This window comes from Cyanistes caeruleus, chromosome 7 (genome assembly GCF_971803275.1).
Source record: "Cyanistes caeruleus chromosome 7, bCyaCae1.hap1.1, whole genome shotgun sequence".
NCBI lineage: Eukaryota > Metazoa > Chordata > Aves > Passeriformes > Paridae > Cyanistes > Cyanistes caeruleus.
This window is the reverse complement of record NC_141707.1, coordinates 14,756,826-15,041,012: the sequence shown is the minus strand read 5'-3', so window position 1 is coordinate 15,041,012 and position 284,187 is coordinate 14,756,826. Positions and strand designations below refer to the sequence as shown.

The following is a 284,187-nucleotide window of genomic DNA, read 5'->3' as shown; positions in this document are numbered from 1 at the left end:
CTTCCTTATGAGGTATTTAGGAAAAAAGCTGCAGGAATATTCCTGTATTTAGAGCCTGCTGTCTGGGTCTCTGAGATTAGAGGTTTGGATTCAAGACAGTTCTGTGATTCACCTCTTGATCTCACACTACTGTACTACTAGTAGTACCTGTCTGTGTCCACACAAGGGTGGGAGCAGCCCAGTGTTTATCTTTGTGGTCTTCAATTTCTGTATTTATTTCTCAACTGATAATACATTTATTGCTCAGACAGAATTTCAAATCAAGGGGTTACAAGTGATCACAGAACAAGTCCTCACATGCTGCAGATGTGCAGTAATTGTAGTATTGATTTGCCCTTAAGTTGTAGTTGCAAGACAGCACTGTGCAAACTGGCTACAGAAATTCTTACCAACAGGAGGACAGAGGCTTGCTCTAGGGACTGCTGCTTTGGATGTTAAGACCAGAAAAAATATGAGAATAGTATTATTTTCCATCTGACTTTCATGAGGACAAGTGACAGGCTTTAAAGTTTAAAATAGCACTATTAAAGCAGTATAAAAATGTACATATTCAAGATATGTCAGTAAGATGGGACATTGTCACAGAATAATGGGTGCTAGCTGCTCGGCATTCAAAGTAGGACAAAAAAGAGGGAGACGCTAATGTAATTCTCAGTTTCCTAGGGAGCAGAGAATGAGAAATAAATAGAGAAGAGGGACAGTGCAACACTTCTGAGTATAACCCTGCCATGATAGGAAGTGTTTGAGCAGGGTTCTCTATGGCACTGCACTTCAGAGCAGTGTTTGTGCCTTAGCACAGCTGACACTCTCTGTGTCATCCTATCCCTGCCGAAAAAACACTTAACCGAGACAGAAGCAAAGCTGTCTGCTAGGCTCTTACGCCTTTCCATCTTAGCAAATGTGGTCAGCCATAGGCCTTTTGAAAAGCAGGGCCTGAGAAACCTTCCCCATGCCCTTGCTGGGGTTGGCTGTACTGCCAGGATCATGCAGGTCAGCTGTGAGAGCTGCCTTGCTCCAGCTGGCAGAGCTGGAGCACTTGGCTGTTTTGTGGCTGTGACACAAGGAAACTGCTGAGCTTTGACATGAGAAAGGCCTTGTCTCCCTGGGAGGTGGCTTGCCTCTTTCCCTGCCTCCTCTGTTCATGTATGTGGTTCATTACTCTGTCCCCTTTTGGTGTTGACTTTGTAAATTGTGGTAATACCAGTGCCTAGAATTCTTCCTCCCCCAGAGAATTGCTAGAAGTGCTCAAAGGTGCTGTAGAATGGCCTGTGGGCTCAGCGCTGGGGGGTGGAGGGAGCATTCCCATGGCAGTCTGAGAGGACAGGGGCTGTGAATTGAATAGATGCAAGTCCTGAGGAGGAGACCAGCTGTCTCCTGGGAAATGTTGGTGTTGGCACACTGCCCCTGCCCTGTCCTCAGTCCCCGAGGCTTCCATACAGACCAGACTTGCCTTGCAAAAAAGAGCCCTCAGGCTCTGTCCTGTGGTCATGTGCCCTATTCCCCAAATGTTTGCACTCTGCCTTTGAGATAGCACAGGCTCTGTGTGCTATGGCCATATTGGGGCATCACTCCAACAGTACAGTTAAGGTTGTGTTTGCTCATTCCTTAACTCTTTATTTACTGGTTTCCAAGGGAATAGCTAGGACTGACATTCAAGAAAGGCGCTACATACTCCTGGCAAACTTCATGAATTTCTTTGTCAGCAAACTTCATGCTTTTGAAAATTTATAAGAGGAATATAACTTGTTGAGCATCCACATTGATGACATCAATTTACAAGTCAGAAATTCCATGGCCCTGAGGATGCTACTGGAGCGAAGAAATATGACTAAGTGCTCCTTCACAGCCTGGATACTTCACCACACTTAAAGGGTGACAGAGGCAGTACTTTGCTATGAGTATTCTGTTAAAAAGGCAGTGTGAGGAATCCCAGGGCAGCACCTGCCTGGACTGGGGCAGGGAGCCACACCTCCACCTTGCATGGACTCTGGGATGGGTGTCTATGAGCCGGCCAAGTCCACAAGCCTGGCTCTTGCATTAGCCAGCAGGCAGGGCCAGTTAGCATGAGCATGGGCCTAACAGGCACAGAAACATGGCTTCACACCAGAGTTTTCTTTTTGGTCAGCCTGAAACACAAGAAAAGCAAATGTACATGCAGCTATAGCTGTGTCCACAAGCTTCTCGCATTTCAGTCTCAATGGTTTTTATTGCTCTTTCTCTGCTCTCCACAAACACTTTTCCCTACACACCATTCTTAATCTCATTAAGAAAAATGCTCAGTTTTCTGCCTTGTGTCCCTTATTACCAGGTCAACATGGTGCAAGTGATGTGGATTAGACTTTTTCAGTGATATGGGGCAAGCTGTAGGTAAAACTGACTCTCATGTCTCTTTTAAACTCCCTCTGGTTCCAAAGCCACGGGGCTCTACCTGCCTTCACCTGTTATCTTAGCCTTAGTCCATTTCTTAGTCTCCCTCTTAATTCTAGCTGAACCTTATATGGTTGCATAAGGTTTTTCAATCTTTATGGGTGCGTTTCAAATTCAAATTTGGGGTTCCTTCTTTTAAAAAGCATTTCACCAAAGCATTCAGAAAATTTCCCCTTTATTTTCTTCTTCAATTGAAGCAGTTCAGATTTAACTGAAAAATGGTTTTGCTTAATTCATAACCATATTTTTGGGGTGCATGGGGAGGTAGTGAGCTTCCTACTTGCTCTGCTTCTGAATGATTTAATCACTTCATTAGAGATATTTTAATGAAATACCTAGGTAGTTATTTTGGTTTGGGTTTGGTTTTTTTATTTCATTGCAGATAAATATTTTCTGTTTATGAACAAGATAGCTTCCTCAGTGTCTGGTTTTCATTTTTAGGGAATAGTCAGCCAACTAACAATCTTACTGGCCAGCACTGATTCTGCTCAGCTGGAGATGTTTTGCAGTGTGTGCTATCACACAGACCCCACATGGCAACACTTTGTACAACAACCAAAAAAAGACAGGGATAAGAGGGCATGTGACAGTAAATCCCATCATCTGAAGAGTCCCCAGAGACTCTTCAGAGAAGGGAACATTCCTTATGCATGTTCCACAAAAGCCCAAAAGGTGACGAGTGACACTTCCCACTTTCATTTCTTTGCGAAATTTTGGTGTCATCACATGTGTCTCTACTTTGCCACTAGTGTTTGACTATTTCCCCATAGAAAGTAAAGTGCCAGCTCACTCTTTGCTATTCTCTGTCTCTTAATGATCAATTATTTTTAATTGGAACCTCTTGCATTGTGCCCAATCTTAAGAGGTCCCCATCAAGATCAGGGCTTCAACAAGATGGGAACAGTACCAACACATATGTGGGGACAATAGAGATCTTTTTTTTTTGTCCCAAAGAGCATGATCCTATTTAGAGAAGGGCAGAAAAAGAAATGGAGATAAGAATGATTGGAAGAATTTGCAGACCATGGGCAAATTTGGGAAAAGTATGACTGTCTCCTGACTTCTAGTCTGGTGCCCTGTCTGCTGGCACACACTGCTTCTCATTTACTAATATGTCATTGTATGTGCAGAATTACATTTAAGGATAAATAAAACAGGCTGGTATTGCTACAAAGAACTTTTTCAGCTAAATAAGGTGCAGCAAGGGATGATGCTGAGAGGTGGACATTGTGAAAATAACGGTTCTCATGACACAGTTTTCCATCGGCTTGTTTTTATGTCTATAACTTATTATTACATCTTTAATGTCTGTTTTCAGTGCTACAGTGAAATGCTGACCAAAGGACACTTTGTTAACAAAGCTTTAATGAAACTTGGTAGCAAAACAGAGGAGTCCTTTAAGTGAAATTGCTGAATTTCTTGAAATTGTTTTCTGAGAAATATTTGTTTTCAGTTCTCATGTTGAGAGGTTTAGATAAAGATTCAATTCAGAATTCAGTACAGGAAGATCTTTGCTTGAGGAAAATGATGGACATGGAATTAAGGCATTAACTTTGTTTATGTTGACTTTATTAGTTGAAGTGGCAAAATTCTTAAGAACTCTCAAAGACAGAAAACTAAATCCCTGTCTGTGGGCTATGATACAAAGTTCCGTGCCTTCATAACTGCAAAACCATCCACAGATTAATTAGTCATTGCAGGTCAGGGATTTTTTACCAGAAAAGACAGTTGGTGGCTCAAAGTAACTGTAAAGCACAGACTTTTAAATCTTAAATGCAGGACTTAGGTTTAGCCTACCATAAAAGCAGAAGCTGCCGTGAGGTTTGATCCGAGCTCTGGAAACCCAGCCCACGTCCTGCCCCTGCTAGAAGAGCAGTATGGTTCAGGCACAGGCGCTGTTCCGTCCCCTCGCACACGGCTCGGTTCGGTCTCAGCTTCCCGCGGGCGCTCTGAGCTGCTTTACAGAGGCCAGATCTCTGCCTTCATCTACTTTGTGCCGGAATTCTTTAGCCGTCGTGAGAGTTGTTTCTGCAAATCCAATTGCTGATTTATTATCTTCAGAGAGCAGAATGTGTAAAGAAAAACAGTACGAGTAAATCCTCTCTCTAGAAGGGCTTTCTATCCACTCACATAATCCCGCTTGGTTCCAGCCTGGTATGCATAGCTGTGGAAGGGTGTCAAATGACATCCTTTTTACTGGCTGTTGGCCCTAATGGAATGCTTCTTCGCACATCTCGTAAAGTAAGGGCAGGAAATGCTGCCTGAGACTTCTACATTTTGCAGTTAATTAAAAAAATAAAATTAAAAATATGAGAGGTAAGAGCACGACAAATAAGAAATGCTCTTTTCATCATGGATCAGATAAAAAAGATTCCATCTTTACATTTTAGTTTTTTACCCTTTCTAAAGACTGACTTGCTTTAGATAATCAAAGCTGGCTTTGAACTAACCCACAGAAAAAAAAAAAATCTTTTTTTTTTTTTTCTTTAAAAATAGCCCTATAGATATATATACATATCACAGACTTTCATTCTTTTTATAGACAGTTTCATTTTCTGGGAGAATATGAAAGTTCTGAGCAATCCGGAACTCACACAGGCACAACAACAAACACAGGGAATGAGGACCAGCCACACTACTGCAATTAACACCAGTGTTTAATTAGCAGACAGCTGCATTGGGCAAGGGCCTTTTGATTTTCTTTCTTCACTGGGCTTTTGATGAGAGATTTACCTACAGTTGTAACTTCTAGCTGTTACACTCGCATGCACTCTGCTAGATATGCACGCACACACATACACACACCCCACATGGAAAATCTGTGGAAGGAACCCATGTCAGGCAAGTGATCTGATTTGTCCCTTAGGTAAATATTTTTGGAAGCAGTTCCCTTTGACTGTCTTCCATGAAAAATCTATGTTACAATTTTGTTTACTGGGCAGGGTAAGCTATAAATTCGTGTATGCTTTGGTGCTTTTAGGAATCCTTTTCTGATTTGTTGGTTTACTTTATTTAGCAACAAAAACCTGATGTATGATGAAGGTGAATAGGTGCAGAAGTCTGCCCTGGGAAAGGCTGGCATCAGGGCAAGACACAAATTTCTACCCCAGTCAACTTCGACACTTCTGTATTTCATTGGTGAAAGAAGTGTAATAGCCTCATGCTGTTCCCTGTTGTTAAGGCAGGAAAATGTCCAAACATCCAACTAATCCTTCTCCTTGGCCATCATTAGTAATGAGAAAAATGTTACTTGAGGTCATGGTAGCAGAAAGAAACTCTGTTGAGGAACTAAGAGATGAAGTAAAAACATGGCAGGGAAAGTGAATTCTCACTACTATGGGCTTGGATGAAACCTTGGTCCACTCTGCTTTAGGCCTACTACCAAGGTGTAGATTCAGCAGCAAGCTGAAGTGAGCAGCACTTATTTAAAGGGGAACAGCAGAGATGTCATTGAGCCTGTTGATGATAATGGTGTTTATAACATATAGCAAATGAGGGCTTGGTGAGCACTGGAAGTGTTAAGAACCTTGTAGTACCAGCACAGGCCCAAACCCTTATTCCTGCTATGCCTAAGCACCACTGTAACACAAGTCCATTTTGTCTGACATGCATGCCCAGTTTAATGTAATTCTTTATTTACCTGGCTTGCCTCTTTATACCCTCTCACACTTTATATTTGAGCCTGGCTAGATGATACTCCTATGAAAGTAGGTCCTCAGCCTGACCAGTTTTAGATAACATATTGGAGAACATACAAATAATTTATTCTAGCTGGTGGTCTTAATTTGGCATTCTCTAAAACATAATCTACCTGAAAAATATCAGACTGTGGGACAAAGGCCTGATAGGGTATTTATATAAACTCTATTATAATCATATTAAACTTCTTCTGATTTTGAGAGTACTCATTCTCACAACATCCCTATAATATAGAGAAGTGTCACTGCTCCAATTCTATAGAGAAGGAATTAGAGACAGAGACAAGATTTTTCTAGATGTGCACCTGGGAATTTAAATGTTTACCAGAAGTGCTTTCCATGTAACCTGCCTCCATTTTCAGCTGCTCAAATACTGCTGGAAAATGACTGTATGTGATCTGGCCACCATCTGTGATTGTGCAGGTAATCAAGCACTTGTCTTTCAAATCTTAGATTAGTGCCCACTTGCTAGAACACCTTTTTGTGTCCATTTGGGCCAGATAACATGTTTTTCTTCTACTGCAGCTCCTGGCAGAATTCCCTATTCACCACAAGTTTTTCAAGTCCCTCAGAATGTTAGCCTGAGGAAAAGGACAGCATAGTGGAAATTATCTCCTTGCCTGCCCTGAGAATGACTTTGCCTTCCTGCAGATTGGATTGAGAACAATGCTAGAGTTTCAGTACCTTCAGTAAAGCTCAAAGTAGGGGAGAATTTGGCCTCTTTTTGTTCTTCTTTCTAGATGTCACCCTGGCCCTTTGGGATTGAAGTTTTAATTGTAAGGTTATGGCTACCCTGATAGCCACACAGCGGAGACTAATTTCCAAGATCTGTGCAGCCAAAGTCTATTCACATAGGCTACTCCTCTAGGCAGCAGACTCAGATCTTCTGTGTGTATTTGTAAGGGTAACATGCTTAAGTGAAGAGTTGCCTATTACCAAGACAGGTTGTGATACAACCTGGGGCAGCCAAAATGAACAAATTTTTGTAATCAGGATTTCTTGACTAGTATGGATTAGTGATCTCCTCCAATTTATAGTTGTCATTTTAAAATGTGCTCTAGGCCCTGCTTATTCCTGCTTTTTATCCATATTCTCATTTATCCCATAGTTTCCTGGCATGTGTAGGCTGGGGGTACAGAGAGGAGCAGGTGATCAAGAGGAGTATGTGCTCATGACCCTGTTTGGGGCTGTCCTGGCATCATTCAGCCAAATCCCATCTGGCTGCAGCTGTGGTAACACAGTGCTTGAGCCTGGTGTTTACCTGAATTAGGATAAAGTGCTGTCTGTGCCTTATTTCCACTGATCTGATTTTGAGACAAGCAGTGCCCAGCCACCTGAACTAGGCAACCTCCTACCTTGGGTTTAAACAGCATCAAAACCCTCCCTTGTACCTCCCTCCTCTGACTGCAGCACAAACTGGTTTGTCTGAGCAGTGTTGAATTCTGGTGTATATATTTTAGTTTTAGTTTGGCCAAAATGTGTTGATTCTAAGTGGGGCATTTGGGAATTTGCCATGACTGTATCTATTCCCCCCATCCTCTATATTTGTGCAGTGTTGTATTTGCCAAAACTACACACATGTTGTGTAGCATGAAAAAAATTATCCTGGTTTTTATAGGGCAGGCTTGGCAATAGTCTTCCTCAATGCACAGTTAAGAGTGCTGAAGACTCACAATGTCATCTTCTCCGTTCCAAGCAACAGGTTAAATTTCTTTCAGCAGGATTCATGGTTTTAAAATAAAAAGGAGCAGAAGGCATGTATGAAGGGTGGGTGTATATGCAGGATGTATATGAAGTACCTGTAAAGTCTGGAAGGAAATGAGTGAGATGAAGAAAAAAAAGAGGCTATTTGAAATGCAAGCTAGTAATTTGGCTTCTAAACCCATGTGAAATTATAAGTAATGTTTACTGTTGCCAGTTGGTGAATACTGAGATGTGTGGTTTTTACTTGCATGCAAAGCTATTGGTTGTGGGTGAAGTACTTAGACAAAAACATTCAATCATCCGTGTGGGTATTCCACCAAAAATAAACCCAAACAATCACTGACGTATTACAAAAGCTCTTTTTTTCCGTGGAGACAAACATTCAGTTGCTGCTGCTATTCATGAACTCTAGAGCAGTAGAAGCCTCCTCTTTAACTTGCCTGAAACAATAATCCTTCATTTTAGAAAGTAACAGTAATGTCTTTGAAACTGAAGAACCAGTGTTTCTATAGTTTTCATGAAAATATAGTATATGGTGTACACTTACAGGGATATGGATCAGTGATAACTATTACTTGCCAAGTTATTGTGAACCAAAAAAAGCTGCATAGACAAGAGCTAAAGGTAAAGGTGAGGGAACTTTTCTTAAATTTAAAAAAATTAAAGTGGGCTTAAACATTAGTCAGAGAAAAACATTTTGCAGTGATTATCAAAGGTTAGTAAAGTCTTATTTTTCCTCCATTTTTCCAGAGAGCTTCACAAAGATTTTTTGAATTGTACTCCATTATGAAAGTAACTGCTACTTTGTTATCAAAATGCTGATAAACATTTTTATTACAGAAGGCCAGACACTATCACTACTTGAAATTCTCCAAATTGTTTCCACTGTGAGCAAATTCAGTCTTGATGTGAGTCACATCTGCTTAAAAGTGAATAGCAGTTGCTTCTACTTTATATCAGCATCAAATTTCACCAACAATTTCAAATTTTAAAAATGATCTTAAATCCCAGGATTTGGATAGTTTTTTGTAAGTGACTTTAAATCTGGAAGTACTATTTATTTATTTAGTACTAAATATTTAGGAAATACTAAAATGAAAGCATTCAGCTTTAATGGTTTCTGGTGGAAATAGAGACTTTTTTTTTTCAGATATAAATGTCTCATGAACTAAAAAAAGTCTCTATATAGAGTTTTTCTACATATGGAGAAAAAAATAGTGATCACGTGTGAACAGTTTCTCATGCAGCGAGTGCGGATGAGTGGAGGGCCGTGGGACAGGCCCCCTGCACGGGTCGCAGGCGTAGCTTGGCCCTGATGTATTAAGAATTGATTGCATGTTTAGCAATGCAGCTGTAGCTGCACAGCACAGGGGTGTCAGTCACACCACTGCTCCTGGCGGCTGCCAGTCCTTCACAGCACAAGCTGCTGCAGCCGTTCTGGCCGGCACTGATGGATTAGTGGGGGGAAATGTTTATAGAAAGGTTCAGGTTTCCTGAGTGAGTGGAATGAAACCCCCCTCAGCAATGATCAGCAAGCTCATGTCATGGAGCAGTTTGAAGCAGCCTGACTGGCAGGAACGCAGAAGTCTTTTCAAAAAGGAAACTTGACAAGTGAGCAGTTCTGGGGAACAGCAAGACGTGTTTTCAAATAAAAGATGTGGCTCTTCCAGAGAGGCAGCATGAATGGGGCTAGCTCTTAAAAGAACTTTTAAATCAGTAGTTCATACACTATAAAAGGTTAAGTTTGAGAGCACAGTGTCCAAATAAAACAGTAGCCTCAAAGTGGAACTATTACACACTATGCTTAGTAAATTAAATAATGTTGCAGTGAACCACCACTCCTGTGATGGCATCTAGCTAAGGCATCTTAGATCTAACTCTGTTCCTTAACTTAAATTTTAGTATTGGCATAATTGAAGGTACAGGAAGTGTGATGAATGCAGACAGTAGGCTGAAATCCTTGTGAAAGAAATGCTGTGAAGTATCATCATTTCACAGGTGTACAATTCTGTTTGTTGGGGCACTTTCCGTGACTGTAGCAACACAGCTTGAGATCTAAACATTCATTCCAATTTAAAAATTAAATAAAACAGACCATTCCACTGAAGCTTTCAGATGACTGTGATAAGAAATAATGTAGGCTTCAGGCTAGCTGTTAAAGTAAAATTCACTGGAACAAAATTGCAGAGAGCAAAGGTGCTGTGGGAGAAAAAGCACCAGTTCATGATACTGCCCGTTGAGAGCCATTAAAAAGGACCTAGTCCTTAGTCCTTAGTGTTTCCCTTACTACACTCCACCCGTCAAAGTGAGGACTTAATTTACAGCACTTGTAGCACCCTCCAGTTCTCAATCTTAAAGTCTTTTTGGAATGGGAAGAGAGTATTATCCTTATTTTCTAGATAAGGGAACTGGTTTATCAGCTTGCCCTCAGCTAGAAGCAGAGACTGGAAGAAAACTTGGCTAGGATGCAAGTACCTCAAATCAGGGCAGACATTTGAAACCGGCTGTCTCAAAATGTGCTCTCCTGTTGTGAGGGGCTGGTAATCAGAACACTTTCAAGCCACAGCTGAGTTTCCAGTCTGCATTCATAGAAAAGTCTCTTGCATTATCCATAACAAAGTGGGAGACGCCATTATTCAGTGCTTCCCCCATTCTAAAACCTGTGAAGTATTCAAAGATGGAAAGAACGTCATTAGAGCCCTCGTATTAAAAATTATTTATTTAGTGATCTGTACATGGGGTGAAGCAGGGCCTCATACAGACCTTCAAAAAAAATCAAGTAAAAACATAAATACATATTTTCTTACAAAACTGAGATTTACAAAATATACATACTGCACTTGTCTGACACACTTGGTTTTTTTCTTCCACGTGCACATTATAAAAGACAAACCAAGCCCTGCGAGTCTGACATCAGATCTACTGAAGGATTTGGCTGATAGGCCCATTCCTCATGCTCAGACTACTGGTATGCCCTCAGACAGCAGCAGTCTGCCCCCTCACCCTGAACAGGTTTTTTCTTTTTAAAGTTTCATTCTAGACACTTTCCCCCAAAAAACATGAAGAGCAGCTATAGGGTGGAGACTTGCTAAAAATCCAGAATGTCCTATTTTGTCCTTAGGCAAGAATATACACACACACATATAAAAACAACCCTTCAGTGAATATAAAGGTAAAGTAGTATGCAAAAAATAAAATACGAACAAGTCAACATAAAAATTTTCAGAATAGAAAAATCTGTCACATTTCAAAAAGAATGCATTTGATGATAAATTTTTGAATGCTTTTCCTTCCAAGACGTGATCACTGGAAACTTAACCAGCTGCACTTTAGCAGAAATGAGAAGGTTCCTCACTTGCAGTAACTGCTTGATTTTAAACCCCAACCCCAGCCCCCCCACCTGCACCAAGAATCATTGCCATGCAGCTCAGGGAACCTGAGGAGCAGGCAAAGGGTCCATCGTGAGCCAAAACGATTCCTCCTGTCCCCAGAATCCGGCTGTGTATTGACTTTTTCTGCAGTGAGCTCACTGCAAAGCAGGAAATAAACCAGGTTTATGGGAAGAAAAAAATCCTATCTTTACATTACATATTTTAATGGCTCTTGTTTTGGCAGGTGCTCTCGGGTAAGCTCTTCTTGCCCTCTAAATCTTGCATTTCCTTCAGCTTAGAAAAGTGACCCATATTGAACGGTAGGAAAACATCCTGCCTCCTCCTTTTTTTCATAAAAGGAATGTTTATTTCTGCGAGCTCCTCACATCCAAGGGTGAACCTCAACGACTTCTTTTTGTTAGTTTGCCCATAAAAACCGATCCCATGCTTATGCCTTTCTACATAGAAAACACTTTTGTTTCCCCCTTTGTCTCCTAGAACAAAGGCAAGGGGGAAAAGCCTTCTGCTGAAAAGCAACAAGTCATTTCTTTTCAGGGTGTGGAATAGCAACCCCCTCCTTCCCCACAGCAGCAAGAACAGATCGAGGGCCAAATTTTCACTTTAAAACAATTACACCATGTATCACTGAGGTAAAAAGGAACTTGTGAGCTGACAGAACAGAGGCATCTCCCCAGCACACGATCGGGCTGTAGCCGGCTGTGCAGTACTCACGTGATGGCTCCGCCGAGCTGGAAGGAGCAGGCAGCGAGCTCAGGCTCGGCAGGAACCCTGCCCACGCTGCAGTTCGGCCCCGGCAATTCAGGGAGCATTTGGCTACTCCTCGGCAGGGGTGGCTCAACACATCTGGCTTCCCCTCCCTCTTGTCCAAAGCAAGGCAGGATGATTTTAGTTGGGTTGGGGCTTCTTTTCCTCGACAGGAGTAGCAGGAGAGAAATAATAAGGAGACTTTTGGGAGAAGGATTCTCCTGTCCCAGCAGCGGCCTCTTTTTCTGTCCTCTCCCACTTAGCTGGTCATAAGCACCACTGCACATAATTTGACTGATTTTTTACGCATTGATTATTTTTTTTTTCAAACCTTCCTTGAGGAAGAAAAAGTTTAGAAAAGCCTCCCTTCCTCCCTCTTCAGGGAATCATTGCCTGATATACTCCTATGCTGAGTATCCGTCTCCTCTGCCTCCTCTGCGTGTATGCATGTGTGAGTGTGTGTGTGCCAGAGGGGACAGGGGGGTCTCATACTGCCGTCTCGCCTTTGCTGCCGGTACTGAGTCTGTGGTAGAAGCGCCGCCAGGACTGAAGGGTTTTGCCAGACCAAATCCAGAAGCCAGTTGTGATCCCAACAATCATGGTCATGAGGTACTTGATCATGAAGACAGTGAAGTCTGGGCTCATAGGGGCAAAGTGGCTGGGACAGGGCACAGCATACGTTTTGCAGGTCTGGAGGAGCCACGTCTTCTCCCAGGTGCCACGGAAGGCCTGCTCGTAGAAGTAACACGCCAGAACAATGGTGGCAGGCACCGTGTAGAGGACACTGAAGACACCAATGCGCACCATCAGCTTCTCTAGTTTCTCCGTCTTGGTGCCATCGTGCTTCATGATGGTGCGGATGCGAAACAAGGACACGAAACCAGCCAGCAAGAAGGAAGTGCCAATGAAGAGATACACAAACAAGGGTGCCAGCACAAAACCCCTCAGTGAGTCCACACTGTAGATACCTACATAACACACCCCACTGAGTACGTCCCCATCCACCTGCCCCATGGCCAAGATGGTGATGGTTTTGACAGCGGGCACAGCCCAGGCAGCCAGATGAAAATACTGGGAGTTGGCCTCAATGGCCTCATGGCCCCACTTCATGCCAGCAGCCAGGAACCAAGTGAGGGACAGGATAACCCACCAGATGGAGCTGGCCATGCCGAAGAAGTAAAGGATCATGAAGAGGATGGTGCAGCCTTCTTTCTTGGTGCCTTGGGCCACAGTGCGGTAGCCATCCTCAGAGAAGCGCTCTAGACATACCACCCGCTCCTCCAGCAAGAAACCTGCTGCGTAGGCCACTGCCACCATGAAGTAGCAGCCCGAGAGGAAGATGATGGGCCTCTCCGGGTAACTGAAACGACGCATGTCTACCAGGTAGGTGAGCACGGTGAAGAGGGTGGAGGCACAGCAAAGCACGGACCACACACCCACCCACAGCCGGGCAAATCGCACCTCTGCCTCCTTGAAGTACATGAGCCCATTGGGCCGGGCTGGCTCACAGGGGGCTCCACAGTCTCGCTCCCCCAGGAACCGATAGCCCAAGTAAGAGGGCACTTTGAGCTGCCGGGGGCAAGAGAAGGAGAAGCCAGAGGGTGGCTGTGGCGGGGTAAGAAAGTCAGGGAGGTAGCCAGCAGTGGGGTGGGCAGTGACCCCCCGACCCGCCGCACCACCGGGTCCTGGTGGGGCATCCGACGTATTCTGCCCCACGCAGATCTCACCCGCACCGTGAACAGGGAAGTTCTCGCAGCGGAGCCGCTCTGGCCACTGGAAGCCGAACTTGTTCATGAGGGCCTCGCAGCCCTGACGGGCCCGCTCGCAGAGGGAGCGGCAGGGAGGGATGGCTTGCTCCAGCACGGTGCACACCGGCGCGTACATGGAGCAGAGAAAGAACTTCAGCTCGGGCGAGCACTGCACCTTGACCAGCGGGTAGAACTGGTGCACCTCCAGCCCTGCGTCCTCCTGGTTGGTGTGGCCCAGCAGGTTGGGCAGGATGGTCTGGTTGTAGGCAATATCCGTGCAGAGCGGGATGGAGATGGGCTGGCAGAAACCGTGGTCCGGCACGGAGATGCCCTTCTCGCCGTGGTACTGCTGTGCCGTGGCACCCGCGGGGGTCCCCAGCAGAGCGGCCAGCAGCGCGGCCAGCCCCAGCAAGGGGCAGCCGGCGGCGGCCGCTCCGCCGCATTCTCCTGCAGCCCGCATCGCCGGGGCGGCCGGGGGCCCGGGAACCTCGGGGAGTCTTTCAGAGCCGGCCGGCGCGGTGCCCCAGGGGCATCAGCGACCAGAGGGCAGCGGCGGGACCCCTTCGGTGGGGCAGGAGCGCGGCGACGGGAGGAAAGCGGCTCCGCGCCGGACCTCCACGACTTTCTTCCTCGGCTCCGACGCGGCAGCGCTCACGGAGTGGTGACGGCGCTTCTCTCGGCTCAAAGTTTCCGGAGCTGCTCTCCCCGGAGAAGGCGGCGGCGGCAGCAGCGATGCAGGAGACGCGCGCGTAGCCCGGTGACGGCTCTGGCCAGCTCCGCGCAGGGTCCCGCGGCGGCGGCGAGGCGGAGGCGCTGCTCCCTTGCACGACTGCACGGCCCCAGGGATTTAGGTTACGGCTAAATGGATTATTACCGCGCCCGGCTGAGCCGTGTATTTTACTTCGGGGCTTAAATAACTTTCAAAATCCAATTACTGCGCGATCCTCCCCGCGGCTTGGCCGAGCTCCGCTCCCGACGGACACCGCTGCGGGCTGTGCGTCCGGGGTAGCCGCGCGCCTCCCGCCTCGGCTCGCTCCGTTCCGCTCCGCCCGCGGCCCCGCCGACAGCACCCGCTCGGCGGCTCCCGGCCCGGCACACAAAAACGGCGCAGCTCCGCGCCGGCCCCGCCCCCGCCGCCGGCCCCATTCACAAACCGCGCCGGGGGCGGGGCCCCGCTGTGCCCGCCCGCCAATCCGCGCTGGGGGGCGGGGCCGAGAGGGGGGAAGGGAGGGGGAGGAGCTCGCGCCGCGGGGAAAAAAGTTGGGAACAACTTTTCCCATCCCCGCCGGGCCGGGCCGGGAGGAGCCGCCCGCGGCTCCCACCCCCCGCACTGCCCGGCACAGCCGGGAAGGCGCGGGGGGGCGGAGGGCCAGGCAGCTCGCTCAGGGTGGCCCGAGCAAACTAAAATTAACTGGCTGCTCTCTGAGCTGGCTTTGAAAACGCGAACAGCTGCCTGTGCCCGGAGTTATTAAAAAGGAAGAAAAAAAAATAGAGTAAGGGAAAAAAAATCCCAAACCTAGCGCCCGGGTACATTTGCAGAATGATCCTATTGCGTAGTTGGGATGTTCGTGTCTGTCCGCCGTCGCTTCCCCAGCGTGGGGGGTTTGATTTGTTATCGCACCATGACCGTTGCTTTTTGCTGGCAGAATAAACGCTTTATTCATGCAGATCTAAGCCCTAGCTGGAGGAAGGCAGCTTTTTTTGAAATAGTCCAGTTTTACCTAAGCCAAGAGGAGAAATTTTAAATCCCCATTTGCACTGCGACGATTCCTTAAGAGACTCAAAGAGTGAAAAACCAGGAGCTCCTCTGTGAAAGCACCCTGCGTGCAGGAGAGAAAATGGCATGGGTGGGGAAGGGCCCTGTTACTGGCCTGCTAGGCCAAGCAGATCTAGAACTAGACACCAGCATCCATTTGCTAAGGACAGGAATGTGGGGTTCATAGCTGTTCATAGCTGTGTTTTGAGGTGCACTGCCAAAGCACAGGGAGCTGGGACCATGCAGTCACTGTGCAGGCAGAGCATGTCCACGGCAGCACAGAAGGGATGTGCTTCACCAAAGCTCTGCAACAAGGCCTGCTTCTGCTTCACTGGCCCATGAGAGTTTGTGCTCACAGACAGGCTTAAGCCAAGTATTATTCTACTTACCCCATCCTTCCCTTTGAGGACAGAGGTCCCTCTGAACTGCAGTACTCAAATTCTTACTTTTACTCCTTTGCTCGGGATTGTGCTTCTGTTAGCAGCTAAGCAAAGACACCAATCCTTACCATCCTCCAGGGCAGTTAAAGAGAGCAGGGCTTGGCTCAGGGAGCTCCAACAGCAATTGTTGAACAAATGTTTTCCATATCCTCTACTGCTCATGAACAATGTGTCCTCATGCCAATAAGACCATAGCGTTGCAGCTTTTGTTACATTTCTTAAGAGAAGCTGATGGTTATAAACAGGCTTTTTACTCCTCTTAATGGAGATGTTTTTAAAAATAATACTGCGAGTATAAAAAAAATATATATGGGAAGGACTATCTAGTCATGGCTGCAGCAGTTCCTTCTGGAAAATAAATGTCTTTTCTAATTTCTCAGTTAGTTGTTTGAGAGTGCCTTAGAGGAACTTCACTTTTACAATTTTTTAAGGATTTTTATCTAAATTCCTTGTTTTTCTACTACTAGTAACTAAGAAGGTCTTTGTGATACTCTTCACCTAAATAACCACCCATGGGACAAATTTACATTAATCTGTCTACTCTCTTGTTTGGGTTTTGGCCACTAATAGCTTTCAATAAAATTATTCTTTCACAGTTTTGTTTCGGGGTTTTTTTGGGTTGGTTGGGGTTTTTGTTTTTGTTTTAGGTTTGGTTCTTTGTGTGTGTGTGTTTGTTTGGAGTTTTTTAATTTGGTTTGATTTGGTTTGTTTGGGGGGGAGCGGTCTGCATTCCCCCTTCCCCCCCCCCCCATTCTGTAATAATCACCTTAAAGCCTCCTTTTTTCAGTTTGGTTTGTATGACTGTCTTCATCTGCAAAGCACTTTGTGATATTCACTATGAAAAACATTCGATGACGTGAGATGTTTCACTGGCAGACAATGACAATGCAGAGAAGGTAAACCAACCTCAAACTTTTTTGCCCCGTGGATTGCTAATTCTGATTTCTGTATGTAAAGAAACAAGTTCAGAGCTCTTGTATAGCAAGAAACTCCCTCTTGGCAATGGGGAGACAGTGACAGGAACTATTCAGAGTTAGTCTGGTCAAATCAAGGGGCAGGGCTTTAGCTGGACATTTATTTAAAAGGGCAAATAGTATCAGTGGCTCCCCTAATTTTCTACTGGTCCCATTTGTTAGAGTCATTCATCCAAACCATGGAATGAACAAAAAGATAACTGGGATCTCTGATACATGCTGTAAAAGGATCCTTTATACTTAGGAATATAATGTAGAATCAAAGTGAAGCAGAAGCGCGGGGAAAAAGTGAAAAGAAGAAAGGAAGAAGGATTATGTCCTAGATTATTTCTTAGGGAGAGAAGAGAGTAAATTTACCACTCTGGAATGATGCTGCTAGGTCATCCCAGATGGCAGGAATGTGCAACAGGATTTACTGAGATGGATGAAAAAAGTCTCTTGGGTATGTTACCAAATTCTAAGATCTTTTTTCTATTTAGATCCACTGGGAGATGGGAAACAATCACTGAGAGAAGCAATGGCTGTTGCCTCAAAATAGCACACTGTGGTGTTAGAAAATCTCAGATTCCTAAATCAGTCTTAGACATCCTGACAGCTTTCAGGGGACAATAAAGAGAAGGAAAAGAAAGGAAAAAAAAAAAAAGGAAAAAAAAGCAGCAGCAAAATTCATGATTCTGGAACACAGGTTAGTCCAAGGAATCCAGAACCTCTGTAATTACCATCAGCTATAGTTCAAACGGCAGCCTGTAAAATTACTTAAATTTCCTCACAACAGGAGGGATCCTCATCAGCACAGTAAGCACAGCAGCCACGTTATCAGTCACCCAGAACAAATGCACTGCACAAGACTTTGCAGCATCTGACAAGTTGTCTATTGCAACCACGGAGCTGTACAAAAGGTTTTCTGTAAAAATCTCCTAACTGCTAATGTTCTCACTGCATGATCAGCATGGACACTCGTGGACAGTAGTAAACCTTCACAAGCAAAGTCCTGGCAAGTCCTAGATTCCAGAATAAATTGACAGTCTCCGCTGTTGATACAAGCTCTGGAGCTGCCTGACTAGACTGCTGTGTATAGGGAGGAATTATTAGGAAGAAACAATTATCTATCTTTTTACTAATTTAAAAATAAATCCAGTTCAACTTCCAAGCTAAGGAAGCTAAGTCAAAGTGAGGAGTGGCATCCCTACGTGATGTCTTTTCTTGCTGTTTTAAAGCTGCCTTAGATGGTGCCAATATAATTTTCCTTGTTTCCTATCCCATCTGATAGAAAACTCTTCCCATGGGGGGAGGGAAATCAAAACAAAACACCCCCTCCCTGCCCCACCACTTATTTTGAGTGCCTGAGGGAGAACATTTTCAGATTACCTGTTGCAAGGTTTTCAGTCTTCCTTGCCCTCAGAAGAACAAAGGCCAATGCTTCCCCCTTGTCCTTTCTACCCACAGAAACTTGCTGGACCTCACTGCACTTGATGTCCTGCTAACCAGCACTGCCAAAGTCCCCGTGCCACAGCCTGAGCTGTGAGATTTTTCCCAGTTACTTTTAGTAACTTTTATGACACTTTTAACTTCGACATTTTGAAGCATGCTTACATACAGCCTTACATGATCAGACAGGCTATTGAGCTAAGAACATCAAAATTTGCACTCCCTAAAGCTTACTGGAGAAATGCCTGGAGCCTGGGGGGAAATTATGCATTTTCCTATTTTACATAATTATTTGCATAATTAGAAATAAAATAAGTTCACAGTATTATCTGCTTGCATTTCTATCAGTCTGATAGATTAGTCTAAATTACATCTTGTCGGAACTCATCAAAGAAATCCAGTCTTTCTGTAGTGAAGAGGGAGAGCCTCGTATTTCATGGGCAGAGAGTGGGAAAAGCAAACCCCTGCCCCTCACCACGGAACCCGGAACCCTGAATTTGAAATTAGATGGAAGAAATAAGAAACTGATTGAAAAGAGCATATGGGGAGGACACAGGTGATAAAAGGAAGGGGATCTGCTGGAGGGGATGTGTCTTCCCACAGTGAGAAAGATAAAAGCTCTTTGCATCACAGATTTACAAAATAATTATTAGTTTATTAAGTAGTATCCGAAAGGATACAGGAATGTAGCACAGTCTTCCACATTTATGGTCAAACTGGGGTAAACTTTAGAAAGCATTCACAAGGATGAGCTATCAGGCTGATGATTGCCTTTATCTTTAAGATCCATGAATAAGAAAACAAAACCTGAGGTTGATCTGCTCATCCCCCACTTGGCAGTTCACTGAGGACATCGGTTACATTTTAACCCTTTCATGAAATCCCCTGTTTCTTTAAAGTGAATTTCATCTGCTTTCTCAGAGTTTTAGGGCTGCAGAAGGCCTTTGGTATGGAACCCAGGAAATCCCTCCCTATGTCAGCTTCTTAGGCTAGGTGCCTTTTTAGTAAGACAAATTCTCTCCTGGCAGCAGTATCACCAGCCAGTCACTGTCACCATTATGTCTGGGTGCAGTATACTGCAGTATGAAGAAAGGAAGATTCCAGAAACAGTTGGAAAAGATGACATTTGTGTCTGCTGTCCTCTTCCCATCAATGAGGAAGATCCTGCTTTACAAAATCTGGATGTAGCATAGGCACATAGGCACTACTTACTTTCTGATCCTTTAAATCTTAAAAGGTGCTTCTGACCTAGTATGCTGGCTAGACATTCTAGACTGCTGTAGCTGATTTTGGCCAGTTTTATGAACATAGATATGTGATTTATCAGCCTGGGCAGCACCAGGAGAAGAATTGCTCAGGATGGACCTGCCCCAGACTCCCTGGCCTGGCCACCTTCTCTTGGCTTCTGCAGGAGTCCCGGTCTCAGGGATGCTCCAGCTTATCCTGAGCTTCTCCCAGTGTCTGTGAAAATGACTCACAAATAAGCAAAGGTCTCTAGCAGAGTCACTTCTTGCTTTATAATCCTAAAACTATTAGAGATCGAAGCAAAAATAAATATAGCCTTACCTACTTGCTCTCATAATCATGCAATGTTTTTAAGGAACCTGACTAATGTCTTTGTGGTTGAAGCTCCCCTTCCCAGAACTATATTCCCTTAGACCTCTGTCCATACTGTGGATCCTTGACATAGTCTGGACTATCTATCAGACATCCCTTTTCCTCCAAAACGCAGTGATTTTGTTCTTTCTGTGTGATTCCCCTTTCTATAACCAGAGGCCAAAGATAAATGCTAACACCTGATCTCTATGTCCTTCCTGAAGGAGCTGCACAATTAAAAAACTAAAAAATACTGGTTCTCCTTCCTTGGGGCAGCCAATTCCATTCAGCTGCCATTAAGGCAACCAGGGAGCATTTCTGCATGCATCTCTAACAATGTAAGCCTGTTACAACTGAGGTACACAAAACTTTGATGAAAAACAACCAAGTTTCTCAAGTTTGTGCATAAATTTTCCAGCTCACTGCAGATGGTGTCACTGAATTATGTTTTGTTCCTAGCCCCACAGCTGGTGTGGACATAGTGACTGGTTGCTCTGATCACTGCCCTATTGATACCCTTTGGTTGTGAGGGGTGCTGCAATGGTGGGATGCATTGTGATATATCTTTCACTGTTCATGCCCAACCTGGATTTAATTTTGTCTTTCTCTAGATTCTCTACATTCTGTGGACTCTATAGATTCATCTATTGGAGGTTTTATTTTAAGTCTTCTTTAATGCACAGACTGAGGGCTTGCACTTGTCCTGTTTGAGTTTTCACTTGTTTGAATGGAAACAGCAGGATACCCATCAAAGCCCCAATCTCTGTTTATGTAGGAAGAAGACCTGGATTTAGCCCAAAATAAGAGATGGAAAAGACCCATTATATATTTAAGGTCCTGCTGTTACATATGATAGTGGTATAATTAGTCTAATTTTAAATGCCTGAAATAATGGGACTCTTTGTCATCTCTCTTGGGATGTGGTTCTACCATCTAACAATCATACAGGCAGGAAGCCACTGTCTGGTGTTCAAACAAATGGTTTATCTTTGCTTGGTTAAGACTTACTAAAGGTGAGTGCAGCCTCCAGAAACATGTTGTTTCCAAAGCTTAGAAAACAAGGGAAGAAGAACTGTGTTCAATAAGCTTCTGAATACAGAAGAAGATTCTGTATTCAATACAGAGTCTGCCAGATGTCTAAAGAGGCTAAGGAATTCCTAAGCCTCTGTTTACAAAATCCTGTCTCCTCCCATGAATGCTTAAATTACCAATCACTGCAACTATCCTATGTTTAGGGTGAATATTCCTTAACTACTCCACTTTCAAAATTGGATTGGAAAGAGAAACAAACATTTTAATTACTTTTCCCTCATCTTAATGGGCATGCACAAATGAATACCTGTTCTCCACAATCACATTTAAACTATTACAAAAAATTATTTCTTCCTTTGGTCCCAGTCATGCTTGGAGACCACTTTCTGTGGTTTTCTGCTTCCAGGACACTTGAAGGTTCACTGTGTAGGTCTACTGCCTGCTGCAGCCCTGCAAGCCCTGGAGATGGATGCTGCTGCTGTGTGAATTTCCCTTTCCACAGGGGCCCCCAGGCTGCAGTGACTGAACCGTATTTCAGTGTAGCGATGCTATTTAAGGGCAAGGGGCAGAAGATAACACCAATGCTTACAGACAGCACTCAGCACTCCTGAGAAACTGGCATCCTGGGGTTTGTAGACCAGCATCAAATGCTCTCCTTTACCCTTTTTTTAATCACTTGTTTTCAAACTATGATTTCTGCCTTGGTGTCAGCCTGCATTGACTGCACTGTCTTGGAGCTGGGACCACTGGTACAGTGGTTGGCTCTGGAGATATTCAGCTGATTTCCTTCCATGGAAGAATGGGAACCAGAAAGCAGCACTCCAAATAAGTTCCCTCCTTATGGAGTCTCTGCAGGGAATGAGGGCCCATTTTCTTAATTACATGTTCATTAGTATGTTTAGTGCTCTCCTCCCTCTCTTCCCCCAGCCCTGCCACCTGGGAGTTCCTACTATGTTACTGGAAAGCCACAGAGGTTTATTTAAATACCACATAGTCAGATTGGAATGAAAAGCTATGAAGCTTCCCCTCTTTAATACTTTTGGAAATTATTTATGGGCTATGCTTCTTGCCTATGTAGAAGGTGCCTTCTGAGATTCCTGCAAGTCAATGCAGAAATAGCTGTTTGAATTGAGCAATAATTAGAAGCAGATGGAGCAAAGCAAAGCATCACAGAAATCCCATTCTGCTAAAGAAACACTGCTGTCTGAAATAGATTTCTGCTGCATGTAACATTTTCTCATATGGGCTAAAAAGAAATAACATCATATGTCTGGTTTGCACCTACCAAAAGCTGGGAAATTCAAAGTACATCTGCAATTCTACTCTGAATTCAATCTCAATCTGCATGCCATTTGCAACCCCTACATTTGTCTGTACCACAGTTACAATTTCTTTTCTTTGCTAGACCTTGGAACAATGGGCATTCATTTACTTTTTGTGAATGTGTGTATATTTGTATTGGGGTTTTTTCTCAATCTTTGGTGGATTTTGGTGGCTGTTTCGTTGTTTGGAGGCTTTTGTTTTGTTTTTGTTTGTTTGTTTGTTTTGAATGATTTAAAATTCTAGGAAAATGTTTGTGACTTAAAACACATTACAGTATTTAGTAATCCACAGACTCAGTCTGGGGAAGGTACTCAGAGCTCTCAAATCCTAATTTGCTGCCAAATTCTTATGTGCTTGATGTAGTGGATTGTTTCACTCCTGACTTCTAAAAATAACACATCCTGCTCTCAATGCTCCCATAGATCATCCCCTTAAGTTTAGAGAAAACTTAAAACTCACAGCATCTCAAAGACAGCTGTACACCTCTCAAGCTCAAGCTTCAATTTTAACTCTGTTTCTCGTTTGCTTTCCTTACATGGGTGCTGCTGGATGCAGTTTGCCGAGGGGCTTTTGTTGAACCATGTTGTGGGGTGAGCTGATTTTCTTTCAGTGATTATAGTTTATTGATAGAAAGTCATAAAGGCATATTTTGGTCAGCTTCTACACATGTCCAGTAAAGCCATTATTTTAATGGTGGACTTGTCCATAATTACATTGAAATTTTCAATAGACAGGGATCCATACTACAAGGTAAGGGGGTCTTCATGAGCCATTTTAGAAAGTGGCAGTTTTAAAATTGCAAAGATATTCACTCAGTATCTCTGAAAACATTAATATCGTAGCACTCCGAAGTGTTCTAAGCTTGTGCTACTCGAGAGTGTTTACAAAAAGGCTTGAGGGTTTTGCCTAGAGCAGAAGTTACTCCTAGGGTAAAAAAAAAAGATTTTGAAGGAAACCATAAAGGTACATTGCTACTTCCTTTCTGATTTGAGTAAGCGTGTGCTAGTCGCGGCAAGGACCTGGGGAGAGCCTGTCCCGCACAGCTGCTCCCGAGCTCCTGCCCCCGAGCTCCTGTCCCGCACAGCTGCTCCCACGACCGCACTCGGGGGTGCTGGGCACGTCGGGCAGGGGCTGGTGCCATCAGTGGGGCGAGGAGAGAGCATCGCGGCCAGACCTGCGCTGTAGGAATTGGTGCTGGGAACAGCAATAGGTGGCATCCCTCTGTCTGACCCTGATTCCCAGCTCCGAACTGCTATAGATGCAGGATTTTGCCTGGGGTGTGAAAACTGAAATTCCAGCTGCTGATAGCTATTAAAGTGCAACCGCTGAAGCAGAAATGTTAATGCTGGTGTCTTTGCCAAACTCCTACTGGTTTATTTTCATAAAGGCTGTTGCTGGTGGGGGGGCGGGGGGTGTGGGGGGGAGGGGATAATGTTGGGAAATGAGGTCTAATAGTAATTACTTTCTGGACAAAGCAAACAAGTCCTCCTGTAGCATCCTAGAAGCTGCCCACATGTTATGTTGGATTATGGTGAAGGACTGCTAATCCTGGAAATTCTGTATGGACATTGATAATATTTACTTAAGGTTGCTGATCTGTGGGAATTTGTGAGGTATTAGAAATTGTTTTTACCTGAATTTGAATGAGGCAGCATCACACTGATGGTTTCTGGTTTGGGAGACAGCAGGCTTTTAAAATATACCATTGTTATTGTTATTATCCAAGTGCAGCGGAACCCTTGGTGCTTTCCTAGGCACAACAGTAAAGGCATTTTCTGCCCAGTGAGATTTATTCATGCAAGTTATAGTAGAGAAGGATGATGACTCATGAAACAGCTTGTGGAAAGATGAAATGGTGACTGTCCCCAGACATCCCCTGCCCTGTGCCAGAGATCACTTCTTCCAGGGCAAGGACATCTGCACTCAACTCAGGACCATTGTAGGACTACTGTTGCCTGCCTCACTGTATTGGAGCAATTAAGATTCGACATTTACTCCCCTTCTCTGAGCTGCAAACTGAGGTGATTCCTGGAACCACATTACTTTTGGCCCAGAGATCCCTGCATGAGGGGCAGCCACTTGCAGGAGAGCAGCAGGGCAGGGCAAGGTGGTGGGAGCTGCTGTAGCCATCTGATTTTCATGTTTCTGTGACTCAGTACTCTCCCTGACCACAAGGGTCAGCTCTTTGTGAATAAAGTCTATAGGTGTTGGTCCCTAGATATTATGCAGATATAGTTTGGACTCTCCAAAGCAACCTGAGCAGCTGAATAATAGCTACTCATCAGACCCCAAATTTGCTAAACAGTATTCCAGAAGGGCGCTCTTTTTTCCAAGAATGTCTGGGGTAGCTGTGCTTAAGACATCAAAGGTCTAAAAATTAGATTTGCTTCAAAAGCATATCTTGAAACTGGTCAATTTTTGTTGTTTGTTTTTTTTAGCTGGACTAACTCTCCCTTTAAGATGGTCTCAGATTCCGGGTGCTCACCACCAGGGCTGTGGGTGGTGAGGAAACCCAGGCCACTTCCAAGCTTCTTCAGAGGCGCTTACCCGCTCCAGGGAAGCTGAGAGAGCCAGCACAAATGGTATTTTGCTAAATAATTCCTTAGGGCTTGAGGGCTTCTTTCCTAACAGGGCCAGCTAAAAAAATCCAAGAATTGGCATGGGGGTTGTATAAAAACTCATTATTGCTTTTGTCCATCTTTTAAAGTATTGATTTAAGAAATACATACTTTTCACTACATTTTTATTAAAATCACTTCTGAAAAAAATTGCTTGTTGAAAGCCTTTTCAAGAAAATTCAGCTTACTGGTAGTATTTGATGTCATCTGTTTTTCAAACATGATGAAAAATTGCAATTGGGATAGGAGCTCATATGGAAGCATCATGGGAGAAACCCAAAAGGTTTCTGAAAAATAGTTGAAAATAGTCTGTATGTGACACACTCTTCCTATTCACTAGCATACAACTAAAAGAAAAATCAGGTCCGTTTTTAATGTAAAAATGCTCAAGCATTTGCCTCTATAAACAGAAACAAAACCAAAAGCCGGGTAAATCCAAATTGTATAGCCAAGGAACCCAAGCACCCCCTTGCCTAGAGAAGGAATTAGTCGCTTGCATAATCAAGCCTGGGGAGCTCATTTTGTCATGCTCAAAGGGCTGCAATGGTGCAACAGTAGGGGTGGAGGGATCAGCAAACACCAACAATGAATTCCCCTCATTTTTCCATTTTAAGGCCTGAGTAGGGGAAATGCAAATCTCTTCTTTTTTGCTCTTTCCTTCCACCTCTTTTTTTTAAGGGTAGATGAAAAGAATGAAGCAGTAAAGAAGCCAGGTTGACACCTGTATCTGTGACAGCTCAGGCAAGGAAAATAGTGGGAAAGGATCTGCTGGCAGCAATTTGAAACTGTCCCCTTCCTGACTTGGAGGCTTTGACTGATGGTACAGCTTTGTGTAGCCATATGGTCGAACATCTTGAGGGGCTGGCAAAGAGATGCTGGTGCCAGCACTGGGAAGGGGAACCAAGTCATTATTGGAAACCAGATCTCGGAGAGAGGAGCCATTAATAAAAAATTTTGCTTCATGCTTGACTGTTCTCTCTGTGCACGGGACCCAGCGTGGCACTGCAGGAAGGCAAGACCTTGCCTGGCTGCCAGGCACAGCTGTGCTGGGCCATGGTTAGAAGGAAAAGCTTCTTCCTCAGTGCTTAGTGCACAGTGTGGGCTCTTCACAGTGCAGCATTTCCTTCTTTGCACACACTCATTCACACCCTTCATCTTTTTATTTACCCAAATTTGGCTTTGTTATAAGCTGACACATTGGTTCTCCCTATATTGCAGTACCAGGAGGATAAGGTTTGTTCCTCCCAGGCTGCAACAGAGAGTCAAGGAGAGCAGAGCTCCCTGACCAGAGCCCCTGGCAGCACTGGTGCCCATTAATGTAAAACAGCACCAGGGCCAGCAAGTTAAGAGTTGTAATGACCACTGTGGGTTCCTGCTTTCCCTTTTATTACTTGGTACATTGCATTTGTTTCCAGCAGAGAAGAGTTTATGTGTGTGTGGCTGCATCAGTTGTGTTGGACTGAGCTCCCTACATGGTTATGTGGATGGACTCCAGGGACAGAGCTGCACTTCCCCTTAATAAGCTCCTCGCACCACATTAAAGATAAAAGGGGAAGGGAAATATTTATATTCTGACAAAGCAGCTCTTCCCTTCAGGCTCTTGTTTTATTTATTAGCTTGCTCTGTCCCTCTCTTGCAGTTTTTTCTCTCTGTTTCAGTGCCTGTGCTGTCTTTTTCTCCTTTATTCACTAATTTCATCCCTGGGAGACAGTGACAGCGAAACTTAAGAATCGCTGCCCAAGACATCAGATTCAAATTGTGTAATTCCCAGTTGATAACTACAAGTCTCCCCCCATCTTTTTTTTTTTTTTTTTTTTTTTAAAAACACAAAGTAATGATTCATGGTGCTTAAACAATTGAATCCATTGCATCTAGTTTACTCCAATTGCTTTAGAAGAAACTGTAGAAATATGGTGAGTTGGCTGTTATTTGTTTGGTTTTTATACATTGCAACACAGATGCTGAATAGCCTCCCTTGTTTGTGTAGGCAGTGGAAACCACTATCATTCTTGTCTGGAGAAGCCCTTACTGAGGCATGACACAGCTACATGGAGACCTTTTTAACCTCATTCATCAAATGCTTCCTTTCCTCTGAGGCCTTGTCCTGGGGGACCATTCATTTCCTTCAACTAATATGCCATACAAAAGGAATCTTGGGTAGATTCCTGCATCTCAGTCTAGCTCTGAATTTGTACAAGGGTTCAAGAAGACAAGCAAAATGCAGTATTCTTGTCTTCTACTTCTTTTGCTCCTTCTCATACATAACAGAAAATCATGATCTAACTTACAATGCCAGGGGACACCGAAGTCCATGTTATATTTATTTTTAGAGCTATATGCTTTGTGATACAATCAAGTAACCCTCTGCTAAGAGTGAGGCAGCAAAATTAGAGACGTGGTGCCCATAAGCTTCATGTCTCTGTCATTGTTATGTTTCTGCCTGTTGTCATAGAACTGCAAAATATCTGCAGAACACAGCCTTTACACCATCAGATTAAATGGTGTAAACTGCAAACTGCCGGATGAATGAACTGGAGCTGGTTGGGGAAGCAAACTGCTTTTTTACCATCCACAATGCTACCCTCCCAAAAAGCATCCCAGCTCTGTTTCCAGACTGATCAGGAAGGTAAAAGAATTTGTTAATTGATTTTTCTCCCTCCCATATCAATTAATGGAGCCAATCTACTGAGATGTGTGCTCTTCTTTCTTACTTAATTAATCCTTTTCCTTTATCTTCACAAATAATGGCAATAAAGCAATTAGCAAAGGATTTACAGGGTGTGGAGAAGTGAGAGATTCCTCTGGCCCCTCTGCAGCTCAAGCTGTTCAGCAGTGATGCAATTCAGGCTCTCTCTAAAGGGATTTGTGTCCCCCACCCTCTGCGGTGTGGCTGCTGAAAGCCCAGCCTCCTCAAGATGTGAGATCCTCAGCTCGCCTTCCCCTCCGGGACAATTAACAACTTCGGTGCCAGTCACTGGGACAATGGCACCAGGCCTCAAAGGCCACCGGCTACTGGTGGCACTACTGTCTCCACAGCCCCTAAGCCTGGGGCTCCCAGGGAAGGTGCAAGGGGGCAGGGAGTGCTGAGCAACCCCATCCCCTAGGACAGCAGGCTCTGCTTCCTCCCTCCTTCTGCTGTCCTGGCCTTGTCCCAGCACTGCAGGCCATACACAGGCACTGCCCCCCTGAAAGCCCTCAGTGGGCGGTTCACTTCTCCCAGCCAATAGAAGAGGAGCCTACCTAAGCTGTAAACCCTGCAGGAGAGGAACATACAGGAGAAGGGAGCTGCCTCGCCTCTCTGTGACAGAGAGGTGTTGAATGGGTTTTGCCATTCCCCCCAGATGTTAGGGCTCACTGAACAGCTGTCTTCAAGCTCCCTGGCACAGCTGCTTGGATGGTGCATGCCTTTTGTGGAAGTACAGCAGCTGCACAGTTGGTTTGCACTGGTGGATGGAGAGAGCATCTCCCCATGGGCTATTCACATCCTGAACAAGGCATCTGTCCCTGAGCTCATCTGCTCAAGATAGCCTCTGTCAGCAACTCTCCTTCCCTTGGAAGTGTGCAGCTGAGTCCAGGTCACCTTTGCCCAAGGAAGTAACAAAGACCATACAAATTCCTGCCTCAGAGTAGGATAAGGACATCACTGACAATTATATTTTGAAATGTTCGTGTATTGGGTGGTTAAGCTAAGGCAAAACTCCAGGCTTTCAAGTCTTTTTAGGCATGATTGAGAACCCAGTGTTTTGTAATTTCTCCATGTGTTAAGGATGCTGTGACCTGCTTCTGCCCACTTAGCCTCACACCTCTATGCAGGACTTGGCATGGAGGGTGTGAGAGCTGGCCTCACAGATAGGACAGCAGCCTTTACTGGTTTTGATAATTTAATTTACTGGCTCCGAATTGTCATTTCTTATTATTTGTCTGTAAATAGAATCATAGAACCCTTTAGGTCGAAAAAGACTTTTAAGATCCTTGATTTCAGCCGTTTCCCTAGCACTACCATGTCCACTGCTAAACCACGTCTTGAAGTACTACATCTACATGTCTTTTAAATACCCCCAGAGATAGTGACTCCACCACTTCCCTGGGCAGCCTGTTCCAATGCTTGATAACCCTGTCAGCAAAGAAATTTTTCCTGATATCCAACCTAAACCCTCTGGTGCAACTAATGTTATTAGTCAAAGAGAAAGTTTGCTGATAATATCTCATTTAAGAGAAGCTTTACAGAGTATTATTTTTTCCTGTTGCTTAAGGATATTACCAACACTTAAAAATAAGCAACAAGTCCTGAAGCGCTGCAGCAAGAATCATCCACATGTTCAACCTCCTCCTTTCTGCCTACAGTTCCCCCTTTGTCTTCTCATCAGCAGCAGTGATGTGTTGCTGGAAGGCCCATCTCCACCCTCCTTCTGAAGGCACAAAGACCTGTAGATGAAAATCTCCCTCTTCTGTGCTCCTAGCTATGGAAAGCGGGAGCCCTTTTCATTCCTTAATACACAGTGGTCTCAGAAGGGCAAGCAGATCCCAGCAGCCCTGTGTATAGTGGTCAGTGAAGCGGTGCCTCCTGCACCAGAGCTCTGAGGGAACAAGCACTTGGCTCTGAACACCACCACCCCTTTCTGACCCTCAGGCTTTCAAGAGAAAAAGACAAAAAAGGTCCCATCCTAATGTGTGAATTATCTTCAGCCAAACTGCCAGCTGGCAGCCCCTTGTAGGTCTTAGACTAGAGCTGAAAAATGAAGCAACTGACTGCAAGAACCTAAAGAAATTGTCTGTAGGTGGAGGAATGTGTTCAGACAGGATAGTGTCCAGCTGTCCTTCAGCTAAGGTGCTTTCCCTGAGTGAAAGGTGTGGCAGGGGTGGCAACATGTTTGGTATCCCCTCAGCTTCCTGTAACCATCCCAGCCAGCCTGGTTACTCTGTGCTGCTGTTGTGTGTCCTGCAGGTTTTGTGACCTGCCCAAAATCTGTGAAAATGCTGGTGACCTCTAGAAAACATATTCTGCTCTAGGCTGCTTCTTTAGACTAATTTCCTACCTCCCAACTTAAACTCCATGAGAATAATATTTTGATGTAAATTACATGATTTTAACTACACAGCCACTAAACATTTCTGGCTTGTGCCAGTCCTTCTGTCACTGTGGAGAAGTGTCTTGGGTTTTTTTCTGTTATGTTGCTTGCTTGCTTGCTCACTGCTGCTGTGCTTATCTCTATTTTCAAATGTAAACTTGCTGTGCCACTACCAAGTGCCAGTGAAGAGAAGTGGATGTTCTGTGTGACAGCATGTATATAGTAGATGCATATTTGTCCTTAAGGCGAGATGCAATGTTTCATCCTGAGGGAAAGAAGAATGACCTTTAGTCTGTCTGGATATTTTACAATGTGTCCTTCCTTTTCTGTTTCCTGTGAGGTTAAAGACCTGCTGGTGATGATTAAAAGTACTGCAGTTTCTTCTCTCTCTAAGTAGTTTTTTGAGTTATTTCAGAAGCAAGAAAGAGGCTAGAAAGGTTTAGTTGCATCTTCCTTTTCACCCTGATGTCCACCAAAAATCAGATTCTGCCTCATTTTACTTTCTAACAAAAGTAAAACTTGGTAACCCTTTCTTTCTGTTCATATTCAGCAGCTGAGCATCCACTACCCCTCCCAAACAGATTCCCAGAAGGATATTTTTGCAGCCTTCATACCAAGCTATCTTTCATAGTGCCAGCATGGGATCTCTAGGCTGAAGCTTCTAGCACTTGTGGGTCCATATATATTAGCATGGTAGCTATTAGGACCCAAGCTTAGAAATGTATTCCTAATTATAGCAGAAATAGTGTCCAGGGTTCATATCAGATCTTTTTTCCTTGGGCTCTTTTTCTAGTCCAGAACTGCTGTATGTCTTTCTGCAGAATGATGGCAAACATATTGTCAAGAAAAAATATAACAAGGTAATGCCAGAAGATCATCTGTGCATTGCACAGATGGTCTGCATGTGCAACACATGCCCGCTGCTTTAGGAAACATTGAATTTACTGTGCCCTGGTTTCACAGCTGATTCCAACTTGCACCACAAGCCCCTCTGATACTTCCAGGAAGTGTTGGACTCGCTCGCAGGGTGTCCACAGCTGATCTGGGCAGATGCTGTGGAAATGTCTGGGGTTTTTGGACACTGAGTAACCTGGGATTGCTACCACATAGTAGTTCCAGCTGGATATTGGACCTGCAGAAATCCCACATAAATGTAAAGAAGGTCCTCAGAGTCTCCCTTCCTTCCAGACAAAATCTGTGGGCAGAAGAGGGCATGTCAAATTAAACCCAGACGTGTCAGCCTTGCTCTAATCTGTTTGCTGGATGTCTGCAAGATGCAGAGATCAGGCAGAAGATGAATGGTGTGGCAGTCTAAAACCACACTTTGCTATGAGTAATGTTAGCATATTGATGCAGTCTTTCATTCTCAGTGTTTTTCAAAAGTAATTAGTGTAAAGGTCTCCACAGGATCAACATCTGAAATACTTTTTCCACTACATATATTCATTTTCCCTGTTTATAGTCTCCTCTTAAGTCACTGTCTTTGCTTACTGGCAAATTTGTATGTAAAAGTTTCATTTATTTGCATTCATTCTGGCTTCACAATATCTGGGACTCTGAATTCTCTTACTGGATCTGATCAGTTCCAAGTAACATTTCCAGCCTGTAGCTGTTCTGCAGTCAGCCTGCAGCCCCACACAGTGACTCAGCTGCCTGGAGACAGGGCATTCCTACAGACTCTCTGAAGTCCTGACTCCTAACTAGGAGTGAATACCTTCCCAGGGCCAGAATGCCCTGCTCTTAGTTCATGTCCCCTCAGATAACTGGTGACGTATCACCCACCCAAATTAAATAAAAAAAACTGCCCGGAAATAAATCAAAGAAGAATTTCCTGGTTTAAATGCCTCTGGAAGTCACTACTCTTTTACATTTGACATTCAGATTGCAGCTGAAGCTTTCAAAAAACACAAGTTGAATGAACAGCTATGGGTCATTCAGAAGGGGAGGGCTTGGCTTTGTGGTTGCTGCCCAGAGCTGGGGTGGGGAGAGCTGAGGTGCCCTAGCTTGTCTTTCTTGCCAGAGTGCTGCCAAAGAGGTCTCTGACCCAGACCCCTCCAATGGCTCTGAGGAATGTACCACCTTAGGTCTCTCTGAAACAGAGAAAAATCATATTCCAAGTATTAGGTTAAGTAGTGATCAGGCTGGAAAGGGATTCTGCCTTCCATGTGTTCCTTCCTCACTCTGTGTTGTTCTGTTCTGATGTAAACATTACTTTCTGGTGGAGTTTTGTCTGGCTTCATTCTGTGTGTGATTCATTCACTCACCCTCCCTTTCATCCCTGCAGATGGCTACTCTCAGATCATGAACATGCTGCTTTAAGACAATGGAAATAGGGCCTTTTGTTTCTCAGCTTTTCTTCGTTAGAAGGGCAGAGGTATCTGTGGGCAGAAAAAGATGGAGGAGCATCAGTTCACTGGAGATCGCCTTCCAATCAGAAAATCAAAGTGCTTAGCTAGAGCCCAGCCTCTTACAAAAGCATGTGGAATTAGGACAAAGCAAAATCTGAATTCCTCTCTCATCTTTGTGTAAAATTGGTATCAAGAATTTACCTGCCTGAATGACATTTTGTAGGGACAGCTATGTAAAAATTGTTATGTAAAAATTGCTGTGTATAAAATTGCTATGTAAAAATTGCAATCTCTGGAGTCCATTTTTATTTTGTCACACTGCTGGTCATTGGCTGAGTCCATGACATGCAAAGCCCTTGTCATGCTTGTTGAAGTCAGCTGGACATACAGCTTTTTGGCACCAAAGAGAGGGAGGCTCTTTAGTATCAAGACATACAGTCTCATGTAATTGAAATAACTGCATGTAGCTTAATAGGACCATGTCTCTGGCTCCCTAGGACTGAAGGAAAAGGAGTATTATTTTTTTATTCTTCAGGTAGCATGTTTATAACATGTCTCTTACCTGGCTGCCATTCTATTGACTTCTGTCACTGAAATTAAGCTGTGGAAATCTATAATATAAACGTGTACATACCTCTGCTATAGTATGCAATGTCCCAGCCTTCTAAGAGCAATGTACCAGGGAAGATACAGTATAATAATGCAGTAAATATAGGTCATCTTCAGTAGATTGTAGCTTTCAGCAACTGGAACAATCCTATATGCAAAAAAGGAAAGAAAATTCCCAGTGTGGGCATCAGATCTGTTCACGTGGTGTGAACACACATGCTTGAACTATATAAACACACAAAATAGTAAGGGTATGATGAAGAGCTACATAATAGCTGAAGAAATATTTGCAGTATTTTGTATTAAATTAAGAACTGAAGCTAACTGAATTTTCCGGGATGTCTTTATTATCCCATTTATATAATAATAGTTGGAAGAAAATTCTCTGCCTTCTAGAAGAACAGTTCTGTCTCTGGTGCAGAATGTTTTACTTTTTACATGTAAAGCCTGACATTGACAAGTGACTTTTTCCTAAGTTATGAGAGGGAGGATGAACAACCATTTTGAGTGTGAACTTGAATGAACTGATCAACTGTCTGAATTACCTCAGGTGCCACAGCACCAGAACCCATCAAAGACCTCTCCAAGCTGACTTTGAAATCAGCTTTTAAAATCACTTCAAATTTCACCTTTTCCTTCTTATTTCATGGCAAAATGATAGTGTTCCATTATAAATCAATCAGAAAATACATAGCAAAACTCAAATTTTAATAAATTTATTCAAGATTGGCTAAACATGAAAAGCCAGTAAGAATGCATTAGTTGTTTTCATAATATGACCAGAATCTTGTGGGTTTGTTTAAGTGAGAACTATTGTATCATATCAGTTGTTTGTTAAGTCTGTAGTTTGGAAATTAATCTCTAAGGAGTGTCTAATCTGCTGCACTTTCCTCATGACTTTGTATAAACACTGATTTATTTATTATACTTTGGCTGTAATAATTTGCTGTGAGCTGGAATCACAGCTCTGGAACTGTTCATTAGGGAATAGTAAAAACCTGGCCTCTTTTGAGTCAGTCAGTCTAAAGTTATTTACTGCAACATAGGTGGATCAATACACTGAAGTTACTTGGTGCCAAAACCCCTACATCTGACCTGTTGGCAGTTTGGGAGCTTTTCTTTGGACAAGGTGGTCTGGTTGCTTGAACCAAAGCATCCTTGCTTCCCACCAAGGATGTGTTTTGAAGCTCTCCAAAGAACCATGCATTGACTCAGACTCTCAGGTTTCCATTATGGACTGGAGCTTATCTGCTTGTGCATCCAAACCAGCTCTAGCTTAGCATTCTCCATGAGCAATTGGGTTGGTACACACCAAAACTACTCTGCAAAGTAAACCAGTTCCTCCTAACTGGGGATGCACAGGGAATTTGCATTTGCTGCTCTGGATCACCATACTAACATAGACACTGGAGAGTAAGTAAAATACAAAAAAAGATTTTTCCATTTTTCTGTTACCTAAAAGCTGTTTTGGTTGGTTGGTTGGTTGGCTATTTGGTTGGTTGGTTATTTTGTTGGTTGGTGTTTTTTGACATACCATTGCAAGTGGTTTTTTTTTCCTGAGAACAGCTCCTTAGTGACAGGATTTTCCAGTCAATATTGAAAATGAAAATCTGTACACTGGCCAGATTCACAAAAAAATCCCCTTGAGGGATAATTTTTAAGGAGTCAACATTTCTAGTTAAATCCAGATACCCAGCCATTCTGATTTTACTTAGTCATGCACCCAAGACAGCCCCTTTGGTCCACTGCACAGAGCTCTTTCACCTCACTGCAACTCACACTACATACTTCAGTGTAGCTTGATAAGGATCTTGTCTGGCCACAAGTCCCATGTAAATATATATATTTCTTGTCTGTATTTATATTGTTATTAAGAGTTCAGTCAGCTATGATGGTAGTCAGTGAAAGATTTTTCCACCACAATATGATTTGAATTAGATCTCATGCCTTGGTTCATGTGCCCACCTGATTTACCAGCTTGTTTAGGCCAGGCTTGTTTGGGTTAACCTAATCTCCCTCTCCTGGCTAGAGGCTGGACCACCATCTGTCAGGATGGGTTCAGTATCCTGCTCGAGTTGTGTTGTCCATGATTACATATAGAGTCCTGAACAATGGTCTATTATCTCTTTGTCTTGACTTTTGAGTTTCTACAGTCCTTTGTTGGTGACAATTCTTGCAGAACACCACAGCTTTTTTCACCTGGAAGGAATCTTCCATAGCAGCACCCTCTTTCCCAGGAAGACTTGTAATACTTGGAGGCAGCCTGAGCACAACAGACAACAGCATTCCTGGGAATTTGTTTCAAGTTTCCAAGGTTTCTTTTCTGAACAAGCACAAGAATTGAACCTGAGACTTCTCTCATGCATAGTCACCAAAATCATCATCCTTTCCCATCAAATAGAGTTTTCCTTCATGCCCAAGAAGCATATGGTGGGAAATAAAAGCTGCAGCTCTTGTTCTCACAGCTCTGGCAGAATTCACCTTCCCCAAGCCCCGTGTCTCTCTCATTTGTAGCAGCACCCAATTTTTGCTTCTTCAAACTCAGCTCACATACTTGATTTTATCAGATGTCCTCCTAATTGTGTCATTTTCAGATATACTGGTATAAGCTGAGATTTCTTCCTAGAATAATTTGTTTCAGGCTGAAGTTTTCAGGGAAAGATCTTTATTTCCCCAGAAAAAGGGGGGAAATTCTGTTGCTGTTTTTGTTTAATAATGAGCCAGATACTTGATAAGCCTAAAAACAGGTTTGTGGCAGATACCAATACACAGACACTACTAAGCAGTTTCTTTTGTTCATGCAAGCAGCTGGCTCAGTATTGCACCTGAAGAGGTAATTAGAAAGATAAGTTGGAACACTAATTTGCAACATTCAGGCCTTCCCTGGGAAGGTATTGCCATGACAAAAGGAAATAAAGAAACTCACAGTCAAGAACAGGGGCACTATCCACCATTTTTCACTCTCACTGGCAGCTCTAGGTAACCTTTAACCTCTTCCCACCAGCCTCCTCAAAGAAGCTACAAGATGCAGGAGAGTAAGGGAAAAGGGTCTGGTCTCCTCACACAAAGTGGCCTGTGCATTTATACTTAGAACAAATGTCTTTTATTCTGATTTCCTTGTGCTCTGTTGCTCTCAGGTACTCCAACAGCTAAAAACAAAAAGAAAAAAATATAAAATTGCCGCCTTGCCAAGAGTAGGTTTCTTTATAAGGACATTAATAAAAACATTTGAAATCAGTTTTATAGATTACTAGTAAGGAGTATTTTGTTTGGTTAGTTTATTATCATGGATAGTACAGTGCTTGGCTCTGAATCATTTTACACAGATTAATTAATTTAGTTTTGTAGTTCTGCCCAGTGAACTTTACAACTCTGCCTTATGAATGCAATTGAGGCTCTCAGGGAGAGCTACAGCTTAGTGACACCCACACAAAAAACATCCATGACAAGTTGTGTCCTCAGCTTCAGAGGCTGCTGTTGAGATCTCCTCCTGTTGGGAAGTGGGACTCCTCTGCCAATCATCTCATTTCTGTGATCAAAGCCAGTCTGGCTGTGCATGCTCGGAGACCCCGTACTGCTCACGCTGCAGCCAGTCACTCCATTCAGAAGACAACTGGACCTCAGAAAAGGAAGCTCTATCAGTAACCTGGAATCAACCAGTATAAAATTTCTCCTTATCTGAAACCCTATTCTTGGGAGAAATATTATCACTAGCTGTGTGTTAATTGGCAGGAAATTGCTTACCCTGGGCTCCTCTGACAGAGGCCTCCTGCTTCCCTCCCCTCTCCCTGGACTCCACTCTCTCATACTGCCCCACACTTGGCATTTGACAGCGCTGAAGGGAGAGATGAATTCCGTGAACAGTAAAAAAACAACTTTCCGCTCCATCGCAAGGAGCCAGATGACGGATACTATTTTCAAAGACTTCTTTGTCCATAAGATGGCGTTTGAATTAGGAACTTGTTTAGCCAGATTCTCTTGTTACAATTTACTGATTCATTGGGTGGAGAATGGGAGGGCAGGATGACAGAGCCAGACAGCTTCAATTAATGATCTTTTTAAAAGATCTTGTTCAAGCACAAATGCATCTTAAAATATATCCAGAATTAGACAGCAGGAAGAATTGAATTATCAGTTTTAACCTATTTGTACCTTTAAATTATCTGCTGAAGGGAAATAAGCTGTTTTAACATCACTACTTTTTGAGAGAAAAATAGCAATGTTCTAACAGATTAAATCTGTGCTGTTTTTCTTAAAAACCAGAGGTGGTGTAGAAGGGGATTTTTGAGGAAAGAAGAGTCATGAAGTCTCTCCTGATGTCTCAATGAGACCATAACAACAGTAAAGTCTCATCTGGGTTAGTAACATCGAAATTCATTTCTGTTTCAGTACAGAAGCAAGAAATGGATTAAATTCAGGTCTTCCACATGTTCTGACAGACGTCATTCCTTTGACAATTATCTCTGGATCACATCAGAATGGATAAATCTGGAATTCGATCCAAGGAGATACTTAGGATAGCTTTGTCCCACCTGCACTGCACTGGAGGAGCAGCTGGGCTCTGACAACACCAGCACTGTCCCTCTTCTCTGTGCTCCTTCAGCCAGACCTGAGCCATTCACACCCTGTCCATGTGTGAAATCCTGGGCTCCTTCTCTCAGCTGCTGAGCACTGGCCATTTTCACAGCTCCTACTTCAATTTGTAAAGTTTATAGGAAGTTGCTTGGGGCTCTGATCTTACTGTTGGGGGAAGGGGAAAGGTCTGGACTGGTCTTGTGTGACCTCAGCCATTTAATTTGTCTGTCATTACTTCACCGGTATAGGTTACCAAGAACTCAATTCTCAATTTTCCTACAAAAATAGGGCAACAGTCTAAGCTTTTCTTTAGTTACTTGGTTGACAAAAGAAAAATTTCATTCTGTGGTAGAATAATTCTTATTCTCTTCAGGAATCTCTCCCTCTGAACATAGACACACACATTTGGGTGCATGTGTCATTAGAAATATCATGCACACACCAGCTCAACTTTTTGTAGAATTTAAGTAGCTAGAGGTATTGATCCCAGAAGACTATACTAGTGATATAAATAATATATATGTTTTATGAAGTCCATTTTCACATCACAGATTTCTTTAGATAAATTTTTCAACTTTAAAGTTCCTTTCTTTTTTTTTTCCCCATTTACTCCTCTCAAGGCAGCATTCAGAATAAGTATTTGTGTGTGGGGAATGGAGACTTCTGAATGAACTTTAGCCAATTTAATAAAACTAGAACAAATCAATAAGCCACCCAGGCATCTAATGCTGTCAGTATTCCCACTGACTGTTCCACAACATCAAACAGTATGGAAAACATTTTCAAGGTAAGTCTTCTGTATTCTGAAACAGGTCCCTAAAGGCAGAAAGATGGAGGTTTTCTTGGCCTACCTGTTTAAAATGGGTCATGCTCTGCATTCACAATCACCTTGAAGTCAGGCTCAGTTCTTCAAAGCAAGAGCTCCAGTGAGGCGTTCACTGCTTGGGCTGCGAGCGTGCTGCAGCCAAGGTCAGGGAGACCCTCCTTTCCCCAGCTATGTTCAGAAAGTTCCTTTCTTCTTAGCCTTGACTGGCATGGTGATAACAGCTCCTCTTAGCTGTTATCAAATTCCCATCTCCATGCAATGTCTTCTCATGCCTCATGCCATCCTTAAACCAAATCCTAACCTCACTTCTCTAACTTCAGTGAAAAACTCTGGGCCTCATCATCTGCTTTATCTGCATTACTGAAGTTTTGCTACCCAAGCAATGGAAATGAAGCTTCTGACAGTAGATGTCCTTTGCCAATGTGAAATGTTTCAGTTCTCGGGGAAGAGATGCTATACAGGCAAAACTACTTCTGTTGGTACAGCTATCTCATGGTTTCATCTTCACAGAAGTACAAGGCCAGCATGTTTCCACTGGCAAAATTTTCTAGCTGGATGCTGAAGAAATAGAGGGATATGGCACTGGGACCGGGCCTTTGGGACAAGGACAGCTGTTGTGGTAAAACTGGTAATTTCTCTCTGCTCTTCTCCTTTAGCTCATCCCTCCCTCAGGTGAAATCAGCTGTACTGATCCATTTAACTGCACTTAGTCTAAAGACATCTGTCAAAGCAGTGAGGTTGATTTGGGATCACAGTTCATCCAAATCCAGCCCGACCCCAGGTCCTGCCAGCAGCTAGTTAGTGGCAGAACTAACCTGGCTCTCAGTGGCTCTTGCTGCCCTCTGTGAGAGTTGGACCCCTACACAGGCCATATGCATTGCCATTTTGATCCACTGATGCTCTTTTGCTCTGTGGAGGTAAGAAGAGGTTACAGTCAGGATGATGATGCTGTCTCATTATCAAGATGTGATTTTAGTTGTGCACCGCTGTAGTCTGTTGATGATCAGCTCAGTATCAAAATTTTCAAGTGTATGAGCTTACAGGGCCCATTCTGGTCTGCAAGATCCCAGGAGTTCCCATGTGTGCTGCTCTGGTGCTCTGTCTGGTGAAGTGTGGCTGTGCCGGGACAGTTTATTTCAGTCAGTGCAAGAGAAAATGTCAAATGGTAATGCTCAGCTACTTTGATACTACCTTGCTATTATAGGGCCATGAACACAGATACAAATTTCTTTTAAAAGAGGTCTGTCAGCTCCTGCTCAAATCCACTTTTGATATTAGAGCTGGAGGTGTACCACAATCTCCTGTCTCTAAGGAGTTATTAAACAGTAACTGATTTTGTCAAATGAGCTGGTATTTGCCCTGTGATTGCACAGAAATTATGAAGTCCTTGCTTATCCTCATAGAAGAGCCTTAGAACCCCTCACTGTACTTTTCAGAAATCATTCTTGGTTCTGGGATCCCTAAATGCTGATGGAGTTGACAGCAGAAGAACTGAGGATGCCAAGGACCATGCTCTGTGCTTTGGCACATGAAAGGCAACATTTTGAGCTGAATGCCCACAGCCCAGAGGCACCACAAATCAGCACCTGTATTTGAAGAACTTTGTTTCATTTGTGCTTTTTTCATATGCCAGTTTTAGATGGGTGTGAAAATCATGGATTTCAGCTGGGTTATCCCAGAAATTTTCTGGTATAAGTGCAAGGGAACCAGTCCTGCTCTTCCTTGTGCCTCAGTGAATATAATGAACATCTCCTGCTGGAGAAAGACTATCAATGACTTTAGAAAACAACCAAACAAGGAAATACATTCACTTTGGTTACTGGTGGAGGGGATTTATAGCATGTTGTGAACTATCCACTTAGCTCCAGAATTTAAGTGAGGGGCAGGGGTGGGGGTTGAGAGAGCAGGAAAACACAGTTCCCTTGTTAAAATGAAAGAATGAGTTTAATATATACAGGCAGAAAGAGGAGGCAAGTCCTTTCCCTGTTAAATATTTACCATCTGAGCTCTGCTCAGACTCCTGATTTTCTGTATCTCTAAAGGTGGTGGTACTTGTGATAGTAGGATATGCTCCTTAATGTATTCCTCCCTCTCAACCCACCTTGCATGGGAAACGACTTCGGTAACAAAAAGCAGACTGTTCCCTTCTCATGAATATTAATCAGTAAACTCCCCCTGCTATTTTAAATCGAAGGCTGGTGCTAAAACCCTTTTTTCCCCAACTCAAGCATCCCCCAAGGAAAACTCTGAAAGTCCTGGGAAAGCCATGCACAGAGGCTGCCGTGACTAGAGGCCTTCTAGGCAGTGACATATAAAACTCTGAGGTCAGGGGGCACAGCAAGAGGAGGAATGAGCTTTGTTTCCGCTATGTGTTGCTGAAAGCTAAACCTTTATGGAACTTTTCTAGCTGCATTTTTGGCTATTTAGCTTTGAAAACAAAAGATTTATTTATTTTTTCCTATTCATCGCAGTTTTTGTCCTAAGTTGACAGCAGTGACATAAGAAAGACCCTCCCTGTTCTGAGTTAGAACTGTGTATGCTCCTTTGGTCATTACTGCTTAGTACAAATATTATATGACCTTTAAGCAAAGGGAAGAAAACAAACAAACAAAAAGATTGCACATTGCCAATGTAGACACCCATTACCACAATTCATTCTTCTAAATAAGAAAATTAAAACTCTCTTGGCAAGTAAAATGCATTGACTGGAACATGTATAGTACAAGAGGATGCCCAGAAACCCAGCTGTGTGTCTTCACAATCCACTCAGCTTCAGATCAAACCAGAGGAATATTCCCAAGGACACAGGGTGATACAGCCGGAGGTTGACTTGCCTCCTAGATAACCCTGAGCAGTGCTGAACAATTCTTTGAACTCAAAGCAATTTGCGATTGTGTTCAGAAATAACACATAGACTTGCCAAAATCCAAGAGTGTATCAGCAACCAACGTGTATTTTTCCAGTGCCTGTAGTGATAAGCCAGTGCAGACTTTGTTGTTTTCTCCTTGGGGCAGTGTTAGCACTTGTGGTGTGTTAGAGGATTTCCCATGCCAAGGATGCAATTCATGTCCTGAAGACTGTACAGTCAAGAATAATGTTTTAAAATCTTTGTCATTTATCAAAGGAATTGGCATGACTTCAGAGAATATTATTATCCATATCTAATAGCTGGGAATACTCAGGCAAAGAGGGGTGACATGGCTTTCCCAAGGTCATCTCATGAACTGGTGTCAGACCAGGAGTAAAGTACTGTAGTTCCTGCCTGCTGTGGATGCTGCACCTCATCAGGTTGTGAAGGTCAGTGCTGGGTGCTGTACACTCCAGATCTGGTGTACTGGTTGAAGACTTTGAGTGAGAGATGCTGCACACCATTAGTGAGTGGAGAATTGAGGCAGTGGATGCAACACATTCAAGCTGATCAGCCCAAACAGACTTGTGTTTGATGGCTGCTGGTGGCAATAACTAATGGCATAAAACCTGTGGTGGAGTGGCAGTAAAGCTCACAGGACAGGCTCTGGGTGAGCATAGGAAATAAGCATCTCAGTCTTTGGAAACAGTATCTTAGAACATTGCTAGGGCAGAAGGTGGGAGTATGGTGGATTTTACTGCTGGTGGTTTGGTCACTCCATAGCTTAGAGTACACGTTTGATCCAAACAAAGCATGCCACCCAACTGAACTGGTGATATATCTTTCCTTGATTTATTCTGGAAATGTGATGTCTTATTCATGTAAAGGAAGAGTGGCATGAACCAAAAGTACCTGATCCAGCATAAAGCTTGCTCACACAAAGATAAACCTCCACAAATCTTTGAAAAATTTAGGGTTGAAGAATAAATTCATATTAGATCAGCATCTTAAATTAGGTAGCTACAGTGGTTTTGGTCCAGAGCCCTAAAACCACATGTACTTCAATATTCTGGGAATAATTCTGAGACAGGAAAGTGACTGTGTTCAGAGGAAGAGATCTTCAGGCAGAACCTGAACTCTGTGCTTGCAAGATCTGGGTGGAATGAACAGTTAATGTTAGTACACAGAGAAGTGCATTGGCTGCAGCAAGGTCTCCATCAAAACTCCCAGTAGACAACAGGTGGTTTAAGAGGGTTTATCAAGCTGCTGTTCTCCTGCTCAGGACTGCTCCAAGGTGATGGCAGCAGTACAGTTCTTCCAGGACACAAGAATGAGGAGCAGCTGTAGCTAGTAGCTCCAGGTAAAAACATGTATCACTAATTAGAGGTAGTTAATAATCTCCTGGCTCTATTAAGTGCTCCAAACTGATATTTACTCTTTGTTTTCACTCTTTTTTTGCAGGAGCACAGCTACAGCTGACTAATTCCAGCTGGTGGTAAATAAGATGGCAGTTGTGTCAGTTTTCACTGACACTGGAGTGCAATAGATGTGTAGAGTGTGAGAATGCAGGTATTTGCTAAAAATCAGGTTGTTTATTCCAATTGAAGCATTTGGCTGTCAGTGTTTTGAAGACTCTGCTGCATGATGACAAAAAAACTGACAAACCAAACAACCAAAAAAGAGATCAGAATTGCTAAAAGTTTGAAAAAATTTATTCTGTGTATTTGAAAAGAATGCCACAAGTGTCTATTCAGGCATCTACTTACTTTAACAACATTGTTTCATAGAGATATAAAATCAAACAGTTAAATATTAAATGGGAGATTCAAGTGCAAACTGAGAAATGGACTTGACCCTGGCAGAAGTTGTGAGAAATAAGAAGTACGTCTCAAGAACTGGTTATTTTATTTCAGCTGAACACTTCTCAGGAATCCTTCTACCTTTAGGCCAAGAGGCATTATTTATTATACTAAGAGATGCAGATAACCACTACTATATTCACCTGTGGTATACTGAGATTAATGGGGAATTTCCAGCAGGCAGGTATGGCACCTTGGAGAACATGCAAAGTTGACTCTTGATCTCAAACTCTCAGTTTTTCTGTTACCTGGCTCAGCTGAACCAGCTGTGCTTGTGCTGAGGCCCTCAGTCTCTCAGTTCTTCAAGAGAGAACAGGAAAGATGACAAATGATCAGCAGTCAATATTGAAGATGCAATGTTCTTTTCCCTGATATCATTCAACTGTGACTGTAGATGCTGGAGCCAAGGAGCCAAGGCTGGCCATGTTTTGGGGAGGACTGTCTCTGGGCTACTGCACCCAGAGGCTGTACTAGCACTTGAACTCCTTGAGCAGTTCTCGGCAGTGCATATAGGAGCAGAATCCTTATTTCTACTTTTTCTTTGTTAGTCTCTCCCCATCTGCCCTGTTGGCTTCTGCACTTCAGGAACTTCACAGGGGACATGTCTTTCTCTGTGGCATTCTCTCTATACTTATCTAGGGCTTTGAATACCTCCCAGTTAGTGATTTCTGGCAGAACAATGTACACCATTGATAGTGCAGACTACAGTCAGCTTGCCTTTCGGCTCCCTGTTTGACCTTTTAAACTTTGTTATTTCAGAAATATTCAGACTTGAAATTTTACACACCTAAGGCACCTAAAAGCAAATACACCACCAGTAAAGTTTTCTAAACAAACTAGCCAGACCTTGAAAGGATATAATTTCCCTTGAAAATACATCCTTACAGATAATTGATAGCATAGCCATCTTTCAGACCAGATGGTTTCCTTTTGGATGCTTACACAGAATAAAGTATGAGGAGCAAAGTAGCCTTATACCCTCAGAACAGATACTGCCATCACTTCTTAGACTAAAATCCACATTCCAGAAGGGTAAAAGCTAGCAAAAAGAACCCTTGCATTTCACGTGATTATAATTAGCTTCATTGCAAGAGAAAAGTAATTTCTATAAATTAGTTGGCTCTGTCTCTAATATATATGATTGTATGATATTCAGTATGTATTATGCATACATACCTATTAGGCAATTAATATAGTGCCGCAAAAGACATAAATATAAAAGTATATTTCAATTTATATTTATCCCATGTTTTTCTTCATAGAGATTTGCAAAGGCAAAATCTATAATGTCTTCCATGAAATGAAGCCACTTCTGGAGTTTGTGTTGGTGTCATAATCATGTCTAATAGGTGAGGCTAGGCTAGTCCAGCCTTCCCTTTTGGGACCCAGGTTGCAACAGTAAAAGAGCACTTGCTTTCTGTATTGAGCATAGAAAGAAACATGGCCTCAGCCATTTCTTCCTCCCTTGTGAAAGGGCTGTAAGCTCTTCACAGGCACAGGGAAAACTTGTCCTTTACTCCTGCAATGTTTCTCTGCTCTGCCCAGGCAGCATGTCTCTCCTCCTCCTCTGGAAAGGTAGCAGAACGGATCGAACTGCCTTGAAAGACAGATGATCTACGGGTGCATTGGGCTGGTTAGAGCAAAGTGAAGAAAGAAAGCATCAGTTTAAGAGAGATAGGGGATTTCAGGGAGGCAGAGAGGAATCTCACATATTGGCATGAGAGTTTTAACAGGGCAGTTTTAGTTCTTTAAATAAAACCCCAAACAAACAAAAAAACAATTCCTGAGGTTATCTGTGTGTTGTGGAGGGAAACACCACAAAGTGAATCAGTAGTAGCTCAACTTGGAAATATCTCAGAAACAGCTTGTTTCTGCTTTTGGTCTGTTCAACCACAGGACTGTTCTCTGCCAAACTGCTGAGAATGCTGTATCATGAGAGAAAGCACAGGATACCTGGGCAGATTAGGAAGGCAAATACATGCCTTGTAAGGAAAAAACACTTAGGCATCCATCTCTGGGAATCATGATGGTTGCAAAATTCTCCTACTTTTCATCTGCCTTCCATGTGAGCATATGTCAAAAAGAGATGGCAGGACTGCAGGGAGAATTCTGTGGAGGTGATGTGAATGATAAAGTTTGTGAAATCAAAGCAGTATAAGAGGGATTGGTCTACTGTTCTAGCAAGACTGGCATTAATACTAAACTCAGGGAGCTGTATACCTAAGGACCACACTAGATTCCCCCAATTTTTCATGATGGTTCTGTATTTTTAATTATTTTATAACTTTTATTAGTCTGCATGCTTCTTAGAAATTGCCTCATCAGAACTAAGAAATTGGACAAGTGACTGATGTAACGCTCATCAGTATGGGCAGCCTGAGTTATGTGTTTCCTGGATTTATTATCCTTCCCATTTCCACTTTTTGTTCTATGCTTCTCTAATGTTGCGTCCAATCTGGAAGCAAGGAAGGGTAGGGACCTTGTCAGGTCATGTGTTTGCAGTGTTTTTGTAAGATCCTAAATTTTCAGCCTTTGGGAACAGCATTGACTGAAGTGGTTGTAATCGAGACCTGCTTGTGGAGCATGAGTAGTTTGTGCTTTGATGGGGAGTGCTGTGAACAGGATGGCTCTTGCATGGCACTGTATTTGTGGAGGGGGTGGCCTCTTCTCAGGAAGCCTGGATATGCTGGTGGTTCCTAGCGATATGCTTCCCCCAAGTACCAACTGCACTGGCAGAGCTCAGGCTAGGAGAGCACAGCATGTACTTCTGGAAAGGTTCAGTTGCTCCTTCATCTGCTCTTTTGGGCCTCGGGCTAGCCAAGCTTCAGGAAGGGCAGAGAGGAGAAGGTCAGAAGATGAAAGGGTCTTTAGAGTAAAACCCATTGCTGAGATGCAAGGCAGAATGACTTTGTCACTCAATTACTCTGGACTTTCAAAGCACAGAATGAAGTGTTGGATGTGGCAATGCAGCCCTTGTCAGCACAGCGTGGGAGTCAGCCCAGCAAAGGGAAGTGAAGAGGGTTTGTTCAGCAGCTGGCACAGCAGCTGGGCCCTGCCAGCTCCCATCTGACTTGCTTCATCCCTATCAGTGACCAGCTTCTTCTCCGGCTGTGACACTTGGCACTCTGTTAAGCCTGCTCTTCTTAGTTTTCCTGCCCTGGCACAAGGTTCAGCAGACATACACCCTGCGGAAGCAACAAGCCCAGGACCAGCACAAAGCTTTGTAGGAAAAGGATTTTAAGGCCTATTTATGTTAAGAGAATAAGAAACAAGAGTTAGTGGCATCTAAGCTTGGAATAGTAGTGGTAAAACCACTTTGAAAAGCAAACCAGTTTTTAATTATATTATTAAATCTCCGTGACTACTCTGACCTTATTGAATGCCTTGGCTTGAAGACTGATCTATTTCAGGCACCCTTCTGACCAAACCAGTGAGCAGTGTTGTGTAAATTACATAGTGAACTGTGAGACTCAGAGTCTTCCGAGAGGAAATAGCTTCTTCATAAAATTCAAAGGCCTTTTCAACTGTACAGAATGGATGTAAATAGGTGTGAGGGTCTTTCTTCAGGGGCCTTTCTAACCTAACCTCCCCAGCCTGCCTCAAATATCATTTGTATCTGTAACAAAGTTGTCTGTATAATTTGTGCTCTTCAGTGCTGTATGAACTGATGTGGTGGTCAAGATTTTCCAAAGTCATAGGAATTAAGGCATCTATAATAGAGCAGGTGCCTGAATCCCTGAGTCTTTGTGAAAAGGCACTCACAAAAGTTGTTATGAGAATCACAGGGAGAATGCCCTGGGGAAGGACCTCAGCATTTGTCCTAATTGGAAACAGAGATTTCACAGGCAGAGCTTCTGTTTGTAGCATTTTTCTAAATCCTATTGTCATTTAACAGTCTCAGGATGACTCTATAAACCACTCCTTATCACAGCCACATCCAAAAACCTGTTCTGCAAAGTCCAGAGTGGTTGGATTTTACAGAGGTGATTCAGGTGATTTCTTCTACCACAGGTGTCCTCTCTCCTCAGTTCCACAGCACGTCTTGCCTGCATCAAACACTGTATTAGAGCCACTGTTGCTCCTAAAGATTTCTTAAAGAAATCTTAAAGATTTCTTCTCTTTAGTGGAGTGGAGATCTGGCTACATTTCCAACTCTATGTGCCACAGGGGAGCTGGAGTGTGACTTAGCATCTTTTCCTGTGCTTCTGCAGTTCAAGCAAAAAATGTTGCTTTTACTTGTCTGTGTTCTGGGTGACTTGCTGCACCCATACTGTTCTGCTCCAGCCTCTCAGCCCCAGTCACATTGGATACACATCAGTTTGAACCCAGATTCTGCTACCAGGTATTTCTCTTGGCAGAGAAACTAAACAGAATGTAGGGCTTGGAAGCTCTGCACCATCCAGGCAGCCTGCTTTACTTAGCAAGAACCAGGACTGCTCCATGATGTGTAACAAAGGCAGGATAGCCTAAGTGTCCCGGAAAGGATGCTAAAACCAACAGGTTTTGGCTGGTTACTTTGCTGATACCACCCCTCTTGTCTTCACTAGTGGTGATGTTGCTATAAGTGCTATAGCATGACAGAGTGAATTGCACCCACTGAATCTTCTTGAAAGCTGAGCACCAGGTAAGCTGCTGGAAGCCCTGAGTCTCAGCAACTCACTTGGGAGTAATCAGTGTGGAAAGCCAGGTTTTTCTGTTTTGTCTCTTGTTAGGTTTTCCAACAGACTAGTCACCATCAGGACATTGCTATCAGCCCAACATCCATCAGAAAATGAGAACTTGTGTCATTAGAAGGGAAAAAGAGCATCAGCTGCTTTCAGGAAGGGAAAACTGGTGCCAATTTATGGTTTGCTCTCAAAGGGCCTGACAAGCATCTTATTGAACCAATGGAACAGCTGGAATTGATTATATTGAGCTCAGCTCCAACATGAAACTCTGAGAGCATTTTGCAGCATCTAATGATGGCTTCCTACATAACTGCCTTGGAAACCTGATCTGCTTTCCTTCCAGCCTCATTCCAGTCCAGGTTGGCTTGTGTTTCTTTGTTCACTAAAGCTCTTGTTGGCTAAATTTTTTGGGACAAACATGCAACTGGTGCTTAAATCCCCAGACAAAAGAAAGCACAGATGCCTTTTCTGCTTTGAAATACCCAAGGTCTTTCTCTGCATAGCAAGAATCCATGTCCTGAATGGACTCAGAGGGGGCAGAAAGGGACTTGCTGCCTGTGAGGCTTGGTTAATATGCCTCTGACTGGCTGGCTTTGTGCCTTCTCTTTATCTCCTTGTGAATGAGAATAGCCTGCTGGCAGGTAGCCTAAGGGCTATGGCTAGTTGTGAAAGGGTGAGTTGGGCAATAGGAGCAGAAATAAAAGTAGGGAGTAGCAGATGAGAAGAAAGGGGAAACCCTTCTAACTCATGAGCACTTTACTACCAAGACTACATCTTGTAGCCTTCTCTCTTGCTCTCTGCAGCAGATCTCTACAGCACCCACCATCCATCTGATTGATCCTTACCTTCTTGAGAGTTGTTCAGACATAGTTTTGGGGGCCAGCCTTGCCTTGCTGATTGTTTTCTCAGCTCTTTCAGCACCCCAGTGCTGGGCCTCAGGTACTGTGTCTGAAGGCAAAGGGTTTAAGATGCCACGTGACAGTGGCATTGGCAGGACACCCCATGTTGCTGTTGGTTTGCAAAGTTCTCAATTGCTTCATTTGCATGACATACACTGTAGGAAGGTTTTTCTGCTATTTCTGCACAGCTATTTGCTGCTAGACTTGGGGTTCTCAGGAACTACATATTTAAGGAGCTGAAATTTGTTGCAGTGTTAAAGACAAATGTTATGAATCATATATAGAGCTCTCAAAGGGTGCATGCTCTATTTCAGCACAGCAAGCCTGTTTCCAGCTTCTGGAATTTGCTTCATAAGTGCCATCACAATTGCTAATTTTTTTTATTTCTTTCTGTATTTTTGAGTGTGAAGGAAGTCTGTGGACTAACAGACACTCAAACTGGTTTGTAAAATAGCTACTAATTTTTTCCGGATGGCTTCTAAACCTGTATTTAGAAACTTCTGTCTCACTCTGAAAGCCATTAAGCATGTGGAGTATGTTCAGCAGCTGACAAATGTACTGAGATTTGGAAATAATAAAGGTAGAAGTCATCCACCAAAATGCAGTAGCTCCTGTCAAGGCAACATGGAAAAACCCCCAGGGATCGTTCAGGGTTAAGCAAGAAGCCTATCATGGGTTCAGGCTGATTAAAATAAAAGCCAGAAAAAGATCACTCACTGAAAAGAAGAAAACCAGAGAAAATGGGATCTAGATACCATCCAGCACCCCATATGCTCTGTGAGGGGAAACAAAATGAGCTGTGCCTGTGCCGGGCTGTCAGAACCAGGGGCAGAGGGAAGCAGTGGGCTAAGCCTCTTGGTGATGCTGATTTATCTGATTCACGGAAAATCAGTGCAGTCCTTGTAGCATGTGTGGGAGCTGTTGAGGTAGTACATTTGCCTCAGCAAAATCAAAGCTGTCTTGGTCCCTTGGTAGCTTGCAGGAGGCTTCTTCTCCTCTGCTTGGGGCACAGAGCACTGCAAAAGGTTTCCATGGTAGGGGCTCAGTGCTCTTCTTCCCACTCCCATGTCTGTAGGAAAAGGGCTGTGTGGAGAGGTTAGGAAAGAGTCACCGGAAAGCTTTCAGTCCTTCTTGTCTATTTCTGTCATGCTGTTTAGACAGAGGCAAGGTCCCAGGCATTTAATTTACAAGAATTATTTCAGGGAGAGTTTTCTGCATTAATTGCCATGCTGTTTACTGCCAGAGAGATGCAGGGTTTATTGCTTCATACACTCTAAAACTGACGGAGGGTGTCAGGGTTTATGATTTAATCTCTAGCAAGTGTCTCTTTCTTTGGGGGTAGGTGAAATGCTACTATCATCTATTCAAAGGTAGAGTGACAGTTTTTTGCTAGAACCCAACTAACTGCATCTCAGAAAAATGCTGATACAATCACACACAAGAATTGGATGAGATAAGACGCTTTCTTGCCTGTTCCTGTGGCACCCAGTGGAAGCTGCTGATATTTGATGAGCAGTAACAAGATGCCCTACTGTGACAGCCCGCCAATGCCAATTGTTTATGCCAAGTCTACTGAACCACCAACATGCTGAAGAGGCAGAGTCATGTTTAGCACAATAAGATCCAGGGATTTGAATATGTTACAGTGTTAGTTGTTGATACTGTTGTTGCCAATGAGAATTTATCTGCAGTTTCAGAGAGCAAAAAAACTCACTCCTAAAAAGAGAAGAATTAGAAAGCAGTTGTTTCTGCATGGGCTGATCCCATCAGTCCACATGGCCCTGGTGTGCAGAACAAGGATGGTAGCTTAGCCTTGCCTCAGTGTTGCAGATTACACTCAAATCCCATTTATCCTCAGTAGCTTTATTGATTACTGTTTTGGGAGACTGCCTTCAAGATGTATTACCTTAATTCATGTTTTGTCTTGCCTCCCTCAGCCTGTCTCTCCTGAAAGCTCTGAAAAGCCTCCCTGTTCACTGGGGCCCTCCAGCCTTGGCTGGTTGCTGTGCTGTCCCTGTACCCCAGCAGCTCTCTGCCTGGCCTGAGTCACAGTGAGCCCTGGAGGGTCAAATCTGGAGTCAGGGGCTTCGTTGTGGCACAGCTTCTGTACTTGGGCACTTCTTGCTTCCTTGCAGGTTGTTTGTACCTGCACAAGGTCACAGCAAAAGAGTTGCAGATGTCTGCAAATGAACCAGAAGAATATGATGTTTCTCTGCTGTTGTATGGGAACTCATTACAAAGCTCCTGATGTTTTTCTATTTGATAATTTAAGAGCTCAGGTTTCTTGCACTATGCTGAAAAGCCCCTCTGGCATTTGTGAGGTGAACCTAATGGTCCCAAACTAAAGCCAGGTTACTGAGACCTCAGCGATGTGTATTCTTCCGAGAAGAGAATCAGAGATCTTTCTAAACTGGGTGCAGCTTTCCTGGCTACATGTAAAATGTTTGTATATGTCTACAACAAAATTGAAGAGGTGTACTTGGGAATGAAAGCACCACGTGCCCTGATGCCTGTGCTACCTCTGTCTTTATGGCAGCACATCGTCCTTGTCAACTGCATCACACACCTGCCAGAAAGGGCTCGTCTGCCCTTTCTGGTTCCACACACAGGTGTTTGTGTCCTGGTGTCAGCCTGGCTTGTCTTTGGGTCACTCTGGAGCAAAACAGTTTGATATGCTTTGGAACTTCTTGCTGAGGTTTTTAGCACTTTCCAGCTCCTTGCACACTTTTTCCAACTCCCTCCATTTCCCTCAGCGTTACTCGTCCCCTTCCGCTTCCTTGTATTAGTGTTCCATGTGCTCTCTTACTTCACAAGAAAAGGCTCAGTGTCCATGCATTCCCCTCCCAATACTGTCTTTGGGCAGTAGAGAGTGACAGACCTAGCTGAAGCTGATGGGCCAGAAAGCCCAGTGGCATGACCCTGTTGTCTCTGTTGCAAAAACTTCTGTACAGCTCTGTATTCCTCCAGAAGATCAGGGGCCCTTCACTGCTTGCCTCAGGAGAACCAACTGGCAAACACCTGAGCTGGAAAAGGACTGCCCCTGAAAGAAGGCTGGTTACAGTGTTAGAGAAGAGGGAAATTTGGAGTCATTAAATAGGAAAGGATCAACTCATCATATGCCTTCAACTTTTTAAACAAACACAGCAGGGAAATAGAGTAACTGTGGCTTCCCTTCCCCCACACAAATAACTGGAGTCCTTATTTCAGCAAGTGCCACACAGCGCAGAGCTACACGACTCATTTTCATTTTACAAGGCTTCTTGGCTTTTACTGTGACAAAATTCAGTGCCTGTAAAACTCTTGAATTTTTATTATCACTTTCAGAAAACAGCATTCCTCTTTATTTTCCTGTCAGTGGTCTCACACTTTTCTTCTAAAAAGCTGTATTTTCTAGGACATGTAGGATTTAGGGGATGGTCGAAACAGATTGCCCACTCTTTACAAACCATGAACTTTACCAGTGCAGATAAAATGAATACATTTTATTATATTTTTTGCATCCTGAACACTGCTAGGCAAAGAGAGCTTGTTCTAATGCTGTTCTGCATGCTTCTAGAAACCAGCCCAGTTCTCAACAGGCTGCCTTGCTTGCAGCTTTCTCAAGGGGAAGTGGAGCTCTCTTTCTCTGCTTGTGTTTGGTTCACATCTGACCAACAGTTCTCTGTCCTTCAGCTCTGATGTGGCTTTACCTTTCCCTGAACTGCAGGAGACCTTGTTTTAGCATTTATCTAGAGCCACTTTCCTCCCCCTTCATGCTCTAGGGAATTGTGTTTTATTCATGTCACCTCAAATCTTTAGGGAAGAGCAGCCCTGTCTGCCCATACAGCCCATGGCTCCCTTCTGAACTGACTGGAAGGGGGAAACTGTCCCTGGTCACAGCACAGGGGCTGTTAGTGAAATGTCCGTCTGTGGGAGACCACACTTGATTATAGGAACTTACCTGGTGCAAAATTTCAGGACAACAGACTGGAGTCAGACAAGTCATTCTCTGGTTTTAAGTTTGTACCATGACAGCCATCAGCACTGGGGTTCCAAGGAGCTGAAGCTTTACAATTTTTTTATCATTTTAAGGGAATACTGTTCAATTTGTAGCAGGTTTGAGTGGAACCAGATGTTGGAGTCAGCCACTGAGAATCTAGCTCTGGAGTCCTTACCCAAAGAAGGCTCTCACTGACTGTGTGGCTGGCATTTTCTAATGGCCTACCTGTCCCTCCTACTTTCTAGATATAAAAACAGTTCCAAATAAATCTGTGTAATATTTTATAGTTTGATACTGTGGCAAGCTAAAAGTTATGTAGAGAAAATGTATTATCCCAAAGGAGAAAGACACTTTCATCTTCTAGTATACACTTTATTGTGAAAAACTCAAGCAAATTTAAAAAAAAAGGTTATTTCTTGCCTAGGTTGTTCTCTGCTCAATTTACATTATGGCCTATGAACTATTTTATTCTGTCACAACTGTGGAGGCAGGGAGCTGCAACATAGCCTTGGAAGAAACAGCAAGAGGTAGAGGACCAGAAACTTCTTAATTTACCTAATTTGTTAACCAGTATATCACATGGATTAAGAACCTAAATTCTCCACTTTGATGACCTCTTCACATGTGTCTGATCACTCTGTGACAGCAGAAATAAACAGAAAATGGTTTTAGGTGCTTTTAAAGAAAGAGTTGCAGACGACATGACTAAAATGTAGATTTCAATGATTAGTTCACAGAAACAGGAAGATTGTTAGCTTTGGGGATTTCAGCATGGTGTTACTGCAGAAGATTTATTCTGTTGAATAACAGAAATACATGCAGATGAAGAAAACACAGATCTTGCTCTCAGGAGCAACCAGTGATCTAAAGCCAAGCTAGCCAGGTATGGGACAGAGGTGCTACTCTAACAGAAGTGTTGACTCCCACTTTGCTTTAACTTTATTAAAGGGGACTTTTCCCTTCCTAATACTTTTCTGTGACAGGTGGTTAAAAAGTTAAAAACCTCAATGGAACCCAGAGAGCTGAGGGTCATTTTGAGTGCTGTTGTCTGCTTGAGTGCATCAAAATAACTGGCTCTTGCTTCTGCAGGGCATTTTAGAGTAAAACTCTCTAGAAGCTGAAGAGCTAAGACTATCTATATACACATGTATATATACAAGGGAGCAGAGAAGCCCCTAGCAGGGAAATAAGCCTTTTACTGCAGCAGAGCTTACTGCACTATGGTGTGAGACACAAGAGCCCATGGAGAAGTGCCCAGCCTCAGCACTGCCAGTGCTATTGCTCTCCACAGCAGGGTCCCCCACCTCCGGTATTGTCCCTGGGTCTCCTTCCACGTGGCAGATTCAGTGAAGAGAGAGAGTGGCTGTGGTGAAGTGTGTATGCATTAGGGTGGGTGGTTTTTTTTTAAGGTGGAAAATTTTCCTTTTTCTCCTCTGAAATAAAATTTGCACTATTAACTTCATGAACAGCTTCCCCACCACCAGAAACATCTACTAGCTTTTTCCCACCTTTCTCTCTCTCTCTCCCCTGTCTCTCTTATTCACTATTTTCCCTTCAGAGTCTGTATCCCCTGTTAACAAAGAAATAAAAATTCGTCACCACAGCAGTCTCACTGCTGCTCTGCTGCTCCATGCTTAATATTCAGGCTGGAAAGCTGGTGATCTTAACTCAGAAACTGGAGAAGAATGACTTACACTGCAGATTTGGTAAAGCTCCTCTCTGTCTGTGCTCTTCTGTTCCCACTCTAAGTGTGAAAATTGTCCCAGATTTCACAGTGGTGACTTCTGCTCCTAATATCAACTCCTAAAAGGCTTGGCTTCAGCTCAGTTGCTGTCAAGTCATCAAACACCTATGGGAGATTTGGCTGAGATTTGGTCCAGTTGTGAAAGGGAAAGAGGGAAGTGTGATTATAGAAGTAAATAAGACCCTGAGTGTGAGAACTGGGGTAATTTTTATTTTTATTTGCTTCCTATCAAATCATACTTATCTTGCCTGTATAGGTTGTCTCTGGCACAGTCTTGTTTCACTGATATTTTTGTTACCCAAATGACATTAAAACTGGAAACATGGGGCAGAACATTTTCATCAAATTCTCACCATCATACCTTGGTTCAACCACATAAATGCCATTATACTTTCATGGTGTTTTCTCTGCAGCAGGGACGTGTCTCAGGCCATACCAGTGGGTGGGAAGATGGTATTGCAGCTGTGTCCACCATGTGATCTGGATGGGACATTGAACATAAGTTCCTGTCATCATTCTTTTGGTTATGCATGTAATGATTTTTTGTTAGATGCTCCAAGGAGGAGAAGCATTGAAGATGTATCACTTGCTATATGTGCAAGGAGTCCCTTAGATTGAGTAGAAGAGCCCATGCCACAATGTTGTGCTGGCATGGTGGGGTGGCCATTGCTGTGTTTGTTCTGCAAACATCAGAACCAGCAAAAGGAACACATCATGCACAGCACAGGACACAGATATCCCACTCTGGTGTCACTTGGTCTGGAGCAAATGAAGCCAGAGCAGTGGGGGTCGTTTCTTTTAAAATAATGCAGAAATCTAGGGGGAGAGTGTTCAGTGAAGACCCACATTAGTCTCTCCCACTGGTGCCCTGCAGCTTTTAATTAATCAGGTCCAATTATTCAGCCTATATCCATTTGAATAGTGGATAACACTGGAAGGAATTCACTTTCAATGGGATTTATGGCCCTTCCCTTAATCATTTCAGATAAGAGATTGTAAGAGTTATGAAGCCTGCAGAGATCAGTATGATCCAAGCAGTTAATGCTGTGATGTATTTACTCAGGGAACAAATTGGAAATCAGGATGAGAGGAAACAGTCTTTTAATTTACAGGAAAACAATAATTTATAATTATTTTGCCTTTGAGTCAGAGAACAAACACAGCTGTTGTTTGAGGCTCTTAATCTGATTACTGAAATGCTGGCCTTTCAGTGCAGAGTGAGCCAAGGGGACAAGCAGTGCCCTCAGGCAACAGAGAGCAATTCTCTTCTGCTAAGGAGATTCAGGTGAGGAAAGGACTGGACTTGCTTTCAGAACGTGATTAGACCCGTGTGTTTCTGCTTGTTTCAAACGTGTTACTTTCTACCTTCTATTTAAGGTATTCCCCACTTGGCTCACACTCCCAAGGTGAACTGGGAACCAATCAGCTGTGGATTTGTGCTGCTGGAGGACTATTTCTGACATGCTGGGAAAGATCCCAAAGTCTTTTCTCACCTTGCTTCCACCTTCTGCCTCCTCTGTCAGCTGCCAAAACATCACACTTGCTAGTGACAGCAAAGGAATTGAGGTAGTGTCCCATCTCAGCACAGCTGATAGCAGTGTCTGGAAGCTTCAGGCAGGTTCAAGATGCTGTCAGATGAAGAGCTGAAGCCTCACACTGTTCAGAGGGAGCTCTTGAGGGAGGGAGTGAACATTGCTGTCCCACTTTGCCCCAGATCTTGTCTTCTATCCCATCCTCCTTGCAAGGATGAGGGAAGGAACACCCACACAGGAACGGGGGCACTGGGCATCACTTTCTGCCTCTTAGAAGCACAAGAGTTACAAAATAATCCTTTAAAAACTAACTACCTTTTTGAAATGGGGTGGTAATATATTGCCTTTTATTCTGCTAATGGAAACATTAGTGACTGATCAGTTCAAATTAATTTCAGTGTATAATCTGTTAATGTAGTTATATCCCCTGGCAGCCATCAGTTTGGAGAAGATGGAAATACACTGGCTTTCATTCATCTGTCTAGGGAAGTTCACTGGGATTCAGATATTTTTACTACCCCTCATCCTCTGTAGCAGACAAAGTGGAACAAATGTCCTTGAGTGCCGGTGATACTTGCAAGGAACAGAGGTGATGAGCAGAAAACAGCATGATGAAAAGAGACTATAGGGGACAAATAACAGCATATGTCCTATTTTGCTGCAGGGGCCTTCTGTTTATAGCAAACTCTAGGGTTTGTATGTAGCATTGTTCTGCCTATGCAACTGGGGTTTTTTTCCCCTCTGTGCTTAGTCTTCACCAGCAGAGATCTCTCAGGTTTCAGAGTCTCTCTGTAATTAGGAAGAACAGCTTAAATCCTGACTTCAAAAGAGAAGCCACCAATCTGCTGTGTAAACAGAGAGCTTGAGTGAACTCCCAGGAGGGTTTTTAAAATATGTTCTGCTAAGCCCCTGGGGGCAGGAGCCAGATCGTGAAGGGGATGAAGCCCTTCATTGCTACCAAGCAATCACACATGTTGGGGACATTAGGGAGCATGGGGAAGGAGCCGCCCAGCGCAGCTGCACAGCATGCAGGTGCTTAGTTTAAGAGCATGGCTGTACCTTTGGTAATGCCTCCCGAGGCTGCACGACTTTTGTCTGCATCAGGAGGGAGCCCAAATGATTTTCTGCCGAGGTAGTTAAATTGCATAGCACATGGTACCGGCCTCTGTTAGCTGCAGGGAGGGAGGAGGATGTTTGGGAAATAGTGTAGTACCTGATCCAGCATCAAGTCTACAGGGACATTTTTTTTTATTATTTTTTTTTTCTTTTTTTTCTTTTTTTTTGGTGTAAATTCAGCTGGCAAGTGACATCCCAGGTGTTTCTGGTATATAGTTCTTCTCACTGAACTGGCACCGGGTGTGCTTTCCTGTAGAGCCATAGTCCAAGTGGGAGTCTGGATCCTGAAACAACTTCGTGGCACAGACTGCAGGGCTTTCCCCCAGCTGCTGTGAAGAGCAATAACACTGTGCACTGTCTTTGTATGGATATTGAGAACAGACTAAAGAGGTAGACTGAGGTGTGAAAGTCTCAAGTCTCGCAGATCTTTTGCAGAAGATAAAGGAAATCAGTGGAGGAAATCTATTGTCCCACACTACCTGTCTTATCTGTGCTAATTGTTGTTAAGGTGATTTAAATGATAAACAGGAATATAGACAGGAATCTCTGGAATTCCTTGGTAAACCCATTCGGCTGACTTGCTCTGGAAGTTACCAGCAGGTACAGCTAAGGTGCTGCTTAGTTTACAAGAGCTCACAAGGACTTCGGCAGCCCAAGAATGAACGTGATAGATTCCTGCTAGCCCTAACACTCAGCAAAGACCAAGAAAGCTCCTGACAGCTTGAGGACTGTTTGGGAGATGTATGACTCTGTAAAGGCACCTTTTCCCCCACTTGTGCTGCCTTATTTTGGATTAATTTGTTCACAGAGTCAGGCGTAGCATTTAAAACCCACGTGTATCAATTTCTTTACTTGCTTTTAAGCATAGTCACTCTGAAAATACAAAGAGTAGATTTGGAGAAATAAATTTTGCCTTCCTTAAGTCTTTTATTGCAAAGCCAGGTGACATTCTTCCCAAGAACCACACAAGGCACGACCACGGATACGTTCAACCTTCATTTTCAGGAGGAGGAGTCTGTTAGAACCCTGTCGGGTCTCTCAGCCCTGCCGTGCCAGCACCACAAGGTTGCTGATTCTTCCGACTCCTCTGCCTGTCCCAGAACCAATATGCTTTATTAAATCTGCAGCAGCTGTTGTGCAATACAAACACAAAATTTTGGAGCTTGTGTGAACAGGATGCTGTTTCTTTGATATAGAAGGGATAACATACCTTTGGCTACTGTATGGGCTGGGAAGGATTCTCTTTGTCTCTCAGGGCAAGCATGGTCAGGTGATTAGATACATGTCCCCTCTGTCATCCCCCATTATTCTTTCACACTGCAGCCAGCTCTCCATCTGATTATTGTACTGTGTGGCTAGGAGGCTCTACCAAACTCTTGACTGAATCTGTGAATGCCAGTCCTCCAAAGAGCAAGTAAAAGATCCTTATAACATCACATCCTTTCACAGAATCACAGAATATTCTGGAAGAGACCCACAAGGATCATCAAGTCCAGCTCTTAAATGAATGGCCCATGTGGGGATTCAATGCTGACCATGATGTTATTAGCACTATGCTCTAATTGACTGAGCTAATCTCAGGGTTTTATGGCAACAAAGAGCCAGTCAACAACACAATGAGACAAGTCTCCCACTTCCCTGAAGTTTCCCACTACTGGTAAGGAGATGTAGGCTGAGATCATCTTGTTATCTCGGTCTAAATCCTGGCAACTCTTATGCAGTATTTTGGGCATCTGGCAGAAAGTCACGTGCACTGCAGAGCTAGTTCTGGAAGGGCTTTGTAGGACTAGCCCTGTTTTGTAGGATGAAAACTGAAACCTGGAAAGCTTGTGAGGAAGGTAAGTATGGGCTGTGGGGCAGCTCTTACAGACTTTGCTATGACACTTGTGGAATCAGTCTCCACACTGGTGTGGCCACCACTGAAACCAGAACTGGAGAAGTGGAAAGTCAGGTACAGCTTTATTTGAACTACACATTTCCAGTCATACTGGAAAGCAGTTCTCATATCTGGACTGCCGAGTGGCAGTACACCATGTACAGACAGTGTATAAACAGATGGAAATGAAATGCAATATTCTAGGGGAAAAAGTTTTGAGAGGTGCTTGGTACTCAGTCATCTTGTGGGCTCTGTGGGTGGAAATGCACAAGTGATATCAGAGTAGGAAGTTACAGCTGTTCCCTTGAGAAAAAAGCCCCAGAAACTGCAAAGATTAGCAATTGGAGCACAAAGTGGAGTGAGATTTGACCTGGAATGAAGAAGGCTGGTTAGCCTCAAAAAGACTTATGCCAAACAAAAGGCCAAATCTTTAACTGATGCAATTCACCATTTAGGTCAGCTGGCCCAGTGGAAGAGGGGCTTGAAAAGCTGTTTTGCTAAAAGAGATGTGACTGTGATAGCAGACAGCAAATTGAATCAAGTGAGTCTACAGTGTGTTATGGTAGGGAAAAAAGTAGCTAACAACATTCTTATCTATGTGTGGAAAGGCATCAAACCACAGCTGAGGGAGGCACTGATTCCTCTCAATGCCTGATGACATCACAAACAAAATATACTGCTTTCAGTCCTGGGCTGTATCACAGTAGAAAGGTATAGATAAATCCACAAGAGTACAGGGAGAGACACCGAGATGTAGTACTGTAGGACTGGAGAGGCTGATTGGTGAGGAAAATGACAAAAAAAGGCAACCTAGATAACAAGAAACCTGAAAAAATGAGATTATTTATGTCCATGTGCTTGCCAGGTGTGAGTTCCACAAGGTAGGTGGTTATAACAGGCTATAGCAAGAAATAGTGGCATAAACTTATAAAACATAATTGACCGTTAATATGAGGTCACTTCTCCTCAGGTTACCCCACAGACAAGTCTCAGGGAAAAAGGTGAGGAAGTGCTTTTGCATGGCATACACAGCTGGAGAAAACATCCTTGGCCCTGATCTTTTCCATTTTAATGGGACTGAGTGCTGCTGCAGTAAGGGTTTGGGTTTTCCTGCTGTTGTTTACCTCTCTGTTATGATAGATATTGATAGCCTTGCTCAGAGCAGCTCCCTTCTCCTTGCTCCATGTGGATCCTTAATGTGCAGGTTTGGGCTGTGCTGTGAAGGGTCTTGCTTCAGCTGATCTTTCTCCCTCTGTTGAGAAACTGTGGTGCTGGGAAAGGGTAGCATTGGAGGGGAATGTGGGTAGGTGACTGCCATTAGCAGTCTGTAGGGAGAAAGTTGCCAGCAGTAGGGAAATAATGGTGTGTTGTGCATGTGATCCTTTGCCCTTTTGGCTGATGAAGGAGCCTCAATCAGTCCTACCCCTCTGGGTAGGGGATGGGAGTGCACACTGGGCCCTCTGTTAATAGCTGGGAAGAAATTCAAGCAGTCAGCACCACCTCCAACACAGGCAGCCCCTCAGTCAGTGGAATAAGGCGTGAGTTTCTCGACCGTAATGAGCTTGTTTTTCCATGAGATTGCTATAATAAGCTGTAATGAACAAAGAGCTGCAGGATACAGAGTGAGTGGGTGATAGGATGGCAGATGAAATTCCATGTTGATGTATATAGAAGTAATATAGGGGAAAACAATGATAAGTGGATGAGTACGTATTAGCTATTACCACCCAGAAGGGAGATTTGGAGCCATCCTGGGGAGGAAAACTGTGCAGCATCAGTCAAACTGGAGGTGGGAGGAGGGAACAGACGGGAAAGGAACTGGCAGCAAAACAGAAAACATCATTATACTGCTGTATAAATCCATGGCACATATGTGTCTTGAATGCTGCCTGCAGTTGCTCCCTGAGAGAGGATGTAGTGAAATGAGAAAAAGTGTGGCAGTGCTGGCAGGAGTCCTGCAGGGTGACAGGGGGCTTTGGCTGGGAGTGAGAGGCTGGGATAGAGCTGGGAGAAGCCACAGGGTGAAATTTTGAAGAGCTGTTGGTTAAGAAGGACAAACATTGAGGCAACAGGTATGAAATTACTCCCTTATTGAAGGGACAGTAACCAAGCTCTTCAGGTGGAAAAAGTGACAGCTGAGAGGGCTATACTGGAGATCGGTCAAGTCGTGATGTGTGCAGAGATGTGAATAAGGAATGATCATTCACTGTTTATTACAGCATGAGAGCTAGGGGACAAGGAACAAAGTTATTATGAAAAAGTTTAAAGGAAAGAGAAAAGAAAAGCTTTTTTATCAATGCATGGCCAAACCTGTAACTGGTTACCACAGGACACAAGTCAATGACATGTTTATAAATGTGTTCAAAGGGCTTGGAAAAATTGTGAAAGTAGTTTGTATAGGGATGCTAAACTGGGATGCAGATGCAACCTCCAACTCAAGGAGTTTCTTTGCTCTATATTGCAAGAAATTGGGGGAATTTCCATCCTGTTCCTCTCCCAGGTTTTGTCCTAAGATACTACATTGGCTTCTGCCAGACTGGATGCAGAAAGAAGATGGACTTAAAATCCAAGGCAGATGTGGCAGAGGCTGTGTTAGGGGTCTAGATGTGGCTAGATCAGTGCAGACTCCACGTCCTCCATGAAGCAAAGCCACACTTAGCAATTAATGTCCTAGTTCTTGTGACTGACACTCCTTCAATACAGTCCTAGTCCAGGGAAGAGTTAGCTGCTCAGGAGCATGTGAAATTAATTCTTAACAAAGAATTGTCCAAGCATTTCCTTTAGGGAAGCAGCCACAAGAAGATAGACCTTTGTTCTGCATCACTGACTGCTTTAGGTCATCCCTAGAGATGGTTTTAAAGCAAAACATCTTGAACCCTCTTGAACTTTTAAGGAAACTCATTCCTGGATCTTCCATCTGCTCAAAAGCTCTGCAAGGGGTTGAGATTCAAACACCTCTGAACTGAGGGGAAGTTTGGAGCCAGATCCACAGCTGTAGCTCGAGGCCATCGTGAGCTTTTCATGTCAGCTTTCTTTGAGAGCACCGGCTCTGTTCCACACGGTGCAGATGGGCCACAGGCCATGTGGAAGATAGAGTGAGAGGAATTCCTCTCACGCACCACTCACACAGAAAATTTACCTTCAGGTAAACTACTTTAAGAAGGCTTCATTATACTGGACAGCTGTTTACGCTGCTGAAAAGTGTGAGGAGTCCTTCTTTTCTGCTTTTCCAAGACTTTCATCTCCCCTCTCTTTCAGGAAGAGTAGATGTAATGAGATTTAAAGCTCTGCCATGTAATTGTCATGAAGTTTATATCCCATGATTCCTGTTTGTGAGCAGAAATAAATTAAGCACCTGGATAAGCCCTCTTTCTCTCCCCTCTCCTGAGCACCCAATGTGATGAGAAAACTGCTGAGAAACAACCACAATTAATGATGGGGTCACATTTAGTTCAGCACCATGGGCTGGTTAATTGGCAGATTCCATTACAGTTCCCCTTATCTGTGTGCCAACACAGCTTCTAACAAGCTGCTTTCTGGGTAATTAATCCTGTCCAGGGTTTAGATCCTGAAGCTGAGTCTGCTTTAAGGGGCTGTGCCATTACTAACCCTCTGCTAGCAGGGCTTCTTCACTCAGAGCTCCTCCCTGCAGAGCCTGACTGTAGGTCCAAGTGGCAGAAGGGACATGTGGAGGCATTGCATTCCCTGGAAAAAAGCCAGCCCTTGGTTTTGTGAAAATAATCCAGACCCTATATTCAGTTTCCTGCTTTTGCTTGATATTGTTTGACAGACCTGTAGTGATGCAGTGCCTTGAGAAGTTAACTGGACCTCCTGCAAATGCAGGTAATTTTATTAAACAAATCCATAACAGGATATAACCTCTGCTAAAAAGTTGAAATAATAAGTTTATAAAGTAACCAAACAGTATCCTGATTGACAGAATGAAAATAATAGCAAGAGGAAAATGGAGACTGAAAAATGAAGATAGAGCTGGACATTGAATTGGTGGGAAGGGCCAGGCTTGAGGGTCCATGCATAGGGAAGAGCAGACAGACACTAGCAGAGTCAGCAAAAAAGTAGCTACCAGGGAGGTCTGTCACCTCTGTCACTGTTGCACCTTCTGCCACAGACACCCAAATGGGCTTTTGGGTGTGAGGCATACCCTTGTTTGTTCTGGTGAATGGACTAGACAGAAGTGCTGATCTTACATGCTCTCTCTGATCCAGGAAAGGCCTTTCAGTTCTCAGGTAAGCTGTGAGAGGGGATTCACCTCAGCCTTTCCCAGTCTGTGTTGTGCCAAGACATGTGCCAGACAGCCAAAAGGAATGATTAAGCCAAGAAAATTAAAATATGGTGGGGATTGAAAATATTAATTTGTGTAGCCTCTATTCTCTGATTTCTCATGAAAATACTTCTAAAAATGACTGCATGAACAGTAGGTCACTTTGGAACAACATTCTTGGAAGCAGAGACATTGAGATGCACATGGAGAAGGCATGATGCCAGGATTAGCAGGAATGCAGACAATTGGATGCTTTGAGCTGTGAGTAAAAGAGAGAGGTGCTTATATTTTTACCAACTATTCTCAGTCAGCTTTCACTTAGGAGGAGATTGATTGCCTCCATCTTTTTTAATGGGAAGCTTTCCTGTATCATGTGCCCTCAGCCTTTGCTTTAACTTGTGTGAGTCTAATGTCAAAGTAGTCCAGTAGTTGTTAACAGTCAGCCAAGTGGTTTTTTTTACTTCTGGAAGTTGGAAAAGAAAGGAGATGGTCTCAGAGAGAGGACTTAATGTGATGAATCTTGAGGTATTCCTCAGAGTTCATTTGCAGTTTGCTCAGCGAGGAGCACCATGAGCTCAGGGATCTCTGCCTGAGTTCTCCCAGCTAAACTGGGTTTTGCTTCAGCCAACAGCCTGGTGGGCTTTGAGTGTGCAAGTACCCAGTCTGAAGCCAGCTTTGAAGCAGAAACAAAAAACATCTACCTCCTAGCCAAACAGGACAGGAAAGGCTCTGTTAGCTGGCCTACCTGGACCACCTGAGACAACTTCATAATTGTGAATGTGTGTTGCAATGTACAGCCATGCACATTATAAAAATAAAAATCCTCATTATTAATATTTTCATAAATCAAATTTGGATATTGCACCTATCAATTCAGGCAGGTGAAAACAAACACTCAAGGGGCATGTGATAAAGAGAGATCCTGGCTGAAGGGATTGCTTTAAAGAGCGGTGTCCCTGGAGGAGCTGGGGAAGGCTTTGTAGCACTGTGCTGAGGAGGGCAGATCAGCATGATAAAGACAGAATTGCTGAAAGGACACAAAGAGAGCCAGGGAGCAGGAAGGGGAAGGCACTGAACAGGGCATGGGGTCAGCAGTTGAAGTCTTGAAGAAGGACAGATGGAGAGAGTGAAGATGAGACTTGTAAAGAAGCAAAGAAGGCAACTGTGTGGTTCGGGTGAACTAGAAAGTGGGGCAAGAGATTAAATGGCTGTGGTGAAAGAAAGATGTGGATATGCATGCTCAGTTTGTTTTTCCCACAATCAGTAGCTGAGAAATCAATACTCATTAACAGCATAAGCAGCCCTCGATTAAGAGAACAGAATTAGGAAGGAAAGAGGATGCCTTCAGACACCTGCAACCAAGAGAAGTGGTGCCTGTTGCTCTGTGTCCTTTTTTCCTGTGGGGCTGCTGTGGGTCAGGCAGTTGATCAGAGTTAGATGGTGTTTTCTCTATGATCACTGGTGTCAGAAAGGAAGGTTGTTAGGAGTTTGACTGTTCATGCCCTGACTGTGTAGGTTCTCATTTTGTTTCAGGTTCCTGACTAACAAGCGGGAATACTGGAACGTGACAGATGTTTGACAAGTCTGCGTCTGGCTTAGGGAACTGCTCCCCCATTTTCCTGTCCTGATGCAGTTTAGGTAACCAGATCTCAGCACACCTGCTTCTCTTGGGAACAGGGAGCTTTGGACACACACAGCTCTGCCATGCTGCCCACCTTCTGAGTGTGGAACTTCCAACCCTGCAGCAAGGAGGAGCTGTTCCAGAAGAACTTCGCCAGGTTGCCAGTACCTTCACTTTTCCTGACAAACAGTGCCTGCACATTTATTTTCACCAGCATTAGTGCATTTATGGAATTTTTTGCATTTCTGACTGTACTACTATGCCACTTCACAGCCTCAGTTATGGCTGCATTGTGTATATTTCCATTTCTGACACTTTGGAGCTCAGAATTTGTCAGGGCTGAGCACTTTTGAAGAAAATTATCTGAGGAAGGCAAAAAGCACTCCAATATGTCAAAGAACAGACTGGGACTATTGATGTATTTGGTGCTATGACTTCAAACTGCTACTGGTTGGGAGCCACATCCATCTGTCTTTAGTTTTTTCTTCCACCAGGAGTATGTACTAGGTACCATCTGATTTACCTACAAAGTATGAAACAGCCACTGTTGTAGGGAAAATCTAATGCTATTCAGGTCCTCCTAACTTCAATGGATAAGGCACCTGAAGTTTTGATATTACTGAGGATATAAGAAGTGGTGAAGCTCAAAGTACAGCATTTAGAAACTTGGGAAGTTGTTCAGCTGGAGTGGGAATAGGGTTGATGCAAGAAAATCGTGAGAGCATCAAGACAGAAGTTAGAAATTTGATGATGATGATGACTCTTATTACCAATCTGCCTTTATAAAGGTACCAATGAGAAATCATGTTGGTTTTCCTGCACAACTGTATTGCTCAAAAGTATCTTGAATATCAAATGCAGTTTGTTGAAATCCATAGTCCTGATGTTCTGCTAGAAGAGAATATATTATATCCTATATGTTTTTTTCTTTTTCTTCAGGAGCCCAGTGATAGCCAAAGCAATTTTCCTATGAGGAAAGAATTTCAAAGGGCCAGGTTCACATATTTCTGATACTATCTATGGAAATCAGCATTTCTGACAGACCAGCGTGCAAATCTATTTTTTGTGTCTGTGAATGCATTGCTGCCTCTATTTGGTCATTAGGGGATTTCTTGTTTATTTTCTAGTGAGCTTTGCTAACATGCAGTTTCTGTTGATCTGCTTATGCTGCAGAAGGTCTGATTTCTGTGGTGTATATTGCCTGTACATTATAAATACTGTGCATACCTTTATCCAGTATCCTACCACTGTACAGCCTCATGAGAGTCAGAGCAGTGCCTGAATATCTCAGATGGGATCATTTGCACGTTGTGGAGTGCAGTGCCATCAGGAAGAGGTGTTGGACCTATTCTGCTTGCCTTTTTTCCTTAGGCTTGCTCTGTGCATCCTTTCTGAGACAGACTAAGCGTACTGTTTATGGATGTGATTTTTTGCTACCAAAACAGTAATGCTATCTCTAGCCCTACTTAGATGTGCTGACACCAGTAAGTCTGGTATTGGTAAAAAGATATTTTCCTCTGATAAGGAGGGTTTTGTCAAATAAGGATGCTTCTTCACACATGGAAGAGAAAGGGATGGAAGAGAGGAGAGATGTGTTGCTTTAGCTACATTGATCTAGTTAAAGTAGCGCCATTTTTGTGTGTAGACAAGAGCTTAGGAAATGTGCAGGTCTTAGTCTGGGGGCAGGACTTTAAAGCACCCATTGAAGTCTAGTGTCAGTTTTCAAGGCTGAAGAATATTATTTTATTTAGGCTTCCAGACCAGCCTTGCTCCAGGAATGCACTTAGGTTGTTTTTAAAGCAAACATGAAATCAATAGCCTGGTGTTCTGCTCTGCTATTTCTTGCCAGAGCCTAAGGACCACACATGGGTTTTCCCTCCTCTTCGTCATACTGCCAGGCATGCTCTTGGATAACGGCAGGCAGTTCTTGGGATGAATGCGGAGAGGTTCCAAATGGCCAAACACGCACTGGACATCTGGGCAGGTTTTGATGCAAAGTATTTTCCATCAGGCTTCCCTCCAGATATCGCCATGAAAGGACCAACTCACACCACCCTGTCACAGATTTTATCCAGCCTCTGACTTTAGTGGGAGTTTTATCTGAGTAAAGCTCAAATAGGAGCCTGTTGGCTTACCTCACCATTTACAGTGTTCCTGGTGGAACCTAGGGCTGTGGGTTTCATTTTGACCCTGGCAAACACCAGCCCTGAGAGCAATACAGCACTGTGCCCTCCTGCACACCACTCCGTTGGTGTGCCTCCCCTCACATTTCCTGGACTCTTGTTTGGTGCAAGAAAATAACTTTCCTCTGTACTGTGCAGGGGACAGGGGCTTCACCTGGAGAAACAGATTCTGAATGCCTACCCATGTAGGATTGACCTGCAGTTGAGTACCCATTCCCAACTCCAAGCAGCCACCATCTTCATGAGCTAAATAACAGCTGACCTCTCTTGAGACTTGAATGCTCCTTTGGTTTTTAGCAGCTCCCTCGGGCCAGGCTAGCTCCTCTCCTGCAGTGTTTGAAGCTGAACCGTATGGTACCAAGACAGGTCCCCAGACAGAAATGAAAACACACATTAGCAAAGAGGAGAGAAACAGGCTAAAATTGGAAGTGACCATTTTGTGTTTGATGTTATTCAGAGGAGCCTGTTCTTCATTTAGGACATTAATAGTTGTAACAGAAGCTGTAATATTTCAACAACAGTGGTGATTAGGAGCAAAGAGGCAGCTAATCTCCATCTAAAAAGAGCTAACTAGCCCGTCCTTAAGCCCCCACCGCACTGTCACATTTAAATACCATGAATATTCACTGCTTGGCACCCAGCTGGCATCTGAGCTGTTTTGACACAAAAACCTTCAAACTCAAAGAGTTTTTAATCAGTCTGCAAGAGAGAGAAGAAGAAAGTGAGAGAAAGAAATAGGAACAGAGAAAATGAATCAATGAGTTCAACAGAGAGGGGGGTATCCGAATCCAGTTAACCCCTTCCTTTCCCTGCTGTCTTTGCGGCTCTGCAGCCTTCTCCCAGGCTGCAGGGGAATGGAGAAGGTGCACCCCATCCCCTCTGGGCAGCCCCGTTCCTCCTGAGTGCTCGATCCGACCCTGGAGCCCCGTATTCCTGGGTATCCCATCCTAGCTGAGTGCCCATTCTTCCTTGCTGCCCCATTTCCTCTGTCTACCCCATCCCACCCCAACATCCCTTGCTTCGGGCACCTCCTCCCACTCACCTTCCGTGTTAAAATCCCCTTCTGCTGCTGTGTTTGTTTCCTGGCACAGGGCTTATTTAGTCTCACTTTTGCTTGTGTTTGTGACTGTATATTCTTGTTGCATAAAAATATTCTTGTTGCAGACAGCACCGTTTCACTCACAGTATGTGATGTGCTTTAGAGCAGCCAGTCTGTCTGCAAAGCGTTTTCATTTCAAAAAGAGGTTTCTCAGTGTTAACAGCTGCCATTCCCAGCATCCTTATTGGAGTTTCAAAGTTGCCTACAGCCCATACAAAACTCTTTGCATCAGCTTTTGCAGCAGGATTAACTACGCAGCTGCAAACACTGAAAATCATGCCTAGTCCTGCAAGAAATAACCCCACAATGCTTTGAAGGGTAAAGTTTTACCAGCACTGTGGATCTGGGCTCTCACAGATCACCCAGCCCTCCCCAGTTAATGTGACCCCAGTTATGGGTCAACCCCATACACACAAGTGCATTTCTGTCAAACTAGTCTAAGCACACAACACAGAATTTATATAACTTTATGCTGTTATGTCAGCTTTGGGCTACTTGTGGTAGACAGTTTATAGCTGATTTGGCAGGACAGTAGTGTGGTGTAGGAACTGGTCTACTCCAACACCTTACCATGAAAAAACTGACCTGTCTAAATTTTCTAAATGTGTTTAACTTAGTGGAGTGCTAGATCCATGTTTCATGTCATATGGCTGTGGCATTTTTGATCAATACTGGGAACCACAGAGTCAGATTTATTTTATAATCAAACCGCAGCCTAAGTCTCGAAACTCCGTGGCCCAGACTGCAGACCTCAACCGCATGTGGGGAATCTGTACTTGCACCTCAGCTGGCAACATGTTCAGAGCACAGCGGGGACTTTTCCAACCTACTGTGTCTTCAAGGATTCTGTTGTGGGCTTAAACTACACATAGGTTGTTGTCTCATTTGCCTTCAGGGTCTTTAAAACTGAGATGCACCTCAAAAGCCAATGTTCAAGTTTCTTTAAGGAAAACCTCTGGTAAAGTTAAGTACAGAAGCCTGGGACTAATTTAGGCAGATTGTTATGGTCACTCCAAAGGATACTGGTACCCAGGAAGGGTGTAACTGAGGTGGTGTTGTGCAGACCTTCCAAGGCAGGCCTGTGCTGAGGGAAGGAGTTGCAGCTGGAAACAAGAATATAGTGGCTGGAAGTCCACGGCCAATAAGGAAAATAAGCCACTAGCACTGGAGGAGCAAAGTGGGTAGCTGCATCCCACTGGCAGTGGAACAGATCTCTTGGGAGAACAAAAGAGAGCGGGGCTAGTGAGGAGCCTGAAGGCCCTGCTATGTGGTATGATGAAAAGGGTGCCACGGTGGAGGGACTGGGAGCAACGTGGTGGAAATGCTGTGTGTCAGATCTGTCTGGGCTGGAGGTGGAGCGTTATGGATGTCAGCAAAGGACAGAAAGGAGAAATTAATGTAACCAAGACGGGAGATGAGAATTTGGGAGCAGGTTTTTCCTGTGTGGGTTCTCTAAATCTAAAGCTAGTGTAAGATTTATTACAAGTTACTGAAGCTGTGGTGACTTTTACTGAACACAGTGTGGGCCTTCTTTGGGAGGAAGAAGTAGAAAGATTTGGGTTCCACATTTCCTTAGTGCTCCCAAGGTCCTCTGATGCTCTCCAGATACTGAGATCTCACCCAGGACTTTAAATTTACAAGCATGCACACAATAGCCAAATGTGCTTTTTAATCTCTTCCCAGGCAGCAGACAAAGTGAGTTTTGCATAGATTGGACTTACTCTATTCAAGTTGATAATTATTTTGAATGGAATACTCCCCATGAAGCATGTCTGGAACAGCATCAAACTCTATGGGCTGTGGGAGGCACATCCATCAGCTGCACTCTGGGGTGTATTCTGGAAAAGCTCACAGCTGGATAGGAGGATCCATTTTCCTATATACTTAAATGAGAAAATAGCATGAGCTTTTCTTCAGTCTCTTCTTGCCAACATCTGGCCTCGACTTAAAATGAATTTGCACAGTTGCTATGAACTGTATCTGTGCATGCTTCCTTTGCCTGTGGAAAAATGTGGGAATCGAATCATCCAGTACAAAAAGAAGGTGTTCCAGCTAATATGTCCCTCAAAGACCCTGAGAACATGGATTTGGAATGTTTTCGAGGAGATGGATCAAAACTATTTTATTTGATATTCACTTCCAGTTTTCTGTTGCCTGACTTCATCATATTTGCATACAGCCAACAGGTTCTGTATTAGGAAAGGAAAGTCCAGGCTGAGCCACAGGCAGCAGAGGTGTTGAACTGGCAGCTCTCACCCACCTGAGTCCACTTTCTCCCCAGCCTGTCCCAGGAGGAGCATGGTGCTGCTGTGGTGGGAGGCTCAGATAAGACATAAAACAGAAGCTGTGGCCATCTGTGGCCATTAAAATTCCATGACACCTTTTGGTACTGAGGCACTTGGTGCTAAAAGTAGCCCGCTTGCAATACAAGGCAGACAAGTCTCATGCAGTCTCATGAGAAGGTGCCTCATGAGGTTTGACCGGTGTTTTTCTGCCTGCAGCAGAGAATGGGGCAAACCCTTAAACTCACTGCCCAAAAGTCGCTAATCCCAGAGCTGGGAGCAGAGTTGCTACATCCCCGTGACCAGAAACCAAGCTGAAAAGGAAAGAGTTATATATGGATTGTAAAGCATGCTAATAAGAGAGCTCTATTGTTCTTGTGACTGGATTTACACACAGTGCTGCTGGATGGTAGCACATAAATGGACAAGCCTATTTGCAGGAGGTAGAACCACACAATAGTTTGGGTTGGAAGGGACCTTTAAAGGCCATATAATCCAAATCCCCCCCAAAATTTTTTAAGTTTTTGGGATCCTGGGGATCCTTGCAGCAAGCCACACAGTGTGATGTAGCCTGACACTCAAAGGTTATCGTGTGAGATGAGAAGGCTCTCAAGCTCTTGTTGAACGTTGAATCACATCTCTTCAACTGTTAGAAAACTAAACTTGGGGTGAAAGAAAAGACCCTACATAAAATGAAGTCTAATCCACCACACAGAAGGGTAGAAAGTGGGGGTGATGGTGGGGAGCTTTACTGGCTGACAGTTTACAGATCCCGTTCTCAGCACTTGCTCTCATCCCTGAGTCTCCCTGCTGTGCAGTGACCCAGCACAGGAACCAATCCAACTGAAAAATAAACATTTTTTTTTCCTAGAGTTGTTTTTTATCTGGATGAGTTCTCTGGTGTCATTCACCATGTGCTACACAGGCAGCATGCTGGCATAGCTGGTGGTGCAGGGTATGGGCAAGGAAGCAATGGGGAGTGGAAGGGGAGCAGGATTGCTTAAAATTATGTAAGTAGCCCCGATTCCAAAAACACAACCACAGCCTGCCCGAAGTGCTCTCCTGTGTGCCAGGGGTGACCTACAATTTGCACAGATGGAGCAAGGGAAATAAATACCTCTCTCAAAAAACCCTTCAGGTATTCTGAAGTAATAGTGCAAATGATCCCAAAATGCTGCTACTGGGTTTTTGCAGTTGATGCATAAGGATACTGGAGCCTGAGGAAGCTTACTGTGAAGCATCCTGATAACTGAAAAACAACAGCAGCACTTTATGTCTTGGTTCCTTTCTGTCTGTAACAGCTCTTGCAGAGAGAGCTTTCTTCTGTTCTTCTCTGTGAAGAAAAAACATCTGGTATTTCCCTTTGCTCCTTCCCTGGCACATCCGGTGTGCCTGGGAGCCTGCTCAACATTCCTGGTATCGCCCTCTATTAGGAAGGTGTTGTGTCTACACCCCAGGGGAAAAGCTGCTTGGTCTGGCATAGTAGCTGGAATCCCCACAGCACCACCCCAGCTCAGCCGCTACCCAGGGAGGAAGCACAGGGCTTTGAGCCCTTTCTGGCTGCTGTTTTTCATCTCTCTGCTGCCTCTTCCCAGGCAGCATGTGATCCTCTGCGGTATGCTCTGGCTTCTACAGGGAACGGGTTAACGCTATAAAACAGCCTTTTTATGGAACCTCTTGGCAACGCAGAAAACTTTCCCATTGCCAGGGTGTTCTTTTTATTCAACAATTTGTTCCCAGAAAGCAGCCCATTTAAACAGGTTTTCTCTATTAAGGGGTTTCAGCTGCATTTGGGTTTTTTTGAGCTTATTCAGTGTGCTGTAAACTACAAAATAGTGTCCTACAATAGATTTGTCTGGGGGAACTGAAGTGTGTACTCCTGTGATTCTGCCTACTGTGGGAGCTCCTTGAAAGCCAGATGTCACATCCAAAGAGTAATCTGTGTTTACAAACACATGGCCACACATACTCAACATTTTCAGCAGTCACCAAACTGAAATTCAAATCGTGCAATTTTGTGTCTCTACCCACCTGCGCTGGACACAGCCAAAGCAGGAAAAAAAACCTTTCCAGAACTGGGATGGGATCATCTCTTTTATTTAGATGAGGAAAACACACATTGCTGTCTGCAGAGGGCTGAGTTAAACTTCCCAGCTGGGGCCTCTCATCTGTAAATTCTTGCAGACAGAAAAACACCAACTGCCAGCAAGATAATCCAATTTCCCTTCTTTCCCACTCAGAGGAAGACTGCCTACTCCCCCATGCCATGTGGGTTTCAGCCTGGCAGAACTTCTCCCAACCACTATACCCCAGGCAAGATCCATATCAAAGCTTCAGCCCTGCAGGGATCATTAGAAGGCATTTATTTCTGCATATTCCAGTGGGGATGCAGGGGTAGGGGTGGAGGAGGCAGATAACTTTATTCACAATGCAAATAGGCTGCCCTTACTTTCAACCTTTGATTCAAACCTGAAGATATTAAAAAAACATGAGCTCTTCTAAAATAATAAATACACTAATTCTGCTGGCTGTTATATTGCTGCTGCCTCCAGAGAAGTGCTCTGGCACCATTTGATGAGAAAAGCCAGGGAAATCTGTTAACTCTGCTCTTGCCCTCACTCCCCAAGTTGTTGTTAAAAGTTCAGTCCAGTGGGCTGAACTCATATTAGAGCACTTGGCTCATTTAAGAAAGATTGTTAGTAGGTAGTTTTGCACAACAGGACTAAGATGCTTCAAGGACTGAAGGGAAAGTCAACCCAATTCTCCCTGCAAATTTGAAGTGCTAGTCTGTGATTTACTAATAGGGAGCAGTGAGTTATTAAGCTCATCACAACGCAGCATCCTGCTCCTCTAGTCCAGAGGGAGCCAGCTATTTAATAAATCAGAACCCAGTGCTAAGCTACAGGGATAAAAGGATCTACATTAATATGAAAATATTAATATCTGGAAGAGCAGATTATAATCTAAATGGGTTAGAATGAGATAGCACCATTGTTTAGAAGAAACAGCTTCTCCTAATCTCATTAGAGCTGTAATCATACTAGCAATGGAAGACATCTTCAGACTTTGAAAGTGCTTTGGAGGTCTGGTAAAAGTGGTGATCGTGCTGGGTGGGTTAAAAAAACTGCCCAAGGCTGCCTTTCAGTGTCAGCTGGATGATCTGTCTGAAGGAAGCAGGATGTTCAGCTGAAGGGGATGATATGGCTTTTCTTTCTCAAAGATGTGCAGCTTTGCAGAAGTTCTGCACCCCTTGCAAAAGTAAGCATTGTCCAGAGAAACTTGTGACTGGGGCTGTTTCTCTGCTTCACTTCCCTCCAAAACTTTATCTGGAGCTACAAAGCAGGTGGGTGGAAATCTGTAAGATGAGGCTATGTTCTCTCTCCTTCACTTGTGCACACTGAAGGGAACTTGGGATAGCTGTGCCTGCTATGAAAGGGTAGAAAAGGATGGGGTCAAATTCAGTTTCCCCCCAGGCCACAGTCCCAGGGCAGCCTCTTCAGGGTCATCTTCTCTGCAGTTGTCTCAGGAACTGCGGGATGTGAAGGGTCCCACCCTCACTGCTCACAGACTGCTTCCCTCCAGGCCAGCCAATTTTTCCTCACGTGTATTAGGTTGAGCAAGCCTGCCCTGGCAGAGGCTGATGCAGCCTGGGCACATACACATCTTCATACCTGAAGACATGGTGATGGCTAGCAACCTGTCTGCCTGCATTGGTCATCTCCAAATGATAAAGGTTCCTCCTCTGCCAGTGGGGTGGCTGCTTTCCTGGGTTTCTCTCTGCCACCTGCAAAGACATTGTCACACTGCCTCCTCGCTCAGCCCCCAAGACAGCCTCATTCTGCTTCCAGGAGCCTCAAACATGGTCCCAAGCTTGGGGCTCACAGCTATCTCCAATTGTCTTTCATCTCTTTTTGCACAGGATCTGCAGTGGATGGTCAGCATCCCTGCAGACTTTGCATCCTTGCAGATGGGCTTCTTTCAACATCATTAAATCTTCCAGGTCTGTGTCCAACTGAATGGCTCTGAGAGGGTTTTGTATAAAACAAACATCTAATCAAGTGAGAAATCTTTAGCATTTACCCATTGAAGCATGATGTGGTTTATCTTAGGGCTTTTCATGAACTGCAGCATGCAGGTCCTGCAGCTCAGCCCTCAGCTCACCAGCATCGGCATGGTGATCAGTGCAACAGCTTCGTGTTTAGCTAATAAGAATTGTTCCCAGACTTCATTGACCTTGGCAGTACTGTAACATGGTGATAAACCCAAGAGCTCTGTTCAGAGACATAATTTTTTTCAGCCTTTATATTTTAAATCCAGTCAAAATGTGAAATAGTCTAGATTTAATTAGCAGAGAAAATTCTGCAAAGAGAATGGAACAACAATTACTGATGAGAAGGGTGAAGTCAAAGTGAGACTGCATTGCTAAGAGCTGTTATTTTCCTCTGGCACCTGTGGCATTTCCAGCTTTAGTCACTGAAGTAAATTTTCCAGCACATCCTTCAAGGAAGTGCCCAGGCAGGCCCGCAGTCTGGCTCATGCTTGCTTCATCACAGACCCCTATCACAAGACATTGCCAACTGACAAACTGCCCAGCTGCCCGGCCAAGGCTGGCAAGTAGAGCTTAATCCACCAAGATACGAAGGACCTTCCATAACACATGGTTTTGATTTTCACAAATATTGAGACTATTCTTTGCATTAATGATAAAGTGGATTAAACATGCCCCGTTTTCCTAGATAATGCCCCTCTGGAGTTTCACTGGGACCAAAGTGGATCTGGCATTTAAACTAAAGAAATCCCTGTTTAGCATGTGGGAGTCTCTGGAGAGGCCTCAGATCTGCATTGCAGCTGTGAAATACAGCATCTCCTCTGTTGCTTATCAGAGATCTATGTTTCTCCTGGGAAAATTATGCCCGAAGGATTCAGCCCTTGCCAAATTTTCTACTGGAATTTGTTTGTTTATTTTAAATTTCTTTTTAAACATCTGAAACCAACAAACTTAAAAAATGCTCTAAATCTATCAACTTGAGTTAATCTCTTAAAATAAAATAATAAAAAAATTAATTCCTCCAGGCTCCCAACTTCTATTTCTAAGACTTAGTCTAAAATAGACTTAAATGACTGAAATTCTAAACCCAGGAAATATGAAGTTTAATTGGAAAGAATCACAGTTTTTCTTTTCTCCTGTGCCACTACACCTGCTCTTGGCATCTGATCTCCTGAATTTCAGTATATCTGATTCTCCTGAATTTTAAAGTGGTCCATCTCAAACAGGAATGCATGCGTATAATGCTCTTCTTTTGACCCCTGTGCCTGCTTTGCAGCCACAAGGAAATACAGGTACCCAAGGAACAAGTCACTCAGGGGCAGCTCTGCCCCATCTCCTCCCCACTCGGTCCTCCGGGAGAGCTTTCCCCTTTTCTGTGCGCTCTTCCTTCTTTGTGTCTATACTCACTTGTCATTCAAAAAATATCAGGGCAGGAATGGAGCCAGATATTTTAGGTCCAGTACAACATCTAATGTTTTCCATGGTTCTTACCATGGTGAAAGGCAGAATTTCTCCATGACGCTATGTGGGCCCTGGAGATGACATTTGCGTATGAATGCAGCTACATCTCCCACAGCTTCGGGGGTGTTCCAAGCAAGTGGGTGGGCTGGGATCTATAAATAGTGCATACTAATCCATACTTCAGTTTATAGGGAGGGATGGCAGAAAACACACAGCTACAATCTATTCAGTGAATATATTAATATTAAATCCTCGGGAGGTATCTCTGCTTACTTCACAAACATCTGTTTGTTGGAAATACCATTCTGATAAACCATTTTCTCAGCCTCAGCATTGTAGCAGTATAGATGTTACAGGTGAGGATGATGATAGGGTCCTTTTTGGTCTTTGTGCAGGGTTGTTCTCCCCAGCACAAAGGTGCAGGACCCCAGTTCTTTTCTCACAGCTGCACCATACACAGACATCTGCAACACATGAAGCAGTTGGCCATCAGCAATCAGCAAGCCTCCAAAGTGAAACTTTAAGGAAAGGAAACTCCCCAAGGAGCCACAGCCCTCTGGGTAAGACACATTTTGAACTCCAGTGATGTTAGATGAAGATCTTCCAGTTATCTCAGCATTAAATATGTTTGTCCTGGAAATAGCTTCAACTGCATATTTTGAATGAAGTCTGCTCTGGAGAGAGCTAATGGTCAACTACCTGTAGGTATTTTTCTCATGTCATCATCTGGAATCCTGCTGACTGGTAAGAGTAAGACATACATACATACATACTTACATACATACATACATACATACATACATAGCTGTCTGATGTAATGTATGGCCAAGAATGGAGAATATCAAGTTTCTGCCTGTTTCTGGTGGCTATCCAGGGCATATGGTATTCACTGAGGAGGACAGAGTGGGAGAACAACCCTCTAATAAAAAATAAATCCCGATGTTTGTATCTGTATCCAAGCTGTTGCAGTGTATACAATGACTTGTATTTTAAGAGCTTTGCTACATTGTCTCACTATCCTGGAAAAGACTTTGGAATATTAAATAGAGAACAGTCAATCCCGTATCAGCAAAAAATCCTCTAGGAGATAAATACGGTAAAAGAGTCATACTTGTTTTAGCCAATATTGAAATAATCTCAATTCCATAGATTATTGCATTTGAAGAACTATTCTGGAACTATTCAGAGAACATACTTATGATGGGGTAAATGAGTAGAATATGATTTATCTTTAAAAGGTCACTCTGTGTACCAGTACATATTGCTAAAAAATATATTTCATCGTATGACCAGCTGGCTGAACGTCTTAGTATGATACAGCAGCATGGTGGTACTGTACAGTTTAAAGGCAATGTTAAATTCAGATCCTGGCTCCAGCTGAAAGGCTCAGGATGCCATGACTTGCTGCTTGGGGCACTTGCTGAAGAGGAAAGCAAAGTTCAGAGTTGGATCCAGACCCGGAGCCCCAAAGTCCCTATTTTCCTGCTGCCAGGAGCACTCGTTTTGCCCTACTTGTTTGACTAGGAATGAATGGGACTGGCTTGGTTTTCTTCCAGACTGGTTTTACTTTGCCTCATTATAAACTTCACCATGTACTGTCCTTTCCCCTGCCTTATCTCCTCGTCTCCTTCAAGGGCAATGCTGGAATGTTAGAGGGGTGCTTTTGCTGGGAGCTGTTCTGAGCAGAGAGGAGAGGCAAAAGTGACCCTTTATCCTGCTTGGTGTTTCAAACAGCTTCCGCCTGTGGGGAGGGGATATATTGAGAATGTGTGAGAGAAAACACTGAAAAGGGAAAAAAAGCACAAAAAGGGAGGAGAAAAAAAAGTACAGCAAGGAAGCTAGAGACAAACTTCAAGTTGTGGATTATTTCTCACCCAGGCTCTAATTAGGAAGCCTCTTATGGGACCGTGAAGCTGTCAGGCTGCCAAATGTCAGCGTGTTTATCGGAGATCAGGCGAGTCTCCTGTCTGCAGCAGTGAGTTTGGTGCCGTGATCCTCCTGGGTCCTTCCAGCTTGTGTGACTCACTCAGCACTGGCACCTCTGGGGGCTTCAAGGCGCAACAGAGGGCTCCTTCTTCTTCTCTTAAAAACCCCAAAATAAGCCCTTTCCTGGGATTTGGCCTCTTCATGCTGTTTCTGCTTGGAGAGGGTTAACCATACAGTGCAGAGCAGCTACAGCTTATGTGACTCAGATTCCCAGGGAAATCCCCAGCTTATCTGATGGAGCCTGTTAGTCTGCTAATTGAATAAGCTCCTATTAAAAGTGCAATGTTTTTTAATGACTGCTAGCAACGGGCCAGATTCTGATCTGATCTTTTTGCTTGGGATGGTTTTTTGCTGCTGGTCGGGCTCAGCCCCTGATTGCAGCTGGGTGCTGAAGCCAATGCACCAGCTCCAGGGCTTTTGGGGTGCAGGTGAGCTACCGGCTGGTGTAACAGGCAGGAAGCTTTTATTTGGGATCTTTAGGAAGAGGCAGAATGCTGCAGTGCAGCCAGCAGAGAAAAGCATTTGTTGGGAAGCTACCAAGGATTTCATGTAACATAATTGCTGCGAATATTTTTTATGTGATTTGAGCCGTGCTCTGAGTAATTAACTTGCCCGGTGTTGAAATCAGGTTGATTTGTTGATTCTGCACATAAGATTTTGTCTGTGTCTGCCTAGGAAAAATGTTGTGTATGGCTCTGCATAGGCACATTCAAACCCTAATTTCAATTGGAATTATGTGAATAACATCTGTATCTCCTTTTTCTCAACAGGAATTGACTTTGAGAAGGTATTTGCCTAAGAGGAAAATTTTAAAAAATGTGATTAGCATTTAAAGTTAACTTAGTTGGGTTCCATGGTACTTCCGAAGGAGACCATAACACCTCTGGTTTCAGCTAGGCTCAGGGTGGGATTGAGCTCTTTTGCATGACCCTGCGACCATATTTGCCTTCCTTTTTTTACCTGAAATTCCCAGTGGGTTACCCAAGCCTACGTGACACCAGAACCATGTAAAGTTTTCTAATAAGACTTTTTTTTGTTTCTTCTTGCAAGCCAGGAATGAGATCTGACCATCCCTGCCCCCACACATCTCCACATCTACTCAGTTCCTTTGAGTCCCTTTTGCTTTTCTCCTAGGAAAGTTTTTATTAAAATGCAGGAGCTTTTTTAGGAGGTCCCACACATTCACACTGGCACTGAGCTGCTGCTTTAAAAGTTTCATAGCAACCCGTAAGTTGTGTTTTTTTCCACACAATAACAATAACGAAGTGTCAAAAATCTCAAGCTGCTGTTATCAGAGGCAAAGTCTAAACCCCATTTCTCAGCCTGTTTTCTATTCCCCACTCCCGAGTTGTCAGATGCTGTGACATGGCTCCATCACACCACCACTAGCAGTCCCAACAAACAGAAAATGATTTCCAACTGGCAAACATGCTGTTTACTTTCCAGAAAAATTGCACTTTCCCATCTGACAGCTGATCAAGGGATCTCCTGCTGCTGTCAGCATGAAGAAGTGTTTAAACACAGGGATGGAAGTTTAAACATTTTCTCATTATCACAGAATAAAAAAAAAATTAAAAAATAATAAAAAATAAAGGCATTGAGTCTCTCCGACCACCTGCTGTGCCAGTAATGAAGAGATGTCACATGACCAGCCGGCAAGGACTTTTATCTCTGCCCCAATATCATTACTGAAGTGACACCTGTCACATGACCCACATCAGAGCTTTCATCTGGGCTCCCCAAATGCAGTTCTGGCTTGTGAGAGGGATTTTCCTGGCATTTCCCTCCCCCACAGATGCTTTAAAGAGCATTGCCCACTTGCACCATTACAGACAGGGGTTTGCTAGTTTTAAAGCCCTTGGATCTTTTCTTGGGCATATATAATTTGGCCAACAAACTTGCTTGAGGCTGAAACAAAACAGAATCCTGGCCTGGGAAAGAAGTTATTTCATTTACTTCCAGATGTTTTTAAAGCAAATATTTAAGTCTGATCTTAAATTCTCTTCACATAAAGGAGGATGTTAAAGGATTTCTCAAAAACCTCAGATTTATTTTTGGTTTTTTATTAGGTGGTCAGGTGAAACAGTTTGATGACCCATAAGCACAATGATCTCCATTTACATGTACTTTATAAACTCTCACCTGCTTTACCAAAGCATCCTGCCCCTGCCAAAAGAAAGTATTTTCTGGAAAAAAAACATAAATGTCAGTCCTGCACCTCTCTGCCAACGTCTGGGACTTTTTGTGAGGTGTTTGACAGTAAACATTTGGATTTGTGATGGGCCCACATAAATTACAGCAGTACTGAGCACTTACTTGCCACAACCCATTCAGTTATTATCTCAAAACAACATCAGACATTCAAATGTGACAGAGGATGATCACCCCAGAGGAACTAGATGTGAGCAGGCTGGAGATAAGAGAATATGAATTTCATGGATTTTTCCACCTCCTCTTTTCCTACCTCACACTCATCCATGAATGAAGTCTGGGGTACTTTTCTCCCTCCATAACCTGATTCAGCTAACTACAACAATGAAAAACTCACAAAAGAGTTCATAGTCTTCCATCTGTGTTCCATAGTGAATTAAATCAGTTCTTCAAGGATTAGAAGGGTGCCAGAAAGGAAAAGAGAAAGACTGTAAAGCTTGAAGCAGGGAGAGAAATGGGGGAAGCAGAACTGCCTTTTTGGGTGGCACTAACTTGGTACATGAATTCAGACACGTTTCTTGTTACCTATTCTTTCTGACTCATTACAACACTACATCCATTTTCCTCGAAAGCTGTTGCCCCTGAGATTGTGCAGGCCAGGGGATGGAAAAATCTACTGAAACCAGTACTCCTGATGTAAATAGTATTCCCATCCCATTAGCTGAGGAGAGGAGTGGTTTGGAGACAGTTTCTCTTTGATCTGGCATGTTTTAGGCATTGGGCCTACAACATCAAGTTAATGAACAGAAGACTGCTGGATTGCAGCATATCCAGGGTCTTCCTGGCTTTCTACCCCTCTAGATAGAGAATTTAAAGGTATCATTTGACTCTTTGGCAATTTAGCATGTGGCTAAATTTAGCAATGGCCATTATAGGGTGGTAGCTATGTAAAACAGCAAAGCCATTCTGTCCCACTGCTCCAGGGCAGAAGAAATTTACAATTGATGCTCTGGATAGACCATGAGGAAAAGTGACTCAGTTCTCATCATTAGATCCCTCACTGCCCATGCATAACAAATCCTTTCATTTAATGTATCTTGAGCATTTAGTTGCTCTCAATTATGAGCAAACATTCAGCCACAACCATCCCACTGCAGGCCCTGGAGATCCTGCTTCTTTGCTTCTCTAAGTCCAGACATCTCCAAGAATGCAGAAGGAATGCAAAACAACCCCTATCCCAACTTGGGCATCATGTACAGCTGCTCTGTTCAGTATTGCAAAAGGAGGTCAGGTCATTGAGAGTGGCTTTGGGAGATCCAAGTCCACACAATCTAGAGACAGAAAGACTTCTGGGACATAGCTTGCCTTTTCATGAAGGCAGAGAATTTTAAGGAACATAACCTAAGGAAAATCTTGTCCTCTCAACTGAGCAGTGCCTGCAGATAGTCTATGTCCCCTTTAATGTAGCTAATCTATGCATTCCTGAAATTATGTCTGTAGCAAGGGCAAAGGGGAACATAAACAGTTGTGCTGCTTCCTGCCCAGATCTGCCGTGTGTGTTTGCTAAGCGATGGACTGGAGTGAGGCTGGAGATGCAGCTCTCACACTAAAAGCTCACCTTTCAGTTGTTTCTATGGCTGCTACCCATAGCTCCTGGACTGGTTTTGTCCCAGTGCCTCAATGGTCTGCATAATTCTTGCTCAGAGAAGTTCTCCCAGTCATGCCAGTGACACTACTCAGATAAATAAAAATATTCAAGAAGGTTTGTATGTCCGCACCTCAGTGATTTATCTTTGTCTTTTTTTCCCAGAGGAGCTGTAGAGTTACACCAAGGCTACTGGCTTCTATGTCCCACAGCCAAGAAAAAGTATCCAAGATAACTGAAACCAAGCAGACTAGTACTTGAACACAGTAAATGACTTGCTTTCCCAATCCTTCAAGGGAGAATTCTATGAGAAATTTCACAGTAACTGCAGTTGGGAAAGAGGTCCATGATTTCCCCATGTATCCCCATCAGCACTCACCTCAGATTAACTTTCCTTCTCATAGTATGTCAGCAGCCTTGAGATCAAGGAGATTAAAACACTGTGGAAAGTCATGAATAAACCAGGACTCTCTGCAACAGTTGGACCAAAAATGGACTGCATTTGGCTGCATCTTAATTCTCTGCCATCTCCTCTCTGCTCATCAACACCTGCACACGTTTGGGATGCTGAATTCAGCTCTAAGCAACCAGTCTGCAATGCACATGTCTAATGCTCTGCTGGTGTGGAACGAGTACGCTGGTAATCCTGTTAGTAATGGCAGAAGCTCCCTCTAGGAAATTATAACAAATAGTCTTAAACAATTCCTTTTGTTGACAACTCTATCCAAGAAATCATCTTCCCTGGAGACTTCACTCAACTTTTGACTAATCCCCTCCTTCCCTCAGGAGCTCTTTTGTTGAAGGAGATTGTAGGCATACCCCAGGAATGACAGGTCTCTGTAAGCCTTGGATGAGCCTCTACATTCTTTCAATTGTCACTCCCCATCTGTCCTGTTTGTACATCGATCTTCTGGTCCAGGGAGCTCTCTATTAAGTGACACATGGCTGAGTATATTCTACAAGTCCAGTGTCCAGACTGTGCTGTTCCATCTTCGTTGCCAAGTCAATCCTTCTGACATTGCTTTCTGAAAAACAAAAGGCAGGACAGCTGCACAATTTCAATCTCTTCTACTGAAAGGTGACTTTTAAAAACACACACTCCACCCCTCAAACTGTGCCCTTGGTTTATAATGTCAAAGATTTTTCTTCATTTTGTCAACATAAGGAGTTACTTCAAAGGTCCTTGGTGTAAGAGAGGGTACAATCTGCCTCTATTGCAGAGGAATTCTATTAGGGTAAAAATCCATGGCCTAAGTCCTGAATCAAAAAGAAAAATAAATCCCAATTACAAATATTCTGCAGGGCTAATGCTTTCAGTCACTCTGCTTGTTAAAAGCTGGTTTAAAACAGGCTTTTCTCTTCCTGTGGATTCAACTACCCTTAGCTGGTACAGTATCAGATACATGTAGGAGGCATTAGTTATCTGAGTATTTATTTTGAGAGTCAGAATGAGAACAGTAGCAGATTCCAATGACCCATATGTTCCTCCTCAGCAGGTAGAGGGAAAGTGGTGGGTGGAATAGGGTAGAAAATGGGTGGAGTGTTGGCATGAAGTATATATCACCCTGGGATAGACTAGTGACAGTATCTCATCTCTTCCTGAAACCAGAAGGAAAACAAGGAGGAGTCTGTGATATTTTGTCCCTTGCTGTGTTGCTCAGGGCCCATGGATTCAAGATGGAGCCTGGTATGTTTAGTTTCTTGGTTTTGTCTATTTTTGTAACTTAACTCAGGTTGGCAAATGAAGGAAGGTTTCATTGTGTTCCCAGGAAATTCCATTCTCTCATATGCCAGCGTGAGGCTGTTGCGCTTTAGATGCCTATCTACCTCTCATTAGATTTGAAAAAGCATACAGAACCCCCTGCTTTCCATTGGTAGCCTATTAAAATGACAAAAAAATTACAGTTTCATTTATAACCTTGCTTGCATGTCTGAATCCAGATGCCTTTTTTAAAAAGAGAATTAATAATATGAACACCATGACATATAGAATGTTTTCCTGCAATGACCAGAAGAAAACTTAAAGCTTGTTTAGTATGCTTTGTAAGCAGCTGAAAAAGAGGGACACAATAATTTTGAGGTGAGGTTAATATATAAAAAAATGTTTAAGAGTTTCTCCTACTAGTTGCAAGTTTTCACTGTTTTGAATTATATATTTATGAAATGCTCTCTAAATCATTTAAAATGGGCCAAATCCAAGTTCATTGAACACTGATGCATGGGTACCCTCCTCGAGTGAGTTGTTCCCAGAAGCCTTAGTGGAACTGACAGCCAGCTTTTCTGGCAGGATTAGTTCCTCTCTGATCACAGAGAGGGAACAGCCATCCTGTCTGCACTCAGCTGAGCAGGTGAGCAGGGAAGGCATTCAGGCTGCTTCCAAAACCCAATCTGGTCACAGCACTGGCAATGTCAGGTCTTTCTTAAAAGGATTCCAGGCTGGCCTCTCTGCCTGCTGTTGTCTACATGATGAGGGCAGAAGGGGTAGAGAGGCTGTGAGACCAGGCACTGAGTGCTGGGACCTGATCCTATAGCAGGTACAAGTATTTGAAAGCACAGATGGGTAGCTGAGGTGTGTCCTGCTATCCTAAGGTTGCCTCTTAGCTTGGCAGACAATAAGACATTCAAACTAATTTGGCCTCAAAATCAGTTTCCAGGTCTGCCCTGCAAGCACAGACTCAGCAGTGAGTCCGACAGGACACATGCTGCTAACAAATGCACAGAGTAAACAAAGAGACAGGATATAATAAAAGAATATTTTCTGGTAATTCTTTCAATAACAGTGATTTTAAGTGAGCTTTTGGTCCTCTGTAACAAAAAGATGAACAGTACTGATGCTGAAGCATCATTTTGAAGCATGACATTAAAATTGTGATTAATTAAAACAAAAGATTTTACAAGATACGGAGATTTTGCCTAGCTCTTCTCGGGTTCCAATTGTGTGAAATCAAAACAAGTAAGCCATGAAACGTGAACTTGGTAGGAAAGGACAAAGATGAAGAAAGCAATTTGGTCAGTTTAAGCAATAGGGAAATGAAGCAATACTTTGACTGGGTAGGCATTGGAGGAAAGGGCACTGGTCTGATACTTGGCAATATGACAGAACAAATCCAAACCTCCCATGATACCACTGAACATTGCTCATTGGGGGCCATTGGCTTGCTGATCTCTTCTCTCTGAATGTCAGATTTCCCACTTTGTTCTTACCCTGGAATGTGATCATCCAGCCCTGAGTATCAGATCTATTTTCCACCTTCAGTACATGAAGAAATTAATGTGCTAAGGGTGATGGCAGCAGCTTTGACAATGGCAACTACATGCTTACCCAAGAATTATTCAATCGTCCATTACTTCTACCAAAACTTGCTCGAACCTCGTGGGACATGGCCTCTTCGGTAAGAAGCAAACAGGTCACAGATTTCAGGTTGCAGTCTCACCCCTGGAACTGTGAGCACTGACTGTCCTGTGGAAAAATCAGGTTAAAGAGAAAGCTCCAAAAGGGTCTTTTTCCTTCATTGTGCTACTTTCTTAATGCTCTCCTGTGACATTAGCCACAATATAAACTAATTCAGGATCCTATTTCTCACAGCTGCATTCCTTCTGATTGTTTTTGGAAAATTACTTCTTTAATCTAGACACTCTTCTCTAGAAATCTCATCTGCGGTTTTTTTTCTTTTTTCTTCTTCTTTTTATTGGAGAAACCAGCAAAATACTATTTGGTAGAACAGTGGTAGGAATGCAACCCGCTAATCAAAAGGATTCAAATGGATCTGTGCACTGCCAAGCTCTCTCCTTCCCACCCAACAGAGGAGAAAAAAAGAAAAAGAAAAAAGAGATAGAGCGAAGGCACGGGGCTTCTCTCCTTCAGCAATCTCACAAATGCAAAACCTTCCACTCCAGTGACTCCTCATTAACTTACCAAATCTGACAGTCTAATTATCGTAGCTGCTTCACGCTTAGAATAAATAAATACTAAAGTGGGTGTTTAAAGAAATTGAGCAATGAAATTCAGTCATCTAGACAGTCAATAGAGAGTTTATTTTAAATTTTTATATTCTTATGTATTTATATCATTTTCAGAAAGATAATGAGATAGTTGTCTTTCAGGCTAATTGAGTTCCTATGCTCATGGTTGCTTGCTGTCACAATCTCAAACTTAGCTTTAACTTTTGTGCCTTAGAAAAGCACAAACCTGATCACTACCTCCCCATTTACTCTTTTCTGCTGATAACTGGGTGAAGTCAGAAGTGCGCCTGAGGATGAGAAACGATTATGTGAGACTTCCAGTCTGGATGTCTTTCACAGCAAACAAGACAACTAAATCTTTTCAGATTTGCATTTAAGAGTGTAAAAGGGAAAATGGAAGTTAAAGAAACCTCAGCTATAACTTGCAATTAGACAAACTACAGAAAAACATCTGCTAACCTCTGATGCAATAGTGTCTGCCTCCACGAATGGTATTAACAGCGCTCCCCCAAGAGTGGTTTGTCTCCCTGAACAATAAGACCTTTATAGAGATTCTCTGGCCTGAGATCAATGGGAGTCAAAGCATTTGATCCATGTCTGTAGGACTTTGTTTCCACAAGTCATGTGGGCCAAACTTTGAGCCAGTTGCTTTTGCAAGAGCAGGAGCTAGGGAGTGAGCAAAGGAAATTTTCCCTCTTTTCCCATCTTCCCCTTTGCCCTGTGCTCCTAAACAGTGCCCAGCACAATGCCTGCTCCAGGACAGCATGCGGGGAAGAGCTTAAACAGGGCAACATGTCCAGAGAGTCCTGTGCACTTGGCAAGCATCTGCTGTGATGCTGCAACAGCTCTTTCCTAGGGTAGTGGCTTAATGACAGAATCCAAAACTTTAATGCCAGTACGAGGGCAAGCAGATCTTCCAGCACTGTGGGGATCACACCAGGTAAAGTGAGGGATGGTTTTCCGGAGTTGGGTGAAGATTTGTTTTATCACCTCACAGATAAGAATGCTTCTGGCTTAGGAGGGGCAACTCCTGCTCATCATGAGCTTTGGCTTATTTCTGTATTAAGACACATTATAAACCAGATTCATACACCTGAATGGTAGGAACTTTCTAGGTGTCTGTATCTGACTAGCAGTGAAGGATATCTATTTGCTGTGTACAGAGGTCACAAAGCAAAGTGGTAAAAAAAAAAATAAAAAAAATCAAGTGACTGTATAAAGCTTTTAGATATGTAGGAGAACCTAGGGAAACCAACCAAGCCAAACAAGGGGTCATGAAAGCCAGCTCTTCTTTCTATGTCCCCTGCGATAACATTCACCAGTGCTGGCTAATCCCAACAGTAATGGGATTTTTAAGGCTTGCAGCCTTAACCTCCTCACTGCCCACACTTGCTTACTTGCTTTGTCTTAGCTTAGATGCAACAGACATTAAAATGACTGTCAACATCAAGCCTCCCTCCTCCTTGTCTCAGAAAGGCTGAATAGTGGGCTGTTTCAGGAGAAATGGTATAGTGTCTTCATCACCTGGTGCACTGGTTTTGTGTTGCTGGGGGAGGTAATTAGAGACCAGGTGTACCCAAAAAGAGCAAGCATATCCTAGTCAAAGCCAGGATCCCATCCATGCAACACACAATCCTCCTCATGGAGCACATACTGGAACTGCTAACTGCTATGCTGAGGGTATGGCCAGGTTTGAACGTCTCTACTGAGACTGGACATTGGTCCAGTGGGGAAAGGATCTGAGCTGGCAGCTCAGGCCTCCCTGGCTCCTGTGCCTGTGTGTTTTGGCTAGAGCTCTTCTTGCAGTGTGTTTTCTTGGGAGTGCTCTGTTGGTAACCCCAAATCCCACTGCTTACCTTCCCTGCTTGCAAGCCTGCTCTAAAGCATCAGAGGGCAAAAGAGAGGGAAAATAAACCAAATCTACAACTAAGAATAATAAGCTGCAATTGTTACTGTGTCTGACCTGTCTGACAGCAGAGTGAGATACCTCCTCAGAAGGCCCTTTGCACTTCAGGAGTGACACTGAGTTGAGAGCACAGCTCATACTTTCTTGATTCAAGGATCTCATCTTTCTTCCAGGAGGGATTAATTGGACAGAAAACATTCTGCTTTAGCAGGTGGCAAAGGGTTAGACTGAAGTTTTATCAGAGCTGCTGCAGTGCAGGGCTACACTGCACAGAGATAATTGTCTCAGGATTGGCTTTGGCCAGAAAAAGGACAGCAAATGCTCCGGTTTTACAAAAGGTCATCACTGCCACCCCTTAGGCTACCAGCCACACTGAATAGAAGCTGAATAAACTCCTGCACTTCTCTCTGTTTTTATATCCAGAGGTGCTGGTGGCACATGTAGGATTAAGGCAACCAAGATAACAAGGTTTGAACCCAGGCCTCAGTAATCCCCTCCTAGAGCTAGAGGCACAGGAGTGAGCAGCTGTGGGCCAGCCCCACTCAGAGGACAGAGAACCTTCTTCCTCCCTTAGAGCATGGGCTACTCTTTTTTTTCCAGCACTTTGTGCTCAGATGAGCACAGCAACAGCCACCTGTTCCACTCTCTAGGAGCTGGCCACTAGGAAGTAAAGAGCCCTGAGCTCCCTCTCTCCCATCCCAGGGGCAGCAGCCAGCCTCTAACCATTAGCATTCCCCCTAGTAATCAGAATCATGCTATTTGGAGGGGTACTTAACTTTGAAACAGTGATTTCTCCAATTATTTTTTCCCAGGAACTGACCTTTGAAAAACATCCTCTGTTTTTCAAGCTTCCTGCTTGTCATAACAACTTATAAAAAGAATGGTTATGGATACAATTATTTCATAAAAACAGAGAATAAATTCTTATGAGAACCTTTTCTTTTTTCAAATGTTGTTTCCTTCTTACTGTCTCACATACCTTGGGATCAACCCCCTTTTCTTCCACCTTTCATCTCCAGATCATTCTTTGCCCTTCTGCTTTAACTTTTGCCTTCAGAGGATGGCAACTAATAGCCAGCATCCTCTAGAACAAAGTGCGAACAGAATATATTTAAAATCTGCACTGTTATCATAGCAACAAGAATTTTAAAATGGTACAGTTAAATTCCAAAACAGTGTTATGCCAAAGTGACACAAGAGAGCAAATGTCTTAAACAATTATGGCTATAGGAATGGCTACATGGGGAATTATTCAGAATTGCCTAAATGTTACAGGCTTAATGAGTCACTCATGAATATGGTCTTGCACGATCGTACTGTACTTGTTTCAGCCCTCTGCACTTTGATTCTGTTCTCAACACATTGGTTGCTATGATAACGCCATGCAGTTTCCTGTCCACAAGGTACTTCTTGCTGCAATATGGGGGATAATAAATACGGGATGGTGCCTAAACCCAGGTGAAATGAATCTGTCCCCTCACTGGCAGCATATGGGAGAGACTGACACGTTATGCCAATCTGTTTTCTCATTCCTTCTATTTCTCCTCACTCTCTCCCTTTCTCTCACACTGTCTGTCTCTGTACCTGTTTTTTTCCACTCTCTCTCTCTCTCTCTCAGCACTGACACTTTCATCTTCTCCCTTGGGGATTGGAGATGTCACTGCGGGAAGTGCTTGTCCGCCTCTCTGGCAGCAGCAGAGCCCTGTGGCTTTGACAAACCTCATTTAATTGGGAGGAAGCCAGGAGGGTTTGAAAGAACTGAAACATCCACGAAACTCCTTTTATCAGGCATAATTTAAACTCTGCATGGAAAAAACCCTATATGTATAAAGAAAAGTCAACTTCCCTCCTGCTGTGCGTGCTCCCCTCCTCCCCCCCCGGCACAGGCAGGCTCCTGCGAGATTCCATCTTTTCATTTTTCTAAAAGTGTCAAAGTAGATTTGTGCTCTGTGGCTGGGTGAACAGAAAAGGAATGCAGATGTCTCTCACTCAAGCACATACACACACAGAGCACCTTCTGAAGGGCAGCAGTTTGGGGGATTGGGAGAGATGCTAGCTGGCTGCTCCTCCACTTGGGATGTGTCACAGGAGCCAGAAATTTGGATTTCCAACAGCTGGACAACACATGAGCCACAAAGGCTTTTTCTCAGTTGCCCCTATCTTAAAAACCACGACTAAACTAACTAGTGTACAGGGTACCCCGGAGGCAACAGGGAATGCAAGGTCCCTTGGCCTGCAGCCCAATAGGAGGGAGCTTTTCCTAGAGAGGAGCAGAACTGCAGCTTGAGACACCCTGTATTTATTCTCAGCTGAGGCCAGAAGAGGCAGAACTGTGTGTGCTTAGGAGAAGGGAGCAAGGGAAGAAGAAAATAAAGCAGGTAAAACTGAAGGAGAACTGGTGTGACAGGGTACAAGGAACAGCTGTCTCAACATCAAAAGGGAGCAGGAGGAGCAGTCCGAGGGAACTGGGGCTAGCACACCATGCTGAGCAGATGGGAATTCAGGACATCAGGAGGGACCAGCAGGTGAGTTACACCGAACACACAGTGTGAGCTGGGGAAACATTCAGGCCCTTTGGGTTACAGAATGAGGGGAGATGACCCGTCAAAGCATGTACACCTCTGCTTTGCAGGTGGACCATGGCAGCAGCCCATCAAGGTCCCCTTCTAGTATTAACACAGGGGGCAAGTAGAGGAAAACAGAAAAGCAAGTTGTCAGATTTGCCACGGGATGTAAATCTTGCAGCATACAGGAGTGGGGAGGGAGTGCAGGCAGAAGAGACATCCAGCTGAATGGCAGAGATTTTCAAAATAGTGAGGAAACTCCCAGTAAATAGCACGTGAAGCAGCTCTTTCTTGGTGAGATGAAATTGAGAGTTTACTTACCAGCAGGAACTTGGTAGAGCTGTTGAGGCAGAGGGCTGAAGAAGCCATGAAGAAGTGCATCTTGTGCAGAGATTCGGCCTCGAGGGAAGGCCGTGAGCATCCTGGAGGCCAAATTCTCTGCTGCTGGCACCCTGCTTGTCCTAGGAAAACAAGAAAAAACAGCACAGGAGATGAGGACGAGCCAGAAAGCTGGAACCAGAACATGTCTCAGCCCCTCTCAGCTTGAGGCAAAGATAGTGGAGGGACACAGGGGAGCTGGATAAACCCATTCCAGCTTTATAGCTTTTCCAGACATTCGCTTTTCCATCTGAGTTTGACTATGTTGGGGTATATGCATCCAGGATTTCAGCTCAAACTCATATTTACAGACAAATTTTGAAAAAAAAAATTCTGTTTTTTAAAAAGAAGATTATAAGTGAAAGGGGAAATAATGCTGAGCAGACTATATTTTACGTGTTGTGACTGTAATATCAGTGTTTGGTGGTACCAGTTTACAGTGACAGTCCAAATGTAGAAAATAACATGACTGGCCCATTAAGACTAGAGGTCAAACCTAATAAACCTAAAGAAAATATCATTTCCTCTTCTACCCCAGTACCAGTAGTGCAGCTGGTTGTAAAATGTGTTGGGGATTCACAGAGAAGGATCTGTTTGTCGGGGTGAGTGCTTAAAATAAATGTATTACACATATGCTCCATGCCCAGCTAATATCAATGCCAAGTGGCTGCTCTCTAGAGAAGCACACAGCTGGGGACAAGGAAGTGGAAGAGCGAAAACAAACCAACAAGGAAACAAACAAAAATAGTCATTTAGTTTTACAGCTTTTACTTTATTTGTTTGTTCTGATCACATTTCAGCTTCAGAGCATGGCCTGTTGTGCTTCCTCCCTTGGCCCCCAATGGTGCTTCCCCTCCAAGTGACATCAGGGGCTGGGATCCCCCTGCCCCTGCACTCCCCCTCCCTATACAGGATATTTGACATGCTGACATTTTTGTTTAGAGGAGGTAAAATGTAACATATAAAAGAAGAGGAAAAAACACCAAGACAAAAGGGGAGAAAGAGACCCTGAGAAACAAATTTGTAGAAGGTATATGGCCTCACTGTGGTAGATAATTGCTGAATTTTCACCTCCAACAAAACAGTTCAAGTCCCTGCTTCCCTGGGCACCAGGGAATGGATGGACAGGGATGGAACAGCGAACCAAAGCATCCAGTCTGAAGCCTCTTGCTAGAGCTGCATGACAGGCTGCCCCTCCCCTGGCAGGGTCTTAGTGGAGACCTTCTGCCCCCTCAGTCCTGCTGCTGCAGGCTCCCACTCTGGGCAGCAACACAGTTCAGTGCTTCCCACCATGGCTTAGGCTTCTTGGTGGTGGCCAAGCTCTGTGGAGAGCTCCCCTTTGATTTCTTAATTGTCCATGGAGAGTCATGGCTGAGCGGTCTGAATGAAGCAGCTCTTTCCTTATCCCAAGCCGAGCATTCCAATGGTCATGGCAGCACCAGGACTCTAAGGCAGAGCTGGAGCTGACTCACATGCAGCCCAGAGCTCTGCCACACTGGTGCCATGCCAGCCCCTTGGTATGGCCTGTAATAGGGTCTGTCAAAGGATTATGGCCAAAAAGCAGAAGTGCAATATAACATGGTTGCAATTTATTTCTTTGTTCAGGCTGAGAGAGGATTTGTTCTGTTCCAGGACCTGCATTATAAGGGTTTGGGACATATTGAGTTTTCTCAAGGTGGCAATTCCATGACTATGGCTGGCGTTTCAGTAACCTGTGTTTTGCTGAAAACTTTAGCATGTTCAGCCATTTAGAACAGCATCTGGCAAATCCTGCTCTGAAGGGCAGTACACTTCCCTCCTAGCAGGGCTGGATCCCAAGCAATCAGCTGAACAGATAATAAACATCAGTGAAAAATGTGGTTATGTCCTCAAAGGATATTTGATTATTGACATTTTCATGTATATAATTTTGAGGACAAATCCTGTCTTGTCTTTTCCTACATATCTATAAAACCTGCTGCATGCATTAAAATCAGTTTAGGGGGATTTGACTGGAATGACTCCCTCAGCTAGGTTACGACACTTTGTCTGACTGTAAATTTCTTTCACTGATACATACATACATTCTGTATATATGTGTGTGTGTGCCTGAAAAAATACTCCCTTCCTTCAGCACACTAGGGAGTGATTCAGCAGTGCTGTTGTGTCTGGTCAAGCTGCGTGTGTAACCATGGCCTTCATCTCATAGCTTTGGCCACTAAGAATGTGATTTTCCCTCTCCTAACTAATCACAGTATTATTTCATTGTCTCATGAAAATGCTGTCCTAGCATGTCTTCTTTACCGCTGTTGAGCAACATTCCTACAGTCTGTTTTCAAAAATGAAAATTGGGACTGTGCGAAATCTGTCCTCAGTCTGGGCAAGAGAGCCTGGGAAAGCACAACCTTCTCAATCGAACTGTGCCCCACAAAAAGCTGCACACAAAGTCACTGAATCACTGCTTATCTCGGAATAATCACTACTCCTCTGAGAATAATAAACCCACTATGTGTCTACCTTTGCTGCGTTCTCTCAAAATCAGTTGCTTAACTGATGTTAGATCTGCTTGTTACTACAGAGCCACCCTGCTCTTCCTGAGCTTGCCAAAAGAGCTCATTTCAAGTTAAATGATTGCATAAAGAAACAAATAAACCCGGAGGCAATTTTGGCATTGCTGTTATAGGTAGCTTACCTGTCACAGATGACTTGGAGTCTCTGAGGTCTCCTGGAAGCAACCAGTTCTAGAAAGTATAATATGCAATCACAAGATTAAATGAAAATCAAGCCAAAACCCATTCTTTCAGCCCTAAGAAAAAATGTGCTCAGAATTTCAAAGGACCCTATAGAACCTATCATCTTATTATTCATAAATATACATTATCCCTATAGGACTTGAGTGCCTGCATTGATCTTAATAAGGCTGTTCCAGTTCTGTAACCCTTTCCTTTCATATATCTGTGAGTATAGGCCTTGGACCTCCTCCTGTTACGGGCAAGTCTTAGCTTTGACATCAATAAAAGCAGTACCAGTCCCTAAAGCCTTCACACAAAGGAAGCAAAAAGAAGTTTGCAGGCCTGAATCCCCAGCAATTGTCTTGGCTTTCCAAGGGGCTGCTGAGCTTCACATATTGTCCCCAAGGGTACATGGGGCTTTTCTACATGGATGCAGCAAGTAAGACTGGGGACAGAGACAAGGCACTTTGATCCCACTCTCTTCTTGCCCAAAGTTCTCACTAAGTGTTGTTTGTCCAGTTAACCATGCTCAGAGAGGCTTTGTACTTACTGATTATTGTGATCTCTATCAGACTGGAACTTAGCAGAGTTTGCAGTTTTGTGAAGTCTGTGTTCTTGTTGATATTTTTGAAGGAAATATTTCTAAACATTGTGGTAAATACAGAGAATACATTCCTCAAATGTTTTGTTGTAAAGCATTAATTTTCTCAGGCTTAGATATGAATGAATGGCTTAAGCCTGGAAAATTTCCCCATAGAGCTGATCAACAGAGAGATTTTCTTGCATCAGAAGGGCTGCAATTTCTAGCCCCCTACATTTTCCTGAGCACTGTTTCTGTCAGCAGAGAATGAACAGTGGCACTCTAATCATGGGAATGAGAGCAGGAAGGGTGGTGTCAACCTCTCTTCCAGCTCAGCCTGGACAAGCATTCCCCACAGCAGTGAGACCACCAGGAGGCAAGCACCACTGGTCTGTTGCCAGCAGACCCAGAGCTCAGTTGGGGTTAATGCTGCACTCTCCAAGAGCATCTGCCCTCCCTGCCTGGAAACACCAGGCACTTCATTCAGGACAGGAGCTGCCTGCTGCAGTCAAGGTGGGGGTCCACTCTGCCTTTGCCTGCAAGGCCATTTCCAGAGTGCCAGACACAGCGTCTGACTTGATGCACAGACAACTTAAAAAAGTGCAAATGACCAAACTTCCAGCCCTTAACTTTTCCAGCAGCGATCTTGCACCATTAAACCAGGCAAGCAGGTTGTTAAACCTATCACAGGGTAAGTAACAGTTCAGAACTGAATTGTTCTCCTACACCCAAGTACTAAGGTAATTTCTAGAGAAGTAAATGGGAATATAACTTGGGATGGGATTCATGGTTGTTTATGTGCCAGAGCACTGGAATATCACCAGTATACAGAAGCTATAAATTAGCATCTTGAATACTCCCTTCCCAAATAAGTCCAGTCAAGATTGGTAGAACATTCCTCTTGGATCACTAGTAACATTTTCACTGGACCATCTTTCCTTCTTTCTGCCCCCTTGACTGTAATATAAATGAAGAAATAAATTACCCATATTGACTGGAGATGTAAAGTTTCTAGACAGAATAGAAGAAAAAACATTTTTAAAATGGTCTGGAAAGGCAAAAAATTCTTCTGAGGTAGAAATTTTTGCCTCTTCACAGAGCTGGCCAAAAACTTTCAGATGTTGTAACTTTCAGAAAAATTTGATTTATGAGATGAAAACATTCTATGACAATATATGAATTTCATTAAATATTTAGTAAAAATGCTAAGATTACTTAAGTACTGTACTTTACTGAAATCTTTTACCATTAATAATCTTTAATGAGTTTAACACAGAATTTTAAAAATGCATGTTCAGTTGGTAACAGCAGGGCAAAACATTTCAATGATATCTTGGTGAAATGTCACTTTGTTTTTGTGGAGCACATTCTCAGGATTAACATTCCAAAGAAGGAAATAGGATTTTCTTTACATTAGAAATAGAAATATCAGCTTGCTTACTGAGAATTGGGAGGAATTATAGTGTTCACTATCTTGAGCAAGCCTCTTGACTTAAATTTATCTTTTATGTAACTTGGAGATTAATAATTATCTGCAAGGGATAGTGTAAAAGCCAGTGAGCCAACAACTCCTGTCCCTGTCCAAACACATCTCTCTGAAGAATTCAGCTTGAATGAGGACTGCCAAATTTGCCTCTTTGAGTATACATAGCTTTGATTATAAATGGAAGATATGGTAAGAAAACAGTGTGTCTGTGCTCAAGGATTTAATGCAGTTAACTAATGCACTTTAAATCAGTTCAGATTAATCTCCTGACTGACCCCATATAGACAAATCCTTAGAGAATGCTTGAGGCCCCGTTGTGTTGAGCAGGGTAAAAACAGAGCAGTAAGTATTTTCCTTACTGTAAGATTAAGACCAATCTAAAATTGTAAAACACTGTAAACAGCTACTTCATAAAGGTAAGAGATAAAGAATATTTAGGGAATGCCAAAAAGTGGATGAACTACTGATTCAATCGTCTCACAATGATGATGTAGACATAAAATGATGGGATTGTGTAGGGCTGATTAGCTTTTTTAACAATATGAGTAGATCTGAAAGATAGCGCTTAAGTTTGTTATTTTCTATCCTTATGCAAGGCAGAGTGTGCTAATGAGGAAATACCTTCCTATTTGAAAACCCAGGTGGAAGTGGCTAATGAACTGATAATGAGGCAAGTAAGCCAGAGGACAAAAGTTAAACTTTCCTAATTGATGAAGAGAGAGAAAGAGGATGCCAAGTGCTGCTGAATGAAGGCAGTGGGGTTGCAGGCTCACAGAGAAAATTTCTCTCATTAGTGAAATCTCTGTGGCTTCAGGACAGGAGCAGAGCTCTGTCTGTGTGGCAGGCTGGAAACTGCAGGCTGTGCCCATTGCCACACAGATGGGAAGTTTCCCTACACCCTGGCTAGCATACATTGCACATTAGTTACAGTGCTGCTCTTGCCTTTGAGATCAAAGCCACATGCAGTTTATTATGACAATAAAAATTTTATCGTTTTAGAATTCAGTTTTCAACTATCCCATGTGTTAAATGAAATATCAGCATAAAAAGTGAGATTACAAAAAAAAAAAAGAAAAAAAAAAAAAAGCACTTGGAATGCAGACATCATCTGCGTTTTCACAAATGGCATCGGAAGTTTGTGTTTCAGAGCCTGCTGCTTCTTGCCTCCATCTGCTGGTGACATTTTGGAAACGCAACAGACACTAAAAATCGTACCTGGGAGCACAAATTGACTCTGGAAAGCTTCTAAGTCTCATTCAGCATACCAAAGCCTGCAGATACCTGAAAAACCAGGCCTTATTTGAAAGTCATTGCTGCATCTGAAAAGGCCTTGTGTGAAACCTGCATCTGCTCTTTGGGGTGATATTACCTGGCATAGGCGAGTTCATCATTCAGCCTGTGCAATAAATCAAGGAGTAAAGCTCACTCTCATTCATCATGTTATGAGTAAATATGCGCTGCTCCCCACTCTTTGGAATCCAAATGTCAGAAAAAGGAAACAAAAACTAACTTGGTGCATTGGGCGCTCCCAGTTTTCCCAGTTTGGCAAAAGCACAAGCTTAATGTCATGGGCTGTGATTCCTAATCCTTTCCTGCCCTTGACCCCTGCTGTCTAGATTCAAACTTGTAACCATTAATGGGGCTGGATCAAAACACTGGCCTTCTGGTGTCACCAATGGTGTTTAGAGGGGATTTAAACTCACTGCTTTTCAGCGCAGTGAAATGAACACAGCAGTAGATTAATGCAAGGATTTGAGCTCACACAGCATGAGAGCTTTCAAAAATAGTGTTAACAGAGCTACAACTGCCTCTTTCAGGGGAAGCAAAATGAGGGAACAGAACAAATGAACAAACACAGGGCAAAGCCTTGTCACTATGGGTAGGGCTGGTAAGCCTGGGGAGCCAGGGAGACACACAGTGTGTGCTGTGTCAGAGTGTGCTGAGATGTGGGGCAGGAGCTCTCCCAGTCCTTCACGCTCTCCAGGGAATGACTCTCCAACCTGCGTGCAGGCCCTATGATCGCACATAATTCCCTACCCCAAGTGTCTCTCCTACAGAGAGAAGGTGAGCTCACAAGCTGTATGGCTGGCCACCAACAAGTTACCCATCCTTCCCATTCACCTGGAGTCAGGTTGAGACTCTGGTAAACTGTAGGGAATGGGCTTGAGGCTGTTCTTGAACTTCTTTGTGCAAGACACCGGGGCATAGGGTAGTAAAAAACTCCTTTGCACATTTCGTCCCTTGCCAGTTGCCCATAGGGGAGGCAGAGGAGCTGCTTTTCCTCCAGCTGCCCTGTGTGTGCCTGACTCACAGACCCCACAGCCCATGCTGTATCCTTTTCAGACTGCATCAGGATGTGCTCAAGCCCACAGCAGTGACAGGAAAACATCTAAAGGTTTCCAGCTTTCATTTCAAAGATTCCTACTAACCCATCTGGCCCAGGAACCCTTCCAGTAACAATTTCAGTCTGGGGCTGAGCCTATGCTGCTGAATCCAGTGGGAGTTTTGCCATCAACTTCAATGAGAATAGGATCACACCTCAGTGCTTTGTTTTGCCCGTGTTCGTTCCTTGCCGCAGGCAGGAACCTGTTTGTTTGTTTGCTGCCTGTGCTCAGTGTGAACATCAATAGGACTAGCTAAAAGAATTCAAACCATCAGATTTGGGGAAGAGCTCCAAAGTTTGTTTGCTTATCTGAACCAACCCAGGCAACCAGATTTGCACAAATGGTCTGGGAATAACCTCAGGAGAGAAGGTTTTCTCAGGCAGACTCCATAGATTGTGATTGGGCTGAGCATGTCCTGGGGGGGAAACAGCATTTGTGCTTCAGGGAAGAGAGGGGAAGTGCCCAGAAGCATATAAATGGCATTTAGCTTTAAACAGAGAGACTCATTTGTCTTCTTACCATCAGTCCTATCAAGAAGTGAATTGATTTAGTTCATGAGTAGGCAAATTGTCCAGCTTTAGACTAGCCTTCTGTCCAGACTGGTTTGTGTAATCCAGGTGTGAGCCAAGTGCTTGGTTCTTATATGTGGCTGGAACAGCTCACAGCTCCTTAGGCTATCAAGAGGGGAGAGGGATATTGCCTCTCCAGCTAACACAGCTGTTGCCCCGAACACTGACATAGTACCCCCTCTTCCATGTGTTTGCCAGCTCTGTGGGATGCTCCAACAGAATAGTGTCCTCTGAGTCCTGCATTTCTGCCTGGTCCAGCCACAAAAGGCACCAGCATCCCAGTAGCACAGCACAGCACAGCACAGCACAGGTCAATTCTGCCCCTCTGGAGTCCATTAGGGAAACTTTCTATCAAGTCTGAGAACAAGTCAGACTTAAAAACTGCCTATGATGACTCAATTTCACTGGGGCTATTGCCCTGCTGTTCAGGTGCCTGTCCTGCAGAAGAGGAATATCACTGCTACTCAGAAAAAACAAAGCTGAGGGAATCACTACTCAGAGCAGCTCTAGGCACTCACATTCTCAGTTGTCTGTGCAAGTTTCTTTGCTAACATAGCTTTAATGCTTGCACTTTCAGGTTGTCCCTCTACATAGTACCAGGATACCTAACCATCATCACTCATAGTTTGTATGTTTGAGGCTTTGTATTAACAGATGTCTGGCATAAAAAAATTCTTTGTGATTAGTTCCTCACACACATGAGCATTTCTGTAATCTCCCAGGCTACTCTTCTCAACTTGTAGACTACCCAGTCAGGCCTTCTACAACTTAGAGAAGAAAATGCTTCCTCCAGCTGTCTGCTCTGTGCTTGCTTGTATCCAAATTAAACTTGCTGTGGACAGCGACACATTCCCATTTCACGCTGGTTTGATTAATGTGTCTCAGCTAATTGTGTGAAAGATTCCAGTCCTTTCGACTGTGAGACCAGGTTATTGTTCAGCCAATCTCAGCTACCATGTGAAAATGGGGGCTGTTTAGTGTTCATGCACCAGAATCAAAGGAGGGGCATCTTGGACTGGGTCACAGAGCAACACCCACTTCTTTGAAAAGATGTTACTATGCTCTACTAAACCTGTAAACCTCCTGCTCAAAGCAAGTCTTCTCCCTCCTCCTCTCCCCCCTGTTCTTTTTTTCCCAGTCCAGATAGACAGGCTCCCCCCACCACTTCCCTGTGGTATAGGAGAGAGAATGGCTAGATTGTAGATGGGTGAATTTCACATTCTAGGGTTTTTAATATTTCACTTTTATATTTCTCTTACAGAATGATCCTGCTGAGAGGCTGAGAATCAGTGCTCATCATTTCTCCCTCACTGACACTTGAATATATTTTCCCAGGAGAAAACATTAAACAAAAAGAGAAAGAGAGAAAGGGAGAGAGAGAGAGGGAGAGGGAGAGTGACTGAGCTAGCTTTTCAAAGCATATTTCTCAACCTGCCCACATCAAAATAAGAGACAACTGGCCCTTTGAAGTTCAGGACAGAGACTTCTCTACGAGCCCATGTGGAAATAAAAGAATCCAGCTTTGTAAATCACACAGATTTCTCACCTTGCCCACATAAAAATCAGGGACAGTGACCTTTAAAGCAGAGGTTTAAAGGTCCCCAAACCAATCTCCATAAAAATAGGGAAAGTTCAGATAAACTGTCTCTCCAGATGCCTGTCCAGCTTTTCCAGTCTAAACCAGGAGACATTGGTCCTTTGCTCCACTCCACTGAGGAATGGAGACTACATTGTTGAGACTTTGAGCAATGCAATCTTCCATTAGACTTACATACACCAGCACCCAGTGAGGCAACTTTGCCACAAACTCAGTTTGTAAACTAAGCCAATCCCAGTGTTCTTGTAGGTCCTACAACACCACTGTCACTAAGTAGCTCAAGGGATTTAGTAACACCGAAGCAGAGGAATTTCCATAATAACTGACCCAACAATGGAGTGGTTAGTAGCTCAGAGAAAAAGCTGGCCTTCTCATGAGTTAAATCCTACCTGGGTTATAGTTGGGGAGCTTGGAAAGTCCTGGCCAGGTATCTTCAGTTGGGTCCCCCAATACCTGCAAAAGAAGAGAGAGAGTGAGAAGAACAATGACCTTTTTCTGCCCATTCTTTGCCTTGCTGTGGAGTTGGAGAAATCAGTCTCAGTGGAGAGTGACTGGCCTTCCCTGTGAATCAACTCAGAATTACACTGCCCTGGTGGCACCTGGCTGGTGCTGGATCTACCATTGTGCATAAAAGACACTGACATTTTAGCACTTGATTATGTAGCAGAAAGGCTCCTGCTGAGATTGAATGCTGCTGCTGATGGGAACATCAGTGAAGGCATATGCAACCTCACTGCCAGGTACCACTGCTGCCTGTTTGCCAGCCCAGGGGTCATACAGGTGAGCCCTTTTCAGTGCTGAAGGTGTCCTCCCACACCCCAGCTGCACTGGGGACTTACTGTGCCTGCTTGCACTGGCAGCAGCTGCTATGTTCAGCAGCAGCACAGGCTGTGAGCTCTGAGAGAAACCCTTGCCTTCTGTGGTAAAAAAGTAAAGCTGGCAGCCAGGTCTAGTAGCTGGAGCTAGAAAGCAGTGCAGAGGCTCACTCTGAAGGGTACAGAGCTTCAGCAGTGTCTTTTGCCTTTACTGGGGACTGTGGGCTTCAGCAGTAGCTGCTCACTGAGCAAAGTCTGGGCCAGTAAAGCCTCCTCCAACTTCATTTTAGTTGCTGAAATGTGTGAGATCAAGCATATCTAGATTTCTGCAGTTGCAGAAGTTTAGTGTTATTATTATTACTTAACACATGCAAAGTGCCCTGTGCCTATTGATATGGATGATTTGTGCTAAAGAGGTAAAGCCACATACTTTTTTTCCAATCATGTATCTTATCTATGTGGTGTGTGAACCAACAGTCCCATAGACTGTTGATGACAGTAGACATAGAGATGAGCATGCTGGCTCATACAGACTCATGCACACAAATGCAGATGGTCTCTCTACCAGTGTAGGGTGCCTCTACTACTAGTACATGAAAGGAGCTGACTACTAGAAAACAGTAGAAATCCCCATTCTGAACCTCACACTTGGCAAAATATCTCAAGTTAGACATTGAAAGCCTCTAAGGAGCTTTGAAATCTTGGTCTAACACAGAGCCTCATTCCAGAGACTGTATAATATCATAAAACCTCCTGTGAAAAGCACTAATTATTTCATAGCTCTTTAAACTTCCTCATGATTTTTAAATAAGGGTTTTTTTGCCTTCTATAGCACAAATCCTATTAATCATGGTATTAGTTATAATACCAGAGAAATTACGATAGTGCTATAACCCTCTAATGCAAAACCACAGGAAATGCATCTAGAGATTTCAGAGACATAAGTGCAAGGATAGCCTTCATTCACACTCTAAGAAACTGGACCCTGCCCTGGCTTTGAACCTTGTTAATTGGCCAAGTGTGGGTATTTTTTTTCCCCAGTAATTCTTTTTACCCCCCACTCTCTATGAAAGAGAAATTCAGCATTCATTTAAATGGATTGAACTCACGTCTAAGAACTGGATGCACTTGTATGACTTTTTATCACACTCCTACTTACAAGCACAGAGGAAAACCCTACCAAACAGGAGTGTTTCTGCATGAAGTGGTTAAGCTGGAAAAATCTGACTTACACAGTCTAACAGCTATAAAGTAATTGTTCATGATTTTCATGAATTTCATTTTTTCTGTACTTTCTCCTTTGAAAACCCATGTTTCAGAAACACTCTTTGCATAACAGTAAATCCTTGGGAGGAGGAGATGTGAAAGGGCAGACAGAGAATCACAGAATTTGCTGAGTTGGAAGGGACCCAAAAGGATCATTGAGTGCATCTCCTGCCCCTGTACAGGACACCTCAAGAATTCCATCGTGTGCCTGACAGCATTGTCCAAACACTTCTTGAGCTCTGGCAGTCTTAGTGTTGTGACCACTTCCCTGGGGTGATGCCCAGCCATCCTTTGGTTGAGGAACCTTTTTGTTATATCCAACCTAAACCTCCCCTGACATAATTTCAGGCACATTCCCTTGGGTCCTGTCAGTGGTCACTACAGAGATCAGTGCCTGCCCCTCCTCTTCCCCTCACAGGGAAATTGTGACTTCCCTGTCACAACTCAGTGAGGTCTCCCCTCAGTCTCCTCTTGTCCAGCTGAAGAGACCAAGTGATACCTACAGCAAGACCTGATATGAATGCATAGGCTGACCCTGCTGTTGAGTCAGTAACAGGGTCAGCACGAGTGGTCAGGAACGCACAGAGCCTGTCAGTGCTACTGACTGCCTCAGTTCTACCAAACTGCTCCAGGAATGTGGCTCTGTGTTGTTGTCTCCCCAGCAGAAAAAACAATTTAGGAAGCTCCCAAATATGTTGCTCTTACTCATTGCTGCCTTTATTAAGTAATTTCACACTTTCCATTATGCCAAATCAGTCTCTGGAACTACACCATAAACTGGATGATACAAAATGTGCCAAGTAAAAATGAAGAAGGATTTCTGACAAACCTCAGGGTCTTGCCATTTTCAAGGTAGTTCCTGAGCAGTATTAGAGCTCCTTTGTGAGAATGTGTTGTGCCATATCCTACAGTAAGTAAAGGATTTTAAAAGAAGCAACAGAATTTGCAGTACCTGCACACCTTTTATGCCTTCTTCAATTTGATATCATTATAATTGGCTTTAAATTTTTGATGAGATGACAAACATCAAAGGGAAGTCATTTGATTTACTCCTGTGTCTGTAAGAAAGTTGCCAAATATAAAATGGGTTACAAAGTCTGCTATGAACTTGGCAGATTAGACCAAATTATTTCTGCTATTCACAGGACCTATGCTTAGGACTTCAAAATAAAGTAGGCTGGAGCAATGGATTCTTTTTCTCTTCCATTTTAGGGTGTATTTTACTCACCGCCCAGATCTTCTCCAGCTGTTCACGAGTACCAGAAGTTGCTGCAAATATTGGCTGACCCTGGATCATTTCCACAAATATACAGCCTGCACTCCTGCAAGAAACCCAAGGAATTAACTCGTTCACATAAATTATATATATAATATGATTGTTAGGATGGGCGGGGAGAGAGGCAGAGATATATGTTGAAATGAAAATTTAGAGATTCTGATTTGTAAATGCAGAAATCTTGATAAAACAGGATGGGAACACACCAAAGATAAGTTACATTTACATGCCTCCAGGATTTCAGAAAAAAACCAGAAGGGGTCAAGGTTCCATGCAAATCTGTTCCCATCTTCTTTTTCTCATCAGCATCACCCACTAAAGAAAAACAATTCACTTTTTATCAGCAAGACAAGACAGGTAATATCCTTGGAAAAGAAACCCACTAAGCACTATTTTTTTTCCAAAAAAAATTGTTTCAGGTCTCTGTCCATTAATCCTGTTACAAACTGCGTCAAAAAAGGGTCATGGCAGAAGCCTGTGGAGTACAAGGTTACTTCCCATGAGAAAAAGGGTACAAAATTGGAGTACTTACAGTAGGAAAGATAAACAGGGAGATAAACACACTTCATTGGCTTGAAGGATATATTAGATGCAGAAAGAATCCAGAGGCACTAACTACTATAGCCATTTTCCTTCAGAAGCTATTAGCTCTTCCTTGGAAAGCTGAAGGCAAGATTTCATAGCATAACAAACCTGGTCATAGCAGCAAGTTAAAGTATTCTTATTTTTATGTCATCCCCTGCTATGCACTTGCACCAAAACAAACCAGCCAGCTTAAAAGAAACCCCACACCTGCCATATTGCTTCATTTTACTAAGGTGGATTAGTCCTCATGGCAGTAATGATGAAATAGTTGTAATCAAGGTAGTCTTTCCTATTTGCAACTATTCCCATCTCTTACTGTATTTACTTTTTAATCATTTCCTTCATTTTTTTTTTTTTTGAGGTTTTCTGTCTTTTCACTAAGTCTCACCGCACCTTTTTGAGTTTCAGCCTCATTCTTCTTTGGTTATATCAAATTTGAGTCCTTTAAGCTTAACTCTTGAAAACCCAGCTTTGTCTTAAAAGTCTGAAAGTATTATTTTCACTTGCTTAGCCATAACTGGTAATCTCTCCTGGTTATCTGTACTCCTGTGTTACCCCTTGCACTTTGTTTTTGCAATACTGTAGTTGTTTTTCCCACCTGGCTGTGGTCAGTTGAAACCCTGGCATGCAGCTCATCTGCGGTATTTATTTTGGTCATCCTTGCACACCAGGTGGTGCCAAGCCTGTTTGCAGATCCATATCTAACACTGTTTTCATAAACATCTCTGCTGCACTTTCCCTTAGCTTCCTGTACCCTAGCCTTGGCAAATCTTGTGAGATGAGCTTTTTTGCTTGTCTAATATCCTCTTCCAGAGTCCAGGCATCATGAAACTTAATCCACAGCTTTTGCAACATAGAGTTTTTCTGGTGTTTCATAGCACTACCACATGATTAGACATTACTTCTGAGCCCACAGATAGATTCTACTAAGACCAGTGTCATACCAACACTGTTTTCACAGCTGATGTACATGCCCAAATGGCTCACCCTATTTTGCAACCACAGTGGTTGCTGTAATCGGCTGATTGTGTTGCACAAGTTCAACTGTGTATGGTCAAAGCAATTTAGCTTCTCTTGATTTGTAGGGGGAAGAGAAACAGCTCTCTATGTATTTGGAACAAGTGATGCTTATGCTCTACCAGTTTGTATTCTGATATCCTAGATAGAAAGTCTGGCAAGAGCAGGAACTTTGGAAACTTATGCTACTCATATTAGCCTTGCAGTAGAGTCCGCAGCTTTCCTTCTGAGTTACTCTGACAGCATTATGAGGATCTATCTGATAATGAGGATTAATCAGAAGCATTTACTTTTAAATGTTTCTAAATATTTAGACCTGGGGTTGTTCTTTTCTGTTGCTTTTCCCCTTTTCCTTCTTTCCCCTCTAATATTAATTTCTTAAGTCTTCTTACTCCTTCCAGTCTGTAAGTTTCTTAGAGGGTCTCAGTCCTATATAACTGCCTTGCGAAGAGATAGGGCAGAGGGGAGGGGTCTTTTGGGAAGAGGCCTAGCTAGATATATTTTAGCAAGTGCTAATATGCACAGGAATCAAAACAGTGCCAGCTAAAATAGTAGGAAAAGTTACAGGAATATTCAGGGAGCATAAGCAGAGCTGATTCAGACAGTACAGTTGCATCCATCTGCAATCCCTGGGGAAAGTCTGAACACTGCACTTTGTCCTCAGTCTGCAGTGCTGCATCACACAGTGGAAAGGTTCTCATCAGGATTAAGATCTAAGATATCTCTGTGGCATCCCAGAGTTCCCTCTTCATGTTTGGGGGTTTTTGTTGGCACTAGGTGATGGCCATTTTGTATTTAACCAGAAATATAACCTTCCTCTTGCTCATCACCAAACCTGGTCTGTACAGTGGAGCCCTTAGCCAGTATCTCCCAGTTTGGCATAGTGGGGCACCATGAACCAGGCTGAGGAAAAGGCTGCAGTGAGCCTGGCAGGTCCATGTTAAATGACTCCATGTGAACTCCTATTCTACATGAATCTACTAGGGAAAATCACTGTGATTTTTTTTTCCTCTCTCTTTTTTTTTAATGGAAGATTATATAATGAAAGCCTGACTGAAAAGAAGACATCTTAAGGCACTCATGATGTTTGCAGCCACTAATGTGGCTGTGCATAAAGCACTTGGTGTTTTTTTAAAAAAAAGGAAAAAAACATCCTTCTGATATGCAGTGTAATCTCCCCAAAATCCTTTAATTGAATCTTCTAAAGTCCTGAAGAGATAGTGAGGGAGAAGGAGAGAGAAAAGAGACACAGAGAGATTAAAGCAGCTTTTCTAGTTAGTCCAAGAGCAACCAAGTCTCCTTCTATATCTTTCTTCATTTATTCAAGGCCTCATTCACTTCCCATGTGCCTCCCACTGACAGTATTACTGCTCAAGCACACTATGCATGAATTGCCATAATGTTTTATTTTGTTATAATTGGTTTCTTTAAACCGAGGCTTTGACACCCACTGTCTCATGCCATTACCAAGGGCATTCTGACCTGCCTTCATGTAAATTGCAGCATCCAAAAGACACAGGGTTTTTTTTTCCTTTCTTCCCAACAGACAAGTAACATCTGTGTGAATTCACATTATTTCCTAATAGACAAAAATTGAACTTAAATGCAGTGTACATCAAGATAATAAATGACTCTTGTTAGAGGAAGTTACTGAATAGAGCTCACTGAAGTACTCCCTATTCTCTCAGCATGACATCTTTCTTTAGGGCAAACACTTTGAATGTTGTTATTATAAGGAGGCATTATAACAAAAGTGCCTATAGTGTGGATGTAGTTCAGTGGGACAGAGAGCACTATGCTGTTAGAGCTGGGATCTTTGTACACCACTCCTATCTTGCTATTCATTACACCAGAGCAGAGTTATGCAGTGGGGATGTTGGTTTTGCATAGGCAGAAATGACACGCTTTCTGTGCATAGCTGGCTTTGGACAGGGGTCAGCTTTCAGAGAAAAAAAACAACAAGCTTATGCCTGATACAAACCCTCTAATCTGCTAGGCAGGCATCTTCTTCAAACTCAGCAGACATTTCTGAGAGACTGTCTGGAGGGAAAAAGGACAGGTAGTGGGGGGAGTAGACAGGACTATTTAGACTGGCTTAGCAGCTGGAGGCCATTAGAATTTAGCAAGGTTTTCCTCCTTAGAGAAGTCTTTAAATAATTAAATTAGCATCAGTCCTAGGGAAGTAAACAATCTAAAAACTTCCGTTTCCCTGACCTACTCTCCAGACTTAGGTCACTGGAGTGTCTGATAAGCTGCAGACCTCTGGAGGGAGATACAGCCTGTGAAGACCTGGAGCTCTTCTATTTGTAAGCTTAGCCAGCCCTCTTACACATTTTTCAGCCTGCTGCACTCCTAACATTTCCCAGCCTTTGACTCTGCAGTAGTTAAGAACAAGTTCTGGTGGGACAGGTACAAGGAGAAGATTAACTGGTCTGAACAAAGGGTGAAGCAGCAATGCCATCTACAGATGTAAATTTGCCCAGAATAAGGATGGTCTCCTGCAACTTCATGAGCTGCATGCTGTCCATGAGCATGTCAGGACTCTGTTGCTGGAAGTGGGCTCAGGCTGGTGCAGAAGTGAGACAGAAGGTTGATGAACCTTACAGTTAGCCCAGCTACACATCCAGGCCAGCCCAAAAGGCCACTGGGACCCTGCAAAGCCTTCATCCTCTCCTGTTTTCTGCTACTCTCAGACACTCCTCTCTCTTCTATGAATGTGCAGCTTGTTTCCTTTGGATTCCCAAACACATCAAGATTTTGGGGTAGAGCTTATAAGGAAACAAGGCTTTAACAGACACAACCCTTCTCCTGAGTGAAATACAGACTGCATCAGAGACATGGTCTTTGAGAAGGACAAAGTATCACAGAAATTATTAAAATCTCAGACACCTTTCCATCTCCAGATTCATTGAGCAACCCTTTAATGCCACATTTTGTTACCAAGGCCAAAGTAATTTGGCCTTGTCAAAGTAATTGATGGTGCAGTTGTGGATCCATTGTTTTTACACGAAGCCGTTTCTGCAGAGTTACTACTGACTCAGCTGACTATTTAGATAAATTTACATTGAGCAAAAGTGTTCTGTTGCAAGACAAGAAAATGCTCCATACATGTTACCAGACAGGATACATATCTCTCATAAATATCATCAGATGAGGTTTGTATCCATCCATAGCTGAGATGTAGTGACATCATTCCCAAAAGCTTCTATGAACCCTCTATGAAACTCCTACAAAACTCCACATTGCTCACACATTTTCTGCTCACAGGTGTTAATTCCTCTACTTACAATTGTATCTACTGTAACTTTGGCTGATTTAATTTAATTCAGATAAAAATTATTTTTCCCAGGGAACCCCAGATGCTTTGATATTGGTCAGTACCAGATATCTATATCAGAAGAATAAGCTGTAGCTCCAAGCAACACATCAGGAGGACGGTACCAGAGTGTCACAACTTCAGAGGAGTATGTTTGTCTGGGGATGGACTGGGCACGAGCAAGGCCTGCAAAAAAACCCCAACAAACCAACAAAAAAATGCTGTGTTATGACAGGCCTTCTACCTGTACAGTACATAGATGATAATAATTGGAAACAGGACATTATTTTCTCTTTAAACACAAGTAATCTCAATGCAGCTTACAAGCAGTTGACAAAGAAAGTGTTTCTGGAATATACCTCTGGGGCAGATCAAATCAAGTAATAGGCTGTGTTTTGCAGGGCTTTATCATTTGAAACTGAAGCAGCTATCTCAAACCAATGCCAAGAAAGCTTTTTGGGTCACACATTGCTGTGGACTCTACACATTACATTATTTTCTGAGCAGAAAGGGATTGATTCTTTGTTCTCTTGAACTAGTTTTACATGGCAGTAATTGTTCTGACTTAAATGAGGTTAATCCCTGTACCTATCAGTATAAATACAAGAAAAGCTGGACTGACCACAGAAATAGTTTCCTGAAGTTCAGGGAAAGGTTATGCTTCTCTGCATTAATTGGCTGTGGATACAGATCTAGATGCATGCTACAGCTTCGGTCTGAGCAGATATACAGCTGTATCCAAACTGTGACTCACCAAAGTCGGCTAATTTGAGCTCACCGAGGCAACTGATGAGCAAGTTCTGGGGTTTCAGATCACGGTGAAGAATGTGTTGTTGGTGGATGTAAGCCAGGCCACGCAAAAGCTGGAACATGAAGAGCTGGAAAAAGCCAACAAAAAACTGAAATGATTTTGCGTGACTTTGCATTGATAAGTTAGCTCTGAACTTTAGGAGAACCCTGAAACAAGGCAGAGACAAAGCAAGTAAGAAACCAGTAAAAATCCAAAAAATGAATAGAGCTGGCTGGAAGGAGAAAACTGTGGTGGGTTATGACTGTTCTACAGCTTTCTGAGGTTTTGAGGGTAGGATATTTGGCCAGGAGGGCAATTTAACTGCGGTCCATAAATGCACATTTTGGAAATTCAACTTTTCTTTAGAAATGGACTGTTGATTGCAGGATCAAGGTCAGCTTGCCAAAACACAGACCCCAGCTTTCTGAACAGCAGCTGTGTTGATTGCAGTGTTCAAGACAAAGACACAAGGACACACAGCCAAAAAAAAATGAAAGCCTAAGGAGCTGAAGGTTCGCCCCCTTGAGCCAGATGGCAGCAGCTGACTGAGTTCCACGGCCACTGCACGTCACCAGTGGAGCAGGGAACTGACTGACCTGGCAATGGGAACTGTTGGCTTCAAGCTGCGAGAAAACATGAAAACCGGATTTAAAAAACACAGCAAATCAGATATGATGAACAAAGCAAGCAAGCAAGAAGACAACCAAGCAAGAAAGGAAGCCAAGAAGTAAATATCTAACTCCCACCATCATGGTAGTCTAAATAAGTCTGGTGTAAAATAAGTTGGGCTGAAAAAAGGTATGAAGTTGGACAAAACACAAGAAAAGTAGTAAGACTTCACCAGAGAAAAGATATTTTTCACCAGAGGTTTAACCTGAAGAGGAGGAAAAACAGTGACACCCATAGGTCATTTCTGTACCAGAAAAGTATCCTTGTAACATTCTGCACACTTATATCATATTGCATAGGAATCACTCAGAAAAAACAAACAGCATTTGCCAGCAAAAATGAAGCAAGCTAGATGACCCTCCTGAAGGAGCAGTAAATAATTTTGCAGTTCAGTTCCTGCTGACAGTGAGGATTCTGGATAGGAAAGCAGAGCAGCTGGCTAGTGTTTACTCACAGAAATGCCAGTAAGTACATATTACAGCCATGTGCTCCACGTGCTTTATGAGCATGTCTGGTAGCAGAACCCTTGAGCTCTGTGCCAAAACTACTACACTGCATCTCAGATGTATCTGAGCTTTAAGGATGTTTAAAATGTGAGGCCCCAAAAAACTTCATTAGAATTGGTGTTGCTTAACAACTATCTGGAAAAAGATGTGAACAATGTGGCAACATTTGAAGATGACAGAAGTATTTAGATTAGTTGTGATAAGAAGTGTCAGTGAGGAACTTCAGAGAGATCTGACAAAGCCAGATGAATAGGCGGTTTGATAAGATACAAAGTTATTGTTGACAGCTGTAAGATAAATTAACTGAAGTTGCTCAGGAAAAGGACCCAGACATTAACTGAGGACATCTGCACAGAAACCTTAAGCCAGCATGCAGCAGCAGTCCTGAAAGTTAATTAAATGTGAAGATGCATACAAAGGAGAGCAGGAGACTATTACATTATCAATCTATAAAGTAAGAGTACATGTTTGGCTGTGTTCAGATGCAGTCAACCGATCCCAAAAGCTATGGGAGAAACAAAAGGAACTTAAATGACTGTAAATATGAAAATAGTTCCAAATGAGAAGAGAGTCAGATGTGAGTGTTTTTAATTAGAGAGATAAATAATGTGTTGTAACAATAAGAGGATAAAAATTCGTGTAGAGATAGGTTTCCTTGCCACAAGATGTCATTGTTCACAAAAGCTGAATGTCCACTTGCAGGCTCAGAAAATAGGAAGAGGGGCTAACTGAAAAAAGGTTTGAGACTGAGAGGGAGCTTGTTGTATCATCAAAGGCAGATTTTCTCCAACATTTTTGTCATGTATGTAACCAATAAATATTAGTAAGTAATTTACAGTGACCATACATAGTGAAAAATAATTCTTCCTCATTCCTTAAGGGATATGAGTCTCCTAAAGAACTCACCATAACATTGCACGAATGGAGTCCTCCAGGATGCTGGCCCATGTACTGTGCTAGATCTGTGTGCTAAATAAAAAAGAAGAACTTGAGGCAAAGTTGCTGCTGTAAAATTCTTCTACCAACAATGCCTCTTCTGTAAATGGAAAAATATGCAACTGCTACAAGGGTGCTTATTTCACCTGGGTGAAGGTCTGGTCTGATGCAGCCCATAAGCATGTGCTTAAGTTCTGGGTCACATCAGGAACCTGGCTGACCTGTTATCTCACCCAGCATTTATGACCTACAGCTGCTGCTTAACAGAATTCATACTTGTGCCGGAACTAATCATAAAGCTGCAACAAGAAGATATAGCTGCTGTATTTTCTTTATAATTTGGTTGACTATCTGCAAAAGCAAGAGAACTAGAAAGATTCATGTGGAGAATTTTATTGGTATCCTGGTCTCCCCATGAGAGCAACTCACAGCTTGGTCATAGTAATCCACTATCTACATCCAGCTGGGATGTGAGCTCATATCATTATTTCCTATCCTTGCTGTGGCTCAGAAACAGTACTTTTATTGTGTTGGCAAGGCAGAAATGGAGGTAAATAATATCTGCCACCCCAGTGGACACAAGACATGGAATTATTTTTGCATACAGCTGTTGCATATACAGAAAGAAAAGAGTAAGACTGTGTGGCTGGAAAGCAGGAGATCAAGAAGGAAAATCAATCACTGCACTAAAGCATTACAACTCATTTCTTTGTAGATGTCTCACAGTGCAGTAAATTCAATCTGCAGCCACTTCCCAGTACTTCTTAGTACTAGCTCCACAGGAAGCTAGAAAAACATCAACTCACCATGTACTCAAAGACAAATGTTAGTGTCTCCTTAGTCTGGATAATGTCATGAAGCAGAACAATGTTGGCATGTTTCAAACGTTTGAGAAGAGAAGCTGGGAAAACACAAAAGGAAGATCAACTTTACTGCTGCTGGAAGTGGAAGGAGATCATGCACAAAACAAAGCAGCGGAAATAAAAAGCTGGGGAATAATAGTCCAGACTTGGCAGTTCTGTAAGAAGTGGAAGCTACTGAGCCTGAAGGAGGATAGAACAACTCCGCAGAGAAGCAAGAATTAGTGCTCCAGGCTTGGCAGGAACCCAACCATCCATCTCTCAAAGGTGGGATCTTGCCTCGGTCAGAAATAGCAATTCACAGTTCCCAGGTGTCAGCTTATAAGTTGAGGAGAAGTAATTTCTTCAAGGTGAATGCTGAGAGGCAGGACCTGGGAGCTCCCAGAGCCAGAATGCAGCAGCCTCCAGTCTGTCACTGAGTTTCTCATCCTTCTCCCATCCATCTCCTGGTGTGTGCCTTCAGTAGGGCCCTTACAAGAGACTTCTGGGACAAACTGAGTTTATACCAGTTTTCACCTTCACTACAACAACAATAGCGCAAAAATTGGCAGAAAGAAATCACTGTAGATATAAGCTAAATTCTGAGTTTAGTTCTGTGCATATTGGTTACTGTCTCTGGTTAAAAACTCTAAGAACAGAGATGGTGAAGTTACTGAGTGAATAGTAATTTGTTTGTATTTATAAAACTTAAGCAAGCTTTTCTTTTAGCCTAACTATCCAAAAGCATCATTTCAACTGTGTGTCCCTGGTCCTTAGGTCCGGACATGCCTTTGCTAAGCCTTGGCACATCCAGGGTGTGGTGATGCAGGGGGCAGCACATGGAAGAGTCTCTGGGCCCATACAGACCACAGAGCACTGACTTACGGTAAGACAAAAGCTGCAGCCTTCTGAGCCTTTTGGCTGTGCATTGGTTTTGCTGTGTTAGAGCAGGCTTCAGCCAGCACGCTCATGAAAGGAGCTTCTCAGCAGAAACTTCATGGGGGAACAGCGTGCATGGCTTAATCATTTGCTACCTTAGGTGTGAGACAATACAGCAGTAATTCTGTACAGAGGAGGAATGTGGGGGAAGAGGTAAAGCTGGGATTACTTTGCCTGTAGGTCACTGGCACAACTGAAGAATCTGACCCAGCTGTTCACAGACAGGGAACACAGACTACACAGAGAGAAGCCCCAAAGCCCTAAAAAAACAGATGTCCCTGACTCGAGATTTTAGTTCCGCTTCTGACATAGCAGAATAGCCTTAGAGCTGTTCCAGACCCACTTTTTGCTGCTGATTAAAACCAAATTAGTTTACTGTCAGACCACGCAGTGCTACAAATTTCATTCAAATAAGGCATGGGCGTACAATCTTGTTTCAGCTGAATTAGCTAAAGCACACAATACAAAGCATGGGCCAGCTGTGGGAGGCAGAGTTTTAGTCACACTTAAAAGCTGCTTTTTTGTTTTTCAAACAGTCTGAAAAAGAGATTCATGCTGGCAAAGCAAATTTATACTGGATTAGCACTTCGCCTTTTGCGACCGAAACAATTTCACCTGGTTCTAAAAGCCCTACTGCCAGTTACACTGTATATGACACAACTGTGGCCTGTGTCAGTTCTGAGACCACTGAGCAGTAAGGGATGCCTGATTCAGCACAACTACTGGAAACAGCAGATTGCAAAGCAGCTCTTGCACAGAGCTTGGTGTTGCTGCAGCTAAACTGCCTCTGCCATTGATACCACTCCATTTAACTACCACCAGTATGTTCCCAGCACACAGCACTAGGGACCTTCAGTTTCTCCACACTGCACCTAATTGCCTACGAACCTAGTAGAGGTGCTTTGGCTAGAGCCCATCTGCTACAGAACACGATAACCTGACTGTGATAGCTCAAAAATTCCATATGACCGGAGCTATTGCTCCAGAGGGGCAGCACAGAGAGTCCACAGTAAAATGGAGAATTCAGCGCCTGTGCCTCAATCAGGCTTCTGGGAAAGGCTCCTCACTTTGTTGCTTCTACAACCCCCTGCTGGGGTGTCAGGTGCTGCTGCCAGAACCGAGCTTTAAACGCATTTTGTCTCTGCGGGGCTTCCTGGGGTGAAGCGTCTCTTTGTCAGGGGAGCGCATTCCTCAGGGTAGCAGAGAATGTGCCGCGTTAATAAATCTTGTGCTTTGTTTTTGCTACTGACTTACATTGTAAATTTGAGGTGTCAGATGCTGCAAAGCTCAGCAGTACACAAAAGCAGACCCTTCATAGAAGCACCCTTGTTTTCTCCCATAATGAATGAAGTTAAGACTCTCAGCCTGTCCAGCAGCGCATGTTAAAGGGGTGCTGATCCTTAGCGCATCATTAGTTCAATGCAGATAAAGCTTTTAAGGCTTATTTTAACTGGTGGGCTACAAGCATAAATGCAGAGCAAAAGCACCACAGCAAATGAGTGTACAGGAAACTTTTACACAAGCCATTTTGCAAGTAGGAATATTTAGGTGTGTCTCCGCTTTCACACAGAATTGGACTAAGGACTTTGTAAACTTTCTTGTCTTAATTACAGTTATAAACCTGGAGTGGATTCAGTGACCTCTCTTGTTATTCTGAGTTGACTGCTATGAGAGTCCTGTGCTAGTGCTGCTCTGTGAAAGCGGGCACATCTGGTCTCTGACTCTCCATCCCCATGACAGGATTAACCCTAGTTGCACAAATGCAGTTAGAACTAAAAAAATGCTCTGTGTGTGTCATCCTACATTGACAGCTTCCTCTAATACCATAAAACAGACCGGCACAACAGTTGCATATTTCTGTGTATGGAAGAAAACAGATTGTGGTCTTTTGGGGGTTGTACAGCAGATGAAAATAGAAGCCCCAATCAACCAAGCTTGTGAACTTAAGTCTGTAGGGAAATGTAAATACTTCTAGCCAAAATCAAGCACTTGCACAAAAGCATGTCTTTCTCCAAGAAATTGAGAAATCTGCAGACGTTCTGCCCAGTGCTATATAAAGTCAACTGGTAAGAAATTCTCACTGGACTGAAATGACGGATGTTATTAAACATTAAATGTTATAAATTTTATTGAAAGTATCTCTCTTCAGGCTGGGATCTGTGATGCTCCAGGTATCAGCTAGGAAAGTGTCATGGTTATAGTAACAAGTCCACAACTGCCCAATGCAGCAGTGGCAAAAGCTGTGAAGTTTCTAGAGGGAAGAAGGAGGCAGCAAGCAGAAGGTACAAGAAAGCCCTGACACTGCTAAGAGGAACATGCTCTGGCTGCAGCTGGCACTTTCCTTATCATAGGCATGGATGCATCTGTCACAAGTGCATCAATCAGAGGTTCCTCTTCTGTCCATTGCATGCCTATCCAGCTCAGCGTAAAGACATCCTCCATGAGAAGATAAAGAAACTGAGAATTTTGGGAGAAGGGCAGCTGGCACATTGAATAAGGAAGAAAGGAGGGAGGGAGACATCATGGAGCTTTTCCAGGTTAAAACAAATGCTGTTCGAGAGGGATGTTCCTCTAGGTCTTACCTTCCCGAATGGCTGTAAAGGGCACTCCCTCCTCTGCCTCCAGTTTGATCACTTTCAGTGCCACCAACTGGCTGTTGATCCTGTCAGGTCACAGTGGAAGGTCACATGAAGCTTCTCAGTGCTTGGCATGATAACACGAACAGTCTCCCAAGCAAACACCCAAGCAAAATTTCTAGGGCTTGCTGACCTACTCAGGCCAAATTCAGAAGGGAATTACAAACCTCCTCCACCTTGTGTTCATTAGCAGTGAGCTGGGAGCCAGCCGACCTGGCTAGAGAAGCACTGTGCTGCTGTCCAGGTATTGCTAGAGCACGGCTTCGAGCATTTGCCCCACTTCACCTTCTGACAGCTTTCCTGCCCCTGTGTGATGGCAACATGACCTCACGCACAATTTTTCAATGATGCAGAGATCCCTCACTTCAAGGAAAACCTTTGCTCCCTCCCTGGTTCAGCCAGACAATCTCCTGGCACACTCCTGTGGATCAAAGAGTCTTTGTGGTGCCTCCATGGCTGCAGTAGAGGAGTTCCCTGAAAAATTGGGATGGGGCTTTGCAAATATCCTGGTTAAAGGCAAAATTGCACTTTTGATTTGCCTTTATCTTCCATAGGAGGTGTTTCCAGCTAGCACTAGGAAGACAGTATTGCTCACCTGCTGATCCCCTTGTACACAGTTGCACAGGATCCTTCACACAGCTTTTCTAGATGTACATAGGATGTGGCAGCTCCAAATGGGATGCCTTGTCTCTGCTTCATGGAGAAATTGGTATGTATTTTAGATTGATGAGTAGAACAAGAAGCTATTAGCAGGTCATTCAGTAATTAAGTACTGATTCATGGCTGGAATAACCATCGAATAAAATATCTCCTGTCTGGCTTTGTGGATGCTGCACCTCACCCATTTGAACCTCTCCACAACCTCCTACTCCTGGAAAGAATCAGTGTGCCCTGTAGAAAGAGTCACTGTGCCCTGTACCTCCAGCTCTGGAGGATGTAGAGCTGTAGGGGCTGCAGAGAGGGTAGAGAAAGGGATGCTCTGGTTACATTTAACAGCTAGCATAGGAAAAGGGGACAAACTGTGTCACTGGCAAACTACCATTCCACTAAGGAGTTGCTTTTCTTTCTCCTTTGAGAAATACACATAATTTTCATCTCTCTCTCTACCAGTCATAGATCTCCAGTACTGTCTGTAAGGGGAGCAACTGTCTGTGTGTTCCTGTGTTGGTAAAAGGTACTCAGAACACACAAAGATAAAGCTGCCTTAACTGCAGAGGGTACTTCTAACAGCATCATTCTAAATGCATGTAATTCCCCCTTACCCTTGAATTATTCATCTTTAAATAACCTGTTTGGGCAGGGACCAAAACCAAATGCAGAAGTGAAATCTCAGGAAGTGTACATGAATGTATTCTCCCCCTTAATCCCTCACCTCCTTCCTCAGCACTGTATAATTTACATAGCCTGTTAATTTGGCCATACAGCATAACACTGCTGTATACTACACAGCTATAAAAAAGGCAACAATGAATGGCAAGCAGGCTTCAAGCTCCTCCTTAGCAGCTGTATCAAATGGATTATAATGTGACAACACAGGATTTGCAATCTGTGGTGTGCTGCCTCCTCCAGAACTGTAGGTAGTTGGCTGCCTCCCTGCTTTACAATCTCTCATTGGCATAGAACTCACTGGAATGCAATCTTCTCTCCCTGCTTATCACATCAAAGGCATTTATTGTCATCTAAGGTACAGATTACTCTTTCAGCAGCTTCACAAGCCTGAAGCTGCAAAGTTTGATGCTGTCTGGTTAGAAGCAAATGTGACAGCTTCGCACTCCCACAAGTGGAAGCACCCAGGCTTAGCCTATCTCAATGCAGAAGCATCACAATGTGGTATTAAATACCTCTGCTGTAGTCACTGCTTCCATGTGCTGAAGGCCTTGAATTTGTTGGGAGTCCTTTCTCTCTGAACAGCAGCTGGTGCATCCTGGTCTGACAGCACTTACACACAGGATGTCTCCCATGTTGTCCTGTTTAAATTAAACTGTATCTCTTTTTTTCTCCTTGCTCCTCCTCATCCCTCTGTGTCTGTAATAACAGCCCATATGACTCGCACGAGGTCTCTGCCTCAAACAGTCTTGTGATTTCTGCAGTTTCTCTTTGAAAGTCCAAGCGCACCCCTGGAGCAGCTGCATTGATTCCAGTTCCTTTGATACACGCCCTCCAAAAACAACCAACATTTTTCATACCTGAAGATGGAGAATTAATAAATCCAAACTTTCTGCTTTCTACACATTTCTTTCAGTTAAGCAACTCTCAGTGTAGTAAGTTGGATAATGAAGGGATAGGTTTCACACAGGAACAGGTCTTGACTTCCCTCCCTGCCTGTAGCAGTTCTAAGCTTCAGACTTCAGCTCTCAGGTGAGCTTTCTGAGCACTGTGGCTGAGCTATGTTTTCTGCAGGAGCTGTACATTGACTGTCCTTGCTCTGGCATTTACATTGGCACGGGGACCTGTCTGCCCCTGCTGGATTACATGTCTAAGGGATGTGATGAGTTGTAGCTGATAGAAAATACTCTCGTCCATATGTCAGAATAACCAGAGCAAACTGATTAATCCTGCCTGCTGTAGAGCAGGCAACACACAGTGGATTTACCCTGGATGTGGACAGACAAAAGTCCCCTTCTTTCAGTGCTCCATGAGCAGGACTCACTGTGCAGCTTCCTAGGACTGACACCCAACCCACACAAAGAAAATGACAAGGGCTGAGGGAGCAGACATCATCCTGCAGTATTTTTGTGCTGACCCATTAGGTCCTTCAGTTTCATTTGAATGCATCACATGAATTCTTCCCTTTGCTTCACTGTTTTGATGTCCAAGAATAACACTTCTTCCTTGAGCAAAAGGATTTCTATAAAGCAAAAATGTCCTGGGAAGGCAGGAACAATTTCTGTGTCTTGTTGCAACAAAACCACCCAGGCCTTTGCATGACAAGAAGGAGCTAACACACCTGGAAGGCTTGATTTCCTTCATGTGACTTTCTTTTGCACTCCTTTTAGCCATAATTTGCTAAATGGCTATCATCATGGACTTTGGTCTTCTCTTTATTTCCCAAGTATTCCTTGAGCCAGTAGGAAACAGCAGCAATTTAGATGTGCTGTCCAGGTATGAGAAAGGTTGTCTAGATGCAACACACTCAGTAACAAGCTGGTTATGTAGTCTTTTATTGTGGAAAACAGTTTTTAGTGTTATGACTAAATAGTACTTGCATTTTAAAAGACTGGAAAGATAAATGCACAAAAAGTAGACAGTATAAAATATACACATAAATTCATAAAAAGATTGTAAATTTTAATCTTGTGTACTTTTTGTGCCAGGGAGTAGAAGGGAAATACTGTCACAAAGAGAAATAATCCAACTTCTGCCAGGTAGCCAGAGCTGATAAATGAAGAAAGTATGCTTATAGCTGGTGATTGTCATTATTGAAAAAAAAAATGGACTAATCATTACAGTTAGTGGAGGAAATATTCTAACAGAGATGTTTAATAGCTATCTTTAGAAAATATAAGAATTTATAAAGAAGAGCCTATACTGGAATCATGGCTTTTAAATGCAAGCTTCAGGCAACATAAGAAATAGTCGACTATGAGGTGACATAGCATTAAAAGTACATTTTACAAAACTTGTTCAAATAGAAACACAGGTATATACCCATGTAGGGATGTATGTATATATATATATATATATATATATATATAGTGTGCATGTATATACACACATAGGTGTATATACATATCGTGTATTTATACGTACATATGGTGTATTTATATACACATATTTTACATGTATTCTGTGAAATCTATGCCTGTAGAACAACTCACACAGACGCGTGTGCGTCACTCGCACAAACACCTGCACCTGTGGCATCACACCTATTCAGAGCAGGCTGCTCCTGGGGAGAAGCTCCACACCGGGCCCTGCAGAAGGTGTGGCGCAGCTCCGCTCCCCGTTAAAGCAGCAGCAGCAGCAGCTGACGGGCGGGTCTGGGAAGCAGGAAGGGCCGGGCTGGCGCTGTCACCGATCCCGCACGGGCCGGCCCGGTGCTCCTTACCGGCGCCTCGAGTACCGCCTGACGCACGCCCACGTGTCGCTCCCGTCTCCGCCTGTTTTGTCCCGGGCAGGGACCCGTCGGCGCTCGCGCGGCGTTGGCCCCGCCTCCTGCGCGTCCCGCGCCCCCGCGTGAGTCAGCCGGGCGGCGCGAGGGGCTGCGGGCAGCGCGCGGCTGGAGGCGGCGCAGCGGCAACAGGTGCGGCTCGCGCGGGGGGCTCGCGCGGGGGGCTCGCGCGGGGGGCTCGCGCGGGGGGCTCGCGCGGGGTCGCGCGGGGGGCTGCGCGGGAGGCTGCGCGGGAAGGGCGAGCCGCGCCTGAGGGCGGTGGCGCTTCCCGCTCCTCCCGCACCTGCGCTGCGGGACCGGAGAGCCGGGCGGCACCGGGGACACGGGACAGGCCCCGCGCCGCCCCCGGCTGCGCCTGGGGACTTGGGGAGAGGCTGAAGAATGGCTCTGACGGACCCTGGTTGCCCAACTCTAACCGCGCTGTGATGGGTTGGTACAGCAGAGATACCGACGTGTATTTCCGTAGGGTCTGAAAAGTCTCCTCCCTCTTGGTGGAAAGAGACCCCCGAGCTGTAATTGACATGCCCTTCATCTCCTTCCACTTGCGTTTATGAGTCCTGTCCCTTTGCGTGACTTGCTTGCTCAGGGATAAATGCAGTTCAGCTTTTGGGGCGTATCGAGTGATGGTACTCGTGTGGCTGCAGTATCCTGTGCAGGTGACACAGTGTGCTGTCACTGTCACAGACCTCCTCTTCCAGGATGAAAATACTTTGGTGAGGCACTGGGGAGCAACCCGAGTGGTCGTAGATGACCTGTAGTTAATCACTGCTGTTGCAGGGCAGCAGCTTATGTAAACTAGCTGTACTTAACTACTTTGAGTTTCTGCAGAGTGAACTGTCTTCCGATGCGGAAACACATGAGAACGTGCTAAATTGAGGTGTAATTTCAAAAGAAAAAGGGGCAGAACGACATTCAGAATTTTTTGAGTCCTTTATGAGTGGTAAATTTAAAATTTTTAATTGCATACTGTAGTAGATAATTTTCCGCTGTGTTGATTTTTTTCCCCGACTTTTTTACTGCTTTATTTTGCTACCATCCTGCATTTGCTGGAACTGGCATTAAAAGCTTTCATCCAAAAAAAGTGCCCTCATCCAAAGGGGTCGCTACTGTCTTTCAGTAACCAGTTGTTTTGTTTTGTTTTGAGCAGATCTTAATCACAGAATGTTAAAAGCAGTGGTTAGTGCTGACCAAAACACAAGGGCTTCTTTAACTGGGCACACATTCTATGTAAGCCACAGTTGCCAGCAGTAAATGATATTGACAATTCTGTTTTGAATGAGAAAGCTTGGAGACCACCTCTTCTGAACCTGAGTAGGTAATTCAGTATAACAAACATGCAGTCTTGGTCCTGCAAGTTATTGCTAAATGTGATGCAACAAATTTATTGAAAATGTGTTTGGAAATACGTAAGTAAACATGTATGAAAGCTGTAGAAATATTTGCAGGGTTTATTGACGTAGCAGGTAATTAAGTGCATGAGGGTCATGGGAGTTCTAGTATTTCTCAAAGTCAGGGCCATACCAGCTGTTCTGTTCAGCACGTAAGGTTCAGGATGTAAGGTTACCTTCTTACCTGTGGTGCTCCCTTAAAAATGGTCAGCAAGGAGCACGGCCCATGATAATGAGAGTAGTGTTTGCTCCACATCATTCCCAACCATGGCAGTTGTTACACTGTGGTAGTGTTTGATTTCTGGAGAATTAGCCTTTAACTTTGTAAGTGGAGAGTATGACATCAATGTCATGCCAGTGACCATCTGTCTGTAGCACAAACCCATTTCATAATTGGCACTCCTAGCTGCTTTCCACTTGCAGCGTTGAAAGAGAAATGTAGACGGTAAAAGTATGGGCAAAGAAGTGAAGGTGGTGGTATCACACTGAGCTTCCATGCAGGAGAGTTGTTTTGTGCCTGGATGTTCACCTCCATGAATCTAAATCTAATAACAATTTAGGTAATCTCAGTGGAAAGGAAATAATGTAGCTGTAATATGAGAATAAGCTAGGAAAATGACACGTTTCTGTTGGGAGGAAGAAACTTTCTATTACAATTACTTTACTTAATTTGTAGCTGTGGCAGAGCAACTTGTAGTTTGCATTAGCTGTGAAATAGGAATAGTGTGCTGGCCTAGGAGTGAATGAAAACTTGAACTGAACTTGAAAGTGATTTCAAAGTGTCTTAAAGATGTCTCATCTGTGGAAAGAAAACAGTTTGACTCTTGTTTTCCCTTACATGAGTAAATGCTTGGTAATGCAGCCCTAAGTGTGAGCTTCTGTAAAGAAAATAAAATATATCACTGCCATCATATCATGCTTGTAGTTTCTAGTTCACCACTGTTGCAGCTTTCTCACTTAATAATTATGTAAATTGTTTTTCAGTTTGGCCTTGAAGGGGAGATCTTGCAAAACAGCTAATCAAATGCCTGTCTTTAACTTTGTTCTGTTACAATCAGAAGGTTTTATGACAATTACAATACATTTTTTTGCAGTTGAGGCTCATGAAAATGAAAACAATTATTTGAGTACTTAAAAAAAAAGTCTCTAAGTTCCAGAAGTCAAGAATTTTAAGCCTCAGTTCCTTAACCTCAAATAACTATATGCAGTGTAAATTATATATTTGTTGATACTTCAGTTACTCTATCAAAGTGTTCATCTCTTTAATTCAGACTGATTTGATCCACTAAGTCTTTTTATTTGAAGCTAGAGTCCTTCACAAAGGAAAGGTGCCAGCATTTTCAAGAGAATGAATTGTAGGGTTTGGTGGTTTTGAGGAGGCTAAAGAAAACCCTAAATGTACCTGCTCTGAGCAAAAACACATCAGGAAGTAATGGTTCCAAAAATGTGCTTTCATTTTCCTTTGATGTTTCATCAACACCTCTGCTGCTGAAGCATTGCATGACAGTTCCCTTATGTTTGTGAGACTTCCTTTGTTAATATTTTAAAATTAACTTTTATAATTGTAAGTGTTTTTTTTCTTTTGTAGTTGAGGAAGGAAAGGCTGTCTTGAAAGCAGTAGCTTTCTGGTGACAATTGTGTCTTCGTGTTCCTAGAAAGTATGCTCCTTTTTTTGGGTTTTTTTAGAGCAAAGTGCATATGACTTAGCACAATACCATGTTATCAGATCTTTGTCTTTTTGAGGTCTCTTCTTTGCCAAGTCCAAATCACTCTTTTTAGGGTCATGTATCTGAAAGATTGGAATTGTTTCTGTGCTGTCTTGCTTCTATATGTGAAGGTCTCCTTGGTAATTCATTATTCAGAGCACTCCAGTGAAAGTGTTGGAGGTTTTGTTAGTTATTTTAATTATTTATCAACGTGATGATTACTGTTTCCAAGTGTGCATTGAAACTTATGTATGAGAGTTACAGATCTGAATATATTTTATCTCTTGTATTCATGACTGGCCATATTTATTTCTGTTTCCTGTATGCAAAAGCTTCAGACTGCTTATTCTGGGTCTTAAGACCTATACTAACTAATTTGTTTTCTGATTTTGTTACAGTGGATATCAGACATCAACTATAATAAAGCAACAGCTCTAAAGCATTTATATGTGAAACTTTGTTTGAATAAAGGTGATTATACACATGCATTAATGTAACTAAAATTTGTAATACTTCATATAGTAAGGCTGTAAATCAAGATAAATCACAGCTCTCTTAATACTAAAAAAAAGCCAAACAGATTGTAAGAAACAAAGCTTAATTATATCTTTGTTTTATTCCAATGAAAGTAATACAAAGGTATCTTCATGAGGATGGAAAGGTGTGAGGGTGAACTTGCAAAATTCAAAAGCTGAGAGTATGGAATTGTAGCTAGAGCAGCCACTTCCCCTTGCATTCCATGGTTGTCTTTTATCTCCATAGGCACTCTGCTGACAGTTTGCATGAAGAAATGTTTTGAACTCTGCTTTCTGCATTTCTGCCCAGGCAGAATTGCAGCTTCTAATGGTGATGTGTGCTTTGCTTCAAGAATGCAGTTACAAATTCAGTTCCTCATCATTTTCTGCTCATGCAAATCTGTTCACCTTAAATTTTGCTGAGTATTGAATTCTGTCTTATGACTGAAAATTAATCAATTTGGTGTTTCCTGAGTGGTATAATGAGAATTGTATAGAGAGATTGATGTAAATTTCTGCCTTTGAACGAGGTTTTGTTCATTCTGTGCTTACAATAGGCCCATTGTGAGCTGAGTAGTTAGGACAAGTCTGGCTGTTTAGCTTCTGTCTGCCAACTCAGTGTGAGTGAACTAAATATAAATACTTGAACCATCCTAGCAGTGTGAGAATGTTTGTTTATTGAATGCAGGAGCTAAAATTTTGGGGAGTTTTTGTGTTTTGTTGCTGTTATTGATTTATGTTATTTGTAATTAAGTAGCTGGTTTTTGTTTTTCAGTTTGTGAAAATTATATTGTTCCTTTTGAAAGAGGAGCAATTTGGTGGTGATGGAGTGCTGCCACTGACAGATGGACTCACAGGAAAGAAGGTGAGAATGAGCAGCTAGGTGAAACCACAGAGGCTCCCTGAAATAGGTCAGCTCATGATCATCCTGGAAAATTAAGTGATATCAGCATACCCTTTATGTAACTTGTCTTAAAATTTACACTAAAGGGAAGATTATTAACTTAGCTTCAGCTTCAGTTGTGTCTGGAACACTAAAGTTGCTACAACAGCAGCTTCTTTTTTAAGATGATCCTTGTAATTTCTGGACCCATAGCCACAGGCTACAAACTTGAAAGTAACATTCCTAAGTGAACAGTAAATCCTGTCTGCACCTGTGAATTTTGAGTGTGGATCAGTAGCCCTGCAGAAGACTTTTCTTGCACTGAGCTACTTTATAGAGGTCAGATGTTTTTGTCACAAATCCTGTTATGTTTATGTCCAAATTTGTTTTACACTGTTTTCTGAAGACCTGTAAAATGGATAAAAGCGCAAATATTAGGTGTGGAACTGATTTGATGTACAGTATGTTGGTGGAAACTCTCAATATTATCATTTTGTGTTCTATGGAGTGCTTTGCCTGTCTGTGTAAAATCTGTATTTTTATCTTAGGTGAAATATCCTTATACTGATATTAAATTTTTAAGCCTTTTTTTTTTTGTGTATATATTACTTGATTGGTTCCTTTTAAATTTACTTCTATTCTAAACCCAAGTGCCATGTATTTGAAATGCAAGGTGGACTCTGCATTTTAAATTTGTGTTTGCTTTATGGAATAAAATATTTGCTTGAATTTTAGAGGAGTTCTAGGCTGTCATCTTAAAATTTTTTTCTTTCTGTTTTGTAGAAAAAATAAAGATAGTTGGGATGGGCACAGGAGCTAAGAGAGATAATTTGATTTCTTAGCTATTCATAACCTGAATATTTGAGAGGCAGATTGTATAAAGATGTTCATCCTGTGCACTGCAGTTACCAAAATAAGTAGTTTAACAAATCCAGTCTGCAGGAACAGGACTACTTGCATGAGTTTGCCTGCAGTGTGGTATATCAGAATAGCTTTTTCTTTTTGGTTTGATACAGATTCAGAGTACATTTGATTTATTTTGCCTTTTCTTCTAGGCAAAGACTGTAATTCTATCAAAGCTTTTCTTGCTGTCTTAATATATTTAATTTCACAAGTTCATGTCAAGCTGCAAGAACTGAGTTATGCAGGAAATGAATGACATGGCTGTTGTCAAATAAGGAGCTAAACCTATTTTTTTCTTTCTGAGTAGATAATAGTCTAGTCTATGTAAAGTTCTAAGGAAATTTAAGCACAACTCTTAATTTAAGCCTAGTCTTAATTTAAGCCAGTCTGTATTGACGCTTAACATAACTTCTTGTGTTTAAATCAAGGCATTCCACAAATTGTTAAAACTGTGGGCTTGTCAAAATTCCGAGGAATTTCTTTGTGCTGAGTTGGAGAAGTTGCTGGCTGAGCATTCAAACCACAGTGTGCTGAAGCATTAAACCAGTTTTGGATAGTCCCAGTCACTCCTGCAAACCCTGATACTTGCAGTCACTATTTCAGGATATTCTTTTTTCATGGTTCAGTTGATTTGAATAACGGGCTCATTTGAATCTGAGACTCTCATTAAAAATTTACAAAAAAGGAAAAAAAAAAACCCCAAAGAATCAAAACCTCATTTTTATCTCTAGAGGTAGAAATGACAGTGTATAAAGGATGAGCTCTTACAGGTGTAATATTTTAAACACACTATTAATGGGAGCAATTGTACACAGTAGAGTAGAAGTGGGAAAAAAGCTTGTGATTTCAAGCAGAGGACGCTTTTTCATTTGAATAGCATATACTTTAAATCTGATAATGGTAATTTAAAAAAGTTGGCTTGAAAATAGAAGTCATGTCTGAACTACTAAGCCTTTCCTACATAGGCATTACTGAACCATAGAAAACTTCATCCTGATTGTGTTCCAATTTGATCCAATCTTTGTAGCTCAGAAGAGGCAGAAGGAGCCAAAGAGAGAGGCCTGGTCTATGTTTGGAAGGCTGGTTCCTGCTCTGTAACTCCGGAAAGGCTTCCCGGCCTCAGTGGAAAGACAGTGTTACAGGCAGCCCTTGGAATCCATCATGGGTTACTTCTAACAGAAGGTAATAATCACCTTAGTTGTAATGATCTGGGGCAGTAACAATCTTAAGTTATTGTCAAGTTTTTTTCTTTTAGAAGTGATACTGGATCTGCGTGTGGAAAGATGAGGGCTGTACTTTGTGCCCTTCATACACATTTGTATGTCCTTAGTATCTTCCTTAATTTGAAAAGACCAACAAATAACGTTTAACTCACTTGACTTAATAGAATTTTTAGCAGAAAAGCATTATATATTTTAACAGTACATGCATGCACAGGGTAACATTCATGTGAGGTATAGAACTTAACAGCAGCCTTCTTATATCAATAGCTGTGGTTTTATGGAGCCTGGAGTAAGCTAGGAATTCATATCTGCTTGTTTGAAGCAATTTATTGTATTTTTGTATTGGTTTAACAATTGCTTTTACACTCATACTAGGATTTGTTTTTCTTTTTTCCTCCTTCTCAGGTGGAGAGGTCTACAGTTTTGGAAAGCTGCCCTGGAGATCAGGACCTGAGGAATGTGTTAACAGTCCTATCTTAGAAAATACTTTGCTTGGACATCGTATTATTACGGTGGCAGCCGGCAGCTTCCATAATGGAGCCGTGACGGAGAGTGGTGTGGTGTACATGTGGGGGGACAATTCTGCTGGCCAGTGCGCAGTTGCTAATCAGCCGTGTGTGCCAGAACCCCAGCCCGTCAGTATTTGTGATTCTGAAACCAGCCCTCTGTTATCAGTACGGATTTTGCAGCTGGCATGTGGAGAGGAGCACACACTGGCGCTGTCGCTGAGCAGAGAGATATGGGCCTGGGGGAGTGGCTGCCAGCTTGGTCTCATAACAACAACTTTCCCAGTGACAAAGCCACAGAAGGTAGAGCACCTGGCAGGACGTGTGGTGCTCCAGATTGCCTGTGGAGCCTACCACAGCCTGGCTCTGGTACAATGTCTCCCTGTGCAGGAAATGAAGCCTATCCCAGAGAGATGCAATCACTGCAGTCAGCCTCTCATTACCATGATGGACAAGGAAGATCATGTAATCATTTCAGATAGTCACTGCTGCCCGCTGGGTGTAGCACTGTCTGATAACCAACCGGAAAACCACGTTTTCTGTCCGTCATCAGACACTCCCGAGGGCAAAAGTGTAACGGCTGGCCAGAGTGAAGACTGTCAGAAACCACTTGTGGAACAGCATAGGCTTGTTGGTTTAGAATCTGATGGACCAAGTGGCCTTTCCAGCAGCGATGGACGGGAAGATAGTGGAATTTCTAGTTTGGGAAATACTCTGTTCTCGGACAAAAAAGAAGTGAAAGAGTACTTAATTGGTTTGTCAGATAACTCATTAAATGAGAGCCTCAATAAAAGCATTTGTACAGAGCCTGAACAGGTTGGTACCTAATGACTAGCTCGTAATTTGCTATAGCTTCTCTTGCATATGTGACAATGTTACTCCTTTTACAAATGAAAAGCTTACTTTAATATACCTATGGTGTTTTTATAGTTTCCAAGTGTTTGTTTTCACTGATGATTCTCAACTTTTAAGTGTAAGATTTTTTTTGTCCTCCATTGTTGTTCAATTGTGACCCTTCATTGTGGGCAGCCTTGACAGTGCTTTAGTCTCTCCTCATCACGGTCTGCAGTACCAGAACCACGTAAGCCAATTTCCATGCTATGTTTATTGATGCATGGGTTTTCATCTGTGTGGGGCTTCAAAGTATAAGATTCAGTGAATCTTACTGGTACTCATCTGATTTACCTTTAAGGTAAAGGTTTAATTTCTGTACCTGGAAAAAATCCATCACAATGCATCTTCATCTAATTTCTCAATCAGTTAAAAATTCTGGATTGCAAATTGCTAAAAGGTTTGACCAAAAGGTTTCTAATGTTAATAATGTAGGGGTGACATAAACTCATAAAAAGGGATGAGGGATGTGTAAGTACTATATGGTGTGGAAAATGATTCAGCAACACTGTTTTGATGCTATAGCTGAGCAGTCAAGTACTCATCTCTCAGTAAGCATCATAAAATGCGTGACCTGGTGGTTCAAGAGCTGTTTGTGACTCCCTGACAAAATACTGTTTTGTAGTTTTTAGAGAGGGGGGAAAAAAAAATGTAATTAGGGGCAAAGGCAAGAAGATAGAACCCGAAAGTTTAGACTAGACAGAAAATTAATCCAGAATCTTGCAGCTTAGTCTGGTAGTCCTTACATAACTACTGTCCTGCTGCTCTGTGGCTTAATTTGCGAAACTGACGGTGGAATTCTGGAAATTTTTTTGACATTTAAAAGATTGTACAGACATAAATGTATTTGATTTTTTAATAGCTGCAGTAATACATTCTGAATCCACAGTGGTTCTGGGAAAAAAATTTCACAGCATGTGAAAAAAAGTTGATTTTTATTTCTGCCTCTGATGGCAACGAAACCCCTGTAGTTTCAAAATTTGTCCAGTAAATTGATAGTTCAGCCAGTTATGTTTTCTTACTCTGAGGAAAACTTCAGAGAAATGAATTGTGTTGTGTAAATACATTTGCTTTTTCTTTTGCTTTTTGCTATTATGAATGCATTCTAGCAGCTGTGGGCTCCTCAGACTCTTGCAAGAACTCCAGCATTGGGAAATGCATGAAACTACGTGTTTCAGTCTTTTTTTCTCAATTCCTTGTTCCTGTCATATTTCCAGAGCACTGTTTTCCTTGGGCAGTTTCAGGAATCAAGACTGGAATTGATTCACTGAATCTTCTGCAATTGACATACATGTGAAGAGCAGAGATGACATCTAATGTAATGCTTCAGCATTAGCAAAACCCTTCCTTTTTCTTTGCTTTCCTACACAAATGAAGTTTTCTTTCCTGTATGGATAGGTAGGCTTTTAGACATAGGATGAAGTAAATAGAACCAATCTCAGTCCTTTAACCTAAGGTTTAAAGAAGCTTAAAGACGTCAAAAATTGTTTTAAACTTTGGCAGCATAAAATGAGCTGTAATACTTGTAATAATACCATTTTCCACTGTGTATTAGATGGGAAAATGGGATTTTGCTGTCTTTGTGTTAATATTCAAACTATTTGTCAGATCATTTTGGGCATTGTTTCTTATTTGGCAGGTCAGCTGATTTCTATTATAGGTAATGGGGTGCTGGGACTAATAATTGCCTTCAGTCAGTTTGTGTCTTGTGTGACTTGATGATTATTGACTAAGCTTTATATGGATGCAACAATGGTATAAGGAGACACAGCCCAGACTGGTTCTAAGATAGGCCTTGCAGAATGAATCCGTGAATTGCTATTTACTTTTTACCATATTGGAGAGAACTTGTCCCTCTGAAAATAGAGCATGATCACTGCTGCGCTTTCATTGGTGGCCAAGAAGTTAGTAATAAGCTTAAAATTATGTCCCTTTTTATATGTTTGCAAAGATCCTTTTTTTGTTGGTATTTAAAAACCCCAGACTTAGTCTCTTATGGATGAGCTACAGGACAGGTGCAATAGACAAAGCCCAGTCCATTTAGAAATGGTACTTGGTGCTACCTTTAGGAGAATTATTCTGAGCAATAGATGTACACCTAAGCATAAAAAACATAGATAATTAATGTTATATACAGTTAAAATACATCTGTAATTTACAGTAAACATTTATAATAAACATTATATGGTGTTCAGTCCAGCCCATGGTTTGAGTAGTGAATGTGTATCATCATCCTACTGATCTGTGCTGTCAGCTCTGATAGTTTCCAATTTCCTTTTGGTTTTAGCCATCTCAAGAGGAGCAACTTGCTGCTTGTATCCCTGGCCCTCCAGGTAGCAGCACATCCACCCTGAACAGCCTGGTGGCCTCATGTGCTTCAGCAGTTGGGGTGAGAGTCGCTGCCACCTACGAGGCTGGAGCCTTGTCCCTGAAGAAAGTCATGAACTTCTATGGCACATCTTCAAGTGAGGCAGGATCTCAGTCAGGCAGCAGGTCCCCGGGGCCCGAAGCTCTGAAGGACAGTCGAGAAGAGCAGGTCAGACTGGAATCCATGCAGGGGAAGAAGAGTTCCAGTTTAGTAGATATTAGAGAAGAGGAATCTGAAGGAGGGAGTCGAAGGCTTTCTCTGCCTGGCTTGTTGTCACAAGGTAAACAAGCATGTTGGGGAAAAAACACTGGAAAACCTATAATAATGTGGAGATTTATAAGTGAAAAAAAACCCATATATTTATTAAACACAAATCTAATGATCTCTCAAAGGTGTGTATGAATTCTAAACGGTATCTTAGGACTTGAAAGCAGTGGAGAGAGTGAAGATTAGCAGATACTGCATGCTAAGAAAACCAAAAACATTTGGTTTACAAATGGTCTTCCTTGTAAAATGAAGGTAAAGTGAATACATTGGAGGAGTCATATTGCCAAATGATGCTAAGGTATCGTTCATGTTTGTTTTGTAGCAGATAAAAATCTGTGTGGTCTGTAATCTGCACTGCACTGAGCTGGTTTTGAGCCAGGGACCTATAAATATTCCAGTTCCCACTGCTGAACTTCAAAGTTAATGACCTTCTTCCCTCACAGTGCTGTTAATTGCTCTGTTTAGTTCTATACTGATCTTAGATTTGAGGGGGGGTTTAGGAAGTATTAAAGTTTTCTGTTCACTGCAAGGATGCATTTTCTTTCAAAACACTTTAATGTATAGGTTGTTTTGGTGCATTTGCTTCATTATAACTGCATGGTTCTCATATGTCTGCTATCCTTTAGCAGCTGGTAAAAACTACTTGACATCTATCTGGTTTTATCACCTATGTTACTTTTTCCTATCCATGACCTATTGTCTTACCTGTCAACTCTTGTTCTCAGGCTGGAATTAGGACCGCTTTAAGAAATTTTGATCACTGGCTATTAAGTAGTGCTGTTACTGTGTAACACACAATCTGAGTGATACATTTACCAAAATGATGGGAAATTTTTCTAATTCTTGGCCTCTGCTCAGTTTCCCCAAGGCTCTTACGGAAGGTTGGACGGGCAAAAATGAGGACTGTGGCTCTGACTCCAACCTACAGTGGTGAAGCTGATGCTCTTTTGCCCTCTCTAAGAACAGAGGTGTGGAGCTGGGGAAAGGGCAAGGAAGGACAGCTAGGGCATGGTGATGTTCTGCCAAGGTGAGATTTCTTTGAGAAATGTTTTTTTATTCACTTGATTGCTAGAAAATTTTGAGTAATGAACTGTCTCAGCTTCTCAAATTTAAACATCTGCTATGCATTGTGTTCTTGTTCTTTTAGATGTTGTGACCTAAGTTTCTCCAAGTAACATGTTTTATGCTGTATTGGTACTGAGCATCAATCAATTATGACTTTTCCCTTTGTAATCAGTAACAGTATTGGTGATATTTTGATTTTGTCCAAATTGGGGTGAGGTCTGTCATCAACTTTTGCCCTTCCTAACCACTTTAACTAAGCTGGTTTATTGCCAGAAGGTTCCATATATCTTTGTTTTTACTAATTTGTTTCGGGGCAGAAAATAAAACATTGAGTGTTTTTGCATTAACAGTACCTCTGATAATATTTTTTCTTTTTCCCACCTTCTCCCCCTCTTCCTTCACCTTATGGGTTCTGGGGATTGACAGGCTTCAGCCACTGTGTGTGAAAAGCCTTGATGGTAAGGAAGTGATTCACCTCTCTGCTGGTGGCCATCATTCCTTAGCACTCACTGCCAAATCCCAGGTACAAGTGATTGTTATCATTTATTGTTTATCTCTGAAATAATTATCATGTTTGGTCTTTTCTAGTTTTTAGTTTCTTTTGCTTCTAAATTTTTGTTCCCATTTGCAGGAGGCAGCATGGAAGTAGTGTGGAATCTAAATTCTATTTCTGCCCAAGTTCTGCATGTACCATCAACATTATGTTTAAAGATTGCTGTGACTTGATTTGGTGCATTCTGTTTCTGGATGTGAGAAGACAATCTGAGAATGTAGGAGGGCAGTGAAAATTAAGGAAATGCTTCTCAGTACATGAATCCTGCAGCCTTGAGTTGTGTTTTTGCACACTTGATGTGTTGTACTATTGCAGTTCAGTATGTTTCTGTGTATATAAATATGCATTCTGACGTTCAGCACTGCTTCTTGCAGGTGTATTCCTGGGGCAGTAATATCTCTGGCCAGCTTGGTCACTTGAACACCCCAACAACCGTCCCTCGTCTTGCAAAGGTGCTTTGTTTTCTTTGTTTTAGTTTGTTTAGTTTAGGGTATCTTCTTGTACAAGTGAGTGCAGAGTAATTTCTGGGAATGACCTGTTCATGGATCTATGTGCTATTTAATAATAGAGCCCTTGATTTTCTTTGGCTTATGCTGTGAAATGATCTTTAGATGAGTTTCTGAAAATCTACCCAAGAAATCATTTACACAGACTTCCACTGGCTTTTGACCATAGTGAAGTTCTAGAACTGAGAAATGTGACTGGTTGTATCTTCTTGTCAGATTCCACTTTTACCTTCTGTTTGGTTCCTCTGATATTGATGTTGCAGTGTTGAAACTACAGAACTCTATTTTTATTCTAGACGTTTTTAGCTTGGCAGGACCACAGCCACATTTGTTGTTTGTTTCTGTATTTCCAGAGCTTTGCAGAGTTTTGGCAGTGAGTTTTCTCTTTGTTTTGAACTTTTCACCACACTGAGTGAATAGCAAAATAACAATTTTTGGGTTGGACCACAGCATTTCCCATGTTTTCTGGTGCTCATCTTAATGGAAAACTAGCTGCACAATTTTCCTGCTTAGGCCTTATGCAAATTAATGTACAGCAGATTAACTGTCTCCCAAGTTTATATAGATTTCCCAGTTAAGTGAAGAGGGGAGAATAGTGCTCCAACTTTAATCAGGCTTGCTTGATGCCCATTTAAAAATAAAACTGATTTGTAACTGAAAGGCAAACAAATCAGCCATTAGAAAGAAAACTGGAAGTAAAATGTTTTCAGGATACGTGCAAGGAGTTTATTTGTTATGGGACACTGGAATTGGAAAAAGGGCCAGTTATTGCAATAGTTGATCTTGGCAGGTGCATTATGTACGTGTGTAACCAGAAGAGTTATGTACTCTTCTCTCCTTCCATCTTTGGGTGATGATTTTTGATGTCTTCCTTCCTCCTGAATTTTAGGTGTGCGGTGATGGTATTTGGACTACAGCAGCAGGACTAGATTATTCTCTCTTCTTAGCAGACGAAAAAGACTTCCAACCTGGATTATATTACTGTGGCCAGGAGACATCAACAGAAAGCAATTTGAATGAAAATAGCTGTACTAAGAGTCCAGTTTTGTTAGTAGCTTGTAGTAAGGTGAGTGTTACTTCCTTTAAGTCAGAACGGATCATACTGGTGCTCTTAGGAAGCCGCACAGTGCCGGTGGCTGGATGAGCTTTAAGGGTGTCAAGGCACATGGTTAGTTCCTAGTAGTCAAATGAGAAGCTCATTGGATGGAGGGCAGAGAAGAGGCTGAATTTAGTATTGTTCTCTTCCCTGCCTGTTTGAGGGACAAGGAGTTTCTAGTGTGTTTAATCCATTTCCTTCTGTCTGTGCATGCTGCAGAAATGCACTCTCTTATTGTGCTCTGTTTCACCAGTCTTTGTGTTCAGTCTTCACTGCTATTGCTCTTCACTTTCTTGTCTCTCAACTGTGAGGCCACTGGCTGCTCTATTTTGTTACTCCATTCCAGTGTTCTGCCTCTCTTTGTGAGTGGGCAGAGAAGGTTCCTGTGAGTTCTGCACCATCTCCTTCCCTACCCCTTCATTTCACATGAATACAAAGGGGGATCTGAGCAAAAATGTGTGTTTGATGTTAATGGGAGACAGGAGGTGCCCCTACACAATTTTTTTCATGAAGCTGAATCTTATACATGCCTTAAGGTTGGCATGAAGTAGGAGTGTGAAATCTGACTGCACGTCCTCTTCCAAGTTGTTTGTGCATAGTTTCAGACCAACATGAGTTTAAGGTAACAAAAAGGAAATTTTGAGGGTAGAGAGTGTCTCTGCCTTAGGTCCTCTGGGGATCACTGCTATTTCCCTAAACTGAGCAGAGTAGCAGTCTGGGAAGTGTTTTGAGGAGGGACAGAGATTTAGACACTGGCTCTGTGTCTGTGCGTGCAGACGCACACACCTGTATTCCTTCTGTAAGATTGTTGCTAGCCATTCCCTTCTCTTCAAGGGTGGCTGGTAGGCTCTTACATATGAGAACTGGTTGCCTGTTGAACAACTTTGGCTCAGTGTTTCAAAGGAATCCTCTATTTAGCAATCAAGGAAATAAAAGTAGAGCTCAAACTGAATTACTCTGTGGCATTGCATGTGAACCAAAACACGTTAGTGAGGAGCCACAGTGCATCAGTGGCACTTGTGCTGACCTTAGAGAATGATTTTGCTTTGAACTAATGTGGAAAGCAAGTACTACTGTTAGTAATACTGAGTATCTGTAAACTGGACTCTTATCAATAAGTTGACATATTCCAGGTCTAGAAAGGACCTGTCCAGAGCACAGTCATAGTTCTAATAAAGGTTTGTTCTTCTGTCTTCATATTTAATAGGAGAAATGTATGATGCTATTTAATAACATTGTTGATGTAAGCATATTGCAGTTCTAAAGTGACTGAACTTGAGGTCACTATGTCTTAAACATGGAATGGTTCTATGAGCCACCTTAAAAGGTGGTCTGTTTATTGTCTTTTGGCTCTGTCAGAGTCACAAAAATGAACAGCAGTGGCTATAAGTGTATCTTCAACTTTTGTCATCCTTGTGTTAAGCCAGTATTGAATGGGTTGTTTGTCACTGAAGGTCATTAATGCTTACTATCACTTAGTGCTCTTCAAAATATGCTGTATTTGCGTTACTCTGTTTTTAAATTGGGGTGTAAAAAGAAAAACATTAAAGCTGCTGTTTTTTCTTTTCTCTTTTTCATCTTTCAGATAGGGTACATAAGCAATGTGATAGCTGGTGGTGACAACTGTCTGGCTTTAGTAGACAAGAACCTAATGGGATATATTGCCAGTTTGCATGAGTTGGCTGCTACTGAGAGAAGGTTTTATTTCAAACTGAGCGAGATCAAATCTCAGGTTCTTAGACCACTTTTAGGTTTAGGTAAGACCTTTTAATGTTTTCCTTGATACTGTTTCCCCTACATTCCACAACAAATTTCTGTTATGCAAAATTTAATAATATATTTTTGAGATAAAATTAAGGTCTTCCTTTCTTCCCTGTTTGGATGAAGAGTTGAAAGACAGCTGGATTTTGAGAGCATGCATTCTGTTAATATTTGCACTTTCCTGATGGTTTCATCTGAAATACCTTCATTATTTGAGCTGTATTTAGTCTAAAACTGTTGAATTTTTGATTCTGGATAATACAGCCATGAGGTGAAAGTGCTGATAAACATCTCGACACCACCATGTTGAAATTCTCTGTGTTAATGCGTGCTGCTCTTTCATAAGGTAAGCTAAATTGCTTTCTGCTCTGTTACAGATAATTTGGGCAATGCAAATACAATCCAGTTGTTGCAGGAAATGGCAAGCAGGTTCAGCAAGCTGTGCTATCTCATTGGTCAACATGGAGCTTCTTTAAGTAGCTTTCTTCATGGAGTAAAAGAAGCCAGGAGCTTGGCCATCCTGAAGCATTCCAGTCTCTTTTTGGATAGTTACACTGAGCAAGTATCCAATTCCCTCTCATCTTGAGTCTCTGCAGGCTTAATCTACTGACTGCAACAAGCCCTGAGTTAAGGGAAAGTAGGTCATAAGGAAAGTTATGTAACTGTTGTGTTGTTGTGATTTAGAAACGTGTGGAGAGTTTTACACAAATGGATTCATTTTGTAGTGAGATGTATTTCCAAGTCTTCACCAGTGGAGCACATGAACAGCATCACCTTCCTTTGTGTAAAGCTCTGGGTACAGACTCTTCTTTGGTTGCTGCCTGTAAGCCTAAATATTCATCACTTATTGAGGATCTTGTAGTATAATGTGATAGACTTTCCATTATGCTGCTAATTAAAGCTGCTTTTGGGGGTTTATTGAGGTTACAAAATGCTTTTCCAGTAGACATTAGCTAAGGATTGTCTTCCAGAAGAAAATTCTTCATACCTGCTAAACAGTTGGCATTACACCTGTCACTCAAAAGCTGGAACTGCTTTAATACTCAGAATTAAGTCTGCATTTTCCTGGTTATTGTTTTTATTGGCTTAATGCTTTTGGGAGAGAAGACCTATGCATTCAACCTGTTTTCTGTCTTTCGCATTGGTTACTTCTAGTTTCTGGACAGTTTTATTTAAATGTGACAGAAGTCTCATCATACTTAATACCTACAGGTTTTTACAGGTAATAAATAATGGCTTAAAAGGAAGTCTAAAAGTGTTGTATCTGAATGTAGCCTTGGTTACCAGATATCTGAAAATATCTAAGAAAACAAAATTTTGAGATGGTCAACTTCAGTTGTTATGCAGTAGTTATCAACTTCATTATGCAGTAGTAGTTTGAAGGGACAACTAGTTGCACTTTCTTTGAACACAGGCACAACTGATAACATTTTTGCCAGGACAGCGATGAACTTTTGCTGTACCACTCTATAAGAAGTTTCCATCTCTATTTATTGTATAGATTGTTCATAGTTCTACCTATGTATTTCCTCATGTTCTTAGCCTTCAGCTTGAAATTTTCTTGTAACCTGATTTTTAAAATTGGTTCTCATTACTCAGAATAGAAGGTTTTAATTTCTTCTTCCCCAAAGACTGAAGTATCTAATCTCTATTCTCATACTGCATGTCTTCTTCTCACTCCCTATTGCTTTTATGTTTTTATGTGTATGACATCAAAACCTCAGCGTTACACCATGAGCATCTTTCAAGGATCAGTCAGGCAACACAAGTATAATCTGTTAAATGAGCTGAGCAGAGACCTCTTCCCTTGGAGAAAGGTGGTTTTGTTTGTTTGTTTTTTATGATGGGGAGAAGCCATAGATAGAATGTTGAATAGCAGGAAAAGAGAAAAGTCCTCTCTTGAAAAATTGCCATCTTGACTATAATTAGAAGCTAGCAGTACTAAATGGTTGAAACAGGTGTTTGAACAGGTGGTATGTCCCCAAATCTGAGAGAAACAAAAATAAAATTAAAGTAAGCCCTCTGCATTGTGCTAATGGCAGAGAAATGTGTAGTGATGCATGTTCACTGCTCATGTGGAAGGTGAATGCCAAGTGTTCAATAGCGCTGAGTGTTGCTCAAGTGCTATATAACTTCTGTAGTAAAAGATATTACAGACCTCATTATAAACTTTTAGACATTGCAACTGTTGCTACTTTCAGAGATGTTTTCATTTTGTAACTGAAGATTTTTTTTTTTCCCTTTTTTTTAGGTATTGTACTTCAGTAACAAACTTCCTTGTAATGGGAGGATTTACAGTCCTTGCAAAGCCAGCAATGTAAGCAAACCTTCACCCTTTTGGACATCTTTATCAATTAGCAAAGAACTGTAAAGAATGGAGAGTGCATGTGTGTAGTAATGACTATACAGAGACTTGGTCTCTGCATACTTGAGTACACTTATTCTTTTCCCTTCAGGTAAAGAGAAAGTTACCCCCTCCTAACTGTCGTAAAAATTTAGGTTAAAATGCTACTGAGTTTAGTTAGTTCATCTTGAAGGTGGAGAGAGGAGGAAGAAAGCTTGTTATTGGAAATTCCTTTGAAGAAACATGGAGTTCAGATAATGATTTTTTGGAAAGCTTTAGGTAAATGAGGTTAAATGTTCATCATTATTCAGCGTTACTGTTTATTCTTTCAAAGTACTGCTGTCAAGAAAATACTAAAGAGAATTATCTACAGTAGATAATGTGAATTCACTTTCATTTGAATTCTTTAAGTTTATGGAAGTGCTTTAAAATAATGCAAAGACAAGATTTCTGCATGTGCATCTTCTCTGCCTCGCAAGGTTTCTTAGCTCTTTTTCATGCATAGATGCTGTAAATGTAAGGAAGGAATTGTATTTTAAGGCATGAGACAGTACAGTTGAGGTTTCTAGATCATAAAGCTTTTTTCTCATTTCTATAGAGTATTTTTCTCTAGGAAATAAAGTAATGACACTGGATCTCTCACCCTAGTGCTCTGAAGAAGTTACACTGAGGGTAATTTTTAATTTGTCTGTGGCTTCACAGGTTCTGTGATCTGGAAATAAATCCTTTACTGTTTATGGAGTGCTTTGAATGCAGTGTAAATTATGGTACTAGAAGTTCTTGCAAATGCAGGTACCTAGGACAAAGAATATTCTGCTCTTGAGGACCAGTGCCAAAGTCTAAATACAGAATCCCCCTGCAGAGAGACGCTAAGAATTGTTTTTCATTGATCAGGATTTTTAGGGTGACTTAGAGGAAATCGTAGTTCAAGTATAAGCTTGTTTATAATTCATACTGAAATCTCCCATGCTGAATTCATCACATCAGTTGTCACTGTTGGGTGTCACAGCTTCTCCTACTGCAACCAGGGTCTCATTAGGTAAAAAAACACTTCAGGGAAGAGATGCTGTGCAAATTTTGTCCTGCTCCTTGCAAAGGAAAGCTAAGAATAGCTTTGCTGCTAATGATGAATTTTCCCCCACTCCTTCCCTGGGGGGTACTGTCTTAAGTATGTGGTTAAGGGGGTCAGCCCATCTTTTATGGATGTTCTGCAGCATGAATGCATTAGATGTAGTTGTGACTTGAAGAAAAGTGCCAGCTTCAATGGAAGTCTCCGTAGCTGGCGGGCTTTTGAGCATATCCTCTAAAAGAGTAGACAAGCTGTAGTGAGCGTTGTCTGTTATTGTTTGGTGCTTTTCAACAGAGAAACCTCCATGTGAGGATCTTGAAATTATAAATAGCGAGTTGTCCAGAGGCATAAATTTAAAATTTGGAAAAACAGTCTTTTCTCTAAAGAAGCCTTTATTCCTAAGGCTTGTTTGGTATCAGAGTTCTTGAATACCGCTAGCAGACCTGGACAAGGTACGGTATTTTGTGTGGGATGGCATCTCGCTAATTGTGTAGTATTCTCAGGGAGCCTGCTGTGAACTCTGATGTGTTCTGCTGTCCCTGGGGCCTGCTCTCTCAGCCTCACCTGATTTCTTGCAGCTTGTGCTTTAAATGTTTCCCAGCTGGATGTGTTTCAGAGCAAGTGTCCTATGTGCCAGCACCAGTGAGCACACGCATACAGCGAAGGAGAGGGAAAATAGGCGTGCTTTCCTTTCAATGAAGAAATCCTGGGTTTGTGTGCTAACATACTGTCTTCAGAATCATTTCCCTCTTCTTCTCTGAACTAGATTAGTTCTCCCTCTTGGAAATCAGACTGAGGATTGAACAGATTTCCTGCCTTTCTCTGAGGTAGGATGTAATTTTTGTAGTTAGGGGAAGAACTGCTCACTTGCCTTGAACAACAGCAGGAGGAAGAAATTATTTCAGTATATTTAGGGAAGTGCACTAGCACAAAGTTAAGATTCCTTCAGGCCTTCTTGTATAAATCAAGTGTTAGAAACTTACCACTCTAAAAGCAGTGGGGAAGTCTTTCCACCTCCTTCTTCTTCACTAATCGAGTGGTAAAGAGGAAAAAGGCAATTGATTGGTTACACTCCAAGTGAGCAACATAGTCCGCTTCCTTCAGCCAGTTTGATGGCTCGGCATATGAAATTAGAAGTAAAAAACAAGTCTTGTGTTGCAGTTTTAGCTACATGTCTTTACTGCTGTACTTCCTCAAACTAAATTGTGAATAGATGAATAAGCAGCATGCATTTGCCCTTATAATTCTTATTGGTTTATGATAATCCAAAAAGGAGTGATCTGGGCTCATTTACATAAAAAAATCACTGATGTCTTAATGTCTTTTTCTTCTCTCATCCCTCTGTTCCCCAATGGTCCCATCATTTAGAGACTTCTTGAGTAAAAACCAGGAGCTGTTACAGAAACTGTCTGAGAAGAATGAGGAAAACCTCCAGCTAGTGGAAGTTTTGAATGCCCTGTTTTTCATGCCATTTGGACGACTTCATAGTTATGCCAGAACTTTGCTAAAGCTTGCCACGTGTTTTGAAGTGGTAGGATGGCTTTTCTATCTATAGTTCAATAAATAAACACGTGAAACTTATAGCTTGGAAGTAACTGTGTGGAGCAAATGCCAGGTAATTAGAAACAGCTTATTCCTCAGAGGAGCTACTTCAAACTTTTATTTGCTGCAGGGAAGATCTTGTAGATTTATTTGCATAATCTTACACCACCAGCACAGAACACGTGACAGGTAGAAACTTGTTACCCTGCCAGAGCTTGTTTGTGTGCCTGGTGCTTAATTGCAAATATACTGTTTTGATGTTTGCCTGTTGCGTTTCAGTTTCATCTGGCATCATTGCTGTAGCTACTCCTGGCTGTAGTACTTTACTAAAAACACTACATGTATATTAGGTAGACTTTTACCACCCATTTAGATGTATATAATTACTTTGTTTTTAAATAAAAGATGACTAAACAGGAACACTAACTACTTATACATTTAGCCCAATATAGTAATTTAGAACGTTGTTCCTGCATTTATGAGCACTACTTCTGGTACAGCTTGTTAAGCTGCAAGAAAGTAGATCATCTAATTGGGTATTAATCATTCTCCTTGTAACATTCAGGGACCTTCATGTGATTTTTAAAAACTATCAGCACACCAGCAGAACATGTGACCAAGAAAATAATTTGGTCTGCTCTGTTTATTACCCAGACCAACTGTCATGCACTCAGTGCAGATTTAATAAAATGAGTAGTTGTATTGCAGCTTGGTTGGTGGTGTTGGTACAGGGGTTCAGAAACGTCCTCAGCTCTGTTTTACCCTGTGCCCTACAGGCATCTCCAGAATACCAGAAACTGCAGGATTCTAGTTCATGTTATGAGAGCCTTGCTGTCCATCTTAGCAGAAAAATGAAAGAAGCAGAATACACCCTTGGCTTCTGGAAGACCTTCCCTGGGAAAATGACGGTATGGTAGAGATTGCCAGTCCATTAGCAGCTTGAATCTCTTGCTCTTAGTGCCTGTGTCTGTTACTGATTGCTGTCCCAGTTGCACTTGCTATTTTTTCCAGCTGGTGTTGCTGTAGTACTGTTTACTTTAGAAAGGTTGGGCCTTTACAGTGAAAGACCAAAGCATTGAGCCGAAGTCACAGTGAGAAGTGGGATTGTGTTGTTTTGCTTTTGACCCCACCTGTAGGACTCCTTGCGGAAGCCAGAGCGGCGTTTGATCTGTGAGAGCAGCAATCGAGGCTTGTCCCTGCAGCATGCGGGAAGGTTCTCTGTGAACTGGTTCATCCTCTTCAACGATGCTCTGGTACATGCTCAGGTGAGCCAGCTTGCAGCCAGGAATAAAACCTCTTCTCTGCTTCAGACAACATTACATATTTTTCATACAGTGAAGTTTTGGTGGTGTAAAAATAAATCTGAAATTACATGTCATTTTAACACTTGATTGCATTGCCCTGTGGCTGGCGTAGTTTCTGTTGGCTGTTTCTTGAACAAAGTGGTAGAAATTTCTACGAGAGTCCTTAATGCTCAGTTTTTCCCAGTTCTCAAACAAAGGGAAAAAAGAAACCATTTGGAAAAAATTGGGGCCGGGTTAATGGGTCAGTAACTGATGATGTTTCCCTTCTCCTTTCATACAGTTCTCAACACACCATATTTTTCCCTTATCCACACTGTGGGTAGAAGCTCTTTCAGAAGAAGCTGGTAATGTGTGAGTATTCTTGCTAGTGATACTGAAATAATCTGATATTTTGGGAAAGAAGATGAGCATTTTGTAACCAATTATTGTGAACTTGGAATGGAATACAGTGACTGCAGCCATGTCTACCCTTTCTTCTTGTTTCAGAAAATGTATTTCTAGGTCTTAAAAATAGTTGTGTAAACATCAGAAAGAATAAGGTGGTTGAGAGGGAAGCAAGTCTTCTTTGCTGCAGCTTATTTTTATTGCTAACTTAAAGGGAATGCTAGCTGGGGTAGGGAAGAGAAGATACAATATCACTGTTCTAAGAAACCTGGGGGTTTCAGGATGGAATTTCACGGATTAAAATACTTCTCCCCCATGTAGGAATGGGTTGAAGATTACAACACCTGAAGAGCAATTTGTTCTTGTTTCTTCAACACCACAGGAGAAGGTGCGCATTTCTACAAATTTGACACGGCTTCATTGATACAAATTAGGCTTTTTCCCCTACTGTGAAACCAAATTGGAGAAGGATTGCCTGAGTATTCCCCAAGAAGGAAGTGTTTCTGCAGCTGAGTGTGCGGCCTGGCTGTACACGGTGCCCGAGTGTAGCAGTGTTGCAGTGCACAGCCCTGTGCTGAGCAGTGCCAGGGACGTGATTGTGCTTGCTGTGAAGGTGAGAGCTGGTGCAAAGACAGGTGTTGGCTAATTTCTGTGATGAACCTCTTCCTGTTGCAGACCAAGTGGCTGAGGGCAATAAGCCAAGCAGTGGATCAGGCCCTTAGAGGGACTTCTGACATGATTCTGTATGGAGCTGGTGGGAATGTGCCAAGACAGGAACCTCCTATTTCTCGCAGTGCCAAATACACCTTCTACAAGGACCCTCGATTCAAGGATGCTGTTTATGATGGGAGGTGGCTTTCAGGAAAACCCCATGGAAGGTAAAAACATTGGAATGGAGCTGTTGAAACCAAGATAAAGAGGGTTGCTATAACAATAAGTAGGCTCACTCACAGAAGGTATTTGGAAAGTGCAAAGTGAATTGATTATCTTAAACGTTTTCATGGGTTTGTATTTTCCTCCAGAGGGATCCTAAAATGGGCAGATGGACGAATGTACTCTGGGACTTTCCGGACTGGGCTGGAGGATGGGTAAGATATTCTACTTGTGGAGCCAGGCAAGAAATACTTTTGGTTGTTGGAGAAAACAATAAAAACTTTTTCAATTAAAGGTTTTGCAGTGAGTCTTACTGACCTTTCTTACAACATGGTGATGCATCTTCTCTTGTGTTTTCTTTGCTATATATCTGGTAGAGCAAAGGTTTAGTAATTTAGCAAAGAGAAAAAACTTTGAATTGAGACTTCAGGGTTTGGGTGAAAACTAATGAGAGCGTGTGATCGTGATGATGAAGATAACTAGTGCAGAGGAGACTAAAAGCAGGCTGAATGGAAGGTCTGGACATTATCATGTTATCTGCTGAAACAAATAGAACCACTTGAAAATAACTTATTGTATTATACAACATTGAATTAATCTGTGGACGTCCTTGCTAAGAATCTGCTTAGAGCACTGTTGAGGTGGAGAGATTAACTTATTTCCAAAGGCATTTTGATACACATGTTGTGGGCAGACATGTCTACTGGGCAGGATAAACATATATGAGGGAGTTGGCTTCCAGATGTATTTTCAAAATATTGGGTTGGAGGGGAAATTGAAACGGGGTCTGACTGCAGACAGCTTTTTAAAATTCCTCTTGGCTATTGGTATAATGTCAAACTATAAAACAAGATTAGAGCTTGGGTCATCTGTAACTAAGTGTAACTAATCCTGGAGATTTTAGGGTTGTTAGAGATGGAAATACTGCAAACAAGTGCCAACCAGAAATAAATGGATTAGTATTTAGCTGTAATTGCTGAAATTATCAAATCAAAAGAGAGGGTATATATTTATATTTCAGCATGCATGTTATAGTCTCAGCACTTAACAGCAGTGTCTTGTTAGGTGGACATGTGCTCAGGACAACCTTCAGAACTGGATTTTGATCTCCTCAGGAGATTAAAATCAATAAATATAGTTGTGTATCTCATTCTTTTCAGGCATACTGAAATTGTGAATAATTCCTTGTCACTGGGCATAACTGGAAGCTAGATTCTTTTGAAAAAATCTTTTCTGTAGCAATACATGTCCTCATCTTTCTCTGGAATAGAGTGCACTTGAACTATTGAGAGCTGAAGAAAATTACAAAGGTAGAAACAGTCTTAAAATTTAAAGGCTCATAGCCTTAGAAAAATGCTGCAGTGTGCCTGTGAGAGCAGTATTTGTATGGACTAAGTTGACCTAGTGATGCTGGAATTCCTGCTTTATTGTATAAGAAATATAATTTGTGACTGCTGTAGTTAGAGGTGCACAAAAATGAGAGAGAGCATTCTGATTTCAGAATGGCTCTGTGGTGTGTGTCTGCTCTGTTAATGAAATGTGTTGATGTTACAGCTGCTTGTGTTCCATCTCTGCACTGGCAGGTATGGTGAATACAGAGTGCCTAACAAAGCACTGAATAAAGAGGACCATTACGTGGGATACTGGAAGGAAGGCAAAATGTGTGGGCATGGAGTGTACAGGTAACTTGTGGCATTTGTGCTGCTGTCACTGCACAGCTGCAGGAGAGCAGGGCTGATGCTCTGACCAAGCCTCTGTGTGTAGCTTTCCTACATTGCAGATCAGTAGTTGTAGTTAGTGTGGCTTTTCTGCTTTGATCACAATGTAACTTGTACAGTGGCCTGTTACTAATGTCTGCTCTAATGTTGCTGCCACTTTGCAGTAAGAAAGGATTCTTTATTCTGAGAGATAAATATAACCTCCGGTGGCCTTGCTTGTTAGGAAGAGAGAGACTTTAAAACAACAAAGCATCCAAAAACTTGTATTAAAGGATCACTTTTATCCTAAATGTACTTTAATTGTAGTTGCTGCTTGGTGTGGTTAGAATGAAATTCCTGGAAGGAAAAAGATGGGGTTTATCTGTTTGGGGGGAACACCCAACAAAGCAAAATCAATCAAAAACTCCAAAACCAGCCCCTCAACAGAGCAGTAGGACTCTTACTTGTTCTTGTGTTGTTGTTGCTGTTCCAGCTACGCTACCGGTGAGGTGTATGAGGGGTGTTTTCAGGATAACATGCGGCACGGGCACGGGCTGCTGCGCAGTGGGAAGCTGACCTCTTCTTCTCCCAGTATGTTCATTGGACAGTGGATAATGGACAAGAAGAGTGGTTATGGAGTTTTTGATGATATCACAAGGTAATGCTTCCACAAATCCTTGAAACTCAGGTATGACATGCAATTGCAAAAAGAATAGGAAAGGATTTGATTTGTTAGTGCCAGTAGCAGTGCATGTCTCTTTTTTTCTTCTTTATTGCTGGGCTTTCTGGGTTGATGGTATAAAGAAATGGGTGTAGGAGCTGCTTTTTGGTGCTGCTTCTGGAGTGAATAGTGGAGGGATTGCAGTGTTTTTTTCTGTCCTACTCCTGCCTGAAAACTAGCTCTGAATATGGTGTCGTACTGAGGTGTTGTGTTGTGCATGTGCTGAAAGTGTTACAAATTCATGTGAGGAGTATTCTTTCATCTCAGGCCTATGGGACTGGGTTGTTCAGTGGCAGATAATGGTGCCCATGAATTTCAACTCACACTCAGGTTTTCCATTGGCTTATTCTGCCAATGCAATGGAGGGAAGATGCTTCCTCTCAGGGCAGAACACTGAAATGATGGTCTCAGAGACTAAATATGTGCAGTAAATGAACCCTGAGCACACATCAATATAGTGTCTCTTTCAGTCACCAATTTATTGTTTTTTTTTCAGGGAAGAGCTCTTGGTGAAAGCCCAAGGAACTGTTGTTGTTTTAACTGAGTGCCCACTTCAAAAGCAAAGCGGGCAAAAGTCTAGAGTGTGAAGGGGGGATGTTTTTCTGAAACAAAGCTGTTATAACATCTCTAGGTATTTCCTGATGTCAGTTTGGCATTTAGTCTTGCTCAGGGGTGGTGGTTGTTCTTACACTGTAGTGCCAAGATGTATCTGCATACTTTCTTTAGTCATTTATTTACCTAGGATAAATAGATACCAGCTTTTCTTGCAAATTCTCTCACCTCCAGAATTTGTAAATGCAGTGTTAGTTCATGGTGGAGTGTGGCATTTGCTTTTCACTCCAGAGCTACTCAAACATGCCCTGATGTAGTTTTGTTTCTGGTCTCAGGGAGGTAATCTGTGTATCTTTGTTGTCATCTGGATTTGTTTTCTGCACTTATTCTGCAAAACAGACAAACAAGGAATAGCTGCAGACACTCTTTATTGCCTGCTGTCATTGTTGTAAAACAATTATTTAAACAAGTTTTAGATCATCAGCTTGCTTGGATATAGCAAATTTGAAATGTGAATTAGGAAAGAAAGTTCACTCTAATTTGTATCAAAAAGAGTTGGTATTTCTATGGGGCTGGTGAAACAAGACTGACAGATCCAAAGCAAGTGCTCTATGACCGTCTTCTGATGATTTCTGTAATGGTAAAATGTGGCTGTAAAGCCAAAGAAAGACTAGAAATGTACTATTTAGACTCTGTTTTTCTTACTTCATTTTTCTTCAGAGGAGAGAAGTACATGGGAATGTGGCAAGATGATCTTTGTCAAGGCAATGGTGTTGTGGTTACTCAGTTTGGACTGTATTACGAAGGAGCCTTCAGCACCAACAAAATGATGGTGAGTTGGACGCCAGACCCTGGGCTTAGGGACTTCTCTAAGTGTGGCAGCTTTCTAAGGCAGATAAGTGTGTGCTAGGCTGTGGAAACCTTTTGTTCTTCTGATCTATTGTCCATTCTTTTAGAATTTACTTTATTATCCCTGTACTGTTTTACCTTGGACTACTTCAGAAAGAGCTTAAAAATTACTATTTGCTAAGAATTAATAACAGATTTTCTAAAGCTCATCTTTAGATCTGTGGTGTGACCTTCTCTTATAATTACTGCTTTGTGTTCTTTGATTCTTTTTGTAGGGGACTGGAATTCTGCTTTCTGAGGATGATACAGTCTATGAGGGGGAATTTTCAGATAACTGGACTCTGAGTGGAAAGGTTGGTATTACAGTTGTCACTTGTATACTGTTACCATCTAAGAAAATAAAAGGTAATTTCATTCCCAATAGATTTTAGTTAAGTTTTTTAATTATCTTTTCTCAAGGGAACACTGACCTTGCCAAATGGAGATTACATTGAAGGTCTCTTCAGTGGAGAGTGGGGATCTGGAATAAAAATCACAGGAACCTATTTCAAACCTAGTTTATATGAGAATGAGAAGGACAAGCCTAAAGCACTGTGAGTGTTGAATAATAAATAATTTCTTATATGGTTCAGTAATATTTAGGAACAGAACGTTTGTCTTTTTTCAAAGACCAGTCAAAAATACTTCCAAGGAAACAGCGAGGTTTTGAAAACATTTTTCCTTTTTCTTGCTGCTCAGGAAATAAGATAAACATATTTTAATAGTTATTCTTGCTTTAATTACTACTTGAATATGCAGATAGTGGCATGAAATTACAGGACAGCTGATGTGCTGCTACTGAGCTCTAGCATTTTTTTGTTTATATTGGAACTGACTGATAGAACCTGAGTTCACAGCTGCTGCTGACTTTTGAGCTCCTGAGAAAGACAAAGTTCCATTAGAGCAGTTAAGTTAATCACAGACCTCTCTGCCTTCTACCAGTTACTTTGTTAGCAACTTAATTCAGTAAGTTGGTCATTTAATATGCCAGTGAGGATATATATTTGGGTAGGATTGACTGGATCCTCCACCTCTTCCAAACAGTGTGTAAGAAAATAGAAAGTTGCTGATTTGCAAAAAAGCGTTTTAGTACCTCGGCAAAAATCACTTTGAAAAGTATCCTTAAACCCCTCTGTGTAGCAGATGCATTAGGGCAGTTTGCTTAATTATTTCTGGGGGAAAAAACACCAAAACCTATTGAAGTTCTAACTGATAAATCTTTGAGTAGAAGAAACCTAAGTAAAGAGTTGATGGTGAGATGTTGGTATGTGGTAGCACCATGTAATGGTTTAGCAATTGCTGTATGGGATTCAGTATCTTGGAAGCGTGCTCTGAAATTTCAGATTAAAATTGGAAACACGGCTCTAATATTTTTGCATTGATTACTTCTCAGCTGGCTTCCTGAAGCTTTCTCTGGTAATTTCTTTTGACAGTGCTGACACCTACAACAGCATGCAAGTTAAGCAGGGCCTCCCTGCTGAACTGAACACTTGCAGCCTTTGCAGCTGTCTGCTTTTTACCCCAGTAGGGAGTCTATGAATAAATGTATGTACATATTTTTGAGGATTGCTTGTGAAATAAGGGTTTCATCTACCCTCTTCTGACTGTCTTCAAGTTGAAAATCTTCTGGTATAATTTCTGAAAAGGCTTAGAGCCCACTTTTCCTGCTTTGTGAAACTGGCAGCATGGGGAAATACCTGTGTTGCTAGTTCTCATCTCAAATGTGCTGGAAGAAATACTAATGAAAGGTCTGACAATTTCTGACACTTGATTTAAATCAAGATAGAACTGTTAACCCTGAGAGCAATTATTTGTTTTGAGAAAGCTTTTCAAAACCCTAAATTTCATTATATGTCTGAGATATCTTTATCTATATACATGGGAAGAAGAGCTCTTGGTTTTCTTTTAGCTGTAGATGATCCCTGAGCATTGTCTGGCAGTTAATGAAATGATGCCTAAGCTGGTTTTGCTCTCTGTCAGCACATCCCTAACATGTTATGCAACATCATCTGTAGCTACTGCTTCCGGGTCAGAAGCTGTGTCCCCGTCCTTGGTATTTATGTGGGTAGCTGTGCTAGTTGTACACTCCAGGACAGTGAGATACATGGGACTTACTTGTGCTGTGTCCTTGCTACATGAATGTGTCCTGAGACTTCTGAATGAATACCAGTAGTGAAGATAAGCACCAGCCCTTTGTTGTACTGTTTCCTAGAAGGCTGCAAGAAAGAGTAAAACTAACAAAGTTCATAGCTGTTCTCTCTTGTAGGTGTTAGTAGTAGGCTCTAACTTAATTCTTAGTGATAAATTTGGTTCACAGTAGGGACTGTTAAGTCTGTCAGCTTTTGGTAAAGCAGTGTGAGAGATGACTGACATTAGCCATGGCTGGTTTTCAAGCTGAATGTGTTGTTTCATTGCTATTTGGTTTTAACAGACCCACTGGTCATTTTGTTAGGCGGAAACTTGGGATCCTGGCAGTGTCCCCTGATGAGAAATGGAAAGCAGTATTTGAAGAATGCTGGAACCAGCTTGGTTGTGAGAGCCCTGGCCAGGGGGACAGATGGAAGGCTTGGGACAACATTGCAGTGGCTCTGACCACCAACCGACGGCAGCACAAAGACAGGTTGGCTCCTAGCGAATGTGTCAGCAAGCAAAACACGATGGAGAAGGAAACTGCAATTGCACTCAGCTCTGAACTGCAAAGTTTTAGTGTTTAGTTTTAGTTAAAACAACAGCAAATCCCAAACAAAATCATAACCTTTACTGCTGGGCACTACAAACCTTTTCAGGAACACACTGATGTTTATTACTAGTTGAGTTGTTAATGTTAGGGGTTTTTCCCTCATGGTGTGTCTCATCCTGTATAATGTTTGTCTTTTTAAACTGCAGCCCGGAATTACTGACCCGCTCACATACTCAGACACTGGAAAGTTTGGAGTTCATTCCACAACACATTGGTGCCTTCACCCTGGAAAAATATGAAAATATAAAAAAATATTTGATAAAGGTATTGTGGCTGAAATGCTCACACAATAAGGCATGGCAAGGCATGACATCAAACTCACTTCGTAATAGCTTTCCTAATTACTTCCATATTTGCACTCTTGTAATCCATAGTTCATGATTGCTCATCATGACTTAATATATTGTTGAATACCTAATGAATGCTCTCTTAGTCTCTTTCTGTTCAGTTACTGTTTTCATTCTTTAATGTTGGATCCCAACAAAGCATCTTGAAATACTTGCTGATTTTTGCATGTTAATTTTAAGAGTACTGGACAGATGGTTAGTCCAAGTAGTAGCACTTGTTCTTGTACTGTCTTGACTCCTATAAATAGTGTTTAGTTGACATAGAAATTTCATAATCCAAATGGCAATTCATTAAATATAGCTCATTTTTGAGATATTTGTAATATTTTTTTTAAAGCCTGTTGTTGGAGCTCTCAATCATGTCTCTTGGATTCAATTTTTTTTAACTTGTCTGCCATTGACCTATCTGACTGACCCAATAATATCCTTTGTCTCAGGCTTGTGATACTCCTCTCCATCCTTTGGGCAAGCTGGTGGAAACACTGGTGGCCGTCTACAGGATGACCTATGTTGGAGTAGGAGCAAATCGGCGACTGCTGCAGGAGGCTGTAAGAGAGATCAAGTCCTACCTCAAACGCATCTTCCAGCTGGTCAGGTAATGAGACTCATTTCCAAGCCAAACTACTGCTGAATTCATAAAAGCTGCACTGTGCAGTGGAGCTGTCGGGTGTTGTACAGTTCAAAGGTGCTGGCATTGCTACTTGATTTTGGGGGTTGCTTGTATTTTCCTAATCTTTTTAAGGAGTCTTGAATATTTCGTCAGAAATGGAAAAAACTAAACTCTTTACACCTAGTGTGTTACATCCTACATTGTACTTCAAAGTGTTGCTATAAGCAGCTCACCTGGAATAATGGATTTAGAATTTAGTGTCTGTGGATATCGGTGCTGTGCAAAGGCAGTGTTCACAGGGTATAGAACACTAGTGAGGATAGGGAATCCCAGTGTATTTCTCACCAATATGGTGTTAAAGTTCTTACCAATGTGGATGAACAACCTTTCTATGAATCTTACGAATCTTCCTGGCTTAGATTCTTGAGAATAATTACAGCTTTAATTGTGTCCTTCCAATCTGAAAGCAGAAATACTCCAAATTATTAACAATTAAAAGCCTTGTCTGGAGGGAAGTGATGTTAATCTAGGAAAGGTGTCCTTGCCATTGGAGGGGTTGGCCTTCCTAAGTTTTCTTCAGGGAGCTGGTACTGTATGTGTGTTAGCTGTGCTGTCTTGGCCCACCATGTATTATTTCTGCTGACCTTTTTCTCTCCAGTCTTGCCTTGGTGCTGATATCTGTGGAAACGTGTTGACCTGAGCTCAAATGCTGTTACGTGTGTTGCCATTTAGGTTCTTGTTTCCTGATCTCCCGGAAGAGGGCAGCACAATTCCATTTCTGGCAACAGAGCCAAAAGGAAGGCGATCGTTCTGCAGTGCGAAATGTGATTCCAGATCAGAATCTCCTGAGCCAGGGTACATAAAGGAAAAGCGAATAAAAACTAATGAAGCCTTTGTTTTATTTGTTGCATTTTTTTCTTGGGTGGGGGAAGAAAGATAAACAATATTCAACTGATGGATCTAATCAGTGGGTTTTTTCCCCCTTTGGGTTCTGATGACAGATTCTGATAAGCAAAATTGCATGTTATGGCTGTAATAAGCATTTCATGTTTGTCCATGCAGTGGTTCTTTGCTTAAAATAAAATTTGCTTTTGTTTGTTATGGGTAAGCAAGTCAAGGCTTGGGCCTGGGCTTCAGAAAAGTATTTGGGATAAGAGTACTGGAGGTAACTTACAATTTTTTCTTATCAGAGTTGCTATTTGATGGATTTGTACTTTTTTTTTTTACTCTTATCCCTCATAGAATAGGCTCATGCTATGTGAAAGATTTGTTGCAATGATTTTCATTCAATTTTTATAGATAATTAGTTTTTTTATGTCTTCTCTGCAAACCACCACCTCTATTTTTTTGTTGCAGCTATGTGGTAACCAGTTTTGGCTTGCTGCTCCCTGTTTTACTGCCTCGCCTCTATCCCCCTCTGTTTATGCTGTATGCCTTGGACAACGAGCGGGAGGAGGACATTTACTGGGAATGTGTTTTACGCCTAAACAAACAAACTGATCTGGCTCTTCTCAGCTTTCTTGGAGTGCAAGCGTGAGTTTGCTACAATAAAACAGAAACTGGAACAGGTTATGGCATGTAATTAGATAAAGCAACTAAAACAAAGCCCCAGTTTTCATAAGTATTTTCTCTGATTTAAATGCATTTAAACATGTTTTCAATCTAGTTAGAAGGGTTGAAAGAGTGAATCAAACTTCTTCCAAAGTGGAGAGGTGGGAGGGATGGGAAGGAGGTGAAGATTAAGATCGCTGCATAAGCAGAGTGAGACATTTCAAATTAGCCAGTTTACTGGGTACCTGTGGAAGGTGTAGCTGATCGTGTCGGAAGGGCTGTTGTGCCTCAGAACATGGTGATTTCATTCCTGTAATGTGAAAAATACTTGAAGACTGTGTTCTTTCAGTGAACTATGTTGGGTTTCTTACAGGAAATTTTGGCCAGGAACTGTATCCATCCTTGGAGACAGTAGAAAGGTATGTTCATCGAGCCTTATTTATATGTTATGCACAGTGCTTCTTTCAAGAAGCTGAAATTATCAAAGTGGTCAAAGAATTTTTGGCCAGGCTTTTTGCTTAAGATATGTCATGTTATCATATTTTCCTTAAGTTTGCCTACTATTTAAATGCTACAGTGATGATTTTGCAGGGGCACTGGACTAGGTGATGTCCAGAGGCTCCTTCCAGCCCCAGCCATTTTGTGATTTCTTACAGTGGCCATCAGTCCAGCTTTGTCACTCACTGACTGACTTGGTAATGAATTCAAGAGACCTTTGCTTGGTCTTCAGTTATGGATGTGTGAGAATAAACGTCTAGCAAGGAGGTTTCCAAGCTGCTTAATTAAGAGGGTTATATCATTATATACTTTCTGATTAGAAAAAATGTATAGTTTACAGTCTTAATCATTATCTTGTTGAAAGAGGCTCAACACTGAACAGTGAGGATGCTGAACCTGCCTGATAAATCTTACCATGATTACACAGGTATCATCGAACACAAAAGACGCCTGCTTTGCCTCTGCTGTTGAATGTTTACAGCAAATCAGGTAATTCCCTGCAATTTGTCTTTCAGTGTTTTACTGTTCCTGCTATAGTAGTGTCTGGTGTACTTGACTGGGATCCTTGACACATCACCCTTTTTTGTTCACCTTTGTAAGAGAAGTCACTAAGACGTTTTCCAGTTCTGAGTTAATTGCAATTTCTCGTGCTGGGGGATGAAGTGTTGCCTCATAAACATGACTGAAAGGTGTCTGTGGGGCACCCTTTAGAATCAAAGGCATGAGGATGTCTATCAAATACACATGTGAATATCCAAACAGCTGTGGTAAAGTGACCTGAGCATGGGAGGCTTTCCTGTGTCTGTTATGCAAGAATTTAAGAAATTAGGAAATGAGAAATATTTTAGAAAGGAATTTCTCCCTTTTTACCACTATATTAAAACACCATTAAAGTGTGAAGAGAGTCTCACTTGCAGTGGTGTGCCTTGGTGTGGTGATTGTAACCTGTGTACTGTGCAGCCTTGGCAGCCCTGGCTGCTGCAGTGTCAATGTGTGACTGATCTCCATGGCACAGGGAGGGCCATGCTGGCCAGCAAACCCTTCCTGGTTTTGAGGCAGATCTCTCACTGCTTACTGTTACCCTGGTTTGCTTTTCCTCTCCAAATAGTACCACATTTACGCCAGCTGACAAGTTGAAGGTGATCCAGCAGACTTTTGAAGAGATCTCCCAGAGTGTACTTGAGACCCTTCAGGAAGATTTTCTGTGGTCCATGGATGACTTATTTCCTGTTTTTCTCTATGTGGTGCTACGAGCCAGGTAGGCACTAAGGGTGGCATCAGGCATAAGCTGAGCATAGGCAGTACAAGTATTTCTGTGTTAAATGCTCCTGCTGCTTGTTATAGGAACTGTTTGCTTTGGCCTGAAAAAGTCTTCAACAGTTTATTGTGAAAAGGCCCTGAATTCAGAATTAAGAAACATTATACTGGCCACTTTTGTTCCCATGTTCACTTTCCCACTCTCACATGTGGCAGGATAAGGAATTTGGGGTCTGAGGTGCACTTAATCGAAGACCTGATGGATCCCTATCTCCAGCATGGGGAGCAAGGCATCATGTTCACTACCTTGAAGGTATGAAAATTATCCACAGTTATTAAAGGCTTTCTTTGGAAATAATCAGCATAATTATAACCAATCAGCAAATTATAACCAAATTTAGCAATGAAGAATAGCTTAGGACAATTATATGAACATCAGGCTATAACTTCTATGACTTGAACTGAATTTTTTTTACTAGGGTAGGCAAGGAAATTTAAAGTAGTGCTTTGAATAACCTCCTAACTGCAGGTACCACTAAGAAAAATGGTGCAATGTGCAAATGTGGGTTACTCAAAGGTAGCATTGGTTGCTGTTGAACTGTTGTAAATGCTCACCTGGAGCTTGTCATTCCCCTGCAACTTAACAAGCCCTACTCTTCTATAAAAATTGAAATTAAGTGCTTCTTTGGAGATGAGCCATTTCATTAAAGTTTAAGTCTAACGTTACATTGAGACTTTCCAAGAATGCAGTTTCTGGGTAAAAAAAAAATACTCTGTCACTCTCAACATTTTATTAAGTATTCTTTTTTTAAGTATGGGAAGAGGACGAGTGTGTTTGGAAGAATATCCTGTTGTACACTAAGGCATTCATAATGGAAATATGTTGTTTTGGTTCCTCAAAACTGTTTATCATGTGGATCTTGGAACAATTCAGCTATGTGGAACCTTTTTGTTGTGGTGTTTTGGAGGGAGGCTTTAAATCTGAAACTTAAGTAAAAATCTTAAACTGGAGTGTTAGGTTATCATCATTGTATTTTCTGTCTGTGCAAACTCAAAATAGTTGGGTCAAGAGAATTTTTGGGGTTTTTTTAAGACCTTTTATTTTCATGTTGAAAAAAGGAAGGTTTGCATTGGCTCAAATGTTTTTTGTGTGTGATGGTTTGCTGTGAACTGGCACTTGTGCTAATCTGAGCTTTGTTTTAATTCAGGCGTGTTACTACCAGATTCAACACGAAAAGCTTACCTAGACCATCACTTACAACCTGCCTCTGTGGGATAATCTACTTAGTGGAACTTCACTAATAACCACTTTTTCCCTGAAATGGCCCTTGGAAAATACTTTGTGGTAGTTCTGCTGCTACAGATGAAAATACACTGTTGTTTCTTCTGAACTATCAATTCTAAGATTAAAACACTACAGCCAGAAGCTTTCTGTGAAGTGGTGATGAAGTTAAAGACTTGGCTTGTCAAGTACCTACCAAGAAGAAATATTTACTTTCCTGTTCTAAGAGAAAAATTATTTACTCCTTTTAAATTAACCATGCTGCACAAAGGCATGGAATCTTCATGGAACACATGTGAGAGTTTGGACCGCATGGCTTCCAAGGCAGTGGGTTTGTTTTTATTATTCTTGGCTTGTCAGCAGAAATGTTTAAAGGGAATGAATTGCACCACAGAACCATTTGGTCTTCCTGAATTAAGCTGTATGTTTGTTTATTTAAGAAAATAGAAGTATGTTAGTATTTATAATGGGTACCTATAATAGTGTGTTTGGCTATAACGGTTTTGAGGCATCTGTGTTGAACAGCATTGCTGAATGCAGTATTCATGTGCTGTTGTGGAAATAATCACACTGTCATGGACTTTCCTGTCTACTAGAATTGTAAATATACAGGCATTTACCGTTCTTTCTGTTTATGGAATAAATAAAAGGCACTGACCACTTCAGATTTTGGCACTGAATGAAATGCTGTGCAGTGCTCAGTTTGCTTACGCCGAGGACAAATGCTGTCTTGTCAGCCCTTGTGGTAGGAGGTGAGAAGGGTGCAGGTGCTCATGAACAGATATGCTGGGTTGACCTTGGTTAACACCAGGTGCCCACCAGGCTCCTCTCTCACTCGCCTCCTCAGCAGCAAGTGGTGTCAGCCCCTTCCCGAAAGCAGGGCACAGCATGCAGAGCCATTGCCCCAGAGGTGAGCCCTGGCACCACTGCCAAGCTCTTCCTGCTGCAGGGACACTCTGGAGCAGTTCATCCCACAGGCTGCGTTGGGGTGGCTGCTCCAGCGGGTTTGGAACTGCTGCCATCGCTCCTGGTTCTGCCTGTGACAAGCCAGAGCTGCCTCTGAGGCAGAGCTTCAGTGCTTCCATGCTTTCCACTCAGAGCAGGACACACTGGGCTGTCTCTCTTGGCACTAATTACAAGGTGTTCCCACTTTGGGAAAGCTCCCTGCAGTCCCTTAGCTCGATCCTGATCACGCCTGCTGGAGCAGCTCACCTCGGAAGCTGCAGAGAAGAAGGAATTTCTCTGGGGGAATCTGTGAGTGTTTGTGTGTTGTGTTCTGTGGTTTATTGCTAACTCCATTTATACCAATACCACTGGTGGGTAACTAGAGTATTGTAGGTGTCAGGACTGACTCAAAAAATAAAAAAGGGAGGGGAAATGTAGATTACAGAATGTTACAATGGCTTAAGTTATGTTAGGCTGCCATAGATAATGCATATCATATTTTGAGGTAGTGGCTTGTATATTGGCATTGAAATGGAAAGAGCCCATATGCCAAAATACTGTGGTGTTGAACAACAGTTGTAACGTAGCAGTTGTCATAAGGAAGTAAAAGTGATCGGTCTTTTCAAAATTATTTCCAGTTTTATTAGAGAAGGGGAAAGAGTAATTCTGGAACAATGATATTTAAAACTATTGTTAAACTTGCAACAAACTATAATGATAAGAGAATATAGAGAGTGGACTTTGTTTAAAAACAATTTAGTGTTGGCTTAATCTTATTTTTTAAATTGTACTAAAAAAATCAAGAAAAATTAAGCAATAATATGAATAAAAGGGACGCTATAAAAAGCTAACTTGAGAAGGAGGAAAGGCAAATAACTAGGGATGAAGAGCATAATGAAGGATGAGGCAGAATTCAAAGACTTCACCTTGCGCTAGATGCGGCCTTTCCATGCAATCACTTCTTGGAACTCCATTTAAAAAGAAATTAACTGAAGCCTGCAGGAACAGAACTGCCCTTTGAAAAGGGGCTATGCCGAATAGCTGAGTAAATTAACGGCAATAATTCAGAATTCAAAATTACTAAGATCTGAATTCAGGATTTATTTTGCCTTTTGTGGGAGTGTAACCATGAAAAACAGATACGGGATTTTTTCCCCTGCGTGTAACTGGTTTGAGTTAGCATTTATTGTATTTTGATATTTCAGAAGAAAGTATTTTAATATTACATTTTGTTTCATATGACCTAAGTCCTACATTGATTCTGTGCTTTAAACCAAAAATGTAATTTTAAAATTACATTTAAAATTTCATTTAAAAAATGTTCCCATCTAGAGATGGGAAATTCTTCCTTAACATTCCTGCCTTTCAAGAACAAGGTGTAGCTACAAATACGTAGCAGTGGTGTAACTTCATTTACTGTGAATGGTGCAAAGCTGAGAACTACAAAACCCAAAGGAGACATCTGCCTTTACATACATACAAACACAGAGAGAGGTAAGTATATATACATTCAGTCTCTTAGAGAAAGTAGTGATATCACGTATGAATTTAGCTTGGCTGATTAAGGGAAGCAGACAGTCTGGGCTGGATTATTTTTGGTCCTTCTGCCATATAGCTCAGTTATTAGCTGAAGAGAATCCCAGGATTAAATGTGCTTCTGACACAGATTCCACTTTACAGCCGATCTGGGCTGTGATGCGTTAGGAAATCAGTACAGACCAGCTTTGATTTTTGTATTGCTGTAACTAACAAAGAAATTAGTTAACCTGGAGGACCTTTCCAGCTGGATTGCTTCAGGGTAATTACTTTTTCTCTTTTTTTTTTTTTTTTTTCTTAAATGGAAATCCGGATATTTCCTGTGCTGCTGCAGAAATCCTGTAACCAGCCACAGAAGATCAACACTCTGGTGTTACAGATTCTCACTGCAATCACAGGCATGGTAGCTGCAGACAGACCCCCAAGTGATGAGCACCCTGTTGACTGGGAAAGTTGATAGGTATAAGAAACTATTTAAGTGAGAGATGATGTAAAGTAGTTTTTTTATGCAAGAAAAGGGTTAAGGGGATTTGTTCTCTTCTCCCTGGTAATGAGTAGTTCTAAGGTTAGGTTTCTGCGGATTAGAAAGGAGAGGATGTCCATAGATTAGCTGGGGCAGTGAGGTTACTTGCTGTACTAACATCTAACAAATACCCTTTCCCTCTGGAAATTCTGCATGAGCTGAACATGGCGTATTCTCTGGGGTTTGCAGGTAAGAAAATTTGCACTGTACTGAAACCATTGTACTGCAAGGATGCATTTCTTCCATGTACATGTGAAATTAGTTTCCTCTCATGGCTATAGTAAAGCTATTTAAACTTCTGATACCTGTTTAATTCTTGTTAGCTGAATATTAGGGGGGGTATATGAATGGGGAGTAGGATCTTGAAAGGGAATGTTTTCCTCAGTCCTAATTCTCACAAAACTGTTCTTGTTTTCAGAAGTAGGTTAAGAAACTACCTGTTCTGGTATGTTGAAAGATAATGTTAAAAAATGTGTGACTGATACAGGACTGTAAAACAAATCCTTTCCTTGCACAACCTAGCCATGTACTTCTAAGTTGATTTGGTATCAGTACAGTGTTAGGTTGTTTTTTTAGGGGGCTTTTGGTTGTTTTGTTTCTTTTCTGTAAGCCCGAGCTGTTGGCAAGTAAACATCTGGAAGTAAAGCTGGCTGCCCTTCATGACTGCAGTGTGCTGCATCTGAGTCTTCTCTGAGTGCTGCTCTTTTGGGGAACGATGTTTTGGCAGTTCTTACCCCATGTAAACAAGGTGCTTGCCACCACTGCAGCTCTAAGGTTCTGCTTTAAAGTGAAGCAGAATGAACCACCACTGGATAGATCTGAGTACAGAGAGTAACAGCATAAATTACCTCATGTATGCAGGATTTCTGTGATTTCTGGTATCGAGGATTTCTGTAAAATCTCACAGAATGCCTGGTGTGAACGTAACACTTTTTCAGTCTTTTTTTTTTTTTTTTAACTACTCCCTCTGACTTGCATTAAGTGGTGCTTGGGATGAGATAAGGATAAATGGTTTCAAGGCTTAAAATGTGTTATTTCACTAATATTTAGGGTTGCTGTTGTAGCTAAAACACTAAGGTTTCAAAAAGCAAGACAGTTCTTTACACTGACTAGAGAAGAAGCTGTCAGACTTCAGTGATAACACTGGCCTGATTAAGCTTATTTAATGCAGAACAAAAAGTCCTGATCAGGGCATGTGGTTTGAGTTGCTGATATCTCTCCCTACCATTTATTGCCTACTCAGTTTGGTGATTTAGAGTGGCTCATTTGTAACAAAAGCTTTCTCAGAATGTTTTCTGCCCTCAAGCTAATTTGCAGTCTTCAATATGCCAAATGATTAATTTTGGTAAATTCAAAGATAGGAGTAGTTTTCCTTGTAAAAAGTGCTCAAGTCATATTAATCAAAGCAGTGTATAAGAGCAGAGGGAGTGATGTTCTGGATGTTCTGTTCTTTGATGTTGTCCCCTTTAGAGGCTTGACAAGATTCTAAATTGTCCACTTAAAAGACAATTCTGGAACTTTATTAAAATAGGGTTTAGGTTCCCTTGCAGCTCAAGCCTTGTATCAGTAAGGCCTGGTCTGTCTGACAGTTGGGGTCAAGGAATTTTTATACTCTGCTGCTGAAGAAGTAGCCCAGATTTGGGATAACTGATATTAGCAGACTTGAGCTGACTGACTCATTTTGACTCAAATTCTGACACTCTCAGTGTGGATATCCAGTTCTGTCTCTAACAACAGGCAAAGAGAAATGTTGTCTATTAGTGAGCATCTGTAATTCCTTGCAATACACGTGAATAGGAAGGCCTTTATACTGCCTGGGAGATTAGTCAGGTAAGCCTTTTAGCAAGAATTTCCATCTAATTTATTTAGCTCTCTGGATGAGGAGACCCTGAGCTCTGGCCTTATATCTATGTGGATATAAGTCTTAGGAAATAAAGGCACAATAGTGGTTCTGCGTTTATTTGAACTCTGACCTTTGCCCTTAAGCAAGCAATCCAGCTGGTCTCTTTCTAAAGAGGCCACTCCTCTTCTGGTAGTGACTTTTGCAGCATCGGTTGCTACTGACAGCTTCTGAAACCAGGCTTCACAGTTGGAAGCTGCTTTCCTTTAGTTGTGTGTAAATATGAAATGGCTATGAATTTAAATGACTGAGGAGAGCTGTGGTTCAGAACTTGACAGATTTTGATGTTTAAATGCCGCTTCTGTTAGTGTAAGCAGAAACTGTGGTTTAAGATGACAGCAATGGACAGAAAGGTTACTGCATGTTCATTCCTAGAACGCTGATAGCTGTAGCTGAGGGTTTCACCCAACAAGGCAAGCAATCTCCCTCCAGTAGCTTTCCCAGTTTTTTGGGAAATCTGAGGTTAACCTTCAAGATAAACTGTGTCCAGAATTTCTAAACACATTCAAGTTGCTCCCACATCTGTTCTCTATGGAAGCTGTACTGATATCAGATGCTGCAATGCTCTATGGGAAAAAAATAATCCCTTGAGTATTTTAAAGGGGCAGTGATACTGTTTGTGTTTCAGCAGAAACTGAAATATTTTAGCATCTCCAGAAATCTTGTTCTTTGTTTTCAAGTGCTTTGTCTTGATTAAGAAATAGGTTTTCATGACTAGATCTATATGTCCTGCTTTGTTAAATCCTTCTTTAGGCAGATCAACTAAGCTTAAAAACAGGGAAGGCAAATTCTTAAAGGAAAATAACTGATACCATTGAAAAATATTAAATAATTGCAGCTCAAACCCCAGTTGCACCAGGAGAGGATCAATCTATATTTCTGTGAATCTTTGAAAGCAGAAATCATAATTTTAAAAGTAGTCTTCAGATTAGAATTTCAATAAGATGTACCATTCAGTATGCTGTAGAAGTAATTTGAAATGAATTGCCCAGATTTAGTGATAAAATGTTTGAGTCATAATCTGATCATTTATGATTTTTTTTCCTCCCTTAATTTCCACTGCCTTTTGAAAGCAGTTTTATGATTTAACAAGAGAGAGAGGAAGCCAGTTCTAAAAATAAGTATTAAGTGCAGTAAAAGTGACAGTAATGCCTTCTGCTTTTGTAAGCAGATCAAGATAATACTTTTCCTGCTTGTACCTTTGCTGTTTTCTGTCTACAGAGCAATCTAGAGGAAAATGGCTACCTTTTTATTTTATTAATCTGGGGGATAAACTACTGTGTATTTAACAGAATTTGGTAGCGCATTCACTGTGCCACACTGGAGTTCACTATTGGCTGAGGTGCTCAGATGTTTGATGTTAGTTTTTTCACTTGTAGTCTAAGTTATCTCTTGAGTGGCCAGTTGAAATATTAATTCTTTAAGAGTAATCTGAAATATTGCTAATCATGACAGTATCTTTACCCTTCAAGTGTGATTTGAAGTTAAATCAGCTACGATGTAATGAAGATTTTGAATTATTTAAGAGCTTTCATACATAGGTTCTTAATGCTTTAGGGTATAAATTCAGAGTGTGGTAAGCTCCCTGTGGAGTTCATAGAATTCTCTGAAGCAATCCTGTACTGCATTGTGGTTGGGTGCAGTTGAGGTTTGTCTGTCTGCATCTTGGACACTACTGGGTAGCTGAATTTACAGGTGGGACTCATATGCTAACTTATTTTTAACACCCATGGTTTAAATACTAATTATTTCCCACCCCTTCATTTGTTTTAAATTCTGCTTTCTTATCAGTGTAAGATGCCTGGCAGTATTCTGATATGAGGGTGCTCTTTTCCCTAGTTCAGCATCTATCTTTGTGAAACCAACGTGGTGTGAATGCAGTATTCAAAGTGGGTGGCGTCTCCTTGAATAAAGGAGAAGATGGAGGTGCCAACAGTCAGCAGTAAAGATAATGGTAACTTTTGCATCTCTTTTTCAGTTTTCTTTCTCTTGAAGAAAGTTGTATTCCTTGATCTCTGTCTCTCTTCTTTCATTGACTCAGGAGAGATATGAATGTGTCTGAAGTATTGCTACTTAATAATTGTAATGATTCCTGATGTTCAGTGGTGGTATGCAGTTAACTTAAGAGAGCATCAGAGGAGAATACCTGGCATGTGTTTCTGGCTTACAAAGCCAAGGAGTTTTTTATTTCACCTTTTCTCAGTAGGAGTTATGAGCTTCAACTCAGACTGTTACATGTGAGATTGCCTGCATGGTTTTCTTACAGGTCAGTTGCAAATTGCTAGTATTGACCTAACCCTGCTGGCTAATAACATGCTAAAATAGCTCTTATGCAACAAAGCTGATTGCAGGAAAAAAAGTAAGGCTGACAGGAAATGTCTGTGCATTTCTTAGAAGTATAAATTGAGGAAAGGTGCATTTCAGAGGTCTGGGTCACTGTTTGGCTTTGGTCAGTCTTCTCTTTGTACTGAAGTGTCTTGCGCTTTTCTGTTTCTTGGGCTCAGGTGTATCTCATGTTCTGACTCTAGCGCTGCAAGAGCTCAGTTTGCTCTGTAAGAGAGATGTCAATGGTGTTGGCATGCTCTATGACCTGCTCAGATCTCGCTGGCTGCAAGCACTTCTAAAGGTAAGGTACCACACAGCTGGGAAAGCAAAGGTCACCTACAGAACAATCTCTAGGAATAGCTACTTGATTTTGCCATATCAGGAAAAAAAACCAAAAAAAACCCATCTTACATTATTAGAGAACAGTTTTGACTGGTGTTTTTATCTCTGAGACAAATTCTTTAAAAGTTCTGCTTTTCTTTCTGAAGAATTTTTGAAATCTTTGATTTTTAAAGAAGTGCTTTTACTGGATAAGAATGTCCAAAAGGGCATTTTAAATGCAGCAATTATGCCTTCAACTTGAGGAAGGAAACAAGCTACAAATCAGAGAATTGACTATCAGGCTATTGACCTGTGTAGACAGCTTTTCTTCTAGGAAAATTCAAAACTACAGTATAACTGGCTAGCTACCTGATAATATGGAATGGCATTGAGTTCAAGACTCAATGCCAGATGCATTAGATATTAAGAATTTAGATTGTAGACTCTGGGGCTCTAGTTGGACTGAGAAGTCTCCAGAAACAGTGTTGTCCATTGCCTGTCATGTATGTATCTGTATGATCATGTGAACTGGTCAATGTCATCATTGCCTTGTTTTGTTCTGTCATGGCATGCAACAGATTTATGAATGCCTCCAACACTATCTTGGAAAAAGACCAGCTCCTGTCACGCTGCAGGCACGTGCATTGAGTCGTGAGGTGAGACTGTATGCAGTTTACTGCTTTACTCATACCAAATGATGATACCAAAACTGCTGCAGTTAAGTGTCCTGGTATTTATTCTACGTCTCAGTTCTAAGTGCAGTATAGAAACTTGAAACACTCCTTGCACATTTGTAAAACTGCTTAACAGCCCTTACTGTGGTGAGAGGTGCAACATGAGAAATGGGCACAGCTGTGGTTACTGGACTATGCAAATCCTGGATGGTTTAATAAACACAAATGTTACTTGTTTAATCACTGACTGTGTATTTTTCTTCCCATGTAACTCTGTGGTTCAGTGTTATGGCTACAATCAAGCAGATTGATGTGAGGATATTGAAAAGCTTTTTAGATTTTTTCTAATTATAATGGCTGCATTTGCAATCATTTAATTAGTGGGAGAGTTAATGACGAAGTAGAGAAATTGAGACTAGTGATGAAATCGGTTGAGAGATGGGAGCGAAAACTAATTTAGAGCACATGGCACTGTGCCTGAACTAAATTCAGCCTGGTTGAGTGTTGTGCAGCTGGGGTCATTGTCCAGTTCTAGAGAAAACCATATGGACATCCTCTGACTCATATAATTTTAACAGGGGGGCTTTAACTGTCTGCATCCCATATTCCTTTACATTCACTGTAGAGCTTTCTAAATGAATTGTCCTCTAGAATCCATCTCTGCTTTCTTTCTTACATTTTTCAGGTGGTAGAGTTACTGCGTGAAGCCCCTCAGTCAGGAGAGATCAAAGAGCTAAGACGGCTACTGCGTTCTCCACACTTTAAGGCAAGTCCTCATAAGGAAATAAAAAGTTTGCTTATGGAACTCTCTGCAGTGGGAATGGATAGGCAGCTCTTCACAAGAATTGGTAAAGGAGCCAGAAGAGATATAGATGATGAACTAATCTGACCATGAGATCAAATGTGGACTGTGTCTCTGGTGCCTGCACTGGGCTGCATTTTACTTAAGGCTGTGTTTGAAAGCTGTTTCTTATAAAGTTTTAAATTATGGGCAGTTAGATGCAGATAGATAAATCAAATTTTCCTTGAAATTACAAAACCTACATTCTTAACCCAAGAACTCCAAATAGAAATATTTCATCTTTTGTAAGTTTTCCATAAGAAATAGGGGAACTGTTCTTAAAACTTTCATGGTTTGATTTTCCTGAAGAAAATGTCAGTATTTGCAAGGGATCTGTGTTCACAAAGAAACACTTTCAGTGATTTCTGTTTTCTGATGAGTCACTGTTTAAAGCTCTGCTATTGTATGATCTTCGATTATGGGTTGGTTGGTTTGCTTGTTTTCATTTGTAATAGGCCTTGCTATCTGCTCATGATACTGTGGCCCAGAAAGATTTTGAACCAACCCTTCCACCACTGCCAGACAACATACCTGAAAATGAAGAAGCTATGAGGATTGTCTGCTTAGTGAAAAACAACCAGCCTCTGGTGAGGGACCTTCCTTGTTTCTGTCAAATTATTTTAACTTAGAAAGAATTGATAATACATGGGATGCATATTGGTTTCTTCCCAGGAATGTCTTGGGGATTGTGTGCAATCTTGTCCAGATTTTACAGAATCACAAGGATTGTTGCAGAGACAATTTAGCCCTGCATGGTGTGGATGTAACTAGAGTAGGTTGTTCAGTGCCTTGTCTGCTCAAAGTTTGAACATGTGGCAAATGTATTTTCATTATATGAGATGATAAAACCAAACTGGATTGAGAGTTATTCCCACGGCCATGACAGAAAGGAAGGGGAGGAGAGACTTTGAAAGTTCTTCAGAAATCATTTGTACTTATAAGCAGCAAACATTGTATAGCTTAGCTAATCTGTTTTAGGAAAAGATAGCTGTAATACTGGAGATAAAAAAGATTTCTAACACTCAGCCAATGAGGTTATTTTAGTGTGGTGGAAGTTGAAGACATTGAAGGACTTAGTATTAACACATTATGGCCCTGGAAATTACAGGCCTGTCAGTCTCTTTTCAGTGCCTGGTAAAGTTACAGAGAAGATTATTCTGGGAGGTACTGAAAAACACCTGTGGGACACCGCAGTCATTGATCATGCCAGTACGGCTTCATGAAGGGAAAGTCCTGTTTATCAAACCTGATTTCCTTTTATGACAAGGTAACCCAGCTAGCTGATCAGGGGAAGCCAAATGATGTAATCCATTTGGAATTCAGTAAAGCTTTCAATACTGTCTCTCAGACTGTCCTTCTGGACAAAATGTCCAGCACACAGCTGGATAAACACATTATTGGATGGGTGAGCAACTGGCTCGTGGGTTGGGCAAGAAGGGTTATAGTGACTGGTGTTACATCAGACAGTGGATGTGTCACTAGTGGGGTTCTGCAGGGCTTCATCCTTGGCCCTGTGCTCTTCAACATCTTCATAAATGACTTCAACAAAGGGAAGGGTACAGAGCAAGTTCATAGATGATACAAAACTGGGAGTAGCTGTTGACTGCCTTGAGGGCAGGGAGGTCCTGCAGAGAGACCTCGACAAAAGAGAGTGCTGGCAGTCACCAACCATGTGAAGCTCCACAAGGGAATGTGCCAGATTCTACACCTGGGATGGGGCACCCTTGGATGTATAATGGGCTGGGGAATGAGTTGCTGGAAAGCAGTGCTGTGGAAAGAGAGCTGGGGGTCCAAGTCAATGGTAGTTGGATATGAGTCAGCAGTGCCCTGGCAGCTGGAGGGACATCGCTGTCATGTGGGCATCAGGCACAGCATGGCCATCTGGGCAAGGGAGGGGATTGTCCTGCACTGCTCTGTTCTGGGGCAGCCTCACCTCGAGCATTGGGGGCAGTTTTGGGTGCCATGATATAGAAAAGACTCTCTGAGGGGAGACCTCACTGCTGTCACAATTTCCCTGTGAGGGGAAGTGGAGGGGCAGGCACTGATCTCTTCTTTCTGGTGACCAGTGACAGGACCAGAGGGAGTGGCCTGAAGTTGGGTCAGGGGAGCTTTAGGTTGGATATTAGTGAAAGGTTCTTCACCCAGAGGGTGGCTAGGCACTGGAACAGGCTCCCCAGGGAAGTGGTCCCAGCACCAAGCCTGACAGAGCTTAGGAAGTGTTTGGGCAATGCTCTCAGGCACAGGATGTGACTCCTGGGGATGGTGCTGTGCAGGGCCAGGAGTTGAATTCAGTGATTCTTGTGGTTCCTTCCAACTTGGCTTATTCCATGATTCTGTGGTTATTGCTATTTCCATGTTGTGGTAAAAAGGCTGTATCCCTAAATGCCTCAACACTATGTCCTTAAAAATGCCCTTGTCAGTGTGAAGATCAGACTTGTGCTATGGAAGGAAACTTACTGGGGTCCTTTGGTGATCAATGTGTTTTTTCTTTGTTCTTACCTGCCAGGGTGCCACCATTAAACGCCATGAGATAACAGGTGACATAACGGTTGCCCGTGTGATCCATGGTGGGCTGGCAGACAGAAGTGGTATGTGGAATTTGAAACAAAGTGATACATAAAACTGAACTTGAAATAAGATATTTGAAGTAAGATAATACCTTAGCTTCTACAATTAAGCTTCTATTATAGATCAAGATGATGTGCACATGGGACAGCACTGTAAGCAGTAAGCATTACGGTGACTTTGATTCTGGCTTCATAAATTTTCAGATGAATTTGCTGTTTTAGACTGAGTTGAGGTAGAAATCCAGTTTTCATTATGTGTTCTTGGCACCAATACCTGGGTATCCCGAACTGCAGTGCAGTATGAAATGCAGCACATTCCCTAATAGAGAAATGGTAAACATCAATAGTTGGTGATTCTAGAAGATAATTGGTTTTAAGGAATAGTTAATAATACTTCTTGGCACTGCTCAACTGAACTTTTTGCTTAGCACTAGTAGCTAAACAATCTTGCAAAGAGTTTCCTTGGAAATGTTACTACTTTATCATCCTAGAATTGAATGTGCTCCATGTCCCTTAGGAAATATAATGTAACTAAATGTAAAACATCAGAAGTAGAATTCATCTTAATCATTATAAAATAGTTCCTTTTAGTATTTTCTGGCCTTTGTATAAAGAAGAAAATCCTACTTGCAGAAAATAGCTGATTAAGTTCCTAGTTTGACTAATATTTTAATTGAGTTAAAGGAACATGGAAAAGAAAACAATATTGTGAAGACTTTACTTACTCTAAAGGATAGAGAGGAGTCACAGGACCTCCCACTGCACCTGGAGGTTTTAGGGTCTATTAATATAGGATAGGTTCATAAGTTACTTTGGGAAATGGAGCAATATTAAAATATGTATGCTAATTTTAAGGCAAATCATCAGTAGATTCTAAAGACTTTATATGGGAGGGATGGGAAGGATTAAGAAAGCTGGAGCAAGCAAGCTCCTTGTGACCCACAGCTGTCTGCAGTCCCATCCAGGGGCAATGCAGCCTGAATCCAAAATGCCTCCCTCTGTAGATGGTACAGGAAAATTCTAATACTGATTTATCAACCTGTGGTATTTCTCTGTGACCCTGCCTTGCCTATCCAAGATAAATCATGCTCTGATAAAACTGCTGCTTTTTTCATATTTGTTTTCATTGTAGGGTTGCTGTATGCTGGAGACAAACTGGTGGAAGTAAATGGAGTTCCTGTTGAGGGACTTGATCCTGAGCAAGTCATTAATATTCTGGTATTTAATATTTTTTAAATATGTTTTCTACTTTGTTCCTTAAGATTATTTGTATGCTTGCTCTTTAATACACTCTTATACATGAGAAAGCCTGAAATTTTTAACAGAAAATTCAGATTGTTTCCTTACTGTGAATGAAGTTCACTACTGCTCGTGAAATCAGAATATATGTAACCACAATTAAATCTAACTTCTGTTCTGGACAGAAATTAACTTAATTGTGAACATTCTATCTGCAGTTTCTGGGAAAAGTACTAATTTATTCAGACTTCACTGATTCATTTTTTCTAGAAGTGCCACTCAGTTAATATTCCACAAGAAATATAAAAATAGTAGAAAGTGGCTATTCTAATAAGAGTCCATGTTACAAAATGCACTAGAGTGAATGAGTTTGTAAGCTACATACCTCACTTTGCAAGAAAAGGGCAGTGCAATTACTGTTATCAAAAGTCTCATTCAGAAATCTGTTGAGATGTCCCTGTCTTGTTGTTTTGCCCACAATTTTTCAGGGTTCTTTATTGCAAAGTGTTAAGTGCCAGCCAGTGAGGTATTTCTGTGTGTAATCATACCACGTCTATGTGCTATTGCCCTGGTTGTACCATTTATAGGTATAAGAAAGAACAAACTCTATTGGAATGCTTAATTACTAAATTATGTTCCTGTCCCTTTATATTACCCATCTCACCAGACCCTGCTGCTAATTTAAATAAGATTTCAGTAGAAAAGTTTGGTATTACTCACTGCTGAAATTACATATACTTACAATGAAACATAGGTTGCATTAAAGTAAAAAATATTTAGCAAAACTTTGATGTTTCATTCTTGAGTTTCCTATTGGAAAAAATACAGTAATATCGCATTGACTCCGTCTGCCTGAATTCTATCTGTAACACAAACCCTGCAGTATCCTCAAAGCCATGCTGTGTTGACCTTGTCTTTCTTATGTTCAATTACTTGTGTTGAATACCAACCATTTTTTAATTCTTTTCTAATAATTTAGGCCCTGTCTCAGGGGACAATTATGTTCAAATTAATTCCAGTTTCTGATCGGCCTGTCAGCAACCAAACAACAGTAAGAAACATTCTTTTTCTTTTTCCAGACTGGTAGCAGTAGTGCCTAATTGTGTGATACAAAGGCATGGTGTTGCCTGGAAGTTTATTGCAATCCTTAAAGTGTTACCTTGCCATAATGGCTGTCTCTCAGCTGACATCAATATGTTGTTGCTGAAGCAGTAAAGACTGAAAGTAGAAATGTAACTGTGTAATGAAGGCACTTTCAGAGTGATCTGCAGGTTGGAGGTCTGTTCTTCTCATCCTGTATGAGACAAATGGGGTTTTTTCTCATTTAATGAGCAAAGAGGGTTTAAGGCTTGACCTGGTTTTTAAAACTTGACTTCATCATTAGATTGAAGTTGCAGCAATATCTAGCCCTGTGACTGTAAAGCTTGTGTTGTATCTGTTCTAAACTTGGCTTCTGCTTACTCCTGTGTATTTGCTTTACCAGCTTTATGTGCGAGCAATGGCAGATTACTGGCCCTTGCAAGATCCTGCCATACCATGTGCTGATGCAGGTTTGCCTTTTAAGAGGGGTGAAATACTCCAGATTGTGGACCAGAATGATGCTTTCTGGTGGCAGGCCAGGAAAGTTTCAGATCTCAGTGCCTGTGCTGGACTCATACCCTCAAATCATCTTCTTAAAAGGTAAAGAAATCATAATTTTCCTGATTTCTGTTTCAAAAATTCACACTTTAAAATTTTCATTTTAAATGAAAAATACAAAGTTTTGTAGCTGTATGATTCAGATTGACAGCTGACAAACATCTTTCCTCTTTCTGATGTCTGACTTCTTGATTTTTTTCCCTTAAGAGCACCTGTGTGAGCATAACCTTTTGAAAGCATCGGTACAATCTCAAATTGCCATTTAGAAAATTTGCAGCACTTGTCCAGTCTCCATGCTGGTTGCTAAGACATCTGGTGGAGTGTAGCAGCTGAAAGAGATGTGTGGAAATTGAGGGCCCTGACTATTAAAGGACTATCATCTATGATAAAGGACTTTCATCTATCTATGATGAAAAAAAAAAAAAAAAGCAAGGGGAAGAGTGGGATACTAAAAGCATGGTATTTTTTTAAAGATGTCCTGTGATGCATGAGTAACATCAGCTTCGGTCAAAACTGAGTAGACCAGATTAAAAGAATGGAGAAAAAAATGCTCAAGAACAAGAATCTCTTGCTTATTATTTTCTGCATAAATAGACCACTATTTTTACACTACATGCATTCAGAATTAGAGTTCTTACACTGCTGTAACAAACTTTTCAATCTGATCCTTTAACTACATGTCCTGTGGTACCCCCAGGATAACATAAGGCCGTGCAATAGCAGATGATAAACTTCACTTTATAATAAATACAAACCTACCTGGAGTCTGTACAATGCAAGGTGAAATCAAACTGGGCTGTGACTCAGGCTGCAAGCAAGAGGCTCTGTGTAGTAATGGAGGCAGTAGTACTGCTACCCCTACCAGAAGCACACCCTTCTACTTCCAGGAGTCTGTACCACAGTATGGCTTATCCTTCTGTACTTTATATAAACTCTTAATACTTCTGGGCTGCTGATTTTGAATTTGAATAGTTCTGATAGCACATTGGTTTTATTTCAGGACTTTGCAGTGGGCTAAAACATTGGTAATGTTCCAGTTCTTGCTGTCTTCTCTCAGTTCAGTACTGATCAGTCTTACATGTAAGCAGTGACTCTGACTGGAGCATAATGTGCTTGTGGACTGTTTCTTTAACTGTGATAAATTTATTTCTATGTAGGAAGCAGCGAGAATTCTGGTGGTCTCAGCCTTTCCAGCCCCACCTCTGTCTCAAATCATCAATGTGTGAGTGGAAAAGTTACTTGAGCAATACAGCAGGAAAGAAAGATCTTGTCTCTGTTTCAGGGATACTGAAATAGAAGCTTATACAGTTGAGCTTAATTCGAAGACATTGTTTCTGGAGCCATATTGTAACCTTCAAGTGTGTTAACTACCCTCAGAAAAATAAATACTTAATGATAATTGTACCTGGAGTACTGATGATGGAGATGGTAGTTGCCAGTGTACTTGGGATGTGACTATAAGAGAAGCTTTGAATTCAACTTCTTCTGAAGTCTCTTAAGTTCTGGGAGCTCACTAGGCCGGCCAGTTCTCTCTAGGAGAACTGGCTGTACATCTTGAGGTGACAATTGCACTGGCCTGGCTTTCCAGGGACACAGATACCAGCTCTGCACTGAGAAGTGCCATACAAGTGCTTAGAATATTTCTTTGCTGTCAAAGCTATTGAGAGAATAATAGGATTTCTTTTCTTGAGGTCTAAGATAAGCTATGCTGCCCTTTAATTTATTCATGGTAACAATCCAGAAATATAATCCTCTGCCAACTATAATTTTCTGTAAATATATAATTACTCCCAGAAAAAGAATGTTCTTCCTGTTTCCTTTGTCCCCATTTTCTTCTATTGTTCTTTATGCAAGCATAAAATTTTTCTCTTATGATAAATCCCAGAGGGAATGTGTTTCATTCCCTAGGATTTGTCTTGTACTGATTGCTTTGTTTGCTAGAGCTGAGGCTCTCTTTCACCATAATTTTATTGCATTTTAACTGCTTCAATGGATATGCTGTGAGCAGTAAGCACTGTGGAAGAAGGTAGGAAATCACATCTGGACAGCATTGCATGTCTGTACCTGGAACCAATATAGCACATGGCTTTACAGGCTTTTAAAAAAGTTGTCAGAAATGAGGCATTTTGATACATACATGAAGAAGAAGCCCAAGTTCTTGACATTTTGTGTGCTTAACAACTGAAATCCAGCCTTTTTCACCTGAAGTAGTAGATGCATGCATTGTCTTAAAGTGGAAACCTTATCTGTACATTTTCTATCAGGGAGGTGACCATTTGTATGGGTTCTTTGAGGAAAGAAAGACAAAATTTCCTCATTCTCTTTTCTCCTCCTTCTTTCTCTCCTGGAGTAACTCCGAGAGAGTGTTTCTTTAAAGAATATGTATGGGAAGAATGCGATTGACAGATACTCTGACAATTGCCCTGTAACTGGAAAATAGCTCCTGCTGAGCCCATCTGGAAGGCCATGCAAGAACAAAACACGAACAGTGCTGTATTGTGAGCCTGTGAGATTGCCCAAGCTCATGTGTTCATATTTCAGGGACATAAATTGATGTGGTCTGGGGATTGAGAGGCAGCTGAATTGATCTCTTCCTTTTCTTCCTTGTACAAGTAACAATAAAAATAAAAAGCAGAACACTTTTCTTGAGTGTAGCATGTTGGAAAGATATTTAAAAGCTATAGGACAGAAAATTATATTTCCTCATGGTCATACTTAATAAATAGCTATCTACTGGATAAACAGATTGACAGCTGTGTTAAACCTTTCATTATTTCAAGAGGAGAATTCAAGTTAGATGCATTTGTCTCTCTGCCACAAGCCCTTCAGAGTACTCACTTAAGAGTTTTTGCTCACTGTACAGAAGGAGCATCACTTAAGAGTTATAATCCTTAAAGATGCCTAAAGACAATTTGAGCTTCACGTATCTTGTTTCTGATGTCTGAGTTCAGCCTTGTAAGATCTGTAAGGGTGTTTTTCCTCCCCAGTGTTTTTCTGATTCAGATGAATTTTTTTCCCTTGTGTTGATCTGTAGAGGACGACATGCAGATTGATGAAAAGTGTGTGGAAACAGGTAACTGAATTCACTTGAGATTATTTTATTTTCTTCAAGGCAGTAGCTAGTGAAAAGCCTCATTTCCTAGATAAAATAACTCATTCTTTACTGCACTTAATGGTAGAAAAGTCTATTTTTCATACCCTGGAAACCTCATCTAGTGTTAGTGTATTAAAATGAGCTGTTTGCAGTTTGGGTGTACAGTGCTTATATTCAAGCGTTTTGACCAGCACAAAAATATCTGCTTGAATGAGATCCAACTTCTTTGATTCAGGTGTTGGACTGTGGCCGTGAAGTTACTATAGTTTTTGCCTATCGCATATTTAATGCCACAGATTGTTGTGGTCTTGGAGAACACACACAATCCCTTGCCAAGAAACTGATCTTGGGAGAACAAGGTGCAAGAAGAGGTTTTTACTTGTGAATACTGAATGTAAAGATTGGCAACTTGCATTGCTCCCTAAAGCAGTGCAGTTCATTTTTCTCCAAGGTAATTCAGAAGCTCTCATGGAGGGATGTGACCCTGTAGGACTGCATGAAAAGAGATGGAGTTAATTCAAGTATGGTGAGCTGTATTTTGCCACCTCTGGGTAGAGGGAGGTTAGGAAAGTACAGACTGACAGAAGCTGGAAAAGTGATTTCTGAATCTGATATTCATTAGAAGGAGAAGAATTAAATTTTGAATTTATTTTAATATCTTTGCTATCTGGATTACTAAACAAGATGAAGAAACATTTGAGTCAGGTAAGTTCCTCTGACCTAGCTCTAAATACCTTGCTATTGTTCTGCTGCGAGAAGGGTGTCCAGAGACAACCAAGTGTCTTAGAAACAAGCAGGTGGCAAAAACCAAAATGCCACTTTAGCTTCAGAAGTCATTATGGCTTTAAAAGCCATTATGTAAAATCCTGTTGCTTTAAGTCTTCCTCTTGTTCTCCGATTACCTTAGTAGTAAGGTTTCTGTCCTCTTATCCCACAAGTGTGAATGTTTCTTCTCGTGCATCAGTAGCAGATCTGTTTATCCAACCCTCGTCAGTTGTACCCGTGCAAGCTGTTGACAGCAGGGGCTGCACTGATGTCAGCAAATAATTGGATTACCTTTGGTAATACGGAGGCCTGAATCCCCACTGCCTGTAGGAGTTGATGTGGTAAAGAGGAAAGCTGCTTCTGGACTCCTGATTGTGGGTGTGGCTGGCATACAGGAAAGAAAAATGCTTATAAATTTATTATTTATGTGTAAAAATACAATCAAATAAGTACTTCTTTTTTTTTTTAACCAACCTGGTATGTTTTTTTTGTTTTTTTTTTTTGCTTAGTTTTGTTGTTTCTTTTCATTTAGGAAGCAGCTGCTTATTTACAGCATGTTGAGAGTTCTGCAAAACTTAAGTCTTCTAAAAGAAATAATTTCTCCCCTAAAATAAAACTACTGCTAAACTCCTCATTTGAGGTATTTGGTAATCTTTTGGAGGAGAGTGTCATTTTACCTTACATTTGCTCTTCTCCACAAGGTCTTTACTTGCCAGTTCTTCTTGCTGCACCTTCTTGTATCATAAGTGATTTGATCTCTTCTACCTCTCAAGCAATGCCCAAGCCTTTTAAGGCACAACCAGCAGGTCTGGAGGGCAGTCTTTTGTTTTCAGGCTAGGATGTTTCTGATAACTGCACTTGGGGATTACTGTTGCAAATCCTGCTCACTGCTCAGTGCTGAGTCAGCTCTCTGCTGTATCCACACACCATACAAGGAATAAAGAATGCAAATATTTGCTATCCTACATTCTACTTTAACCAGTAGTTGTAGATGTGTTTTGTACTACAGTCTGACATGGATGCTACAGTTGAGTCTTACATTCTTTGGAAACTGAGAATTCATGCTCGAAGAAGACTATTTTAGATTTCATTTCTGTAGTACTTGTTTTCTACATTCTCTAACTGCGTTGGACAATGCTGGTTGGATTTTTTTTTTTTTTATCATAGTATAGACTGTCTTCTCAAAACTAATTGTTTTATGTCTGTCTCTATCTGAATGTGCAGAGGAGCTTAAAGAAGGTAACATTAATTTTTTTCTCTCTCCCTGTCTCCTGTAAGCAGTAATCTAATAGAATTTATCTGTGTTTATGCTTTAGCATAAACTCTTCTTGCAATATGCAGTAGCTGAATTGTTTGTTCCCTGTAGGATTCTACACTGTTCTCCATACCACAGAAGAAAGGGTAGATAAAGCAGAAATATTTAAATATGTTTGAATGATGACTCAAGAGACTTGAAGATAGAAATTATATGGACATATGTCAGCTGAACATTACTCTGAGCATTGCCCCAAATGAGTAGCTTTGTTCCAAGAAGTTTTTTCCATAGTCATAATCTACTTGTTAGTACATATGTACTATGAAATGTAGGAATAAAACTATATTGTAAAGGTACAAGTAATGAAGAGTGTACAGATGTGAAAGAGCTATTAATGTGCATCTAATTTTGTTTCAATACTTGCATGCTTATGAGATAACTGTAGATCAAAGAGTCTAGTGCTAAAAGCATTTCAAAGCTTTGAAAATGAAAATGTTTTTCCTTGGAACAAATACTGCTTTCAAAGACATGCCTATGTCTTCTGTATCTCATTCTTGCTTTAACAAGACCTAAAAAAGGAATGCACAGCTTGGATAATTACATGCATGATTAGAGGAAAGTAAGGAATCCTTTTTGAAAAGAAAACTAAACACTGGCACCACTTTTTTCCTTTGCTATTTGTTTTCAAATCACCTTTCTCAAATAGTTTCTAAACTTTCCGAACATTGATTCATTGGAAAATAGTTATATTTGAGCCTTATACAAGATATTTAATTTTTAAAAAAATACATGCAGAGTTTTAGAAGTCACACCTGAATAGTGAAGCCTTTATGAGGAACAGCATGAGAATGAGGGCAAAAAGAATTGGAGGAAACATGGTAGGCTCACATGTTGGAGCACAGATATCACCGATCCAGTGAAGAAAAAGAAATAATAAAATCAGATCTTATTTTGCCTGAAAGATCTGAGCAGACACAAGTTGCATTTTCCAAATATGCTATGGGGCAGAAACTAAATTACAAATTTTTTGTTTCTGATTTTGAGCCACTGACTTGTTAGTTATTTTTTTAACTAAAGAGTTCTTGTAAGACAGATTTTACCTGAAAAGCTTAAATTGTGTGCAGGGTTTTTTTCACTAATTTCAATTTCAAAACATTGTTTGGCATTTAGATATCTTAGGAATGAAACAAATAGAATGCTAAGTTTTAAAATTAATTTAGGAAATACCAAGATGTTCTATGTTTATTTTTTTCTTGCAATGACCCTTTTAAATTGGTCGTTTGTCATGTAAAAATATTTTGAAATTTCATATTATGTAGTATTGTACTTTTAAAATTATATTAGAGCTCATACTTCCACATATTTACTGAAGCTGCTTTTTCCTTGGGATCAGCAATATTTGTTAGCCATCTAGCTTTTAAGCTTTCTCTGTTCTTTTTTATTTCATGAGTATTTGTTCTTTGTATTCTAGAAGAGGAAGAATTTGGTGAATTTGGTCAACGAGTCTTTATTGGTATGCAATGACTAAAGATAAGTAAAATTTTTGGGGCTTGATCTAGATTAAGTGCTTGTCTGAAGTTCAATAAAAAGCTTTGTTCTTTGTATCACCTAAAGACATACTAAATGGAATACAGCTTACTGTTTTCCAGATGTCAGCAAGTCTCTTTCCTCCTAATAATGCTCAATCTCTCCATTTAAATCTTTCTTCCTATTAAGTTTCTAGAGAGACTTGGCCACTGGTATTTAAATTTGACTTCATGATTAATTTTGCTCAAAAGTAATGCCTGTCATCCACTGAGAATAATCATGAGGGCTTTCATTAGAAAAGTACACCTATTTGTGAAGTTTTCAGAGTTGGATGGCCAAGTGGAAAACAAACCTACCTCTATGGTTATTAAACCGTAGTGACCTTTAAAATACTTTTTCTGGAGGCTGGAGCAATTGTTCTAGACTTGCCTTATGAGAGCAAACCATCTACACTATCAAAAAAAGTTGACCTTAGGGATGTTGTTCCTTAGGGATGCCTCAGGTAGTCAGAAACTTCTCCTTCAGCTTGTTTTGGGGATCTTTTGGAAGTCTTTAATTCTGGGCTAATTCTCAGGTGACTTTCAACGGTATTTTACTTACTCTGTAGCTGTCATTTAAAGCTGAGAGATTCTACCAAGCTGTCATACCAAGTGCAGCAATGAAATTCACTAACCTTCACTTTGCAAAAAGCTCAGAAAAGGTAGTATGTTGTGTGGTTTAGAAAGAGGCCCTCTGGGCTAAAGAACTAGTTGCCTGCATGTTGAGTGTATTTTCCAGTACTGTGCCTTTGCCCCCTCCAGCTGGATTCCGCAGGAGCATGCGGCTGTGTCGCAGGAAGGCCCGGCTCAACCAGCAGTCTTGCTACTCACGCTGCCCCAGCAGCTGTTACAGCAGCCTAGCAGCTCCCTACGAAGAGGTGGTGAGGTACCAGCGGCACCCAACAGACCGGCACAGACTAATTATCCTCGTGGGTAAGAGGTTAACGACATTCGCAGGCAAATTTCACCCTCTTCTGCCAGAGGAGAGGAAACAAGTCATGCATAGTCTGATCCACTGGGGTTTCCTGCTGCTGATTGCAGTGTTGCTGACTGTGTAGGCAGCTCTCAAAGCAATATTTCAAGAATTATTGTAACTGGACCCCATTATTGGAGTTAAAGTTTAATGCAGGTATCATCTTCTTTGCTTGAGATAGTGAGTGTTTAATTATTGCTGTTTAAAACAACAATAATAAAGTCCTTAGAAGAAGTTGTACAGTTATGAATGCTGGTTGATAATGGATTTTATTAGGGAGGTGGTTCAATTTTATATTCAGCTGGGACTGAAAATGATGAGAAAACATTGGTAACTTAATAGAAAACATCTTTATATCGAGGCATTTTTACAGCCAGTGTTAAATGCATAGATATGGCAAGAAGAAGGATATTTAACTCCAGACTAGAACAATCTCATGGACAGTATGGAAAGATGCCTTTAATAATGCTTGTTATAGGGCATACTGTATTAAGTGGTTTGCAGGCTCTCAAGGAGACATAATTGTAGTGACTGAAGGGAAGCTGCTGTTCTGCACTGTTCTATGGTCCTGATAAAGCAAACTGAGTAAAGGTAAAATCCACTGTCTTTTATAAGTCTGGAAGTATTTGATAAGATTTTTATTTGAAAATAGTACTGCTGAGTTGCCTCCTGGATACGGCTGTATTGCTGGAGAGTGATTTGTACCCTGTCAGTAATATTTGCTGCTGTTCCACCTTTCCAGGTCCTGCAGGAGTTGGTGTGAATGAACTGCGGCGAAGGCTAATCACAAGTAACCCACGAGAGTTTCAAAGTGCCACACCTCGTATGTAATACTTTTCCTCTTTACTCCACTACCTCAATTCAAACATGAGTAGGAAATGCCAAGTACCTTCCTCCTGCCTTTGTGTATTCCTACACTCTTTGCTCTATGGCTGTTTCTTCAGCTCTACTGAACAGCCAGTACTGTTTGCTTGCATAAGGGTTAGTTCAAAATATTATCTATCACATTTTGGCAAATCAGGCAAAGGTATGTTCAAGTTGCAGCTTCTGAAACCATTAAAAGCTTTATGGAGGTGAAAAGTTATCTGCATGATTTGGTTTAATTTTGGTGTTTGCTTTTCCTAGATTTAAAAAAGAAAAAAAGAATCCTACTTGGAGATATTTTAAGTTCTTAGGGTTTAAGTGCTCAGATATGAGAATGAAGACAACAGAAGTTGGTGCTTAATAGGCTTTGCAGCTTTCCTTATTAGCCTTCTAGTCTCAGATGAGACTTACACAGCTTAACTTCTGACGTAACAACTGAAATTATTTCTACCTGTGCTTATTTAGTTCTTGTAATTTAGATAACTAAACTGGAAATTATGTCTCTGAAGCTAGCTGAAAATTCAGGACTTAGTGCTTAAGATCCCAGATAAGGAGAAGGTGCAAGGGTAGGATGCTTGTGGGATTTTTCTGAATAAACTTCAAAAAAATTTTGCCTCTGAGGAGTAAAAAGAGTTGTGCAACCAGTTCCAAGGCAGTTCCTGATTGCTTTGAATCACAACTATTTGGATTAAACTACTCTTCCATTCCAAGAAATACAGTTGGGCTTTGATAATTTTCAATGACTTGTCACTGGCAAACCATTACAGTATATGGGGCTTTTGCTCTGGATTAACAAATGGAAATAACCCATATTATTATTTATGAAAATACTGATTGATAGTTCTTCATGAAGTTCTTGTTTTCACTTATAAAGTTACAATAATTTAGTTGCAGCTGATTTTTTTTGTGTGTGTTGTGTCTTCCTTCAGACACCACTCGTGTTCAGAAAAGTTATGAAATGAACGGTCGTGAATATCACTATATATCAAAGGAAACTTTTGAAAACATGGTGTATAGCCACAGGTGAGTAGGAGAGATGAATTACATTTTTATTACCTAAAATGCAACATGATTCAAGAAAATACAGTTCTGTAGTTAGGTCCCAAGTCTGGGCTCCTCAGTTTTCCACTATTACTGTGTATGTGTGGTATAAATTTGGTTCAAACTACTCGAGACTGTTTCTTCAAGGACTGTGTTTGTGCAGTTGCAAGTAACTCCTCCACAATTAATCTCAGAATCCTTCTAAAAGGAAGTAGGCTCACTAGTCCTGAGCTCATTAGATGTGCTTGTAAGTTGAGTTTAACTCTCCTAGAAACCAGGCTGCTTTTGAAAATTTAGCAGTGAATCACACCTGTTCGTGACCTACAATTCTATTGCAGGATCTCTGCAGTGATGATACATGAGTAGTTGAACTGTAAGGGCTAAATATTCAAAAGTGTCTGCTCCTTTCTATGCATCAATAATCTAAGACAGACCAGCTCAGCACTGCAGAAGTGACACTCATTGAGCTGTGCCAAGAGCTTTGAGATCTTCAGATTTAAGAAGTCGTTTGTAGTATGTAATTGACAAGCATTGACAAGTAAAATCACATGTAAACACAAAGTTCATAAAACCATGCTGAGTAAAAATGTTTTGGAGACATTGAACTGTTTTTTTGTGCCCAGTGTAGCAGAGGAGATCAAAGATGAACAATATTCACTAGGTTTTATGATCATTCAGTCCTGATCACTGGATTATATTTGAAGATTTCACCTTTAAATAGAACCCTTTTGAAACTCAAATGCTCTTTCATTTTCCTTCTTCCTCACCACTGTTGCAGAATGCTGGAGTATGGGGAGTACAAAGGGTACCTGTATGGTACCAGTATTGATGCAGTGCGAACAGTCCTTGATGCAGGGAAGATCTGTGTAATAGACTTAGAACCACAGGTGAGTCGTAAAGGGGCAGGGAATCTTCTGGAAGGAAAAATAATTTTCTCTACATTCTTGAGCCATTGGAACAGTATTAGTTGCTTTGTATTGTTTTTCACTTTACCTCATGGTGCTTATTAATAATAGAGTATTCTTTTCATGTGTCTTGGGTGGGGAGGGTACTATAGTAACAAGTATCTTGATACAGTGCATTTTTTACCAAACCAGAAGCTGCATTATCAGTTAGGATGGAATGGAAATGAGATTTCATACTTACTTAAAGTAAGGATTAGTCTTTCACATGGAGACCTGTTGCATGGGATTTCTTCCTCCTCCAAGCCCTATTAGTTGAGAGTTCTGTCCTTCTATTAGCAATCTCAAAACACCCTTTGGTAAAAGCAGCAGCAGTTAAAGAAATCAAGCAAAAGCTGAAAATTTTAGTGTGCCTTTGTGCCTGTATTTGTCTCCAGAAGTAACAGCTCTTGGTAACCTGCTTCTTCTTAACTTAGATGCTATTCACTTTTCCTTCTATTTTTGCACTGAATTTGCTGATGAAGATAAGGCTAATAAAAGCCTGAGGCTGTAAATAACTAAGATACTTAGAGCTGTGTCTAGCTAAACCTTACTAACCTTCTCTGAATTACTTACTTATTTAGTACTTAGGAGCTGTTTGGGCTATGCTGTTTCAACATCTCCTCTAACCGAATGTAAAGAGTGACACCATAACTCAGTAATTCCTGGATATTTCCCTCTAATTATGCAGAGCCAGTGTGTCCAAGCCTTAGGCTGGCAGTGGCTTCTGCTGCTTAAAATAAAAATTACAAGATTTGTGGGGCACTATTCAAAAACTGAAACTGCTGTAAGAGGCACGAGGCCACACCTTAGTCTTCACATCTAAAACTGTCCTTTAGGTTTCCTCTGTTACGTTTTTAAGCAAAGGGGTAAAAGAGGGATGTTGGGTGTATAATCTTGCCACTTGGACAGATTACCACTCTTTTTTTTTTTTTTTTGGTGTGAGTTTAAAGGACAAGTTTTGGAAAGTGAGCTACCAGTGAGGTAGCAGAACTTTTGCTGTGTAGTATACTTTATTTTAAATCTGGTGGTTTTCTTTAGCTTTTCTTTTTTTTGTTTTGTTTTGTTTCATTCCCTTCACTGCTCTGCAGTAATTTAAAAATACTTATTAGCATTAGGAAATGTTACACAGTAAAGGAGTTCTGAAAGCAGGATACTTTCTTCCAGCATGGAACAATAGAGGTACTTGTTCCAAAAGGAGCTCCCTTACAGTTAAAAAAAGGTTTCAAATGCATCTTTAATGTGGTTGATTGTAGATATATGTTAATTACACTGTTCCATCAGTCACTGTTATTGAAAGCATCTCCTAATAAAGCTACCAAGCAGAATTAAGTGATTGCATGCTGCCGTTGCATAACAAGTCTGCTCCAGAGTTTATTAGTGAGATCTTTTTCAAGTAAGTGTTCCTGAAAAAGTGTCTCCTGAGTCCAAGGATAACAGTGAATTGTAAACAACTAACTTTTTATGGGAGTAAAACTGGGATGAATACACTTGAAATACTACATTTTACTCTTTACTCTATTTGCAGGGCATACAAATAGCCCGGACCCATGAGTTAAAGCCCTACATTATATTCATCAAGCCACCCAGCATAGGTTGCATGAGGCAGACTCGTAAAAATGCAAGGATCATTACGGATTATTATGTGAACATGAAGTTCAAGGTGAGATTTGGGAGTAAAAGAGATTGAATTTATTAATCTGAGATTCTGTTATTAGAAAATAATGCATTCTACTATGCTATACTGTTAACTCTTTAAAAATATTACTGTGTCTTTAGGATCAAATCTAATTATTCTTAATTTTTCTGTGGATTTTGTTGGGATTTCTTTCCCCCTTCCACAGTAGCTTTGGAGCATAAGAATTGTAATTTGGAACCTAGGGGACTGAGGCGTTTTGCTTCAAAGGAGAAGCTATTTCACATATTTTTGTTTTAATTAGCTGCCTTGTGTCAATATTAGAGTCAACACATATATTTACTGTTTGCATTGAAATACTTGTAATGGGCTTTGTTCACTAGTATTATTTTTTCACACTTATAGGAATGTATTATTATTTTGTGTATGGTTAATGACCGTATCAATCCTACACGAAGTTCTGTAGATAAAACACTGATCCCACTTGCAGGAAATGCATATCTTATATTTAGAATATATACAACACTTTGCCACAATTGTTTCCATGCAAATCATCATCTAATTTAGCATCCTAACATTTTGGAGACCTCAGTCTATAACTATATGGAAATTATTCATGATTGCTGTGAGAGAAAATAACATGGACACTGGGGAAATAAACTAAAATTTGGAATAAGAACACAAGCATTAGTAGAGATTTACTTTTCAGTCCCTAACATTCTTAGATATCATTAGAGTAACTTTTAGGACAAATGGAGCATACTAAGACACAAGGTATTTCCTTGGGAAGCATATGGCCAGCAGCTCTGTTTTTGAGACCTTCACTGAATGTGGCAGATGTACTTTATTATATCAAACTGTAAATGAAATAAAGCAGACTGACATGATCTATTGATCTCTTGCTTCTATGGCCCAAGGTGTTTTGCAGATGCTGTGCAGGTATGTTTCTCTACACAACACTGAAGTTTTATGGACTTACTCTGTCCCACAGGAAGAAGATTTACAGGAGATGGAAGAATCGGCTAAGAAAATGGAAGCTCAGTTTGGTCAGTTCTTTGATCACGTGATTGTGAACGACAATTTACAAGAAGCATCTGCGCAGCTGCTGTGTGCAGTACATCGTGCACAGGACGAGCCCCAGTGGGTCCCTGCAGTATGGATATGCTCAGACACTCAGCCCTAATTCTGAGCAGCAGGCAGCTTCAGAAAGATTACAGCTTATGTTTTACTTCAAGAATAATCCTAATGTCAGGATTGCAAGAATTTATCTTTGTATGTGAGGGATTTGGAAGAGGATTAGAAAAGAAGCTGCTATTGGAGATATAATCATACTATGTTCTGTGTAGCTCTTGAGCTTTTTATGTTACAGTTGCATCCACTTTTGTACAAAAAAAAAAGGAAATACTGTGAGCACTCAATTATAAGAATAAAGAAAGATCTATTTTGTTGCATGTATCTGCATTATTTACTAATAGGTAAATTGAGAAAGAAATTTTTATTATGGTTTTTCTGGTTCTGTGATGCCTCTACATTCTGGAAGCCTTACAAATGATATCAAGTCAGAACATGCTTTTTTTGCATGATGTCTGTCAGCAGCATTATTTATGGAGGTATTGGTTTGTTGCTAATCCTTTTTACCTTTTAAGATAGGAGTGGTGTTGGCATAATATTAATTACTCCAAAACCAAGTTATCTTCATAATACATATAATTTTTCTTTTCTGCTCTTTCATCAACTCAAGTGAGTACAAACTGACAGAATGTGGACTTACCAAAGAGGAAAATTGTCAGAAATCCTTTTTCTTGTTGGTTTGGTCTGTGGTAGCACAGTCTCCTCATCAAAGGGTGCAATGCTCGTAGCAACTAAGTTACTCATTCTCCTCAGCTCATATTTGCAGTGGTCTTGCCCCCTGAGGTACACAGATGGTATTTTGTTGGCCTACCTCATCCTGGAGGAAAATCAACAAAGTGAGTTAAATAGTCTTGAAAGAGGTTATTTAAAGTTAAGTATTACAGCCACCAGGATGCCTGCTTAATCTGGAGCCAGGGCTTGTATTCCGTGCTTAGAGGTAAAATGGGAGAGACTAAAGCTCCAATATGTCATTGATGTGGGGTAAGTACTGGTGGAGGGTGATAGCAGCCAGCTCTGCACTGCTGGTCCATGACCAGCTTCCCCACTTCGGTCTAGTCCAGCATCTGTCGACTCTTTCTCTTTGCCTTTTTTCCATGTATTATTTCCTACTTTTTTGGTGGGATTTTGGGTGGGTTTTTTTTTGTTTGGTTGGTTGGTTGGTTTTGTTTTTTTCCGATTACTTCATTTATCAGTTTGAGACCCTGGCTACAAGCCAAACTAGTCCAGAACCCTTTTCCCCTTAATTTTGACGACACCTCCCCCTCGGGGCGGCGGGGGCCGGGCTCGCTAGCTGCCGGCGAGAAGCCGCAGCCAGGAGGACACGAGAGGCCGGACCTCCCGGCGCTGGGGGGGCGCAGCCGCGGCGCGGGGCGGAAGGAGCAGCGGCTCCTCCCCGCAGAGCCGGAGCTGTGCGGGCGCGGCCCATGGCGGCGCGGCGGGCGGGCCCCGGCGCGGTGAGGGGGCGCTGGGGCCGGAGCGGGCGGGGGCGCGAACGGCTCTGTGGGGCTGCGGCGCGGGGGGCCGGGCTGCGGGCTTGGAGGGCGGCGGGAGCTTGGCCCGCCTGAGCGCTGTTGCTGAAGGGACGTGGCGGGGCGCCCCCCGGCAGCAGCCGCTCCGGGGAGGCGGAGCTGAAGCGCGACTACATCCTCTGCTCCTGCTGCATCCCGCGGGAGGGGAAATGTAACCGGCCGCAGGGTAGCACGTTTCTGCCCATTTTTGCTGCGGAAGCAAGCAAGCATTTCCTCGTTGTATTTTTTCATGTGAACCTCTCAAAAGAAAATCCGCAAGGCTTTAACAAAACAGTAAAGGCTACTTCAGTGTTTTTAAACATTCTGGACATTTAAACCTTTCCTTCTCAGCATCCTGGAATGGACACATGGGGAGTTGGGTAGTTCGTTTTTCCCCCTGAGTTTCCAGGTGGGTCCCACTGTCTAGTGGCCTGGCTCAGGTGTGCAAATACAGGGTTTGACCGAGGCAGCGGCTGCCCGGTTTTGCGGGAATCTCTTGGTTTCGGGGACACGTTAGAGCACTCAGCGGCTCTTCTGTCCGTAACAAAATGTGCATGGGAAGCTGTCCCTAGAGTCACCCTTTCTATGAAGTTTGGAGTGGCTTACTCAGACTCTGTGAAACTGCAAATATACCAAAGCTGATACCTCTATGGCAGAGCTGGGGACTGTCATACAGATGGACAGATGAGTATTAATGATTGGCTACTTGCATGTGTTTTCCTGTGTTGCAAAGGATAAATGATACAGAAATCAATGCACTTGCCAGCTGTTTTGTAGAAGGTAACAAAATAGGGAGGTACTACAGAGTATAGAATTACTACTGTATAGGCAGTGAATGCTGTGTAAAAGGATTGTGGCTTTTGTTTGTTTTTATGGGGTTTTTAGCTTTTATTTTTTTTTAAATAGCAAGTATCTTAAGCATTTAATATTTACTGCCACAAGAATGTTGGTAACAATAGAAGTAATGAGATCTTTATGACCTTTACCAATATAGTGTGACCAGTCCCCACCTGTTTGTTGGGTGCCACTTAGGGTGTGTAGTTCCCTACCTGTGTAAATGGCACTTGCTGTCAGTCTTCAGCATGGCCAAAATCCAAGTGAGAGATTTGAAGTCTAATCCCACAAACCCTTCCTTGCATGAGGCGTCTCATTTGCTTTAGGTAAACAAACCAATGTAAAATTTGGTTATAGGAATTTGTACCAGCATGCAGAGTTAAGGGTTTTTTAGTGCAAGTAACATTAGCTGCTGTTGAACAACCTGCCCTTGTTTCAAATGGGAGTAGTTCTGGGTCCTGACCCAGGGGCAGGAGGGTTCACGTCCAGCTAATCCTGGCTGCCTGAAGTTTATTTTTAGTTCAGAATTAGCTGAGGTTCAATGTGAGCAGCGTGAGGGAGCATAGACCAGTTCACAGTGCCTCTTTCAGGGAACTACTTCAAATGATATGGGAAAGAAACAAGTGGTGAGTTTGTGGATCCTTGAGTCATACCAGTCTTACACCCTTTTTATTTCTGGTATCTGAATTTTCTGAGCATGGGCAATATTTCTTTGTGCATCTATTCTTTCAACATAATTGTGTTGTACAAAATCTGAAAGTCAACTCCTTTTTCTAGATGAGAGAATGGTACAAGCTCAGTTTCAGATTATTATCAGGAGATACTTTCAGATTATTGGTGTTTGACCTGCTGGTAAATATGTTCAAAATTATATGGAAAAATAATATTTTACAATATTTAAAAGTATTTTCATAAACGAGCTTATTTTCTTTTATTGTTTTTATTATTGCTCTGAATTTACATCTTCATTAATAGAAAATACTCTGCTCATGTTGTATACTGTACAGTTATACTGAATTCATAAATTACTGCAATATTTTATATTTATTTAAATAGAATGACTAATAAGCTTTCTAATGCAAGTGAAATGTGATTAAATGTGAAAATTGTTGAAGCTGAAATGCAATCTGTGCTGCACGCACAGAAGTTAGCTGTGTGTTCCTGCTGCAGTGCCCATCAGAACTCTGGTAAAGGCATATTATTCCAGCATTTTTTACATCTTGCTTTTATATAACATCTTCATTAGGAATGTCTGGCTATTTAGGAGGCATACAGAGCAAAACATACCTTGGACGTTCTGATCTGCAGCTGTTTTCTGAGAGGTGGTTTCATACTGGCAGAAGTTGACTTTTGTTTCTCTCTTGTCTTTCAGTGCCCACCTCGTGCCCTTCCTCCAGTGCCAAGGTAAAATCATTGCATTCTGTGGAACTGATCATGATGCAGTACTGCAGATTTTGAAAGTAATAACATTAAGAGAAACAAGTCTGATTAACATCTGAGTAGCAAAATTGCTTTTCTTGCTAATTTATTGTCCCAAAATGCTTTACAAGGAATGCAAAGCATTTTAAAGTTTTATAGAAACCAGGAAATTTTACCATATTACCCCAGTTTTAATACTCATGAGAGATAAGCCCTTTAAACCCTAAAACCCTTTTCAGACAAATATTCTAGTTTTAACATAGTCTATGTCCACATCTAATATAGTTTAATTTTTGTCTGTTTTAATCTCTTCTTCCTCTCTCTTTCTTTTATTTTGTGTTCTTTAGTTTATTTGAATCACAAATTCTTTAAAAAAGGACTTTCTGGAATTAGGCTAGATATTCTATAATTGAGATTTAGGTATATATTAGTTTGATGTAGTATAGGGAAAAAAATGGGCTATTTTTCACTGTGAAAGGAAAAACAATTATATAGTTTTTATGAGATGGTACTTCAGAATTCCTTCAAAGTACCTGCCAGTAAATGTGATTTTTATGATTGTTGACAGACAGTGTCTTTTTAGTGATGTATGGGCTCAAATGTTTCATAACTTTTCTTGGTTTGTTATATACCAGGCAGTAAGATAAGTTTTAATTAGCCAGGTGATTAAACCTTTTAATCTGATCCACAGTTAGCCAATCAAGAAATTGTGCATAGTCACCAACAAAGTGCTTCGTACCCTCTTATACACAACTGCTCATAAAAAGGAGGGGGGATAAGGAAATTAACCATAAAAGCAGCAGTGTGAATTTCATGGTTGTGAATTGTAATTGAATCAAAATTAACTTTCTTTTCATCTTTTTACACTGCTCATCAACAACTTTTCTTCTTCAATATGAAGTGGAAGCCAAGGTGAGTTATTAAAGAGAACTACAAATATTTGTAGTACCTTTTGGTGGTATTCATTCTCTTTTCCTAAATGCAGGCTGATTATTTAAACTGGATACCTGTTCATTGTTAGAACTGTTGTTTTTCTTCACTCTCTTGACTGTTTGCTATTTCCATCAAAGTAGCTGAAATGCTGCCAGTGCTTTAAACAATAAGTTTATTTTTCAGAGCATTATTCAGAGTATTTCAGTTTATTACTTAACACTTAACACACGTGCATGTGTGTATTGTGCCTTTGCTGCACATGAGACTTCTTGCTCTGATTTCTTACCCTATTTTCCTAACATCTTTTGTTCTCTACCTCCTTGTGTGAACCAATGAATTGTCATCTTACCTGTAAAAACAAAGGATGTCATAATTTGTAAAAAATAATCTATTTCTTAAATTAAAATTAGCACGGCTGTTAAAAAAAGGAAATGGAGGTTTCTCCTTGTTGTGCACCCATACTTTGTTTTATGTTATGCAGATGAAATTCCACTCAGTCGTCCCAAAAAAAGGAAATCCAAAGGAAAGACTCCATTAGGTAAGGTCCTGCCAAGACTGAAAACTGTTCTTTTATTCCTGCCATTTTTATCTTTATAATGTCTTTGCATAATTCATTAAACAGACATTTGCAGCTATAAGCTGCTTATGTTGAATATGTTAAGCACTTGAATTTTTGAATGAACTAAGATAAAACTCAGTTAGCAGTCTGGTTCAATTTCAGTCCTCAGCCAAATAAAGTCACAAGTTAATCACTCCATAATCACAGAAGAGTTGACTGTAAAAGATTGTTAGTATCAGAGCTTTGTGTTTTTACAAGAAGCAGACCTGCAGAACATACTGTTTTAAGCAAGATTGTAAGTTTGATCTATTTTGATAAAGCAGAACATGTTAATAGAATTTAGTGTATTTCTGTAACCAGTTGACTTGGATCCATATAAAAGTTTGATGAGTAAACCTCCTTTACTTGCTTAAAAGTGAGGCCTCATTGACAGACCTTTAAATGCAACAGATAGAGCTGTCACTAGCAGGATATCCTAAGGATTAGGTTTTGTTTACTGTTGTTTCCAGTGAGCTGAAAGATGATGCAAAGTACACCTTTTGCTATTACGTTGCTAGTTAATTTTGCATTTTTGCACAGTAAAGGTTTGTAAAAGGTGCATAAATCTGAGCTTGAAGTGAAAACAAATATTCAGTTGTTACTATAAAAATTTCAGTCCTTGAAGACACTATTAAAAAACAGGTATGATGTAAAATGGAGAAGTAATTTTGTCTTTTCTACATCTGATCATGTAAGTTGAAGCTACTGCACTATAATACGAATTCATGTTAACCTCTCATGGAAATATAATTCCTCTAAAGTGTAATAATTAATCTCTCAGACTGGAGTAAATATTCTTCAATGGATTTTTTCTGCTTCTTCCTTATTCTTGTGCTGTATGTTTAGCATTTAATTTTTTCTTTGATGTGATGCCATTTTGCCTTAGCACATATCTGCGTGGATCACCTTGTAATAAACTATTAATTTTTTCTTGGCTCTTGCATTATAATCTTTGCACATAGAAAAGAGTAATATAGAGGTGTAGTTCTTTCTGGTGGATTCTTTTCAGACAGTCCTCTGCTATATGCCCAAATGGGAATTGTGTTACTTCTTGGATACTTACAATTCCCTTCTGAGCATGAAACTGTTACAGTGAAATACCTTTGTATATTTCTGCTTCTCATCATTGATTCCCAACTCTTATATTTCCTATAGCCGATGCATTTTCGTTTGTTGTTCAGCTGGGCAGCAGTGTAGTAAATGGCAGCTTTCTCTTGCCGGTTGTTTCTCGGTGGCTCTGAATTCAGGCTGCTGGGTCTTTTCCTGTGGTTTTTAGATGGCATTGTGCAAGCAGCGGTTCGTCGGCAGTCTGAAAGCAGCGAGCCCCTGACTCCTGAACCGCCTGATGCCCCTCCTCAGAGGAAACGCAAGAAGAAGAAAGTACCTACTGGTATGTGAGATTGTTGTAGATGGGAAAGAGCAGTAAGTAAATCTTGGGAACACAGAAATATCGTTGGGAAAAGTGTATTTAGGTTTAAAACATTTCATGTTCTTCTTTACCTGTAATCTCTCTGTGAATGGTATCTTAGAGTTTCACATTCTGGTTTCAGATTTCATAGGGTACAAACCTCCACGAAAATAATGGATATATAATTTTGAAAATTATATAATACTTCAGATCATTCAAAGCTCAGATCATGGCTTTTTTTTGCCACTCTTTTTATATAATAACTATGTATTTAGGTGAATATATTTCCATTTTTGTGAAAGCTCTGAAACTTTCATGTTGGGTTTTTTTTTAATCTTCAGATTCTGAGACCTCTTTCACCCAGCAAAATGTGGCATCCCTATTTCAGAATGGAAACGGCATGGATGTCCCTGAAGCTGAAGGAACGGTGGTCCGCAAACAGAGAAAAAGAACAAAGTGAGATATAACTAGTATAGCCCTGGAATAACTGGAATATCTGGACATAATAATGTCCAGATATAATCTGGAATAACTCTGACAGTGAATGTGGCTGAGGAGTATTTTATATTGTCATTTGACAGAAATGTAAAATCTTGAAGCTCACAATACCATTCAGCCTGTGTACAGTTCTTTCCAGGGTTAAGATCTAACTTTATTCACTTCTTTGTTCTGTGCATACCTGGATGCATCACAGCTCTAAATGTATTTTCATGAGCCTAATAGTTCAGTCACAGACATGAAAAAATTAGAATTTGTAATTTTCTATCATTCTTATTATCTTAATTTTATGGAAGTTAGCATTTTTTTCCCCAATTGTTTGAATATGTTCTAATTGTTAATCTCTTGATATGGAATTAGTCTTACGGTTTTAGTCAACCAACTCCATGGGAACTTTAGTCCTTAAAATTATAAACAGGGTAATATTACACAGGTCATAGTCTGATGGGTTCTTGTCAATCAGGCTAGACATGTTAAATGTTCATAGGAGCCTTTGGATTTTACACATTACCTCCTATTCTTTCTGTCCCACTGTGTGTTCTGTGCCAACAGGAAACCTCGGCCAGCCGAAGTCAGCTCCAATGAGCTCGAAGTGGAGGAGGAAGACATCATTGAAGATGAGCAGAGAAAGAGCCCAGATCAACAGCCTGTGTTTGCTGCTCCCACTGGAATTAGTCAGCCTGTTAGCAAAGTGTTTGTTGAAAAAAATCGTGAGTTCATATTGTGATTTAAGTAATTTAAGAACATTCTTGCAATTAGAAGAAGCATTATTGTATCTAAAATATAAATATTGTAGTATTGGGCAGAATTTTTTAAAGTTTTCCAAAACAAAAATTATTTGGAAATAAATACACATGGTAATTTTTCAACAATGAATGCTGGTGTTGTTGTGCTGGTATATTTGGTTCAATTTTTTAATTCCATGGTGGGGGTGGAAAAGGTTTCAAAGTACCCAGCTGAGCTTTTTTTACTTAATATTGTCAAAACTGTTACTTGAAAAACATCTTTCAAGTGGAAGTTTTTTGCAGGACGTTTGTGGTTTTTCATGTTTTGTTTGGGGTTTTTTTTGGTCCCAGGGAACACTGAGTAATTTCCCAAAGTGCTTTGCACATTGTTAACTCCATAGCTTGACCCACCAGGATGCATCACTCTGACCAGAGGCATCCTGTATCAGTGTAAGCTGACAAAGGGCAGGAAGTGGGGAGAAGAAATTTTCTAATGGAAATTTTGATGCTTACAGCTTTTTAACACTAATAAGCATTCATGTAGAAATGTGAAAGGAAACAGAGCTCTCTAAAACTGATTCCCTTATCCTTTCAGGGCGTTTTCAGGCAGCTGACCGTGCAGAATTGATTAAAACCACTGAAAATATCAATGTACTTCTGGATGTGAAGGCTTCATGGACTACTAGAGATGTTGCCCTCTCAGTGCACCGAAGTTTCAGGTGAAAGATAAGTGTTCTGATGTAAATAAAAATAAATCAGGGGTTTGGTTTGGGTTTTGGTTTTTTTTCCTCCCTGAAAATTAGTGTCTTTCCTCTATAGTTGTATGGTATTTTTATTTCTTTTGGATATTCCTAATAAATGGTGGTTTGGGATTGAACAGGTATAAAGTTTATCTGTCCTCTAGCTTTTGGTATTTGTTGTCAAGATTATGTATTTCTACTTTAGACATCACAGTTGAAATACAGCTCAGAAAAATAATAACTAAGAAAGCCATATTGCAAAGATTCAGACAAAATCTCAATAGCAAGTGATCAAGCTGATAATCAAAGTGTTAGTCACCTACAGAAATATGTTAGAAAATAAGACTGACCCATCATGTGTATCACCAGAATAAAAATACCTAAATTCAGACAGTCCTCAAAGAAAAATCCTGCTTGGTGGAAAGAGAGAGGAGTGAAATTGCACTGGAGGAATAAGCTTGCACATAATAGCAGAGCCATTATTTTTTTACTATGCGGTTGTGTTGTGATAGATAATGGGAAGATAACAGACATTTTCTTCCGTGGTGTATCTTACCTGGAAGCCTGGGCTTTCTGCTCCAGCTTTTGCTTAGCTTGATGAAGATGTTGAAAAGATTGCCTTGGGGGCAAGTTAGAATGTTGTGTAAGGGGCGGTGGTCTTGGGAAGCTATAGGCAGCTACAAGCGAAAGCTATTTGATGCCTGTGCCTGGCGCAGTCTGGTGTGATGGGAGGTAACAGAACTCTTACTTAGAATTTTTAAAACTAGATCAGGAAAAGCACTCAGAAACAATCTCTGAAAGGCCTTGAAAAGCAGGGTTGAACAGATGGATTCATGGGCCTTTTTTATCTATATGTAATTCAAGATGTTAAAACTGGTCTAATGTTCTTTCCTCCATTCAGGGTGTTGGGACTCTTCGCCCATGGCTTCCTTGCTGGTTATGCTGTATGGAACATCGTGATTATCTACATTTTGGCAGGAAATGAACTTTCCATGGTTTCTAACCTGCTTGAGCAGTATAAGACAATAGCATACCCAGCTCAAAGTTTGTTCTATTTTTTGCTGTCTATCAGTACAGTCTCAGCCTTTGACAGGTAAAACATATTTGTATTTGAAAGCTGTATATATTTAATTTGTGTATATGGTGTTCCTTTTTCCTTTCTGTGGCACATTTTGATTTGCTGTTGATGATTTAATTGATACACACAAAGAATGATTTGTCATATGGCTGTCTAAACACAGAAGGGGTGTACTTGTGCATCCAGACCTTCAGTTTCTGTCTGGTGTTTGCACCCTGCTTCAGTGTACCACCGCTGTTTATGGGATCAGGAGGTGAAACAAATGTAAGAGCTGACCTGTTGTTTTTAGGTGGGACTGTGAAGAGGGGTGGAGAACAACAAATATTTCTATCAGGGTCTTTTCATATGAATCCATTGTCTAGTCAGGTTTGAAGTGAACAGTTTTCCTGGTTTAGCTGGGGTTTCTGCATTATAGATTAAGAGTGGGAATGAAAGGAAAGAAGCTCAAAAAAAGATCATTAAGTAGACTAGATTCATGGATGTTACAAGTAGGATAAGGCAGGGAAGGAGTTGGTGCTAGGAAAAAAATTGTGACTTTTTTTTCCCTCCAAGGATGTCAGGGAGGAGTCCCAAGTTACTCACATTTGCTCCTGTAAGCAGTGTAAGCAGTTCCATTAGTGTGGACACTGAACTGAATGGCAAGGATTAGAGCGGACAGATGTCCCCAGGTTCCCCCTGTTTCAGAAAGGTCTGCAGTGTGAAACCTGATGGAACATCCTCCTTCCTTTTGGAATTGGCATAATGGGGACCATTGCCATGTGTGTGGGTTGTATATTAAGGCACTGTTACAGAGGCAGAAAAAATAACAATAGAATACTCTTAGAGGAACAATATCATTATTTTACTGGGCTGTGTTAATGACTCTTGATTTTATTATCAGGATTGACCTGGCAAAAGCAGCAGTTGCACTGAGGGGCTTTCTTACCCTAGACCCAGCAGCACTAGCTTCTTTCTGTAAGTACTTTGAAGTGGACAGAAAGCTGTCCAGAAAATATGATAAATGGAAAACTCCATAGTCTTTTTACTGAAATCTTTCTCTCAGGTTATTTTCTGCTTTAGAATAAATTACATGCTCAGTAGTTGATAATAGGAAAGGCCATAAACACTTTGTTCCATGTTTTTTTAAAGCATTTGCAGTAGTAGCATTAGTGAGGCTAATTAGTGAGATAGTTCTTTTCCATTTCTTAATATAGAACACAAATCAAAAAAAAAATAAAATTCCAGAATCACAAGGTGCAAGCTTTGATGTAGCTCATGGATTGCAAAAGTGCAGAAACCAGAATTTGATAGATATGGGGAATGTTAAAGAAAAAAGAATGAATTAAAGTAGACTATGATTGGAGGCAGTGGAGTGAAAGGAAAGAAAATGTAGTGATTAGTACCATGTCATGATGAGACAGCATTTTGGGAGTTTATATCTGACACTACTAATTCCATTTCTTCCAGTGTACTTTGCTGCTCTTATCTTATCCTTAAGCCAGCAGATGACATGTGACAGAATCAATCTCTACACACCACCTTCAGAAAATGGCAGTATCTGGTAGGAAACAAAGAACCACTTCTGTAAATTTTAACATAGCTCATTTAGGGACACTTGTCAAACCAGCAGATTGAAGAGGTTGTACAAGATATGTAAAAAAGCACTGATGAAGGATTTTATTTTTGAATTTGCCTTTGAACTTGTCCGGAATATTTGATATTTGCACTGAAAAATAAAAATCTCAGGGATGAGTTTGGTCATGTTGTTTGCAAATCCATTGTACCTCAAACAAGAATTGGAATGATGCTAGAAATGTCATTTGGCAGGAACCTTAAGAATCTCTTTTGCTTGAGAGTGAGACTGTACTGAGGTAATCATTTTAGGTTCAAGGGCAGGACATTCTGTAGACAGTCAACACTGTTTTTGCAGGAGTCTGCCACAGGATGCATGGGCTTAGCAGGCAGAGCTGGCATTTAAATATAAACTATGGTCTCATGTTAAGTGATCCCATCCAAAACTGTTACCTTCTGAAGTACCTATTAATGGACTCAAATTCTGGTAGCACAAACTTTCAAAGTAAACCAGGAGAAGTAGAACAAAAGCATTAATGTGAAAATTTTCTGGTTTGGGCAGTTTTTGCAGGGGGTGGATGTTTAGGGTTTCTGTGGTCTTTGGTAATTGTTCTCTTTACCAGGCCTTTGCAATACAAGACTGTCATGGTCTTGTACATGGTACAAGTAGCTCTCTTTTCACATCTGGCTTAGAAAATTTGTTTTGATGTTACTCTGTTGAAATTATTATTGTAACTTCTGTGCACCAGTGGTGACTGATGGTTTGATGTGTCTTTCCCAGGACCGCAGGTACAGAGACAGAAATTGTTCATTCGTGGGTTGTGGTGAATCTCGTAGTGTCTGTTCTAGTTGGGACAAGTTGGATCTTCTTAAGTTCCCGGCCAGAGCTAGACCACAGTGAAGGTAGGAAACACTGACAGGCAAAATGTTGTTTATTCAAGTTGTTGGGGTTTTTTATCTGCTGTGCTCTGCATTTGGTGTTCAAGACTAGTCCTGAGAAATTTTGTGACTGAGGAAAAACAAGTATCTCATAGCAACCTTGCATAGCAAATGCTTCTTAGGATGCTGGTGTCTGTGCTTGGTATTATAAACGTTAATTTAAGAAGAAGAGCTTTACTTGTCCTGTCTGAAGCAATGTGAATTTTGAAACATTACAGAACGTCTCTTTTCAGTAAAGAGAAAAATAATTTTAAATACTTTAACAGTATTTAAAATATTTTAAATTCTAGCTGTGTCATAGAAAATTCTGTAATGTTATTAATGTTCCTTCTGCAAGTGCTAAATGGGTTACAAGTTCAGCATTATTTTCAACAGGACATGGCAGTAGTTTTGGGAACTCCCTAGCTTTGAAAAGTCAGATTTGTGCTTGCAGAGCAGGACTTCAAATGAGGACTGCTTGTGCTGGTCCAGGCTGGAAGAGGGGGAAGCAAGTTCTTCTCATAGAAGAAACTTGGCTAAAAACTGGGCCTTCCTCTCCTTTTGTGTTCCACCTGGGATCCAAAAGGTGTGCCCAACTCAGCATTCCTGTCAAGTGCGTGCAGCCTGTCACTTGAAGGTATGCTGTACATAAAAATCCCAAGTTTTCACTTAAAAGTCAAAACGTGACTGAACTGAAGCACAGATTTGTGTTTGGGAGGCTGAGGATTCAACATGCCTCTTCAAATTAATTTTGAATTTTAATGTACAGGTGTCCATATTTCAGCTGGCTGCAGTTACTATGTTTGTTTCTAATAAATCATTTAATGAGTTAAAAAACTCCAAACAGCTAAGTGGCAGCCTTTACAGTCCTCAGTGGTAAAATTTATAATAGATGCTTAAATAATATTTAAAATCCATACATAATAAAGACTTAGTCAGTTAATCCAGTGGCAGAATTTTACTCAGGTTTTGATTAAATTTTTGATACTTGCATGTGCCTACTAAGATTGGAAAACCACTTTGGAAATTTCTAGAGAGAAATTCATTAGTACTTATTCCAAATAGTAAGAAAGTTTAGTCTCCTAAGGATGGGGTACACTAACTTAACACTGTGAGACACAGAGCAAAGACTTCTAAAAATTAACAAGTTTCTAAACAGAAGTCTTCCTTCCTGAGTCTGACACTCTCAAAACTTTAGCAATCCCTCAGTCTAATTCAGAGTTGTGTTTCAGTGTCCATGTTGAATGCACAATGGTACTGCACATGATCAACTGCTAACACTGTCACCAATTCTGTCAATTTTGGGGAGCAGCAATAGTTTTCTAAAAACATTGGTGGCCCTTGCCATCACTGAGTTGTTGATGATATGATTGGGATGAAAAGCTGGAGGCTTGGGGGAATGCCATGGTACTTTTCAGGAATAATGGAATTGTATCCAGGTGAAAGTTTTCAAAGAAAACTAATTCTTTCCTTTCTCTTTTAGAATTGATGTTTCATTCTGAAATTGTGGAATTTCCTCACGGAGATGTCATACCCAGAGTTCAGCCATGAGTGTGGAACAAGAATTTGCTTGTTCCACAGATGCAATGCAGATATTGTTGCTGTGACTCCTGGCTCAACATATTGTGTATTATAGCTGTGTATTATAATTTTCATAAAGAAAGAAATGTATTTTTATATTGTATATATTTAATGTTGATCTTTTTATGTATGTTACAGTTTCCAAATGTGATTGAAAACTTTTATACTTTTGCTTTTTATTTTACAAAGCAGATTATCCCTAGTGCATAAAGTCAAGGTGATTTTGTAAATACTGCTACCTACATAGCCAAAGACACTAGAGGGATGCAGAAGATCAGGTGTTCAGTGCTTTTTTGACTGCTGTACAATCTTCAAAAACCTGCTTTTATCATTAATGCAAACAGCAGTTAGCTTATCTGATTTGGTTAAACATTTTCTAGAGATTAAAAAAAAATCTTACAACAAAATTAGTCTATGGAAAATGTATAACAAAAACAAAGCTAGGAAGCATAAACCCCACCAAGTTAGTAATCTTAAAATAATCTACATTTATTTGTCATAAAATATTTTTCTAGAATAAAGGATTAAATTGTCAGGGATTTTGTTTAATAATCCATTAAAGAGGTCACTTTTTTAACCTTCATTTAGTTCTCTCGGGAAAAATCTTGATGATAAGTTCTTACAGGCTGATGTAGATACAAGACAGAGTTTTAATGTTGCAACAGTTTGGTCAGTTAAATACTTCTCACCAAACAGGATGTATCCATGTCCTGTAATTTCTCAACAGTCAGGAAGTGTAACTATTCCAAAGCCACTCAAAAGTGTTCTGATTTCTCCTTATCTGGTGTGGCAAGCACAATCATTTTATTCACTGCTCTTTCTGAACAAACTTGGGTTTCACAGATGGTAAAAATGTACTTACTCCTACCTGTTTTGGTGGAGATGGTTTTCTGCCATATTGTTTTGTGTTAGGATAGAATGGGAAATATCTTCCTAAAGTTACCAGAAAATGCTTATTAAATCAACCCAAAAAAGTCTGCAGCTACCCACCTTCTATGCAGTGACAAAGCAGTAATTGGGGCAGGTGGTGGGTTTTGCTGACGAGAAGCAACATTCCTTTTCCTTTATATTAAAGTGGCAAAATGGAAGCATTGCAGATGTGAATAAATACAGATATATTGCAGGACAAAACAATCTCCTTACTAGATACAGACAAGGTCTACTAGTTTCTAGTTTGAAACCATTTATCTAGAAAATATTACCTAAAGCCCAAAATTTGTTTCTATGTGTTACTTAAGATAAATTGACATTGCCTTGCTTGATTTAATATGTATATCTAGGGATGGTTGTAAAAGGGGTGCACTTGTCAAAGTTCACTGAAGAATTACTGAACTTCTTTAGTAGTGAATTTAAAGAGTAGCCAGATAAGACTTGGAAGGAAATGTCAAAGAGCTTTCAATGGTTTTTGTGCTAACTTTGTGCTGTTACCTGGGTTGCTTCAAAACACAGTGAATAACGAGGGCTGTTGCTGCCCTTTTGAGGACTTGTGTTCTCTTGTGTCCATTTAGCAAATTTAAGTTATTCAAAAATTCTGTGTTCATGACATCGTTTAAATGCTGTGGTAATCTTGGCGGGGAGGAAAAAGACATCTAGAAGAATTAAAAGATATTCCATAGCTGTTGGCTGCATTCTGAGGCATTCAGTTTGCTCTGGGAAGGAGCCCTTAGCCTCTTTTGTAAATTGTTGTGGCTCTTGTGTCTGTATTTTTGTAAAACTAGAACTAAATTATGGCTGGCACTGCATTGTACATTAACATGGAGGGTGATTAAGGGTGCTGGTCTCCCCCAGTTGTGCTCTGATGTTCTTGCCATGATTTGGCTGTAGGAGATGAGGGATGAGACAAGAAGTGTTCCCATATAGTTTGCCACCACACTTTCTCCTCATGTTATGTGTTTGCTTGCAGAGTCAATGACCCTCCTGAAGATGAGATTACTAATGGCATGACTGCGTGACTTTTCTTTCATCTTTCTATGGCCAGAAGTATAATTTTGGCCATAAAATATGGAGCTCAGCAGAGGTATGCTAAGGCATCACATCAGCACAGGAAAAACTTGGATAACACCATTGCTTGATTTCTGACATTAACACTAGGAATTGGCCTTCCAACTATCCCTTAGACAAAGTGATGCCAGCCAAGAGCCAGATTCATTCTTATTGTGAAATATAGTAGTTTTGATATGGTTGAGCAGGGATTGAATTAATCAACTTAATGTCATCAGTATATCAAGCCAGGCTTGCCTTTCCAGTGTGTATTTTTAGGAGGGTCAGAGTATATCCATATTTAAATTAATGAGTTTTGAGGTTGCCATATAAAAAGCACAATAAACAGTTTGATGGCTAATTATCTATTTTACAAAATACTTTTCATTCCATTAAGCCTCACAGTGGAATATGAATTTAAGTGAGTTTTTTTTAGTTTCTTGGAAAGTCTTAGAATGAGTTTACAAAAAAGATGTTGAATTCTAGAACATGCAATATTTGTAGAAGCCTTAACTGAAATGCCTTTGTGCATTTCCATGTCATTGTTTTTAAAGCATTTGTGTTAATGAAAAATGTTTTCAAATATGTTGGTGCCAAGTTCTTGTTTTCACATATATGAAACAATTAAAAAATTGCTGTAAACTAGTTAGAAATTATGGTACTATTTTGTCTTGTTTCCAGGTGTTTAGTCTGTTTAAAATAAATCAGCCTGTCTGTGGATTTGCGATGGGAGGCTGAGGGGCTGGCTAGGGCTGCTCCAGACTTGGATAGACAAAGCCCCATGCAGCTTGAGCACAGGCTGGACTCCAAAGCTAAACTGTTTTAATTACTTAAATTGTTCTAGTAATTTAATATTTGTTTAATTTCGACTTGTTTTAAATGTTACTCGCTCAAGGCAGTTTTCTCAACGTGAAGCCAGGCTGCATTAATTTGCAGTGTCTTAAAGTAGTTTTGGTATTGCTGAGGTAAACTTTTAAGAGGGTTATGATTAGGTGAGAATTACTTGCTTGCATATTTCCAGCAGAATTAATTTAAAGGACTGAAGACTCTGGGACATCAGAGAAAACCATCAGGTAAATACCTACAGCTAAGCCTAAGCCTTACCTGTCTCTTCCTTTTTCGTGGAAGATAATTGCTTTCCTCAGGGCGGCTGCGCTTGAAACTTCTGTGTAAGTCCACAGACACTTGCAGAAAGACTCTTTTCCCTGGTTATTTTTCTGTTGTGCCCCCGGGACTGCTCGCTCCCTTCACGAAGGGCAGGAAGGGTTCCCAGCCTCTCGCCTGAAACCTACCGCTTGTAGCTGTTTCTGGGGACAGGTGCTTTAAGACATGTTTTTTCCTGCAGTGTGTCGCCATCCAGTCCCCGGTGCGTTTGTTTGCCGAGCAGCTTGTCCGCCGCGGTCCCCTCGCTGCCCCTCAGCCATGGCGGCCCTGGGGACCCCTCTTCCCCTCAGCCTTGGCGGCCCCGGAGATCCCTCTTCCCCTCAGCCTTGGCGGCCCCGGGGATCCCTCTTCCCCTCAGCCATGCTCGCCCCGAGGACCCCTCTCCCCCACAGCCATGCTCGCCCCGGTGACTCCGCTGCCCCTCAGCCCTGCCCGCACCGGCCCCCGCACCGGTGACCCCTCTCCCCCTCAGCCATGCCGGCCCCGGTGACCCCTCTCCTCCTCAGCCCTTCCTCCCCTCAGCCATTCCCGCCCTTCTCTCCCTCAGCCCCTCTCCCCACGCTCTCCGTCAGCCGTTTTCGGGCAGCGGTAATGGCCGCCAGGGGGCGGTGGCGGGGCCGCTATGCCGGACTCGGCTTGAGGGGAGCGGCCGCGCTATCTTGGGTCGGTGGTTTGGGGCAATGCGATCTAAACGAGAAACCCGTCAAAATGGAAAAATTTCTCACGTGCTCCTACACACGAACCGAGCTGTTCGCTTTAATAATATTGTATTTGAAATTTATGTAACCTTTCCTTCGACCTGTAGAAGTTGTAGAGGCCTCCCTAGCTGAGAATTCCCTGTACAGTTTCCATGTACTGTATTCAAGTGAAACAGCCATGAGAGCACGGCTATTCAGATGGACACAGGCAGGCCTCAAACAGTGATACAGAGACAAAAAGCAAAATCCTCTCGTGGATAAACATGCCAGATGTAATAGTTAATCCCCATAGTGAAAAAAAACAGATTAATGTACTTTGGAGGTGGGGGTGAACCCTCTCTGCTCCTCACTGCAACAAACAAACCAAAACTCAAAACAACCCCCCAAATATCCCAAAACAAACCAACCAACAACCACTTTTGAAAAAAGAAAATAAAAACAAACAAACAAAAAACCCTACAAATTTTAAATTGTTAAAAAGTCCCACAGTAAAAGAGTAAGAACAAAGTCTGAAATAGTAAAACTGTTCAATTTTAAATGCTTATGATGCTGATATTCAAGCAGAGTACCTTTGTAGGCCATGGCTCATCAAACTGCCCAAAATTTGTCATTTACAAGTCCAGCATAAGGAAAAAGACAAGTTGCCAATAAAATCCTGACTGGAAGTCAAAAGAGAAGCAATGTAGAGAAATGTGCATTGCCATGCCACCAACATCTGGGCCAAATATTAATAAATATGCTATTTAGGAAGGAAAACCAAACTACTTTGTCCTCAAAACTAGTTTGATGAAATCCAGTAATGTGAAGAAAAATCATGGAAAGTATGCTGAACCATCTTTTTCAACATCACATGCTGCAGGCTCCAAGGATTCAAAATCATGTGTTCTCCCGTGATAAGGAAAACTAAGTGGAGCAGGAAAAAGGGCATGACAGCCAGCTAAATATATAATTCCACAGGTCTATGATGACTACATCAGCTACTGTAGAACAATGGCCACCTCAAAACAGGAAAGCATTTAAAGAAAACTTATCTATAACTGACTTGCCAGATTTCACATGGGCAAAAGGAAATCTCCCTGCAAGAGTATTTTTCTTTTGACTGCATGAAATGTGAGAATTAGAAAGATAGTTGATATTGAATGTAGAATAAACAAACTTTGAAAAGAAAATTTAGTAGATAAACTCAGCATTGATACTCTTAATCCATATGTCATGTAAATTTTGACAAAACAGAGGAGAACCTCTGCATCCTACCAGTAATCCATTCTCCTCCATTGCAGATGGATTTCATGAGAGGACAACTGAATTCCATGAACCTGGCTATGTAGGTAAATCCAGTAGTAATGGTCTATTTTATAATTATATCTAAAAATAAAACCACCACTCGATTTCAGCTAACATCACATGGGCTTTTGGGGCATTTTTCCAGAAGCTTCTTTGACTTTCAGATAAGAAATAAACATATATAGAACTAATTTATAGAGTAGAAGTAGTTGTTTTCATCTGGGCATTATGGAGGTTTCCACAGGCACCTGTTTAAACTTAATATTCTTTCCTTCATCCTACCTCAAGTTTCTGGAGAGGTTTAATTTTGTTAAATACCAAATGTTATTCTGCTACCTGGTTATTATCAATTTTCAGTAGTTTCTTCTTTTAATAAACTCAAATCTATGCTTGTCTGTCACATCTGATTGTTTAATTTCATAGTATGGTTCTTGCAGTCCCTTGAGGTCTTTGCTGTAATGTGTACTGTTTCTGAATTTTAGTCGTTTTTCCTCATTCATACAGGATAGGAATGGCCATCACTAGGACAGTTCATTACTGTTACCTTAATTGTTTCAGAGGTTTATTAGACAAACTAATATACTTTAGGAAAGCTACTTAATATCATCAAAGGCAGGGTATGTAAGTCACCTACTTTGGCACCTGCCTCTTGTCAAAAGGTTCGGAACAATGGTTTTCAAATGCTTTCCTGTATTTTTAACCATCCTCTAGGTTAAAAACTACTTTGCACTTGAAGAGGAGAGGGGTAGGGAAAAGAGAGAGGTAAGGTAAAACTCTGTATTTTTTTTTTTAAAAAAATTTATTCCTGTTAATCAAGTAGAAGAAACTGTTCTCTCTTCAATGGGTATTTGTTGCATTGAGACTAATTTACAATGAGGAATTCATGTATCAGAGCAAGTTGATTCTGAGTAGATCACATTTTTTTGTGTTCATCCATTCAGTCATTCACACACTGCTGTGGTATCAGACCAAGACCAAGGCATAACAGCAGCATTGAGCTGTTATGTTAACATTATTCAGGATAATGTTAATTAACAGAAGTTTTCTATTATACAGGTATTTGTTTTACATAGTGCCAAATGTATAATGAGAGGTGGCTGCAAAAACCACTTGTGTTGTTTTCACAAGTGTTTCAAAAGTAACCAGGCTATAGATTTCTGTTTCATTGGCCATGAGATTTTGCAAATGTATAGGTTTTATAAGCCCCTTTGAAAATGCATCACATGGACCCTAAGTGCAAGATACTTGGAAATTTCAAGGCCAAGTTTAGCTCTAATTCACATGCTGATAACACACATCATTGGTATGAGTAAGAGAAAACAAGTGCTCTGAAAAAAACCACAATCCAACAATAAATTATTGTGCTTAAAACTGACAGCTTGGAATAGAAAGTCTCTGCAACTTAAGTCTTAACAATGCAGATCATGAACCTCAGATTTTGAAAACTTAACTGTATACAAAAACTTCAGATATTCAGAACAGTTGTTTCCCAGATCATCTTTTCAGTGACAGGTAGTTGAAACCTCGATAATATGATTATACATCTTCTTTCCTAACTAATATTTATTTTGAATTATTCCTTAATAGAAAGGAAACAGTTAATGAGCAAAATTATATCAAACCTTTCAGTAAATATATTCCAGGCAGTATTCTCAAGTATTTCTGGTTATTTTAACAAGTCACAGTGCCTCTTAATTTCTTTTGTTTGAAGAGACACAGTTGTTGAGAAGTTCTAAGAGTAAAGACTTGCAAGCTTTTAACTTAAAAAAATTCTATTTGATTTTCTTCTTAATGTTAGTACAGAAATTGGAACAGTGTTTAGAAATGTTTTTTGATTTTTTTCACAGAGAGGGCAGCAAAGTAACTCCACTGGAACACAAAGTGGTTTGAATAACTTTATATTGACATTGTTATTAGTATCCAAGTTCAATTTTATAGAGTCCACGGCACTTGTTGCAAGAGAAGCTTGCAAATACTAGCAGTCAAGCTGCCTGGAATTTTCTACTGGTTTTAACAGTAGTAATGTTTATTCAGAGATCTGTAATTAAAATACGTAGAAGTTCATGTGTGTTCTCACTTATTTGACTTGGTTTTTACATGTACTGTTAATCAAAAGTTACTTGTAGATATTATCTAATGTATTTGACTTGCAAAAATCCAAATCTGTAATGGTTAAGAATTAAGAACATGGGCTTCACATGAATATAGTGTCTTCTCCAAGAGTACATAATTAAGTTTTTAATATTTTTTAATCAGAATAATTTTCTAGTTTTGACAACTATTTCCTTACCTAATAATTGACATAAATATGGGGTTTTTTTCCTGTAATAACAAGTAGCTTGTAATAACAAGTATGGCTGTACTATGGTGAAAACAGAAGTCCAAGTATTATAGATATAAATGGAAGTTATTTGTTTATAAGTTTATTGACAAATCTTTAACCTCAAGTTAAACATGTTAAGTTTAGAAATATAGAGCTCTCTTCACAGCATAATGTGTAGAATCAACCTTTTTTTTTGATCGTTTTATGTAGTCATTTAGAATTTCATGTGTCTCTCAGGCTTGTATTTCAGTCATTTGGTCTTCAAGACCTTGTAGCAAAGCTGCTGGCAATACTGGCAGTATTCTCGAAGTTGGCTACAGGTCTGCTCAGCTATGGAAGACTTGAAGACTTATGTGGAATGTTGTTCATGTTGAAAACTTAAAATATCCAGTATCTATTTATACTTTTTTACTATCATCATGCTTCCATCAGGAAAGTACTAGTGGCTTTGGGACACAACTTTTGCTACAACATGATGAGAATATCCATTTTTTTTTAAAAAAAGCTGCTTTTATTCAGTTTGAGTTGCCTGGTACAGTATGAGAGATGAGAATTTACTGAATTGTAGGGAGAAGACAGCTTTTCATCTGACTTAGAACAGGTACATTCACTAGGATCTATTAGTTTCTTAGTATGGCTGAATTGATGCAGGGGAATTTAACTGTGCCTTGCAGAAGAGGCTTGTTTGCCAGCAGCAATGCCAGTGAAGCTTAATGCATGTTGCCTTTTCTTCTGAGAAACAGTATTAGGTTCTGGTAAATTCTGGTGGTGAACAGGAATACAGTATAAATAAAAATATGTACAATAACTTTAGATTATTTGACTCTTCAAAATTAACCCGTACCTGCTAGAACTCGAGACTTACTTTGCATAGTGAGACATCCTCAGATTAACTGCTAAAATGACACAACAATAAATAGAGGAGCAAAACCCCAGATTTGTACTAAGAATGTGAACAGATGCAAGAGCAGGAGTCCCACTTCCAAGCAGCTTAACTTCTTTGGGCAACACACAGTATTAAAACTGCATGAAAAATGGTGCATAGCTAACCTTGTGTATCAAGTGAGAAAAATGTCTTTTGAGAGAGAAACGTTTATTTACATAAGCGACAAATCTGTGCAGCTTCACATTTCAACCTGGAGGTGGAGGATTTCTCCTTACTAAAATGATTTGGGTCATAATGAAAAGACAAACAGATGTTTAGGTAAGATTACAGACAAACCCCAGGCCTGAATTCAGAAAGGCATGTGGCCTGCAGCACTATGAGCTGATAATACAGTACAGAGTAAGATTACAGCAGAGGTTCTCTTTTTAAGAAAGGCTTTGAAAGAGAGAGGTGAGCACTCAGACATTCTTTATACACAATTTTCCTTACAGTCAGAGTGAGGCACACTGCATTTTGTGATGCCAAGAGGAAGTTAATGAATTATAGCCACTTCATGGCATTTCAAGTATACTTGGTCTAACTGTATTTTAACCATACAAAAGCAGCAAATACAAATCACATTTTCCTTCTCTGAAACACTGGAGAGGTATCATTGGTATTTATTTAGAATTCCCAGTCTGTATCATCTTGATTTGTGGCAATACGTCCATGTTCAGCCCCAACTGCTGTTGAGGGCAGTGCCAAGAATTCTGATCTGTTATTTTGAATAGGAGGTGGTAATAGAGACAGTAGTGAATTCTCTGTTTGTTCCTTTATCTAGAAAGAAAAAAAAATTAAAACAAAGCTGCGTGTAAAAGCCTCCATAACTTTTCAACTAACTTCATTAAAAGCATGGGAAATCAGAGCCATGTTCTTGTATGTTACAATACTGAAAGTAAAAGGATGAGAGGTTTTGCTTTCACTGGTCTATTAGTCCTTCAAGAAGTAATGAAATCAGCTGTGCAGTTCTGCTTTAAATTAAGAATATTAACCATTTTAAAATCAGTTAGGCTGCCATTAAGTTAAATCAACTTCATCAATAGGGAAACTGATTAATCTTATGCTTTCTATACTCCAGCTATACCATTTTGTTAAAAAAATTCTGAAGCAGGTATGCTCTTACAGGATGCTTTTTGGCTCCAGAAAACTTCATTATTTTGTAATCTAGCTCTTTTTGTGGCTTATTTAGGTTATAGCTGTGTCATTTAATGAAATATATGAAACTCACCTGTTTGAAGAACGTATGCGAAAGCAAACTGCTTGCTGATGGCCTGAATCATAAAATGAACAATATAATTATGTTCTGGAAAGTAAAATACTGCATTTGGATAATGGGCCAGATTGACAAATAAACTTAAGCCCTGCAGTTTTTCCTCCACAGGACAAATGTGAAGAATGAGAAAAGCAGCACACAATTCCTACATTCTATGCCTCGATTTGTAATTACAGCACTACTGAAGAAATTTATTTTTAAAGGCCTTTGAATGTTTCTGTTTAACAAGAAATTTAATGCCTCATTCAAAAGAGACATAGAACTGAAAACATGTATTTCAGATTTCTGGGGTTTTTTTCTTTTACATGTTTGAAAGTTAATTTTATTTGCTACAAAGCATAGTAATATTACAAGAAATTCAGGGGTCAAATGACTAAAAGTTTGATTCCCTTATCAGACAAGATAATTCTTAAAATAAAAATGGAAGTGTATTGTTTTACATAGTACATCTGCTCTGAAATTCTACTCTAACAGCATTCAACTGATTACTGTATCCTAAACCATGAGCTATACTTGATCTTGGATTGAAGTGACAAAAAAATTAGTTTTCACCAGAACATTACCTTTTCTCAGGGTCCTGTTGCAAGCAAAGTTCCACCAAGTTGTGGAATGCAGGTGAAAATGTTTTGGAAAAGGGCATTTGAAGTCTTTCACTGGTCATTGTGCGTGTCATGCTCTCACCAATTCCAGAATCAACACCTGATCGGGAATTCTTCATCCTGGATTCCCCCCGGGGAAAGGTATTTATATCCCAAGGACAGTAGGTTGGACCTTTCAGCTTTTGCAGCAGCATCTAGTAGGAAAGAATAGCAGTATGAGAGTTCAGCAGCTATCCAGACCTATTCAGGGTAAGCTATGAAACTGAAGGGATGGAAAGATTATTTATTCTAGAAAGAGACATGCATATTTGAAGTAACAAAAAGCAGCCACTATTTCAGTAGTGCAGTAATAGCACTGGTTTCTGTGAGTAAAACAAAAACAAGAACAAGCTCAGCACATTTTTAACTAGAGATAGAGTTGAGCATTATACCTGAGTGCGAGGCATATCTTGAAATGGAACATGTCCATTGGCTAATTCACATGCTGTAATTCCCACACTGTAAATATCAGACTTCATGTTATAGCCAGACAAATCCTGTTAGAGAAGGAAGACACTACTGATCAGTGAGACCATTGAGCAGTGCTAACAAGAATACAAGTGCCTGCTTCAAAACAAGATTCTAATACCCCATAACCTACACAGTACTGAACCAATTAAATTGTGAAACCTCAGACTTTTTGAGAAATCTGATAGATGTACTGAACACAAGTTTCAGGATTTGCAGTAGTTTCCAGGACATTTAGGTAAAGAGTTTTAGTACAGCATCACCTTACCAACAGCTTTAGAAATGGTTTCTCTAAAAGAATTAAAAATTCAGTACACACATGTATTTTTAAAAGTTGCAGTTCAACATTTTCATTGCAATTCTACAAGCAGACTTAAGTTGGAAATTGAGTACTGCTACTAATTTTGAATAGGAAAAATTATGTGTAATTTATACTAACCTGTCTCAGTAGTTCAGGACTCAGCCAAGGAAGCACAGATGTACTAAACTGGGGGAAATCATATACCACCTTTGACTTCTGTCCATTGCTAACTAAACTGTAGAGGTTGTTTAGGCCAGAGAGAGAAACCAGCCCATCCTCTGAAATCAGAATGTGGCTAGCTTTAATATTCCTGAAACATAAAGTGGTAAATTTTAGTTATAAGAATTACTCAAAAGCACTACTAGAACAGAAAGGCTTTCATATTTCATTGACTTACAGTGAGATGCTAGTATGGAGTTCATCTCTCAGTTAAGAGAGATGATCAGGAAAAAAGTGCCAGAAATTGGAGAAGGGCCCTCCTTCCCTGCAAGGGGTGTAAACTAAGGAAGCCCTTTCTATAACTCTGGTTTACTTCTGCTTCAGAAGAAGAAACAAAGCCAGGCAGAAGTATAATCCCTGTAAAAACTGGCTTGAAGAAAAGTAGAAATACATTTCCTCTTAAAATTTTACAAACTTGGTTCTGCTGAAAACCTTCTATTGAAAAAAAATGTTACTTGTACACTGTCTGATATAAGAAGGTATACAGGAAAAGGAAGGAAACAATACTTAAGGTAAGATGCTGGTTCTGGTTCTTACCTATTGACATTCTCCTACCTGTGAATATATCCATTCTGGTGCATGTAATTTAATCCTCTGATTGCACCAAACAGAATGTTCCCTATCAAAGCTTCGCTCATTCCTTCAGGAAAGTAAGTCTTCAGCAGGTGTCTAGCTGAACCTGGAAGTAAAAAAACCTAGCTAGGCCTAACAAGTCTTGTTAAATTACTTGTCTATGCTTCCCTCACTGTATACACTCATCAAGAGCAGCAACTGACTTTGATGCATTATTACTTGGATGTAACTGATGCCCCATGTCATGCTTCTGTTAACTGGAAGTGTGTGCCCAGCCTGTATTCAATGTAAATAGGTCTTCTGTTAGCAGAATAAAGCCAGATACATCTCCCAGTTACCATTCCTCACATGGTGAGTGCTAGGATGAAGTGGAATTTAATGCAGTTCAAATACCAGTTTTCACTGGGGAGGAAATCTTCTCTAAACAAATGGTTTGGGAAAGTCTGGTTTCTCTACAAGACAGGAGATAATCAAAGAGAAACCTCTCATGAACCATATAGTCTAACCTGTATCAGCCCTTTTTCCTATTCCAAAATTGCAGTTAATAGTTCTTACCATAGGCCATGAATGGGGAGATGACCCAAAGCCAGCTTCCAGCTGTAAACACTGTCCAAAATGTCATTATGTTGGGATGCTGGAAAAAGTGTGATAAAACCACCTCATTCTATGGAATTAAATGAAAATGGATGTGTTAACCACAGAACAGCGGTCCTACTAAGAGCATTAACTACATCAGTTATCAGTATAGAGAACTGTTTCTTTGCAATTATACAAGATGCAGGTGATGTGAATAGCCTGCAACACAAATGTAAATAGCTTTCCCATAATTGCATTTGTCTGAAGTAAATCTAGTTTGTTCATAGTCCAAACTTTTGGTGCTAAATAACAGTACAGAACATATTTCAAGTAAGTTGCACAATTACAGAAGTATTTCTAAAGCAATTGTTAGCTGCTGTCTTCAGAAAGCAACTCTCAAATTTACACATGCATTGTATTTATTATGTTCTACTCCTTTGGAGGGAGAAACTTGACTGAAATGATCCAGTGCAAGCTACCTTTGTTCAGTAATCTCATATGTATTCCTCTCTATCTTTGTTCCTTTACCTGTAAGGCTTTCAAGTGCTCTTCAGAGCAATTTTCAAGGTCTGTGATCCTTACAGCAACTTGCCTGTCTGTAGGTGTATGCCGCGCAAGGTAGACTGAAGTTAAATTGTTGAACCTCCTTCCTGAAACCAGAAATGGCGACCTTAACATTGGAAAACATAATAACCCATCACATGGTTTCCTTCATATTTAGAGATCATTTTCCAGTTTTAAAATTGCAATTGATAGAAGCGTGTCCTTCTCTTTGAGAATGCCAAGACATTAAGTAATTGCAGTAAAATATATGCAGCAAATTATTTGAAGCATGGCTGTACTATTTTAAGAACAACCAGAAGTGTCTGAACATGTGTTAGCATCAATTATGCATCTAAATGAACAACACTTAGTATGCATATTCACATAAACATATGCATGCATAGTAGGATCTAAGGCAGCCATCCTTAGAACAATCAGCTTGGGTAGCCAAGTTACAAGACATGATGTTACTTAAGGCTGTATTTATTGTCACATACCACTGATTTTGAAAACTGACAGGTACATGCATAAACATCAATAGACAATTTCAGGTAATAGTTGATTTGTCTTAGTTCTTAAAATAAGAGATTTCTAAACTATGAGCAATGCTCTGCACTTTTCTCAACTGAGACAGAATAGTCTTTTATTTTCCAAACTTGCTGTTTTCTGCAGTTAACAATAAATTATTGATAGCAGGAAGAAGAAATATTTTAAGGTACATTTATGTTACCTATTTCCAGCTGGAGTTCATAGTGAGAGACATTAGAAGAGCAAAATACCATTTCATTTTTTCCTGTAGATGGGGGAACCCAGGCTAGATCAGAATCAGCCTAACAGAGAAGAAACAGTTCTCAAAATTACTATGTAATTTTTAATTACATAGTAATATATATTTTTAAAATTAATGCAAACATATTATTAATCCTAAAGTCCAGTACTTAAATAAGAACATTCAAGCTGGTACTTTTACCATTACTAAGACTTAATTTTATGAGCTACAAGTTTTATGTGTGTGTTTGTTTGTTTTCAAACTGGCACAAGATTAACACTTAGATACCTATAGTCTTCTACCAAAGTGGAAGCCCCAAAGTACTCTTGTTTATTTTTGTTGTCAGCATTTCAATAAGCACTCCCTAATTAGGCTATTTTTAATATCCACCAGCTTCATACTTAACCTTGGGAGCTAAAGTTTCTATTCTTACCAGGCATTCATGGATGCTGCTCTGAGATAGCTCTTCTGGTCTGATTGATTCAACTGGTGTACGCAGAATACAGGAGCAGTCCTTGAGAACAGAAACAAGTGAATGTTGGTGGAATTGATGCAATTTATTAAATATTGCAGTGCAAAAATGTAAAAAAGCAGGAGCAGTTCAGAAAGTCTTCTGCTACAAGTCAGTCAATCAAGGGGTTAAGAAACAGCATAAAGCACTTACATGGCAGACCTAGAGAGGAGACACACCAGTCTCCTTCACCAAAAGCTGACACAGTGAAGTTCAAACACCTCAGCACTGTGGAAATTCCCTCAAGCAAGACGTTTCACCAGGGCTTTTCATATTAAGGTATAGCTGAGTAACAAGGTACAATAAGGCCAAGGTTTTTAAAGACAAACTTACCAAACAAGACATGGAACCGCCTTAGGTCAGGGGAAAAGTCATACACACCCATTTATCCTAGAAAAAAAAATAAAGTAGCAAAGTAAGATGACACATAAACCTGTCATAAACTTAAATCTCCTTAATTAGAACTGTGAGGCATTTCTGTCAGCTATCACACACGAAGCTCCAGAACTCCAGCTCAGGGAAAGTCTGCTTCTATTTAAGTAGAAAATCAATTTGAAACTCCACACTGAGGACTACACATTAACTCAAGTGTTCCTTTTTAATTTATGGGTTTAGAAATTTTATTACCACTTATGAATAAACAATTTAATTGCAAGTTAACTGCACAAGTGCAAAAAGTAAAAAAAAAACAGGCTCATGAATCCTTGGCAGTTTGTAGGAAAAGAAATCATTGTCTGTTGTTTTAAAGAAGCACAGCTGTGCTAGGCAGATCTTGGCTTGGATGTGTGCAGCTGAACTAGCTCACAAAAAAAAGCAAGGCAGAAGCAATTGCACTTCACATTTCAGAAGTGAGGGAGGAAATACTATTTAAAGGGATTTGAGTTAAAAAATAAAAAAAGAAGCAACTCCCTCACAGATCAGAGTAGCCTCTCTCAAAGTCCTCTAGCAGACTTTGTGTCTGATGCTTTGAAAGCTTAGGCAGTGAGAGAGATGTCTAGTAAGCATATCAAAGCTTCTATAAGTAAAGAATGGGACTATTTTACCTTAGCTATAAACAAGTCTTCAGCAGTAGAATCATTAAGGTTGGAAAAGACCACAGAGTCCAACCATTAAGTTAACACTTCCAGGCCCACCATTAAACCATCCCTAAGCACTACATCTACGTGTTTTTTGAACACTACCAGGGATGGTGACTCCACCACTTCTCTGGGAAGCTTTGACAACCTTTCCAGTGAAGAAAATTTCCCTAACATCCAATCTAAACCTCCCTTGGTGCAACTTGAGGCCAGTTACTGTCATCCTACCTCTTGTTATGTGGGAGAAAAGGCCAACTGCCACTTCACTATAACCTCCTTTCAGGTAATTGTAGAGTAAGAAGGTCCCCCTGAGTTTCCTCCAGGCTAAACTCCTTCAGCCACTCCTTGTAATACCTGTGCTCCAAACCCATCACCAGCTCTGCTGCCCTTCTCTGAACACCCTCCAGTGCCCCAATGTCTTTCTTGTGCAGGGCTCAAAACTGAACACAGTACTTGAGATGTGAACTGCCCTCACCAGTGAGTACAGAGGGACTGGTGACAGGTCCTGCTGGTCACACTGTTGCTGATACAAACCAGGATGCCACTGGCCTTGGCCACCTGGGCACACCACTGGCTCATGTTCAGCCAATTGTCAAACAGCAACACCATGTCCTTTTCTGACAGGTAGCTTTCCACACATCATGAGGAATGCTACTTGTTGGCTGATAAAAAAGTCAGCTACCGGAAGTATGTTATTATGCCATTTTTTGTATGAAAGTTTACTTATAAAAGCTGAAGTACTATACCAGAAACTGATGATTTTGTTTATAAAGGAGCTAAGCTTGAGTATATCCTGTATTTAAATTATGTATGCTACTTCAGAGGATCAGCACCTGACTTGAATAACTTCACTGAGGAAGTTTGTAGCAGAGTAGAAAAAAAAACAAAACAAACACAGGTGCTTCAAGATACAACCCAACACTGCAATGGCAACAGCATCCTTCTCCTACCTGGAAAGAACATGCCTCCTTCTGCTACACAAGACAATTTATTCTGCTTGCAATATGAAACCACAAAAGTTAAGCTGAAGAATAAAGTCTTAATAGCTATGATATACCAAAGTCAAATTATTATAGACTTAGTTCAAAGATGTATAGCCAGCCAACAGAAACACCCGTGATGCACATTTATGCAAATAACACTACAGTTTTAAGATTTTTATTTTTTTTCTTATGTAGCTTGACATTGTTTCCATCTTTTTCATATGGCTTTGGATCATGTCCCCATATTTTTCCTTCTGTACTGCGCGTTTTTTTGTTTTTTGTTTTTTTTTTGTACTGTAGACAGTGACAGTGTTGTACAGGTTAAACAATATATTCATCACACTTTGGCCAAAGCTTCAGCCAGCTAACAGTGCAGAGCAGGAAAAAAACATAGAAATCTGTGCCTGTGAGCTAGGGGAGTGTGAAGGCTCCGGAGCCGAAGCCCCGGTACCGGGAACGCGCGTTACTGGGTTCTGCTGACGCCGAGCTGCAGCTCCTACTTCAGCGTTCTCAGTGACTGAGGCAGCTCTCGGTCCTGTATCTCGAGTGAAATGATCCGTCCGTGACAAAGCACCGGAACGTGCGGAAGGACGCCCCACAGGCTCCCCCGCAGTTGCTCACTCGCTCCGTTAAGTTCGTACCTCGCTTTCCTCGCTGGGCCCCCGCCTCCCTCTGGCCTCCCGCGGAGGCCGGGACAAGGCTCCGGTCCCCGCAGCTTCCTCCCGAACTCGGTGTGCGCCGCTCCCTCTCTGTCCCTGGCCCGTCCGGCTTGCCCCGCAGCGGCGCAGAGTTCCCGTTCCCGTTCGCCGCCGCCGGAGTCAGGGCCGGGGGCCGGCACCGCCGCCGCGCCGCCCGCCAGAACCCCGCCCCGCTCCCGGCCCCGCCGAGCCCAGCGGCGGGGGCCGCTCGTACCACGCGGCCCGGCGCATTGTGGGGCTCGTCACTGGCGGGGGCCCGCCGGGGGCTGTAGTTCTGGGCGGGAACCGAGCGGAAGCCATCGGGGCCCTTCCTCAGTCGCCGCTGTGTTGCATGCGGGGCTGCGGCGGGAAGGAGCGGTGCCGGAGGGAGCGCAGCGTGGGGCGGGTAAGCGAGAGCTCGGCGCCGGCCCGGCGCTGCTCTGCCGCCTCACGGGCGAGCGGCGCGCTCCATGCCTCACACCCCTGCAGGGGTTAACCCTCCCTCCTCTCGCCCCTGGGGCCGTTCCCCGCCGGGCCGGGGCACCACCCGGGCCGGAAGGCACGGCGGGCCGCGCCGCGCGTGCGGCGGCTTCCCTGCGGCTGCTTGGGGTCGGAGCTCGGGGCCCGAGCGTGAGGCGGTGTCCGGGGCTAGCCCCGCGGTTCCGGGCGGGGAAGGAATTCCGGCGCCTGTCCGGGTTGGCAGCTGACAGGACTCTTTCGGCGGTGGTGATGCTCTGATGTAACGTAGCGCTGCGTTGAGCTCCGTCTGTTCGGTGTAAGCGGGGGCTGCGGGGGCGGCGGTGCCCGCAGGCGGTGCCCGGGGTGACCTTCAGCGGCCCGGGGTGCCCGTCTGCGAACGGGCTCCCTGGAGGCTTCTGTCACCGCCTACACGAGGCAGCCCTCGCTGGTGACATCTTAGTTGTTGTCCTGCTTGTGTAAGGAAGGCAAGGAAATTCTGGCTTTTAGCAACTTCTTAATCACGTTGTTACATTTTTATCAGCTGATTAAACTGGAGTACAAATATCTGTCAGTAAATGTCATTTACTCTGTCGACCATGCTAGTGGAGAAATGTAAGTGGAGTGGCATGCTCGTATTTTTATTTTTAATGCAGTCTTCAGCTGTTGCATAGGTACCTATTTCTTGGTTATGTTTCACAGTTACTCTCGACTGATTATGATAGTCTGATGCAGGTGTCTGATATACTAATAAAGCAACATTAGAAAGTGGCAGTCGATGGTAGGTTTGTTTTAAGATACTTGTTTTCGTTCAAAAGATGTAGTTCTTAGTAAAAATAGGCAGAACTTCTTTTTAATTACACTTCTGACACTGAAGCTAAATTGAAAAAAAATTATTTTCCAATACCTGAATTTTTTCCACTCTGTAATGGCAGTGTGATTATTAGAGCTGTATCTGTTTATCGAATTTCTGTTAGGAGTATCTGAAGATGTAGTTTGAAGAGCATTGGGAAACCACAGACTTTCCTGATGGTGGTTTGCCTCTATTAGTGGGCTTGTGGAATTAATATTGTGCAGTTGAAGTGCTGTCTTTCAGGAATAACAATTGTGATTTGTTGATTAGTCTTCCAAGAAAACACAAACAGAGCATTTTCACAGAGATGGCTACAAAAAAGAAGACATCTTTTTTTCTGGTTTGATTGCTAGTGATATTCTGGTGACTGAGCTGTATAGATCAGTTTGATTATTTCTAATACTGAATTATAGCTTAAAATGCTGAGCATTGTCTGGGGTATATGTCAAGGAATTGAAACTACTTTTTTGGGGTGATCAGCCATGCATCCATTGAAAGTGTTAGTGATTTCAGTTACGTGTTATTCATGTTCCCTTTCAAGTATACTTTATAGAAAACAAGCTTGAGTTTTAAAAGAAGCTGATTACAACCTTTATAATGAAATATTAGCAGAGAACTTAGCAGAATGAGGCATTAGCAAAATGCTGCAAGAGCCTTTATTGTATTTTATACCCTAACTAACATATAGGCAATCCATGATAATTCTTGATTCCTTTGAGATCATAGCATTACTACATATCTACATAATTTCTTCTGAAAAGAGAAAACTTGAGAGAAAATATCCATACAGACAGTAATGTTTTGCTTGTGCATTTACAGAAAAGGAATTAATAGAATTAATTAGGAATTAATAAAACATAGTATGTGTCTTTAATGTAGGTACTGCTCATAGTTTCAGACAAAGGGAGACTTCAGTTAGGCATTTGCTGTTTTTACATTGTACTAAGGATGATAGAGACAACCTCCAAATGTGTAGGACTTTAATCTTAACTATTAAGCTGTGGTATTCAACAGAATGCATGTATACATGTACATAAAGCATATATAGATGTACTTAACAGGTAGTGTTGCCACTTTGGAGAATATGAGCTAATACAAATGACAGACAAGGAGAATAAGTGAACCTGGTTTGGCAGAACTGCAGATGAAATAGGATGAGGGAATGTTGTGGCCAGCTTCATGATCCCCATGTGATTCATCATTCTCCAGGAGGTGTTCTCCAGCTTCCCCACTGAAGCCTTACCCCCAGTTCCAAAAGCAAAACAATCCAGAAGATTGGGGGGGAGGGGTATTTTGTTTGTTTTCTTACAGTTTCTTATACCATTTTTATATGATTGAAAGTCTGTTGCAGGGTTGTTCATGATTATTATGGTTGTTTTTAGGATTGTGTTGGCATACTCTTATTTTTTTTTTTCCTTACATGAGAGAAACACAAGCACTAAATAGATTTCTGTGGGAATAGTATTGGCTGAAAATAACAAGGTGTTAGGCATGCAACAAATGTTAATTATGACAGGCAAAGTTTGTGTTCACATAGATTTGTTTTTCAGTTGATAATCCTTTGTCCTTCATCTTCTACTGGATGGTGTTGAATTTGGCCTCTGCTTTTGAGCACTAGTCCTAGGAATGTTTTGGCAGCAGTTCAGTGTGGTCATGTTTGCTATAAGAATAGAACTGTTTCATTAACCTTGAAATGCAGAATATGTTGATTGCTATTAGCTGGCTTGACAGCATTCCAATTTTAGCAGTGGAAAAAGTACTGTGTTAATGACTTGATACAATTTTTTTAATTGCATACTTACATGGCAGTAAAACTTGGCATCTGAGAATAATGCACTCATTTACTTGGCTTGCTTTTGGAAAATGGGTGTTTTCTTCTCTCTTAATCAAGTTAGAATCTTCTTTGTTGTCAAAATTTTGTTTGTGTTACTTGTGGCCTAATGTCTTGCATCCTGGAATTGTACAGAGGAGCAGACCTAGTTTAGTCTTTCCAAGTACATGTACATTTGCTCTCAACAAATGCAAAATAGCAGGAATAACAGTTTATTTTTGTTGAAGTTTGATGTTGTCAATATAGATGCCAATATTTTGCATGCATTTTTAACTTTTTGTGCCCAGAGAAATTACATGTACAGTTGTCTGTAGTTTCCAGTTGCAAAACAACTCCCTCATCTTTCTCATAATTCAGATTTGAATTGGAGTTCTCTAGTAGTAGAATGTCTTCAGAATTACATCCTGTCTTGAGGTGCCCCAACTCTTTCTTCATCCATCTGAAATTGCTTAAAGTGTTACTTAGAAAGGCAAGAACAATTTTTAGTGCATTATAACTATTTTATCTTTCTCTATGGCTTTAGTCGGTATTGCTTTTTCAAGTTAATCTGCACTAGGGTGTTCTACTCACTGAAGGAAAAATTTATAAAGTCTTCTTAGAGCAATTTGGATTCCCTAGGGCAGATACATAAGGTGTAGGAATAGTTCCCACTTCTACAAGAAGTGTATGTGTACCCCCTGTGTATATATGTGTATATGTACCCCATATATATGTGTATATATGTGTATATGTACCCCAGGTTTTGGCTCACTGTTTGGAGCCAAATGATAGCTGAAATGTGAGACACACATTGGGGAGTAAAATTTAATCTAGAGAGTACAGAAATACTGAGATTGAGATAGGTATGTATGTATTATGTATATAAAATGTTGTCTGATATTTCCATCTCTCATGACCCTTCCTTGAAGGATTGAAGGAAGCCTTCTGAGAAGCACCACCCCTGCATATGGGTTGTTCCCTAATATTTGAATTTCCCTTGTTTTTTTTCATTTTCAGTTAACCCATTAGTAAAAGACAATGGGAAATTGGCCTATGAGGGAGTAAGGGGACAAAACTAATAAGATGTATATTGGTGTAGAATGAATATAGTAAATAAAACCAATACCTGAGAAAGTTTTCTGGCTTCCCTTTTGGACATGTCTTTCTGCATGATTTTTATTTCTAGTCCATCTTTTTATAGCATGGTCATATATTTTAAAGCCACGTTGTAGATTCTATGGGTTTTATTTAAATGCATTTAATTATAGTTGTGACTTGCAGGAGGAATCTACAGTTAGGAAATAGTTTTATAGCTGCAGTGTAGAAGTCTCATGGAGTCACTTTCAGAGTGGAACTGCCCAGTGCTTGAATTTCTACAGAAGTTGCCCCATAGTAGAGGAAACTAAAGATAAAAGAGGCACTGGAAATGCAAGCATTAACTTTTATAGTGTTTGCTTATCTAGTAAACTTCTCAAAGATTTTACAAATGAGTTTGCCCTTTCAATTCAATAGCTTGGTGTTGGCCTGGTGCTCTAGAAAACATTTAGCCAAATCACCTTTGTCTTTTTTTCTTTTTTTCCCCTTCTCTTTGGCTGAACTGAGATTGACCTGCAACAAATAGTGCTTCTGCTTTGCTTTTAGAGGAGAGATTAAAACCAATCCTGAGAAGTAGCAGCATTTATTTTTACATTTTTAAAACTCAGAGGTAAAAGACTGAGAGTTGTGAAGAAACCGTCCTATGCTGTTGAACTTCGTCTAGCTATATAGTGACTGTTCTTATTACAAAATAGTCATTTGCATGTGTGGGTCTACATCAGTCTTCTTAAATGTCTTTTATTTTGCCTTATTAAGTTGTTTTTGAGACAGAAGTATGTATAGTTCATGCTTTTCAGCAATCCATTTCTAAAATAGCCTCTAGGAAAAAAAACCCCAAACTTCTAAAAAGTGCTAGAATAATCTATACATTCATATAGAAAATGTTTCTGAAATCTCAAGTTTTTCTTTTTTATTAGGTGTTTAAATGCATAAGAATTAAAACTGATAAGCAGAGTACATACATAAAGAAATCAATGACAAAACAAGAAGATACTGCTCACAAGTATGAGCTGACCGTAATGGAAGAAAGTTCTTTTTTGATCTCATGCCAAAGTCTACAAGCAGATGAACTGGCAGGCTCCAGGCTTGCTTTAAAAAGCTCCTGCACTGTCCATTTTAATCTTGTCAAATGCGAGGTTGCTACAGACAGCAAAACAAACCTCTGATTGTTGTGCTTGATGATTTGAGATCTTGGGGAAACTGTTGAGTTAATGTTAGATTTTAAGAGAATTTTATGTTAACTGAATGCCAGAGGAGGGAAAATGACACTTGTTTTCAGTTTTATATCTTTCTAGAACTACTGTTTTATATGGAAGGTGATTAATCAGTCTTGACGAAGGAAAAGCATATTTTTACTTTATTAAACTCTTCTGATAGCTTATCTGAATTAGTCACAGTAGTTTCATTCTCTGGTTTACATGAGTCCCTGCTGAAGAGAAAACACAAATTTTATCATGATCCACAAAGCAAATTTCTGATAGGTGCAATTTTTAGTTAACAGACTCCTAAAGGAAAAGTGACTCAAGCGAACAGTTGTATAAAAACGAAATTGTTTAACAATAGAAATGTTAAGGGTGATGTTTTTAAAATCATGCCTTTAGAACCCATCACTTTAAATAAATGTAGTGGCCTGAAGAAGATCTCTGTTTAGCTGGAGCTGCTGTCTGTTAGGATAAAAAGGAAATGCCTCATTTCAGTGAATGACCTGAATGCACTAAATATTGTATGAAAGACGACGAATAGTACAGACAAAGAGATATTTGACCAAGTGAGTCCATGTTTAAGGTGAGATGTCTGTAGGGAGAAAACATATTTTAATGCTACCTTTTACATGTACTGTGTAAAGTGCAAATAAAATGCTTGTTTGCCTTTTTTTTTTTTTTAATAATAATTAATTATAGTACAGAGGGGAAATTCAGACTAAAAGAGACAAAATCACACCAATTTACCTGTCTCCCTTGAAAGACTGAAATCTGTTAAATTTTGGCATTTTCTTTGTTTTATTTTTAGGTGATGGGTGAGCTGAGAAGCTGTTGAAGCTTATATGGAATACTTCTACTGATCAGTAGTAGCCCAGATGAAATAGGCATGTCCTAAGATGGCAGTAGATCTGGAGTATGAACCAGCCTACAGAAGTGAGTTAATGCCAGATTTGTGAGTCTTGATGGCTCTCACTTACTCTGTCTCTAAAACCAAAGCCCTCTTTTTACCAAAGCAATAAAGGAATGGTGCACAGTTTGATTACAGAATGCTCTTTCCAAGGAAGTGAACTGTGAAGGAAGGACTCATGAGTTTTGATCCCAGGGGCTTGGAGAGCGTCCCTGGTAAGTTGAAGAATTGCTATTACAAATCTCAAATGTGTCTAACATGTCATAAAGCACCAAACTGTAGACAGCCTTATGTTTCACAATCTTTGTACTACTTATGTGATATTGCAGAGGAACAGCAACACTGGGTCCCATTTGACTCACTGGTTAAGTCAGTGTGCACTGTAAAGTACTGTTTGTAAAATTCTCACTGTTAATAGTCAACATCAGTGGTTTTTCTATTGAAAGATACTGCAGACAGTATTCATCTTGAGTGGAAATCTTGCAAAGATAATCATTGCATACCACTGATATTTTATCAATTTCGTCTTAATGGGGTTTTTTTTTGCAATAATTGTGAAGATATTAAGGGACACACACAACACCCTGCAACACAGAAAGACCTAAACTTTGATTGCAGGGGTTACAGTATTTCTCAGAGTGTAATTCCATAAGGATGATAATGGAATTTTATACTTGTTCCCTGATTCAAAGCAGTATTCAGTTGATTTTACTTACTTTTAGATTATTTATATCTATGTTCCTTATCAAACCAATACATAAAACAGAAGAACAAGAAAAATGTGAATTTCTTTCAGAAAAGGGAAGTGTAACAACTGTGAAAAGTCCATGACACTTTAGGAAATCAATAGCTGGTAAAATGTAGGTTTGTGTTTTATCTCAATGAGGAGGAAAAGCTAGAAATTGAAACTCATTACATACATTATATTCAGGAAGTTGGAGGGACACAGTATACCTTCTTTTCAGTAAGTTCTGAGGTCAGCTGGGAGTAAGGAACTTAAAAGTACTGCAGTATAAATCAGGTATTGATTCAGTAAGTATTCTGGTATTTTGCCTGGTACAGAAAAATTATTTCCAAATCCACCAAAGATTTATGAAGTATTTTTTAGTACATAAAATGTATAGTAGCGTAGCAACAGTATTAAATTTTACATATATTTAACAATACACTGTTACTGGCATTTACTCTTTCAGATGGCTGCTCCAATGAGGACCTTCCTGAGGTGGAGCTGGTGAGCATGCTGGAGGAACAGTTGCCAGATTACAAGTTACGAGTGGACTCTCTGTACCTGTATGAAAATCCAGACTGGATTCAGCCCAAAACTTGCCATGGCCGGCTGCCAGAGATCGCTTCTCCAGCTCATGAGGAGGACTCCTTCCGTTACATGAGTGAGTCGGTACTTATTTCCCCAAATATTAAAGGTATAATTATCTAGAAACAAAGCATTGTGCTAGAAGAGATGTAATACAAGAAATATGAGTGCACAGCAGCTCTGTTTTTCAGGAATATTAATGGTGCTGTGGTTGGTTTGGTGATATTCCCCTGATGTTTGGTGTCAGCAATGCTTGTGAAGTGCTTTCAGTGGTTTCTTCTGGAGGTAGAAAAGGGATGAATGGTAGATAGGTGGGTACTAGATCAATGTTGATCACTGCCTTTCAGTTCTAAAAATACTAAGTAACTTATTCCTAAACTTATCAAATGGTAAAGAAAAAAATGGACAGCTTCAATCACATGAAGAAACCTTTAATTTGTTGAAAAGCAAATGTATAGGAAGTTGCTGAATGAACTGGACTCTTATTTGCTGGTAGTTTCTAAGTGTTTTCATGTGAGGAGAATGCACTGTAATCTCTTCAAAGAAGTGGGGAGGTCCTGTTTCCTCCGTGAATTGGAACAAACCACATAGAAGAGTGAACTTGTTATTTATATACAATCTGTAATGATTACCTCTTCCTTGTACATGCCACCTCTGAAGGGTTTTTTTTTTTTGCCATTTTTCTTTGTAGTTTAAACTTCCCAAGGGCATAGCAAAGGAGTAAGGAAGACTAAAACATTACCTCCCAAGAATGCAGTACTCAACAATTTAGAGTGATCTGGTTATGAGTTGACCTTGCAGGCTTTGAACTCTTTTAACTGTGTAAAGTAATTGGAAAGCCGCTTAATGTTTATTGCTCAGTCTGTTTCTGATAATAATATTGCAAGCATAAATGATTTTATAGTCAAGTGAATGCTTTTGTAGTTCACTGGAAGCAGTTGTGCAGTTGGTGGGGTGTGTACTTGCCTCCAAGTGTTAATCATAAAGAGGTGGGATCAGAGTCTATCCGTGCTGGATGGAGCTTGACGTGAAACACAGCTCTGCTGAAGCTTTCTGCTCAGCACCTCACCCGTGTGACAAAACACAGGGCTCCAAAGGACCTTCGGTCAGTGTGAGCATGCATTTTCAGCCTGCAGGGAGAGAGAGGGGTTTTATCAACAAAGTTTTCATGAAGCCTGTTGTGTATTATTTGGCTGTCAAGGTACTGCAGAAAGGGCTGTCTTCCTATTTCTCCCAGAGGGAAGTTCTTTTCAAATAGAAAAAGTGTCCTCTGAAAACAGTAAACTGCTTGTAGGAGTTTCTTAAGCTATAAATGTTTTCTTGGAACAGTGACTGAAATTGAATTAAAATGTAGCTGTTAAGCATAACATACAAAACTAATTCTTGTATCAATTAAGGACACTTTCGTAACTGCTGATAAAAGATAAATACGGTTTATGTTTCTTCTAGAAATTGCCCACACATTGGTTACACTTGAAATCATAGTAGCTTTTTTGAGACTGTTTGCCCCTGTAGTAACCTACAGGGGCAAACCAGGAAGGTCCCAGACCAATACAGGTATAAGTCAAATTTTAGTTATAATTATTGTTGAATAGCTTGTTAGGTAAAATTTTAATCTTTCTTTGTTGCCTGGAATTGGGAATAAATGTGACATGAAGCATGACATGTGGTTTTAACTGTGTGTCTTCCCCCCCCTGTATATGTATGGAAATATTTTAATAAATTTTTTCAAGAGAGAATGCTAACTAGATAGTTTGAGTGAATTTTCAGTTGAGAAAAAAGCCCCAAAACAACACAGCAGTTATTGCACTTCAGCTCCTCCTCTTTTTATGGCTGCTGCTGCCTATAAGAAGGTCTCTCCCATAACCAGTTGGGTTCACACTTGGCAGTGTTTTCAGTGAGGTGGAAGAATATTTTTGGCTTCAACTGTGCTAGCATAAGAAATCCTGAATTATTTGGAACCACTTGGTATGTGTGAATAAAGGGTCATGGCACAACATAACAAGAATTTTAACCAAAATGAAGAGTTGCTTGCAACTTTCACTTGGCAAGGTGAGTATTGCATATGCATGTGTTCTCAAGGCAGAATTCTAATAAATTGTGTGTAGTTTTGATCCTCAACTGAGAGAAAACACCAAAATTTACTTAGAGCTAAGTTTCAAAGCTGTTGGTTCTGTGATTTTAGTTATCAGAGTAAAGATAGTTGCTCTTGATTTTAGGAGCTTTACCTACCTGAGTAACTTCTTATGGAATTAGTGTAAATTTTTATTAAAGGGACTGGATAGAAACTTGTAACTTGAAATCACCTGCTAAGAATAATTAGCAGAGGAGAACTGGCTATAATATTCTGCCTGTAATGGCTGTAACTTAGTTATATAAGTGCAGTGAATTTTCCAAACACTAATAAGCTGGATGTGTTTGGAGTCCCCTTTCAGCAGCCAGTATCAGCAACCAAATAGTACAGTAAAATTGTCCTCCAAGTGCACTTTGTGCTACTGATAGATAGGTACTTTGAATTTAGTGGAGAGTTTTTACTTTTTCCATGCTTAGAAGTACAATTAGTAAGTGACAGTGCTATAAGTTCAAAGTTCCTGCATACTTAAACAGCATGTGTTGGGTTTTTATGCCTACTGATCTACCTGATGATGAAAAGCATTTGGTTTGTTACTTTGATATATTTTTCTTTTAAGCTTTTAGACAAACAGTAAAACTTTTCTATCTGTGTTGTTCTTCCTGTTCTTCTATCTTTCAAGATTACAAAAATGATTCTTTTGTTACTTAAATGCAACTTGGTTTTGATCTTAGCATAGCTGTAGTGTAATGCTTTAAAAAGTTAGTTGTGGACATAATGTATGTAAAGGGTATAGACAACTTATGTAACATATGTAAATGAAGTTAGTGTGCACTTTAGTATCTCATAACTAAGTCTGTAGTTCTCAACAAAACAAACAAAGAAAAGAACTGATGTTGGAGTCAGCGGCACAGTGTGTGTCCTTATATCTGATACCTGGCTCTGACATCCAAAAAAGCACTGAATTTCATATAACACCATGGAAACAACTGTTAAATAGAAAAACTAAGAGTGTGTGTAAATTAGAGAGTTTTCTTAAGTCACTGGGTGAAAAAGTTTAAGCTAGTTTAGAAAATAAGAGGCAAGATGGAGGAATTAGGGCGTTGTCTCATGTCCTTCTTCTTCCTTCTTCATCTTCTTCTAAAAGTTTTTGGGTAGTGTTAAGTGATTGGATAAAAAGTGCTGCAGTGCAGCACACAGGTGTCAGGTAAGAAAAATAATTTACTTGGCATTTGTTAATTGGATAAATAGACATACAAAAGACGTTGAAGAAGTTCTTTGTTAGCCATTTTGCACCTTTCTCTCTTAGTGCATGTAGCTCCTTGTGCCTTGTACACATGTAATATAGATAAGAGGAGAATAAACAACCAAGTCTGAACAAGAGAAAACTGCCTCTCTCTCATCAATCTCAGTCCAAGGGGAAAAAAGAACCCAGCCACAAGTGTCCCATCAGGACAAACTGATAACCTATACCATTGTGTATTCAGAGTAAGAATGAGATTTAAACAAGGTAAAAGAGCAAAGGAAATCTTGAGATCAAACCCACAATAATCCCATTTTGCAGTTTAGTGGTGATGGAGTTAGTTTCAAAACAGGTTAACTTAAACCTTCAGCTGAAGCAGATGCTTCTGTAATTTTTAAATTTGTATTGCTGCTTCTTCACTTTAGTGATCCTGACATCATAAAGCAAAAATACCAAATTGCTGTTGAGCTTAGCACAAACATTTATCACCTGACAGAGAGATGTATAATTCTTCTTCTGAAGGAAATTATGTTTAAATAGTTTCCTAAAAGGTCTAAGAAGGTGTTAATAGTGCAAAAACTATGTTTGCACATGCATTTATTTTTTGATTGTGGTAGATGCATGTCAGAAAACCATCTGTTTCCTTACATTTTAATTCTTTCTCCTCTTTGTTCTTTTTTTCCCCTCTATATCTTTCATTATCTGTCACTCTAGCTCTTATTGAACTTCCTTCCTCCTCCTTGGATGGATCTCACAAATTTGCACAAGGTAATTAAGAAGCCTTTGTTATTGCCATCTTCTTTTGATTGGGACATGAACTAGAGCAAACCAATGCTTTGCAGTTTTAGCACTGTTTTGTTCAGAGGCATCACAAATTCTTCACGCATTCCTCACTTAGTCCTGTTTGTCCAATCCTACTCTTTCTCAGTTTTTTAATAGTTTTGTAAACTCTTCAAACGTTGAAGTAATTTGATTACTAAGATAGCATTTACTGCTACATCTAAAATGCAGAAATACATTATTTTATTTCTTAGTTGTTTCCAAGATGGTCAAGCCCTTAATAAATGTATTTCCATGACTAGTCTCAGGAGTCTCCATACTTCCTGCATATAGCTGTCACACAGCCTAGTGGGAATTTTGCTTCAGGGTTAAAGTATGTGTTCAACTATATTTGGATATGCTCCAATATACTCTTCCTCCTCTCCCCAGCAGGCTGGAGGATTCAATTGCTAATTGCTCTTAGGAGTTTTTTGTCATTTTGTAAATGTAATACTTCATTTATCAGTCTCCCAAATAAGTATTGCTTGACATTTCTGAAGCTGAAGATGCATTTTCATAGCCTCTGCTAGCTACATCAACCAAGTACTGTATTTGTATATAAACAACATCCTCTGAGTTCAGCTCTCCCACTTCTCACAGTCTTCTTGTCTTTCTGTCAATGAAATAAGCATGTTTGTCTCTCTTCAGTTCTTGGCACAGATAATGTGGAGCAGAAAGACTACAGTCAAGCTGACATGGTCAAACATCTGTTAGCTGAGGTATGCTTGTCTCTGTGTTATTACAATTGAGGGAATGTGTTTGAGGGAGAGCTTTATTCAGCTGCTGACCATGAAGTTATCTTCAAGAGCTGCTTATCAAACACATGGTTAATGAGAAGCTGCCCATTTGCTTGCACCATCTCAGAAACAAAATGTAATGAAATTATGGGCACCCATGAAGCCAGTGAGTATAAGAAAGAAACAGATTTCTTCTGATTTCCTGTTGCTCTTCTGCTTCTACCCTTTCACCACTGTTTAAGCTGAGTAGTCTGTTCTGGAGAAAGTGTCACTGGGAAGGCCCCAGGCCTAAGTAAATGTGATTTTTACGTGTGTGTGTGATTCAACAGGGCCCACATAGTCTTTGTACTCAGCACAAAACCCAGCAATATCCCCAGGTTTGGTGCTTTCCCCTCCTATTACTGCAAATGGCTATGGAAGAGAATATGCTGTATCAAAAACCACAGTCGTGGATGTGTTCTGGATCCAAGTGATGAGGCATTAATAATTTTCTATTATTCTATATTAAGACACTATTTTTCTAGTGTTGATCCATTTGAGCATGAATGGGGATCTCAGAGTAGTGATGTATTGAGCAGTATCTAGGAGAATCTAAAACTACTCTGAATTTAAACCTTACATGACTAAAAGGAAACATTTTTTCTCATTTTGTGAGCAGAAAGATCGGGACCTGGAACTGGCAGCGCGAATTGGTCAAGCCCTCCTTAAGCGAAACCATCTGTTGATGGAGCAGAATGAAGCACTGGAAGAACAGTTAGGACAGACTCTAGACAGAGTAAGTGGTCACTTTTCTTTCTTTTTTCCCTTGATTTAGGTATTTTTTGCATTTTTTTCTTTTTTTTCCATTTATGATGGTGGTAACAGGATTAATAGAAATACATAATTTTGTAGTGAAAGGGGTATTGGTGCTCCCTGACTACTGAAGTGTGCCTAGATGTCATTCTCCTAATCATTGTTCGAATCCTAATCATTCACTTTTTGCAGTCCAGGAATTTAATAAGAAGACAACATATTGTAATTACTAAGAAATTATGAAAATGTTAGATATCATAGGGTACATCAGATCATCAGTCTCATTTCCCACCGTTAAACTAAAAATGGGCTAGTATAAATCAAAATAAGAGATTGGTATCTAACATGAGCTACTATATAACAACTTCATAAGTGAGGAAAAAGAAAATGAGCTGGTTAATGGGGTGCTTACACTAAGAGTAAACAAATGAAAAAATAAAATGTAATGAAAAGTGAATTCCAATCTTCACTCCATCTCTTCCTTTAAGCACAGATTCTTAATCTAACTTTTTTCTTTGTTTTTCTTTCTTATAAGAAGAATTAAATAGTTGACAAATAACTCTGTGGTCAACAGATGTAGTGTAAGCTACAATTAAATGGCTTCAGCTGCTTGTATGAAACAGTATGCTGGTAACAAGGATGTATTCATAATCAGCTGCAGGACAGCATGAACTTAGGTACTCATCTAAAAATGTAGATAGGCAAAATAGATTTTATCTAAATGAGATCTGTCTCTTTTTTTTTTTTTTTTTTTTTTTTTTAATTGTCCTACAGATCATTTAATGTGCAGACTGGAGGGTACCACTCTGTACATGTAAATAGTTGTCTCTCAATCCTTCGCTCCAGAAACAGCAATTCAGGGTAATGGTCATAATCAAAACGATAGCTAGCATGTTAAAATGAAATAATGCATCAAGGCAGCTGGAAAATGACTTTGCAGTAAACTATTTTAAAAGTAGGTTCTGGTGTTCATTTTTGTGGTGTCTTGAATTTTCAGTCTCCCTTGCAGTGGTAAAATTAGGATTTTGCAAACTTCCTGTGAAATAAACAGAGCTATTCAGGAGCAGTGGTGTTCTCGAGGCTGCATAAATAATACAGTATGATATTGTATATGTAAAGTGTATTTCACGTGGTGGTGATCTTCACTTGCTCTAGGTTAACCAGCTGCAGCATGAGCTGTCCAAGAAGGATGACCTGCTGCGTATCGTTTCCATCGCTTCTGAGGAGAGCGAGACAGATTCCAGTTGTTCCACACCACTGCGTTTCAACGAGTCTTTCACTGCCTCCCACGATCCGTTGCAGCTGGATGTCCTGCAGGACAAACTCCGAGAGCTGGAGGAGGAGAACCTGGCTCTGCGATCCAAGGTACATCCGGCTGGCGGCGTGTGCTGTATGTGCTGGGTGTGAAATGAGTCAGGGTCTTCACAATCCAGTGCCAGGGTTTCTCTTGAAGCACGTGGCTATTTTGTGCACTTTCCCTCCATGCCCACATCCTTCTGTTTCCTTCATTCCTCATTGTCCCCAGAGTTCTCTAGCAGTCTGTTCTCAGTGCACTTGTGATACGTGAAAATGTATGGGAACATACGTAAGCACCCAGCAAAAGTACTTGGGCACATCAGGCCCTCAAGCTCATGCAGTTTGTTTTGATATGGCATAAATCTGACTGCAGTGGGCAGGAGTATTTGGGGAATTCCATTCTGTTGCCATTGTTTTGGTCAGAAGATATTTAAGGGTTAATAAGCTTCCACTTAAATTATTTTAAAGAGACACTTAGTTGTGACTATGTGATGAGTTTCTCTATTTTAACTGGTCTCTCGTGTGTAAAACTTGAATACAGGCACTAGATGTGCCGTTAGAAGGACAGAGATTAAATGGCCAGACAAAAAATGGCTATAAAATGGAACCAACAGTAAAGGTTCCAAGAATTGGAATCTACAGATGCAGTGTCGTTTTTTGGTAGTGAAGAGTGGAACTTGTAAAATAGGACAATGTTTAAAACTGGGTACTTTCTGTTGCCTCTAAGGAAAGGGGATGTTGTTTATTTGTGTGTGGTGTTTTGACTTTTTTTATGTGAGTCTTTCCCAATATAAGCTTGTTACACCAGTACCAAACTATTTAATATTAACAAAATACACTTCTGCCCTTGTTTTGTGTCCAAAATACTCAGCCTGAGATGCACGTTCCTCCTAAAACTCCCTAAGACCAACTGGATACATTAGTAGTGCTGCAGGATAAGAAAGAGAAGATCAGATTGCCTTTACTTTGCTCATAAGCCTGTATATGATTGCACAAGTTTACAGACCAACCAGGGCTTAATCATTCTGTGATATAACATAACCTTCAGTGACTTGAAATAGCCTCAATTACAATGAGCCTTTATTTGGTTTTTTTATTTCCTTCCATGTGACAGCACTATTTAAAGAAGTGTATTTGCCTGCACTTGTGTAAATGTACTGTTTGCTGGGATAATCTTTAAAACCATTTGCTGAGTTTTACAGTGTGAGTCCCTTACTGGCATACAGTCCTGAGTGTAGAAGGCTTGTCTGTGCTAAATGTAACATTACCATCCTCACAATCAAAAGAGAAGTAGGAATCTAGAGTGCTTCATGTTGTTTACATATGATGTGATACTCAATCTCTGGCCCAGAAAATTTAGACTAAATAGACAACTTGGGAATGTGGAGGAAAGCTGTTCTACCAAGAGCTTTTCAGTGCCGTAAGAGAGTTGGCTAACATCAGTCAGTTTTCAAGATTTTTAACTTAAGTTTTTTGAAGCAAATTAAATTGCTTATTTCTGATTTCTGTCTTAGTTCACTTTCCCTACCAAATTAAATCTTTTTGCCTTTTTATTTGAGCCAAGAGATCCGGCTTTGTTCTGCAGTCTATCTTTTACTCAAAACACCTGTAAAATTTTGGCAAGCAGGTTATGGTGGAAAACACAGTTGCATAGAATTTTTAAAAAGAGTGGGGAGACTCTTCAGTTGCAAGAATTTTAGAAGTAAAAATTTATAACGTTATAGATAAACTGAAATTGTTATTGATAAACAAATCATTTTCTCTAAGGCTTGCCATCTGAAGTCAGAAACCATTACATACGAAGAGAAGGAACAGCAGCTGGTCAATGACTGTGTCAAAGAACTCAGTGAGTATCCAGGCTGTATTTTGCAATGGCAGGATGGTAGGTGAAATACCTAGTGCCCAAACTTTCCTAGTTAATCCTGAATCCAAAAATGAGCTTCAGTAATTTATGCCAGTCATTGAAGTCTTGCCCTTTGCCCAAGAGCAAGGTTGTTTCTGTATTTCACCAAGTCTCACTCTGGTATTAAAATTCAGCTGTGTGTGTCATGTTTAGAAGGGTGAAATGAACACAAAAGGTAATGTTCTTAAACTTCCTAAACTGAAGCCTACAGACACTAGAAAATCAACAAAATATTCTTCTTGTATATTCAGCACACTTGACACTGAAATGGGTCAGTGTATAGACTCTTAAAACTATGAACACATTAGTTTTAAAATATATGTTATGAACCAAAGCATTTAAATCAGCAAGTGGCTTAATTTGTTTAGAGCAGTTGTTTGTTTTGGGGAATGCTTATTTGCAAGAATTGCAGCTACTGTTATATAAATGCATGCTAAGTATTCTGAAAAAATAAAGAACAATACCTTTTTTGATCTGTAGTCATTTGATGTGTATTACTCCCTTTGTGCATAATAACCTTAAATTATATTTAAGATTATTTTTTTCTATACAACCACCATCAAGAAGACTGGGTTACTGCTTAATTTTTCTTGTTACAGATGGACATAAAATACTATTAGTTGATACTTAGTTGGTTAATTTACACTGATCCACTGAGAAAATATGCATCTTTTGCAAATAGGAGTTTTTTCAAACATGCTCTCCTATTTTCCTATGTAAATGTCTGTGAGTTCACTTTTTTATGCAATTGTATAGCATGAGTAGGCATGCTAGGTAATTTAGACTCACAGAAATAATCTTCTTCTAAAGCTGTGTTGCCTACAGCTTTAAAATTTGCATTTTCAGGAAAAAGGTATCTGAATGAGCTTAAATGCCCATAGGCCCATAAGAAGGGCCCTGTTCTGCAGTAAGTGTGTGAGGTACAACAAGCACTGAAGTTGTAGTGTGACCTTTATGCAAGATTGATCAGACTTTCTTGTGACTTTGCAATGCTTTTGGGGCAAGTGTACAAACAAGGCTAACTGCATAAAATTATTTTAGCTCTTGGAATTGCTTTGTCTTCTCACTTTGTGAAGTGCTTGCTAAAAGAAAAGAAAAAAATCAGGGAACTGTGTTCAGTGGATCTTTGGGGAATAGATAATGACTGAGATCGAGAGTGTATGTTACAGTTCACAAGGTTTGACAAAATTCCTTTGCTTACAATGGCAGTTAATAAAAAGATTAATTCAGAACCAAACTTTTCCAGCATATTCCATGTCTGGCTTTGGTCATGAGTCATTATGTCATTTGAAATTGTTTTATTGTGGTCATTTCACATACTGGTCATGTGTATTTTGGATTCTGCATGCTTATTTCGTAATATGTTAGACCTGCATTTGAAATTAACTCTTTTTCCTCCTCCTCCCCACTATTAATCTTTTCCATATGGATATTCTAACACACCTACTTTTATGTATTATGAATTGATTTCCTAAGAGTATTGGTGGTTTTTCAGATTGTTGTTGACTTTCACTCCTCCTTTCTAGGATTTAGCTTTGATTTGGGGTTATTTTTTTTTTGTGGGAGAAGGTCTCGACTAAGTTCCTTTTGTGTTTTGCAGGGCAAACAAATGCTCAGATTTCCAGGATAACAGAGGAGTTGTCAGAGAAGAGTGAGGAGGTGATTCGCTATCAGGAAGAGATCTCATCCCTTTTGTCCCAGATTGTTGATCTTCAGCACAAACTCAAAGAAGTAAGGGAATGCTGGTAAAGTGTCCACGTGCACCCAGGTGTCTGTGCAGCTTGTGCATGCCAGTGCTTACAGCAGGCAAAAATTGACTTGGCGAGCCACGGGGTTGCATTGCAAGAGAGTGGCAGTTCCAGGAAAGTCTGGCAGAGGATCAGTGTCTTGGGGAAATTGGCTGAGAAAATGATGAGCACCCTTTTTGTGCTTTCAGAATGTGATTGAGAAGGAGGAGCTGAAACTTCACTTACAAGCCTCCAAAGATGCTCAGAGACAACTGACAGCAGAGGTACTTAAGACTTCCATATAACATACATTTAGAGAAGTGTTTGGGATAGAATACAGGAGAAGGAAAACAGAGAGAGTGGGAACTACTGCTTTTTAATTATGTAGGATTTTAATCTTTCAGTGTATTAAGTCATATGATTGGAGGAAAAGAATAATTATTTTATTTAAGCCTACACAAATATTTTTGTAGTTCACAGGAGAACAAAAGGCAAGAAGTGTGTTTCAAATAGGGAGGTCTTACTATTCTTAGCTATGAGAAAATTAGTGCTTTAGTGTGAATATTGCTGATTATATCAATAGTACTGTGGTTCATAAGATTTTAATGCAGTTCTCTTTTTTTGCTTCTTTTGCATCAGTAGTTGGTGTATTTGCATTTTTTAATGTATTTTCCTTTGAATTTCATCATACATTTTCCTCTTTTGAATCTTTGTGCTTTGTCACTAGAACCACTACGGGTGCTGTGCTGACTGTTGTCCATTCCAGTTGTGGGCATGTGCCCTGCAGCTGGAAGAATCTTACCTAGAATCTGCCATTCTAGGTTACTGTAGGAGTTCATTCAGTTTCAGTCTGTTTTCTCGCTGAAGAGATCATGTGAGGATGGCCTCTCTTCTCTTCCAGCTCCACGAGTTGCAAGATCGGAATGCAGAGTGTCTGGGGATGTTGCACGAGTCCCAGGAAGAAGTGAAGTTGCTGCGCAGCAAAGCCAGCTCTGTCGCTTGTCTCTGCCACTTGCAGTCCCGTGGAGCATTTCCTGTGGTAACCAGCACCTCTAGCGTGGCACACACCAGCTGGCACACACAGCTGAGGCAGTGAGCAGCTCTAGGAACTCAACAGGAGCCTTTGCAGGAGCTGCAGCCAGAACTACTTTGTAGTAGGCAAAGGAGCTGATGTGTTGGTTTTTCAATTCCTCAATGTGTACACTTTTTAGAAATTTAGGAAATTAACTGTTCACTTGACATACTGTGACACTGCAATTATTTTTCCTTTTTATATGCCATTTCTGTTTAATAAGGGAATTGGCATGATCTATACCTTACGCTCAGGTGTGCTAGTGTCTTGTTTGATGTTGGTGGGAATTTTATAACTCAACAGTGTTTCTTTAAGAAACACAGCATCTCACATAGCATCTCACATACTCAAAATATCTGGGAATTCTTCAGGTTTCAGTTGGTTGCTCTGTGTGTATGGAATCACTCGTGTACACTTGTAAGAAGTGCTCTTAAAACTGTAGCTTAACTAAAGCAACCAACATACAGAGTACATAAAGAAACACAAAGGAAAAGCAGGTGTTGCTAATGAAAACTGAACCCATCCTGGTCACACATGGGTGTAGTTATGGTGGAAAACTGTCCCACATGCCCTTCCTTCAGAGGCAGAAGGGTTTGTCCAAAGCATACTGATACTAGGCAAACAAATGCAGATTGTTAAAAGTAATTTTTATAGATATTTTCTGCTAAAATTGTCAGAAGGAGGACTTGAACCAAATTTGTCAACTCTTATGGTTTCCATTTTTCTCTAGGATTCCCTTGCAGCAGAAATTGAAGGGACAATGCGGAGGGAATTGAGTCAGGGTGATGAATCTGTTCTCTCCAAGCAAAAGTATGTTTCCAGATCTCTATGTGCTATTTTAATATTTATCCATAGACTTGTATTAATTAAGGTGAAAGTGATTTCTGGAACTCCATAAATGCATAAATTCCCTCTATGTTTTCATTGTAAATAAAAAAGGGTTTGTAATATTTGATAATCTTTTCAATTTTGAAACCGTTTGATTCTATGAAGAAGCTGGGAATTGCTAAAAGGATGTTATTTCATTCTTTAATTTGTGAGATTTTTTGATCCAAATTCTCTGATGCACAGGACTAATACTTAGAGAAAAATTGCCAGACAAATGATGTTATAGCTGAAAGATACATAACAGTTTTCAAAGCCATGAAGAACTGTTCGTGGATCTCATAATTCTGAGCAAGAAATAATAAACTAAATGTGTTCCTGAAAGCATATACAAATTATGTAAATAAAATACATACTTCTGAATAGTCTAAAACAGTTATCAGTAGAATTTCAGGTCTTCAGGTAAAGAAGTAATTCTGATACTTAATAGAGTAGATCTCCTGAAGATATGAGTGTTTTAGGCAATCATGTTTTTCTGAACATCTCTTTAGTGAGGTCTCTGCAGAATTTTCAAAGTTTGTTTTTCAGAGATTTTTCTTTATTACATCTTTTTTGCTTCTGAAAACCATGTTTGTTTGCTTGTCTTTTCTGCAGGGGTCAACAGAAACGAGTGTTTGACACTGTCAAGATTGCTAATATCATCCGTAGTCGCTCCTCTTCCTTTCCTGCCCCGTTGCCAATCCCTGGATCAAATCGCTCGAGTGCTGTTATGACAGCAAAGCCCTTCCAGTCTGGCGTGCATCACTTGGAGAGCCACGCACGGATGGTCCCAGGGAGCAGCTCTGAGAAGAATTTGAAGTAGGAATCATAGCCTGTTACCTTCTTCTGAAAAGAACTGATTCAAAACTAAACCCAGACTGGACTTCTGCTATGTAATAGAGAAATAGTTAATTTAATGGGCTTAATATCTATTATTATTTGATGTTTCTCACAGAGACGCTCACAGTCCTGGCCAGCCCGGAACCCCTGGAGACAATGACCTGGTCACAGCTCTGCATAGGCTCTCCCTGCGTCGTCAGAACTACCTGAGTGAGAAGCAATTCTTTGAGGAGGAGTGGGACCGAAAAATGCATTTGCTGTCTGAGCAGAAAGAAGAGGCTAGTGGCTGCAGTACACCAACAGGAAGCTCTTTTTCCCCAAGTACAAACTCAGAATTCACAGATCTCTCTGCCAGCTCTAGTAATCTCCGTGTTCTCCTACCAGAGAAGTTGCAAATTGTCAAACCCATTGAAGGTAAGAGGATGATATTCTTTCTCTCATTAGCAGAAAAGGATTTTATATTTGCCAGCTAAATCATGGTGTGTATAGCTAGGTATGATGTGCAGTAACAGGAAGCAGTAGTATTTATTTGGTAGGCTCCATGCCAGCGAGCTCATCAGCATCGTTTCCTATTTGGCTTTCCTAGAGGGTGCTAAGTGTTAGGCTGCTTCTTGGGATTGCCATCCAGTGGATGTGTGGCTCACAGTGCGGGCACCAGCCAGCTGCACTTGTTTTCATAAAGCATTCTTGTAACTCAGTACAGTAGTAGGTAATGGCTCTCTGAATCTCTTCTCTTTTGTCACACCAGGATCTCAGACCCTTTTTCATTGGCAGCAGCTTGCTCGACCCAACCTAGGCACCATTCTTGACCCAAGACCAGGTGTTGTTACTAAAGGCTTTACCCCTCTGTCTGATGATACTGTGCACCACATCTCTGACTTGGAGGAAGATGATGAGGAAGAGGATGAAGGAGGTATAACATTTCAAGCACAACAGTCCTTCCCAGAGGAAAAGAAATGTGCATTGGCAAAGCCAGTGGCAGGGATTTTCCTGCCACCTATTACTTCAGCAGCAGTACCACTCACTGGTAAGAAGCATGGGTAGTGTTTCTTCCTGATTCTATTTAGTAGTGTCCTTTTCTCTATGGAAAGTGTTTGACTGTGTGGTAATGCTGTCTTTGCTGTTTCTGTACTTCAAAAAAAAGGATTCAAAAAAATTAGCAGGGGTAATAACATAGTCTTAAACTTTGATTCGTTCTTGTATGTCTGTATTTTTACCCTTAATGGATGTAAATTCTTCACATTGCAGCCTCAAATCCAGGGAAGTGTCTATCTTCAACAAATTCCACATTTACCTTCACTACCTGTAGGATCCTTCACCCATCTGATGTCACTCAAGTTACTCCCAGGTATGAGGACTGCTTACATCCTAAATGTCGCTACATAGGATTAAACAGTTGCTTCCTGGCTTTTGGTACATGGACCAGTTTTAAAAAATACTAAGGCAGTTAGGCAAGATGTAGGATGTTACTAATAAAAATAGTTTAATTACAAAGGGAAACTTAGAATTCTCTAGAGTAAGAGTCAAAACAGGTTAAGGTAACTTGGAGTAAATTTTAACCCTTGAGTAGCAGATGCCTTGTATCATATAGCTATTGTGGAAAAAAAAGATTCCATGATAATTTGCTTTCTGATTCTGTTATATTGTTTTTTAAACTAACTAGACAACTATGTTAATATTCTATCTAATAGAGTACAGGTGATCACAGAAAGGTAAATTCATTGGTATTTTGCAGAACAATATTCCCAAGTACTAAAGCTGTCACAGCGAATAGCAATAGTTAAGGTTTTTCTTGAGTCTTCTGTATACTAAAAAGCAAATGAAGAGCAGGTATAAAAACGTCTAATGTGTGTATAGTCTCTGTTTAATTTTTATTTTCTTTCAGCTCCATGAGTGCTCCATTTTCACTGGGAAATACTGGCAGCAGTACTGGAAACCCAGTAGTGAGCACTCCAGCTGTTCCTTACAGACTCAGTATTGGAGAATTTCTCACCAACAGAAGAGACTCAACTACTACTTTCAGCAGCACAAGCAGCCTGGCTAAACTTTTGCAAGAACGAGGCATCTCTGCCAAGGTTTATGACAGCCCCATGTTAGAAGAACTGCCTTTGCTACAACCCCCTCGAACTCTTCCCATTCCTTCTACTCCACCAAATTCTCCTTCACGTTCACCTTGTCCTTCCCCTCCGCTGTTTGAGCCTCGAGTGCATCACTCAGAGAATTTCCTGGCTTCTCGACCAGCAGAAACGTTCTTGCAGGAAATGTATGGCCTAAAGCCCTCCCGTAACGTCCCAGACGTAGGCCAGCTGAAGATGACCCTCGTGGACAGACTGAAGAGGCTGGGCATTGCCAGGGTGATCAAGCCCCCAGAAAGACAGGACCATGGCAAGAACCAGGGGCCAGAGGTTGGCTTGCAGAGGCATGACTCTGCTGGGTTTTTACATGCAGGTAGCAACTTAATGGCAGGACTGAGAAGAAACCAGAGTCTTCCAGCCATGATTGGAGCACTGGGAGCTCCTGTTTGCACACAGTCATCAAAAATGGATATACTAAAGGAAAACTAACTGGCCTGAAAGGTGTTTAACTTAGAGCACAGTAAATAATTTGAGGGATGAACATCCAGTACAGGCATTGTTAGGTGTGTTATGGAAGAGTTGGAGAAGGTACGTGCATGTTAAAATGTGGGAGAAAGAAGTGTTGGGATCAAGGAGCAAAGGAACATTGCTTGTGTTTGAGGAAGAAGGTTTTGTGGGAGATAGGTAAAACCAAAGCTTTATTTCAAGTCCCCCTTCAGCATCTTGTCTTAGTCAGAAGTGAAGACTATTCTAGACATTAAAGGGTTTTAACCCTTTAACCTTTATGTGTAGGCATTTTCTTTTTTTCCAACATATACCCATAGTATTTACTAGTTGTTTGCAGTCAGGCTACATCATTTAAATATAATATTAAAATGTCAGTCTGACCAGCATTATCATCCCAAGTTCCTCTCTGCAGCAAACAAATGTGAAAACTTGGATTTATTTTTGTTTTATTCTTTTATTTTCCATTTCAGAAACTGTGCTCTTTTGAACTCCTCCTCACTTTGAGAAGTGGGGGAAAGAACCTTTAGGTCCATGTAAGAAAGTAATACTTCAGTTTACGAACACAGGATTTATATTTTGACAGTGCAATTATGTTAATGAGGTATTAACAGACATTAATTTCTTTCCAGAGCTTGAAAACAAAGCACACAGAGAAATGTGCAATGAATAAGAATTAATCAGCAGGAAAGTGTGTATTGGGGTGAAAATGTCAAGCTAAGAAATCTTTCAGAAGTGTAGTGTGCATCTGTTTAAATGAGTATAGTTTTGTGCACACACACACACACACACACACACAAATATCTCAGGCACATTTCAGCATTGCAAAAGGAAATAAACCCTAGGTGCTTGATTCAGGGTTCCTTTTTAAAGACTTAAATAGAGGGCATTTACTTCAAGGAAAGTGTTGGAAATTCAGAAAACTGTCTCTTGTCTTGCCAAGTACACATCCTGTATATTTGAGAGTTCTTTATTGAACTTTATGCCTTTCATTCATTAATTTCTCATTTTATGCAGGATTTTGTTTAAAAGATTTCATTAAGAGCAAAATTTTCCAGTCTCTATATAGAAACAGGAAGAAAAAAGCTGGTGTTCTTTGTAGTATTTTAATGAATATTGAAATCCAGTGATCAGTGAAGGAGGGTGGTTCTGAACATAGCTGAGGCAGACTTTCCAACTCAGAAAAGAATTTCAATTTAGAAATCCGGTTTCTGAGTGTTAATCATCAAAATATTACTGCCCATGCTGCTTTCTTGGTTCCTTCCTGTCCAAGGGTCTAATCATAAGTGAACAATCTACAACAGATGTTTTGTGCAACTTAAGAAAACGTTGTTGCTAGTGACCTGAATAGAAACAGCTTCTTAGTCTTTATGTAAATTTTCACTGTACCTATCAACATTATAAAATTATTTGCTTCCATATAATTAGATTAAACAGTTAAGTTTCCCTTGCCTGGTACCATGTAAGTGGGGTATAGCTGGCAGCTGTCTGGGGGTTTGGTGTGAAACATCAGTGCAATAACACCAATTAGCATTTGCCATAAGGCAGTAAGGCACATCCTCCATAATCAGCACCCTCGTTGCTGCAGGGGTGAGTGAAGCAGGGCAGGAAAAGAAAGCTTCTTGTTTATGGGAAATTTGTAATGTGGCCTTTCTGATTTTACAGTTCTATAGATCTTGTGATGACTCTTTTTTTTTTTTTTTTTTGTAAAAGGATAAGGTGTAACCACTTCAAACTTGCAGAGGGATTCTTAGCAGAAGCTTGTCTGTCAGCAGCGCACAGAAATATTCAGGAACTCCTGGAGTTGCCTTTTGCTCTCTAAGCAAAATCTTACAGTTACAAAAGGTGAATTTTATTTAAAAGGCTATATACGGGTTAATTTTGTTTTTTAAATGAAAAATATTTAATTTTTTCATGTAAGTATTTATGTTTGTATGTACTTAGCTGTGCATGGTGTCTTGCCTAGCTACCTACGGTAAGAGTGAAAGGAGGGAGCGCAGTGTTGGTCTCCAGTGGCCTGAGATGGGTATGTCTCCTGTGTATCTGTAACTTCCAGGGAAACGAGTTAGCAAAAGCTTGACAGTTTGGTACCAACAGAGAAGTGCGTAGCATGTCAAAAGTCCATCCATTTTATGTGTTTACTGTAGGTATACCTGAGTTAGAGATAAATTTTTGAAGGTATTACACTGTGTTTCTAACTGGCTTCCTAACTCCAGCTGTTGGATCAGCAAAGTAGCAAATCAGCTAAGGCAGAATTCCTTTGGCAGACCGTGGTTCAGGTAAAACTAACCTACAAGCATATAAATTAAATGCATGTTTCTCTTGGGAGATGCTTCCCTATTCCATAGCCCAGCAATATAAACTGGCTCAGTTCAAACAATGCTGTGGGTGTTGAGAGATCAGTTTGTTCTGTAGCTGAGGTGTATCATCAGATACTTAACATAAGGCAAAAAGAAAATGGAAGAACCTCTATACCATGGTGTTTGTGTGTTTATCCAGATGGTTGATGCTGTGGTGCAGTGTTGTTCAAATTCTGTCATGCATTTATGCCTTTGGATGGTTGTGCACAGTTTAGATATACATGACTGGCTTGCAGTAAAAGGGAAAATTGGTACTTCGAAGTTTACCATTTTGTGCCAAGAAGATAAACCTTTTTTTTAATAACATGTTTCTGAGAACATTTTACAAGTTACTGTGATTCTAGGCATGATTTGGCTTTTGTTGTCTCTCATAAGAGAGGTGAGAGGTGACAAACTTGCATGGCTGACATCCTGCACCAGATCTTTCCTTTGAGTAGAGCTAGAGCTAGAAGGAATGGAGAATTCCATTTTGGCAGGGTTCTGTTATCTTGCAGGTTTGAGTCAAACACGGATGCTAGAAAGAACTTACCTGTGCTTGTGCAAGTTACAAGAGACAGAAGGGAATTCTTGTATTTACTTATTCCGATTGTCTTAAAGCACAGACTTAAAGCTTTCTAGTTTCACTGTTAGTTTTTGATAAACTCGGTGATACCTGCATGCTCAAATTAATCAAAATTAAACATCTACTGCAGTGGAATAGCAACGGAGAAGGGGAGTAATTGTATTTGGGCTTCATTTGGCTGTTACATGAGGGGATTACACACAATGTTTGAACAGTCTGGGATTTTCATGGTATTTTTTCCATCTGCTTTTTGCACTTACTGTTGTTTCATAGTGGAATGTAAATTTGATAATAAACATGTATAACATGCCATTTTTCAGTATATTGCTGATATTCTGTGGTTTGTTCCAGATGTCATTTTCTCTATTACAGTGTTCTGTAACAAACCTAAAATCAGGCCTTTTTGTGGCTAAAATTTATCATGATTATACTGTACCCAGGCTTAGTAAAGTGAGTTGGTATCTGCAGAAGTGGTGGCTTTAGAAGCCAATAAATTGATTTAGACAGTATTTGAGTGTTGAGCCTCACTTTAAAGGAATCTGTTCATATCTTCTGGTACCTCGGGGAGTTTTGTGCATGGGTGGTGCTTTGGGGTTTTTTCTTCCCCTCTTTTACAGCAGCTAGTGAGTTACTCTAGCACTGCAGTGTTAGCACTGCAGCCAACACCACCGTGGCTGTTTTTTCACCTCAGTAGCTGATGTTATGTGAGCCCTGTAGATTTGTGACAAATGGGGGGAGAGATTGAAGCAGTTCTGTGTGCATGCCCAACATGGGAGACAATATAAAATGTTTTAAGGAGCTGGGTACTTACCTAGTGACTTTTCCTGTGCTTAGAACTAAGACTCAAAGATCAGCTAGGTAAGTGAACATAGGATAACTGGGTATCTTCAACCATGAAGCTGCACCAGAGCAACTGATTTTCAGTTGATACTACTCTGTAGAGGATGCTCTGAAATCCAGGTCACAGACACATCGTGCTGAGGATGCCAGATGACAAATGCTTAACTTTATCTTGAAGTGTACCAAGCCATGAAGAATGAATTATTCTAAGTGATGGGAACAAGTAACAAACACTAACATGAGCTGATTATATCCTATAAAATTTACAACACTCCTCACTTTATTTTGCAAAGGTTAGGCATAAAGTACAAAAGGCTTTATAATGGTTGTCTTCTAAAAGTTGCTTTGTAAAGACACCTTATGAAAGCGATAGCAGTGTGGTACAGCTGATAAGAGGACACTGAGGCTATTTTAGCCAGCAAACCACCGAGAGAGATCAACTAAATCAGAGATAAATCAGAGACCAGCTCAGAGATGCTCTCGAGTAATAAAGTGTTAATACAAATTAACGTATTAATACAAATTTCTTAAGGCTTTTTCTCTTCAGTTGTACTTTCAATTAAAAATATCTGCTCTTCTGCTAAGAGCAGGCACTGAAAGTTTTTGTTCCATACAAAACAAAATTCAGTGTTTGACTGAATTCTGAACTGAAACCAGCCAATTCCAGGCTGCAGCAGCTCTCTGCCATGCAGTTTCCTCCCATTTAGTTGACAGGAAAGATGAGTCTCTTCCTCAGTGTGAAACTGGGCTGTGGCATCTGCTTCTTTGCATCCCGCTCACAAGTTTTTCTGCTCACTTCTCGATTCACCGCTGTCAGGATGGTGAGAACATCTTCCCCTCTGCAAAGACATGAGTACAGTTTGTATTAGGCAGTTAACATCAGCAAAATAACATTCTCCCTATTTTAATATACACCAATGCTAATGGCTCCTGTTTTTAACAGGCTTCAGAGCACTTCCCTAAGTCGCTTTGAACAGTTTGCATGCTGCTGCTCTGTCCTACACTGTTTTCACTCCGAGCAAGTATTCCCACTGCATATCATCTACCTCTGCATCTAAATCAAATTCCTTCCAGAAGGAAAATTCAGGTGTAGCCAAAAATAAGCTTATGGAAACACAGGTACCGAGGACAGCTGTACTCCAAGTGCTGGCACAGTGCCTGTATGTACCAGGTTCCCTCCCTGGGACTTCTGTAGGAGACGTAATCCTGCAGGGTGGCCATGCCCAGAAGGAAGTCTGCCTCTGCAGGGATGCAGTCGAGTTGAAACCTTGCATCTTGCTCTACAGAAGAATCTTGCTCTCCAGAATCTGTCTCAATGGTCACACCTTTATGGAAAGCATCACCTTGGCAGGCCTGAATAAAAAAAACTTTTGGTTTTCCAGCAAGTGAATTGCAATTCTGTGCAGTGAAAGAAGAGGTCAGTTCACGGATAGGTACTTCCTGCCCATCAACACCATATATAATGCCTTTTTTCCCATGAGACAGGATACAGCAAACAAAACAGTCCTTGTCCTCATGGTCTTTGCTCTGGAAGCTCTTCACAGTCTTACGGATTCCTTCTGCAGTGAGGTCTCTATATTCTTCTACTCTAAAATGAAGCTTGGTAAAGACATTCCTCAGAGCCGCTGGAAAGCAAAAAGAAGGGAAATTAGAGACATTTCATTTTATGGAAGTTGGACTCTGCAACTGCAAACTGCATTTCTAGACATAATTGGTCATCTGCTACATGACTACATCTACACAGTTACATTCCGGGTCTGAAAATACTCTAGTAGTCTAATCACTCATCATATCTCTACTGAGTTCCCTGAACTGTCATTAAAATATTTTCTTGTTTATGTCTGTATATTTTAGAATTAGTATGCATAGGGCTGATGCAAAGCTAGCCTAGCTTGTAAAGTCAAGGCTCAGGGTGCTACTTAAGGTTGCAGTTACCTCACTAAAACTGCAAAATGTAAGTGAATTGTTCAGTGTCAGGGCACTAAAAACCTGATGAGTTGATTAGGACTTGTCAGCACAGTAAACAGCCAACTGAGCCACTACAACAAAAGTAATCCTAGAAAGGGAAGACTGAAATTCAGACCTTTAGAAAGAGAAACAGGGTTTCTATTTTTAAAGATTCGCAAACTCATCTTTGACATTCACTGTACCTGCATCCACATCTGTCCCATTCCGATCCTTCATGTGTTTGTGTTCCAGCACTCCTTCCCTAGCTTTTGCAAAATTGTGATTATTCAGGATCAGACACACTCCACAGGGTCGGCTGGTCATTTTGTAAGCTTCTAGAAGCTGAAAAGAAAGACTGCAGGTGAAACTCCTGCACTCTCCTCGAAGTGCTCCTTAGCTGTTGGGAGTGGCAGAGCAGGGTACGGAGCCAGCTGGCCTCCTCTCCAGGCAGCTCTCCCTCAACAGCTTTGCTCCTAGGGCCTGGCTGTGCCCTGTCCCACTGCCTTTGGCAGTCTGTGCAGGACAGCACCCTACTGGACAACCAAAGTCAGTCTCAGCTCACATGGGGTGCTCTCTTCACTAACATCTCCGTGCCATGCCAGCTGCCAACTGCCCAATTCCTGGTATCATGAGCTCAGCCTACCTTGCTACCCCCTTGCAGATGTTTCTGAAGTACAACACTGCAGCAGCTGTGCCTGTGACACAGCTTCAGAATAAAGGATGCAGAGTTGTGCATTTTTCTTTTTATAGACAGTTCTTTTAACAGTTGGTCTTAGAACAACTGTTCACTTCATGGAGGGGTGAGCTCTTCTGAGACAAAATGATGATGGTTCTAAGAAATAAACTACCTTACCTGAGAGGGGTCATTAAAACTGACAGGAGGATCAGGTGCCACAGATGATACCAGACATCCTTCAGGGCATCCTGTGCTGCCCCTCTCTTCCTCTGTGATGAGCATCTCTTCTTGGCCTGCAAAGCATTTGTGATTAGTCCTGCACATCACTTCAAGAATAACTATGGGGAAGAGGCTGTTTTGGTCTGTTTTACCAAACAGGTTTAATCCATCTTCAATTCTGTTCCACAGGCTGATGTTAATTTTTTCACAGAGACTCTTCAGCACACTCAGGTTGTCTTTCCCCAGAAGGCCCTTCTTCTCCATCTCAGTGAGAATGTCAAGCATTGTCTGGGTAATCAGAAAGGCAGTTTGTTCTTAGGGCACCTCCATGCTGCCACTGGGAGCAAAGCTGCTGCATGCACACCTAAGCTTTAATGTAGTGACAGCACATTCGACCCACAGAGCCACTCCAGCTGACTGGGAGCTCAGGTGACACCTCAGCTGAGCCAATTAATCCTACTTCAACAAAACCTACAAGTACCGTTAAGTACCAATATCTTCTCAAAACATACTTACTTCCTTTCTTCTTCTGTAGGACAGAGGTGCCAAGATCTAATTAAGATCTAATCCAAGATATCTAACAGTGGTCATACAGGAATATGCAACAAGATTTTTAATGATTGCTTTCATTCAATTTACAGTGGTTATCCTGCACTCAGCTGAAACAGAAGAATCACTGCAGTGACCATTTTAAGTGCTGGCAAAAAGGGAATAACTTCACATGATGGTGTAGAGATTGCTCTGAAGTAAAAGGGGACCCAAGGGACAGAAACTCGTTAGTGAGTGGCAGAGCAGAGTGGTCACCCCAAGAATTTACTAGAACAGCACTCATAATCTCCCCTCTAAGAAAAGAAGAAAAATCCTCAAATCCTTTTATTAGACATAACAAAGCACCAAGGAGTCAGAACTGCAGCCTGGGACAGCATAAAAGCACTGGATCTCCTGCAAGGCTACTTGTAAATTCCAACTCATCTGACTTAGCCTTGAGAAGAATCTGCTGCTTAGATCTGTATCTTATGCATTAAAAAAGTAAATCATAAAATAACATCCCCAGTGGGTACCTTTCTGTATTTGATGACTTAGAAAGAAGAAGAAAAAAAAAAGTCTGTTGGGGAAGATAAGTAAATGTGCTTATCAGTTTTTTGTTGATTAAAGCCACTGAGTGCCCCGAGTCCCGTGTGGTGCTTGGATGTGATGGCCTCAAGTGCCTGGCACTCCCAGCACAGCTGCCTGTGACACTTCTGCAAAAGCTGTGCCTGACATCAGCACAAACAAATCCCATGTGCACCCAGGGCACCCTTTTTCTTGTGTTTTCACCTTATGAGTGACACCATAAAGAAGAGTGACGTTCATTCCCCCATGAGCAACCCAATTACCTCTATGGATTATAGTTATAATTTTTAAAGCGTATTAAAGAGATACTTACAGTCTCACGGGTTAGCTTGCTTTTTGGTAGTTCTTTGTCCAAAAGTATCTTGAAAGACATCAGCTCATCTTCAGTGGTATCTTCAGATAGTTGAAAGAGCAAAGATCTAGAGAAAGAAGTGGAGGGCATTGTTTCATCATGTTTCCGAGCACAACTTAACTCCGTACTACTGCACTACTCCTTTTGTCTACTGTCCCCGCAGCACATATTCCCCCTTTTTTTTCCCCGTTTTAGATGGAGGACGCAAGTCCCAGGACCGCCTGAAGTCAAACCCTTCAGCCTGGTGTTGAGGTGACGGCTGCCCGGACAGAATGAGGCGGCCGGCCCGGCCCGGCCCGGCCCGGCCCGGCGGCCTCACCCACCTGAGGGGCGGCACCCGCGCCCCGCCCGGCGCCCGCAGCTCCCTCTCCACCTGCTCCCGGCTGGAGCCCAGGTGGGCAACCAGGAGGTCGATCCGCCCGATGCGGTACAGCAGCTCCCTGAGGAAGGCCAGGTTCCCCGCCTCCAGCACGCCCTTTTCCTGCAGCGCTTCGAACAAGTCGTGCGGGCTCCGGGCGGCTTCCAGCCTCTTCCTGGGTACGTGTTCCTGGCTGAGGAACTTGAGCGCCGCCAGCTCGGCCTGGTCCAGCTCGTCGCTGACCGCCAGCAGCCGCCCCCGGGGCAGCTCCATGGCCGCGCCGCAGCCGCGCAGGGCGGAGGGCGGGGCCCGAGCGGGGCGGCGCTTCCCTCTGGATTTAAACTTCCGGAGCGAAAGACGCCGCAGTTCCTCGGGGAACGGTGTGCCGTGTTTGCTCCTCTTGTCGAGCCCATTCTTGAGCAAACCGAACCGGCTAGTGCGGGTGCGGGGATCTCCCTCTGCCCGGGCTTTTCCTGCGGTCTCGCCGGTTCCACTCACAAAGCGCTGCGATTTTAATACAAGGAGAAGGAAGCTTTTATAACATCGCTGATTCGCTTTCCTCCTTGCGAGCCTCCTGGGCTGCTGTCAGAACAGGCAGCCCGCTCCCTGCAGGCGTTCGGTCCCTAACATCCACCAGCCGCTCTTTCCTACCATCTCTCCAGCTGCTTCCCCACAGGGGGGCTGCCAACAAACACTCCAACAAGAGCAGAATGACTTCTGCTGGGGTAAAACTGTTTGTCATGCTGACTGTCCCTCAGAAAGCTCATCCGAAAGAGGAACACACCACAAACCGAGGTGATACAAAAACCAAGAGAATTTATTATAACAGAAACACGATTACAGAGCTTCCTTCCAGTATTCTGCAGTCATTCAAGACACACTGTGCCCTGAGAGCTCTGAGAAATAATGAAATGAGAACCTTTATCATTGAAAAACTTATACATTTGAGCTGCTTATTCAAGTAAACGATTGACATAAATCAAACCAAATATTTAGAAGAACCAAATTAACATAATCATGGGGGTTTGGTCCTTCTGAAGCAGGACAATATTTTCCATGAACAATTTTAGCTTCCAAAGACAGACAACAATTCAACTGTGTAAGGCAGTTACCTTACACATGCTACCTGGGAATGCATCCGGCATTCTGGGTTTTTTTTCAGATTTTAGGGACTTGAAACAACTCAGACACAAATGAGACTCCACTGACATTTCCAGTAACAATTTCAATTCTACTTGAAAGTCCTTTTGCACTTGAAACCCAGACTGAACATACTCCACTGCTTCTGCAGGACAAAAACCCCAAAGCTCTGTAGTCTTCCACAGCCTTAACAGACCACTACAGATCCAGGTGTCAGAAAACCAATTCAATATGGAAGTTTTAAAATTTAGGTCCTATGCTTCCTTAAAAGGCTGGGGCTACTACATAGATCCAGATAAATTCTCATGTAAATTCTCTTCCCTATCAAAGCCCACTCCAGATGTCATTCCTAATCTAGTGTATTCTTACTTGTCTATTTTTCATTGTGGAACTTCAAAGATCAGTTGCTTCAGTAGTGTTGATGTTATCTTTGGCATCTGCTTAGATCCTTCTAATTCTCTTCTTGCCACTTCATTGTTCACTTCTGTTAGGATGGCTGTGAGATCCACGCGCCTTGAACAAAAATTAAGAGAAGTTACACTGAAACACATGGTACTTGCAGCTCAGCCAAGAAGGTGATGTGTGTTTGCCCCAATAAAGTGGTATCCCAGGGAAGGCTGGTATCTTCCTCACCCTATTGCCACTAAAATTGCACATTCCTTTGAATAACCACAGAATTCAGTGTGTTTTAGGGAAATAAAAGCAACCTCCATGTAGCATTGCTTTGGTTACAACCAGAAGAGGTCACCAAGATTAAACAAACCTATACATTCTCCATGTCTTCTTTTGGATGCCATGAGAAAATGATATCTGAAGGGAAATTTCTATTTTCTAAATGAAGTTTATGAGGGGATGGCTGAGAGGCAACCATGAAAATTATGCCTGTAGAACTCTGGGGGGTTTAGTCTGTGTAAGCACTCAACAAATTCACCTCTAATCAGGTGTCACTGGAAGAAAAATAATTTATCAGTCAAAAAATGTTAAAAAACACACATACACACACTTGTTTGTGTGCAATGTTGCAGCATTACAACCCTGGTTTTGTCACAGGAGAACCAGGGGAAGTCACACTTTGGCTCACCTGTAGAAGATTAACAGTGCCCAATTTCAAAATAAGTACCGTTCTCCACTGTCCTGAATGTGAAAAGCTGTAATTGCACAAATGCAAACCACTGTGTTTCAGCACAGCATGCTTAAGAATGCACATCTGCAATAACCTAAATGTACAAGAATTAGAAGTAGTACTTACTGTGGGCAAAGCAACTCCATCTTCTCACAGAGGGACTGAATGTAAACACTGCCAGTCTTATGACTGCGGAAGGACAAGTAGTCCTCCACTGTAGCCATGCCAATCAGAATGTCAGCCTTATCAGGAATGGAAGTCAAAGGACTAGCATCCACCTCAAGATGTCCAGAAGAGTCTGGTTCTATTGTAACAGGTGGGTGACACACAGAGCCTTGGCAAGCCTGGATGATAAACACCTTGGGTTTGCCAGCAAGAGAAGGACAATTAGTTCCAGTGAAGCAGGAGACTAAATCTTCGATATTTACGCACTCATCATCAACACCTTTTATTTTGCCTCTTTCACCATGGGAGAAAATGAAGCAAACAAAACAGTCCATATTTCTGTGATCTTTTTTGCTGTATTCTTTAACTGTCTCATATAATTTTTTTCCTTCTAGATTCATGTACTCAACTGTCTTAAACTGAAGCCACTTAAAGACCCTCTTCACAGCCTCTGGGGAGAAAATCAGAAGGAACTTGTTAAACATACATAGTGACAAGGAAGATGCTGAAATATCAGTGTCTGTGTGGTAGATCAGATATTAGCAGAAGTGTTCAGATCCCACCAATAAAATCACCTGATGAGCTTTTAGCCTGCCAAATCCTATTAGAAAAACCTAAATGCCTAATTTCCCTAATTTTATTTTTTTTAAATACAACTGGGTTAAGCATCATGCTATCTAAAACACAAACAGGTTTCAGATTCTGTGCTGTATTGGTACAAATCAGTGAAGTTTACTGTGCTAAAACAAGCTTGAACTACACATTGCATAGTAGTCTCAGATGCCTAAGAACAACATCTGGCAAGTTAAAGAAGTGCCACCTCTTTAGAATGACAAATTTCGCTACTCTTAAACGAAGTCGGTCCCTCATTCTGTGAGAATGGTCGATGCAGCACAAAGGAAGTCCGAGTAACCTGCTCACAAATGCTATGAAGACTTCTCAGCAAATAATGGCCTGTAAATGGGCTGGATGGAGTTCAAGTATCCGTGACATGTCCTTTCAGGAATCTGATTTTACTGTTTTACTCTTATTTATCTCAAAAGTGACTTGCAGGAAGACAGGCTTTAAGGAAAGTTCCAGAGCATTTGTTTGAGCATTGAAGAGAGTTTGAGGACTTAAAATATTTTTCTATCATAGCTAAGAACTAAAAACAATCAAAAATTGGAAAGGTGGAATAATAATCACTTTTTTCACTAATTGTACATATAACCAATTAAGACAATGCCTTTTTCCTAGAACAAAAATTAGATCCTTCTTTAAGCCATCAGCTAAATGTTGGAAGTGGAATATTTCCAATTGGTACAGTGATTCACCCCAGTCTCTGGAGGCCAGGGAGTACCATGGACATGATTCTTCTTCACAGCAAAGATTAGGTAATTTATTTTTTTTTTGAGAATTATCAGAGGAAAAAAAAACCAAACCAATAATTTGATTTAAAAGGTACTTACCTCCATCTTGCAATGTTCCCTCTCTATTGTCACGTGGATTTTTAAAAATGTGGTTGTTAAGAATTAAACAGTAACCATGGGGGTTATTTTTCATCGTATAAATTTTCCCATGCTGCAGAAACAAAAAAAAAGCAGGTAGGAAAGCGGAGCCAAGCATTCAAAAGAGAAATACACTATATACAGATTGCTGGTCCATCATTATGTAAATCACAAAGGCCAAGAAACAAGAAAGGAAAAACCTACAATAATTGTATACAATTTAGCTACAGAGGAGAGGAATCTGCATTATCTCCCTGGACCTATCCTCCTTTCTCTCTTCTGTCAGGATATGATTTTGACATGTGAGAAAGGATCCAGAAACACAAATTTGCATGTGCATAGGGAAAGTTTCTGCACTCCACCACTATCTCTGAGGGTACTTGTGCAATTTCAGTGAGGTAGCAGGTTCTGCTATTCCCTTCACATCCTGGCCAGGACTTTAATGTCCCAGTCTTCATTATCATTAAGATTGGTTTTCTTCACTCAACTGTTGGTTCATTTCTTGCTTAAAAGGTTGCTGACAACCAGGTCCCCACAAAGAAGGCTTGGTCTTGTTTGGAAAAATAGGAATTGTTCAGAGACCTACATATGGAGCCAGAATCCCTCCATCTTGGCTGTTCCACCTACTTAGTATCATGAATTTATCCTCCGTCTCCCAGGAGATGGACAAATATTTCAAAGGTAATCTTGAGGTATTTCTCACCTGTTTTGCTGCCTCCCTCTCTGCTCCTTGTTCCTCTGGATGCCCAGACACAGACATGGGATAGCGAACTTCTTCCCTAGAATAATTTTCTAAGAAGGAGAAGATTAACAAAACATTTTAGAACTAAAAAGATAAATATTCTGCTGTGCACATTTCAACACTCAAAAAGCCAGAACAAGGAGTGAGGTGGAGGGGGTTTTCACACCAGTGAGACAGCAGCATTTTGTAGAGCTGGGCCAAACACAGCTCCAGTTTCACAGACTACTGGTTATTATAGAAGCCATGCAGGGCTGTGCTCCATTGCTTCTCTGCTCCCCTGCTCTTCTACAGTAGCAAGATACAGATAATAAAAGGTTGGGTGTGAGTAAGGCAAGCCATTCACCAGCATCTCCACTGTGGGATATGTAAGTGGAAGAGGAGACCCATTTTTGTACAACAGTACAAAATGCTGGTCCATTTATTTCTGAGGTTACTGTCTCTGCTCCACAGAACTTTACTGTGTGAGTAGATGCAAGGATGCAAAATACCAGCATAATGAAAGATCTTCTCAGAGCACTTATTTGAATACAACTTTCTGAAAAAAGTGAAATCATCAAATCCATGACGCTAACCAAGGAAACAAAATCACAGTACTCATTTTACAAGTTACAAAAATGCGTTTAAATGAAATTTAATTGTCAGGACAACAAACTCTACACAGCATGCTTTTTTCCTATTTATCAAGAGGACAAAATAATAACAATGCTACTAAAAAGCCATGTCCCCTGACACAGCACTTGCTTGCACTAGCCTCCCTTGGGAATTATCTTCTGCTCTTTTAGAGACACCAGCAGAGGACAGCAGCACAAAGACGTGCAGGGAAAACTACTTGGTAGCTCTGCAGGGTACTGCATGGACTGTTTAAATGTATCTGAGGAAACTCAGGTCCTGAGCCATTCAGAAGCAAGTTGTTATTGACTGAGCATCCTGTTTCCCAAAGAAACACCCAGCTGTGGTGCCAGAAAGCACCACCTCAGCTGCAACAGCCCGGATATACTGAAGTCCTTGAAATTTTCCATCTGGTTACAGAAAGCTACACTTCAGTCAAGTGACTGGTTTTCAGGGACTTTCCTTTGACAAAGAACAAAGGGCCTAGCTAACAGAAAATAGTTCTGACTATCTCCCAACTCAAGTTTCCCCAAGTCAGCTGTCACTTTCTGTCTCTTACAGTGACTTGGAAGTTGTGCTGGTCCAAAACCAGTACCGCAGTTTTTCCTGAACAGATAAATTACATTTAAGGCAAAGAGAAGGCAGAAGAAGAGCATTTACAAGGCACAGAACATACTTCAAGGATAGATACAAGAATCCACGATGGGATAATGAAGTAGCAGAAAACTTCAGAAATCAGAGCTCTTCAGAGCTGTTCTGCCTATCCTAGGTATCCTTATGGTAATAAGATCTCTCCCTTATGGCTGGACTTCTAAGCTGACAAGGATGGAGTCATAAAACCCACAAAATGTTCCTAAAGAGCGGATTAAATAAATATACCTTTTCTTTTTTCTTCATAAGCATCGATTTTTTTCTTTATGTCAGCTCTAACGCTCTGGAATAGATCTTTCAGAATTGTCAGATTATCTTCTTTAATTATCCCATTTATTTCCATTTCCAGAAAGACCTGCAACATTGACTGGTAAAACAAAAACACATAACCCAAACTCATCCAGTGACCTTTGATAACAGCAGAATCAGGCACCTCTGCAACAGGGCAGAAGACAACATCCTCCTTCCCAGAGACTTGCCAGCTAAAGACCTATTACTTTTTCCTCCAAAACTCATTAAAGCAAGGGCCAAGATGCAATGCAACTGAATAAACACATCATCAGTAACGTTAAAGCAGGACAATTAGAAATTGCTTATAACTAGGCTATCCTGCTTTGTTTCAGCAGTACAAAACACTGATGAGGACAGAACATCCTGTTCTGCCTTTGTGTTCTGATGAAGTGCTGCTAAGTCCTGTAGCTATGCCATTTTGCATTTCCTATTACAGAAAAGCTGTTCAACACTAATTTTGTTTATTAAAGCTCAATTGTCCACCAAGTTGGAAGTAAATCTGCTAGTTTCCCTCTACGTGCCACAATACAAATAGGACTTTTAAGGAAGGTGCTTGATAATACAAAGCATTTTTATAACACAGCTCATTACAAAAATTAAACTAGCTCACACAACCTCTTAATACTTTTGGGGGAAAGTTAGCAATATGTTGTTACTCCAAATTACAATAAAGATGAAAATTTACCCATTGACACACAAAAATCTGTGGTTGAACTCACATTAGAACTCGATTTTCTGTCTCTAAAACATTGTTTTTCCTTTAGCAAACATCACTCTTCTTAGGTATAGCATATGTCTTATAAAGACATTTGCCTTATAAATGCCAAACAAAGATTAAAGGAAGAGAATGATGGATTTTGCAAGAGAAAATAGAATCAGAAGAGAAAAAAAGGCAAAGATACAATGCAAAAAATAAGGATCTGTTCTTTCACACAGCAGCTATTAGCTAACAGCACAATTCTTTCAAACCAGATTTTCATGAGAGCACACTGCTTTCTCTTTCCTCCCTTCTTACAAGAACTAAAGGACACCAAACTAGCCTTGCAAAAAACTCAAGAGCATTTTTCATACAGCGTTTTCCTGGAGCTTGTTCTTTGGTAATAGTTTTTGGAGCAGGAACTTCACACTTGCAATGTCTTCTGGAGTCAAGTCCTCTGCAATTCTATACAGCAGTTGCCTGACAATAAAAAACAGAGTGACCTTCAAGAAAGCCATAAGAAGTAAAGACCACAATTAAACATTTGAACTGCAAAATGCAAAACTCACAATGGCAGGAATTCATGTGTAATAAATACAGTTATGCTGGGATATTCGTAAGACAACATTGCAGACAGAAAAGACAGTTGGCACTGAACTGTTGCACCCTGCATGCTCCTGTGTTTACCTGTAAGCTGACACCTGTGCCCTGCCTGGGACCTGCAGGTCCCTCTCCATCTCCTCACGGCTGGAGCCCAGGTAGGCAGTCAGGAGGTCGATCCGACTGATCTGGTAGAGCAGCTCCTTCAGGAAGGACAGGTTCCCCACCCCAATCATGTCTTTCTCCCGCAGCACTTCAAAGAAGGCCTTGGGCTCCTGGATGGCTTCCAGCTTCCTCCTGGGGACATGCTCCAGGCTGAGGAATTTAAGAGCTGCCACTTCCTCTGTGACCAAAGCCTCAGAAATTTCAAAAAGCAGCTTGAAGAAGTCTCTACTCATTTCACATCAGGGTTTGGATCTAAACACAAACAGCAGTTGATTTCATTTGTCAGCAAGATTAGTGCAACAACATGGTTCATATAAGGGGCATTACATAATGTAGAATAGCCCAAAATAAATACATGCAATCAGAAGTATTTTGATAGAGAGAGGTTGTCTTGCTATTGTAGCTTTGATGCTTAGCTCTTTCAGTTCCCTGGACTTAACAAAGAATATTGAAACCTCTGTAGTTATTGCCATTAGCAGAGAAACACACAGATCATTCTTCCTTCCTATGGTGTTCTAGACAGTGGGAAGTACCAATGTACAGGATGTACAGTCCTGGCAGCCTGCTGCTGGTTTTGTTCAGGTTTGTTTTTTTATGAAGTTTGATACCATTTGGGAGAAACAGCCACCTGCCAGTCTGAAATATAGGCTGTAGTAAATGAGACTGCCAAATTTTACACCACAACACAGTTTTTACACCATAACAAGACTAAGAGTCCACATGAATATAGCTACTCTAAGCTATCTTGCTTCTCCTTTCTTTTTATACTGCCTCTGGTCAGCACACCCAAAGCACCTCTTCCTGTTTTGGTTTATCTGCAGCAAGTAAAATCTTCTTTTTCACATAAATCATGCCTTTCATTTAAGATACAAGAGATACTGTTTATAAAAGCAAATCTTTCTTGTAAAGGAAATTTTAATTTTATTTCTCAAAGGCTGTAAGTTTCAAACCCATCAAATTATTGCAGTTAAAAGAGACCTGCTGCCTACATGTTACATTGAAGCCGGTCTGTAACTACAGGGAGCACAATTAAAACAATATTTAACTGCCACCATTTTTTTCTCCCAGTTTGCTGATACAAGTAAAATTACTATTGCTATTAGTAGAAATTTTAAATCATTTACATGGGAGGGCAACTCTGAAGAAAGTGAGACAACCAGTCTCTAAAGTTCCAGGAAGTCTGCCTTTTTCACAACACAGTATTGTCACATGACTTCCAAGAACTATGTTACAATGGAATTAAATGCTAATAAAGCAGGAGATCCCTACTTCAGCTACTACACACTTACATTTTCAGAGAACTGGTTATTACTGAACTTGTGCAAAAAAAAGGTAAACAAGCCATGAAGTAATCAGGTTTTGCTTTTGTTTTACAGCAACAACTAAGTAGCATACGTAGTGCTTTCTAGCATAGAGCACAGCTCAGCACTTTTGCTCTCATACACAAATCCTAATTAAAAGACAGTGAGAAATGGCTGTATCTACATATTTTCATTTAAAATATCTCAGTCCACTGCCCTGCTGTGTCAACAACTCTGCTATGACTTACCCGTTTTCTCTGAAGTCCCTCTCCAACTCACCCCAATTTAACAGGAAGATATTTTTTAAATTAAGAAAAAAACCAACTATTAGCACCAAACTCAGTAGCAGCGCTCAGTAAATACAGGGAAAGCAACAACTAAACATTCTTCTGAAAAGATTTATGTAATATACTTCAATGAAAAGGTTCCCAGCGTGAAAAACAAGGTTCACGTATTTTTCTTATAGAATTTAAAAGTTGAATAAAAAGGCAATTAGGAGATAAAAATAAAGTATACAGATATGGCTGGGTATCTCTGCATTCAGCCAAGAGAGCACACCTTACTAACACAGGACTGTCCCTTAAAAACAGAACCCTACTACATATCCATAAATTCTCGTACATATTCATACATTCTTCTTAAGATTTTTGGTGTTCTTCTGTTTAGTTTTCTCTTGCCCCCTTTCCAATAGATCAATCTTCTTGGCACCATTGAGATTTACATTCCCCAGTAACAGAAATGCAATACATTCCTCCCCCGGAACTCTGGTCAGGAAGTCTTTATCTGGATAAAATAGTTTACGAATGCAGGGGGGCCTCTAGCTATCTTTTTCAATCTTTGGGTTATACAAACAAAAGTAGTTTTTGTTTTAATACTATGCCCTAGCTTAACATATATGTATTATACCATTATTTCTAAGTTTCATCAATAACAGAAATAAAGGAAATTATATTAATACAGCTAAATTTTCTAATCTTATACATAGAACATTTATTATAATATTTGCGAAAAGCCAATAATATGATATGCATTTATAACACCAGCATGCAAGTCGCCAGAATTTTCCATGCAGCAGGAAATAAAGCAGCATTCAGTATGGCTACCAGACTCTCAGCAGATCCTCAAGACAGCATTATGAAGAGAGTTAGGAATGCTGACATTTGTTAAGATTTTGCAATGAAAACAGACATTCATTGATTTCAACCCATCTATCTTTACAAACTCAAAATTATAGCTTACCCTTTGACAGAATGAGGTGTACAAATTCCTTCCAAAAGGCTCACTCTAGTAACAGATCAGAAAACCTTGTTTCACTGGCAGGAATTGTGTCATCATCCGAAGGCTGGGAACAGCACAGAGGAACAGCACAAGTACTCTAACTTCAGGTCCAAAACGTTTGTCTCCACGTCATTCCAAGTCTCAGCATCTCTTTCCTTCCATAATTTCTTCTGTGTCTTACCTGAACCAAGACTTCAGTTGCAGTCTGAAAGAGCCACAATGCTGAGATATGCACTGTGACAAACAAATAATGGCTTCTCCTCTCAATCAGCACTTTGAAGGTCCACCCCTTTTTGCACTATATCACTTCACAGAAGTTTCACTTTTGATTTCTTCCTCTCCCGCCCTTCCTGGAAATGTTACTGTGCTTTTGTTGAATTAGTTTCCTTCATTTCCCTCGGCTCCCCTGCATTCTGGCTTCCTCCAGAACTGTCTCAGTGACCCTATATTTTCCTTGTACCGCCTGCCAAAAATTGATCTCCCTAGAAAGGGTGATCTTGAGGAAGAAATCTGCTGTGGCTCCTACCTGCTCAACAACTGTAGCGACTGTGACCTGCACTGGCACAAGGTGGGATACACAGCTCCTGCACAAAAATGACAGGAGGGACAGGATACCAGGAACTTGATTACCACTTCAACATCACGATCTTGCCAAGACAGCAACTTCCCCAGAAGAGTGTTTATACTAGTTCCACTTAAATCTGTCTATACAGGGGCTGCACAAGACACAACCCTTCCTTAATTCTTTAGGTGGAGAGTGCACACATGCATGGCTCTGTATGCTGTCAGTAAGCCTCAACAACAGCCAACCACATTTGTTTGTTTTCATGTTTTCTTTCTGGCACAGCTCTGCATCACTAGAGTTACAGGAAAGGTGTAGAGTGTGGGCAGCAAGGAGTGATAAATACCTAAGTTGTACAAAACCAACCCAGTCTCCCCACACCAAGGGTTTCAAATTTCCATCTCACCCTGCAGGAGATGACACAGAATTCCCCAACTGGGTGGATGGCAGCTGCACTTCCAGTTCCAGCCTGTGCAGCTCTTGGGCTGGTGCTGACAAGTACCACTGCATGCACCCAGATAAACTGTGCAGCCACATAAACACAGCCCTCGACACACAAGTGAAATACTCACACTAAACAGTCCAAATCAGGATAGCATAAACTTTGTGTAAACAAACTCCTTATAAGCAAGGGAGACTTTACCACTCTTTTACACTTCACAAGTGTGGAACCCTCCCCCCATGAAAATCAATGCTCAGTGAACTCGGACTCTTCTGACTGCCTTTACCTACCTATGATTTCACTGGAAATTACCCAGGCAGAAGTCTCTACAGAGAAAGCAAGAGAGCATGATGACATTCCCTGTCTACCAAACTAAAAATGAAAACAAGATCCTGCAAAACAAAGTCAATGATTACTCCATAGTGATAAAAATTAATTAGTTTCCTAAACATACAAAATGAGTGCATCAGGTCTGAACAGTAACTGCAAACCAGAAATATCACAGTTCCATCCCAATGTTATATATTCCACCAAAGGATGAAACACTTTCCTTATCTGTGGCATAAATGTGACTTCAAGTGTGGCAGCCATGCTAATTCGGAAGACTTAAATGGGTCACACAAGTACCACTTCATTATCATAAAGGGACCATCATGTTTTGGAAAACTGGCTGCATTTCAATGCTCTGTATAATGCAAAACACCCCTCCTAAAATCAGTGCAAGCTAGAAATTGCACCTGAGAGCACCAGACAGTACTCTTTCCTATCTTCACCTTAAGGCATCGCTAATCATATATAACAATGAGTATTTTCATAGTTTCACTTCAGCTTAAACCCTGAAGCAGTTAAATCCTCACTGATTCATGCAGCCCAACAAAGTGCAGGAATCAGTCAGAAACAAGGATAAACCCTTACCCCAATACAAAATTTTTATCTCACGAAGCTCTTAAAAAGTATGACTTTAATGCAGTAACAAACAGGAAAGACACAGGCATACATAACAAGTCCTCGTAACAAAACAACACGGCACTATTTCATTTAACTCACAAAATTCTGCCAGCAGCTTAGTTGATAGAAACCTTCTCAAATTGGCTGCATTTTTGATCCTAAACCAACAAATGATAATTAAAAAATGTAATGCTTAACGAAATTAATCTGACTGCTCTATTTCATAGCACCCAAATCTTCAACCCTAAGTCTTCTCAGAAGTGATGGGGAAATAACAGTTCACAAGGTTTCACAGAGAGAATAATAAGCAGCATTTTGGCTTTACTCAGTTTTGAAAAACTTCATTGTACATGAAGCTTATGTCAGCCATTTGAGGGTATCAGTGTGCACTGTGGAACAAATTGCTGATTTCAGTTGGCAATCGGTTCTTTTTTAAGTTAAATGTAATTTTCATTAGAGATTGGTCCTTTTCCTTACTACTTAAGGTTTTGTCTCTTCATTCTCACTTTTTTCTCTCTACGAACATAGTGGATTTAGAAAAAGTATTTAAAATTGCTAGCCTGCAAAATAAAACATGATGAGTCTAAACCAGACCATTAATAATCCTGGTTTAAATATGGAAGCTTACATGCAATCCCTATGCTGCCAGGAAAAACCTTTTGTATCTGCAACCTGTGCAGGTGCAAAAATGTTTAACATGACAGAAGTGTGGTTCTTCCAACACTGATAACTCTGAATATATAGATGATGTAAATAGCTGGCACATGGATTGTTTTAATTGTGTCTCCTCCAGTTTCACGGTTTGACAAAAAATTTATGAGGCCTTGCATCAAAGCAAACATCCTCAGGGTTTTGGATAACTGTCTTAAAACAGGTAGTATGATGAACTGCATTTAAATGAGATGATAAAATGATGTGTTTTAAAAGCCTCGATATTGCTCTGAAGGAGGAGGGGCCATAGGTATTGGGAATATAAATTTTCTTCTTAAGGTGTATGCTGGTTGGGGCATTTGCTTCTTCATCCCTGAAGGGCTATCACGTTTGGCCACATCTTCATTAACTTGTGTTAGAATCGTCAAGATATCTTCACCTCTACAGCCAGAAGAAGAGAGAGGAAAAAAAAATATTAAGTTATTAGTGAGCAGATGGCAATCCATTTAACATCTCCCTGATCAGCTAGATTTAACACACAAAAAGAGAAAACACATACTTTTCTCCAAATTTCTCTTTTGTCCTCATTTGAGCCATATTAAAAACAAAAGACCTGTTCTTGCTGTCTTGCTTAATTCAACCAATAAAGAAAAATAATGGAATAAAATATTTTTATCTATCACCCAAGAAACTGTGTTGTCTTAAAGATTACAGATGTGAAAGTTTGTGTGCTTTTTCACAATAAACTTCACATTCTACAGATTACATGTATAGTACTCACAGAGTTAATGTAAATTTATCAGTGTAAAATCATCATTTTAACTAATTCCATCCACCTTAGAACATGGGTAGGTGTTCCTAGATGAACTACCTTTGGAGAAGAAAAATTTCATCAGAGCACTAAGTCAAGTATTTACCTTGGTACCAACAACTGTAGCTTGCTGCAGAGGGCCTGAATATACCAAGCACCCTCTTCAATGTGTCGGAAAGCCGCACATCCGTCAACTGTGGCCATGCCTAGGAGGAAATCAGCATCTTCAGGAATACTTTCATAAAGAGAAACTCTCTCTTGCACGGAAGACGAGTCAGGAGTTGGTCCATCAGTATCAACATAGACAGGACGCTGTATATTGTCACCCTGGCATGCTTGGATAAAGAAGAGTTTGGGTTTTGCAGCCAGCTGGGGACATTGTTTGGCAGTGAAGTGGGACGTAAGCATGCGGATTGACACAAGTTTCTCATCTGTCCCGTAGATTGCTCCTGACTTTCCATGAGATAGAATACAACATATAAAGCAGTTCCTGTCTTCATGATCTTGCACATGCTGCCAAGTTTCCATGAGATTTTTAATATCCCCAGATGTTAGATCTGTGTAAGTCCTCACATCCAGACCAAGCCATGTGAATACTCTCTCCAGCTGCTCTGTAAATAAATTAATGATAAAAGGAAAATTTGAGGTAAGAGAAAAGCATTTTATGAAGTCACCATGCAAGCTAATCTTGGAGAGGGAAAGATTTTACTCCTTGACACTACTGCAGATTCATCCTCATACTAGTACCAACTAAAGGCTAACTGTAATAAAAAAAAGATGGCATCAGCTCAAACACAGTTCCTGGATTTTTCTAGACAACTTTCAGAAAATAGTGCATACATTATTGTTGTAAGTGAGCACGCCAATGACACTTGAAAACACAAAGAATCTGCCCTTCCCCAGTTTCAGATAAGAGCTTTCAAAACCTTCCACGCATCATTATTTTCCAGTTGCAGTTTTGCCTATTAAGAGTTTCATTCATAAGAGATAAATAGAGAAAACAGAACAAAGTAAGAAACATGCACAGAGTTGCTTAGTTGTGGAATTTTGCATTGTATTAGGTGGGATGATAGTTTATTTTAGTTTAATTTTAGTTCTTTACTATAGCTGTAGATAAAAGATAAGTAAAAAGTGATTCTTAAAATTATTCAGGAATAATCCAACTGAAAAACCCTGTGGTTATTCATCCTTTAACCTCTCCTTCCCCAGGATACACAAATGACATAATTTAACACATATCAAACATTTTACTCTTTTTGAATATTAAATAACCATAGACAATGAAATATAGGGCAATACTACATAATCAACTCACCTGGGGAAACAGAGAGACTAATCTCCAAAAATCTCACTTCTGTAACTTACCAGCATCTTTGCAAGAACCTTTTCTCTGAGAGCTAATGAAGTTAACATTATTAATAATGAGACAAAATCCTCTATGTGGCCCATCCATTTTGTAGCTTGCCATGGTCTGTAGAAAAGAGAAGAAAAAAGCTTACAGTTTCAATGAATTTATTCAACTTACTTGTATTTCCTTAACATGTCTCAAAACTGGCGCTAGAGGCACCTAAGACTGTGGGCTATTTTTGAACATCTAGAACTCAGTGGTGCCTCCTAGTGTGAAAAAACATCAGTGAAACTCCAAGCACACTGTCACCACCCTATCAAACTGCAGAAGAAGGGTTTAGCATTTGTGTTCTCATCTGTATGCGAAAGGCAGGATTCAGCAACCAAACTGCAATCTGAGTCGGTGATGGGGACAGAAGACCCCAACTGTTTTCAATGTCAAAACAGTATTTTAGCTTCATGGCAGAGGGATCATAGTGAAACTATAGGATGTTAAGAATTCTAACCTGAATTGGGTTTTTTTGAGAACAGTAATGAATATCTGGAGTAGGTAATTCATACTGATCCACTGGTAAAGGATGCAAGCAGAACAGAAATCTCAGAAGTGCATAAACCTACCACACTAGTTTTTTGGTTAAGATTTAAAATTACCTTCCACTGTTAAAAAAAGAACATTTTTAAAGCGGAAAAGTACCAAAACTTCAAGTACCATGTATTTAAGTCCAAACTTAGTTGAAATAAAAAAATTCCATCCTCTGGAGTCTCTACCTGCTCACTAGAGAGCAATACACATCTCCTTTTGTGCATTTTAGTAGGACAAAATGAAGGCAGCACTCCAAGTTCCTGACAGCTTTTGTCAAAAGATGAAAAGATGTTACAGCATAGAAATTCAAGAAATTAAATAGCTATAAACAAATGGAGCAACTTGCTCCTTCAACAGCCATGGCCATCACAAAGAAAAGGCCAGAGGGAGAACTGAATGGTTACATGGCTGTGGTTAAAGAGTGCATATAAGGCCTCTAAGAACGGATTTCACAAAAGAGATCTTTTTTCATGTACCAAGACCTCTGCAATAGTTTATGAAAAACTCTTGCCTCCTTTTAATCATTCAAACATGGGCCTTGTATGCTATCCCTTATGACTTCTAGTTTCAAGATGCCCTGAGGCCTTTTCTAAGCCAGATTCAAAAAGTGAGAACTGTGGAGCTCCATTTGTCCCTGTGTTTTGCACGTTCTACTGCCATGTCCAAAATGCACAAATTAGACAAATGCAAAATGTTTTGCCTTTATGAGGAAGATAGGTACATGCACTGATGTGTGAATAATAGGCCATTCTGTCTACAACACATCTTTCAACATTGCTATATTTCTGGCCTCCGAGGTTAAAATATTCTTTGAAACATTCCAATTTATCAGTCAAGTCAAGAAACTTTATGAGACAGAGAGAGATATCTCTCAAGTCCTTGCATGATAAATGTCATTTGAGAGAGGATGAAAACCTCACACCCTCAGATATTCAAGAAGGATTTAAGAGATTGTCTCAAACCTTGGATCCATTTTCTACATTGTTGAATTCTCCATGCAGCTCCAGGTTTAGTTCAGAGAAGCCTTGTGTAAAATTAGCTGCCTTGTCATCTAGGAAAAAACCCAACATAGATATTTATGAAGATAAATCCAGCATTTGTAGATGCAGCAAAAAGCAGTTTAGCTACAATACATCACTTTTTGTATTTGAAGTACTGTTTCACTGAAAGGAATAATTGTTCCATACAATATAGCATGGTCATGTTCAACAGATCTAATCTGAACATTTTCTGGTTATTTTTATTCCATTTATTTTTGTGACAAAGGCAAGACTTCTATTTGTATCAATATTGCAAAATAAAAATACTGTGGCACAAGGACAGATTCTACCCAAGACATTCAAATTAATTTTTCATCTAGAAATTAGCTTAGAAATTACCTATATTTAAGAAGAATCTGCATTCTTCCTACTGAAGTTTTCTTTTTTTTTTTTCCTCCTGAATCACTGATAAATCTCATTTTTTTAAATATAAAACCAGAAATCATCTGTACGCTCATACCATGTATCAGACACACATGCACACAGAGTTTGTCTTGCCAGCCTATTAGCAGGCAACTGCCTTTATGCAGTGCACATGCACAGATCACAAAGTACCTTTTACAGGGCAGTTGTCATCATCTCAATACTATCAGTGGGGAAATGGAGAAGTGCGACATAATTTTAAGCAGATTTTCAGTTTTCCAGCCTGTTCTCTGTGTGCTGAGCTGCACTGTGTGGCCTCAGGTATTCCAGCATGTCTCTATTTCAGGGATTCAGCCACGAAATAATGCAAGCTAGGAATTGTTATGCCAGATTTATGCCACCCTAGCTCCTGTTACAGCAATACACACATGTAACCTTAAGTTCAGTTGCCCAGACCCATCTAGTGCTTCCTGCATTTTAGAAAACCTACTGCTAGACTATGAATTTCTCACCTTTTGCCTTTTTGTAGCAGTCTATTGTCTTCAGGAGATCAGGTGAAACTTTCATACAGACATTCTCCAGTATCTGTACATTGTCTTTAGTTAAAAGGCCCTGCTTTTCCAATAAAGTCAGCAAATCCAAAGCAGACTGACAGCCAAAAGGAGAGAATAAAATATAATTATTGCTCCTTAGAAATCAAAACTTCCTTAGAAATCAAGCCCTGCTGCAAACAATCACATTATTATCTGCTTTGCTCCCTACCAACAGGGACCAGTCAATTTTATATCACCGTTAAAGCAGAAATGCTGCTTCATGGAAAGTCAGTGGTTGTATTTTTATTTAGTATGGTCTTGTTTAAATAGATTCACCCAAACTATATTAGTGACTTGAGGCTTCAAGAAAGCTTCATTGCTGTGAAACAGTATCAATGACATATGGACACAAATCTCCCCTGCATATGGCTCAAGCAGGGCAAAGCTTTGTCACCATTTTACAATGTGATGCTAGACAGTGAACTGTCAGTGACCGACCTTGGCTGGAGGGACCAAATTCTACTCTTGCCTGTCAACAACTTCCTTCTTGCTATCCCTATGAATACAACCAGTCTAGCTGCATATTATGCTCTATTCTGCCAAACACTTCTCACACTTTTCCTCCCATTTCCCGCCTTCCCTCTTCCCACCATATACACACTGGCTCACTCCTCACGTACAAGAATCATCCATCGCTTTGGAAGATGCAGGAGGAATGTGATTTCATCCAACATCTCATTGGTGATGTTCTCTGACAATTCATACAGCATCTGCCTGTAACAGAGATTCAGTGAGGTAACAGTGGAACAGAAGATGGTATAAAAAACAAAGGCAATCTAAGAATTTAAAAATGGAAAATACTATGGCACAGATAGCAGTAATGGAGGGAAGAGAATTCCACTGCAAGCTTACCTGTATGGAGATACTCTTCCCTTCTCACGCAGATGTTCTTGTACTTTCTCCTTGGTGTAACCAAGTTTCTCGAGCAAGAAGTGACATTTAATTCTGTATAAGAGTTCAGCTAGTAGGAAAGTGTCTTCTGCATTCAGATAGTCTTGAGCCATAAGAAGTTTGAAGATGTCTGCTGCTGACTTCACACCTTCTAGCTGCCTGAGGTGGAGCAAGTCAGTACAGAGAAATTTTAAAGCTGCTACATCTTCAGTCACCAGATTTTCACTAATAAAGAAAAGCTGCTGATGGAACTTAAAGCTGACATCATTCTCCATGTTGCTGGAACCAACAGTCTCTCCCTGAAATCAAAAAGCAAATACTAGTAACACTCAAATCTTCAATACAGCAATCCTCTACTAAAATTTTACTCAATGACTGTTCGGAAGCCCTAAACCACCTTTTAATAAATAAAGGTTTTAAATAAATTTGAAATTTACTTCCTTTTCTAAACACAAGACTACAAAACAGACCAGATTTGGCAGAAGCTCCGAACAACCCAGTCTATTATTGAAGTTAGCCCTGCTCTGAGCAAAAAACTGTGCTAGACAACCTCAAGGTCTGAATTTTCTTTTCTTTCAAACATCTTCCACCTTCAGTCTTTACTTCTCTCCATTTTAACTGGGAAGAGCACCTGCAGTAACTATTAATGGAGACAGCACAGTGGTTCATGTATATTCCTTGATCTGCAGTCCAAGTGCTTCTTGTTCTCTGGCTGTAGCAGGAGAGTGTTAAGAAGGCTGACACCCAAGCTGAAGCTGTGGAATTTCCATCCACTCCCAGCTGTAACTTGCTTCCAGGTTGTATTTGACATTTGGTATAGAAAAACCCTTATAAGCCTCTCTTACAAGTGAATGCCAGTTAAAATGTAATAGCACTCGATGCTCAGTCTAAGTAGGCTCTGCATGAGAAACTCAATCTTACTGAGGTTTAATAGACACTTATCAACCTTCCACTACACCAACTTCTTCTATGCAGCCTAGGCAGTTCTATGCTAGGTGAAAGGTTAAATAGGTAAGAGGGTGCGTCAGTGCCTTCTGTCTGGTAGGTCTTCAATCTTTTGTCTGGAGCAGCTGGAAGCGAAGGTTCCCACATGAGGGAGCGCAATCAGTGCAGGATGTGCTCGCTGCCCAGTCTTGGCGCGGCTCACCCGCAGCTCCGCAGCCGGACCCGGCAGGGCACCGACACAGAAAACTTAGGAATCCGCATCTCTGATGTATGCTTTCAGATATCGCCTCGGAGAAGGAAAATCGTACGAAAGAAGCAGTATAAGGACCGTGAAACTACCTTTTCTTTTTCTTTGGAGTGTTACTGAGCGGAGCACTGCCCCTAGGGTTTAAGTACGAAGCGAAGCGCCGCAAGCTCAGCCCGCAGGCTCCAGCGCGGAGGCCGCGCGGGCAGCCGGGAGCAGCCACTCAAAAAGCGAGCGGAAGTTCGGGATCGGGACACGGGCTTCGTTCCCTCTCCGTTTCAGCCCCACGCTTCGGTACCTCTTTCACGAACTCCAGTCCCGGTCCCAGGGCGGCGGCTCGCTGCTCCTTTCGCGGTCCCTTTCGCGGCTTGCCGCGGGCGGGAGAGGCGGCCGAGTGCCGCGGGCAGGCGGCGAGGGGGCGGCGTCAGCGGCAGGGCGGAATGGGAGATCAGGTGGATGCGAGCGAGGAGCCGGGGCACGTCCGGGGAGCGGGGCACGGCTGCCCGTGCGGGCTCCGGCCGCGAGCGGCGGCAGCGCCCTGCCCCGGCCTGAGCCCGCCCGCCCTCGGCCGCAGGGCCCGCGGGTGCGGGGAGCGCTGCCGGGGCTCCGGGAAAAGACTTCGGGCAGAGCCTCGGGTACCAAGTGTAAGACGTGGCCCGTAAATCGCCTCGCTTTTGCTGCCAAGCCATTTTAAAGCAAACTACATCGCAAAAAGGCCTCAAACATTTTAGGCACATTATTTTAATTTTTGTTTCCCCACTGGAAGGAAGCCTGAAGAGCAGTGTTTGTGGGAAAGGGCTGCAATACCATTTATCTGTGGGTCTGTGTGTCCACTGAAATAAAGAGAGGAGAAGGAAGATGAGCAGACTCTGCTCAGTGCCTTCTGCATCTCCAGGGTCACCTGTATGCCCGGAGATGGGACGGGAAGAGTCTCCTTGCTCGTGCCAAAAGTTGTTGTCCAATACACAAAGAGCAGCCGCGTTACCTCCTGAAACTATAAGGCTTGCCGTCCTTTATTAAGCCAGCTCGTTTTTATAGAGCTGTAAACTTCACAGCCAATTTGAACAAGTTATAGAGGTCTGCAGGATAACAAGCCAAGAATTTCAGTGTTATTCTATGGTGTAGAGGGAGACAGGGACAATCAATACAGAAATTTTATTCAGAATATCAGCTTGAAACCCAGCATTTGTATCTAATTAAAGTGTCTTATTGTTTCTAATACAGAAGCTGAAACATAGACATTCTTTAAACCAGCCACAGAAAAGTTGTCAAGTAATTCAGTACAGGAGATTTAATTTAAATGGAACGTAAATCATCCACACGGATGGCAGCCTCTGCTCAGCAATACCATTCTGCATGTCAGAAACTTAGAACTCTGGAAATCAGAAAAGAATTCTCAGAAACTCCCATAAAAAGCTTCTCTGACTCATGTACCTGTAGCAGGACCCTGTTACTCCTTATGCAGAGTTGAAAGGGGAGATCAGCCATACAACATGCTCCATCTACAAGTGCTAGCACAGTAACTTCCCCTTGAACATAACTTCTTTTTTGGATAATGAGTTAGCAACCACTGTAATACACAAATATGTAGCAGTGCAAAGTAAACTCAATTTATGGCTCAGCCACATCAGCGTAGGTAGCTGAGAAAAACCATGCAACGTAAGTCTGGTATGAAATGAATCTCTTGCCTCACGAGTACACCTTCCCAGCCACTTAAAGGCATCTCCCATATTCTGCCAATTCTTTTTTCCCTCTCCCATATATAGATCACATACAGAACTACAAGAATTTTTTTTTCCAGTTATCAGAAACCAAAACTGTAATTTAAAGTGCCAGAGCAGTGACTCTGACAGCTTTATTTCAAGCTCTGTCAATGCACAAGCAGTGTAACTTGTTTTATTTCCTTCAATAGTAGGTTCTGAAAACTAGACATTTTGGCAGTCCAACACCATGAAATTTCATCAGAATGACACTCTCTATGTTCCTGTGCTAACACCCTAAACTCATGATGGGTCCAAAATTCTCTTCCTGCTTTTCTTTTGGCTAAAGGACCATTTAATCTTAAATCACTTCACTGTCCACAATACAGGGACAATTGGATGCAGTCCATACCCTGCATCCATCTCTAGACTCAAATTTTATGAGTGTGCTACAGCAAGAAGAGACAGTCCCCACTGTGTGTATGGAGGGACAAGAAACCTGGGAAGGGTTTTGGAGGGGAGGCCTTGAGGAGGGGCTGAGGTCACTTGGTTTGTTCATCCTAGAGAAGAGGAGACTGAGGGGAGACCTCATTGCAATCTTCAGCATCCTCACGAGGGGAAGCAGAGAGGCACAGGTATCAACTTCTTACCTTTGGTGACCCCTGACAGGACTTGAGGAATGAAACTGTCAGGGGAGGGTTAGATTTTAGGAAGAGGTTCTTCACCCAGAGAGGGTGGCTGGGCACCCTGGCACACTGGAACAGGCTCCCATGGGAAGTGGTCACAGTACCTGACAGAGCTCAAGAAGCTTTTGGAAAACACTCTCAGGCACACGGTGGGATTTTTGGGGTGTCCTGGGCAGGGCCAGGAGTTGGATTCGATGATCCTGATGGATCCTGTCTAATTCAGCACATACTGTGAGTCTATGATTCTGTAAGCTATGGGAGAAGTGACAGACAACTGCCATCAAAAAAGTCCTGGATAAATACTCCTGAAGCAGCAGATACAGGGAATCAGCCTACCTGAATACCACTCTTGAAAGAAGTGTCAAGGCAATAAATACTGCTTAGATGTATGATTATAGATTGTGTATGCCTATGGTTTAAGAATCTACTGAGGATCAGAGTGAAAAATCACAGACACCTATGAATGCTGCACAATACATGCCTGTCCCCAACATTCTAGAGGGTTATAACCACTTCCAACAAGCAGCCATACACAACAAGAGTCCTTTCCTTTTCCACTTAGAGGGTTAATTACATGAGCCTCTGGTTTTCAAAACAGTATTTCTGCATCATTTCTTAATGAAAGGAACACGGACTTTACTTACTGTGTCTTGCAGTAAGGCAAAGAACGTATATACTCCTTAACCCTCAAACCAAACGTGTCACAAAACTGCAGAAGCAGAATATATTCTACTGCTAATATTTTAATTAAATAGTTGCATTTAGCATCACTCAAAACCCCCCAACCAATCAATCCACAAAACATCAACCAACTCACCACATCATTAGAGTCTGTAAGGATAGCCACTATAATTCTCACTTCCTTTTTCCTGTTTTCTTCTCCTTCCAATATTGGTATTTCTCCTCCAAATTGTCTCTCTCCTACTTGTTCTTCTCTTGATGCTCCCTACCATTGCCCTTCTTGTTCCTGCTTAAAATTTCCACATTTCTTTTCCTCATCTGCCTCCTCTTGGTTCCATTCTCCCTGCTTTTGGTTGTCTATAGGGTAGCAGAAGTGCTTGTCAAATGCAAAAGCTAGTAAGGGAAATGGGAAAGTGAAGTTAATCTGTGAAGATCACATAAATTAACATTACTTAGATATATGTAACTTGAAATGATATCTTACTTCTGCAACCACAGTAAACATTTGTTTCACCATTTAGTTCATTTTCCAGCCACCAGAAGCAACTTCTAAGATTCCCTATCTGTCATTTTGTATCCTCCTCTTTTTCCATTAAAAACTTAACCAGAAACCAAGCAAGGCACACCAGGGCTTTGATTGTTTTTGATTTTTATAGGAGACTATATTAGGAGTAAAAATAAAACATTTACAAGTGGCCTACTTTATTGTCACTAAGTTTGGTGACAATAAACTTCAATGCAAGCCATCCAGGTTATATTGTTATACAAGTAAGTTAGCTGCACTTTTCATGTTAGGCAACTGCTATATTGGAGAAAAAATTTTGTAATTAGGACAATTTTCCCTTTTATTTTTTCACAAGAGCACTTGGGAAAAAATTAATTAATAGAGGCATATTCTTTTTCATAAGCAAAAGGAGTGAGGGTGGGGTGTTTCAGTCTTAAAGGCTCATGGCTGCTACATACATTTACATTCAAATACTTTAAAATATCTTTTTACAACTATGCCTGGTACAACAAGTGTGAACCATGTTTCAGCTTCCACAAGACATCTGCCAAAATCTCACATATTTTTAACTGTATGGCAGATTACTGTAATGTCCTGTCACAAGTAGACTCATTTTTGCATCAACAGAAAATACTTGGCCCAAAGCACAGCAGATTGTCTCATTTGTTAATATAGAATCCCTGTGTGCTGTGGACAGTGCTAATGATGCAATCTTTAATGGAGCAATCAGATGGAATCCAGATTATTGAGAAGATCATATGTCTCTCCCTTCTGTTTTGCCAATCTACAGAGGCATGCAAGTCAGAACATTTGCAAGTCAGCAAAGATCTGGTATTACTGGGTATGAATGCTTTTCTGAGACATATGCCACTATTAGGTGAGAGGGAAAGTAATTCAGTGTGTTTCAGTGGTTTGGGCTGGCTTGTATTTGTTTAAATGCTATGAGGTATGTTAAAAACCACCACCAAAATAATAAAAGCACTTCTGTTTTTTCTTGGAACACCCATCAGCTATACAGTTTATATACCTTTCCACTCTGTTTACCTGTTGTACTCAATAGCAAGATATGCTGCACTGCTATACAACAGCTACCATTCTCATCCAATGAGAATGGAGTCAGAGACTACTATATTAAAATATAAAATCTAGTGTCCTAGCACACTAAAATGCTTGTAAAATTCCTGTGTTTGGAAGCAACAGGCACTTTAGATACACATGAAATAACAATGCATAAAGTAAAAGTATGCATTAAACTGTGCATCACTGCAAATGTTTCCATTGTTAACTGTTTCAGATATGTACTTTCTAATAGCAGTTAAGTGAGAAAAAAAAGTTTCTTCCTCAGTGTGTGCTGGAGTAGCAGTGAGTATTGTTGGCTTGGGTCAGTGGTCGTATTCCAATCATAAACTTTTTTGTTCAGTTCCATATGGATAGCCAATAGACAGAGTTTCCTGCAGCAACAAAAGCAAAAGTGTTCCATTAGAGAATGAAGGAAGACACCATTTAAGAATTCACAAGAGAGAAGACAACTTCAAACACAGCATGTAGAAAGTTGGCAATTTCAGTCTTACTGCAGAGGCAAGACCTCTAAAACACAAGGCTGTACACGCATTTTGAGACAAACACTTATGACCTAAATCTTTGTTGTGATATAAATTACACTGACACGATGATCTGTGATTTCATTAAAGTCTTTAGGGTTTTTAAAAAAGGTACTAAATGTTAGCACTGCAACTACCTTGAATAACAGTTCCCTTGTAGATCAGCTGTATAAATAAAACCTTTATCGGTAAGTTATATATCCAAATGTATCTGATTTTTGCGCAATTGCTTTTGATCTCTTTAAATAGACAAGTTTTCTATCAGTTTAAGTTCAAGATTACATATTGGCAATCAATTGCCTCTGTGAGCAATTAAATTTAGAGAAAGTAGAACGTAGAAAATCCTTCCCTCTCTACTGCCTTTGTCCTGAACTTAAGCACTTAACCATTTATACTTGCAAGCACAGCTTTACTTAATGGTACATGGCAATCCTCAATGTAACAGCAGCCTCTTTATCTGGGAGAAGCAGGATTTCCAATCCTGTCTAAAGCACTAACATACATTATTCAGGGCAGGTTCTTCCCTTGTCACTCTACAAACCCCAATGCCATAACACACTTTAATTTTACTCTTCAAAAATCAGAAACTTCACTCCTAGTTGAGGCTACCTTTCCATGCAATTGTGTGAGGATACTTGTCTTTTAGACTATGACACTGCAAGAAAATACATTTTAGGACCAGATGGGATGAAATTTAAGGTTTCTTATTCTCCATGACAATAAACTATAATAGAAAAAGGGTTATTTCCTCTTATTTTAGTTTACCTTTTATATGGATTACGGAGTAGTTCAGCCAGACAATGCAGATAATAGGAGGATGAAGCTGGGGATTGTTCTAATGTAGACACATCTACCTTGCAATGACTCCAAAAGATGTCTGCTGCGTGGGGGATAGAGACTTTAGCACTGATATTCTCACCCTTCCCATCAACTTCCAACAGACTGGTACATTCTTGCTCATTTTCTGGCACAACATAGCTCTGAATAAAAAAAAGCTTTGGTTTTCCTAGGAGTCCAGGACATGAGTCTGCTGTAAAGTATTTCTTTATTTGTTCCAAAGGGAATCCAGAAAAGGTGGGGTCTGTACAGAAGATGCTCTGAGAATTTCCACGGCTGACCAATACGCAAACGAAGCTGTCACAATTTCTGTGCTTCTGCCACCTTGCAACTTCAAGCAATGTTTGATTCATGGAGTTCATATTTAAGTATCTGTGACAATGAACGTCGTAGCCTAAGCTTCTGAAGGTCTCTTCCAACACATCTGAAAGAAGCAAGATGTAATTAAACCAAGGTACACCAAGGCTCAATCTCACTATACTGAATTGCAGTACTTACGGTGTTTTGCTATTGAAACTAAGTAGTTTATTTTATCACAATAATTAAAAAATCAGGAGTATTTGGTGTTGATCACAGTACATTACATACTTATAGTGCTATATGCATGTTTTCTTTCCTATGAGTTACATGTTTCATGACAGCAGAGACACTGTTATCTGTTTTGAATTCACAGACACATGCTTTCCTTTGGAGACAGTACTCCAGGTTCCTAAGACTTAAAATACAAGGCAAGAAGAAACACACTTGAAATGATAAAGAGTGATCTGGACAGCATAGGAAGTCTGTTTCACCTTTTAGTTTGTCAGAATTACTCTGAGTGGTTATTATAGATACACAGAACTGCATAAGAAACACAGAGGTTCTCTTTCATCAGTCAAAAATGAACCTGCTGCAGTCCCTTCTTCTACCTAAAATTTTAAGTGATAAGCTCCAGGTGAAGAACCGGAGTCTTAACTGGGACAGAATGGCATTTTCAGGCAAAAAATAAAGCTTAATAATGAATGCTTTCAATCAAACTAGAAATTAAAACTGTAGGTAGCCAAACCCTAAGACTTAACTCTTACTGTGTTAACCTGTGTCTCAGGAAAATGTGTTAAGATCTGAATAACTACTTTGGATGTTTCTTAATGTGGGACTGAAACCAGACACATGATGGTTAAAACCATGGGTATTACATGTTCAGAGAACCACAAGCTACTACTGTGACTTCCAGCAGTAGCATTGTGGCTTTAGTGTAAATCACATATACACTGCCCATGCACAGCTTCTGTCAGGAAAAGAATTATCAAGTGCCATATTTATGTAAAATCCCTTACACACATAGGAAGCTTACACGTAGCTGTGTTTGACTTCAAAAATTTAACAAGTCCTAATTAGCAGGGGCTATTTCAGAGGTAATGGCAGCAAAGCAGCTGTGCTACCACACTGTTCTCCCCAAAAAGCCCACAGTGAACGCAGGAAACAGAACTCATAACTTTCCTCAGCAAAAGAAAGGGTAAATAGAAACTCTACACTATAGTGAGGTGATAAAAAAGAACTATAGTTGCATTCCAGTTCTGCTGGTTTTATTAAATTTTGTAAAATAATTCAAAAACTGTCCAGACATTTCTAATTTGAGAATAGAAATATAAAACTCCCTTATTTTATGCAATAAAGCATGCTCTCAAAATTCAGTATCACTGTGGTCTAGCAGTTACACACTTGATGAAGCCCTCCCTCAGTCAGGGGGTAGCAATACATGTACAAAATGAGAATTACAGCAGTGAGAATGCTTTTCCTGTAATGTCCTGATCTCACTGGCACATGCACATAAATGCACAAATACAAAACCTGGCGTCACCATAGTCACCACACACACTAACTGTCATAGTTTAAAAAACCAACTCAAAAACTTAGAGCTGACACCTTGGTTAACAATTAATCAGAAATTGTACATAGTAAGTCTTGGATACTTTAAGGCAAGACACACCACAGCCTGAGATCAGAAACTACCTATTTCTTCAACGCTAGCCATCTCCCAGCAAACCTCCACGGACTTTTTAGCATCTCCATTCTACATAAAACACTAGCCTTTTCTCCCCTCGTTGTTTATAATGTAAAGATTAAAACTGATATCCAAATGGAAAAGTCAAAAGCAGCTATTTACAAAACAGCAAAATGCATTTCAGTTTGAATTTTGTCAGCATTCGATAAATTCATGGTGTTTACACTGGGCATTATAGAATAGAATAGAATGTTGTAATTCTTGATCCTACAGTATCTATTGCTGGTTCGCCTGCCTGAGATTAAATCTTGGGACAACTACAGATTCTAATGGATGCCACAGATACAATTTCTAATGTATTCCTTGCCCTCTTATTTTTCTTCAGACTCCAGAATAGTGTGGCACAACTATTCTGCCCTTTCTAGCAAACTCCTTTAAGCAATGCCATATGCCTCCTCCAAATCTCACTAACACCATTGTGTATTTCAGTGTGAGTTTTACCTTCTATCATGTTAAATATGACTATGCTCTGGTGACTTTAAACATCTGAGATACAGATTTTCTGTGTGTGAGCTCCACTACCACTGCCCTTCAACGACATCACTGATTCAAAGTTAGTTCATCTGCTGGACCATTGTATTTGAGAAAACCAAAAGACATGCCCAGAATGCCACTCCTTCCCCCACATCTCCCAGCCTATTACAGAACTGACTGCAAATACTGTCTTCATTTTTATCTTTAGCCTCATGTGTTACAGCAATTAGAGACTGAGGGGTATTTTTGATTGTGCAAAGATCTAATTCTAGGATTCTACAAAGGCAATCGAGAAACCCCCACATTTCAACCGTGGCAGTGACTACACTGACAGCTGTGGTAACACTTTCAGTTTCACTGGGCTGACACTTTAGCTAAACTGTGCAAGATATGACAGAAGCCCAGGTGCGTTATTAATAAAGGACCTCATGGCTATTCAAAATCTCTGGTGTCCAATATGATTGCACTTCAAATCCACAACAGGTTTGGTTTTGCTAACTGGTGGGAAACACTACCATCTCTGCCAGTAAGCTGCTGTATGACTGTATGACTGCTGTAAGCCTAATTTTTCTGTTGGTTGCTGAATATCCTTTTTGTCCCTCCCAAAATTCAGTCTATCCTCTTCCAAGTTTTTTCATTCAGAGATTCTACAACAAAAAAATCAAATGATGTCTCCAATAATTAGGACAGTTGGCTTTAACCTGATGTTGGCCCTTCCCAACTCTTTGCTTTAGAAGTCTTATTAGAATTGGTAGATTAAATGACTTGGACATCACTACCCTAACCTGGCCAGTAAATGTACATTATATTATTTATACTAAACTGTTCTAATTATCCAAGATTAATAAGTTAAGGGATTTCAAATTCCTGAGACTTACCAGTGTCATTGCCAATACAATCTATTATCAGGCAAATTCCTAAAGGCTGACTTTGCATTCTGTAAGAATCATCAGACATCTGAAAAATGTGAAAGGACAATTATAAAGTTAATACATCTCTTTCTCAACTTTTAGACCGCATTATTTTCTCAAATTTTATGTCAGATCTATTAAATAACATTCTGTTGTTTTTCATCAAGTAGTTAACAGAAATCTATCTACTGAGTTGTAATCTACACAACAAAAAATCAGGAGAAATGGACTAATGATTGTTTTCCCTCCATTTCTAGCACACGTTTTGTTTTTGTGTCCTTGTGTTATGCAATCTCACTACCATAAAGATTCTTAAACTGAGACTAAAACTGTACAAGCTTCATACTGCAAACACAATAAATGTAGAGAACTTTCGTGTTCTTCAGGTGTGCAAGCAACCATTGCTCATCAGAAAATTTATTTCTTTGTTTAGTGGAACAACCTCCTTATTCCTAAATAATCCATAATAACTCCATCACAATTCCTCTCCCCTCTGAAGAGAATTGTTTGAAGTAAATCAATTTGTTACAGGTTGGCTCCTGACCTACAGGAGAACTAGTGAAAACAGCAGCTGGCCATTCTTATCATTAATACTCAAAGCTCATCTGTCTTCTGCCTGGAGAGTAAGGTGTGAGGAGGGAAGCAAGAACAAAATTTACTGCATGCAAAGAAGCTCTGTGATTTCTAATGCATGTGGCAAGAGGTTTGAACCCCAACTGTCCACTGGTCTGAACCAAAGTTTAACTTGGCCTCCACTAATAAATGTACAAGTTCTGTGTGCATATCATATATACATGTATTTTGCACACTGCTGCTTGCAGAGTAGATGCAAATATTTTATATTTAAAATATATTCTGCAAAAATAATTCACAGAATCTGTTTATGGCTGAGGATGTACCCATTGTTCTGTCTGCACACAACTCAAGGAAATCTCAAAATGAAACACAAAGAAAACTAAGGTAAATACTCACAGAGGTTACATTTATTTACATGCATACATATACACAAGCACATACCTTATGTGGCACTGATCCCGACTCCTGAATGGACATGTGAACTGGTTCTGCTGCAGTTAAAATACACAGAAGTAATCTCAGTATTTAAGAACAAGTGATATTTTTTTGTCACCAGATCAATTATAAAGAAGAATGTATCTACCTCAGCAAAGTTCTCACCCATCAGCACCTCTTGGTTTCTATGTATGCTACTAACATTTCAAAATCCCTAAATTATTCACTTCTAAAATGGTATGTGGATTTCATTCTACATTGCTTAGGACTAGAAGAAACAAAGAATATCTTCTACACTAAAAGAATTCAGCCAACTAATTTTAAAAATCACCATATTTGAGATGTATTTGGTGTTTCCAGAGAAAACACAATACACATGGAAAGAACCTGGTATTCAATGCACAACTTCCTGGCAGCCCTGGTGGGGAGTTCACTGCTGAGCTGACACAAAAACTTCCTACTCCAGACTTAATGGGCAGAACTGCACTACACAGGCCTCCAGAGCTGGCTAGTCAATATTATCCATGGTTTTACTAATAAAGTATTTATTCTGTTAAGAAGATTTGACAGTAGCTTACAATTTTTAAGAATGTTTTAAGATGTGGCAGCAAATACAAGACAAAACAGTAAGGCCAGGCTCAGTTCTGAGAGGTATGAAGCACTCTCTGCTCCTGATGTTATTAATAGGATTAGCCAGGAACACAACTATCAAACAACAGGCCTTCTGATGTAATGAAATTCATCATTTGGCTCTTTTAGGTTATCAAAACTTAGATAAAATGCTCTTACCCAGAGTAAGACTTGATCCATTTTGTAATCTTTCTGTGTTCTCATTCTGAATCTGAAATTAAGAAAAAGGCGTAATTTTCCTATTTTCCTTCAAGAACTAACAAATGTGTTCTAAAACAAAACACAGTAGTATTTCTTCCTCAATAAAAGGATATTTTATTCATTTCTATCAGCTAAATAGAATAACAACATAGCAAATTAAAAAAAAAAACAAACCTACCCAGATTATAGGCAAATAAATACCCAACTGTTCCTCCTCCTCAAAAAAAAAAAATCACCTGTTTGTCATGAACAGCAAGGAAAAACCTCTAAAGATGTGAGCTTTGATTCCTATACAGAAGAAGGGAGCTGCATGTGTTTATGTGTTTAGTGAACACATAAAAACAAATTTAGCAAGGTGAAAGACTTCAAGAAAGGTCATCCTAATACAGTATCAGAGCTAACCCAAATATAAAGAATACTGCATGCAATAGGATTTGATGACTTTTCAGATACTGTGATATCTTCTAAAACTGAGTTTAAACCAAGCCACAAAAAAAAAACCCTGAAAAACTCTTCTTAAAAAAGCTGTAATTTTCAGCTTCAAAAATTAAAAGCTACTTTCCCTGAAAGGTCCAGAGGTACAAAGAAGAAGAATATGTTTTGCAAAGAACAGTCAAAGCAAAATTTTCACTCCACAGTGTAGTACAGAAAGACTCCCAAGATACAGATTTTATATGTTCAACTAATAGGAAAAAATTCACACAAGTCCTTTAAAGGGCCATCTTTCTCAGTCAGAAGATTTAAATCAAATCCTAACTCAGCAAGTAACAGGAATAACAGAAATAAACCAAGCAATATTTTAGTCACTAGCAATCTCTCATTCCTCAGGTTCTGAAAGATGGATCTCCTTTTAAAGTCTGGCAATATTTAGAAATAAAGGATTTGTTTCACTTCTTGTATACTTACCCCTGAATGATAAGGAGGATCAATCAGATTGAGATTAGGGAGAGAGGCCTGATGAGCATTTACATATACTGGCTGAGAATGAATGGAGGACACCGAAGCTGCAAATTTAACAGAAACACAAATACACCATGATATTTCAATGGTTTTAAAAATCTAAATCTATGAGGAATGCAAATGCCCTTATTTTTAAGTCACAGTTTTATCTTCAGCACATCTGATTGTTGCTATCAAGAGTAACCAGTGCAAAAAGAGCATCTTACCTTCATGCTTGTACTTCTGAATCTTCCTGATCAAGTCCATCCTGTGAATACTTTGAAAACAGTTTTCTATCAAATCCAGTTGATTGGGAGCCACCAAATTTAGCTTTTCCAGGTCAATGATAAGAGCTAGAAAACTCTAGAATAGCAACATAAACTCAAACACATTAATATTTTTTCTCCACTAGAAGTAACAAAGCAACCCAGAAAATACATGGAAAGGTCATAAAGGTTGTATAAACAATTAGAGACATTACACCTTCTATGAAAATTATCTGAGAGACATATGAATCCTTGATATTATCACAGGAATAATAGCAACTACAGAGTGATATTCTTAAAAATCAATCTTAAATTTTTGAGGAAACAGTTTTGCATTTTGTTTTTGCTACAAAGCCAGCTACTGGGAATGACACCTCACATGCCACAAAGCAAGAGGCAAGAAAAGCTCTGGGAAATTTTCAGTGCCTCTTTCCTCTGACTGAAGATAGAAAAGGGAAAAAAACTCAAAGGAAGAAGACAAATCTTAAGTCTTCTCTGCACAGTGGTCAAGGTTTCTGAATCTTCTCTACTGAATTTCTGCTTTCTCAAAGCACTTAATACAATATTCAGAATGCAAATTCAGAAAAATACAACAATATTCAGAATGCAATTGAGAAAAATATTCAGAATGCAAAGGTATAAAGACGTAATTACAATACATCTGTTCTTTTTTGAGTGAAGCACAGCACTAACAAAAAGTGACCTTGTAATTCAATACACAGTTCAAATGGTTATTGGTTTGAGATCATTCTTATCTGAACTTCCAGATCAGAAATACTGAAGACTTCTTTAAAATGTCTTCTGTCCATGAAGTTCATTCAACCACCACACATTATAACATGCACTGTTCCCTCTTACTTTTTTACTAGTTTTCCATTACTTTTTTACTAGTTTTCCATGCTTCTTTCCTTGAATTAAAAATTAACAAAATGAAATAGAAGCCACAACTTCTTCTCTGCTTCCTAATGTTTGTATACTCCTGTCTCAATAATCCTTGCAGTACTGTCTCCTTTCCTTGCTGTCTAGCTACTTATTTTTTTACTTTAATGTTTCTTTGCTCCAGAGAATGCCATCAGGAAAACATACCTTATCTTTTGCCATTTTCATACGAGGTGCATAATCTCTGAGTAGAAAACCAAGAGAACCCACTTCATCTTTTTCCAGATTTTCATTTATCTCTACCATTAGTACCCTGAAATAAAGTCGAGATATTTTTAAAGGATTAGCTTGCAGCAAGATTCCTCCCTTTCCCAACTACTGAACTTCTCCCCAAGTTCCAGTCTTAATCTACCATTTCTAACTAATAAACAGGTAAAAAACCCATCCTGCTTCAAGATCCAGTAAATAAAATACCTACTCTTGCTAATCTACACCTGTGTTTTTCAGACTGACTGTGTAATAGTGTAACAGTGTTAGGAAAAAAAGTTTCCTTATTGTTTAATAGAGATGAAATGAGACAACAGAACACATCCTTAACTTTTTTACCTGTTAGTTACAGGGTATTTATTTTAGTAAGAATTTAATACAGGAAAATCTTCCTTATGAGTACATGGATTTCTTTCTAAGTCCCTCAAATAAAATAACTGGAATTTCTTAATTTAAGCCTCTCAAAACTAATAGAGTAAAATGAGTAACAGAGAGGTCCCTTGAGAAATGCTATACCACATGGCTATGTGCCCAAAGCAAAGTAGAATAGAAAATATCTCTAACTGATTATATTCCTTTAAAGTCTCATTTTTAGCTGCTAATCTAGAACTCTACAAACATCACTGGCTTTATGCACAAACTCCTTAAATACAGATGCTTCTAATGCCGTGACTAGTAATAAACTACTAAAATTTAATTCAGGGACTAAACTTGACATATTCTTTTAACTATAACTCTAGATATAATGTCCTTTTCTGCTTTTCTTCTACCTTCAACAAATATGCTCTGAATCCGTGAAGTATTAAAAAAATTAATAAAAAAAACCAACTCACCCATACTGTCCCCCCTCCAAACAGAGGGAAAAAAAAACCCCACTTATTTTGAACAAAATAGCACAGCTTTAAAATCTGAAATAGATACATTACCTGTAATCAGGGATAAGTCTGAGACTCCTGGCAAGGTGAGCTTCCACTGATGCTTTCTCAGTGTTCAGGATCCTCCTCAGCAAGTCAAACCTCTTAACTCTGTACAACAGCTCAGACAAGCCAAGAGGAGTCAGTTTTTCTCTCTCATTCAAAGCCACCAAGATCTCTTTAAGATCAGCAGTGGCCAAATCAGGAGCAAGATCTCGGCACAGGAAAACCATCATCTCTTCTTCTTCTTTATCCAATTCTTCTTGAATCTGATGAATAAGGAAAGCTGGAACTTGGCACCTGGTCATCACTTTGTTGCTGTTCCTTTAAAATTGCCAGTCTATTGGTTTTTAAACTGGAAAGCAACATGGCATGAAGCCTGTGTCTACCACAGCACTTCTCTTGTGTTCATTCTTAACTAGGTGCATTTTTACAAGGGCAGTTCTGTGGGAGAGAATTAAAAGGCAATAAATCAGTGATCTCCTGCACAAGTTCACAGTTAACTCTCCTATCTGAAGTATTTCACTTTCAATTAACACTCCAACACATGCTACAGACCTCCTTTATTCAAGGGACTCTCCCAGTCGTTCATTACAAAACTAAAAGTATTTGGAAGGTCATTTTAATCAGAAAGAAATGCAAGTTCCTTTTAGAGTAAATTACCTTCATATGAGTCTGTATATTCCATAGGAAGTGAAACAAAAGTCATCAGCTTGCTGGTGGGTGGTAGATTAAGTATTTCTGAAAACTCTGCCCTCTTCCAAGCAACAATATAACACGTAATTTTTAAAGCACTAATGATCTGTAAATTCAGAACTGTGTGGATTTTCTTATTATTAACATCATTTAAAGTGATTCCAGTCTGGGCTTAAAAGGATTTTCCACACACACCCTCCATGCTCAAAGAGATTGAAAAGCCACTCAAAGAAAATACTCCAACATTAAATATGCAAATTGGTAAATTCTGAAGGTATAGATAAGCCACAGACCACCTTTTTTTTCATTAAACATTCATATACCATTATACTGGAAAGTGGAATAAAAAAATTCAAACCTAGAAAAACCCCCAGCCCTGTGATTAACAAAATCAGTAGGGTGCTGTGCTCAATTTCCACTGTCACCAACTATGGAAATTCTATCTAACCTCCTCTGATCTCCATTACATACATGGAGAAACAGCAGATGAGCAAACCTAAAGACAAATCTTAGCCCTTCCACAGAATTTTGATCACTATACTGCAGGATTTTATTTAAACCACTGGAAAGCAAACACCAATTCAACTTCAAAGCCTAATATACCAAAAGATTCTAGCACCTGAGTAAGATTTTTTTTACAGAGTAAAATCTTACTAAGATTTTCATCCTTTTGTTACACGTTCTGGAAGTTACTATCAACAATGTCACATGTTGTGTCCATAATTAAGCAGGTAAATTCATCTAAATTCATCTAAAACAGAAGAACCCCTCATGTACTGTAATGTGTTTCAGAAAGTTTTCTATCAGAAGAAAAGCATATTTATTGCTAACTTATTTTCAATCTAGTGTCAAACACTTGTGAGAATTCTACAGAATGACACTGTTCTCATGACATAATGCAGTCAAGAAGGGGGAGGCACAAAGCACCTTCATATGAAAGTATCTCTCAGGTACATTCAGCTGGGACTTTCAAAAGAACTCAGAGTTAACTCTAAAGCAAAACAAGAATTGAACAGCTTTTCGTCATTTTTGGAAATACCAGAAAAACTTTTTAACTATTCCACTTGATTTTTAGCTAATCTTTTAAAACTAGTTAAAAAAATAGAGGCGGGGTATGTGTTAGGGAGGAACTTCCTACTGAGCTGGAATTTCAGGCACGCAAAATTACTATTTGTATGTTAACTTAGAAATAATCTGCCTTTAAAACACACATATGAATCATCTCCTTTCATGAATTTCCCTATATATGGTACATCACATGCCCACTATAAAAAAAATGCTGATTATACTCTCAGTGTTGAAATTATCTTACTACTTATCTATGTAAATCTGTTCCTAAGAAGACTGGGAAACCAGCATTTGACCACTGCCAAATCACTGATCCAGATCCAGCACACATTGTTTTTCATCCAGGATTTCCCAGTGATTACATCAAGTCATTCTCTGCTGGACAAATACCAAGATCACGAATTACTGTGAGGGGCCTTCTTCCTAATTTTATGGGGATGGGAAAACCAAAGAAAATGACCAAGGGTAATTCTTCTGTATGACTGCAGTGAACCAGAAATGATGCTCTAAATAAAAGGAAAACCAGCTGTGCATATACATTCATTGGGCACTGCATAGGGAATGAGTAAGAGCAAGGGGAATCGATTTTTTAGTATAAACTGAAACAGTTTGTAACTTTTCATCCTAAAGCCATGTGCCTGTATTTTGATGCAGGAATGTCACAGGACCGGGGTAATCCTGATACATTCCGTGTGTGTAAATCTTAGCCTGATCCACTCCATCATAAGAGATTAAGGATATCATGTTCCACTCCTCCATCTGATGATGACTTTTTCAAACATCACAGATACAATTATCACAGCTGCAGAAGCTGAAATAAAAAAGCAATCACAACATAAACCCAGCAGCCTAGCTTTTGATTATCTGGGCTTTGTAACAAGATGACTTATTGAATGTAAATTCTCTACAAAGAGGAGAGAAAAATCAGCATATCTTCTAAGACAAAATAAAAAAGTTCATAGTCATCATAGATAAAGCTGCCTTAATAATTTTCGTGTTCATGAGAATATCTAATTAGGCTTTTGTTTGTTTTTTTACATCCTTTCAAAGGAGCAGGAAATAACATACTAAAATTTCATACAAAGATGCACAAGGCTCCTGTTAACTCCTTGCTGGCATTTTGTATCTTGAACCTTTAACAATCATCTTTGCAGCAACAAAGCCAGGATATGACACCAGTGGGCGTCGTTTTGATTTGGGAAATTCTGTTTCTTCCACAAGACGAACTCGTGTGGAAGGCCCCGTGCTGGGAGGAGAGAACAGAAGGCGGCACCGCCTGTGCTTTGTGCTTGCTCTGCTCTGCACTGTTTGAAGAGACGGCGATGGGGGAACGCCTGCACTCGGAGCCAGGGCCATCTGGCATTTTTCAAAGTTACAGAGCATGCTCCACAGCTTTCAAATTTCCCTATTTCCTCACTGCCTCACGCCCTCTAACAGGACTTGCGCAATGTACGCAGGAAACCAAGGAATTTCCGCAGGAACCATCGCATTCCTTACTACGCTTGAATATACTCGAATATACTTGAATAACTGCTGATATAAACCAGTATGGCCACAGTCATTTGTTTTAACATCCCAGTCCTCCTAATTAAAACAAAACAAACAAACAAAAAACAACTAAAACCAACCAAAAAATCCCCAACTACTAAACGTGGTTTATGCAGATTTCCAGTCATCTTCCTAAGTACGTCGTTGTATATCTCACTCGGTTTCGGTTCGGTCAGGAGCAAAGGTGGAGCTCAGGCCCCGCTTGCGCCGGACGCTGCGGCTCTGCGGGACGCCTCTCCCCGTGAACAGGGACGGGAACCCGGCCCCGGAGCACGGGACGATGCTCAGGGTGAGAAGTGGGAGGGAAAGGAGGGGTAGAGGAGGGGAGGAAGGTATAACGCACCCAGACACGTCGGGGAAGTCTCTACCGCAGCCCGGTCCGGCGTTTGGAGCAGGGCGGAGGCGGGGCGGTACCGGCCCACAAGCTGCCCTGAAGGGTGTTGGTTTTAGTTTTGTTTCCGCTGTACCCCTGGAGACAGAAGTCGGGGCCGAGAGAACAGAACCGCCCAGCTCTCACCGGATTGGAGGCGGGACAGGGCCTGCGGCCTTCCCGGCACCTCCCTCGGCCACTCTGGTGGCGGCAGCGCTGTGAGGCGAGGCCGTGGCGGCGGCGCGGTGCCGAGTTCAGCGTGGGTTCGGTTTGTGAGGCTGTGTTTTTGTCCCACTGCTGGTGTGGGGACAGACAGAACGGCTGTGTTGGCTCTGCGAGCTATGAAGGAGTAGCAGGGTTTTCGGTGAGGTTAAAGATCTGCGGTCAGTGTGTGCGCGTGTTTTAGCGGGAGTTTAGCCGTAACCCCTTGTATGCCTCGTGTCTCAATTTGTTCGTTCACAGTGAGCATAATTACAGCTGTGTGAAAGTTGAATGCTTCCCGTTGTATAATCTTAAGTAAATATTGCGTAAGGCCTTGTTCCTGAAAACTGCGTGTTGCTATTCCCTTGATATAAACGAGCAACTTTCATGCTGCGGGATGCTAGCATTGCAGCTGGAGCTGCTCTTCAAAAGGCCTATAATCTAAAGTTTTTCTGCTGAACTAGACAAAAGGCATCTCCATATATGGTGAAATCAGACACATATAACTCCCAGCTCAATGGATTTCAAAGCATTTACGAAAGAGTGAGTCACTTTTTTTGGTGCTGCTAAAAACAGCAGTGGAAGCGCAGTACTCTGGGATAGCACACATGAAGAGTCACGCTGTCTTTGGAACTGCAGGGAAAAAGGAGACAGAAAATACTCGCCCACACTAGAATTTGTACCAAGTGGCAGCTCTGTGTTCTGAAAAAACACTTGTATTCTTACTGAAATTGTATGGTCAGGCTCTCACTGTAATATCAATCATTCAAGGCTATCACGGTGTCCCCGCTATTAAGATGTAGCTGATTCAGAAGGAAACCAGC

The 284,187-nt window shown here is 41.0% G+C and overlaps 11 protein-coding genes and 1 long non-coding RNA gene across 88 annotated transcripts; 4 read left to right on the top strand and 8 right to left on the bottom strand.

Annotated features, from left to right (window-relative positions):
- Window positions 1–10,530: 10,530 nt before the first annotated feature.
- On the bottom strand, window positions 10,531–14,827 carry FZD7 (frizzled class receptor 7). The gene has a single exon (XM_023930836.2). The coding sequence runs from the start codon at window positions 14,171–14,173 to the stop codon at window positions 12,452–12,454; it is 1,722 nt and encodes a 573-aa protein (XP_023786604.1). The 5' UTR covers window positions 14,174–14,827; the 3' UTR covers window positions 10,531–12,451.
- Window positions 14,828–72,375: 57,548 nt separating this feature from the next.
- On the bottom strand, window positions 72,376–119,386 carry CDK15 (cyclin dependent kinase 15). 4 transcript variants are annotated; one of them, XM_086897223.1, is made up of 13 exons: window positions 117,155–117,319; window positions 115,909–116,006; window positions 115,260–115,339; window positions 111,706–111,800; window positions 110,870–110,932; window positions 108,753–108,876; window positions 108,064–108,184; window positions 103,033–103,126; window positions 100,113–100,176; window positions 93,068–93,116; window positions 90,340–90,479; window positions 84,908–85,045; window positions 79,837–82,610 (listed from the first exon to the last, which is right to left on the bottom strand). In XM_086897223.1, the coding sequence occupies exons 1-12, from the start codon at window positions 117,272–117,274 to the stop codon at window positions 84,936–84,938; spliced, it is 1,158 nt and encodes a 385-aa protein (XP_086753349.1). In that variant the 5' UTR covers window positions 117,275–117,319; the 3' UTR covers window positions 79,837–82,610; window positions 84,908–84,935. The 4 variants fall into 4 exon arrangements, 3 of the variants coding, with proteins under 3 accessions (XP_086753349.1, XP_086753350.1, XP_086753351.1); XR_015289108.1 differs by lacking the exons at window positions 115,260–115,339; window positions 115,909–116,006; window positions 117,155–117,319 and adding exons at window positions 72,376–74,078; window positions 119,132–119,386 and having other exon boundaries at window positions 81,965–82,610; window positions 108,777–108,876; XM_086897224.1 differs by lacking the exons at window positions 115,260–115,339; window positions 115,909–116,006; window positions 117,155–117,319 and adding an exon at window positions 119,132–119,344.
- ALS2 (alsin Rho guanine nucleotide exchange factor ALS2) lies at window positions 109,850–155,379 on the top strand. Of its 14 annotated transcripts, none has more exons than XM_086897036.1 (36): window positions 109,850–112,026; window positions 112,516–112,624; window positions 115,871–116,022; window positions 123,809–123,898; window positions 125,847–126,001; window positions 126,448–127,364; window positions 129,727–130,087; window positions 130,933–131,101; window positions 131,566–131,662; window positions 132,067–132,144; window positions 133,088–133,264; window positions 134,880–135,051; window positions 135,433–135,613; window positions 137,307–137,372; window positions 139,837–139,999; window positions 140,787–140,918; window positions 141,147–141,275; window positions 141,595–141,665; window positions 142,020–142,086; window positions 142,374–142,576; window positions 142,721–142,786; window positions 144,155–144,253; window positions 144,762–144,926; window positions 146,262–146,373; window positions 146,666–146,743; window positions 146,850–146,983; window positions 148,882–149,049; window positions 149,316–149,433; window positions 149,954–150,111; window positions 150,859–150,981; window positions 151,483–151,659; window positions 152,051–152,096; window positions 152,603–152,664; window positions 153,284–153,433; window positions 153,649–153,745; window positions 154,641–155,379. In XM_086897036.1, exons 4-36 carry the CDS (start codon window positions 123,879–123,881, stop codon window positions 154,677–154,679), a joined length of 4,950 nt encoding a protein of 1,649 aa, XP_086753162.1. In that variant the 5' UTR covers window positions 109,850–112,026; window positions 112,516–112,624; window positions 115,871–116,022; window positions 123,809–123,878; the 3' UTR covers window positions 154,680–155,379. The 14 variants fall into 14 exon arrangements, with proteins under 14 accessions (XP_086753162.1, XP_086753163.1, XP_086753159.1 ...); XM_086897037.1 differs by having other exon boundaries at window positions 111,615–112,026; window positions 115,868–116,022; XM_086897034.1 differs by lacking the exons at window positions 109,850–112,026; window positions 112,516–112,624; window positions 115,871–116,022 and adding exons at window positions 119,609–119,853; window positions 120,572–120,739; window positions 122,917–122,989.
- Window positions 151,922–199,966, bottom strand: LOC147652209 (uncharacterized). Its single transcript, XR_015289122.1, has 5 exons — window positions 199,364–199,966; window positions 190,198–190,366; window positions 186,118–186,275; window positions 183,129–183,305; window positions 151,922–151,987 (listed from the first exon to the last, which is right to left on the bottom strand). It is a non-coding gene; the product is annotated as an uncharacterized LOC147652209 (long non-coding RNA).
- On the top strand, window positions 159,044–182,802 carry MPP4 (MAGUK p55 scaffold protein 4). Its single transcript, XM_023930834.2, has 21 exons — window positions 159,044–161,572; window positions 162,123–162,244; window positions 162,843–162,920; window positions 163,624–163,704; window positions 164,235–164,366; window positions 166,286–166,367; window positions 167,479–167,564; window positions 168,565–168,636; window positions 169,069–169,265; window positions 170,381–170,445; window positions 171,232–171,249; window positions 172,258–172,296; window positions 173,002–173,022; window positions 174,307–174,321; window positions 175,809–175,850; window positions 176,665–176,835; window positions 177,618–177,698; window positions 178,669–178,762; window positions 179,559–179,667; window positions 181,250–181,384; window positions 182,349–182,802. The coding sequence occupies exons 1-21, from the start codon at window positions 161,539–161,541 to the stop codon at window positions 182,538–182,540; spliced, it is 1,866 nt and encodes a 621-aa protein (XP_023786602.2). The 5' UTR covers window positions 159,044–161,538; the 3' UTR covers window positions 182,541–182,802.
- On the top strand, window positions 183,876–198,912 carry TMEM237 (transmembrane protein 237). The gene is made up of 13 exons (XM_086897219.1): window positions 183,876–183,942; window positions 186,203–186,234; window positions 187,151–187,161; window positions 187,664–187,720; window positions 189,057–189,170; window positions 189,530–189,644; window positions 190,239–190,396; window positions 191,007–191,130; window positions 192,053–192,244; window positions 193,110–193,183; window positions 193,676–193,769; window positions 194,562–194,683; window positions 196,182–198,912. Exons 1-13 carry the CDS (start codon window positions 183,913–183,915, stop codon window positions 196,247–196,249), a joined length of 1,191 nt encoding a protein of 396 aa, XP_086753345.1. The 5' UTR covers window positions 183,876–183,912; the 3' UTR covers window positions 196,250–198,912.
- A 3,840-nt stretch (window positions 199,967–203,806) lies between the features above and the next one.
- STRADB (STE20 related adaptor beta) lies at window positions 203,807–213,459 on the bottom strand. Of its 4 annotated transcripts, none has more exons than XM_023930829.2 (12): window positions 213,225–213,459; window positions 210,858–210,914; window positions 210,447–210,527; window positions 209,975–210,074; window positions 209,230–209,351; window positions 208,681–208,789; window positions 208,108–208,231; window positions 207,472–207,643; window positions 206,957–207,061; window positions 206,490–206,719; window positions 205,882–205,924; window positions 203,807–205,430 (listed from the first exon to the last, which is right to left on the bottom strand). In XM_023930829.2, exons 2-12 carry the CDS (start codon window positions 210,867–210,869, stop codon window positions 205,278–205,280), a joined length of 1,251 nt encoding a protein of 416 aa, XP_023786597.2. In that variant the 5' UTR covers window positions 210,870–210,914; window positions 213,225–213,459; the 3' UTR covers window positions 203,807–205,277. The 4 variants fall into 4 exon arrangements, with proteins under 4 accessions (XP_023786597.2, XP_023786599.2, XP_023786600.1 ...); XM_023930831.2 differs by having other exon boundaries at window positions 208,681–208,759; window positions 213,225–213,350; XM_023930832.2 differs by lacking the exon at window positions 205,882–205,924 and having other exon boundaries at window positions 213,225–213,403.
- Window positions 213,385–245,803, top strand: TRAK2 (trafficking kinesin protein 2). 50 transcript variants are annotated; one of them, XR_015289077.1, is made up of 20 exons: window positions 213,385–213,666; window positions 219,485–219,609; window positions 219,711–219,798; window positions 220,777–220,971; window positions 224,924–224,977; window positions 225,677–225,747; window positions 226,424–226,540; window positions 227,713–227,922; window positions 229,621–229,699; window positions 231,357–231,487; window positions 231,693–231,767; window positions 232,385–232,522; window positions 233,286–233,365; window positions 234,035–234,238; window positions 234,375–234,673; window positions 235,008–235,286; window positions 235,508–235,607; window positions 236,145–236,922; window positions 238,552–238,683; window positions 244,084–244,484. XR_015289077.1 is itself a non-coding variant. In XM_086897102.1 (18 exons), the coding sequence occupies exons 3-18, from the start codon at window positions 219,762–219,764 to the stop codon at window positions 236,821–236,823; spliced, it is 2,748 nt and encodes a 915-aa protein (XP_086753228.1). In that variant the 5' UTR covers window positions 213,401–213,666; window positions 219,485–219,609; window positions 219,737–219,761; the 3' UTR covers window positions 236,824–240,082. The 50 variants fall into 50 exon arrangements, 23 of the variants coding, with proteins under 23 accessions (XP_086753228.1, XP_086753224.1, XP_086753234.1 ...); XR_015289075.1 differs by lacking the exon at window positions 244,084–244,484 and adding an exon at window positions 245,103–245,803 and having other exon boundaries at window positions 213,501–214,035; window positions 219,737–219,798; XR_015289072.1 differs by having other exon boundaries at window positions 213,501–214,035; window positions 219,737–219,798.
- LOC147652208 (caspase-8-like) lies at window positions 240,853–245,763 on the bottom strand. 2 transcript variants are annotated; one of them, XM_086897215.1, is made up of 7 exons: window positions 245,231–245,763; window positions 244,869–244,974; window positions 243,595–243,730; window positions 243,401–243,516; window positions 242,751–242,889; window positions 241,724–242,225; window positions 240,853–241,439 (listed from the first exon to the last, which is right to left on the bottom strand). In XM_086897215.1, the coding sequence occupies exons 1-7, from the start codon at window positions 245,536–245,538 to the stop codon at window positions 241,304–241,306; spliced, it is 1,443 nt and encodes a 480-aa protein (XP_086753341.1). In that variant the 5' UTR covers window positions 245,539–245,763; the 3' UTR covers window positions 240,853–241,303. The 2 variants fall into 2 exon arrangements, with proteins under 2 accessions (XP_086753341.1, XP_086753342.1); XM_086897216.1 differs by having other exon boundaries at window positions 245,281–245,678.
- Window positions 245,804–246,061: 258 nt separating the features above from the next.
- On the bottom strand, window positions 246,062–256,844 carry CASP8 (caspase 8). 3 transcript variants are annotated; one of them, XM_086897217.1, is made up of 11 exons: window positions 256,809–256,844; window positions 256,041–256,098; window positions 255,696–255,719; window positions 255,476–255,578; window positions 252,858–253,187; window positions 252,545–252,650; window positions 251,411–251,549; window positions 249,884–249,972; window positions 249,142–249,253; window positions 247,655–248,144; window positions 246,062–246,918 (listed from the first exon to the last, which is right to left on the bottom strand). In XM_086897217.1, the coding sequence occupies exons 5-11, from the start codon at window positions 253,166–253,168 to the stop codon at window positions 246,786–246,788; spliced, it is 1,380 nt and encodes a 459-aa protein (XP_086753343.1). In that variant the 5' UTR covers window positions 253,169–253,187; window positions 255,476–255,578; window positions 255,696–255,719; window positions 256,041–256,098; window positions 256,809–256,844; the 3' UTR covers window positions 246,062–246,785. The 3 variants fall into 3 exon arrangements, with proteins under 3 accessions (XP_086753343.1, XP_023786595.2, XP_023786596.2); XM_023930827.2 differs by lacking the exons at window positions 256,041–256,098; window positions 256,809–256,844 and having other exon boundaries at window positions 255,696–255,789; XM_023930828.2 differs by lacking the exons at window positions 256,041–256,098; window positions 256,809–256,844 and adding an exon at window positions 247,487–247,553 and having other exon boundaries at window positions 246,749–246,918; window positions 255,476–255,796.
- A 620-nt stretch (window positions 256,845–257,464) lies between these two features.
- Window positions 257,465–269,885, bottom strand: CASP10 (caspase 10). 5 transcript variants are annotated; one of them, XM_086897213.1, is made up of 9 exons: window positions 269,809–269,885; window positions 268,138–268,394; window positions 263,707–264,044; window positions 263,475–263,568; window positions 262,774–262,909; window positions 261,821–261,909; window positions 260,294–260,399; window positions 259,035–259,539; window positions 257,465–258,558 (listed from the first exon to the last, which is right to left on the bottom strand). In XM_086897213.1, exons 3-9 carry the CDS (start codon window positions 264,018–264,020, stop codon window positions 258,387–258,389), a joined length of 1,416 nt encoding a protein of 471 aa, XP_086753339.1. In that variant the 5' UTR covers window positions 264,021–264,044; window positions 268,138–268,394; window positions 269,809–269,885; the 3' UTR covers window positions 257,465–258,386. The 5 variants fall into 5 exon arrangements, with proteins under 5 accessions (XP_086753339.1, XP_086753337.1, XP_086753338.1 ...); XM_086897211.1 differs by lacking the exon at window positions 269,809–269,885 and having other exon boundaries at window positions 268,138–268,964; XM_086897212.1 differs by lacking the exons at window positions 268,138–268,394; window positions 269,809–269,885 and adding an exon at window positions 265,030–265,413.
- CFLAR (CASP8 and FADD like apoptosis regulator) lies at window positions 266,075–283,777 on the bottom strand. Of its 2 annotated transcripts, XM_086897214.1 has the most exons (11): window positions 283,136–283,625; window positions 279,493–279,924; window positions 278,507–278,612; window positions 277,382–277,517; window positions 277,122–277,219; window positions 276,174–276,225; window positions 275,391–275,440; window positions 274,341–274,419; window positions 270,873–271,368; window positions 269,809–269,957; window positions 266,075–268,394 (listed from the first exon to the last, which is right to left on the bottom strand). In XM_086897214.1, exons 2-10 carry the CDS (start codon window positions 279,786–279,788, stop codon window positions 269,822–269,824), a joined length of 1,449 nt encoding a protein of 482 aa, XP_086753340.1. In that variant the 5' UTR covers window positions 279,789–279,924; window positions 283,136–283,625; the 3' UTR covers window positions 266,075–268,394; window positions 269,809–269,821. The 2 variants fall into 2 exon arrangements, with proteins under 2 accessions (XP_086753340.1, XP_023786587.2); XM_023930819.2 differs by having other exon boundaries at window positions 266,075–269,957; window positions 283,136–283,777.
- Window positions 283,778–284,187: the final 410 nt, after the last annotated feature.

Bases quoted from the DNA above. Each gene is read 5' to 3' on its own strand.
- FZD7 (XM_023930836.2), bottom strand. From the start codon at position 14,173: ATGCGGGCTGCAGGAGAATGCGGCGGAGCGGCCGCCGCCGGCTGCCCC.
- CDK15 (XM_086897223.1), bottom strand. From the start codon at position 117,274: ATGGGAGACATCCTGTGTGTAAGTGCTGTCAGACCAGGATGCACCAGC. The intron at 100,177-103,032 runs GTGAGTAAAATA...CTTCTTTTGCAG, and splicing joins AGCTGGAGAAGATCTGGGCG to GTATTGGGGGACCCAACTGA. The intron at 85,046-90,339 runs GTAAGTAAACTC...ATTTTTCCACAG, and splicing joins GCTCTACCAAGTTCCTGCTG to GACAGTCAGTGCTCACAGTT.
- ALS2 (XM_086897026.1), top strand. From the start codon at position 123,879: ATGGACTCACAGGAAAGAAG. The intron at 146,374-146,665 runs GTGAGTTGGACG...TTCTTTTTGTAG, and splicing joins TCAGCACCAACAAAATGATG to GGGACTGGAATTCTGCTTTC. The intron at 152,097-152,602 runs GTATGTTCATCG...ATGATTACACAG, and splicing joins TCCTTGGAGACAGTAGAAAG to GTATCATCGAACACAAAAGA.
- MPP4 (XM_023930834.2), top strand. From the start codon at position 161,539: ATGGAGGTGCCAACAGTCAGCAGTAAAGATAATG. The intron at 179,668-181,249 runs GTGAGTCGTAAA...CTCTATTTGCAG, and splicing joins TAATAGACTTAGAACCACAG to GGCATACAAATAGCCCGGAC. The intron at 181,385-182,348 runs GTGAGATTTGGG...TCTGTCCCACAG, and splicing joins ATGTGAACATGAAGTTCAAG to GAAGAAGATTTACAGGAGAT.
- TMEM237 (XM_086897219.1), top strand. From the start codon at position 183,913: ATGGCGGCGCGGCGGGCGGGCCCCGGCGCG. The intron at 190,397-191,006 runs GTGAGTTCATAT...TTATCCTTTCAG, and splicing joins AGTGTTTGTTGAAAAAAATC to GGCGTTTTCAGGCAGCTGAC. The intron at 192,245-193,109 runs GTAAAACATATT...TTTTATTATCAG, and splicing joins ACAGTCTCAGCCTTTGACAG to GATTGACCTGGCAAAAGCAG.
- STRADB (XM_023930829.2), bottom strand. The intron at 207,062-207,471 runs GTTAGTATAAAT...CTTCTCTAACAG, and splicing joins GTCCTGAACTACTGAGACAG to GATTTGTCTGGCTATAACAT. The intron at 205,431-205,881 runs GTGAGTTTCATA...TTTTCTTTCTAG, and splicing joins CGCATACGTTCTTCAAACAG to ATAAAGGAACAAACAGAGAA.
- TRAK2 (XM_086897098.1), top strand. From the start codon at position 219,762: ATGAGTTTTGATCCCAGGGGCTTGGAGAGCGTCCCTG. The intron at 224,978-225,676 runs GTAATTAAGAAG...GTCTCTCTTCAG, and splicing joins ATCTCACAAATTTGCACAAG to TTCTTGGCACAGATAATGTG. The intron at 235,608-236,144 runs GTATGAGGACTG...ATTTTCTTTCAG, and splicing joins GTCACTCAAGTTACTCCCAG to CTCCATGAGTGCTCCATTTT.
- LOC147652208 (XM_086897216.1), bottom strand. From the start codon at position 245,678: ATGGGCTCGACAAGAGGAGCAAACACGGCACACCGTTCCCCGAGGAAC. The intron at 242,890-243,400 runs GTAAGGTAGTTT...CTTTCTTTTCAG, and splicing joins GTTTTAATGACCCCTCTCAG to CTTCTAGAAGCTTACAAAAT. The intron at 241,440-241,723 runs GTACCTGTGTTT...ATGTCTTTGCAG, and splicing joins TTGGAGTACAGCTGTCCTCG to AGGGGAAGATGTTCTCACCA.
- CASP8 (XM_086897217.1), bottom strand. From the start codon at position 253,168: ATGAGTAGAGACTTCTTCAAGCTGCTTTTTGAAATTTCTGAGGCTTTG. The intron at 251,550-252,544 runs GTATGAAAAATG...TTGTTTTACCAG, and splicing joins ACAAGCTCCAGGAAAACGCT to TCAATGTTGCAGGTCTTTCT. The intron at 246,919-247,654 runs GTAAGTACTACT...TTTTTGTTCAAG, and splicing joins ATGGAGTTGCTTTGCCCACA to GCGCGTGGATCTCACAGCCA.
- CASP10 (XM_086897210.1), bottom strand. From the start codon at position 264,328: ATGTTTGAAAGAAAAGAAAATTCAGACCTTGAG. The intron at 260,400-261,820 runs GTTTGAGACAAT...TCTTTTCTACAG, and splicing joins ATGTAGAAAATGGATCCAAG to ACCATGGCAAGCTACAAAAT. The intron at 258,559-259,034 runs GTAAATACTTGA...TTCTGGCTGTAG, and splicing joins CTACAGTTGTTGGTACCAAG to AGGTGAAGATATCTTGACGA.
- CFLAR (XM_023930819.2), bottom strand. From the start codon at position 279,788: ATGACCAGGTGCCAAGTTCCAGCTTTCCTTATTCATCAGATTCAAGAA. The intron at 277,518-278,506 runs GTATGTTTTCCT...TTGCTATTCTAG, and splicing joins TGAAAATGGCAAAAGATAAG to AGTTTTCTAGCTCTTATCAT. The intron at 271,369-274,340 runs GTAAGTCTCAGG...TGCTTCTTTCAG, and splicing joins TTGTATTGGCAATGACACTG to ATGTGTTGGAAGAGACCTTC.